This window comes from Carassius auratus, chromosome 13 (assembly GCF_003368295.1).
Source record: "Carassius auratus strain Wakin chromosome 13, ASM336829v1, whole genome shotgun sequence".
NCBI lineage: Eukaryota > Metazoa > Chordata > Actinopteri > Cypriniformes > Cyprinidae > Carassius > Carassius auratus.
The window spans coordinates 16,484,321-16,769,914 of NC_039255.1; the positions used below are offsets into that span (position 1 = coordinate 16,484,321).

At 36.7% G+C, this 285,594-nt stretch overlaps 10 protein-coding genes, 3 long non-coding RNA genes and 3 pseudogenes across 13 annotated transcripts; 8 read left to right on the forward strand and 8 right to left on the reverse strand.

Moving 5' to 3' along the window:
- Window positions 1-6,995: 6,995 nt before the first annotated feature.
- LOC113112876 (uncharacterized) lies at window positions 6,996-8,792 on the reverse strand. Its single transcript, XR_003293501.1, has 3 exons — window positions 8,725-8,792; window positions 7,972-8,090; window positions 6,996-7,681 (listed from the first exon to the last, which is right to left on the reverse strand). It is a non-coding gene; the product is annotated as an uncharacterized LOC113112876 (long non-coding RNA).
- Window positions 8,793-11,355: 2,563 nt separating this feature from the next.
- Window positions 11,356-12,543, reverse strand: LOC113112874 (uncharacterized). The gene is made up of 3 exons (XR_003293499.1): window positions 12,470-12,543; window positions 12,248-12,360; window positions 11,356-12,077 (listed from the first exon to the last, which is right to left on the reverse strand). It is a non-coding gene; the product is annotated as an uncharacterized LOC113112874 (long non-coding RNA).
- Window positions 12,544-15,371: 2,828 nt separating this feature from the next.
- LOC113113266 (uncharacterized) lies at window positions 15,372-16,899 on the reverse strand. The gene is made up of 3 exons (XM_026279409.1): window positions 16,868-16,899; window positions 16,653-16,777; window positions 15,372-15,987 (listed from the first exon to the last, which is right to left on the reverse strand). Exons 2-3 carry the CDS (start codon window positions 16,766-16,768, stop codon window positions 15,372-15,374), a joined length of 732 nt encoding a protein of 243 aa, XP_026135194.1. The 5' UTR covers window positions 16,769-16,777; window positions 16,868-16,899.
- A 2,422-nt stretch (window positions 16,900-19,321) lies between these two features.
- Window positions 19,322-36,836, reverse strand: LOC113112860 (paired box protein Pax-3-B-like). Its single transcript, XM_026278776.1, has 9 exons — window positions 36,651-36,836; window positions 35,672-35,907; window positions 35,350-35,476; window positions 34,896-35,045; window positions 26,916-27,115; window positions 26,666-26,831; window positions 26,427-26,584; window positions 20,601-20,841; window positions 19,322-19,356 (listed from the first exon to the last, which is right to left on the reverse strand). The coding sequence occupies exons 1-9, from the start codon at window positions 36,733-36,735 to the stop codon at window positions 19,322-19,324; spliced, it is 1,398 nt and encodes a 465-aa protein (XP_026134561.1). The 5' UTR covers window positions 36,736-36,836.
- A 7,235-nt stretch (window positions 36,837-44,071) lies between these two features.
- On the reverse strand, window positions 44,072-45,368 carry LOC113112867 (E3 ubiquitin-protein ligase RNF182-like). The gene has a single exon (XM_026278785.1). The coding sequence runs from the start codon at window positions 44,889-44,891 to the stop codon at window positions 44,118-44,120; it is 774 nt and encodes a 257-aa protein (XP_026134570.1). The 5' UTR covers window positions 44,892-45,368; the 3' UTR covers window positions 44,072-44,117.
- A 902-nt stretch (window positions 45,369-46,270) lies between these two features.
- On the forward strand, window positions 46,271-51,153 carry LOC113112861 (sphingosine-1-phosphate phosphatase 2-like; annotated as a pseudogene).
- Window positions 51,154-53,086: 1,933 nt separating this feature from the next.
- LOC113112855 (phenylalanine--tRNA ligase beta subunit-like) lies at window positions 53,087-61,148 on the reverse strand. The gene is made up of 17 exons (XM_026278771.1): window positions 61,069-61,148; window positions 60,398-60,453; window positions 59,893-60,047; window positions 59,738-59,813; window positions 59,454-59,569; window positions 57,532-57,682; window positions 57,300-57,408; window positions 57,083-57,153; window positions 56,410-56,471; window positions 56,282-56,333; window positions 56,013-56,074; window positions 55,709-55,916; window positions 55,533-55,613; window positions 54,561-54,653; window positions 54,329-54,446; window positions 54,108-54,260; window positions 53,087-53,359 (listed from the first exon to the last, which is right to left on the reverse strand). Exons 1-17 carry the CDS (start codon window positions 61,124-61,126, stop codon window positions 53,208-53,210), a joined length of 1,773 nt encoding a protein of 590 aa, XP_026134556.1. The 5' UTR covers window positions 61,127-61,148; the 3' UTR covers window positions 53,087-53,207.
- A 1,121-nt stretch (window positions 61,149-62,269) lies between these two features.
- On the forward strand, window positions 62,270-80,662 carry LOC113113267 (splicing factor, arginine/serine-rich 15-like). The gene is made up of 19 exons (XM_026279410.1): window positions 62,270-62,394; window positions 63,332-63,415; window positions 64,201-64,245; window positions 64,340-64,501; window positions 64,592-64,721; window positions 65,244-65,332; window positions 65,907-65,996; window positions 66,426-66,511; window positions 66,609-66,672; window positions 66,760-66,873; window positions 67,587-67,657; window positions 67,728-67,942; window positions 68,110-68,210; window positions 69,099-69,212; window positions 69,775-69,931; window positions 70,035-70,129; window positions 79,359-79,503; window positions 79,665-79,712; window positions 80,109-80,662. The coding sequence occupies exons 1-19, from the start codon at window positions 62,359-62,361 to the stop codon at window positions 80,579-80,581; spliced, it is 2,319 nt and encodes a 772-aa protein (XP_026135195.1). The 5' UTR covers window positions 62,270-62,358; the 3' UTR covers window positions 80,582-80,662.
- Window positions 80,663-98,402: 17,740 nt separating this feature from the next.
- Window positions 98,403-152,755, forward strand: LOC113112851 (T-lymphoma invasion and metastasis-inducing protein 1-like). Its single transcript, XM_026278768.1, has 28 exons — window positions 98,403-98,613; window positions 112,943-113,009; window positions 113,810-114,677; window positions 117,327-117,536; window positions 117,713-117,986; window positions 118,626-118,798; window positions 119,631-119,855; window positions 121,591-121,776; window positions 125,161-125,307; window positions 125,600-125,674; window positions 126,899-127,069; window positions 127,435-127,539; window positions 127,962-128,043; window positions 129,455-129,541; window positions 130,910-131,122; window positions 131,403-131,503; window positions 142,348-142,542; window positions 144,266-144,334; window positions 147,071-147,196; window positions 147,457-147,565; window positions 147,879-148,058; window positions 149,086-149,204; window positions 149,874-149,982; window positions 150,081-150,139; window positions 150,254-150,359; window positions 150,468-150,555; window positions 151,900-152,072; window positions 152,145-152,755. Exons 3-28 carry the CDS (start codon window positions 113,820-113,822, stop codon window positions 152,627-152,629), a joined length of 4,725 nt encoding a protein of 1,574 aa, XP_026134553.1. The 5' UTR covers window positions 98,403-98,613; window positions 112,943-113,009; window positions 113,810-113,819; the 3' UTR covers window positions 152,630-152,755.
- Window positions 152,756-157,319: 4,564 nt separating this feature from the next.
- Window positions 157,320-158,312, forward strand: LOC113112869 (claudin-8-like). Its single transcript, XM_026278786.1, has one exon. It carries the CDS (start codon window positions 157,437-157,439, stop codon window positions 158,118-158,120), a length of 684 nt encoding a protein of 227 aa, XP_026134571.1. The 5' UTR covers window positions 157,320-157,436; the 3' UTR covers window positions 158,121-158,312.
- Window positions 158,313-160,835: 2,523 nt separating this feature from the next.
- On the forward strand, window positions 160,836-177,542 carry LOC113112864 (claudin-8-like; annotated as a pseudogene).
- Window positions 167,200-169,121, forward strand: LOC113112882 (uncharacterized). Its single transcript, XR_003293506.1, has 3 exons — window positions 167,200-167,848; window positions 168,622-168,732; window positions 168,806-169,121. It is a non-coding gene; the product is annotated as an uncharacterized LOC113112882 (long non-coding RNA).
- A 2,358-nt stretch (window positions 177,543-179,900) lies between the features above and the next one.
- Window positions 179,901-180,739, forward strand: LOC113112866 (claudin-4-like). Its single transcript, XM_026278784.1, has one exon. It carries the CDS (start codon window positions 179,930-179,932, stop codon window positions 180,737-180,739), a length of 810 nt encoding a protein of 269 aa, XP_026134569.1. The 5' UTR covers window positions 179,901-179,929.
- Window positions 180,740-190,878: 10,139 nt separating this feature from the next.
- On the forward strand, window positions 190,879-212,624 carry LOC113112854 (glutamate receptor ionotropic, kainate 1-like; annotated as a pseudogene).
- Window positions 212,625-219,480: 6,856 nt separating this feature from the next.
- LOC113113268 (ribonuclease inhibitor-like) lies at window positions 219,481-242,036 on the reverse strand. Its single transcript, XM_026279411.1, has 6 exons — window positions 241,834-242,036; window positions 238,373-238,543; window positions 225,848-226,018; window positions 220,318-220,491; window positions 220,003-220,181; window positions 219,481-219,673 (listed from the first exon to the last, which is right to left on the reverse strand). Coding segments are annotated over exons 1-6 (900 nt in total). The 3' UTR covers window positions 219,481-219,671.
- Window positions 242,037-243,947: 1,911 nt separating this feature from the next.
- LOC113113269 (NLR family CARD domain-containing protein 3-like) lies at window positions 243,948-245,981 on the reverse strand. Its single transcript, XM_026279412.1, has 2 exons — window positions 245,917-245,981; window positions 243,948-245,753 (listed from the first exon to the last, which is right to left on the reverse strand). Exons 1-2 carry the CDS (start codon window positions 245,979-245,981, stop codon window positions 243,974-243,976), a joined length of 1,845 nt encoding a protein of 614 aa, XP_026135197.1. The 3' UTR covers window positions 243,948-243,973.
- Window positions 245,982-285,594: the final 39,613 nt, after the last annotated feature.

Genomic DNA, 285,594 nt, shown 5'->3' on the forward strand with positions numbered 1-285,594 from the left:
CCATTTTATTTATGTAGCACCCGTACAACCACTCTGTGAGTTACTTACGTGAGAATGGGGGTGCTTGGGTTCGGTGTAGTTCAGGTGGATACCACGAAGGTGCACCAAATAAGTGTCTAATGAGGTTTAAAACCTTTTGACAATAAAATACAAAAATTAATGAGACCCAGAGATGGTTTTTAGTTTATCAAAAAATGGGTAACGCCTTTGTTTAATTAAATAAAATAATTTGGCAAACAGAATATAAAAGCTTTCCCCAAAATTCAATATTAATGAATATACAAAAATAAATAACCAAAATATTCCCCAAACACTTAAATATTTACTCCTTTAAAATTTAGCTTAAACCCCAGTAGTTTCAATCACACTTGTTACAACTGAATAAGTGGTTCAAAAGTCCCCTCCCCTTAACTCTTTCCTAACAATCTGAAATACACATAGGACTTTACAATAAAAAAAAACACGCCAAGTGTCCTGAAACAAGTCTTAGCAAATGCAGTGGTGGGCCCACTCACACACACATTCAAACATGTTCCAGTTTACTCACGGTATCATTTTGAACGAAGAAAGAAAAAACGTTGCAGGCCTGTTTTGGTCTTGCAAAACATTGAGTGCGCTGAACGGACACTTGCAAAAAATTGAGAGCGTTGAAAGACGTTGGTCCGGATGATCAGGTGCGGTGCGATTAAACGACAGTTCCGCCCAGCATACGCCCACCGTGGCTAACTATCTCGGCTATCTGCGTTCACGGCTTCCACTTCTTCTCTCCCGCTCCGTCAGACGGGTCTCCGGCTTTGTTTCTCACTCAGTCTCGCGGCTCACAAACATCCCGAGTCCGCGGTCCTCTTCTGTGCGCCTCCCGCTCAGATTAATCAACTTTACTCGCACTTTCTAGCGTTCTTTTTCTTCTCAACGTGCCCGCGTCCCGCGCTCCACACGAGTACGGGGAAAAACCGGAAAAAAACTTCCAGCACTCTCTCACGTGTCTCTCACCAGGTCACGTGTAAATACGTTTTTTTTTTTACTTTTTACATACCTGCAGCCAAACACCATTGACTATACAGCGTGAATACCCAAATGACCAATAAAAATAGTCACATAAAAACAGTAAAAATAAAATAATAAAAGGCTAACTGCATAAAACCTTTGGAAATATTATTCAGCTAAATAATATAAACTTTAAACTTCAGTTTTAATTACTGTCATGAAATAAAATTACCAAATATTTATTTCCTTTTAATTATGTAAAATGAACTGATATTTCCTTATTTAGAAATCAGATGTCCCCTATTATTTATTTAAAGTAAATAAACGTTTACTTTTTTAATAGTCATGTGACTCGTTTTTGAGAGTAAGAGAGATTAATCATAACCCTCCCTGTCCCCGTTACACTATATGCCCAAATTTACCACTGGGCTACACTAGTACTGCATATGTTGAAATGCAATCCCTTCACCTATTTAACCAAAGTCCTTGACAGATCTATATAATGACTGGATCGCTCATTGTGTTCTAAACTGCCAATCACTACCATTTTCCAATTAGACACGGGGCATATATACGTACTACTGCTCTGTAAGTATGCTCAAATGGCATGATTATATTACCGTGCACCTTCTGGTTGTTGTCTCTTTGTTTCAGATCACTAAGGCTTTCAAGTCCCGGTTGGCATGGACCTCACTGCTGAGAGACACTCATCCTCATAAGGATAGACGTCCCACTGCCAAATCTACACGATTACCACTGTTTGCTTTTAAAGACATTATTAAGTGTCAATTATTCCAAGCTGATGGTTCCGTGGTGTTAATGTTTAAGCTCTTGTGTGTTCAATTAATTTGCCAAAGTGCTCCTGACTGAACTGTATTTACAAACAGATGCATTAAATACACCCTCTTGGAACCATTTACCGGTATGATCTGTTTGGCCTTGTTTGGCCAATTGTGATTAATAATGCAATGTGTTGCCACACCCTGTGGTCTGTTTGACATCAAGCTTTGTGCATGTGAATCACCTTGTGTGAGGTTTGACTGACAATCTCTCTAGAAACCACAGGTTGTTTTGGAGAAATCCAAAGAAAATACTCTAGCAAATAGGTCTTCAACCCGGCTCCTGGGGACCCAACTGTCCTGCAAAATTTATCTTCAACCTGATTCAGCACACCTGGCCTGTGACTTTACAAGTGAATCTTGATTATCTGGTTCAGGTGCGCTAATCATTTGAGTCACTTCGGGAGTTCGTGGCGGGTTAGCGAATCATTTGAGTCAGTTCGGGAGTTAGTAGCGGGATCGCGAATCATTTCAGTCATCTGACTCCAGTTTGGGAGTTGGAGCGGGATCGCGAATCATTTGAGTCAGTTCGGAGCTTGTAGCGGGATCGCGAATCATTTGAGTCAGTTTGGGGATCGCGAATCATTTGAATCAGTTCGGGAGTTCGTAGCTTGTTCGCGAATCATTTGAGTCAGTTCGGGAGTTCAAAGCGGAATCGCGAATCATTTGAGTCAATTTGGGGATCGCGAATCAATTGAATCAGTTCGGGAGTTCGTAGCGGGTTCGCGAATCATTTGAGTCAGTTCGGGAGTTCAAAGCGGGTTCGCGAATCATTTGAGTCAGTTCGGGAGTTCAAGGCGGGTTCGCGAATCATTTGAGTCAGTTCGGGAGTTCAAAGCGGGTTCTCGAATCATTTGAGTCAGTTTGGGGTTCGCAAATCATAGCTGTATATGGATAGGCATTTTTAACTAATTTAGATTAGATTTAGATTTAGACTAGTTCTAATTACGTTTTCCACACTTGTTTAGGTGTGGAATGTGAACTTGTATTTTTTGTTTTTATGATGTTAACAGTATCATCAAGTATATTAAAAAACTAAACAAATCGTGCCTAAAAAGTGCATGCATATAAGCTAATGTAAAGTTACATGATGAAGTCATACTAGTGCGCGTGTGCATTTTGAGTAAGTTCTTTCATTGCATTATTCGGTGTATTCAAATGCATTTATGAATGCATGTGAATGATCACAAAATTCAAGATATGAACCCTTTGTGCCAAAAGGGTTCTTTTTTGTCATTATAGAACCTTTTTAGCATAAAAGGTTCTTTGGAGTTGAGTAAAGAACCCTATGGTTCTATATAGAACCCCAATGATCCCTTTCTTCTAAGAGTTTGATGTCATATATATATATATATATATATATATTAACCATGCAGGAAAACATTTTTAAATATTTTGATAATTTACCTATAATAAATAAATGACTTTTTAAACCGTTTAAATGATTATTAATCGGTCAAAATCAGCTGATCTGAGTTTGCTGCACTCAGAAAGCGGTGAATGTGAACGAATCAGCAGAGCTTGTATGAGCTTTTGTCATCGTTAAATCTTAAATAGTAAATGTAAGGAACAAACATGGAACTAGAACATAGAACATACAAATACAGTAAAAAAAAGTAAGAAATGTAAATAAAAAAATATACCCATTAGGCCATAGTATAGCCTAATGAATTATATAATTATTAGAAACCTGGATTCTTTCATGTTCAAAGGAAAATTAGCCTAGCTACTGCTTAAGGATGCCTTCTTTTCCTCAAACATTAAACAAACAAAAAGAATCATTTTTCCTCAATAACAAAATAGACAAATTTTAAATATTTAGCAAAATAAATGAATACATAAAAATTGGAACAAAAAAAAAACGGAATAAAAAAAAAATTGTAGACTACGACAACTAATGTAGTCCGTGCAGGAATAGCATGTCGTTCATTGATGAGGGGCTTCAGATTAATCCGTCTCTGCGCACTTATGCGACCACAATTACTGAAAGCCCTCTCCAATGGTGTGCTGGGAGCTGGAATGCAAAGTAGCCTACATGGCGTGTTACTTTGCTTAATCTCGGAAACTCTTGACATCGCCTTTTCCACCAATGGATCATCAAATGGTTTCATCAGCATCCTCCCATTCCGCAAAGTCTATTTTATTTTATTTTAGTCTATTATAAATAAAAAGTTTATCTGTTTTTAGTAATTTTATTTTGCTAGATATTTCAACTTTGCGGGAGTCCCGCAAATAACTTTATTTTCCCGAAACCAGCGCACAATAATATCTTGCCGCCAGCGTCCGCATTCACCAATCAAATATTGTCCCGGGACGCACTCGGTTGCGCTGGGTCCCGCGGGAATGCAGGCCTGTATTGAGTGTCGAATGCACATGCACCAACGCCTAGAAAAAATAGGCCCTTTTTGCACTGCGTCATTATTCCCAATTTGGTCTTAATCCGGCCCTGAAGGTGGTGCATTGCCAGCCGTGTTTCCACTATCGAGCTAGGACCGGGCGTGCTAGTGCGTGCCAGGGCCAGTCGCGTTTCCACTGTCACTTCCGGGGCTTGATCGTGCCTCGCTGGGGCTTCCTCGGGGCCAACGGCCAGGTTTTTTCGGCCCGACGAAATCCTTGGGCCAAAGCGGGCCAGCTGGGGCTAGAGGAGGGGTTATGAACAAAGGCGGAGTTTCTCCGTGTCTAGAGAGCGTCAGCGCGGATCATTTCAGAAAGATAACAGCTTTAACACGGGTATTAAAGACTTTTAAAAATCAGTTGAGCTCAAAACTCACTCTTAGTCAGCAGCAAGTGTTTGAAATAACTTGATCCAATGTGGATTATTATCACTAAACAAGGCAGAAATATTTATAAGCGATGTAAAAGACTATGCACGCTAAACATTAAAATTACCATGGTAAATGCAACCACTTGGAGAATTCAGACATCAGCTTCTTATTCTCTTTAACAACTGTGTATTTAAGTAAGTTAACATTTTATCTGTCGTCTGGTTTCAAGAGTTTAGCTCCACGTTGCGTATCATCAAAATACAATAATGATTTTTGTTCGTGAGCTTTTATAAAAATAGAGAGTCTGCGCTGTGGATAATAACAGAAAGATAACAGCTAACACCAGCATTAAACACTTTTTTTTTAAAATAAGTCGAGCTCAAAACTCACTTTCAGTCAGCATCGAGTGTTTGAAATAACTTGATCCAATGTGGATTATAATCACCATATAAGGCAAAAATATTTATAAGCGATGAAAAAGACTATGCACGCTGGGCATTAACATTAAACATGGTAAATATAACTGCTTGAAGAAATCAGACGTCAGCTTCTTATTCTCTATCACAATCGTGTAATTATTTAGTAGGCTAACTTATATTATCTGTCACAAGCCTCGTCTCGAGAGTTTAGCTCCACGTAGCCTATCAAAAATTATAATAATGTTTTTGTTCGGGAGCCTTTATAAAAAAAACAAAGATATTATCATTCATTCTTATAATGTGACGTATAGGCTACTGTGACTACAAATAAACAGAAACAGACTCGACTGAATAAGCAGGCTATTTTCATAAGCGTTAAAAATAAATAAATAAAATAGAAAGTGTATTTATGTGTGATTAATTTTGAGTCTTGATAAATTAAATCAATATGATCAATGTATCATGTATTCTATAGTTAAAACATTGATGCTTTTGAATTTGAATATATAACAAGCATGCAAACAAACGGCCGCTTTTATCATGTTGGTTTTGTGATCGCGCATGTTCCAGAGACTTATTTCTTAGTTTTCTGATAACTTCTCTTTGATGGTGAAATAATGAGGTTGCATGACGTTGTTCTGAGAGGCATGTAAAGGGCGTGTTTTAGTGACGTGCAGCGGTGCTCCAAGCTCGACTGTGGAAATCCTCCGCTACTCTGGCCTCGGTGCTACTGGCCCGAGTCTATTAGCCCGGCCCGCTTTAAGCCCTGGCTCGCACTGGCCCGACAGTGGAAATGCGGCTATTGAGACTTGACTGAGTTCACAGCTGAGCGGACATTTCACTCGCACTCACATTTGCATATGCTGTACTGCTGGAATTCGTGATTGGTTGACAGCAAATTTCAAATATTAAATGGAATGATAAAATAAATTTCAAATTTTCAATTCTGTTTGGAACTAAAAAATTCATTTCGTTTCTGTTTCTGGATCTGTTCCTGTCAAAATATCGTTAGTTTCCGGTTTTCGTTTTTCGTTCCTTGAACCTGTTCAGAGCCCTGGTATTAATATTGTTGTTGTTTTTGGACAGTTCCACCAATATATTTTATTCTACAAAGCATGTATATAATAAACCTGCTGCTAGTTGTATTATAATTATTAAAACATGATTTCTAAATTTCCTGTGTATCTTCTGCAAACAGGGTTTTGTGAAAAAATCTCTTGTTTGGCAGTTTTTATCAGTTCTAATATTTTTATGAGGTGACACTGAACTTCCAGTCCCGTATGTGTCATCTAAATTTGTTCTAAATACTATATGTAACATTTCATATTCATGCCATGCTTTTAAATTATAATATCATGGAAGGGTATAATAGTTAAAATAGATATGGCCTCTCCGTATGACTGTTCATCAGTGTGTTTGAATGAGATAATACTTGGATCACAAATTATGCTTAATAAAATGCATTTTTATTTGTTCCAGCACTGAGCAGACATCCTATCTGTAATGTGGGCTACTTCAGAGGATTTAGTGAGAGATCCAGATGCAGCAAAAATGTATTCAAACAAGCCTAATAAATGTTAATCCAGGATAGATGAATCTAGACACAGGCAAGGAAAACAGATCCGACAACAAGCACTTGATACATCACTGAAGGACACAAGACAAAGAACAGAGGGATACACACATTAATCAAGGGATAACAAGGAACAGGTGAAGGTGATTACCGTAGTTGTCAAGGGTAGCTATGGTAACAAACAAGGGGAACTATGGTAAACAGGAACTGAATAAAAAAAGTGATTCTTTATTTATTCCTTCTCTTTCTAGCTTGTACTTATTAATTTTTTTTTCTAAAACTTGGTATTAAAAGCACTTCCTGTGTCTGTTTGCCTCTTGAAGGAAAATCACTTTATTTATATCTCATGTGAGTTGCTTTGGATAAATTAGTCTGCAAAATGACTAAATGTAAATGTAAGTGAACACAGAAACCAGGTGCAAGAACATTTATTCCTTGAACACAAAACAGGAACTGTAACAGAGCTGGTGACTACTCAAGCACACAAGATCACAATTTATGAATTTCACAGATTACAGATTTTATTTGCCAATCGTAATGTTTACTGCAATTAAAACAGAACCAAAACCCTCAGCTATGTGTGTGAAGAAAGCAACTGTTCAGCATAAGCATCGCTCTACTCAGAGGCGATCACATTCAGCTTTGTTTTGCTTACAATGATAATATGGCAAAGAAGGAGAAATTTCCTTAAGTGTCCTTGTAACATTCACAATTTCATCACGTATCCAAAATAATTTGAATGCAAAGGCTTTAATTCCTTCATATTTTTCTAAATTTTTCAGATTACCTCTAATGTTGTATTGCCAGGTTTCTGATATGCATTTATCCAAACAGGGTGAATTTACAGTGAAATAAACCACACATTGATTTCTTACATTCAAGATATTTTTCAGATAATTCCTCAGGCGAAACTCTGAATGATCTTGTCTATTTATTTCAGCCCTTGCAGCGATAAGGTCGCCACGCAAATAAACCTGATTTTGACCAAGTGTTTTTCTCACTTGTCTAGTTATTAATTCCTGACCGTTATAGTTGGAATTTTGACATTTGCTCCTCTCAACTCTGAATGCGACAGCATATTGGCCCATGCCAGACAACCTGGAAAGCAATGAGAATTTATTATTTAAAAAAATATTATATATAATTAAAATAGTTTAATGTTAAAATTATTGCATAATGATTTAATTATAAAGGGAAAATAATTTTGATTTGGAACAATCTCTGTTATATTATTCGTTTTCCTTAGTAATAATAATAATAATAATATATGTTATTATATATAATATATATGTTATTTTTAACATTTTGATTGCGTTTTTATTGTGTGTGATTGTTTTTATCATTTGTACTTGTAAATTCTGTTTTCATGTTCAATCAAAGCAACATACTTTTTCTCAAAATTCTTTACAATATTCATGAGAGTTGTTGGGTTCACATCCTGACCGACTGCACAAGTGCAAAACTGCAGCAGACAGATCAGGAGGATCCTCTGAGGTACAGAGAAAACCTGAAACAATCACACACAAATATAAACTTTCATATACAAAGTATGTTCACAAAGAGCACACAATCATACTTTAAGCTAGAAAATTAATATTCTTTGAAGGCGTATTGTATGTACACTTTTAACTTTTTTATGACAAGACCGGTTTTCCAAGCAACGTAAGCAATATTTGAATGTTGGACTTCCTGGAACTTTCGATAAGAAAAAGAACCCAATTACTGCGAGAACTCAAAAAGGCTCTAATGGGTTCGTCTAGAACCTCAACATATGAAGATAAATTATTTTAAGGTCTTTGATACTGACAAATACACAGCAATCACATTTATTTATGCAACATGTTATAGTAGTCTTAAGACCATAAAAAATACACATAAAAGGAAGGAGGGTATTGCTTTCCCAACATTTGCTTTATTTGTTATGAATATGAATTTATTTTATTTTGGTTGTGAATGATCTCACAGTTGTTTGATTGCATGTGTGTGTCAGTCATTGCATTTTATCATATTCTCCACTTATTCACACTACCATTTACAAAACAGAGCAAAATGTCCCTAAGCATTCAACCCCAATCCTGATGAAGACATAAACATTCATTTTTTGATTGAGTAAAAGATTACTCAAGGTTACTCAAACTTACCATTGCGACTGCTTGAATTATGAGGAAGAAGACACTTGTTTTCAGAGCTGAAGTATTCTTGTTTCTCTTCTGATGGTTGAGAGGAAATGAGGCATATATAAAGACCTGACCGGTTTATAATTGACAAACAGAGTGGGTGGGATTTGTGTGTGTGCTTCTCACTTTTGTTTAAGATAACTGATAACCAGGTCCAGATACAATCTGTCAACATTCTTATCTTCTATATCAGGAAATCCAGCAGAATTCTGTGGAATAAATGTAAACATGGAAAAATGTGGTAAACAGAACAAACATTAATGTACATAACCATAACTATTTATCAAATTATTGAATGGTGCTATTAAACAAGACCTAAACAGTAAAACAATGATGACACAAAAAATAATATAAAAAAAAGCAAAACATGCATGGATATAATCTACTGGAAAATCTATAAAACATGGGAGAAACTCACCAGTTAATGGGTGAATTCATTAATTTAATCATGCACACCATCATGGAATTTTGGATTTGTTAAAAGGCAAAAGAAAAACATTTGTTTATATTCAAGTAACATTCGAACTAGCAGACTAGCAGTAGTCTATGTAACCGGCCACTGACTGTGACTTTGAGAATAAGCAGAAAGATTAATGTTTTCCTTATAGTTGTTCATTTACCTTTAGTTTCACTGAAGAGCACAGTTCACTGAAGCTGTTTTTTAACCTTTGATTGATAGAAGCAGCATCAAGGTTAGATCAGAATTATACAGTACATATACAAATGGACATAAATTAGTGTGTGCATATTTTAAAATATTATTTGCAAATACATTATATGTAAATATATACTATAGTCCTTCATAAATGTAAATATATAATATCAATAAATATATAATAAATAAATATACTGTATATAGTCCTTCACAAAACAAGTTTTATTTAGGGGAAACACATACACCGATGTGAAAATCATTCGTTACCATACAACAACAGCATGATTATTGACATAAAATGCTTTTTCAGCAATCACAGTTTGGATGCAACTTCTCAATGCCTGGATTTCTGCCCTTATAATGTTGCATTTGATTATTATGCTTTACACATCCAATGAGAGACACTAGATTATTTATCTTTACCATCTGATTTTACCATTTCTGTGATGAAGCAGTCAAGTCATCACTCCAGATCTCATGGAAAACAGAATCTTTAATGTGTGTTTAACCAGTTTGAAAGGCCATATGTCATACCGTCACCTCTTTATCATCAATGCATTTTGTTATGCAGGGGACATGCATTTGACCATGCTTGCATCATGATGAATGTAAGAGAAGGGAGACACTTCTGAGCTCTTCAGAGATGATATGTTGGGTCTGATCGATCAGACTAAGACAATATTTATCCTGGCATCAGCCATAAGCAAATAAACTACTTGTAATCTTTAACAAGGAAGACTGTATTAATGTTCGATAAACTCTTGGACATTTGCATATTATTTAGTTCATATCAGTTTATCAAATTACACTGATAAACTACAATGGTATAACTTAAATATCATAACAATAATATCTACTCTTGCATGACAATCTAACAGGCTTTCAGCTTGCGCTCTCTACATCACATTTTGTTGTCTCTTCTGAAATAGAGCTTTTAGAAACAAGAGTTTGGGAAAGAATAGAAATAATCCTCCCTAAAAAAAATTTTGTGTATCAAGAAACAAAACCACATGCAACAGATTTCACTTCAAGTTTTTAATTCTGAGAATTTGACCGTATTTCTCTGAAACTTGATTTTTATGACCAAACTGCTACCTCTTTAATATTTTGCTATAGAAGATACAGAAAGGAATCACGCTAGAATCACATAAAATGACATAATGACTGCAACAACTGGCTGTGTCACCTGTTATGAAACTGAAATATATGACATTATTCACTGTAAACTTCTAGAGATAACCCATGTGAGTTCATACTCTATAACTACATTTCAAATTCAGTTCTTAAAAGAACCAATATTCTTCTCTTAATGAAAAGAACATTTTAATAAACTTAAGTTTAAACTTTCTCTTGCTTGAAAGACTCTTTTATGGAATAGAAAGATTAAATGCTTCTATAAAGAACCATCAATGCCAATAAATAATCGTTATGATTAAAAAAAAAACATATCTAAAGACACTGATCAGACACTGACTGAAAGTGTGTAATGATTACATGAATGCGAGACACTATTTAATCTATATTTTGCCTACTGTACAAAATATAGGCATTTACATTACATTTATCAGACGCTTTTATCAAAAGTGACTTACAGTGCATTCAGACTATCAATTTTTACCTATCATGTGTTCCTGAGGAATCAAACTCCCAACATTGCGCTTGATAGTGCAGTGCTCTACCAACTGAGCTACAGGAACACTGCTTTAGGCTTTGCTCAAACAACTTTTACTGGAGATTAAAATGATTGTTTTAAGGAATAACACAGTAAAATGATCAGAAACAATTATTTTGTTAAGAATTAGAAGCACTAGATAAAAAGTCAACTAGATATCCATGAGCAGAATATGTCTGCACACAAATTTGTAATACATATTATGGCATTCGACAAAGGACACATGTAAAATTATTATTATTATTTTTTATTTTTATTTTTACTTTTTACAGAACAGGTGCAAGAATGATATGTGTGTTTGGTTAATATAATTTAGATTTGGTAGTCTAACTTGGCCAAAAAGAGTTTTATGAAAGAAACAATTCGATCATTGACAAAAGCATTTCTTGGAAATACAAAAGTATAGATTTATTATCAGGCAGACAAAAAACATTCGCAGTGTTTCCATTCACACAATTCTGACATTCCACTACATTTGTACTCTTACACCTATAAAGAGGCACAAGCTTATTAATCATTAGGAAATCATTGGAAATTTCCTTCTTGGCATCCTTCCAGAGCTTTTCAAATACAAAAACATTCATTCCCCCTTTTCGAACATCGTTCCAGTTTTTAAGGCCCGGAAAAATATTATCAGTACTCTTAATGCACTTTTTCACACAAGGTGAGTTGTAAGAATAGAAAACTACACAGTTGTTTTGATCTGTATTCTTCAGAAGTGTGTCCAAGGGAGAATTACCTGGAGGAAAGAGCAGAATATGCTCAGAATGTTCATCTGTGACTACGTTTGGCCTTGTAGCAATGACATTTTGTGATGCTGAGCAGCGAACACATATCTCTCCTTCAGTGATAAAATTTTTTACATGTTGTGCCTCTTCCCTGCTGAACACATTCTCAATATGAGATTGATCGTTTGTACACAGATCCCGTGGAACACTGATTGCTATTGCATACTGAGCGTTAGTTTCTTTTTTTGTCTTTGGCTGGACACTGGAAGACATAAAATAGTACAATGATAAAACAGTTCTCAAGAAACATTGTATTTAACTTTTTTCTTGTGCATTTTTACATTCAAACTGCATGTACATTTACATGCATTTTACCAATTTAAAGTTGAATTATTGATTCATTTGTCTAAAAACTGTACAAAGCGTACTTACTAGTCATCAAAATATTGTATCATATTAGCAAGCGCAGCAGGGTTCACCTGTCCCTCAATGTTTCGAATACACAGATGAAGCATGCAGAGGACGATGAGACACTTCAGTGAAGCCTGAAGTGAAAACATCATTCATTTCAGCACAAAACTTGAGTTAAATTCATAATATGAGGGACAAGAGAGCTTAAAAACAGAACAGAAAAGAACATTTACTCAAACTTACCATTGTGACTGCTTGAATTATGAGGAAGAAGATTCTTATATTTTTAGAGCTGAAGTACTCTTGTTTCTCTTCTGATATGCTGATGGTTGAGAGGGAATGAGGCATATATAAAGACCTGACTGGTTTATAATTGACAAACTTGAGTGGGTGGGATTTTTGTGTGTTTAACTGATAACTGATAACCAGGTCCAGATAGAATCTGTCAACATTCTTATCTTCTATATCGGGAAATCCAGCAGAATTCTGTAGAATAAGACCTAAACAGTAAAACAATTATGACACACACACACAAAAAAAAAAAACAGATATGATGCAAAAATATCATAGTTTTGTCTGCTAAATAAATAATGACTAAATTATTAATAAAATAAAATTGTGGCCTTTTTGCGTGGATATAATCTATTGGAAAATTAATGAAACATGAAAGTGCCATTTAATTGGTAAATTAATTCAATCATTAATTTAAACCAGGCAAAATAAAAACAACCGTTTATTTGCAATCAACATTATAAACACTTTGATTCATTTTGGAGCTGGATATTAAGTGAATGCATATTTTCACACTAGTCCAGTGTGTCACAGTTGTGTTCTGTTAAACCCATTTTCATGGACTTTTAGTTTGTTTATTTTCAGTAACATGTTTGCTTTGTTCTGGTTTCCCGCCAATCATCTTTTACCACGGACACTAACTCAGTCTTCACAGTATCTCATCATTTACCATGCATCTCAGTGTGCCTACATATACTACCCCTTAAAGTGTGTACTCTTTTGGTGAAGAAACTCTTTTGTGTAGAAGGCAAGCTTTGGGACATACTATCACGTCACACAAATGTGTCTTTAAGGATTGTTTTGTCGCACCTTTTCCACGCACCCTGTCACTGTAAACTGGCCAGTCAATCTTCCCATCACCGTTAACATCCTCCACATTTCATTTAATTTCACTTCCTACATACCGGAGAGAAAAGAAGTAGCTCATTGATCTGCCGATCACGGGTCTTTCATGCTGAGAACTCGGCTCATATTTTCTGCATAATGATGCATTTGAAAGTATGTTTCACCAGGTTAAATGTTATTAGTAACTCAAACCCTCTCTACCGAAATGTTGATCGCACATCCGCCATGATTTTAGTTTTTCTAACAATCATTTATTCATGTTTGCAGTTCTGGACCGAATTCTTCCCCAAAACGCAATGGATTGTAGGTGATTTTAGCCATTAGTGTGTGCATGGATCCACACTTCAGAAATCGTCCTGAAATAGTAGACCATCAGGACTTTTGGCGTACTGTTTGGGACACACTTATTCTAATCTTACATACTATTTAGGATGGATAGTATGAACATTGAGCATTTAAGTTCCACCTTATGCACTCTTCAGTTTGCTTGCCTGCTTGTAGGATCATTGCATTTTTAGATGAGGATTTTTGAACATGATCTTCATCTTTCTGTACTTCTTTCAACCTAAACGTGACACACTGGGGCCAGCTGCATGAACATAGACACTAAGTTAAGACAGATTCAGATTAGACCAGTCTGACTTTAAAAGTTATATCCAGCCTTGAAAAACATGACTTTTAAGCAGTGGTTTATGTAACCGGCCACTGAATGTGACTGAGAATAAGCACAAAGATTAATGTTTCCCTATAGCTCTTTATTTACCTTGAGTTTCACTGAAGAGCACACATTTGACTGAAGCTGTTTTTTAACCTTTGGTTGATAGCAGCTGTGGTGTATTCCAGAAAGCAACGTTAACTTACCGTCACATACACCCTGAACTCTCGGTTGATTAACCCTAACCTTTCTTACAGAGATATGCTGGTTCCAAAAATGAGAGTTTGTTTACGGTAAACACACAACACATTCTCAACAGAGCGACGAATCGACAAGTCATTATGGAAATGAAAAAAAAATGTGTCATAGTGCTTTTTTTTCTTCTTTCAGAGGTCATTTACATACCTACTGCATAGCTACCTAATTGGTGGTTGTACATTAATTTTTCAAACTTATATAATAATTATATTGTAATAATTTTTAGATAGACAATTAACTAATTTAGTGTGATCACTCTTGATTTAATTCTTGGCTCAATGTGTAGTTAATACCAAGGGCAATGAATATCTATAAAATTATTAATGTTCTGGTTTTAATTTATCATATAACTTATGAGACTTGTATATACAATAATAAATACAGTTACATTTACAGCCATATCAAATTATTGCATTTAACATTTTAATGTGACTTTGCAGAGCTTTTGTTTTGCTGTGTTGTCATTCTGTGTACAAATGTACTTCAATACTTCATATGAGAAAAAGTTAGCAATCTAGAAACAGAACAGAAATGAAATAAGCTTAAAATGATCTAAACATAGACTCGGTTAAGTTAGCGCATAATGCATTTACCCGCTTCAAGGTTTTTGTGTTTGCATTTGTCCACAAATTATTCTCAAATTATTTTGAAATCACATGACACAGGACTGTTTATGAAATACAATAACGGTCTTTCAATCTTAATAATCAGCAGTATTTCCAGGGCCTGGCTGCAACAATACCCTTAAGTTAAGAAAAGCCTTAATTTTTAAAGCATTTGATGCAGCTGTCTGCAGACCTGATGCCGTTCAGTAAGAGTGTAGCATGATCTTCATCTTACATCGCATGCTTTCCTCCTCTTTGATGTGGAATTATTATTATTATTTATTTTTTGTGAGAACAGTATGTGTGTTGATGTGCATTACTGCAGCCCATAGCCTACTCTATAATAAAAAGCGCCTAGATAAATTAATAAATGGAAATTGAAAACAAGTGTTTACCAAGCAAACTATTTTATTTGTTCTAGCAAATTCTAGCAATTTTCAAAATCAATAGCACAAAAGACATCAGATCTTAATACAGACTCACAGAACTGTTACAGTTCATCTCTGATCTTTTTTGGAGGCAGACAGTGTGCGTCTATGGGGGTGTTTCCTTCACCTTTACAAGAAAAACACTGATTCTCACTCACACAGCGGTAGAGAGGAACATGAGCAACGATCTGCTTAAATATAGTCGAAAGATTTTTTTCAAGGTCACGCTTCCAGATATTCTTGAAAACAAAAGCTTTAATTCCTCTGTGTTTTTTCCAGTTCTCCAGGCCCTTTAAAATGTTGTGGTCCCTTGACGCATTCAGACACGAGTCAACACAGGGAGATTCAAATGTGTAGAAAACAGAGCAGCCGTCTTTTCTTTTATTTAATAGTTTGATCATGGCTGAGTTGTCAGCAGGATTCAGCAGAAGAGACTCTGAATGAATGTTGTAATTCTTCTTTTTAATCACAACCTTTTTGGTTCCTGCAGCGATGAGTTCTGCACCTTGGTAAAGTGCCTTTGTTTCATCATTAAGAGCATTTCTCACGTTCACCGCATCCTCTTGAGTCAGGAAGTTGTTCTGTGAAGGAATGAAGTTCTGCTGACACTGATGCTTTGGCACGTTGATAGCTGTAGCATACTGACGAGGATGTTGATCTCCATCGACTCTCTTATAGCTGGGAAAACAGTCAACAGGATCAGAATATGACACACTCCCATGTTTTAAATTCATGACCGTTTGACAAACGGTTTCTCTCAGTTTCCTGTTACAACTTCCTCTTTGCTAACTTTTGATTTTAAGCTGCAGTCGGTAACTTCTGACGATCTAGCGGTTAATAAACAGAACTGCTTGCGTGTTGCGGAAGGACATTGTAGCCGGAGCTACTTCTCTCTGTTTATGTCTATGAAGAATCACAAAGGTACTGGGTTACTCCGCCGCGGTACCACTGAAGCTCCCGGTAAGAAACAACCAATCAGAGCTGCGGTCCGTAACTTATTTGTGTGTTCAAAGTATACAAAATGTATATAATAAGCGAATACACCATGAATCCATTTTCCAACCGTGTTTTTAGCCTGTCCTGAATCACTAGGGTGCACCTATAATAAGTATTTATATTCGGACTATTTTAGATTGCTTCAGGGGTACCGCGGCGGAGTAACCCAGTACCTTTGTGATTCTTCATAGACATAAACAGAGAGAAGTAGTTCCGGCTACAATGTCCTTCCGCAACACGCAAGCAGTTCTGTTTATTAACCGCTAGAGCGTCAAAAGTTACCGACTGCAGCTTTAAGCATTAAATTGAGATGTTAATTGTTTAATAGAAAATAGAGACAGACTCACTTTTGCTCGAAGAAATCAATAATACGGGCTAGAGTAGTGATGTCCACAGTCTCAACACCAGCACTTTCTGTCCAATCAGGAAGCAGAAAGAGCAGCAGGAGTCCACTCAGATACATACTGAACTTCTAAAATCATAGCACATATACACAAACACACACAGAAAAAAAATAAATGAATCTATAAATCCAATGTGCATCAGAAAAACTCCTACAAACCCAAAGTGAAACAAACCTACTCCCAAAATTAGTATGTATGATATGAATCTCGTATGTGACTGACCAATGCTGTTTCTTGTTTCAGGTAAACAATGAATGAAGTGAAAGAGAAAGTAGCTTTATTCTGCACCAGCCCTCTTCTTTAAAAGACTGTAGAATCACTGACTCCCCAAATAATGACATTGTGTTTGTATGGCTCTTTAAAATAAGTTATTACATGATATGATATATTTCAAAATGTTAATGGACTTTATGTACATGTGCAACTGGAAAAACGAAAATGTGAAGTATTGTTATTGTAGGACTGATTAAGTCTTTGTAAATGATGTTTTGATGGTGGAGTTGCAGGTGAAATTATACACCAGTAGAGGGAATCATTGCGATGGAAATACATCAGCGGATATCCAAAACTGTTCAGCAGATCTGTGCATGAATAGAAAAGAGATCATGAGAGGGGAAAACTAGAAATTTAGATTAGTGTGTATGTAGTTTAAATGAGTCTTAAACTGTACTAAATATTGCAGAGCCAATGGAGATTTTACTTGAATTTATTTTTCTGTTTTCTGATAGAGTTTTCTAGAGGTTTGTCCATATCAATGTGTCATATCATTTTGAAAATGTTACGCAGTGAGCTGATGCACAAACTTGTGTTTCTCTGTTTTGTGAGCGTAATCGAGTCAAGACACATGTTTGAGGATCAGATGAAAAACAGATCAGACTGTGGTTTTATTTTCATCTGTCTGTCTGTGTGATCAACATGTGTTGGACCTGTGAACTCTGCACTTTGACCCCTCAGATGATGGAGTAGGGTGAAGGAGAGGACGCTGTTTGAAGGTTGGCACGAACAGGGCAGAGGCTCAAAAGAAGCTTCTGAGAGAGAGACAGAGAGAGAGAGAGAGAGAGAGATAAAATAGCATCTGTCTCCCTGTGTTTGAGGAGGTTTTCAGTGTTGGCTAGGGCACAGGTGAAGCGTTTGATCAGCGGAGGACGAACAGAGACGTGAATCATCCTGGAAAGAGTGAAGCGTTAGCTGTGACTGTAGATAGATGTGTGAGAGATCACACCCGTGTGCTAAATTCTGATGTTTTTATGTCAAATTAATTATAATGACCACAGTAATAGTGACATACAGTTATATTTTTTATTAATATTTTATTGCATGTTTTTATTTTTATTTTTTGTTTTCCTTTAAAAAAAATGTGTTTTGTTTTTGTCATTTGTATTATTTTTCAAAGATATATCTAATTTTTATTCAGTTATTTAAGCACCATTTTAGTATTAAGTTAAACTAAATTAAAACGACAAATGGCAACCCGCTGAAATAAAATAAGTTTAGGAATATTATTAATCATTATTAAAATGATATTTTATTTTATTATTATAATTGTTCTATTTAAATTTACATTTTGTGCATTTTTATTGTGTTTTATTTCATTATTTTAACTTTGTTTTTTATATATAGTTTTAGTAAACTATAACAACTAATTCAAAACCTAAAATTCATGCTAACCCTAAAAACATTGTAACTTTTTTTTTTTTAAAGCCATAAATAAATTTAGCAATTGCCAATATCTGCAAAAGCGTTGAAATGAAGGCTTTGTTCCCAAATGCATATAGCTCAGTGCATAAACACACAAACAAGGTTTATTATCATACAATGAATGATTTAATTACGCAACATATCTGGAGGATACAGATATACATTCACACACACATACAAAATAAATTAATACAAAACATCCAGAGTTGTCATGGCTGTATCATCAGGATATTTGAGCACTTTTAGTGTTTTACCATCTCTTGACGAGAAGGAAAAACATTAAGAAGTGTTATTGGGGACGACCAAATTTATATTGCAGTCTTAAACATATCAAATGCTAAAAAATAAGTCATTTTCACAGTGCACCTTTTAGCACCGCTATAGGAATTATTTCTGAGTTGTATAATCAAACAAGTATGATTTTGAACTCCCAAGTTCCCAAATACTGTATAATTTTCCATTCGTCCCTCATTTAAAAAACAAAACAAAAATATCATTCAAGGAATGCATGAGAAAAGTTCATTGTCAGCTACAAAACATTTGTCTTTTAATCACAACACATATCTAGCTCAGCGCTGTCGTCTGGCCTCATAAGTGGCTGTCAATGTCCCGTATGTTTTTATATTGCACTTCAACATGTTTCTCAGTGAAAAACATCTCTTTCTGTTTCGATTCATCTTGTCTTGTTGTGTTTTCTGCCGATTGTGCATAATTCTGCTGGAAGGGCTTTTGAAGATGAGTTCAAGGGAATGTTTGAGATCTTTTCATCTGCTGGCTGTGCCATCCAGTGGTAAAGAAGTTGTATTTTTATTGCCAAGAGTTTTGTATTTCTGTCTGCATTTCTCTTCTGTAGAAAACCTTCTTTCCAGGACTTTGGGACGTTATGTCAACACTCCTTTAGCTGCACGACTCGTTCAGGCGATTTCAGGCTTCAGATAATGAAAGGAATCTGGAAGAAATTCAGATGTAAAGAGCATAATTTATTAATAATGTGAAATGATTTCACATTTAATATGCATCTTAATAGTAATATATGTTCCGATAATGTTTGCATGACTTATTGCAAACGTTGAACTCCAAAAGAAAGCATGTGTCGTCCATTTGACACAGCAATCAATCTGAGCCTGCGCTTTAAGAAGAGCTGCTGTATTTGTGCAGCGTCCATTTGATCGGAGAGTAACTGTACGAGCTGTGGATAGTGAGTTAGACAAGCACAGCTGCTTCTCATCATGATCCTGCCACAGGAGATTAGGATCCAACCATGACATTCACACACACACACACACACACAATCAGACCTCTGCACATCACATACACTACAGCCAGCCTCTGATGTGTGTGTCAAGCCTTTTACCCTTTTATTATTTGTTCAGGTCATGAACGAACCGCATTCTGGAGTGGAATCACCTCAGTTTTGAAGTCATTCATAAAACTGTAATGATTAACTTAGTGATGAGTGTAGCAACATATTCACAGTTGTAAACACAGATACAAATACATACACAAAATATATAACTTGATGACAATTTTTCACTTATGCAATATTAGCGATCAGAGAGTAAACTGTTGTTGATTTTCCTGAAATGTTATTTTAATGTAAAATTATCATTATGCTACATTAAGAGACTTATTTTGAGATTGCTAATGTAAATTATTTGAATTTATTTAATTTCTTAACTGTTGCAATGAGTGATTATAATATATATATATATATGTGATATTACTTAATTGTAAAATATATTTTGTAGTGCTGTAGCGATTAATCGCATCTGGAATAAAATATTTGTTTACAAAATATATGTGTGTATACTGTGTATATTTATGATACATACATACATACAAACACACATACATACACACATACATACACACATACACACATACATATATACATACACACACATACATACACACACACATATATACATACACACATACATACACACACACACACATTTTACGATGTTTATTGAGAAAAAAGGGTAAAGAGTTAACAGAAAATGATGCACAGAAGACAGGTACAGTGTGCTATCAGCAAATGATGCAACCCTTAATTAAATACACGAGTCCAGACATAAGTGCACATCATTAACTAAGACTCGCTAGCTCACTCACTCATTTGCTAAGACACAAACAAGTAGCCCATAAGTTAAATAAAAGGATGAAGTGGTCTGGCAATAATAATGACCTTACTTTGTCCGTACTGGCTATACTGGTGGGGGGCGCTGTGCTCCATGCTGTAGAAGGAGGCCTGGATGTAGGTCTGTGAGTTGGGCAGGTTAGAGAGGGCAGGTAGACTGGACAGTGGCTCCATGCGCTGAGAACAGCTGCTGCTGACCGATCCACACGAATCCAGAGCACCGCTGAGAGACGACAGACAAAACTCAGCCTGAGTCTGAGGAGAAACTCCAGCTGGGCTTATGAGTCCCATAACCTACAGAGAAACAGATCAGATATATCAGACTCACTCAAACTAATTCACATACTCTTTATTATATTAGTGTGTGAGATTGGGATTAGTGCGTCCAAAATCACAGAGAATGCACTGAACATGAGCATGCTACAATCAGGACTTTTACTGCTCATATGATCCTAATACTGATCAAAAGGTCAAAATGCATTACATTTAAGATACTAAATACAACAAATAGATATAATTAACCAGTGACAGTTTTGTGTATTTGATTTAATATCTATCAAATTATAAATAATTTAAAATATGAAATATTTGAATCGTAATTGAACTCTAAATGAAAATATAAATGTATGATATAGTCAGAAGCAAAAAATATTTTCCTCCAAACTGAAATGTAAAATGTAATAAACATAAACATTAACTCATTTTAATGCTTTATTTAATATACCGGGGTGGCATAGGGTGGCAAATGCCACCCTAAAAGAAAGCCTTGCCACCCCTGCTGCCACCCCAGTTGGCAGCAACGATTTAAAGGTAATGGCCAATTTGAAAATTTACGAGCGCGAATCTTTTGTGATTCGTGAACTCGCTCCGAACTCCCGAAATGATTCAAATGATTTGCGATCCCCAAACTGACTCAAATGATTCGCGAACCCGCTCCGAACTCTCGAATTGATTCAAATGATCCGCGAAGCCGCTCCGAACTGACTCAAATGATTCGCGAACCCGCTCCGAACTCCCAAACTGACTCAAATGATTCGCGATCTCGCTCCGATCTCCCAAACTGACTCAAATGATTCGCGATCCCCATAACTTAATCAAATGATTCGCGATCCCGCTACGAACTCCCGAACTGATTCAAATGATTCGCGATCGAAACCGACTCAAATAATTCGCGAACCCGCTTTGAACTCCCGAACTGACTCAAATGATTCGAACCCGCTCCGAACTCCCGAACTGACTCAAATGATTCGCGATCCCGCTCCGAACTCCCAAACTGACTCAAATGATTTGCCATCCCCAAACTGACTCAAATGATTCGCGAACCCGCTTTGAACTCCCGAACTGACTCAAATGATTCGCGAACCCGCTCCGAAATCCCGAACTGACTCATATGATTCGCGATCCCGCTATGAACTCCCGAACTTATTCAAATGATTCGCAATCCCCAAACTGACTCAAATGATTCGCGAATCCGCTTTGAACTCCCGAACTGACTCAAATGATTCGCGAAACCGCTCTGAACTCCCGAACTGATTCAAATGATTTGCGATCCCCAAACTCTAATAATTTACAAAGTATTAATATACTGTAATATTTTTGTTGTTGTTGTTGCTATAAAAACAGACTTAAGCCATCAATAGCCTTTAAAATGGCTTAAAATGCATTATATAAAAAAATAATGAGTCAATAATTATTGGTTAATAATAAGACTGTTAAAATACATAATGTAGGCAAATACAAAATAAACAATTTATGTACATGTTATTACAAATGCCATGTGATTGCTGCTGTTACATGTACAGGACAATCAAATCCTTTTTTAGGATACTGACCAAACATTTCATTCAAATATTCACTTAATCTTTCATTTTTGGCCACCTTTTTGCTATAGATGACACAGGCTTTATAATTTCTTCAAAAAAAAAAAGTGAATATCACAACCCTTACAAAAATAAACCATGGTTTTATCATAGTAAAACTGCTTAGTTTCCTTTTGCATGATTTCTGAATGTTTGAGACTATAAAATAAATTAGGGTCATAATAAAGTTATAGCCACAGGTAAATGTCGAGAGCTACAATTGTGATTTGTAAATAATACAATTTATTCATTAAGTTTTTTATTTGATTAAAGTTATTTTTTCACCCCTATAGTAGGTGTTTTTTTCCATCATCATATTTGAGGAAGGGGGGCACAACAATACAATCCTGCTTATGGGAACCCTTAAGGTGTTGTTATACACATCTCTGGGAATGTGTGCTCTACTACACACACACACACACATACACACACACACACTGAAGCATGCGTGGTGTTTTCAGCTCTTCACTATATTGACGCATGATGTATTCTACACATGTGCACGTCAGTGCGCTATGAGAGGATTTCACCATTTCATTTGATAAAACTACCGTCATTCGTATATACAGACTGACAGAAACAGCAATGTCTTTATAACAACCTGTCAAAGTGAAATTTCGGTATAACTTGAAGAAACTCAGTACTAATAAAATATAGTACTATATAGAAATATAGTAAAATATAGAAATTTTGTACTATTGCACAGTAGAGTATGCTATATATACTTCAAGAAGGCCTATTAGCTAATAATAATAGTTTATTTAAAAAAAACACAGAAACTCTGTCTACAACTCACCAAAATAAAAGTTTGGTCTAACTCAAAGAAATTATGTAAGAAATTGCACAGTAAAATATACTTAAAAATATATATATACTAAAACATTATTTTAAAGGAATATCACACAAGTTTTCATATATGTTTTAATTTAAGCTTGCCAAAACAATAACACCATATTTTTCAAAAACAATTTCTAAAAGTACATTTGTATTTGTGCCTATAATGTTTATTTATTTATTATTATTGTCAGCTAATAAAACCTACGCTTCAGGGACCATATTCATATAACATCTAAGGCTAAATGTAGCTCTTGACTGGTTGAGTTAGATGATGATTAACACTGAACATTAGAAAATCAGTTGAGTCTCCCCATCTGTAAATGTCATTGGCTATTAAAATCTTGTGTTTCTTATAATAAATTGACATATTGATAACACTGAACCTTTTATAATGCTCTTAATTACATGTCGATGCATAATATGCATTAGTGAGTGTGGGGGTGCTTATGGGGTATGGTCACTTTTCCTTATATGAACTGTGATTGCATGAGATTAAGTTTGTAAATGGCAGCCTGTGTCCTTTTGTAGTGTGCACATATATTTATCATCAAACTGTGATAACTGTGACTAAATTCAGTATATATACATCTGCCATATGTTGCCACCCCTCAAAAATTTCTGCCCCCTTCTCGCCTCCCCATCAATATTTTTCTAGATCCACCCCTGTATATATATATATATATATATATATATATATATATATATATATATATATATATATATATATATATATATATATATATATATATCTGCCTTTTTTACAAGCTAATTTTACCCACAATCCCCTGAGTTTCAAAAACAGAGTTTGTAGTAGTTTTCATTTAAGTTTTCATGAAAGCAACAAGAGACTTGAGATACGGTATGTTGGCCTTTAGCTGTGACTGTATTTTTTAAATAACACACACACACACACACACACACACACACATGCAGATGCATATCTCTAGACATCTGTGACCTGCAATTTATCGGGCAAAAAAAATAATTGAATTTGAGGATTGTTTAATCTGATTCTTGGACTAGAACAGAGCCAGAGGGCAGTGTCCTGTGTGTGTGTGTGTGTGTGTGTGTGTGTGTGTGTGCATGCGTGCGTGTGTGTGTGCATTAAGGTGTGTGTACTCATTACTGTTAACTCTTGAAAACACTGTGCTGCATTTGAGGAATGTTGCATGTGTGCTCTGGGGAGTAAAAGTTCCTGAAGCCTAATTGAATCTACCAGCAGAAAGATGGCCAAAATAAACACATACTCCAGTTGCTGCACCAAATAAGCACCTTCACATAGAAACAGATAGAGAAAAGCATGTCTCCCAGGCTACAGGATCCTATTACTTCACTGCATACAGTCAAAGCACTGCAGCACACACACACACACACACACACACACGGTCACGCACATGGTCTCGCTTAAACCATTTCCCACAGAGGAGCAGGGAGTGACGTGTGCCGAATCCATGATGGAATTCTGTTTCCGAAGCTCTGGAAGGTTTTCTCCATGAGTTTGGGAAAATTTAGCACTGACTGGAATCTAAAAAAATAACACCTACTTACATACATACTTTCTGGATATTATATAAAATAGATGTGTTGCTCAATGGCTCGAGTAGAGTTTGGCAGTGGGATGTTACACACAGAATTATTTATATTATAAATATTTTACTGTCACTTTTGATCAATTTAATGCATGCTTGCTGAATAAAAGTGTTTGTTTCTTTAAAAAAACATTAAAAATCTTGTTGACCCCAATATATATACTGTATATATGTTACAGTGTGAAGATTGAAACATCCATCTCAATACTGCACCAGGATGCTTTGAATCTTAACAGCATTTTTCATGTATTAGCACTGTGGACGATGACAGTGAGAATGTGAGACCGCTCCAGACTCACTCCACACTACATTCACACACGTCAGACCTGTAATTCATCACTGTCTTTCAGTGTTCTTGAGGCTTTGGTGCGCTCCTTTAACAAATGAGAAGCATGTGGAGGTCAGTCATCTATCTCTCACACAGAGCGGTGTCAGTGTTTCTGTGTGTTCTGTGCTGCGTTTGCACGGTCCAGTGGATAACCGAGTGAAAAATGGCTTGTGGAATTTATCTGCGTAATGCGTTGTCTTGAAGTGTGTAATAGTTTCTACAGAAGCCAGTTTCATCAAACTGACACTCACCTGTGGGTCAACAGCTGGGATCCACTGCACCGTCCACTGAGTCACTTTCAGCTGCATGCTTTTAACATTTAAGGGTTTAGCTGACTAACTAAATATCATTTATCACATTTTTTAATGCTGTTTTTAAAATCTCAAAAAATGTGCTAGGTTTAGGTTTGATAGTGCTGCCAAGAACCACAAATAATTCAGATAATTTATACTCATCCCTCAACTTGCAGCTCAAATTTTTGTGAATTTGTCACAATTTTGTTTTAAATTATATATATAAAAAATAAAGAAATTGAAAGAAATGAAATCAATTAATTTAAATAATTAAATTGTTAAATTAATAAAGTTTCATATAAATAAATAAATATTTCATTAAGAACATATTTTTTTTCTTTGGACTTTAATGTGTATGCATATAAGTAATTAAATGATGAAATAAATAAATACATTTAGAATTTTTCCACCAGAAAATGTTTAGATTTTAAACATTTTTATGAATATTAAATTAAATATTCTAAACATTTATAAATATTATTCATTAAATTGCATATATTATAATTACATGAATATTATAATATTATAAAATAACTTTACATTGTTAAATATAAAAAAAATATATACTGGAAGTAATGTATATAGATATGACATATCAGGTATAGATTTTCAGATTTTCAGATTTTCATTGCATGAAAGAAAAACTTTTAAGTGATTTTATCATACACAGATGCAATTTTTAAGCATCCTGGAAACACTTTTAAAACATGAAAATGATTTTATGTTAAATGTGCATTTGTGACGCTGAACACTTGTCTAGCCTTCCATGATAATTGTGTTCCTGTATGCAAAATGAGGGACAAGTTGACATTATTTTCTGTGGTAATCAGCATTAGGCCATTGAGGCTTTACTCCAATCCAGTTTATATTTCAGATTCATGTGACAAACAAAGCCTGACAACTCACTATCTAATAACTGAGCATTATTAGAAATTACATTCAGCCGTTTAAAACAACTGAAAGTCTTTATTACCTGAGAAGACAGTCCATTACTGTTATGAGGTCCAAATGTATCTGAATATCCTGCATAACCATGGCAACTGGAGAGACAAGCCCCGCCCTCTGGCCCCGCCCCTCCAGCGCTCTGATGGCCTGCAGGCAGCGGATGAGGTCTGTGTACAGGACTCGAATCTGAGAACACACACAGTTATTAATAGAATATATCCAGAAAGTTTTGATATGGCAAAGTGGATGTAAATCTGACATGTTTACCTTGGGAAAGGCCAGTGGGTGGGTACGTGCTCTCTGACAGCTGATACGGGGAGAGACTGGACATCGCCGCATGTGAAAAACCACCGGGGATCAGGTGATTGAACGGCATGAGCTGATTGGCTCCTGCTTGCTTCCTCCAGCGAGCTCGTCTGTTACTGAACCACACCTGAGAAAAGACTCATGTAGGAGTGTAATAAAACAGTTTGGATTCTGTCTGTTGTTTCGGCAGGTGTATGGGGTGTGTCTGTACCTGCACTCGTGCCTCTGTGAGTCTGGATCTCTGAGCGAGCTCTTCTCTGGTGTAGATATCAGGGTAATGTGTGCGTTCGAAAGCTCTCTCCAGCTCCTCCAGCTGTTCGGCTGTGAACGTCGTCCGACTGCGACGCTGTTTCCTTTTCAGCGGCAGATCGGGCTCCGATTCCACATCTGAACCTTCATCAGATGGACTCGCTGAAACACACACATGCAAAGAATGAAATTTGAATTTTTATACATTATATATATACATACATACATACATACATACACACACGGTATATATAATGAATAAATAAATATACATATATAGAAAGTAATAAATAAATATTTTACATGTTTACTTTTATGTTTATGTTTTTTTCTAGTATTTTGGAAACGGAAATATTGCTGAAACACAGATGCATTTTTTGTATAATGTAATTAAGATATAAAAATGTTATTTTTATGCGGTTTATTTAGAAAATGGGAATATGTAGATATTATTTTTATACATTATATAATTTTCTAAATATGTACTATAAATATAATTTAAGAAAATAAAATATCTGGAAAAGGTATATTTTAAGATTTTGAATATATTTTGAACTGTATTTTATTTTATTATATATATATATATATATATATATATATATATATATATGATGTAAGAAAATTTTTATATATTACATAATGTTTAGACGTGGTTATATCATTTTAATTTTATATAGATTAAAAATACAAGTGCTCTATCTCTTCAAAAGTATCCAAACTCTTCGGTCTCTTCAAATCCAATTTTTTTTAAATACATAAACATTATTGAAAAACATATGTGCGAATGTGTGTTTAATAATTTTTTATTGTTTATTTTTTAAATTGGATTAGGATTTGTCTAGTACAGAGGGAATATAAAATTCACAAGAGCAAATAGTAAAAAAAACGGGATGAAAGAGAAATACAGTGGATGAGAAAAGAAAGAGGCAATGTGCTGAATGCTTGTAAAATTAAATGGAAAAAAAGAAGAAAAGAAACACACAAATAATAAACTCAAATGACATATTTCCTCCTAAAAAAAGGTTTTGTTTTCCTTGTTTCAAACAGAATTGCACTTATAAGGATTTAGTGAGAACTTTGGGAAATTCCTACAATTTCACAGTGACTTGGATGAAGGAACACTGAAGCATGTGTTGTTGACAATGTTGTGACATTCCAGACAGAGAAGCTGGGAACTATTTATGCATGGTCCTGGAATTAAAGGAAAATCATATTTAGTGATTTTTTATTCTACAGACATTGAGCTATTTGTGCATCTCTCTCTCTCTCTCATTCTGTCTTCCCTTCAGTCTTTGTTGGATCGATTTGCACGCTCCATCTGTGGAGTCCTTGATGACGGCCGGGGCTCTCAGTGGAGGCCGTCACCTGCCCTGGAGGGGGTGTAAGGGGCAGAGAGAAGGCCAAAGGTGGGTGGGTGGCAGGGCAGAAAGGGAAAAGACCGGGGCGGGTAGTTCAAGTGCTCAATCTCTTCAAAATCCCTTTTAGAAATAGTGCAGAAGCACCTGAATCTTGGGATGTGGACAGTGCTCTGAATAATGATCCTCTGTGGGGTTCCTTTTGCTGTGCACTCACATAAACAACTTTCAAGGAACGGTTCAACCAAAGCTTTCTCATCAGATACTGTGAAACACAAAAGAAAGCATGCAAGATTCTGTTTATTTTAGGATGAAAGCGATAATCTGTGATTATTAAATTTAGGAGTTATTCATATGTAATATAACCCTTAAACCCTTAACCACTTAGGTTTTGTTGGTATAACCTAATGCATTTAGAGTGAATTTATAGTATATATTAAGTTTTTATATTATATTATAAAATTTTTTTTACATTTTAGGTTAAAACCATGCTCAACTAGGTGGCTGCGATCTTCTGGGCTGATTTTTAATTAATTTTTTATTATGCTAGTCTGTGTAAATATGCTCTAGACACGACTGATCCTAAACAGCTTTGGTTCTCACATCATTAACAGGGATTGCAATGTGGCAAGTTAAAAAATGCAATCTCAAATGAGATTTGACACCAGAATCAGTGAAAAACGATTATGAATTTGTGAATCTAAGAAAATATGAAATATAGTGCACATGGACTACTTTGTGTTTATGATGATGTCTGTCTATTTAGGTATCTTGACAGATGCAGGTTTTTGTCGCAGTATGGAATAGTGTTTTTAAAAGAAAAAAAAAAGGATCGGATCAACACAAGGATGAGTAAATACGGACAAAATGTTATTTTTTGTTGTAGTAGCCAATAATGTTAAATGTTTTTAGGATGGTTTGGTGAATATAAATACTATTCTATACTAAGTTAATTAAATATGTTTTTGACTTTTTACCACATTTTAGGTTCTTCTGTGCTGATTTGTTATTAAATTTTTTATACGTTAACATGCTCTAGAAATTATTGATAATCTGACTGCTTTGTTTCTCTTGTCACACCAAGTTTCAAAAATCGAGATTTGAGACCAGAATAGATTGAACAATGACATCAAGTTCTTCACAAAAAATCTTCAGGAGACTTGAAATGTAGTTGCATGAACTACTTTTGCTATTTTTATTATGCTTTTTGTCATTTTGGGAACTTGAAAATTGTAAGTAAATTGTGAGTAAATGGTGCCAGTGTTCATTTTTGACATCTGATGATGTTGTAGCAAATAAGCAAGCATTTCATTTTTATATTTTTGATGACTGAATGAGAATCAAGGCAAGTGAATAAACAGAACCAAAGAGCAATCAGTTTAATTCAGGCAGAAGAATACAGACCACAGGCTTCTAAACACACGCACAACCAAAACCCAAACGTCACGGAAATGATGGATCTAGAGATATTCTGCCTTCTGTAAATACACAGAGTGTGTATGTGTGTGCTTTCAGGTCTTTGGCATGTAAAGTTAGCGTGTAGTGTGCATGAGTATGTGTTTTAAGATATTTTAGCCCTCCGCTATGTAAACGGTGCGGTCACTAAAAGCATCTCCATCTGCCATTTCTCTTGAGCTCTGATCCCTCGTCACTTAAATTCAATATTCAGAGGCGAAATATCACCCTGAGCCCATTCACCTCATGCATTCAAGTACACAGAATCCACCTAAGGAGTTTCATTAATACTGCAGGACGGCGAGCGCATATCCGGCAGCATTTTGCACTTAGTTTTGGTGTGGGTCAGGATAAAACCATACGTGCATGTGTAGAGTTAGTCTGTGTGTGTTTTGTGTGTGTGAGAGAGAGCAATTCTCTTGGGGGCAGGTAATGAAGAGAGCTAATTGAGCCAATGACATGCCCCCTCGCCATCAAAAAACGGCCAAAAAAGAAAGACAAAGACATACACAAAAGAAAGCTTGGGAACTGATGCAGCGTCTCGGAGAGGGGAGAGCGAGGCGGGTCCTTTTCAGCGCCGAGGTTGGCTGAGTGACTGCCCGTCCACATTAAGCAGTGCATAGAGAACTAACAGATGCCGGAGACAGAAAGGATGAGTGACAGCTCGTGGGCCCATCTGCCCCCCAGCGTTTAGGAACAGAGAGAAACAGAGGGAGGACTTGACTTGCTAAAGAGCAACTGTGACCCTCGCAGCTGCCCTCAAACAACCACACGTTCCAGCTCTGAGCCAAATGTGCTCTTCATCTGTTTAGCTTCTTTTGCTTTGCTCTCGAGTCACTTTTGATACGTTTTTTGGTTGTGTGGCTTTTGTTAAAGAAGCTAGAGTGCGAAACAGCATGTGCAACTAAAAACATTTAATGGTGCATGATATGGCTTCATCACGCTTGGCTTCAAGTAATTTATTAGAGATGATTATTTTACATTTTTAATCCAAGTTTCTGCAAAATGTGTTATGGTATACTACCGTTCAAAAGTTAAATTAAATACGTTTATTCAGCCAAGGATGCATTAAATTGATCAAAGTACAGTAAAGACTTAAATTGCATATTATACACTTACTACAGAAAAAGCACTAGATTAATATGCTAGTATTTACATAGTGAGTAGTTGGTGCCTTTATGGTGAAGGGAATAGAGTTAAAACAGGAAGTTGTCACCTGTCACTCTAAACCAGTGTTTCTCAAACTTTTTCAGCACAAGGACCACTTTATCTTCCAATTTTTTTCTGAGGACCACCTAACAGAATCCCACTCTAACACGCCCCCAAAAACCACCAAAATAGGAAGGATAAGCTAAATTTAAGTTTAATATGCAACTGTTTCAAGTAAAAAACTAATTATTCAAACACAAATGCAATAATATGATCAGAAATTATTATGGTAACAATAAAATGCTGAAAAGAATGTTCCCCTTAATGTCCAATATCACTGAAATTACTGGGATTTTACACATGAAACAAAAACTAGTACATTACAAAACTAATAGATCTGTGGATTCTAGATTTTGAGATTTCCATCTAAAACTTAACGTGAATATTAATGAGACGGGTGGTGCTGCTTATCACACATCAATGTCTGGCTCCAAACACTTGCCTAGTTTAGGTCATCGTTTCGCGGACCACTAGGGGGCGATGGCGGACCACACTTTGAGAATTACTGCTCTAAACATACACTAGTGTGACCTTTGACCACTGAGATCAAACAAATGACAAATGAAAACACATATTCAGACAAATGTTTGTAAACAATACACCATATTTTTTTAAACAAGCTAAGCAAGAAACTGCACTTTATGACTGTGATTAGGTGAGTCGATTCATGTTTTCATTCTTAAGTCTTATAAGCTCACTTATCAACTATCCAATAAAAAGCAACCTCCCTGAACTCTCTCAGTGTTGTTTTCGTGCTGTCTGTGTCCTTACTGACATGCAGACTGTAGTTTTGCCTTCAGGCTTCACAGATTCCTAAGTCTGCTGTCCCTGACACTGTGCGCTGGACACAATGGAGACAGTTTTGTTTGGGGGTTTCCCATAATTGTCCGTCCAACTGTACTCCTCTCGTTATCTGTCACACTCTGTGTGGATGCAAAGTATGCTTTAATGTTTCAATTTCCAACAAAAATGCTCCTCTTTATCAATCATTTCACTCGTTTTTTATTCTTAACACGAGACCAGATTTGCACCTGGTACTCCTCCTACAGATTCGAAGGCCAGGCTTCATCTAGCCAAGTTTGCATTGACAAAGTTTCCTTTTGTGGAGTTGGATTTGGTGGTGCATTTGTGTTTTTGTGCTTGTGTTTGTTTGTTGAATTACGACGCGCTGACTGCACACTCCATGGTGCCACACAAACATCCCACACTGGGCCAGTTGGCACAGTTTATGTATGCATGTGTACGTGTGTGCATCCATGCGTGTGTTTGCATGTTTGTGCATATGCATATGTTTGGCGGCATGTGCATATATGCATATTATAGGAGTGTCAATCATTTTACACTTTTCTAAATATGTTTCTCAAAATGATTTTCTGTTTGAGCATACTAAATATATCTGTTCCACCAGGACACATTGCATGCCAGGAAGCGAACAGGGAACATTCTCAGAAATTTGTGCAATGTTCTGGCAAGGTCTCTAGAAGTTATGAACAAAAATTATTTCTGTAATGTTAACAGAACATTGGTCTTTATTAATATTCTCAGTCAAAAACATTATTTATGCATACGTTTTTTTTTTTATCTAGTTGCATGTTTGTTTAACATTTTTAAATGTTACTATTTAAATGTTAATACTTTCAGATGGATCACAGAACATTCAAAGGTTACCTTCCCATAATGTTTGCAGAATTATAAAGTGGAACATTCTCTTCATGTTTTTTCAGTTCACATAACCAACAAAAATGTTTAAGCAAAATTAAAAATGTATGTTTTAGAATAGAGAACGTTCAGAAATAACATTTTAATAGTTTAACGGGGAAAAAAAACATTCTTAGAACATGTTTTTATTAGCTTGGAAGTTTCTCTGAGAGTTATGAACAAACATCTGGGAACGTTAATAAAATCAAAGTTATCTGGCATGTTTTAGTATAACATTTAACATTTGTTGCACTTTTTTTTAAACGTCACTATTTATAGTTTCAGATGATTCAGAGAACATTCAGTTTTAACATTCCCATAATTTTTGTTAAATTATAAAATAGAACTTAATAGATTTTTTTTTAAATGAGAGAGAATTTAAAATTAGTGTTTTAATATTGGGAACATTAGAAAAATGTTTAAAAAACATATTTTTGTTCGCTGGGATAAGGGGAGGGACAGCAACAACGAGGTGTCATAAGACTCCCTGCACACACACCAACATCTTTGAGTCTTAAAGATGATATATGGAGACAGTTTGAAAGAAAGGGTTCAAAAGAAGGGTGTAAATACTGAACTCAACTTGCCTGTCTGTGTCTCCCAGAAAAAGAGGGGTGGTGGGAATAGAAGGGACTGACAACGGCCCACAGATATCAACCCAAAATGTGCCCCAGGCCAAGAGAGGTAGAAAAGGGCATGAGGAGGACAGAGGAGAAAAAGAGCAAGGCGTGTTGGACTCTTGGCCAGATGAAAGTGAAGTTCAAATAAAGAGCCTGATTTAAACGGCTCGGGGAACTCGTCATTCTTGGATCGTGAGACGGGAAAAGCGTGACGGACTGACTTTGTGGCAGCGCACATGACGAGAGGCTCGCCCCCATTGTGACCGCCGCTCAGGGCCATGAAGTAACAGCCGAGGAGAACACTGGTCCCTGTTGATGGAACAGCCTTTAATAAACTCCCATCACCATTAAGAGTGACACTGCATCCCGATCAGTATTATTTAGGGAGCTGAAGTGGTGTTAGCAGGGCATTAGAGGCAGTCAAATAACGTTCACCTTAATTAGTCACGCAGGGACAGACTGTTAGCTCATTAAATATCATTACAGAACAGCAAAACATCAGTCACTTCAGCTGTCGGCCAATAGACAGCAAGAGGGCAAAAATAGACTCTCTCCCAATGTTCTTCATCAACTTTTGTTCCTTTTGATTCCTCTGAGGCCTCTATGCACAGAAATGCTATGATATCCTTTCTTAATTCATTGTGTTGTCATATTTTAATATTTAGGATAATTTCTCCTTCAGAGAACAGAAAAGAAAGGTCATGTAGGTTTGCAATGACATGAAAGTGAGTTTTTTTTTTACCCTTTTTTATGGATTATCTACATAACTTAGGCTAAATTTTCTCTTTTTTACTATTTTAAGTTAAATGTAGAACTCCATTTAAGATCATCACTGAATCTACAGAATGAATCTATCATTGTGGCCACATTAAACAGATTTCCAACATGTTTGGTGGCTTTTTTCTCCCCCTTCCCTCATGCTTGTTGCATTATACTTATTAATATACTTAATATTTATTATTGGTTATTGATCATCAGTCAATCTATCTCATCATTAATGCAAATAAATTAGTTAATACATTAGAAATTTATGCACCACATTTTTGTTTATATTTCTGCTTTATAAACTACTAATCAAACGTTTGGGCTCCTCTTTGCATATAATGAATTCATAAAGTCATACAAATAACAAAGTCATCGAAACTATGAAATAGCACAAATTAAAAATGACAATTATGCACTGACCAAGAAACTTTAAACGAATGAAACCAGCCAACTTCATAAAGTGCATCCTGTGATACTTCTAGACACTTGTTGCCCTGCTGTCCTTCATTATCCAGTCTGTTCATTTAAAAAAAAAAGAAAGAAAGAATTTTGCTGAAAAATTCATACTTGGAAACAACTTATATTAATGCATAAAGCTTCAAGCTTTCAAGCACACCTTTCAAAAAATGCTTTTGTCTGGTAGTGTAGGCTAATTTTTTTATTTTGCTATGGCTAAAATTATAAGACTCTCTCATTAAAACACTCATTAAAAGTGTGCATCACCATTATAGGCCCCAAGGGTTTCAAGCCATATAAATATTCATAAAAAAAATCCAACAACTCCAAATCAGCTCACAGTTATTTCTACAACCTGTTAAAGAGTTTGTAGGATCCACTCACATCTGTCTGCGAGAATCCCCTCGATGCTGTGTCCGCTCCTGCGCGCGTGTTCTTCCTGCTCGCGCTTCTCCTCCTCCTCTTCATCCCCCTCCTCTTCCTCGTCACCTCCTGCCCCACATCTGCCTCTCATGATGCGGCTTATCGCACTCACTGGACAAGAGTTGATCCGAATGTATAAGTGCTCTTAATATGTTTTATAGTTTTTAATATAGAAATGTGCATTTCAATACTATACAGTTCATTTTCAAACGTTAGAGTCATCACAAAGGTTAGATGACAAGTGGTAAAAAAGCCAATAGAAACGCATTGTTTATTGCTGTATTTACTATAAATGTTATGATATCACAAAAAAAAAAAAAGTTGACTAATAACTGTGAATTCAAAAGTTTTTTTTTTTTTTTTTTTTTTTTTGAACACTGTAGTAATATATATTTTCTTCATGTTTGACGCATACCTGAGGGTACGTTGTTCCGTTCACAAATTCCCTCTTTGAGCAATTTATCCTGAATTTCCCAACTGAATATTCCAGGTTTTTCCCGTTTATATTCCTCAACGCGCTTCTCCACATCTGGAGATGTAGTCTGTTAAAAATAATAAGAATAAAATAAAAACAGTCAACAAGGTGCCTGATTCAATTCAAAGACTCTTATTTCAAATTCATGTTGATTATTGTTGTCGGTCAGTCATCGACCTGTTGCATTGATTTCCTTGGAAAAATATCGTCATGCCCAGCTGCTCAGATGGATCCGCACTTCCAGACCTCTCTAGGGCCTCACCTTGGATTTAGTCCCGCCGATGGCTCCAGGCCGGATGGATCCAGTCTCCTGGTATCTGCACAGGATTTTGGAGACGCAGCCGTGAGAGACCCTGAGCTGGCGGGATATGACGCAGGGCCGGATCCCGTGATGGGCCATCTCCACTATCTTATGTCGAATGTGGTTCGGGAGAGGCCGGCCGTTGATGAAAACTCCTCCGAGCTGGTTGACTCGACCCTGACCCATCGGAGTTGACACTGCTTCGAAGCCAACCCAAATTATGACAGTGGAGAGGTAACATAATTGCAGAAACATGACAGAAAGAAAAAAATAATAATGCTGCATAATAACTATTCCTAAATGACTTTAGCGTGCTTCTGGTGTAAGACCATTAAAGTTAAAATACCATGTGCCTTTAATTCGCTGACATATTCATGTATTTCTAAACACATAAAAACAACAACACAATAAACCGTCATATAGCCCAATTGCTGCTTTAAATTGTAAGTAAACTAAAATGTAAGATAAAGTTATTTGAAATTAATGACTGATTGAGAAACACTGAACTCATGCAATCGAGTAAAAACTAAAGGAATTTTTGCGGCAGAGGAAAATAAAATAATGAAGAACATGAATGATGCCGAACAACCTTTTTTACAGTAAAACTTTTTTAAAGAACTGTTTTTCATCTAAGAACCTGAAGCACAATATATCACTGAAGAACATTTATTTTTCAAGAATTCTAAGAAGTAATTAATACAATGTAGGCTAACAACAGTTAACAAATTTAAATACTGTAATAAAATATTTACATTTTAACAAAAATGTAGGCTACTTGCTAAATTACAAACAAAACTTTTTTGGGGGAGAAATAACATCACCGTTTTCAGTTGTTAATCAACTCGTGCAACCCAGATACCAAAAATAGTTCACACTTTGCCTCACATTTCCAATTTATAATTACATAATTTTATTGTGCATATTTAATGTAATATTTTACCCTCCATCGGGAAGCCACTGCGGGGGTAGTTTTGGGAGAGAGTTGGACGCATCATCCCGGGAACGGTCCCTGCCAAGCCGCTCATTGCTCCAGAGCAGTGGGGTCAATAAAAGTGCTCTTCTGCAGGCTCAAAAAATCATGTAAATATTCCACGATTAAAAACAAAAATTATAAACTCCGATTATCTTTTTGTAGCCCTCCAGGAAAAGTAGAACAATAAGTACTCAAGGATGAAAATAAATGTTATTAATCAAATTGCGTCTCTTCTCTTTTGTAGTCGTTGGTCATTGTTTTCATCATGTGAAGAGATTTATAATCGCAGCGTTATTGTTATTATCAGACGTTTAGGATGAGCGCGAGTTCTCGAACTACTAAGAGTTTGCAGAGTTCCTCTTGTATTACTCGAACATCGCGCTCTGATTGGCCCACAGGATCCCGTAACCGAGAGCTGATTGGTCAAAGAAGTACTTTGCTCTCAACGTTCCAAAGTGGATGTCGATTTCAGAGACTGATCTGAGATAGTGGCTTGCTGTTAATAGATGCATGATGATGTATAATCACATTATACTAATATGTACATATAAGACAGGCATGTAAACACTAGCCTATAAAATATAGAATTATAATATCGTTACAAGTTTTAATATAACTAATAATAATAATAATAACGGCAGTGCAAAATAATGTAATAATACAACAAATCAAAGACTGAAAAATAAAAAGACAGAATGAATCCATTTAAATGAACAAAAAAAGTTATTCACTAAAAATGATTGACTGTTATTTATTTAATACTCTCTCCGACTCATCCACACACACACACACACACACACACACACAGTGACTTCAATGACATGTGGCTCTTTTGGTGGACAAGAAACTTCAAATGTTTTCTTTCTGCCTGCACGCGGGTACAATGGGGCGCACGCGGGAGGGAAACACGGGGGGGAAACGGGGGTCCTTTCACGTGCAAAGCACTAGATTATTCTCTTTTACTTAAAAAGTAAAATCAACGCCAAAGATGACGGACCCTGGAGACACCGACCCGACTATTTAATGGTTAACATTGAATGTGCGTGTGTGTGTGTGTGTGTGTTTATTTATGAGATTCTATCCGATGCATTAATTGCACTATGCGAGTAAGATTAATATGGGCGACTTATATTGCATGTCTGTTTATATCTGCTGTACGTCATCTTTCTACTTTTAAACACAGAGGATGATTATTCACATATCAAGTTTCGTTCATTCTTAAAACAAAAATCACACATAATATAATTATTTTCTAAATTATATAATTATAATTATAATTATAATACATTTTCTTACTTTAAACTTTTGAAAAGTAGCCTATAATCTATTAATGTGATGTGACACATCTAGAGTAGCCTACATTTATTAAGAATAGGCTAAATAGTTTCTTTTTTTATAATGCATATTTTGTAGGATTTATTCAGCATTAAAATTCAAAAACAGAAAGTGATTGGTTAAAAAGGAGAACAGGCTGCGGAATGATGCATGTTCATTCTTCTGAAACACCGGATCCGCGTGTCGAATCCTTTTTCGGGGAACAGATCTCGAGCAGAGGTGCGCTCTGATGAGAGTTTAATCATTTTTATTATCAAAAGGGTCAAATATCAGTATTCTCTAACCAAATAGTGTCAAAATAATTTGAATCGGCTTTACAGTATGCATGCAAACGTTATAAAAAGTTTTAAATGTATGCATGAAATTTTTTTTGAATAGAGTTAACTGAGATCCCCTTATAGCATACATGTTGAGAATTTTGGTCAAATCTACCAGTAAATTTTTTTAGGTTTGCTAGTGTTGTCAGAGAAAGAAAAATGTTTAAACCTGTACAGGAATGTAGCTAGAATTCACCAACATAATTTGAATGAACTTCCTGAACAGCATATGTTGTTTGTGTCATTTGTCTTGTGGTCTGTCTTGTCCAGCCTGAGGAAGGTCACCACCCCTTTAACCTCAATTAGACAGGGTTCAGTCAGAGAAAACATAAATCCTCCCCAAAGACAACTTTAGAATAAAATCATCTGTCCTGCATTTACTGGCACAAGAATCATGAGCTCCAGAAGGACAACACCGTTGAGATACCCTGGCCTCCTGAAAACATGTATCATTCATTGTCATGCTGTGTAATAATCCAAATTTGAAGAAAGATCATTACAGGTCAACTTCATTGTAGACTATAGCTGAATAAAATTACAATCTCAAACCTGGCCCTCACGTTTAAACGATGGAAAGTTGTCAGAAAACATAAATTTGTGTGAGTATTCACATGTAAATGTTAGTGGAAAATATATTTAATTTTACCCACCTTATTTATAAGGTACAAGCGGGAGACAATAGTACTTCGCCTTTCAAAATAATTTGTATAGATGCACACACATACAGGCATTTCATAATGTTTATATGAATTAATGAAAACAGCAGTTTTCTTCATTTTTCTCATTTATTAGCCAACCGAGAGTGTGTTCTTGTATGTAAACAGAACAATTTCAATGTGCAAATACAATTCAAATAGGTTCCACGACAATTATTGAGACATGATAGTAAAAACACACATTAATATCCTAATTTCTAATAAACACATTACAGTATATAAGGGCTGTGTACAAAGCCTATGACCCTAGTGTTACTAAGAGGGCTGGAGTGCATTAAGGGAAGTATAGTCATCCCAGGCAGTAACACTGGGTTCAGGTAAGTGCCGTGCAGTCACTGGGCCAGTGTGTGCGGGAGACACAGAAATATAAACAGATGTGCGCACATCAGGCCTGATGGTCCAGACAGTCACAGTGAAAGCAGTACCATGAGAATGAGGAGAGATCACACTGAATGGTACAGAAATATCAGTTTCACTTGATGTCAACATTTTGATCGTCAGTTTCGTTCTTTACAGTTTAGTCCTTGATTTTGTGAGTCAGCAAGACTAAGTTCACAACAGACTGTTTCTGTTTCCTTTTCAGGCTCACATCTAGCCTATGAAACATCTGGACCAGGACAGAAGACGAGCATCTTATCTCTTCTACTTTTCCACATCCCTTTTGAAAAGACAGCATGTATTGAGCTTTGAATGCTGGTGTCCCTTCCATTTTCTTGGTCCACCAGCTTCACAAAAATGCTGCATTTTCCAGCAAGACTAACCAGCAGTTTACACTACTGTTCAAACTTTGGAGTTGGTAAGACTTTTCAAGGTTTTTGAAACAAGTCTCTAATGTTCACTGTTTATTTGATCAAATATGATGCATTTTAAAATTGATATTATTTAAATGCATTTAATGCATTTTAAAATGTAAAATGTTGAAATGTAATATAATATGCAGCTGAATTCTCAGCATCATTACTCCAGTCTTCAGTGTCACATGATCTTCAGAAATCATAATGTGCCGATTTGCTACTCGAGAAACATTTTTGTTTGTGATCAAATTTGTTGCTGCTTATTTTTGTGAAATCCATGATTTTTCAAGATTCTTTGATGAATAGAAACTTCGAAATCATTTACTTTATAACAGACATCTTTTGTGACATTGTGATTCCTGTAACTTTTGATTGATATAATGCGTTCTTTCTTTTAAAAACAAACAAAAATCTTACTGACCCCAAACCTTGTTGCTGGTCTTTTCAGCAGGGATCAAAAAGGCAGTAAACTGAGGTCACGTTATAAACTATTATGTCATATTTTCCTCAGCAGAATGGCAGGAGGAGCTGTGAAGCTGGTGACTAAAACACTATTGCAATGCACATTACACTACTTTCTTTACAAATGTTGCTTTGTACAGCATGATAGCCGCAGACAATGACTGTTTACATCCCTAACACTCATGAAAATAACCTTAGCGTGTATAAATCACTGCTGCAATAATTCAAATACCCCACATTCACTTTGTAAAACCTTCCTTACAAAAACCTAATCAAAACCATGACTACACACAACTGACTGCATCACTAGAAGTCCACCAGAAGAGGGCAGACCTGGATTGATCCATCACATCTGCCTACAACTTATCAAATAGTAAGCTTATATAAACTTCACTTGTTAATTCCTATTCAAAAATTCCATTCCTTTAATAAATAAACCAATAAATAAAAAGTAAAGGCACGTAAGAGCTCATTTAAAGAAGGAATGATTGAAAATAATTTAAACACCCTCATGTTTACTCTTGTCCTATTTAGAGCAGGAGGTTTTAATATTTCTCCTTTTGAGTTCCACAGATTAAACAAGAGGATTCAGGAATAACATGAGGGTGGTGAACTATCCCTTTAAGAGAATGATCAAGTATGTTTACCATTCTAAAGAAAATCACCTTTACCCTAGTGGAAGGAAATTTAGGCCATAAAGTTTCCTTTAATCATCGTCATCAAACCATTAACTCTAAACAAACAGCTAGACGTTATATTCACTATAATGCCAAAGCGGGTTAGTTAGAATGTGTTTTGCACTCAGGTTAACAAGCTATAGTTAGCTGGGTGAATATTTCAGTTTGTGACACCAAGACAAATGGCCTATAGGAGAGATGCAGAATATCATAAGTGGGTCAGTAAACACTCGAAAGCACGTCTTGGCGGCGGTCCCAGTGTGCGAGTCTTTATCATTGGTTTCTCTATGACTGCATCCTGTCACTGCAAGGACACAGTAAAACTCTAGCTGCTCCTCAGGTGTCAGATTCCTGCTTGCTTCACCTGCTATTCACACACATTAGTGAAATTTCACGGACAAAAATAGTCCATTCTCAGATTTATAAAGCACAGCTTGCACTAAAGTCACTTTTATAGCAAGCAGCGGCCAACTTTTCCTAATCCTATTTGAATGACTGGAATTCGCCCACAAAATTTTGTTGTGCAACAGTAAATATGAGCACGCCTTCAACATAGATCTGAATACGGTGTGTATAGATTTCCACCAACAATTTTTACATGAAACATCATCATATCAAATACCCTTAATAAATGACTGATTTGCTATTGCTTAATGCAGAAATCAGCAGTATTGATTCGATTAACAAGGAAGCGTTCGTCAAGCAGTGAAGGCTGACATTGGTTTTCAAGCACAGTTCAATATCTAGTGTTTGTTTAACATCATGCAGGGCATCAGGGACTGCTCATCACAGGTTTGCATGATACAAACATCTGATGAACGAGGTGGTAAAGTACAAAGGTCAATGCATTGTGATGCTATGCACATTAAAAGCACACACAGACGATAGCAAAAAGAGATTGTCAGTTAGTTGTCAAACGACACGGTTTTACCGTGATAGATGCATAGGTGAAGTGGAGAACAGAGGGGGTATCAAATGTGCAGTTTCCCTAATAAAGCTATTGATCCATGAGAACAAAGAGATCTTTTTTGAATATGATAAAGGAGAGGAAAACAACACCCAGCAGCAATTTGGAGAATATCATCTGATAAATTGTGTTTGCCTGGCTGATTCAAATAAGTGTTTTACCTAGCCACCAGACTTTATTAGTGAATATTAATTTGAAATGCCAAATAAGTGCACGTCTCATTTAAAACACGTATTTGAACAACTTTATTATGTTGGCCTATAGTGGGGTCCAAAAGTCTGAGAGCACATTTTATTATTTAAACCTGGATATAAACCGAATTATTTGGATAAAAAAAAAGAAGAAGAAGAAGGTCATGACTATCTAAAAATTATAAAAGAAGTACTAATTCTAAGACAGCATGCAAATTTGTGACACTGAGCAGTTTTTCAATTAAACTTTGCACATGCCAAAGTCATGGTTAGATTCCTAGTGAATGGAGGAATTAATAAAATGTATAGCTTAAATGTAATGTAAATTGTTTAGGAACAAAGTATCTGCCAAATGCATTAATTTAAAATGAATTGATAATAAAGAAGGATTAAATTATAAAACAATACAAAATATATGCATTTTCACTTGTGGTCTCATTGTTGGACTTTGGGACCCCACTATAGTGGCTCCACAACCAAAGACTGAATATCAATGCATTAGCAACTAAATATCAAACCTAGCAGCTGTGGGGATTTACCCAGAACGTTTTTGCAACTATATTTAAACAACTGATGTTTTGATGATTTTCAGTGGATGTATGAAGTCAGTTCTTCTCAAGCTCACGCAGGTGTCCTAGCAGAAAAACCTCAGGCGGCCGTGCACGAATATGAGACCCGTGAAGAGCAACACAAGACTGGACAGACAGGAGAAGATGGCGCACATGTATCCGGTTGCTGCGGATGCCGTAGGGCAGGTTCTGTATCCGGTAGTCTGGTACGTGAGGCATATGGGGATATCTGATGTGCCATGGCTTCTCCTTGGATAACTGCAACAAATGCAGACACTCCTTGCAGTTAGCACTCCATGATTTGGGGCTAAAATAATTGAAACAGTAGTCGATTTTGCACTCATACTCCTCATGGGGAAGTGCTGGCCCTTACCAATAAGTGATCTGTTAGTGACTCATTAGATAATAGTACTTCTTTAGTTATTGAAATTTGCTATTCAATGAGTTACTAGTATATTTTACAGTTTCCCTAGTACTAACTGAACAGACTAAGATTCCGGTTGTTAGAATAAGTTCAAATGAACTTACTGAAAATTACTTCTGAAGCATTTATTAAACTTAGTTAATGTCCATTTCAACATTTACAGATACAAAATTAAAATCAAATCTTGTTTCCAATGATATCCCCCGAATAGACCCCAAGCAGAACACAAAGAAAAGTTGTATTTTTGTTAAGGAGCTAACTTTAATAAATACTGTGCAGTGCAAATGTAGTGTTTGAATTGGAGGGTCAGGGTAGGGGTCAATTGCTGTAAAAAATTAGACCTGCTCTTGTTACATCAGATTTCTTTTTATGCGTTTTACAGCGTTGCGCATTATAGCTAATCACATATGATTCCGTTGAGTTTATGAATGCAGCGGCCAATCAGAAGCGTTCAGATGAGTCCTCGCTGTAATGGGTGCGGTGGACTCACTGAATGCATATCATTTCTCATCTCAACGATAAAAAAATAACAAATATAGCCTATTTATTTATATTTGAAGGAGGCTTTGACCCAATTCGAGCACTAGAACAAACGTAAACAAAACAGTTTATAATAATTACGCAAATATATGCAATTGTAACTTGTGAGATACATTTTTTACTATAAGACTTACGCTGTAAAAAATTGTTGCAAAAACATAATATAAGTTATTCTACGTTTTGCAAGAAAATACTTTCAAATTTCCACGTTTAATTCAGTGTTAGCCTACTTGACGTTCTCTATAATTGTTTGTGAACTTGTGAAATTTATTTTTTAATTAGCAACAAGCAAAAAAAATTCCAGTATACTGGGATTGATACTAGCTGGCACATCTAACTCTTTAAAAGATACTGATAGTACTAGTAACACGAAAAGAAACTAACCGGTAATAAGAAATAAATAGCCTACTGAAAGGGCTTGTCATACGCTTCTGATCTTCTGTCACGCGTTTCTCCGGCTCGCGCTAGTGGTGGCCGAGGAGCGGCCCGTCTCGTGCTCCGGTCGGTCTTTGAGCCAGTAGAGGAGCCACGTTACCATCGCAGACACCATGGCGAGGATGCTGGCTACTGACAGACAGAGGGGTCCCGCGGGCGAGGGCGGCCCGCCGTGGCTGTATACGAAAATGAGGCCCATGAAGAGCAGCACTAGCATAGACAGTAAAGAGAAGATGACGCACACGCATCCGGTGGTCAGCGCGAGACGGCTGCAGTTTTGGCAGCTCTCGTAACGCGAGACCGACTCCTGGGACAGCGTGGTCGCGGTGGACACCGTCGTAGTGGACGGCGTCGCGTGCCCAGCCATTGACGCCACGGACGCGTCCTCCTCGCGCCGGAGCGCCACGAGCGCCGGATGCAGCGGAGGCCGGTGGGGCGGAAGAGCATCCTGAGGCACGGGGTCCGAGTCGATGTACACGGGGAAGTCTTCCGTGACCTTGGTGTTGTTCGGCAGGTTCTGGATCCGGTAGTCCGGTACGGGCGTGCGGTGGCGGCACACGGGGCAGCTGATGCGCCACGGCCGCTCCTCGCACAGCTGCAGCGCGCGCAGACACTCCTCGCAAAACGTGTGCAGACACTCCAAGATCTTAGGCGCCCGACGGTCGAGGTCGAAAAAGTTGTAGCAGATTTTGCACTCGTATTCCTCGTAGGGAAACGCCTTGGGTACCGGGAGACCGGGCGGCTCCGGCCCGTTAGCTGCTGCTGCATCCGCCGCTGCCATGGCATCTCGCGCCGCTTCACATCCCCGACACAATGGGTGCCAGCCAGTCACGCCAGCCACCTTTTCTTCTCTTTATCCTGTCAGCGAAAGCCGTTAAAACCGGACATTTGTTGTGTCAGGCATTTTTAAAAGCGTGCACACTGAGTAAATAATTAACCGTATCGTTCCGGTCCGGGCGGGAGGTGATGTAATGCCGCCTGAAGGGCAACTTTAATCGCTGTCATCCAGAACCGATGGGCGGCTGCAAGCGCAGAAAGATGCGGGACGCGGGCATCACACCTCAATCAAAGCATCAGACACGCGCCCGGGTCAAACAGCGCGAGCCTTTCGCCTAAATGATGCTGTTTGCGTCAGTAGATTTAACTCCTTCTTTGCTGTTCAAACCTTTGCTGTTTTTTCTTTAATGCATCATTCCCGACTCCATTGAAATGAAAGCTGTGCGTTTATTCCCCATTGTGAGTCATCTACCTGTTTGACATTTCAGATAGCTCACGTTGTTGTCATGGACACTTATAATCCAGAATAAAAAAAAAGATAAGACTTGCCTATACTATTTCAGATTCATTAACAGACTTCTCAGACACCCTCCATTCAAATAAATAAGTATGCTTCCTTTTTGCGTTTTATATTGAAACAAAAAAAATGGAAATCACACACTTTTCTCCACTTCTGACATGAAAAAGTGCAGTTTATTAATGATTATTTTAAATGTCTCTTCATTTTGTATTGTAACTAATCAAAATAACCCTTAATATTAATTTCCTGTTAGTAATTTTAGTCTTTTGAACGTAAAATAGCAAAAAGCATTTGCCAAATGCCATCATCTTCCAAGGAAGTGCATTTTTGGTGGGAAAAACAACAAGCACAATACAAACACCAGGGCCCCAAAAGATTTAGGTTGGATTTCAGGAACAAAATAAAGCTTCAAATATATATTACATTACCTGTACCATGCAGTGCATATAAAATTGTAGAAGAAGAGTATTCTTTTAAGACATTTGTATAAACTAGAAACGAAGGGGGACGATCATTATGATCCAAATTACATTTTTAGAGCTTTAGCAAAGGATTTGGTAATTGCTGTGATGTTTTGTGATTTGGTTAATTTGTCTCACTCTTAAATTATACATCCCATTAGATAAAGTGGCATACAAAGTGTTATTATATCATATAAAATATGAAATCGAAATGAACACAAAGTTGACATCATTACAGTCAATCGCTAATTCTTTCTTTTTGTTAAATACTCAAATAAGATAGAAGCCTGGGCTTGAAAATAACTTTCATATATAGAAATATTCGTCATTAAATGACTTTAATAACCCTAGAATATTTTTAAAAGGCACAGAGAGTCAAAGGTTCTGCATGTATGCCGGGAATGACTCACCTGTGACAGGTACGATAAGCAGGTAATTTTCCGTGCGTAAACATGTCAGCCAATCAGGACAGCCATGCGTTTCTACGTCAGCACTCTTTCACGCGCTGTCACCTGAAGCTGTGAAACTCACCTGTGAGCGCGCACTGGGCTGGGCGCGGAAACTCAACATGTGGGGGTTCATCTCGTACCTGAACAGCCCCGAGCTGGTGGCCGGCTTCCAGCGGAGCTGCGGTCTGGTTCCGAAAGACACGTGCTCGTATGTTAGTCAAAACGGACTCGTACACTCGAATGGATCCGGTAAGGACGGTCCGGTCACGATCCACCGGCGCAAAGCGGAGCAGGTGGCGAACGGGACGTCACGCGCACACGACAGTAACTCTAACTATAAATCCGACAGTTCACAGTATGAAACCAAAGGCGAAGTAAGTAAACCAGATTTAATTGAAACTCTTCATTCAGGTGAATTTAAGTCGAGAGGCTCCCGAATGCAAAGGCTGTGTTAAAAAAAAAAAAAAAAAAAACGAAATATCAAACTACATTTTCCTGTTTTTCTGGTTGGTTTAGACTGTCAGAAGTTTATAAAGCAATTTTTGATGTCTCATCTAGATACATTAAAACTGTTTTCTAAATGAACGTATGTTGTTAATATATACAATGTGCTTTAAACTGAAAGGCATGTCACTAACCTAATTACATACTTTAATAATAATATTTGTTTTAAATATCAGTTTTTAGTGTGGATTCAGTTGGTTGCGAATGTCATCAAACTTTAATATATTTTCATAATCGGGGTGAAATATGTAATATATATGATGCACAGATAAAAAACACTGTAAAGCGTATGCCTGTATATATCCATTATAGTGAAAAACTAAGTGTGATTTGTGGTTTGATGTGATGAAGCAATTTCTCTGTGTTCAGGAACATCACAGGCCTCATTATGAGGTGAGGAACTGGCTCTTCTACTTCCTGTTTGTGACATCGGCCACTCTGGGGCATGAGGTCTTTTACATCACCTTCCTGCCCTGCATCCACTGGAACCTCGACCCGTTTCTGTGCAGGCGGCTTGTCAATGTGTGGGCTGTGAGTGGCTGATAAAACACACACACACACACACACACACCCTGTAATTAAGTCATCATATATGGTCTTTGTTTATATGCAACGAGAATAAATCCATTAGAATAGACAGAAACAAAACCAAATTTAATTTGGACAGCTGTTTTCCTCATTTTCCTCAGTGTTTCTATTTTAGATCTTTCTTCACTTTGTGCTGTTTACATTTAGTTTCCACAGCAATTTTTGTTACTTGAAATAAAATAAACTAACTAAAAAAAAAAGAAAACTCAAACAATTGAAAATATAATTAAACCAAACTATTATATAATAATATATTAATGATACTAAAATAACCCTGAACTAAATGGTGCATATTATTACCTTTGAAAGGTTATCACTACAGTAACAGCTATTGTAACTTTTTTTCTGAGAGTGTATTATCAGCAACTTATTTAGTATTTCCCCTTTGCCTCATTTACATCTCCTTTTTCTGCCTCTCTATCTCTCTGCAGGTGGTGATGTATATTGGGCAGGTGATGAAGGATATTTTAAAGCTGCCGCGTCCTCCATCTCCCCCCGTGGTCAAACTGGAGACGCGTGTGGACGCGGAGTACGGGATGCCATCCACGCACGCCATGGCAGCGACAGCCATCTCATTTACACTGCTTCTCAGCGCTCAGGAGAGAGTGAAGGTCAGACACACATACTAGATTGAGAATGTTTTGAATGTGGCTTGTTTTTGCACAGTTCACTGAAGGGGCGGAGCCATCTGTCACCATCGGTCAGCCCAAGTCCCGCCCACAAATCTGCTGTGTGCCATTATAATGAACTCCCAGTTAATGACTGTCAATCAGTGTCGGTTATAGATGGAGCCATGAGTCAGCTTTCAACCCTTTGACTCTAGAGTCACACAGTAGCACACATATAAGCATTATAAAACTTTATTAGTGGACTGTAAAGTTGCATTCCTTTTTAAAGTGCTGTTTTTGTTTGTAGGCTTATTTTTTATTTGTTTATACGGGCTGCAGTTTTTAAATGTTATTATATTTTAGTTAATTTTATTTATATGATAAAGTATCTGTGAAGTTTCATATTTAATATATTAAGTTAAATGTACAAAATAAGATGTATAATGATGAAATATTTTGCAGTCAGAGAAATATTTACACTGTCATAAAATATTTGGGGACTGTAAGAATTTTTTACAAATTTAATACTTTCAGTCAGCAAATATGCATTAAATTGAAGAAAAGTGACAGTAAATACATTTGTTATAACATTTCTTTCTTAAATATATGCTGTTCTTTTGAACTTTTTATTCATCAAAGAATCCTGAAAAATAAAATGCATCACAGTTTCCACAAAAATATGAAGCAGCACAACTGTTTTCATCATTGATAATAATCAGAAATGTTTCTTGAGCAGCAAATCAGAATATTAGAATGATTTCTGAAGACTGGAGGAATGATGCTGTAAATACAGCTTTGCATCACAAGAATAAAGTACAGTTTAAAATATCTTCAAACAGAAAACAGTTTATTTTAAATTGTAATAATATTTACAATATTACAGTTTTTACTGTGTTCTGGATTAAAAAAACCCCAGCCTTGGTGAGCATTAGAAAAGAAGGAGTTTGTTACTAGTCCAGATATTCAGTTTTGAAAATGTCGCCCTACTTAAAACCAGTTCAATTACTAGATTAAAAGGAACTCTGAAAAATGTGAAAAATTATTCTTTGTACGCAAAGGAACCCAGAAAGCTCTAGGTGTATGATTTACGATTAAAAAATCCATTCCAGTCAATTATACATGAGCTCTACTGTCGCACATTCCTTCGTGCCCATTCAGGAGACGTTCTTCATTAACTTCCTGTAAAAGACCCCCAGCTGACAGATGAAGAAAGAAAGGGAGGAGAGGAAAGGAAATGAGCAAGGGACTGATGGAGAGAGACAGAACAGAGGGGGTGGGGCAACTTCAAGAATATGTAAACACTTCCAGTGTTGTCAGTGATCTGAATTTTCATCTGGAAAGACGGATTGAGAGGAAAAAACAAGTGGCATTCAACGTAGTTCATATGACTTATGCACTATATTCCAAATCTTATGCTAAAAGATAGCTTTTTATGAATAATGGATCAGATTTAGCACATTTTTAATCGAACATCTTCCCCTCTGCTATAGCTTTCAAATCAAATTTGTATTTGTTTACATTCAAACTTGTCCACTTTTGATAAAAAATGACATCAAATTGACTGTGAATGATGCTAAATTGCTAATTTTTGATTGAACTGTTGATTTCTGTCTTTGTGCGTGTTAGTTCCCGTTTGAACTGGACTGATTGTGGCCGTGGTTCTGTCTGTGCTGGTGGGTCTGAGCCGTCTTTATACCGGCATGCACTCTGCTCTGGTAAGACTGGAGGAGAGACTTTTGCATTTTATATGAAACATTTATACTCTTGTATAATTCATATATTCTGGCTGGTCTCTATAGATTTGAACTCTAGTTACTTTAATACAGCACAGCTGTAGTGCTGCATCATGCTGAGGCAAACATCTGGCCTATTGGACATGCTTGGAGATATTAATATAATAAAATGTTAATGAAAATAATATTAATATAAATATTTATTTTTATATATTAAAAGATTTGTATCAGCAAACATTTTATGTGTAATATTATACAAAAACCTATTAGTTTAGGTTTTCTAAACAGCTAATAACCTGTTGTTTTAAATGGAGCTTTATATGTCACATTGTAAGTAAACTGCCCATTTAGAAAAAATAATTTAGAACACCCTGCAAACAGCTAAAAACAACCCTAGCAACTACATAGCAATGCAATAATGCATGCATGAAGCTGAGCTGCATGAAGCTAGAATCACAGAGTCTGACAGTAATGACTGAAATCTTTCTCCTTCCTCTCAGGATGTGATCTGTGGTGTTTTAATTTCCGCTGTCATCATGGCTGTGTCGTACCCGTACTGGGGAACCATTGACTACCTGCAGCTGCACAATCCTCTCTCCCCCGTGGTGGGGTTGGTTCTGCCCCTCTTCTTGGCCTATAAGTACCCCGAGCTGGACCATTACAGCACCACACGGGGGGACACCACCATTATTTTAGCGTGCTTTTCTGGAAGTTCAGTCGGATACTGGGTGAATGAGCGATTGGGCTTGACCTTTGACCTAGTCGGGCCTTTTCCAGTGACCCTACCACCGCTGACCCTCGTGGCCTTGGGTCTCGGTGTTGCACGGTTCCTGGTCGGGGTGGGGATGCTGGTCCTGACCCGGCAGACGATGCGCTGGGCGAGTCTGCGGGTGCTCTGTCGAATTAACGGAGCGTCTGTGAGTGACGTTGATGCACGCAGGAGGAAAGAGATCGAGGTGCCGTATAAGTTCAGCACGTATGTTACCATCGGACTGGTCAACAGTATCTTAGTGAACAGAGTCTATGTCATGATGGGACTCTGGGATTTGGGAAATTCGGTGTAAATACACAGTGTTTACAGGCAAGTTTGAACATAATCTCACCCCGTAATTCATTCTGAGGGAGAAATCCTCTTGTAGTCTTTATTCAGGATTGGTTGGCACATATAAATTATCACATTGAACGGTAGTCTGTTAAACCTACTAGCTGTATTTGAAAACCAAATTACATTTTGTGGCTTGATTTTGAAGGGGGAATATTCTTGGTGAAATACAAGCTAAAGGTGAACAGTGTAATTTCTGTGTCACCAACTGAAATCAGAAACGCTTACAAATCATTTGAAAAATGACTAATGCAAATTTCCTTTAAGAGTTAACATTTTTGTTTGTGAAAAAATAGTGTATTTTTACGCCTTTTTTTTTTTTTTTTTTACTCTTCCAGTTGCACCCTCCCAAAGTCAATGTTTTTTTGTGAACAGGATTTTTGATTTAGAGCTTTTACTTGAAAAAGATGGTTGCTTGCTACAAAGGTATTGTGGGACACTAGACGTCATCCCACCAAACAGATAACCTCATCTACTCCCTAGTTCATTCACAGCCTCAATATGATTAGAATCACACTCTTGCAAACGATTCTAACTCAAACGAATCAACTAAGGATTGAAACGCCACTGGTCAAGTCTGTGCTGACATTGATCATTAAATAGTCATGTTTCGATCATACTTTTTCTGTGGGATAATTCAATGTATGCCTGGAATATTATATTGTATTATATAATATTATATTATATATTTTAACATGACACATTTCACCTCTATAGGAAACTGTTGATTTCTACTTTCACCCATAACTTAAGTCAGTGGTGCAAAGTTATGACTGTTGCCCAGTAGTCTTCCAATGTAAAAGCATTTTTTATCAGGTAAAACTGTTAGACAAATTGATATTATTTTCTGAGGTAATAAGAGTAAATGGATATAACATGGATTTTTTTTTTTAAGCGTTGCATGAAAATTTAGATTTTGCATTGAAACCCACAGAGTAAATATACAATCACTTTTACCATTGTTGAGGGATTTCAGTGGCCCTAAAAATATTGCTCAAATCTTGCGGATGTGGTCGCATTGCGGTCCTTGAAGAAAAAGGTTCAGTTTTGTGACATCACAATGACAATGCAAAAAGATAGATGAGGATGTTAGTATAATCACAGATGATGTTTAATAATTACCATTTTTACAAACATGGTGATTTTGACTGCCTCAAATCTGTTTTTTGTTTTGTTTTGTTATGCGTTTGGTATTTATTACAAAATACTGAAGAACATATTTTGTAATTTGAGTTGCCAGGTATGATAATCAGGATGTGTGTTTATGAGCTTTTACAGATGTGGTAAAAGAAATGAATAAACACAGTAAAAATTGTGTCTTTTCTCTCCTGTCACTGTTTTTAACTCGGTTGATGTGCTGAGGAATGTCTGCTGAAGAGGGTTTAACAGTTCTTTATTACAGAAACCACAAACACGCCTCTCATGTAGCCACAAACCCTCACAGATGCAGTGTACACACACACACACAAATGAAAGATAATAGCCTCTAATCACTCACCCTCTTAAATGTGTAGTTCAGACACTAAAGACACACCTACTCCACCTCTAACACTCAGAATAAAATTAAATGCATTTAACAGCTAGTATGAAACTAACAAGTATGGGAAGCTATTGAGCTCGTTTTAAGCATATGAGCGGAAGCATGCATGTAAACAAGTCTGGTTTCTGCTGGAGCCCAACTCTCTCGCCCTGACCTGTCGGATAACCTGTTAAACCAGACACTTCCTTGGTATCAACTCAAACCAAACACACAGATTTGGTCTAGTTAATCAGTGGGCAGGAGTCCTGCTTAATGACTTACCGCTGAAATATCCTCGAATACACAAGCCACTTCAAATATACCTGTGATTACTCTTATAAAGCACACACATACATAGACATACACACTTGGTTTCCTAACGTCAGTGCAGCTAAATTTGTTTAACAAACCTCTGACCACTTCAGTGCAACATACTGACATACAGGTAAACATCGAACATCGACTTGATTTAAAAATAAATGCACAGATAGAATATTCAGTTCACTTTAGATAAAGTACAGTATGCCACATTAGATTAAATTGCTTGAAAAACCAACAAATCTAGACATGTTTGTTGCATTTATCCATGTTTATTTGTTTCTGTGATGTAAAATGTGCTGGATACAAACAGACAGTCATGATGTTTAATATATTGAATAACATACTAGCAGTGGACAAGTTGAGTTTTATTAAAACATTGATTTTTACCCTGAAGATACAGTAACACATGCTGATGGGGCTATTACTCATTTTCCAAAAGATAGACGTGACTGTAATGTATGGCAGGGAGGAGCCTAAAGCAGAGGGGTGTGGCTAATGTTATTTGCATTATGACATCACAGGAAGGGTTCGATGTCGATATCGATGGCTGAGCAGGGCATGGTCAGCTCAAAGCGACTGATGACATCAGGGTGAAGGACCCCGAGGTGTCCGATGCTTTTGCCACATGAAAAGATCTCAGCACAGCGGCCGGGAAAGAAGGTGGAGTCTGTAAGAAATATAATAAACATAACATTGATTAAATATGTAATTCTTTATAACAACATGCACAGTATAATTTAAGCGTTTATTATATACTATTATAGTATTTTTTTAAATTCTGAATTACTTTAATATTTTAATATTATTTTAATATTTTAATGTTAATGTTTTATTATTTAGTTTTGTGCTTGTCTTTTATATGTTAGTTTGTTTTATTTTAATATTTAGCTCTCATTTATTTTTGAGTAAATTTTAGTACCTCAAATTATTTTACGTTTTGTTTATTTTATTCGTTTAATATTATTTTTACTATATAATATACATATAACTTAGTTTATGATACATTTTATTTTTTTTATTATTTTATTTCAGTTGACCTTTTTTTCGAAATTAATAAAAATAATTTAATCGTTTAAGATTTAGTTAATAATAATAACACTTAAAATGCACTGAATAATAATTCACAATAAGACCAGGAACATGAATAAAATAATTAAATATAGAAATATCAGATGTTAATTAGCTTCTTTCCTCCATCCAGAGAAAATAAAAGTAACCAAATCCAGTAACAAAAAAAAAAGTCCCTCCAAAATAATTATATAACACCTTCTATTTTGATTTTGCTGACCTACTTCACACACATAAATGCTATTAAATATTAACCACTTTGAATATGACTCGGAGAGCTCATAAAACAGGTGTAGGAAGCGATCGCAGGAAGGACACCATGTTGACTTTTAACATTCATGACTCACCCTCGGCCGCCTGGATGTGGTATCCTTGATTACGGCCCGGTTTGACGTCCAGCAGCTGCATGACCCGGTCCAGAAGTCCATGGATGACTTCAAATCCCGGGCTCTTGTTGTAGTAAACGGCACACAGACGTCTGTTGTTACGGGCTCCTACGTCTGCCAGACAGATGAAGTTCAGTGACTGCAGAATTATTAGCATATTAGCACGAGGACATCGAACACACCTTTTGTTTCATCCTTCAGGACGACGTCTGAAATCTCGAACAGTTTGAGAGGAAGGGGCATCTTCCTGTTGGCAGCGATCGTCTTCAGGAGTCCCGGGAGAAGAGAGGTGCGCGCCACCTACAGGAAAGTACGGGCTAGTTAGTATAACCTCACTACTAACTGATTTAAACCTGTGAAAGCACCGACTACTGGACAGATGTGAGAGATCCCAAACGGATCTTCTGTAGGTACCTGAAACTCGGCGGTCTTTGGGTTTGAGATGTGGACTGCTCTGGTTTCTGCGATGTTTTTCCTGAGTTTATCTGCGATATCCTCTTCGGAGCACTGCAGAGAGAGGAAAAGACCATTTTAAAGCAGTCACGACATGGAAAATATGATAATAATATGAAAATAATGCAAAGGAAAAAAAATAGACAACACGTTTTTTTACATCGTTCTTGTGGCTGTTTACAAAAACAAATATACAGAGCAACCAATGTTGTCATTTAATCAGACGATTATAAGGGGATCTTAAATTTGTTATCTATTTTCTAAGTGCATGTTACTGATCTTTTTTGAATGATTCATGCATGCATTTTTTTTTTACCAGGTAACAGTAAATCAAAATGCAATAACCAGTAATAATCATCATCATTCAATATTCCATTAGATATAAGTCACAACACAGAATTAAACATCTGCTGCTACTTCAATTTAATCACTATTGAAATTAATCACTCAAAATGACTCACAAACTCAAGATTTGTTTATAATTACTCATTTTAAAAGGTGATTTGTTGAATCTGTCAGCTTGCTATGACAATGTGCAGTTATAAATACACAGTCACACAAAAATAATGTTATAAATGCTATAAAAAAAAAAAAACATTACAATATGTTGTTTAATATACAGTTAAGACCAAATGCATATTAATGAGGGGGCTGGCCAATCATAGCAAACCGGACTGGGTTTACAATATCAATAATCTTTGTTTCCATGATATGGGTATATAAATATGTAATACATTATATTACATATTTTGTTTGTCTACCCAGCCCTAATAACAGAGATTATTTACATGCACAAATCTTGCAAACATGACCTTTTCCATTTGAACAGTCAGAGAGAGGGAGAAAATGGCAATGAAAACTAAATAACAAATGCTTTCAGTGCTTTCAGAAAAAAAACCATGCAGAATATAAGAGAAAGAAGTGATTTCTAACCAAAGCGAATGTCAGCGCTTCAGTAAACCCAGCGGCCGCGAGGTCTTGCCTCAGTAACTCTGTCAGCTTATTTAGAGGGAGCTGCAAATATAAAAACACATGTACATGTAAGAGCCATAAAGTCACTTTGATGTGATCTCAAGTTGAACTGGTCAGAATCAATGCTGTTCTCAAACCTGATTGGCTATGGTGTATGTGCGTGGCGTGCTCCTGACGATGTTGTTGAAGCCGTACGCTATGGCGGCGTCCTCCATGATGTCACAGGCGTGGATGACATCAGAGCGCGTGGGCGGGATCTCAACCTGGATCAGACCGCCCTCGCCGCTGACCTCTGACCTCAAACACATCCGGGTCAGCAGCTGAGCGATGCTTTCTGCCGATTCACTGAGAGACAACACAGAGAGCGTGATGATCAGGGTTCAATCTACTGACCGAAGCTGAGGAAAGGTTCAAATGAAATATTGATTATAATGTGCTCACCTTATCCCTACTCTTTTGTTGATGAAGTCCCCAGACAGCGTCTCCGTCCTGTACGCCAGCTCCTGTCAGCAAACGATATTTAATATTAAGTCCTGTATACAAGTTAATCTCTGTATCTGTAGCACAAAAATATATTTGTGTGGGTAAAAAAAAAACCCTTAGAGTAAGCAAACAATGAGAGAATTTTCATCCCTTTCACTTCAATGCAGCTGTGTGATCAGTTCAGAGAATGAGTGTGATTACAAACGAGTTTTAAACTCAATACATACGGGATACACACACAATCTGCCATCAGGATAGACAACCTCTGCCTCCTCAACCCTGAACAGAGAGACAATAAACATCTCAGTCCTGAACAACATGAAAACTGGAGATGCTATGAAACAAGGACACTCACGTGAACGGTTCCTCACAGTACTCACTAAACATGGTCACTACCATGTCCAGCGTGGTCTTCGCCTGCAAACACACACATGTTTAAAAGCATGCTGCAGTTCTTTGTTTGATTGTTTTGATAAATTGAAGGTTCAAAACAACAGCATTCGTTTGGAACATTATAAATGACTTCACTGTCACTTATGCTTTAATGCATCATTTCTGAAAAAGTATTCATTTCTTAAAAAAAAAAAAAAAAAATCTTACAGACTCCAAACATTTGAACTGTAGTGTGTATATTGTATTATTACTAGTGCTGGTGAATGATTAATCGCATCCAGAATAAACTTTTTTGTTTATATAATATGTATGTGCATATTATGTATATTTATTATGTTATATATATATATATAAAAAATACAGCACATTTCTTTTAAATATTTACATGTTTTATATGTATATCTATATTTATATTAATATCAATTATATCATATATAAATATTTATAATATAAACTACATTTTTCTAAAATACATTCATGCATGTGTATTTATACATTATAAATATACACAGCGCACACATATACACACAAACATATTATATAAACAAAAATCGCATTCAAAATAAAAGTTAATTGAGATTAATCATTTGACAGCACTAGTTATTTCAAAACAGTATAAAGGTAAAGCGGTTCACCTTTGTGAGGTCTGTGGCCGTGCACTCGATGAAAATGTTCTTTGTGTTTAATGAGATTTTGCTGTGGTCCCCTGAGAGAGAGAAAAACTAAACTTTAGACTAACAGTGTTTCCATAAACAGATCCAGAAAACTGATCAACAAAATCACAAGGCCTAAAGATGAACAGAATGAAATGATCTATCCGTGTGTCTGTGAATGCATGTGTGTTTAACTCACCGTTGATGATCGGAGGCATAGACAGGACGACTCCATTACTGTCGTATATGACGGGGTAGAGAGGTTCATTCTCGATGATGTGGAGGTAGTGTCTCAGATGACTGTCAGTCTACAAGACATTAAATATTCATAAAACAACTTATGAACATTAAGATTTATTGTGTTCATTTTTTTATATCTTTAGTTAACAATAATGAACCTATTCTGGCCAGAACAGCCAATCAAATGTCACCTTATAGAGACTCATGAGCTCAGCGGCGGTGTACTCTTTGCTCTGATTGAGCGGTTTGAAGCGGATCTCGCCGGGAGGTTTGGCTGTGTATGTGAATGGACCGGAGATGGTGTCCAAATCATGAGTTCCTATCGCAACCAGGGTCCTTTTCCTGATGGGAGAAGAACAGAGTGATAAAACATCAGAGTTCACCTTCTCCAGGGTATATGCAGGAAGTTAATTTTAATACCTTTTCAAGACTTTTTCCAAGACCTTCTCAATATTTTTTAATACCTCACCGCCACTTCAAGCTGTAATTATTTACATCAGTGATACTTTTAACTTAACAGTTTTAGTTTGTGATAAAGACTATAGACCACTCTGATACAAAAAAAAATCAAATAGGCTGGGATAGTGAATCAAAGCAAAGTTTATATATATATATAAAAAAAAAAAACCTTTGCTCCACTCTCAACAACAATCATGCTGACATGTGCCGCAGTTCTTCTGATTTTGTTCCCAGCAGCTCGGTGCGTTGTAATACGCACTGGGAACGCCAGAGCTTACTTTGTGGTTTTGAACTTCCGCCCGCCTGCCTGCTCTGGTGATCTCAGAGGCAATTTACGAACACACCCACAATAGCCTAGTTTATGTACTTGTTAGGGCTGGGATAAACCATTATTTTTTAAACTATTAATCTAGTGATTACTTTTTCGATGCATCGATTAATCTAACGATTCATTTCTTCACACCAATTCGATTTTGATTATCTCCCCATTAATTGACTACTAACAATTTATACATGTTGATTTACATATCTGAATGAAAAAACATGAATTCCTTAACATTGCAATATATGTTTATTGCTCTTAAAATTACAAAATAAAAGACTGACTAAGAATGCATTACTTTGCACTTGTATAGAGATAGCATTCAATAAAACCTTGAAGCCTTGAAAACACATAGCTTACTGAAACAAGCTTACTGGACACATAGGGCCTAGTTTACTGAAAAAAAGTTCTTCTTTCAGATGAAAATAACAACTTGATGTCTAGCATTCAATAAAAAAGGTCACCCAAAATACTTGTTTAGAGCAATTTAAAGAATACAGTAACCAATGTAAACTTGAGGGCTTTAAGCTAATACAGAGAGTGCATTTCCAAAAAAAAAAAATTAACAGTGGGAGCCAGCAGCCTGTCATGGAGAAAAAAATCTCCGAATGCTCCAAGTGAAACTTTGGCGTTCCGCCCTTTTTCTATCGTGTCTAATGATTTTGGAGGGAGAGAGAGAGAGAGAGAGAGTGAGCAAGGCAACGCTCGTGTAGTTTGAAGACTGTGAGTGCGCGAGCGCGCGTGAAACTTTGGTGTTTCGCCCTTTTTCTATCGTGTTTAATGATTTTGATTAATATGCACAAGGGAGAGAGAGAGCAAGAAGCGCTCGTGTTGTTTGAAGACTGTGAGTGCGCGCACACAGCCGGGGCTCTCTCTCGTACGCGCCCTGTCAGGCGCAAATAAGGCTTTGACAGCCGCACTAAAAAAGATCAATGCAGAAAACCCCCTGGATTGGTTATATAACGTTGGACAGAATGTTGATCCGGCCATCGCGGACATGGAGAAATAAAAACAGGTCGACGAATCATGCGCATATTTTGCGTCGGCGTCATCGATGACCTCGACGCGTTGTACGAGCCCTAGTACCTGTTCGTTTTTTTTATAAAAATTACTAAATTCACACACTTTTACGATGTTTTTGGGACTCAAATTTTGAAAGTATTTTTTCTGAATTAGCGGTCCAACAGTTTAAGACTTTATAAAGCCGTGATAAGACTTTTTAATACTTTTTAAGGGTCTTAACTTTCCCAAAATTGATTTATCCCCTTTTAATACTTTTCAAGACCCCGCGGATACCCTGTTCTCATAATAAACCACTGAGTGCTGACTCACCTGCAGATGTTCTGGTGCAGCTTCTCCTGCAGCTCTATGAAGCTCTCGTATCGTTCCTGAGTGAAGCTGATGTTGCGCAGTACAGCTGCTACAGCGTGCGGCCGCACAGACGCCGTCTAGATAAACACGGAATACTATCTAATATCAGCACCACTGCCATTACATTAATTTAAATTATCTCCCTCTCTATTCTTAACAATAGCTGATGGTTTCTCATTGTACTTGAGCTTTTAGGAAATCAATATAATTAAACCTCTAAGCTGAAATACGACTCTGATATGAACCTCGTCTGTTATGAGCAGTCGCTGAGGCTCTCCTCCGTCCGCCGGACTCACACGCCTGTACCTGGGAGCTTCCAACCTAAAAGTACAACAAAACCAAGCCATTTAAAGACCATAACACCGAATCTGACAGCAGAAATCCAAACACTGAGTCTCACTTCTCCTTGAAGACCTGCAGACCCCTGACGAGACCCTCCAGACACAGGAGATCATAGCGATTCGCTGGCACATCGATCTTATACAGCACGACATCCGACGCTCCTTCTGCCTTCTCATCTCCCTGCTCACGGCTCAAGATCTCCTTCTCTGATGTCTACACATGAGACACAGACGCAATATATATATTTAATTACATAACTCTTATATATACACACAAAAAATGTCTATATTATAGAAATTATAGATGCATATTTATATCACTTAATTACTATAAATACATTTGTAAACTATATAAAAAATCTTAAAAATGCTATAGTTTTAAACGTTAAATGTATATATTTTTAACATTTCATTATTACTATATATTATACATTTCTTATCATATGCATACAAAATTATGTTGTGTGCATATATATATATAAAATATAATTACATGGAATGTAAAACTACAATAACTTGTTAATAAAAAACTAATAAAAAAAAATACATTTTCATATAACTTACGATTTCGTCCAGCTCGAGGCCAAACTCGAAACATAGTTCATCAAATTCTTCATCAGCTAAAATGTGGATAGAAAAATAAATAGAGATTATTTATTCAATTCCATCAAATAAACGCACAATGCAAACAGGGAAACGTTGCACATTTCAAAGCATGCAAATCAGCAACAACTAATGGATAGACAGATAGACACAGCATGAAATTTTGAGACGCATTATGATTGCGTCATCAACGGGCGTCGAATTTGACATATCAGCTTTTCAAATGAATGAATGAAGAATAAAAACTAACGCTAGATTAAAAGACATAAAGCACTACAGTAGCCAAGCAGCACCAGATTAAAAAATGCATACATTAAATATAAGACAAAATAATTACTGAATTCAGTCAAATTTCGGAATAATCTGAATCTGATGCAATCGCTGCGACACACCGGAGAAATGTCATTTAAATTCGTTTTGAGTCTCGAAATGAATTCGTTCAGTGATGATGAGATGGACCAGTAGGATATGTGATCTATAACATGTAATTTGTTTTATTAAGACATTCCTGCGTGATCTCAACAGATGCAGACACAATCACTCAATCACGCACAAACTGAGCACATTTCCCCTCTAAAAACACACTCGTGAACGGGCTCACCCTTTAAACCACATACATGTGAAACACTTACTATATTTCTGTCCCAGGGCTTCAAAGAGCAGATCTCTCTTCACGCTGACTGTCGGCATGATCGCAGCTGGTCACCGGAACACTACACACTTCAAAATAAAAGTTCACATTTGATGAGAACAACATGGAAACGGCCTACATTTAAAAATAAAAGTCCCAACTGGAAACTTGAATATTCTTGTTGACATAGTTCACTTATACTATTTTCTATGAAGGACATTTTTTTATATATTTATTTATATGTTTGTTTGTTGGAAAAATATTTTAAATTAATATTTCTGAGTTTAAATAAATAAATACATAAATAAATAAATACATACATGCACACATTTTGGGATCAGTAAGATTTTAACATGTTTTAAAGAAGTCATTCTGTTCATAATTTGACCACAAAAATACAGTAATACTGTAAAATATTATTACCATATAAAATAACGGTTTTCTATTGTAATATAATGTCAAATATAATTTATTCCTGTGATGCAAAGCAGATTTTTATTATTATTTTCAGTTTTATCACCATTACTCCAATCAGTATCACGTGATCCTTCAGAAATCGTTCTAATATGCTGATTTATTATCAATGTTGGAAACAGTTTTGCTGCTATATATATATATATATATATATATATATATATATATATATATATATATATATATATATATATATATGTATGTATGTATGTATGTATGTATATATATATATATATATATAGATAGATAGATAGATAGATAGATAGATAGATAGATAGATAGACAGATAGATAGATAGATAGATAGATATAGATATATATAGATAGTCTCTTTTGATTAATAAAGTTAAATAGAACAGCATTTATTTGATATATATATGTATATATATAGTCTTAATTATCACTTTGCTGTCCCAAGAAATGCTTTTAATACTTTAACAGTTTCAACATGCTGAACAAAAGCATTTCTTTAAAATAAATAAATAAATTAATTAATTATTGACCCCAAACGTACATAAACAGTAGTTTATATTGTTACAAAATATTTCTATTTTAAATAAATGCAGTTCTTTTTAACTTTATATATAATAAAATAAATGCTGCCACGACTGCTTTAAAACACATGAGCAGTGATCGCAGCTGTCCTCCGGTCCGCCACGCGGCGCTGTCTCCCCGCGCGCTCATCGCTCCTCAATGCTCGCGGACGGAAGATTGTGTTAGCGTCAATCTCATGTGGCCTAGTCGCGAAAATCCACTTTACAAATGTTTATTCGAGTCCAGGAGAGTATATCTAATATATATTTGAGTTATTAACGCTCATGGACATGGAAGCGGTGAACGCTTTTAACGGCGAGGTGAGAATTTGCGTTTTATTTGCCTTTTTCCGCTTATCGTTAAGTTACTCCAAAACAATCCGTGTTTTATGTGTGTTTACTGTTCTCTGATGGATCAGTGTCATACATTTATGCAGTTTAATGTTCTAAACTCAAATATAACCTGAAATATAGTTCAACAGATGTGATATGAGTATACATTAAGTTTATTTAGTGATCTTCCACCTCTTCGTGCTACGCCTAATTAAATTAACAGCACCTTTATGGTTTATTAAGAGATACACAATATTTTAAGAGATTTAACAAGTTAACTGCCACCGGTCCCGTCGGTGGACCTTCTACGTTTACTTCACTATATTACAATTAAATCCTAATCTAATCATGACCAACTACATATCTTTGGAAAGGTCTAAGACTCCTAAAATTGCTAAGAATTATGTAGGAAAAGTTATCGATTAATTTATGGCAAGAGTGCACCCCAAAAACCTACATCATAACAGAATTTCTTACCTTTGTCAAAAAAAAAAAAAAACTCTTCTTTGTTGCCTTTTTTTCCTCTATCACACTTTAGAAATCATCAGAAAATATATATCACTTGAAAACATACAATCTCAAAATTCATCCTTTGAAACCCATTTTAAAATCAAACATTGCATTGCCATGAAAATGGTACATCAAAATCATGTTACAAAATGTTTTCAGTCATGAATTATACACATTTTTATGTTTGGATCATGCTCTTTCAAGTCTATGTTAAAAAATGTGAGTGATAGTTAACAGGTTAATCTAGTTTTAACCTGTTTGTTGTAATATAATTGAATATAGAGTTGTTTCACTCTTGATGAGTGGTATAAAGGCATCCCTTATCTCTAAACAGAGATCTGTCATTTGTTATGAGGTTAAATGTATGTTTTATTAATTTTGACATGATCTATATTATCCTGTTTCTTCCCTGTAGATGTTGTCCATGATGGACATGACTCCCCCAATCTCTCGAGCCAAAATGATGTCTGTAACCAAAGCAGGAATCAAAGCTATCAAGGTAAGTCAGGACAGAAATAAGAAAAGGATTTTGATCAATTATGAAAAATGATTTAATTTGTGTTCCAATTATTTTGAGTTTGCAGTTTGAAATGTGTTTTGCATGCACAGTCGTATACTGATAATGCTTAATATCCGAAAATGAATATTTGCTGAAAAGTAGTTCAGCCTCATTGATCCTTTCCAGTGAATGGGTGCCATCAGAATGAGAGTCCAAATAGCTGATAAAAATAATTCACACATCTTCAGTCCATCAGTTAATGTCTTGTGAAACCAAAAGCTGCATGTTTGTAAGAAACAAATCCATCATGTCATCAACTTAAAATCATTGTCTTCTGAGTAAAAAATAAGATTTCTATCAATAATATAGCTTTCTCTAGTGGCAAACTCATCTTATCTGAATCAGCAGAGAAATCTGCACAGATCAAGCATTGTTTACAAGTGAAAACATGGACTTTTGGACTTATTATGGTCTTGCATTTCGGCCAAAATTGACGGTTAAAAGCCTTTATGATGGATTGGTTTCTTACAAACACGCAGCTTTTCACTTCACTAAATGTTAACTGATGGACTGGAGTCGTGTGGATTATTGTGATGTTTTTATCAGCTGACTGACTTTCATTCTGACGGCACTCATTCATTTTACATGGTAGAAGAGAAATGAATAAAAATTCTTATTTGAACCCAGTTTTCGCGTGTTATTTGTTTATTGATTTTGATAGTTGATGCTGACAGTTGTTTATTTATTGAGTTAACAGACTGAATTTTTATGATCTGCTTTGTTAGCGTTACAAGCACGTTGTTCAAATCGTGGAGAAGTTCATCAAGAGGGTATGTAATAAACAATATACTGATGTTCTTGTACTGATGATCGCTGTTATGAGTAGGTAAAGATTGATTGACGATGATTTCTTTTTTCCATCAGTGTAAACCTGATCTAAAGGTTGCTGGTCTGTATGTGGTCGACTCAATTATCCGACAGTCCAGGAATCAGTTCGGCACAGACAAGGATGTGTTCGCTCCGAGGTTTTTGAAAAACTTCACACTTACCTTTCAGAACCTTTTCCAGTGCCCAGCTGACGATACGGTACTGAATCACAGAATTTAGAGTGAAGTTACACTGAAATGTTTCTGTGCAGGTGGATTTTATTGGTGGATTTTGTGTGTTGAAATGTAGGGGAAGATAATGCGTGTGTTGAATCTGTGGCAGAAGAATGACGTGTTTAGCATGGACATCATTCAGCCGCTGTTAGACATGGCCACCGCTCCTGTACTACCTCTTGTGGAGAATGCAATCCCAGCTGCTGGTAAATAAAGACAATAATCACATTGTCATTATGCATTATTACTCCAGGTTTTGTACCAGGCCTTTAAATTTACACTAGCGTTCAACAGTTTGGGGTTGGTAAGATTTCTCTCCAAGGCTGCATTTATCTGATCAAAAAAACACAGTAAAAATAATATACATTTTTTATAGCTCAAAATAACTGTTTTGTGTTGTGATATATTTTAAAATGTAATTTATTCCCGTGCTGAAATGTGAAATATTCAGCATTATTACTCCAGTCTTCAGTGTCACATGTCTTTGAATAGAAAGTTCAAAAGAACAGCATGTATTTAAAATGTACATTTTGTATCATTATAAATGTCTAATTTGATTAATAATATAATGCATTTTTTAGCTGAATTTCATTGCATTTTTTCCAACAACGACAACAAAAAAAATCTTACTGAGCCTAAACTTGTGAATAATGCATAAACTTAACTGTAACCCGTATCCTATTCAAACTAACAGCCTGTTAAAGCGCCGTTTTCATCTCTTTTTGTAGCGCTTCCAGCCGTGCCGATGCCAGTGGCAGTGCCAGAGCCAGCCCTCGCTGCAGTCGCCCAGCTCCTCCAGGGCACAGGCGGCATCGAGGTGAAACAACACTCACTGGACTCAAATACAGCTCTCTTTATGAAAATGTCTGCGCTGAAGTAGACTTGATTCATTCTGTTACAGATTATTGAGCATAAGAGTGCAATGGAGCAATAAAACAATATTACTTTTTAGAAATTGTAAAGGAAACAAAGATTAGTATGTTGTAGAAAATACTATTTCAGTCTTTCTACTTAAATGTCTTTTTTGTTGTTGTTTCTTTGTAATTATTTGTGTTTTAATTTACTAGCAGTTTCTGGGTAAAAATGGTTTCAGAATACATCCTATAGAGTGCACATTTAAAAAATGTTCTCGTGTAGCTGTTAAGAGATGCTTGACTTTCTTCATAGTGTTGGTCAAATTTATTTGAGTTGAAGTATTAACGTTTTTAGAACTAAAACCGAAACAAAAATAAATGAAAGCTATATCGAAATATGCAATTTTTTTAAAAATAAAAACAAGTTTCAATTAAAATATATAATCTAAATAATACTGAAATAACACTGCTTATGCGGCCATTGAAATATTTATGTTTTGATATTTAATCTGCTATGTTTGTGTGTTTCATTTACAGCAGCTGCTCCAAACTCTCCAGCAGGTCGGAGGGGCGGGGCTTCCTCAGTCCACTGCCCCGCCCCCTGAGCAGAAATCATCTTTAGCTAAGGTAAGCAGTCAGTCAATTCGATGCTTACAACCATTCTGACATTACTCATATATATACTCATATATCCTGAAGTGTGGCTAAAAGTACGGAGATGTAAAAAATCTGACAATATCAGTTTCAGCAATATCAGCATTTCACCGGCTTCTTAAACAGCTCTGATTGGCCATTGTGTTCACGCTCTCAACAGTTATGTCTGTGATTGGCTACAATGATCATCGCTTCCACAGATACACACGGGATCCTTATTAAATCTTATAGACTGATCCGCTGATATCATCACATTATTTAAAATTCCATACCGACGTCGGTTCTATTGAAAACACTAATGTCTGGTTCGGGAATGAATAGAGTAGAATCTGGGAGATAGCAGCAGTATAGAAAGCACAGAGTGAATTGATTCTGTAAAGCTCTGTTTGTGGTTTGACTCAGTCTCTGCTGGATCGTTTTGATTATGATGATGACCCCGAGGCTGTGGAGGAAAAGACTGAACCAGCTCCTGCTGCTCCCATCTCCATGTAGGACGACATAAACTCATTTCTTTCAGTTCACATATGGTGAAATATTATTTAGTTTTTTTTGCAGGTATTGATTTAATATTGTCATTCTTTATAGAAACCTCCCCCCAGATTTACAGCGAGCCCTGCAAGCTCATCTTCTGAGTCAGATGGTTAGCCAGGTATTTACTCTGACCTGCTGAGCTTTAAAAAATGAGGGAATGACAAAATAATGTATGCAATGTATCAGATGGTTTCTTCCTGTCCAGACGCAGATGCAGGGTCAGGTGGCACCACATGAGTTCCCAGTGATCGTTCAGACTCCGATAGCAGATAACACTCCTCAAGTCTTTAATGAGAGTATAACCCAGCAGCTACAGCAGGTATGGAGCATCTTCAGCAGATATTAACATACCTCACAGGTCAAAATGTAGAGCTCTTACTGAAGCTTAAATGAAATTATTATTATTATTATTTTTTTGGATTCTGTTTAATGGTTTCATTGTATTTATCAAAAATCACATCTATTTAAACTCATGAAACTTTTACAGTTTAGAATCAATTTCTAAAAAATGTAACACATTTATGAGTTTTTGTTTTTATATCAGGATTCCGCTTTAATGGTTTAATAATCAATTGATCAGACATGCTTATTGAATTCATGAAACTTTAGCAATTTGATAATTTATCAGTATTTTTACTATTTGTACTATTTATTTCCAGAAATTCTATGTTGTCTGTTTCAATGTTTCTGTATTTATGATTTAATACAAATGTATTATCAAAACTGGTGGTAATCAAATGAAGCCATAAAACATGAACTATTTAGTTAATCTTTAAATATATAGTTATTGCTCTTTGATTAGGTGTACAGTTGTACTTTATTCATTAAACATTTTCCAGATTCTGTGACATTCCATGTTATACATTAAATTCCATTTTTATGACTGTATTCTGTTATTGTCTGTGTTTTCCGCATTGTGGAAATCATAAATCCATATGTAAATGCTAAAATGACTCGCTCTGAACTTTGACATAGGACCGCACACATCAGCTCAGTCAAAATCACATACAGTTTGTGTTTGATTCATTTCAGGCTTCAGCTGAGACCGAATGCTCGGTGCATGATGGAAGAGATGGAAGAGCCAGCAGACGGACGAGATCAAGGTGTGTTTCACGAATGTTCTTGAACTTAAAGTCTCTTAAAATGATTTCTGAATGTTGCGTCTTCTCCCAGGTCTCCACGAGGACGTTTGTCATCACGCTCACGAAGATCGCGATCCGGCTCACATTCCCGCCGAGAGCGGTCGAGGCTTCACCGCACACGCTCCAGATCCAGCGAGCGCCGAGGCCGTTCCCCACGGACGAGATCTGAGGAGAGGAGAGACCGAGAGAAAGAGCGAGAGCGGCGTCAGAAAGGACTTCCGCCTGTCCAGAAGGAAACTCTCAGTGGTGAGAGCATACCACCTTATCTTAAAATTGTGTTTTACTACTGTGAAGCCTTACCACAGTTTTGGTAAACATGAGATATAATGTGTAGGGGTATTTTTTTGTAACTAATAAATGTCAGATGTGATCTTATTGTGCTGTTCAGGAGTGTTTTCGTCTGTTGGTTTTAGTGTGCAGTACTACACTATGGATGGGACAGCTGGACAAAAAGACTCATCAGCAGGACATCATGAGTCTGATGGAGGAGTTTGGACAGATCGAGTCCATCAATGTGTGTATAGATCAATCATATCAATGCACGTCACTGTGCAGAAGTTTGGGGTCTTTTTTTATTATTTTAATTATTCTGAAAGGATGCTTTAAATTGATAAAGTTACAGGGAAGTCATTTATATTGTTACAAAAGTGAATAAATGTCTATTATGAATTTTCTATTCATCAAAGATTCCTGAAAGAGAGCGTATCACAGTTTCTTAAAAAAAAAAAAAAAAAAAAAAATGTATATATATATATATATTTTTTTTTTAGAAACTGGGATTCACTCTCTTTGAAAGCAGCACAACTGTTATAAAACATTAATAATGATAAATGTTTCTTTAGCAGCAAATCAGCATATTTTCATAAAGAATGATTTCTAAAGGAAGAAAGGTTGAAGTCTTTTTTAATTTTTAATCATATTTTACAATATTAATGTTTTTACGGTGTATATATCGAATAAATGCGGTTTGATATATATAAAAAAAAATCTTACTGACCCCAAACTTTTGAATGGTTGTTCATAAAGCATTATAGGCATCACATGTAGAGATGGAAGTCCCAAAATGCATTGCATTTCTATGTGCGTTTCAGTATGGTTTTGTTCACTTATCCACATATTATTTTTAAATGTTGTAAATGAGGCACAGATAAGTCTCCTACATGATGCTGCTGCCTATGTAGACAACAAGGCTGCTCACTAGATATTGGACAGAGCCTGCTGGTATAATTTGCATGCTTCTGCAATGGAAATTTGGCTCACGGGATTTAGTCAAATGTGAAACCACTATGAATATTTACATGAATTTCCTTGCATTGATGGCTTTTTTTTACTTTTCTTTTGAAAGCATGTATTTACACTTTAACTGAAGTTAAAGCAGTTTTTATTACATATGTTTCTGTAGATGATTCCTCCCAGAGGTTGTGCCTACATCGTCATGGTGCACAGACAAGATGCCAACACGGCCCTGAACAAACTCAGCAGAGGGGTTGTTAAAGTCAACCAGAAAAATATTAAGGTGCCCTAACCAACCTTTTCCTCCTGTCTGCAATGTTTTGGGTTAAGATTCTTGGTCTAGAGTTCTTATTGCTTATTATACGACTCTCCTGAATACATTTACCATATGCTTTATTCACACCAAGAACATAAACGGTTTGTTAAAGAACCAACAATATTGAAAGTCTACAGTACCAGGTTTATTAGAAAGCTAGATTAGGAGACAGTGCTTAATGAATGGTCAGTCATAGCATTCTGTGGATGAGTACATTTGTATAACTAACTGTTGCCTTCGAAATCAGTTTACTGCATAGATTTACTAGTTTGTCTCTTCTCATAACTTTTCTCACCTAATTAATTTAATGGGTAAGTAAGAAGTTAATTTTGACAATCATTGTCTTTATTATTTTATTTTTGTGAATAAACATCCAGATGGTTTTCTAGTTAGACACAAATGCTTTAAACAGTCATCATGTGTTGTGTTTGCTGTTGGATTCATTGCATTACTTTACTGATCTTCCCAGATCTCATGTTTGCATGTGTAGTAGCTTGTTTTCAATCTGTGACTTGTTGTCCTTGATCAGATCGCATGGGCGTTGAATAAGGGCATAAAGTCAGACTTGAAGAAGTTTTGGGATGTGGAGCAGGGAGTCACGTATATCCCATGGGATAAAGTGAAACCCAATGATATTCAAAGTCTTCAGGATGGAGGCATGCTTGATGCCGAAACACTCAAACAAGGTAAACACCCACATGTGACCTTTCTTTAGCTTCTAGTTTATTCTTCAATCATGGTTTTCCGAATGACTTGTGTGACATTTTTTTATTTGATCTTTAATTTTAGAGTGGAAAAGTGTTGTGGCCAATCTGGCTGTGCCAGTAACAGAAGGACCTGAAGGAAAACAGAAAGACGGAGCTGCAGCACCAGCAGTATCACAGGTAAAATACGAGGGGTTTCCTACAGAACTCCTCAAGGGCATTCAGTGTCTCAGCCTATTTTTCTACTCTTGTTTTGTCACGTCTACGACTCATGGGAGGCAAACAATGTTTCTGTGTTCTTTGCTTTGCACTGACGATTTACTGGTGCATGGTTGCCATCATTTCTTGCAAGTGAAGAGCCATAGAGCACAAAATAAAAAGGTTAGTGTCATGACTGTCTAGTTTTCTTTCCGTGTTTCATTGACATCGCTTTCAATGACGTTTCTTTGTCATAACACGGTCACTGCTGTCTGTATTGAAAGAAACTAAGAAACTTTTAGTACATCGTTGTTTAATATGACTTCCAAATGATTTGTTACTTAGCTGCTTAAATGAATAGTTAACCCAAAAATAGTAATTTGATGAAACTTTATTCACCTTCACACAATCCAAGATGTAGATATCTTGTACTTATTTTGAGAAATATAGCATCACATCACTTGCTCACCAATTGATGCTCTGCAGTGAATGGGTGCCGTCAGAATGAGAGTCAATCAGCTGATTAAAAACATCACAATAATCCACACCTCTCCAGTCCATCAGTTAACATCTTGCTGTTTGGACTCGCATTCTGACGGCACCCATTCACTGCAGAGCATCCATAGGTGAGCAAGTGATGTGATGCTACGTTTCACTAAATCTGTTTCCATGAAAAGAAAAACTCCTCGACATTTCAGATGGCCTAAGAGTGAGGACATTTTCAGCAAATTTAAGTTTTTGGGTGAACTATTCCTTTAAATTGAACCGATGCAAATGATTATACTTTATCTAAAACTAAATGCTTAGCAAATGTAGTTGACCAACTTTTTACGCAGATTTTACCCAAATTTGACTATTTGTGAGACAAGAACGGCGTCCGCGAGCAGTACAGTACCACAAGCTCTAAACGGAAATAACATACTGAAGCCCAAAGAGACCGTACAATATTAATTGTCTAGTTTTCTCGAAGACAATTTATGTTTCTTATGATCTTGACATCAGACAAGTGTTCTTGATTAAAAAAAAATAAAAAAGTATTGAAAATAACAGCAATGAACTGCCTTCAGATAACTTACCAACATTAAAACGGCTGCCATTCTCGTACAATTGGCCATAAATAGTATGATTCCCATTGTTTATCTACTGTATAAAATGGAACACACACAAAGAGAGTGCCTTATAAATAAATAAAACTTTATCAGGGGGATTTAATTTTGAATCTATTTCAAAGAGAGTATGTTCTGGTACATGGGGTGTTTCTCTTCAGACCAGCAGAAACGGCTCTATGCTGGATCTAAACGAGGTTTACTGGCACCTCACATGCATGCACTCCCTAACACACTGAAGCTCATAGAGGTGGCTAGGAACCACAGGTTTAGCAGCCACTTTTACGAAAACCACAGCTTTGGTGCATCACTGGCTGATTTAGGCACAAGGCGGAAGAACATTTGCTGGGAAAACGCAGAAGAGGACAACAGGTGGGTTCAGGAAATGCAAGGAGAATCAGCCATAGACGGTTTAATATTGGTTTATTTGAGTTTTATCTATTGTAAAAGAAATAAAACAGCTTATGTCAGATTAAGACTTTTGCGTGTATCTTAAAATGTTTGCAGCTGGTGAATTAGTAGTTGTAAATAAAGGTGGCAACTTACTCAAATGCATTTATTATAATTATTATTTTAGATAAATTTATCGAGCTTCACTACAAGCTGCATGAAAACATGTTACTAAACTAAAGCTGCTTCATACTTGTTTTTTTAGTAATGTGAAATATATAAAGCTGTAATTTGTGTTAACAAGTGTGTTAGGAAACAGAAAAAGAAAGGTACATCTTAAAATTTGTGTGTGAGTCTTGAGTAAATTAAGATGTCAAGATGGAACATGTATAAATGTTAAAAACACCCGAAAAGGGTCAGACTTTCAAACCGCGATCAGTAGCGAATAACATTATGAGTGCATTGAACCTAATGAAGACCGGCATTACTGGCAAATGTTGGAATGCATTTATACGATTGGATTCAGATGTAGTTATATTTGCGAATCATCCAGCGCTGTTTTTGATCTCTGTGATCTTAAGTATCTTATCTTTTCATTGTTAACTCCTGAAGCACTCTGACTGATTCAGTGAATCACAAACGCACTTATACTGATTTGACATTGTACAGACATACAAGAATTATTTGTTCACATATAATTTGCTAGTCAACTTCTTAAGGCAAGACACTACAGGTGAATATGGTTGAAATCTAAAACATGTTGTCTAAAGTCAGGCGAATTATATATGAACAATCCTCTCTGTAAAAACCTTAATAATATATATTACAAATAAAGCTGTTTGGTGTATGGAAGTGCTACTGAGGTGGAGATTTCTGGCTCAGTACATGAGAATCTCACTTTGAGGAAACTGCATGCGTTTTAAAAGAAACCTGCAGACTCAAGTGGATGACGTGTAATAAACAGTTTGTAGTTTTTTAGATGTTCTGCATGTTTCTGCCTTTCACGACTACTACTGCCAAATGTAGTTCAAATAATAGCAGTGCTTGCTCCCAACAGGGGTAAAGTTCCCTAATGGTTTTTAACTGGTAATCTTCAGTTTGGTGTGTGGTTTAAAAAAGTTAATGTGGTGTAAATGATTTTCTACAGACACTATGCTTTTGTTTGTGAGCAAAAATAAACCTTTGTTCAAGCCGAACTCTCAAAGATTGTTCTTTGTCAACTCTGGTTCCTTGAAGAACCTTTAACATCTTTCCATTGGGCGAAAGGTTCAAAGCGCTTTGTTCAAGCTAATGAAGCAGCATTTGAAATGACATGTCATATTTGTAATTTGAGAGCTCCTCTGTGCTTTTGCTCTTCTTGATTGGAGTGAAATCACCAGTTTTTTTCCAGTGGACTCACAAAAGTGGTGCTGGATTTTGGATGTCCGTCTGCTTTTCGGTTCTATGGAAAACTCCAGTGCTGGGAAGGTAAACGATCAATCAATGTTAGCTGAGCTTCACTCAGCCACGAACACATGGAAATGTAATGGCTTAATGCCAGGATGAATGGAGTTTCACATTTGCTCTAATCTAGTTTAGTGAAATGTTTGGATTTTTCCACTTTTGAAAATGGCAAAGCAATGCATGCATTGCAGAACTTTTAAATGACATTTTTGTCGTTCAGCCAGTTGGATTCAAATCTGAGAAAGAAATGCATACACCTCATTATCGGAACAGCACCAATGCATAGATTGGAGAGTGATCAAATCCACAGAGATGGTCTTATATACCTGTGGATTGAGTCTTTCATGATACAGCATCACCAAATGGTGATTGTTTGGAAATGGCTGGAATCATTTCGGTCGGGCAACCAGGATGTCTGATATTCTGGAGTGTCTGCTCTCTCTCCTCGAAGGAACCAGAGATTTGGTAAGGTGAAATTCTCTTTTACTTGACTTTGGTCCAACCATGCTTTTAGGCCATGTGTTAACGGTGTTTTTCTTACTCTCTACACTAAATATTTGAAATAGCAGAAAACATATTTTGTGCTGATCTATTCAAAGAGTCTAGTCTTAACTGATTGACAAAGTCAGAGTCTTTTCTGCTGAGGAGCTAGTGTTGACATCTAGTCTAGACTGCAGTTTAAAATAGCAACAGTGGTTCCATTAAAAACCTTTCCATTGCACAAAAGGTTCTATAGAACCTTAAGGTTCTTAAGATTCTTAAAACATCCTTCACACTGAGAAAAAAATGGTTCTATTAAGAACTGTTCTTTGGGGAACCATAAATGGTTCTTCTATGCCATCTCTGCGAAAAGAATCGTATTCTATCAGAACTGTATAATGCACACTGTCATTTAAACTGCATACTGTTATATTTTGTAGTATGTAAAACAATCAAATTCGTATTCAAGAAAAAGATCACTGTTGACTACGCATTCAACACTGTGTGCATCCTGCCAATATATAGCCACAGTTAAATAACCTGGCTACAGTCATGAGACGTTTCGATATGAGATTCTTACCATGGGTAAGGCATGCAAAAGTGTTTTTATAAAATGCATCAAATTACATGTTTAATACTAAATATTTAGTGACCTTAACACAATATAATTTGACAGCAGATTCATTATGTTCTATGTGATTTATTTGTTCTGTCATATCCTATGGCCCCAAAAAGACACTTATTGAATTTTATTGCATTAGATGTAAAATATCAAACCTAATTCATCTGTATACAAATTGTACTGGAGCTTTTCTTACCTATCTGAGCCACTTCAGTTAATTCAGTCTTTTTGTTGTTGATCTGTGAAGCTGGTTCCCTGTGTTTACCCGGGTGTCCATGCTGAATAACCACTGTGCAAGACTTTTTGCCTTTTTTGAACATAATTTGTCTTGCTTCATACACAGAGAAAAAAAATTGAGGTAGCATTTACCTCGAAACAATTTTCACTCAAAACAGATTTTTATTAATTTATTTTTTTGAACTCCCTGTATAACAGACAGGCTTAAGCTTAGTCCCTGACCAAAATGCATGTCTGTGAAACCAGGCCTTGATATTTTGATGGAAGTACAATTGTGCTTTTTATGGCCACTTTATCTCCCACGACTGAAATGTTGTTTTTCACAGAAATGGTGATATGGTGAAAAACGGGAGGACTTGATGCATCTTTGTGATTATGACTAATAATGATTATACTATTTTAATTGATTGCCAGGCTTGTAAAATGTTTATAAAGGGCAACAACAGAAGAACCCAAATAATGAATAGTTAATGTAAATAAAGTTCCTTAGTTCTTTAGTCTAATTGTTTATGATTGCATAGCAACATAACTTTATTATAAATGTATAAGTATTGAATATAAATCTTGGCTTTATTATTATTATTGTATGGGTATGTCACAGCAGCATCAAACATCATTTAGTATTATAATCTGGATGGGTTATCTATGGCATCTCTTTTGTATGAAGTGCACGTTTCTCTTAAGTCCACTGTTAAATATTCAATGTCTCCTCATGTGAAGGGTGACGTTACTGTCACGGAGATCCGTCTCCATGTTTAGGAGCTCAGGGTCAGCATACAGACCCGTAATGATATGGTTGCTTTGCCCAGGACCACTACTGATATTAAAATAGTCTGGAAGACATATGGCCAAAAACATGGCTCATAAGAATCCTATGTAGAGATATCTATCTATCTATAGCGGTTTAGTCAAACAAAATCTATATTTATATATTTTTTGTACCTTACCTTACTTTTGTAAAAAAATTACATTTTTGCAACAAATTAATATCATGCCCAGCTCCGTGCTGAATCCAGTGTTTATGAGTCTAAAGCAGGGGTCTTTGTATCTTGATTTATACATCTTGAGATGATTTGACAGATGACAGATCTTGTAATCATGATTCCTGATCTCTGGATAATTTGGTGAACATTAATGGCAAACTAAATTATTTCCTCCTTTTTATCAAGACAATTCAGTGCTTGTTCTCCAGTGAGAACATTACTTTTTACTGCTTTACGAGATTCTTAAAAATGCATACATTCAATCGCACACACACACACACACACACACACACACACATATATATATATATATATATATATATATATATATATATATATATATATATATATGTCGTATTCAGAGCTGGACAACTGCTAATGCTTATGAAATGATATTAAAGATGATATATTTAAATAGTTTTTTGCTCTACTGTACAATCTCACCTGTGGACATAAACAAAGTTCCTGAGCGCTTCTGTGAGAGCTGAGGATGTAATGATTCCCTGAGAAACACTCCTGAGTGAAGTACTATCAGTCGAAAACGGTGCAGTACCTTTTCTTTAGTAGTGTGGGTAAAGCTTTGTCCTCTTTGATAAGTGAGAGGGAACATATGGATGCCAAATGTGAAAAGGTGTTATTTAGTTATTCCATCCTTGATTAAATGTTCTCCCTGAGTATTTGGACACTTAACCGACACAAATGTGGGAACATCAGTGCTAAGGCAGGGATATGAACAGATTTTAAAACACTAGGCGTCATACACTTGCAGAGGAGTAACTTGAGCGATGATCTGATGATCTGCCACTTTCACAACAGCCTCGTGGCTTGCTGCAAAAAGATGCATTAAAAATGAAAACAATGTTTTAAAATTAGCTTAACATATCAAATATTTGTCCATCGATGACTGAATGGAATCAGAGCCTGTGCCCATCATACACTACATCATTTTCTTTGATATCGGTCAATTCTGTCTTCTCAACATCAACGACTTTCAGCGAATAATAGAATCTCATCCAGACTTAATCAGGGCAGAAATCTATAAAGATAACAAAATATCTTAATTTTATTTTTTTAAGAATACTAGCACAAAAATTATTTAATGAGTTTTAAATTCTAAAGCAAATACTTGTAAGAAAAAATTGCTTGCTTGGAATTTTGATACCTAATACAATGACATTTAGAGAATTTAGTTGTGAAACAGCGGTTCTGCGGTTTTGTTTTAAAGCGATAATCCCCAAGAAGCCGTGGTTTACAGTGATTACAGAGCAAATAAAATGTAATAATATTAGTTAAAAAAAAATAAGTCAAATAATGTCGTTCTTCAGAAACGGTTGTGGTTGCAACAAAGTGGTTGACAAGCAACACACAGACATAAACAAAAAGTGTTTGTAGTAATTCACAACAGCTTCAACCAATCAGAATCAAGGAGCGTTTTATAATCTAAATTTGGTGTCTGAAGTTACTCAGAAACTTATTGTTTAGCCTATTTTACATTTGCTATCATGCAGATATTGTGAAAAACGACTCTATACAAACTATTTTATTTTTGATGACATTTCTGCCCCACTCTCTGCGATGGGAGTGAGACAGATCGCATCTTCTGTAAAGAAATGGTGTGAACACATGAGAAAGTATCATTATCTTCATCAGTGTGCTGAGCTAAATGATTAATGGAGCTGTTAAAAGTACCCATGTGATCTCAAATGAATTGGTGCAGATGCAATTCAATACGTTTGTCCTTGTTTTGTGTGAATTAATCATAACTAGCAGTTTATGCTGTTTGATTATGGTCTTGAAGGTCGCGGTTGGAAGCTGTTAGCCCCGGCTGTCCTGTTTAGCCCTTGTGTGTGCAGTGGAAATCATTTCTGACTGGCATATAACTGAACAAATCAAACAAACATAAACAGGTAAATGCAGGGCCCAATGGTAAGTTCAGCCATGGATACAGTCCATTCTCTGAAACAATATAAAATTATAAAAAATAGTTGCTTAAAAGTGAATTTATGTAAGTATTATTGAAGCAAAATTTTAAAAAGTTCTGTCTCAAAATTCTCTCCGTGGCAATCTTAGCCTTAGCCTCTTTTTTATAATATGATGTTCTTAATTTAATAATATATTATTATATTATATTCTGTATATTATCTACATTTACGTTTATTCATTTAGCAGACGCTTTTATCCAAAGTGACTCACAAATGAGGACAGTGGAAGCAATCAAAAGCAACAAAAGAGCAATGATATACAAGTGCTATAACAAGTCTCATTAGCTTAAACACAGAACACGTAGCAAGGGCTTTTAGATAATATAATAAATAAAAAGAAAACAGAATAGAAAAAGAATAGAGCAAGCCAGTGTTATAGGTCTTTTTTTTTTGCTTTTGTTAATTGTATAATAAATGAAAAGAAAACATTGAATATAAAAAGATTTGAAAGCTACAGTAGTTAGATTTTTTTATATTATATGATTATATTATTATGTGACATTATGAGTTATATATGCATATTATCTGAGTTAGTCTGTGAAGTGACGGTGTTTATAACTCTGAACGGACAGAAATTATTAAATTAATGCACACATTAAACAATTATTACATTAATGCTCACTGCTTTTTTTCTATTACTGTGGTAAGATTTGAGATAACACCTAGACCAAAAAAAAAAAAAAAAAACCTCTGCACGTAAACGATAAACTGGCCAGGTGCCTTGAATACGGCACAGACCAACCTTTCACTGTTCAGAGGCTGGAATACACTACACAGATTTGACGACACTATGCATCACATATCCGAGTCTGTGTTCATTATATACTGATTTCCAGTTAATGAGTCTTCTCAAATCTGCAGACTGGCTTGGACTTTCAACTTTGTTGTCAATTAGTCCAGACACTAAATCGGGGCAAAATTTGCGTAAAGTATTCAGTGGGTAGCCTAGGAAAATTAGCAAACTGGCTGCTAGTCAAAGACTGGCCATGTGAAACTGAGTTTATGCTAATGTTTTACGTTAAAAGAATAGTTCAAGTACCATCCAAGATGTAGATGAGTTTGTTTCTTCATCAGATTTGGAGAAATGTAGCATCACATCACTTGCTCACCAATGGATCCTCTAGAGTGAATGGGTGCCGTCAGAATGAGAGTCCAAACAGCTGATAAAAACATCACAATAATCCACAGTCCATCAGTTAACATCTAGTGAAGTGGAAAACTGCATCATTATTTCAACTTCAAACATCCCTTCTGGCCAAAATACGAGTCCATAATCCATAATAATCCTTCCTCCAGTGAAAAATCATCCACCCACACAATTGTTTAAAGCTGTTTTGGACTGTTTTCAATAGTAAACAGTGCTTGATCCGTGCAGATTTCTCTCCTGATTCAGAAAAGACAACTTTTTCATTGGAGAAAACGAGATCTTCTCAGCATGAGGATGTTCTCCACAGAATTTTATACCAGCTTCCAAAGTTTTTATAAGATGGTGCTTACATTTCAGAGCGCATATTAAATGCAAGCTTCAGGCAATGGATTTTGCTTCATCATACAATACTGAACGGTGTTTAATTTTTATTCACACTGGCTATAAAAGAAACATCTTCAGTGTTTTGAGGTCTGTTAAACAGTACCTGTGCATGTAAGACCTTTAGTTTTGAATGTATAGCTTCAGATGGCAGCAAATCAATTTTATATGCGTTTTTCCAATGAAAAATCTAAATAGTGTTACCTGTCACATGTGACATTATTCTTTACAACTTCTTCCAGGACTGATCTTCAAAACTTTGAGATGTAGTTTAAAAGGTTTTGTCTAATTTGTGTTTTGTGTGCGATAAAGAAAACAGCAGAACACTCTTTGCCTCCTCATGTCCTAGAAAACATATATCTTTGATTTCTCAAGGCTCATTGCTGTTAGAAATGTCCTTTCACACAGCTGTTCCTCATCTTTTCTTCTGGATATTATAGAGCCCTTCAGTTCAACCTGTTGGCACACTGACTGTCGTCCCAGGACCCCCTCCTAACATGAGTTTAGCACCTCCACCCTCGATCACAGGAGCCTCCCCTCCGTCGTTCCCTCCTCCTGGATTCAACCCCTCACAGATGCCTGCAGGTACTGAAGTTAATTCTTCTGGATAAAGAATTGATCACGGTTTCCACAAAAGTATGAAGCCGCACAGAAACTGTTTTCCACATTGATGTTTATGAATGAATAGACCAGAATGAAATAACAGCACAAAGTCACTTTAACATGAATAATTGTCTTGTTTAAAGCAGGATTCCCTTCTCTGAACCCTGCAGGTCCTCCTCCATCCGTCACAGGTATCTCTCAGCTGTAACTCAATATAAGATTAAATTCAACATGAAACAAGATTGGCCAAAAAACTTGATACATGTTCCCAGTCCTATTTTTAAGCGATTCATGATTCTTGTAAATGATTTTTCAGTGCACTCGACTTCAAAGAAACCATAATAGTTTGTAAAATCTTTCAAAATGTGCTCAATACATCTCTAAATTATTTAGCTTTAAGTCACTTTCTGCCATCAAGTCAGTTCCAGATGCATGAAATCAAGTGATGGTGATGGATATCCTGATAAACTTGGAAACTTGACTTGGTTTATGTATCTGCGAATGATGTTGGAGAAATCAAAGGCTGTCTGTTTGTAGCTAAACTTGTTTACTAAAGCTAGTGATGTTTTTGTCTTTTGTAATAACAGAAACCCCAAATGAAGAACCTTCAAATGAATCCTTCGAGGCCTTCGAGAGTCACACAAGTGCTCAAGCGCTCAGTCCGCCTCCTTTCAGGGGGATTCGGGGGCCCAGACCGGGACCCCTACCGCCACACCCCCCTGTGGGGCTCCGCCCACCCTTCATGCCCCCTTTCGCTAATAACGGGCCCCGTCCCATCCTGCCCCCTCCAAATATGGCCCCTCAAATGATGCCCCCTAGGGGCCCCAACCCCATGCTCGGAGAACCCCCTGCAGGGCGATTCCGGATGCGCATGATGGGTCCTCCAGGACACGATTTCCCCCGTCACAAGCTCCCGATGGGTCCTAGAGGAGAGGAACCGCATTGGCAGGCTCAAGGACCCGAAAGGGCACCAGACAGATTTGGAAATGAGCCACCTTTTCATCGGGGTGGATGGGGAAGGGGTGGCCCTCGTGGACGTGGAGTCTTTTTTAGGGACTAGACTGTGGAAAACAGGCCTCTACATCCATGTACAATGGGAATATGGAAAACATATCCATGTATTATATATAGTCCACATGAAACCAACAGACACTGTTTCTAAAGTTCACATCTCCAGGTGATAGTCCTCATGTTGTCATGTTCGTTTAAATAGGAGAGACAGCACCAGGGATCATATATTAGAGAATTCCTGTCTCACTCCATGCAAAATCTACAAAATCTGTGAAATTACACTCATTGCCATAGACTAATATTAGAGGTCTCGTGTAACTTGTTAAATGTAAATAGTACAGTACAGTTTGCACATTTCTCAATTGTTCAGTGAAGAACCATCTGTGGAAAATGTTCAGTCCGTCTTCCGTTGTGTATATTTGGAGGTAGTATTTTCTTTAAAACTTCCATAGGCTTTCAGTGAGGGAGCGAAACTCTAGCCAGCAGTGGAGGATCATCTTTGGCCGGTTAATTTTACAAAGCTATTTTTTACCAAACAATCTTTTCTTTTTCTGTCTTAATTGGTTTGTATTAACATGCTAAAACGAACACGATTAAATATTGTGGCTACTTAAACTAACTTGTTAGTTTTCTTTTGCAAAGACTTGAATTGTAGAAAATGCAGTTTTGCAGTTGTCTCAGTAGAGGGCGCCATTTGTCAAGACTCAAACCTGTCAGTCTCGTAAAATGTGGAAAACATTTATGTCTTAAGGTTATAATTGGTAACTAAAAATAAATAAATAAAAATAAATCGTTACTTGAAATTAAATTAAATGTCAACTAAAAGAAAATATTTTCTAATCATTTTTTTAATTATCCTTTTTTATTTAATCTAGTTAAAAACGTCAAAAATACTGAAACCTGAACTTTATTAAAATTACACTTATTATAATTATGCTAAAACAACCCTGTTCTCAACACACGTGTCAATTAAGATTAAATATGAACTATATTTCAGTTGTTAATTAATTTGCATGTTAATTCATATGAAAGACAGGTTATTACAAAAATATATAAAAAAGTTGAATCATTCTGGAAGTGTCCAGCTCAATCCATGAGTAAACAATCCGTGGCATATATTTAATATTCATCAGTTCAGTAGATGTGTGTGTTATGAATAGATATTTTGCTGTAGTTCTATTTATGCTTTTAAAGACAGGATATTTAGCTTTAAACAAAGAAACAAGGATAATTTGAAGATTATATGTAATAATAATATAATATTACTAATGTATTACTATTACTATTAACATATTACTATAAATAGTGTTTTGTGTGTGTGTGTGTGTGTGTATGTATATATATATATATATATATATATATATATATATATATATATATATATATATATATATATATAATTTATTATTAATTACAGTTTTATTACTATTTCATTATTTTGTGATGATTATTTGTATCTAGTGTAATAAAAAACAATATTTAAATAAAAATAGATATTATTCTAGAAATAATTGAAAAAATAATAATGTAATTCTAGTGATAATTTAAAATAAAAGTAATAGTATAATATTTATAATGTCTTGTATTTAATATAATAATCTATTATTGACTAATTACTAAATAATCATTTTTCTCGATGGGCCAGCATAGTTCCAACAAGTGCGTGCGCGCGTCCGGTAAGAGTGTTCCACGGGTACAGCGCGCGCTCTCCTCACTGAAAGCACGTGTGCGCGCGCGGAGCGCCGCGTCTGACCGGAGAGACGCGCTGGACGCTATGATGTCTCTCAGTCACCTCACACGCAGGACACCGTTCGGAATTATGACTGGTATGTACATACAATAATACACATTTACAAATGAATGGCATTATTTTTTCGCGGAATTGCGATGAGGCGACACAAATCCTGAGGCACGTGACTGCGGCATCACTAGAGACCGCGCGTGCTGGGCGCGAAATGTTAATTGACTCGCAGTAATTGTGTTTGTTTATCTAGGTTGCGTTTAGGCTAGTGATTCTCAGCTAACCGTTTTTGGTTCCCGCCCTGAACAGAAATTTCTAACGGAAATTCTGTCAGAATTAGAAAGCAATCCTAAAGGATCCTATAATGAGAATTTACAACATACTACGTTACAAAAAATATGTTTTTAGGTCATAGTTTTCCAGATGCCCGTGTGAAACATAACAAATTAAGCATCTGAAAACTTTTAAGTTAATCCAGTAGCGTCTTATTTGATTATTTTTTGGATTCATATTTTGATTCATACAGTTGTTCCATATTATGATACAAATTGTAATACTGTAACGTTTTTTACTATGGCAGTATGGTTGTAAATCAAATAAACCTTAATGTAAGCTTTACTAAACGCTCTGTGTAAGTTCTTAGGTTGTCAAACAAAAACCTTCCTTAACATTCAGACAACATTAGTTTGTGGTTCTGAAAATAACCTTTAAAGGACCTGTTTCTTCTTATAGGGTGATTAAACAAAAACCTTATATTAATGTTCCGGGAACGGTAGTTTTTGGTTATTAAAAACATAAAAGATTGTTTCTAGAATGTTAGGAGTTGGTTCCCAAAAATAATGCAAACCGTGTGGTAACATTTAAAGGATTAGTTCTCTTTCAGAATAAAAAAATCCTGGTAATTTACTCACCCCCATGTCATCCAATATGTTCATGTCTTTCTGTCTTCAGTTGCAAAGAAATGAAGGTTTGTGAGAAAAACGTTCCAGGATTTTTCTCCATATAATGGAGTTCAATGGCGGCCAACGAGCTGAAGGTCCAAATTGCATCTTCAAAGTTGTCTACATGATCCCAGCCGAGGAATTAAGGTGTTAATCTAGCGAAACAATTTGTCAAAAAAAAAAAAATATATATATATATACCTTGTATATAGCTCTTAATATACTTTTCAACAACAAATGCTCTTCTTGCAATGTGAAAACCTTTCAACACGAAGATGTCCAAATTTTCCTTATTTGTTGAAATATATATTTTTTCCATTTAGTTCTGCCATTCGTAAGCAACAGAAGATACTTGTTTGTTTCCCTGAACACAAATTAAGTACAATTTACCTTGATCTTCAAATTCCAAAAATTTCTTAATGCATCTTTTTTTCCTCACTAGAGCATCAGTGAATGTTTGAACCTTTTTTAATAGTTGTGTTTGAGTGCCTCAATTGTGCCTCAAAACAAAAATGGATCTCAAAATCATAAAGTCACTGCTGGAAAGGGTTCAAATATGCAACGATGCTGGAAAACTGAAGAATCTGCAGGACCTTAAAGATTTTTCTGAAGACCAGTTCTCAGTTTAACTGTTCAGAACAAACAAGGGACTCATGCACCACCATCACAAAACAGAAAGACAGTCGAGGATCATCCAGGTAACCACACACAGTATTAAAAGAACCAAGGGTTCCCAAACTTTTGAATGGGGTTATTTTTATAATTTCAGCAATTTTTCATCCTGTCAGTCCCCATTGAAGTCCATTATATGGAAAAAAAAACAATGAAATGTTTTCCTCAAATACCTTAATTTCTTTGCGACTGAAGAAAGAATGAAAGAAGTTCTTTCATACTGTTAATCTACTGTAAATCAACAGATGTGTTCGAGATGCATCAGATGTTTAAGCGCATCTATACGTGTGTTATGAATTCATCTGCAGGATGCTCAGTCAATGCCAAGGGCACAATCTCTCCGGTGACCCTGTCCTTACAGCTCAGAGCGCACTGTACTGCTGATTTTAAAACAAGGACGTGACAATCCCTCACTGCTCGTGTCACTGGAGGTTTTCCTCTAGAATAAATGTGGAGAGATTGGCTTCTCTTGATGTGTTCTCATCTGGTGCATTGATGCTCAGAATATGTGCCACATGGTGACATGCATATCGTTCCTGTGGATGTTTGGGTGCATTTCCATTAATTGATTAAATGGATAAAAATGCATAACATTATATTAGTGATACCATTTGTAATGACATTTCAGGCTTCAAAAGCATGCTGCTGTGGTTTTGTGGGTGACTCGTTGCATTGCTATTTGATTGCTAAGATGTTATTTATAATATTCAGATATGACTCAAATCCCTCATATATTGGTGCATACCATGCAAGCTCCATTCACTGCGAATCTGATTGGTGAGATTTTCTGTATAGCATCGTATAGCCTTCCGCCAGACATTCCTTAAAAAAGTAGTTGAAATAAAGTGAACGGATGGCTTCAACAAAAGCATACCATCTTTTAACAACCTTGAAACTCACAGTATGTCTGTATTTAAGCTTTATAAGTTATCACTGAAAATCAATTACCTATGGAGAAAATGAATGGAATTTTTATTTTTCGGAACCCCACTTTGCACTTTGTGTCCATTCCAAAATCAAAATGACCAATATGTTCACCAGGCATTTCCCCAAAGCTTTGTAAGCTTAGATTATTGAGATCATTTCTATGATCTACAAAGCTAGTACAATGCTCCATTAAAATGGATACAAGTCCCAAGCAGGACAAGGAAACCCCAGAGCATTTGAGTGGTATATGAGGTCGGTGGAAAGCAGAGAGTGTTTAGTTAAAGATCTTTCAGTTGTAGCTTGATGTGTCTCCAGGGCAGAGAGAGAAAACTCTCTCTCTCAGGTTCAATTCTCAGTTAAACAAGCTTTATCAGAGAGCAGATGTGATCTCTGATGCGCTGCGAAGATTGGAAATGAGAGATGAGAAGCGTTGGAATGCATTGATATGCACCAATCAACCATATGCTAAAATAATCAGCTGTATAATCGGTGCTCAATAAGGACTCATGCATATTTTATTTTAAATGCAAAATTTAAATGTTTGACCTGTTTCAGTCTTTTCTTTTTTTTAATTATGCCCGTCTTCCTTGTTATTCCAGCTGTCGTGGATCTTCTTTATCATAATGTTTGTGTGGGCCTGTTGTGGGATTTGTGTATTAATAACAGGGAGGGTTTGTACAGATCTTGACATTTTTTTTTGTGCTGTGATGAAACATGCCATGTGGAAGGACTCCAAATATGCATATTTGAAATCTTCCTGATGTGATGTTCATATCATACACATGTCCACAGAATTGTTCATTCACTCCAGAATAAATTGAGAATGAACACTTGTTTTTGCTGAGACAGAAGGGTTTGTGTTCGTTTATAATAAGGACAGCAGGATTCACCGACCACAAACATTCTTCAATGACAAAATTAAAAACTGTTCTTTTGTCTTTGACCTATTTAAATGCTGAATTGAGAGTATTATTGATTCTTTTTAGATGTTTTGGTTATGAAATAAATACAATTTAGTCTTGAATTCGTAATCTGTATATGGGTACTAAGTTGACCATTACCATTACCATATGTTGCATTGTCCGTTACTTTTTTAAAAATTAATTAATTTTGACTGAAGTGGAGTTTTGGAGTTCGGAGCTGGTTCACGAATCATTTGAGTCAGTTTGTGGATCGCGAATCAGTCAGTTCGGGAGTTGGAAGCGTGAATCAGTTCGGAGCGGGTTCGCGAATCATTTGAGTCAGTTTGGGAGTTCGGAGCGGGATCGCGAATCATTTGAATCCGTTCGAGAGTTCGTAGCGGGTTCGCGAATCATTTGAGTCAGTTCGGGGATCGCAAATCATTTGAGTCAGTTTGGGAGTTCGGAGCGGGATCGCGAATCATTTGAATCCGTTCGAAAGTTCGTAGCGGGTTCGCGAATCATTTGAGTCAGTTTGGGGATCGCGAATCATTTGAGACAGTTTGGGAGTTCGGAGCGGGATCGCGAATTATTTCAATCCGTTCGAGAGTTCGTAGCGGGTCCGCGGATCATTTGAGTCAGTTCGGGTGTTCGTAGCGGGTTCGCGAATCATTTGAGTCAGTTTGGGAGTTCGGCGTGGGATCGTGAATCATTTGAGTCAGTTCGGGAGTTCGGAGCGGGATCGCGAATCATTGGAATCCGTTCGAGAGTTCGTAGCGGGTTCGCGAATCATTTGAGTCAGTTCGGGAGTTCGGAGCGGGATCGCGAATCATTTGAATCAGTTTGGGGTTCGCGAATCATAGCTGTATATGGATAGGCATTTTTAACTAATTTAGTAGCTAGTTCTAATTATGTTTCCACGCGTGTTTAGGTGTTATATGTGAACCTCGTATTTTTAGTTTTAATGATGTGCCTTTTAACAGTATGAAGTATATTCAAAAACCTAAAAAAAAAAAACCTTTCACTGCACTATTCGGTGTATTCAAATGCATTTATGAATGCATGTGAATGATCACAAAATTCAAGATATGGGGGTTAGAAAATGTTTATATTTATATAATTGTATGTAGTTAATCAATATCACACGAAGAGTGCCATTTCAGTTTTTCTCCAAAAATCAGCATGATTAAAATGTGATATTAAGTTACTACAAACAATAATTTAATTACAAATACAAAATGTTGCAGAATAATGTATATATGAATGAATAATAGCCTAAAGAACATCTGTGCCAAAAGGGTTCTTTCTTGTCACTATAGAACCTTTTTAGCATTAAAGGTTCTTTGGAGTTGAGTAAAGAACCCTATTATTAGTAACGCGATTACCTTTGACAGTAACTAATACTGTAACGCATTACTTTTAAAATAAATTAACTGCGTTGTCTTAGATTGTGATTGTTGCTAAGATTGAAATGATTTATATCAAAGTTATTGTTTGGTTTGCTGTTAGCTAAATGACTTGCAGATTTTTAAAAATATGGATCATTCATTCCTAATATAATTTTTTAAAGTGAAAAAGTTGTCTTATTATGGATTATGGTCTTGCATGTTGGCCTGAAGCATCAGTTTAAAGATAAAATGCCTTGATGGATTAGTTTCTTACAAACATGCAGTTTTTTCACTTCACAAGCGGTGAGTAATTGTTGGACTGGAGTGGTGTTGATTGTTGCCATGTTATTATCAGCTGTTTGGACACTCATTCTGGCGGCACCCATTCACTGCAGAGGATCACAGCCACAGACAAACACCACTTACATGTGCTTGAGAAATTGTGAAAAATCCAGTTTTGATTTAACTTTATCTTCATCAGCCATTGTTACCAGTGACTCATTTGTGCGGTAGTGCCGTTGTGTTTGCTCATGAAATGAAGCGATAATTTCTGAGGTTAAATGCTGGCTTGAGTACAGGCTTAATTTATTTTGATATACTTGCAGCTTTGCTTGGATGGAGTCTTGAAAACATTTAAGTAAGATAAACAAACTGCTTAAGATTGTTTCTTGTTGATTTAAATGGCCCTCTTTGTCCATAACTCATCTCCATTGCCTTAATCACGAGATTATGGCCAGAGTTGTCTTGTGAGTGAGTCCTGTGGAGTACAACGGATTACTTATTTCTTTCTTATATAATATGAATATCTGTGCTTTGCAGCAACTGGTATTGCAAGATTCCCATGATTTGTGAAAAGAAAGATCAGTGCTAGGCCTGTTACTAAGACCTGTCACAAAACTCAACCCTGAAAGACTGTTGATTAATTATCTCAAGGCTTTGTGTCCAAACACTTATTTACAGTCGGTGTGTCCTTGTGTTGTGTTGCAGCAAAACCCTATAAACAAGTGCAGAAGTGTCTCATAAAATATTGTTGACCACTCAAGATCAGTGCTCAATAAGAGTTTGTATCAGTAACTGATATTTAGGAGTAAATTTGATGTGATTATGAACATTTTGTAAATTAAAACTAATTAAAAATTCTGTTTGAACGTTATTTTATGTCTCTGTATTTTATTTTATTTCTATTTGGCCTTTCAGAAGTTAATTTATTTACTAAATTTATTTATTTTTCTGTCTTATATATTTTGTCCATAATATTAAAATCTTAAAATAATGTGATTATATATTTTATTACTTTGATACTGTATATAGTATTATAAAAAAATGTTTCTTAAAATAATGTAATGCTATCTATCTATCTATCTATCTATCTATGGTATGTAATATATTTAAAGTATTTATATTGTATTGAATGTATGTATTTATTATAGATATAATTAAATATTAATATATTAGTCTAAATATTTTAGATCTATTAAATATATTAATATTGTTATTGTTTCTTTTAAATTGTAATATTTTTGCAAATATATGTGTGTTAATAAATATTTACTGGAAATTATGCTGTTCTGTTAATCTGCTGATGCTATAATCACAAAATGGCCAATTATTGGCTCATATGTTGGACAGTCTCTACTTAAGTCTTCTACTTAGTTGTCAAGAACCATATTTAAATTAAATTAAATTAATGCATTTAGCAGACACTTTTATCCAAAGTGACTTACAGTGCATTCAGGCTATCCATTTTTACATATCATGTGTAGGTCTGTTTTTCTCATTTGTGAGCTGTTATTCTGGTCATTGTGAACCGTGTGGAGTTGGACTTTTACCAGTCCTCGTGGCTCATTGGCTTGTCCCAGATACTTGGGGCTTCAGATGACCCACTTAGGTGCTTTTACTCACTGTGTTTCTGACTGTGCAGCAACACAACACTTGAAATATGTATTACAATACACCTGTGCTCATATTTCACTGTGCAGGCTCTAAACTAAAGTGAATGTAGAACTCCGGCTGGTTCTCTGTACAAGCACGTCTGATTGGTTCTGATCTGCTTTAAGTCTGTATCTGGTTTGATTTATGTTTTAAAACATCAATCTTGTATCACTGTAGTCTAGGAGAGGAAAGATGTGAAGTTGGCTTTGCATAATTGACCATGCATCTTTATTTTGCAAGTAATGGATGCTGGGAAGGAGACATGCACGCCTGCACATGCAGAGTCTCAGATTCACATGCATGATCTCTAATCCTGATAAATATGTAGGATGAATTGTCCCTAATCCTGATAAATTGTCTCCAGCTCATGGCTCTGACTTGGGGAGTGACTCAGCACCCATTATAACACCACTAGGGCTAATGAACCTGCAGAGGATTGTGGGGAAACTGAAAGTGGGTCTGTTAGCCCAGAAGATCAGAGTAAACTTATAAAACCGGACCATCCATCAATGCTGTTAATTATGCAGGAGATAAATGATCCTCGTAACTTTAGCATGACAGAGGACCGATGCTGAAGAGAAATGTCATGTGTAGCGGTTTCGTACTTAGCATTTCCAGTCTTATCTGAGATCTGATACACGAGTAAATATGCCAGCACGTTATTGTCAGCCTGATGTGATTGTGTTTCAGAGCAGGCAGATGCTCTCATTGAAACGAAACTCGTATTTCATTGTTGTTGATGTGCATTGGCTGGAGCCAGAATATTAAATAGCTGGAACCTGCAGGAGTCTGTTTAAGACTAATTTAGTTTTTCCGAAGGAAAAGTGCCAGGATGTTGTACTGCTGAGCCTTCAGGAAATAATTTTCCCACTTTAGACCCATGGGTAACAGGAGGATTTTCCACCGCAAACATATTTCAGACCTGTGGGAAACAAAAGTTTTCTGATTTCACTCACTTAAATATGTTGACACACTTCATCCTTTCAGTGTTTTTATTGCTTAAGTGCATAACCCATTTTAGACTTCACAGACAGTGAAAAACACAAATCAATAGAACATTAATAAGATTCACATTTTTAATGTAAAGTAATTTTGCTTTACAAAATAAACAGTTAAATCTCTTACATGATGTCTAATATTAGTATACCGTCATGAATTATATAAGAAGTCACAAGGGACACAAAAGGCAGTTTCCTAAAATTGACCCACATTTGGTTTTCTGGATGGTCTGAACGGAAGTACATTGACTATCCCTTAAGGCTGGTTCACACGGGACGATTTTAAAATTGTCGGCCGATTTTCCAAACCTGAGAGACCCCACACACGGCGATAAAAAATCACGGGTCTACAGTTTTGGTCGTTCAGTGTGTGGTGTGCAGCCACACGGCAATATCAACACATCACACACGAACCGATTTGACTCCCGAGCATTCCCAGGTCAGACGGGAAATCTCGCAAAATCCCTCGAGATCAAACGTGACTTCAGAGTAAACAATCATGGCGGACGAAGAGGATGCAGTGGCCATATAGTTTGTGCTTTGTTTTTAACGGAAATAAAACATAAGAAAAACAAGAAAAGGCGATGGTCAAAGAGGTGGAGACAACGCGAGCATGGACTATACTTGCTACATCATGATATGGAGTTAGTTGTTGTTTTATCTCATATAAATGTTAATACGTACTACACAGATTAATATCCGTTGAAAAACGTTCATATATTCGTTTCCATGTACTCTGGTGGACTGCAGTTGTGGATGTAGTTATGCCCATCGACTTTATTTGTATTTATTATATTATATACGCCGGCTGTTTTGATTTTGTTTCCCGGTACACTTCCTCACCGCCTCGTCACCTCGCTTTCTGATTGGCTACACGCCACAGTCCACAGGCTGCGTGATTGTTTGTCCTCGGGGGACACCACACACGAGAAGAAATCTGGCCAAATAAATCCAACATGTTGGATATCCCCGATTTGAGATCGGAGCGGTCCCGACGTTCTTCCGAGCAGAGGAGGGCGGTCTTAACACACCACACACGGCAGGAATATTTGATCAGATTATTTTACGATAATCGGAGCATCTTAAGATTGTCGGAAGGGGTGAATCGGGGCTAAAATCGGCCTGATTATCCTGCCGTGTGAACCAGCCTTAAGTTCAACTCTGGCTATGTTCTCAATTTATTTTTATTAATGAGGCAGATTGTCAGTGTGTTTGTGATGGCACAAATATAGAAATGCATCATTACTTTTGCCCTGTATTTGCAAAACAAAGACACTTGTATATTTTATGACATTATGATGAAAGAAAAAATCAACCAAAAATTTAAATTCTGTCATTTTTTTTCTTACCCTCATTTTGTTCAAAACTGTTTGCCGTTAACTTTCCATGCAACACAAAATGCCTTCAGCAGCTCTTCATAAGATGTTAACTGAGTGCTGTGGATTATTGTGGATGTTTAATCAGCTGTTTGGACTCTCATTCTGACGGCACCCATTCACTGCAGAGCATCCATTGGTCAGCAAGTGATGTAATGCTATATTTCTACAATTTTGTTCCAGTGAAGAAACAAAACTAATCTTAGTTTTTAGCAAATTTTGAGCACATTTTAGGTGAAATGTTTCTTTAAGACACAAAAATATCTGACTTCAGAACCACTCACCTTTGTCCCTCCACACTGTGCAGTAATCAGCATGCAGTCATGCTGCCCAAAGTCACGTGACCCTGCAGGAACGCCCTTTTCTCCTGGTGATGTGTGTGCAGATAATCAAATGTATACAATCATGCTTGTGCAGGAAGATCAGCCCACCTCATGCCAACGTATCATCGGTTGTCTGAGAGTTTGCATGACATGTTCTGGCTGGTTTGCATTCATAGCGACAGACTGCTTTGATGTACATTGGAGAGAAGGAGAAGGAGATGAGATGAGATGAGATGGAGTCTGCTGGGGATCTTCACTAATGATCTCCAGTATGCTCCAGCCAATCCCTTTCATCTGGTCCCTAATACTGAGTCTGTGTCTTTGTTGTTTGAGATCAAGCCTAGCAGGACTGTAATAAATATTTCTTTTTCTTCTCAAGCCCTAAGTAAAGTGAGGTATGGCCGGTAAGCGTCCTCTACTCCATGCTCATGCTGTGTGTTGCTTCTACACGAGAAGGAATGAGTGAAGATCAGATCATAAGTCAACACGCCTGGGATTTATTAGGGATTTGGACCAGAATCTCAAATATTGAAGGATCCTGAACATATTTAGCAGCTGTTGCTTCCTAACAGGGATCTTACAGGTTCAATCCAGGGTTTCTGGAACATCTGAGTCTTTTTCTCAAGCCTTTCAGACTCTTAAGAATATAAACAACTGTATAATGATAACAAACATTATTAATTTAAACGGGAGCGTTCAAGTATTATATTTAAGTAATTGTATATACATTACTGTTTTTGGTGATTTTTTGCATTGCTCTTCTGGTCACCGAGGCTGCGTTTATTTGATCAAAACATACAAGGAAAAATATAATAAATTAATATTTTTAATTTTAACTTTAAAATTGTTTAATGTTTTAAACATATATATCTGTACGGTCACTTTTGATCGATTTGCTGAATAAAAACTATTCATTTTAAACTGACCACAAACTTTTGAATGATCCATTATATATTAAGCTATTAAAAATAATATCCACATTTAGATCAAAAATATAATAATAGAGCCCACAGATATTCTGCAGTTCCTATGGACTCCTCTGTATTATGGTTGGCTATTGATTACATGTACTTTTAATGTTTACTTTTTCATCTTTTACAACTTTTTAATTGATCGATTCGATATAGTACAGAACATTTTTGGGAAAATCTCAAGCTGGATTTAACTGCTTTACCACTAAAAACGGACCATTATCTCTTACTGTTGTTGTTATTCACACTTAGGGTTAAGCTAAGTATTGCATTTTGTCTCTCTCTGCACCGTTTATGCAACAGACTTTAATGATAGCAGCAAATCAAGCTGTTTTTAAGCAGTTCATCTGCTGCTTGATAGAAGGTTTCTTCACAGAACGGCACGGTAAAATTATTACAGGACTATCTTGATAAGACAAAACGTAAAGATAATGACAAGCAAACAAACGCTTGCGGTCACATGAGATGTGCAGTGTTTCTCGTCTCTGTCATGTTTTACAATCGGACAAGAATGTGATTCCCAAGTCACGTCATGTTTCTGTGCATGTTTTTGCTAAGCCAGGGCATTGTTTCCAGTGTTATGAATATGTATTGTCTTTGAACGTGATTCCAAATAGCTGTGAGCAAATTTGCAGTGCATTTCTGTGCAGCTGGCGCGTCGATGACTTTAAACGCAAATCCCAGTTAGGCTGCTAGCTTTAGCGTTTGGTGTAAACCTCTCTCCTGGGTCAATGAAATATTGTGGATTCAGGAACAGTAGATGCTTCTCTGTGGGAACACTGATGTTTTTTGTCTCAGTCGGGGATGCTTAATTGAATTCCTCAGTGAATGTCATCAGAAAGACTAATGCAAACACGGCAGACGGTGAAGGTAAAGTCCCTGACCGTTACTGAAAGTGACTCGTGTCGCCTCAGTTTGAAGAAGATGTCACGTTTGCTTGTCCTTTACTTTCATCGTTTGCTGTTCTCATTCTGTGCATTATCCGATCGAGGAATCTGGTTTTAGGGCCGTTTTGTTTGCTTTAAGGCATAATGAAGTTAAGCTCAATTTCAGACACAATATTATTATGCATTTTTCAGTGCGATTTTTTCACAAATGCATTTTTACATTTACATATTTTTATATTGAATTTGAACACAATCAAGCAATAAATCTACTGTTTTACAAACAATGAACAGATATTTGTTCTGCTCATGTTTAATGCATGAGGCCTTGGGGTGATTCTCTTAAACCAGGTGTGTAATTGCTATACTTTCTCTCCACCAGTTATAGCTATAGCATCCTTAGCAGCGTTATTGCATAATGAATAGCAAGAACATTTCACTTTTTTTGTAGTGAAATAAAAATTGAGTTAAATGAATAAGGAATAATCTACAGTTAGTGAATCGTTATCACAAATAAACCCGAATATTAGGAGAAATTTAGGAACACTTAATTCAGCCTCCTCTTTGATGGGAGTTAGTTTTTGAGCCTTTATTTTGTGATAATGATCATCTGACTGCACATTATCCCACTTATTAAGCAGCTTCTTATCCAAGAAATTAATATATGAACATAAAATGTTTAATTACTTTATTAGTTGACTTGTAAGGAGTGTGCAGGGGTAAGGGGTTTTTAATGCTTACCAGGGCTGCATGTATTTATTTATTTTTATTTATTATCATTACTGCAGTCTTCAGTGTCACATGATCCTTAAGAAATCATTCTAATATACTGATTTGCTGCTCAATAAACATTTCAGATTATTATTAATGTTGAAAACCCTTGTGCACAAAAAGCAAACATTTATGTATTTATTATGTAATATATACGTATACGTATATGTAGTAATATATACATCTTTACTATTATTTTTGATCAATTTAATGCATATTGCTGAATAAAAGTATTAATTACTTTTCTTTAAACAAACAAACAAACATTCCTGACCCCAAATGCTAGTGTAGCTCTGTATGAAATATTAGTTTGAGAAATAAGCAGTTCATTTTAAAGTGTTGTCATGGATTGATGCCATTAATATCAGAAATATTTTAATGCTGAATGGCACGATTGACTAAGCAGAAGTGGTATTCCTGGGAGCTGTTGTTTATCACTGTGTGTATGAGTTATGTAAAGTGTCAAATATCGTTTTATTATTTATGTCTCTGGCTTTTCTAATCACTTTAATTTTGGTGTGACTGAATCGTTGAGAAGAATGTCTCCTTCAGGACTTTCTGTCTGGAATTGAGGTCACAGAGGTCATTTCCAATTCTGATACGAAAAAATTATTTCACATACATTACCATATTAAAATGTCCTGAGGATCTGAAGCGTCATGAATACTAAACTGGTTTATAATGAGCTCATACCCTAATGAATCATTTGATACAGATATATGAGAGGTTTCCACGATGGTTCTGATAGTTTATCGTGCGGACTCGGAGCAGACGTGGATCTTTTTCTCCTGAGAGACTGTCATGTCACGTCTGTCTCTCCTCACAGAAACAACACCGGCTCGTCTTGTTAAAGCTGATGTGTGTCATTTCTGCACACATCATCATTAACTTTTACAATACGTCAAATGAAGCTGAATAATTGGAAACAACGTCGTGCAGGACTTCTTTTATCCATCAAGAAAAGTGTGCTATGAATATTATGGGTCCTTTTTTACATATGGTCTAATTTGCAAATAGTTTGAAAGCTACAAGTTGGGTGAAAGAAAGTTAGTTAATTATTATGAAATTACAATTTTAAATGTATTTTTTTAATTATTCATATATTAATTATGCAATTTTTAAGATAAAAAAAATCTTTATTAATATTATTGAATCATTACGGTGTTTACATTTTATTTAATTTATAGCATTTTTTAAATAATTATTTTTATTTAGGGAATTGTTCATATTCAAATAAAAATCTTATTGAGTATAAATTATTAGAAAATACAATATGACTTCATATTGATTTTAAATTACAGTAAGGGTTCATAAAACAGCATTTTTCTTTCTTCCTCCTGTTTCTCTTTCTTTTTCATTTAAGAGTTTTTATTTTAATATTAATTGTGGTGTTACTAAAAAATATTTTATTTCTTCTTATTATGGGATTATTAAGATTTGTATTATTTATTTTTATTTGTTTATATTATTATTAATTATGGGATTGTTGTGATTTTTGTTTGTTTGTTGTTGTTGTGTTCTTTAGCAATTTTATGGAATTATTTTGGGATTATTGGGATAATTATTATGGGATTATCAGTATGTATTCTTATTTTTATTTAATATTAAATATTTAGTCAATCAAATATGATTTTATAGGTGACCTTAGGTCTTAAATGTACATTTTTTGAAACTGAGATTTATACACCATCTGAAAGCTGGATAAATAATATTTTCTGGAAATCTGGAATCTGAGGGTGCAAAAAAATCTAAATATTGATAAAATCACCTTTAAAGTTGTCCAAATGAATTCTTAGCAATTCATATTACTAATGAAAAATTAAATTTTGATATATTTACAGTAGGAAATGTACAAAATATCTTCATGGAACATGTTCTTTACTTAACCTGTTAACTGTCACTCACGTTTTTGAAGATAGAGATGAATGTGCATGATACAAACATAATTTTTTATAATTCATGACTGAAAACATTTTGTAACATGATTTTGATGTGCCATTTACATGGTAATGCAATGTCTGATTTTAAAATGGGTTTTGAAGGATGAATTTTGAGATTTTGTGTTTTCAAGTGATATATAACTTCTGATGATTTCTAAAATGTGATAGAGAAAAAGGCAACGAGGAAGTGTTTTTTTTAAACAAAGGTCGAAGCTCCTTTTGTAATGTAGATTTCTGAGGGTGCACTCTTGTCATAAATTCATCTATTACTTTTCCTACATAATTTTTTACAAAAAATATATATTTGGGAGTCTTAGACCTTTCCAACGATATATAGTTTGTCAAGATTAGATTAGATTTGATTGTAATATAGTATAGTCAACGTAGGTGTCCCGTATACGGGACAGGGTGACATTTAACAGGTTAATAAGATTTTTGGCATAAAAAAATGATTTTTACCCATGCGTTGTATTTTTGGCTATTGCAAGGAATATGCCCCAATGACTTAATGCTGGTTTTGTGCTCCAGCGTCACATATATGTTACATTATTAACATACAGCGTCATATAATTACATTACAGTAGGGATACACAAGACATTTCTTTCTCTCGTCCCTCTGTCTCACTCTCTGTTTCTCTGGCTCTGTGTTGTGTTTGGGAGAAAGTATCCAGCTGTGGAGTTTGTACAGATTGGGGGTCATAACCTTGGCTGGCAAAGTTAGTCACTTTTATACAGCATCAGACTAACCACAGTGCAGAGGTTCCTATTTTAGACAGTTTAATCACAATCGTCTAGACGGGAGGTTGTGCTTCTGAGCTGCGTACAGTCCAGTTCCGTCTCTGGGTTATATCAGACAGCCAACACCGCTCTCAATCTGGCCCCGGGCGTCTGTGCTGCTGTATGCAAAGCAGCTCGCAGATCACATGATCAGAGTGATGGAACAGCTTCCTGCTCCTAAACACTGTGGCCACTGCCTGGCGTCCCAGAATACCTACACAAGGTGTGTGTGTGTGTGTGTGCTGAAAATGAATTCAGCTCGGGTCGTCATCATTGACGTCTGTGTCTCTCTCCTCCTACAGCTCTGGTGCTATGACAACAACGCTGCTGCCTTCCCACCAATCACACCTCTATCTCCTCAGACACATATGCATGCTGTTCTGTCCAAGTATTTAAGGTTTAACCTCTTCTAGATGGTATTATGGCGTATGATAGATGTATTTGTAGACGTCATGTAATGGGAGGTTGTGATGGGTGAATATTGAAAAACCCTTTTAGAACATGCCTGGGTCATATTTTTACTTCAAAATCAAAAGAAATAATGCAAAATTATATTTTGCATAATGAAATGGAACCTATTTATAGCTTTACTGCATTGTGACGTTATTTTGATGACAATGTCATATATTCCCCTAAAATTGAAAGAAAAAAATCAGGATTATATTTTGCATGATGAAATGTATTGCATTATGACATTATTTTAATGACAGTAAAGCACAGACTTTCCTTCATATTCTCATTACCATAATGCAATAAAAAAGTCATTTTCATTACTTTTATATGAAAGCAAAAAAAAAAAAATCTAATTATTTCTGTATCATGGTAGATTTTTTTTTGCTGTATTTATTTAACCTTTAAATTACATTGATTCAAATAGTAATAATAAAAATGTATTTTGGTAATACACAAATCTATTGAGAATAATGGGGGAAAAATCTCCAGACACATGATGATAATAAGAACAGGAAGGAGACTTGTTTAATTTTCATAAAAATAATATTCCAATTGGAAAAAAAGCACCATTCATACAATAAGCTTATAAAAATATAATTAATAGTTTTCTTTTGATTTGGTGATTAAATTTGCCTTAGACATGTTTTCTTTCTGAGTTGCGCTCTTTATTTTGCATACTTTATCTCAGTGGGAGAATTTGCCCTGAGGTGGGCGGAGCTCTGTGGGAAAGGTGTGATAAGTGGGCGGAGTCTGCATTTGTGAGAGGCGGGTTTGAATTCTTGTGTAAACGTGGTGCTCTCCACAGGGTCATACCAGAGCCGTTCAGACGGACCAAAAGGAGCAGAACCACACGCATTCCTGCTCCCAATCTCAGTCATTCCAAGACTGAAGGAAAGGGGGAAGGGGAAGAGTGGGGTGGGGGGGGGGTCGCTGAAGAGACACAGCCCCCATCCCAAGCTGTTTCAGTTCCCGTCCAGTTCACGTGGGAGTCAGAATGAGTTGGAGACAGAATGTGGACAGCGATACAGGAAACATGAGATTTTAGAAAGGACGCGTGTCATTGGGTCACAGGATCGCCCCCTGGGAAGGTAAGACGTTTGTGCGGTTGTTGAGGTGTGGCGGCAGGCTTTGGGTTTACGTTGATGCTTTTCAGGAGAAGAGACGCTGCAGTTTCACGGCTTTAAAGACTCTGGATATCTTTCGAGAGGCAGAGAAAGCAGATTAAAAGGATTCCCCACATCTGAACAGCGCAGTCCTGTACGTGTCTTCGTCTGTCTCTCTCTGACTGGCTCTACTTGAACACTCAAAGAAGCTTATTGACAGGTACACAAGGGTTTTTGTATCTGCAAATCATTAATAACCATTCCATATTTACATGTTTACTGTTGGGTATTTTACACTGGTCTTACAGACTTTTTGTGGAGGTGAAAAGTACGTTGATCACTATCTAGTGTTTGTATCTCAGTGTTTTCATAAGTTTAGACTTCCCTGCTTTAGAATTGTTCTTATTAAGATTTCACATGACTGATATATCTTTAGTCAAGATATTCCTGTTGGAATTTCATTCATTATTTGCGATCAATCTTAAGAAATCTTAATCGTAAGAATTGCATAAGATTCTTTTAGATAAAGCGAAAATTATTTCCTTTGATTTTATTTATTAACAATTATTTATTTATTTTATTTCCACAACGTGTAAATATCAGAGACGTTTTTTATGTACAAGTATATACATATATAAAAAATATATTTTTAATTTTAAGTTATTATTGGATAGAAATTATCCTCTTTAAATGCAAAACATCTTTTTTAAATTCCTTGTCCAGTAATTTGGTATAACTGGAAAAGCCTCTGTTGAGCCCTGTTGAGGTCTTTTGGATTTTAAGTAGTCCTTACAGGAACTTTTCCTGTTTTTTGTTGGAATAATGTTTTAACTAGAGTTTAAAGAAAGCTACAGGAGTTTTAAAAACCCTGAAAGATTTGCTTGCAATGTTCTACATGGATATTTGATCCCACTGGGAACCAAAAAGTCCTATTGTGAACTATCTGTTCTTAAGATCTACTTGTTGTTTGCTGGAATTGTGTGTTGGAATTCCCATTAGGATTCAGTTGAAGGACAAAATTCCTATAGGATTTGTTTGGCTGGGGATATGACTTTGCATGTGTGACATTTGGACTGTGGTTTGCAAAATGTGTGTCTTAATATAGCTGCTTTTCCAATTGCCTGTTGCATATCAAAAAGATACATCCTGAAAGAGCAAAGCTCATTTAAAGCATTGTTATTGTCTTCCAACCGTGGTCTTGTAAATGCTAATTGAACTGGTGGTTAATGACAGAACATCATCACGCAAACACAGGATTTCTGCGTGTGTCAGACGCTGTAAACAGTCCATGCGTGTGTCCTTACAATGACAAAGCTCGTGTGCTGCTGTTATTGTGTAGCCGTGTGAGGAAGATGATGAATTGCAAATGTGTGAGTTGGTCAGGGTCAAGGAGAATCCCCTTCTGAGCATGTCCTGGTGGGAAGGACTTCAGATGAGCTGAATTAATTCGCTCTGAATGGCCTGAGAAAAGGAAAGACAGAAGGAATCTCTCATCTGCTGGTGTACAGATGGAAATGAATCAGCCATCTGCAGTCAGGCAGGACAGGAGATCAGCGCTGGAGGACGCAGATGTGAAGTGCATTGCATCATATTAGAGCTGATCTGAAACACAGGTCATATGTGGGCCAAAAGTTACCAAAATATGGTGGCAAAAAGGTCCCTTTAGCAAATTCTTGCTGGGGTTAGTTGTCACACTTTTTCCCTAGTTTCTGGTTCATTTTATCAGACACTGAGAAATTTAGTTTAGATCCACACTTCACTGAAAACACACTCATCCTTTGTGACAACATGCCCCAATCACAGAAAGGTCCTTTAAGCTAGTTATTCTTGTCTAACCTTTCATACAGATAATTTCACAGGAGATCAGGCCTAGTTACACTTTTTTACTTAGTTTCTCCACTTATTTTTAAAAAATCATATAGATCAGGAGTTTAAATTCACAGTTTATTAAAAACACATTGACCCTTTGTGACAACATGCCCCAATAGAATCACAACAGAATCTCTATGGCCAATTCTTGTTGTTTAACATTTTAAGATAACCTTGGCTAGTCACACTTTTTTTAAAAACTAGTTTATAGGCTTTATTACCAAAATTATATTTCTGAGAGTCAGTTTTACTGCTGATGATCAGAAGTTTAGATTCACAGTCACTGAAAACACAATAAATGTTTGTGACAATATGCCCAATGGTTTCGCAATGGGAATCTCTCATGAAGTGTTGTATGTAATGCTATAAGCTACTTTTCATGTTGATTTGATTGTATATTTGTGTCCCTGGACCACAAAACCTTAAGTGTCTTAAGTGTACATTTTTCTAAAATGAGATGTTAACATCATCTGAAAGCTGAATAAATAAATAAGCTTTCCATTGTTGTATGGTTTATAAGGATCTGACAGTATTTGGCAGAAATGACCTTTAAAGTTGTCCAAATGAATTCTTAGCAATGCATATTACTAATAAAAAATTAAGTTTTGATATATTTACGGTAGGAAACTGACAAAATATCTTAATGTAACATGATCTTTACTTAATATTCTAATGATTTTTTTTTTTTTTTTTACCCATACAAAGTTTTTTTGGCTATTGCTAAAAATATAGCCAAGAGACTTAAGACTGGTTTTGTGCTCCAGGGTCACATTTAAGCCATAAGTGTCCAAATTCAAGAGTCCTGTCAGTTAATTGATTCAGTCGAAGTAAAATAATTAGTGTGCTGTTATTCAGTAAGCACTTCTGAAGGTAAATATGGCCCTAAATACCAATTCCAGGGGCAAATACTTGCCCTTAATGGACTAATTTCTAAATAAATAAATAGAAACAATATCAGTTTTAAGGAAGTAATATTTTGTTTTGACCGTAGTGCAGTTCAGTCTTTATAATCTTCATACAGGAACCAGCATTAAAGCCAAGAAAGGTGCACGAGTGTAGAACTAAACAGGTTTAATACAGACCCAAGCTTTTTCTTCCTTTATAAAATAATTGATTGAAATAGTTTCCTTCTTTACTCGGGGGACACGCTGACTTTGATAATAAAAAATGAGGCTAGAACGTGGTTTTCATAGATACAGATCACTTTCATTGTGCTTTGATGTGGTCATTGCCGCTGGGTTGCGTTTCCTGTTCTCAGCGTTGTTAATGAACTCTCCTGGATTGGTTTTGGGGGGTTAGAGGGATTCAGACCCATCGTAAGCATGAGATAGTATCATGTTATGCACTTATGCATTGTTTTCCAAACAGATCCTTCAGAGTTTTATGACTTACAGGGCATACCTGGAATAGTTCCCTGTCAACAGGATCGAGTGATGTGTTCATACTAGCAGCTGAGTGATAGTAGTGTTTAAACACGGGAATCCCTTTTATCTGTTCGCCTCTCAGCTTTCCCGTCAAGATGCTCTGGGCTTGCTCTGTTTCTTTACCCAGATAGCTGCTTTATGGTCTACACAGGCAGCATCTTAATGTAAATGAAACCTCATACCGTAAGAGACTGATTTCCAAAGCCTGTTGCACAAATAGACACTTGACTACGTTTAGTTCTAGTTTTACACAGTTTTCTATAAATGTATTATTTTAATATAAATAGAAATATAAAAGGTATATATTACAGTTTATTCCAATATATTACTTATTTAATATTTTAATATTTTTGAAAATGTATTATTATAAAGAGCAATTTGAAATTAATTTATTATTATTTATTTAATAATTGTATGTATTTATATAAATGTATGGTTTTTACTATAAATAGAAATATAAAATTTAATTATTAGTCACTGTATTGTTTATCTACACACTAGAGACTTGACTACAATTTATTCCAGTAGATGTTTTAAAATTGTAATACTTATAATTTTTTTGTTGTAATATTTTTATGTATTTATTTATAAATGTATTGTTTTTATTATAATAAAAAAATGAAATATCTTATTAGTTATCAACACTAGAGACTTGACTAAAAATAATTCCAAGAGTTTATCATTTATATTTTTATTTAATACATTTATTAATTGTTATTTTAATAAAGAAATATGAAATAAAATTATTATTGAGCTTTTATATCAATACTCTGCACGACTGAATAAAATATGTATATTTATAAACATTTCTCTTACTCCTATATTATTTTGGATGTTTTTGTTTTCCCTGTGCACTGCATTATGGGCTTTCCTTTTCCACAAAGCATGCATATGATGATCTGGTTATATCTTTTTATGTTGATGCATACTTACTTAAAATGCCTTAGAAATGCTGTCTAGGTAAGTTTTTTGTCTCACTCATGTGGCCTTTAATTCCCTTTACCCAGAGTGCATCAAAAACACCATTCATACCTGTTCATACCCTGCGTTTTGATGAGTGATTTAATTGATGGGTTATTATCTCTAGGGTTGAAGGCAGCTGTTTTAAAGTGGTTGTCTATGATGTCAAACCCTAGACAGGTGGTTTAGGTCGACAGACTTGTGCACACGCTTAGTTTGTTCTTCATCTTCCAGCTCCATCGTGGCACGGAGAGGGAAACAGAGGCGTTATTGTACTGGAGCCGGATGGAAATTAAAGGCCTGTGATCGGAGCTCGGAGCAAATAAACTCATTTCAACGCAGCTTTGTGTAGTCATGTGTGTCTGAATCCCGTCTCGTTACGCTCGGCTGCACGGCGCGGGGACGAGGGGTGGGAGGAGAGACCCCAGGGTTCGGCAGAGACTTCCACAGGGGGAAAACTCAGATAATGGTTTTCTGGAAACTGGATTTGGTTAATCTGTTCTCGGTGTATCACACGGGGCTCAGGTAATCAGAGGAACACATGCCATCGCTTGTCCTTCAGAAAATACTCCTCTGAGCTCCAAAAGTTTCTTGGTCTGACCTGCGATGTGTGTTTGAGAAAGTGCTGATTATCATTTGTTGGTTTGGATTTAGTGTGTTTGCTTTCTATATGTGCAATTTTTTTGTATTATTACAATTATTTTTTTGTATGAGATGAAAGAAAATTTAAAGAATTAAAATGCAAAAACTAGGACTGTCGAGGGATTATAATGTATTAATCTAATCAATTACATGATGTGCTGATGAATTTTTTTAATTAAATGGCATGTCATGTAATTAATTAGATAAAAAAAATTAAGTCACACATTAATCTGGGATGAGAAATTACCCTCAAAACATATTTTATAGTCATGATTGTGTTAAATGAGAAAAGCATCGAATAGAAGTGACAAAATAGTAGCTTTAGAGAGAATTATTTGGATTCAACCTTTAATGTGGCTATTTTATTGTTTTTAGAAGCAGAGTATGAAGTGGCATGTATGTTTGCACAGGTGGCATTGCATTCACAGTGCAATTAGAATTGCATAAATATTGCTATGACAGAAATGGGCTTTAAATTGACATTAATGAATTAAAAAAAAAATTATATATAAAAAAAAAAAAATGAAATGATACTCAAAATATGAAAGTATAACCGCCAGTAGGTGGCAGCAAGTCACTGTTGATGACTCATTCAACAGCTGATTGGTTCAGAAATAAAGCAAGTGTCTTTATGAACGGGTAACTGAATCATTGGCTCACTCGAGTCATGGATTCATTCAGTAACGAAAAACCCGTGCCTTTGGAATAGGGCTGTGCGATATGGTGAAAATATCTAATTGCGATTTTTTTGACAGATATTGCGATTGCGATTTGATTTGCGGTTTTGAATTTGCAAAGTCAAGCTTCAGCTCAATATTGTCAATAATGTGCAGCACAGTATCATTACCCTGCTGAAAAAAAAAGAATTCTTACAGTTTCCATTAAACCATTACAAAATTCATTAGGGAGACATGGCCTAATGGTTAGAGAGCGAACTCGCAATTGAAGGGTTGTGCGTTCGAGTCTCGGGCCTGCAGGATTTGTAGGTGGGGGGAGTGCATGTACAGTGCTCTCTCCACCCTCAATACCACGACTGAGGTGCCCTTAAACAAGGCACCGAACCCCCAACTGCTCCCTGGGCGCCGCAGCATAAATGGCTGCTCACAGTGTGTGTGTGTTCACTGCTGTGTGTGTGCACACTTTGGATGGGTTAAAAGCAGAGCACGAATTCTGAGTATGGGATATATAATTTTATTATGATTATTTTTTTCAGCAGACAAGATTATAATGGTATAACTACTTTTACAGAATTAATTTAATTACTGAATTTCACTGGAAAGATTTGTTTATTTTTGTAAATAAAGAACTGTATTTTTTTAGTCAATTATTAAAGTATTACATATGTTACACTGTATTTGGAATTTTAAGAACAAGTCTAAAATGTGCTGAATGTTTCATTTCATCCAAGTGAAATTAGCAAGCAGTTAGACTGAATTTACAATCGTTTTAAACGCGGAGCCAGGCGCAAGCTGACAAAGGTTGCACGTGTGCGTCGAGCCTCATCCACACTGCCAGATGTGCTGACAGTCAAGCACTGGAACAGCTTAATATCGCGATTTCGATTCGATTTCGATGAATCGCACAGCCCTACCATGGAACAATTTTCGTTAGCGAAGCAGAGACAATAATGTGACCACAACATGCATTAAATGCGTTAATCATTTTAATGTGCTATTTTTTCCACGATAATGACAGCAAATAAACATGTTAAATCAACAGCCATTATAAACACTGTAGTGAACTCGCAGAAACTTCAACACAATCCGTTATGTTTTTAATAAAAAAAAAAAAATGCCCTGCAGATTGTTAAGATTGTTTCCTGAAGCAAGCGTGAACACTTTGAACCATTGTACCAAATCGAGCCATTGTAAAGCCTTGTTTATGCTTGACATGTTCAGTCTGGCGTGAACCGCTGCAGACGTGCTCATCTCGCAGCTCTCCAGAGGTGTATTTATGCTTCACACGCTCTCCAGAAACAAGAAAACATCTGAACCGACACAAACTGCAGAGAAGTTTGCATTTGTAAATGACGTCACTTTTGCCAAACACATGATAGTAGGTTTACCCAGTTGCTTATAGGTAAATTTACTTTACTACTTATTGAAACTTTGTCAAAACTCAAAAACATATTTGTTGTTGGTGTTTAGTTTCACCACTATATTTGTAAATAATGATTTAGTAACAAAATGTAATACTGAAAATATTAAAGTATCATGGTGATGCCATCCCATTAGGCAAGTAGCTTCTCCTCCCCTTTTGGCTTTAGTCTCTGCCGAGTTAAAATCATCACGCAGTATCCCATTTCATGTGTAAACATGTAGCACAGAGCCGTTTAGTCTTTACAATAATTATTGCTAATCCTAATAGACAGTGGTGTTTTCACATGCAGATTGTCTTAAAGGTCAGTCATGTGACCTCACTCTTCCCCTGGGCTTGAGAACTTTATTTTCTTTTGTTTGCTTCTTAAAGGCACAAGTAAACAGCGCAGACTTGTTGAATTAACCTCCAAGTAGATCAGATTAGTATATTTTCATTATTCTTTTAAATTGTATGGTTTTTTTTTCAGAAATTCTTTTTAGTTTTAATTTATTCTTATTTTGTTTTAGTTTAAGTCTTTCATCTAATATTTGTATTTAATTTCAGATTTCAGTAATTTTAAATGACTACAAATTATTTTTCAGTATTCTTCGGATTTGCTTTAGTTAAAGTAAAGTCAAAGTAAACTACATTTTTATTATCAGTTTTCATTGTAAGTTATTTTATTATGTGCTATGGTATGTTTATATTGAGCTTTAATCAAGATGCATAACAGGTTAAGTAAAAGTAGATAAATATATAATATCGTACAAATATTTATAAACATGCTATAAACAGCCTGTGAATAAGACTGCAGTTTCACATTTTGTGCTTGCATAACAAAGTCAATTATTTTTGACATGCAATGATGCAAAATATAACCAAAAATTAAACTTTTTTTTACGTTTAAATAGCTTAAATACCATATGTTCCGGACTATAATTCACACGTTTTATCATAGTTTGGCTGGTCCTGCGACTTATAGTCAGCTGCGACTTATTTATCAAAATTAATTTGACATGAACCAAGAGAAATGAACCAAGAGAAAACATTACCGTCTCCAGCCGCGAGAGGGCACTACCACTGAAGACATAGAGCGCCCTCTCGCGGCTGGAGACGGTAATGTTTTCTCTTGGTTCTTGGTTCTAAATAAATGCGACTTATAGTCCAGTGCGACTTATATATGTTTTTTTTCCTTATCATGACGTATTTTTGGACTGATGCGACTTACTCAGGTGCGACTTATAGTGCGGAAAATACGGTAACTTATATAAGGGTTAACGGCAAACTCGCATTTCTTCAAAGCTGTCCTAAATGATCATGAACACATTTGAGTGAAGGTGCATGGTTACATGCACTGACTTGAAAAAAAAAATTGTTTGGCCATTGCCTTCTAATTAAAAGCAGTGTTGCTGTATTGTGTTTTGACTTTTATTTTACTGGTTACCTCACACAAGCCGGTCAAGGATAGCCATGCATTGTGTTGGTAACTTTAACATGAGCAAACAGCACTACAGTTTCATTAAATATAAACCTTTTGAACTGGCCTCAGGCTCATTACTGGTCTTCTCATTTATATGCCACCAAACAAGGTTAAAGAGAGCAGCAAACTCAAACCAAAGCACACTTAATTAAATTCAAAGCGTGTTTGTTTGATCAGTTTCTATGTGTTATTGAGATGAACGTCGGTGAGAATATCCTATCAGTGAATAAAGGCCTGCTTTAGCTGATATGATCCCTGGCAGTGACAGAGTTGTTTATCAAATCCAGCGGTGACGTCAGGAAAATAACCGACAGCCGTAAACATCCTGTCATCCCAAATCCCCATTCATGGAGGTGTGCAAACAAACACACCCAGGGGCTCCATCACGCGATCCCCCATCCAGAAACCCGCTTCACAGCTCTGTGTGTTTACCTGAAAATCTCCCCAAAAATGTGAAAGGTGCATTTTGCAGTCCTTTGTTATTAAGAGTCCCCTGAACGCACATACCATGACCTGTCGAGACATGAGAAGAGCGGTCTGAGAGCTGCCCACCACAGGCTAAAAAAGTCAAGACGATCAGCTTCAGGGATGTGAAGGAGTTAAACAGCACTTTTTGCCCCAAAGCTCAACCTGACGTGCGTTTCTCAGCGTGGGAGCTTGGGAACGATCAGAAGCTGCTGGAAACAAAACCCAAAATTCATCAGCAGCTGCAGGGTGGAAAAGAAGGAACATTTCCTGACAAGAAAACCAGCGAGGGCCCATTTGTGATGTTTATGCTTGGTAATTAATTCACAGCACTTTATCAATGTACTACGATGACTAGCATTTTGTATTATACAAGATAGCAACTACATTTAAAATGGATTAACAGCAAGAAATTAAACTAAATGGATCACCTCCTGAGATGATCTTGCATGTCTGACTATTCTGGTGAACCTAGTTAAAAGGATAATCTACCTATATATATATATACATATATATATTGAAGAATGTTGGTAACCAAATATTTCCATTTCCATAATATAGAATGGCTTTACGGTATTTAGTCTATAAACGTCCTTAGCTCTGTTCCATTTTGGTGCGTTCAGGAATTCTTGTGCACTATAGAAAATGTTGGCGCATACGAGTTATCAAATTTTGGTTACTCATGTTTTACCGCTACATCTGGCCTAAAATCTAGCGCTGTCACCTTGTGTTGACATTGTGAAACTGCATTTGTAAATTATTCTTGGTGGGCCACATATATTTTAATAGTGCTGTGGTCCTTTTGATATACAACCACAGAACATATTTGGACTTTGGACACCCCTTATACAACTGAAGTCAAAGGAAACCCAAATTTTCATACTTCTGTGGAGCATAAGAGAAGACATTTTGACGAATGTTAGTAACCAAATACTTTTGGTTCCCAATGACTTCTGTTGAATTTTTGTCCATACAATGGAAGTTAATTGGAGCCCAAACTGTTTGGTTGCCAACATTCTTCAAAACATTCCACAGAAGAAAGTTAGGTTTCCCAGTGACTTCCATTACATAGAGAGAAATAAAATGGATGCGCTAAAGCTGACCTCCATAGGTCATCTGCCCAGAACTGCTTTCGTGTACAACAGTGATTATGTTTTGAATATGTATATTTTTCTTACAAAAACGCATCGATTCGCTATAGAAGGCCTTTGTTCACCCCCTGGAGCTGTGTGAGACACTTTGTTTTTATATATGGGCGCTTTTTATTTAACTTCTTTTGGACTGATGCATGCAACACCCCTTTGAGTGGCATTAAATATAACTCTGACTGTATTCGTTCGAAAGAAGAAAGGAATACACACCTGGGATGACTTGAGGTTGAGTAATTTATGGTTTAATTTTTTTATTTTTGGGTGAACTAACCCTTTAAGTACCAAGAAAGGCATGATGTATTTGTGACATGCTCCAAGGGTGATCGACCGTGTGATATTGGAGATGGTAATACCCACAATGCATCTGGAAAACAGAAAGAGCAATAGAGTGTACATTCAAATGGACATTCACAGTTTCAGCTCTGCCAATTATATTTCTATTACACTGGGCAAGCAAGTTTCTCTGTCATCAGCTTCTGAAGTTATTTCCAAATCTCCCATGACTATTTTGAATCACAATCAAAAAACTAAACATCTTTGGGAATTTCAATAATTTTCTATCGTTCTTAATTAGGATTACCCATCATGTTTCCATTGCAGTGCTGTTTTGGTGTCTGTTTTCCTCATTTAGAAACTGTAGAAACATGTAATTGAGAAACGCTGTGAGGGGCATTCAGCACTAATGAAAACAGCACAAATTTACCATCTGTCTGAAAGAGACACCCAACGCAACATAAAACACATAGCTAGTGTTATGAGGTTCAGAAATATTAGATCTTATGATTTTAAAGTATGTGCCTATGGCAGAACTGTGCAGGGAGGTCACTGTGGTGTGATGAATGATTGACAGGTCTTTCAGTGGATACGCTCGAGTGACAGATCGACTCAAAATCTCAACACAGAAAACCTGAGAGACAACCAAATCAGCTCTATCTATTCTTGCAATTATTGCTGCATTTTTGCTCAGAACGAAGAAAAAATATAGAAAGGATTTAACGAACTGCAATGATTTTTTTTTTAAATAGTTAAAATATTAATAAATGCTTTAATCAGGGCTCGACATAACCGTTTCAAAAAGCATAAACTAACATATATATATATATATATATATAATTTTATTTTATTTTATTAAATTGGAAATCTCTTGACTGGCTGCTTCTCTTCCACGTTAAAGGGATATTTATGTTATTATTTATTTTTATTTATACTAATTATAATTTTGTGCAAATATTTGCCTGTCAGTTGAGTTTGTGTTAAAACCTTTTGCAGTGTTTACATGTTGTTTATACCTGCATAAAGTTTATTAAAATATATGTTTAATTTCATGAAGTACGATTTGATTTCAAAATGCGCCTTAATTTTTTTGCATTTTTGTGTTTTTCAGTTGAATAAAAGACCAATTTTCGCTATATATTTCATCATTGAGGATTTCTTAAAAAGTCGTTTCTTCTTGTGGGATAAGTGTCTCGTCACACCCCTAGTGCAGGCATGTCCCAACACCTCCTCAGGGACATCTGCTTATGATCCCTTGCCCCGGGCTTGAAAAGGTGGAAGGTCTGAATGGAAGGAGGACAGCAGGTGGGGAGACCCCACCCGAGCCTGAAAGAAAGAATTCAGAAGCACAAAACTTCTCTTTGCTCACATGCAAACACGTTTTTTCTTGAGGAAATGCTAATCTAGTTCACTTTAACTTTCAGTAATTGACACAAAGCTAAAATTAAATTTATATTTATATATATATATATATATATATATATATATATATATATATATATTAAACGCAAAATGTAAACTTAAAAAACCTAAGAAAAAAAATGCTGCTTTGGCAAATAATTATAATAAAAACTAAAATAAAGAAATGAATTAACCCCTTAGCATTCCCGTAAAATGTACCTAAAACGGCTAAAAAAGTCATCCCCAAAGTAAATTGCAGGCTGTTCTTGAGCCATTTGGAGCATATGCATGTTTTTGGACTCTTTTGAAAGGTGACACTTCCTAAACAGAACAAACCTCAGAATCACTGTAAGTCTTACTGGTGTTGAGTAATAGAAAAAAAACATCCGCCTACATTTGTTTTGAAAACTATAGCTGGAGTTATATAGCTGGAAAACTATTGTTCTATCTAGTCTTATTGTAGTATTTCTTATGCATGAGTCTTATGAGTCTATCTTTTTTAACATCAAGCCAAGTAGATTCAGGATGGTGGAAGATCGTTTTGTAACCTTTTCACATTTGGTTATAAATACATGGGTCAGATGATGTGTGTCTGCTCTTTAAAACACAATCTGAAGCCTGTGAACACATCGAGCTGATGTTCTGAACTCACATGTTTTTTTTTTACCCATGAGCACTTGCTCTTAGCTGCTGTAGTGTGAGAACTTTGATCGAGCACTTGGGGCTGTTGCTGGCCCTGTGCTGGAGTGCTTTCTATTTTGGTGTTATCCTGATGGTTTACGCTAGTGTGTGTAGACCCCGCTCCGTCAGTGAAGAGCTGGCCTGGTTTCCACAGAGACAGGAGAATTTCTGTGTGTTTGCGTTTCCTGAAGTTATGCGCCATTGTGCAGCGGGATGGAATTATTCAGAAACGTTTAATGTCTCGCCACACAAAAGGTCAGTGTGCAAACAAGACACAGGGACTGTGAGAATGGTAAATAGGTGTCTAATTTTATGGATCCATTGATATTATTACTGGAAAACATTATGAAACTTCCTGTTTGCAGTGTTCAGTTATTTCATATAGGCTGGCTAGGAGTGAGAGAAATGAGAAACATGAGACACACATGCAAATCAAATACTTGTTATCCTGTTTTGTTTCTGCTTTGCTCAGACGTCTCCTGTCAGCTTCTCTCCCCTTCATGTGCTCTGTATCCCGGTCCTGATGATTCGCTGCTGTTTGCGGTTGAGTTAGCAGCTCCGCTACACACCGACCCCAGATCTGCTCCAGTGCATTAGTCAAGACAGACAGAGAGAATGAAGACAGGATAGGAGAGAATCTAACACAGCTCCAGGCTGATCCCGAAGCACACCCTCATGTTGATCCAATTCTGAATGACTTGCTTTCTTCTATGCATTACAGAATAAGATGTTTTGAATAAACCAAAAACTTCCTAACCCTCAGATCATCCAAGCAGGGTTTCTTTCTTCTTCAGAACAGATTTGGAGAAATGTAGCATTTCATCACTTGCTCACCAGTGGATCCTCTGCAGTGAATGGGTGCCGTCAGATTGAGAGTCCAAACAGCTGTTAAAAACATCACAATAATCCACACCACTCCAGTCCATCAATTAATGTCTTGAGAAACAAAATGCTGTGTGTTTGTAAGAAACAAATCCATCAAGACGTTTTAAGTTTAACCTGTTATTTCTGAAACTTTGAACTTCCAAAAGTTTATAATCCATAATATAACTCTTTTTTTAATTGAAAGAGTCCCGTTAGCCGCTTTACAATTTGCTAAAAATTGGACTGTTTTCACTTGTAAACAGTGTTTGATCTGTGCAGATTTCTCTCCTGATTCAGATGAGACCTCTTTTTCACTAGAGAAGGCAATATTATGGATAGAGGACTGGCTATTTTAACCAAATGCAATGATTTAAAGTTATAAATGCCTTAAAAATGGATTTGCTTTGTACAAACACAGCTCTTCACTTGTCCAGACGTGAACTGATGGACTGGAGAAGTCTGGATTACCTATGGATTATTGTGATGTTTTTATCAGCTGTTTGCACTCTCATTCTGACGGCACCCATTCACTGCAGAGAACCACTGGTGATGGACCACTGGTGTTTGTTTTGGGTCATTTAATCATTTTGCTAGTGCGTATGCTATTCATTAGTAAACTCTACAGTGTGTGCTAACCGACCTCTCTCTCATACCGTATGAAAAACGGCTCTTTTGGATTTCATTGTGTATATATTTCCATTCATGCAAGCGTTTATTGGAAGCAGCAGTAACCGCGGGTTGATATATCTGCGACCACACATGCACAGCTTCTCATGTGGCGCTTCTGAGTGAAGTCCGTCTTCTCGCGTTTGTTGAAGCTGTCCAGAGCGCTAGAACATGTGTGGTCTCCAACCACGGCAGCAAATCTCTTCGATCCCTCTTTCAGTTCTAATTCTGTCGTGTTTCACCGTGGTTAGTCTAATTTTATTCTGCAACAGCTCGTCCGCTCGTACTGCCTCTAAAATTGCTGTGTGTGGATTCTTTTGAATAGTAATTTATAACTCTCTTGGCTTCTCTTTCTTCAGGTTTTGGAAGCTGATCTGTATGCAGAGGGAAATCGACCATGACTGTGATGTCATTGACACACCGCAGGTAATTTGCTGTACCTGTCAGACTCGAATCTTGGTGTTATACCAATGCATGTGTGAAAAAAGAATGAATACAAAATTATATAAAATTTTATTTTATTTTTTAAATGTGTAAACTGAGGCTTGCTTACTGGAGTTGACTTAAATACTACTAGAGTTCACTTAAATAAATATTTATATAAAGTAAATATTTTGCATAAATGATTTTAAAAATTATTGTTATTTTAAATATATAAATATTTGTAATAGATTTTTTATTAATATATATATATATATATATATATATATATATGGGGTCAGTTATATATTAAATCATATAATAATTAATATATTTAAACAGTTAGTTTATGCATACATGCTTTTTTATATTGACTTTTCAGCAGCATAAATGCAGTCAACAACTGACATTAATAATAGATTTAATAATAACATATTTAAGTTTTAATTATTTAATTCAAATGCTCATTTATTCATGAGCACTGTTTTATAAAATAATACTTACAAACCTTATAATATTTATTTTTAACTTACACCTACACGAAATGCACTAAAATGAATCAGCGAGTATGTAAGGGCCATTCGTTCTTTAATCAAACTACTGTACAATATATATTTAACTGTCCTAAAGTGTTTTAGAATTTTGATTTTTAATTATTCTTTTTGTTAACTGTATGACTTAAGTGCTAGTGACATGGTGTTAAAAAAGAATAAATTAATATGTAAATGATAAGGCAGTGGAAAACACTTTATGGGGCCAGTTATATTAAGTTGCATGACCTCAGTGTGTGTATCTGTCTTCAGTAGATTCTGAACCATGGGTAACACAGAAAGTCATAGCGGCAGCCATGGTTATTATGGAGATGGCCAGCGACATATCTCCCGTAAGCACATGTCCCGCTCGCTCCGCCTGTCCAGCAAGCAGACGTACTGTTCCCGCCGAACGCCGTCTGGAAAACCAGAGCATCGCAACTCTGAGACCAGCACGCGCTCCAGCAGCACTCCCAGCATCCCTCAGTCACTGGCCGACCACGGCCTGGAGCCCTTCAACGACTCGGATGTGCTCCCCGACTTCAGCAGCCCCATATGGGTGGACCGTGTGGCCATGAACCTCAGACCCATGTCCTTTCACAACCATCCGGCCCATTCGCCTACCTCCACCGCCAAACAAGCCACGCAGGACGAGACCGAGCCACTGGAGGACACAACACTCGTCCAGTGCACTCGGGACTCCCAAGAGGCGTCCAGCTTTAAAAAGAAGCGCTCTAAGTCTGCGGACATGTGTAGGGAGGACTCACTGGAGGTGTCCTTATCTGACCTGAGCCAGGAGCACCTGACCAGCACGGAGGAGATCGGAGACACGCCGGACGACTGCGAAACCAGTTTACAGTCGTCCGCTCAGGAGCTGCTGGACTCAAACCGTGCCAGTTCTTTAGACGAGCTCTACGGACCGAAGAGCCCCGCCTGCAGGCCCACGCACGGACGCTTTGCCAAATGGCACAAGGGCGGCGCCACAAGCAGAGAAGGTGACGAGGATAAGATGATCTCGCCCTGTGAGGACGACGGAGCCGCATACGGCGCGTATACTCTGCCCTGCCGCCGGTCTCACTGTCTGTCAGAGGGACCGACCAATCAGCAAGGAGCTATGCAAGGGAGGCGGGCACAAACCATACAGGTGAGTTTTGATTGGGTAGCCCCGCCCACAGTGAAATCTTACTGGTCACTACTCCAGTATTAAAAGCCAAATAAATGCTGATTATATTTTGCAACATTTATAAATAGCATTATATATATATATATTTTTTTTTATGTATATTTAATCTAAAAAGTATTAAATAGAAATGCTATTATATTTTTTATAACTAGTTTTTATATTTACTTTATAAAATATAAATATCATATTTTTTATATATATAAATATGATCATATTTGCCCAAGAGTGCTAAATGTAATCATTCTGTCAATGTTCAAGAGACCCGTGTTGTTTCAGATCAGCTTCTCATTGAAAGTGAGTGGCTTTGTCTGAATGATTGGAGTCACTGAGTGGCAGTGTGGAGGTGTGCAGTAATAATCTGAGTGTAATGTTGTGTTAGTGTAGGTTTACACCGAGGAATTTAAGTCTTGCAGTGAATGTTGACTGCGGTTAATCCCCCAGAATCCTCTCAATCTCCTCATGTAGAGAGACTGTACATATGAATGACTCATTTGTGTGCGTGTTCACACAGACTCCACTGTTGTTCCCATTGGACAGCATTATAACTTCACTAGAAGCTCAACTGTTGGTGTAAACTAACAAAAATATAATGTTTATTATAATTTATATTTTTATAGGTAAAATATAAAAATGCCAACACTTAAACACTTAAAAATAATAGTATTTATATTTACTATTTTTTATAGATTAAATACAAAATATCAAATATTTATAAAAATATAATATATATATATATATATATATATATATATATATAAATGTGTGTGTGTGTGTGTATGTGGTATTTATTAATTCAGATTTTAGAGATACAATTATAAAAGTAGTAAATATTTTGCCAAAACTTTATGAATAATATAACATCATTTATATTAAAAAATTTATACAATATAAAAACGTATTATAAAAATGTATTATAAAAATGTAAAATAATTATATTATAAATTATAAAAATATAAGACATTTATATATTCTTGTATATTCTTATATATTATTGTATTTATATTGTTATTTATATGCATTTATATTATATATTTTTATAGATATAATAAAAATATATATATTAAAGAAACTATAAATGTAACTGTATTTATACGTTTTTTAATCGTTTTTTTTTATACCATTATGCTACCATGGAAAGTTGAACATGCACCAAGGTAGTATATTTATGGACACTTTTAAGTACTTTGTTAAAATCATGATATATTGAAGTACATAGCATTGACATCACTATACCACAGGACCACCACAGTGATTCTCTGTGATAGTGCATTGTGATGCATTGTGGGCCTGTCACGCTGTCCATATGTTGGTGGCTGTTCTTTCTCAGAGTCAGACTTCTGTGAGAACAGCTCGCTTCTTTTGTCATGCTAATGAGTTGTAACTGACAGGAATGCGATTGAGAGAGAGTGAACGAGGAGCAAAAATAGAGCGAGTTGAGCTCTAGATATTTTTTTTACTATATTTCTGTCTTAAATATGTGTGTGCAAGAGAGTGTTTTGAGTTGTATGTAGGTATTTGCTCCAGCTAGAAAGAAAAAGAGATTCACTGTGTGACACTGCCGTCGGTGAAGATGAATGGCATGCCGGGCCGCACAGTCCAGTCATGTGACTCTCAGAAGATGGTGGGTTTGGTGGGTTATATCCCATCATTCCCCAGCAGCAGTACAGAGTGGTATTGTACAGTCAGGTTTACTGTGTGCGCTATAACTCGACACAGAGTTCAGACAGCGCTGTGCTCTCTCAGGCAGACCTGTGTCATCAACATCGGTCAAATGTTCACTTCACAAGCGCTCGTCATCCGCTTCTGAAGACATGATGCGCTCCGGCCAACAGGTAGGAGGAGTGAAGATGTGTTTGAGAAGAGCCGCGTTTATAAGGGTTTATCTTTTGAGTCTGTCACGTTTAGTTACTGAGAAAAAACATCCAGGAACTAGGATTATTTGTGTTGCTTAGTAAGCCATGTTAAAACCAAACCAAGGCAAAAAATGTTTGGAGTAAATTTAGTTACATGTCATGTCTTTTCATACAATCTGGTTTTCACAGAAGTCATTACAGGTTCATTTTCATTTCTTTCTTTTTTTTCACTGATTTTACTCCAGAATTACTACACATATTCCATTATAGAGAGAGAGAGAGAGAGAGAGAGAGAAGAGAGAGAGAGAGTGTGTTTCCACGGCCCTGAAAAAGGAAGTTAAGGAAATTTAAAAAGTGGGATTACCAGGCCTGAAAAAGAATTTATTTAATTTTTTTTAAATATATATATATAAATAATAATAATAATAATAATAATATATATATATATATATATATATATATATTTTTTTTTTAAGTATAAAATTACTTTTTCATTCATTCATTTATATATATATATATATATACAAATAACATATACAAAAAAAAAATATATTTAACATAAAAAATATCTTTTAAAAGTTTCTTTTGGCTAGAAAGAACTCTAATTTACTCTTAATTTATACCTATAAGATTGTGTAAATTAAAGCATTATCCCATCCATTGATCATATATAAACCAGTGATCCCATCATCTCAAATAAGCATAGTAAATTAATCAATATAAATATCATTTTTGAATGTATTTGTTTTGTATTAAGGATGTCACGGCGGGAGACGGCAGTGATTATGAGGACAGCGGTATCGATGGGCTGACGGGGGACAGTGAGGCGTCTCAGCACCACGCTCGACGCTATAAGACCATGTCTGCATCTTTCTCCACTTACTCCACGTCAGCAGGGGGCGCCTTCGCCGGGAGCGACAGTGGGAGCAGCAGCGGGGCCGGAGCGGGACCCTCAGATGGCACACAGGTGGGCAGTGGGATTTATTTATTACTGCTGGTTCCTGTTTCATAATATGTTTCAGTAGAAACACGTTAACAACAGAGAGATGCAACATCAGTGCATGAATGCGACAACATTACTGGGTAAACGTTCCATCAAATGAGTAATGTAAACATATCCTGGACCTGTGTGTGTCCGAGCAGGGCGTCTATGAGAACTTCCGTCAGGAGCTGGAGCAGAGCGTGAGTCCACTGGAGGTCCCCGAGGAGAGAAGCTCAGCGTTCAGCGACGAACAGAGCAGCGTGACCCTGAGCTCGGCTTATCACACCGACCCTCTGCTGAACGTGACCGCTGTGCAGGGAACCGTGCGCAAAGCCGGACGCCTCGCCGTCAAAAACTTCCTGGTGCATAAAAAGAACAAGAAGGTGGAGCTCGCCCCTCGCCGCAAGTGGAAGAGCTACTGGGTGTCCCTCAAAGGTGTGTGTGAGCGGTTACCTGCCACCATAAACAGGTTTTACAACATCCTCTGAAAAGGTTTGTAAGAGAAGAGGAGGATTGTGTTTGTTGTGTGCGGTTATATGGCTATAATATCAACGCCCATCATTCACCATATTACCTCTTGACACACTTGTTTGTTATATGTCCCGGCAAATTTGATGTTTTCAGCTTCTAAGTGACTAAACACATCTCCCTTATTTATTTTACCTTACCCATTTCTCAACAAAAAAATGATTTACTGACAATTTTATATGTTTTTGCTGAATAAAATGTATTTCTTTCACAAATAATCTTACTTGCCCTAAACCATAGTGTATATACTATATATAAGTTCCTCATAATTGGATACAGACATTGTAAGACATGTTAGAAAGCTCTGTATCGAAAAGCTGCCAAAACAATCCATTGTGTGTCTGCACTATATTGGATTCTGTTTAAGAAAGCAGCGCTGCATTTCTTTCTTTGGCCACTGGAGAGCAGAGTTCAATCAATAAAGCCGTATAACTCCAATCTATTGGATATCCTGCTCCTGTTTCCCTGAAAACACGATCTCTGTGTTACTTGAACTCACGTGATTAACTTTGAATTTCTGAGTCTTGTCCTAATTTGTCCTCCCAGGGTGCACTCTGTTTTTCTATGAGACGGATGGCCGGTCAGGCATCGATCACAACAGCGTCCCTAAACATGCCGTGTGGGCCGAGAACAGCATCGTGCAGGCCGTCCCAGAACACCCCAAAAAAGATTTTGTCTTCTGCCTGAGTAACTCGCTCGGAGACTCTTTTCTTTTTCAGGTACAGTAACTGAACATCCAGTGCAAAACCTTCTTCATAATGTAACAGACTGGGTTTCATACAGTATATAAAGGCTGACTTACTGATATGTTCACAGTAGTAGCACACTTAGTGCACACTGCACCATGTAAAGTGTTTATTGCATACTATGTTTTCCTAGTCTAGTTGTCTAATAAACCTGGCATTGTATATTATGATTATTGGTGGATTTTTGACAAATTGCTTTTGTTTTTGTTTTGCTTCTAAAAAAAAAAAGCGACTGCTGAATGCATAAATGTAATGCATTTTTTACAGTTTGCATTATGTGCTACTTCATTGGCATTTATTTATTAACAATAAATATGTTTAATTTATTTGCATTTTAATCCAAATTTGCTAACTTTAAGCAGAACTGATCAAAACTCACAGCTATAGTAGATAACTGTCACTGTTTGGGATTTACAAGTTGCCTCAAATGTCTGTGTTTTGGCTTTTTGTTGTTGATGTGCTCTCTACAGTCCTCATGCATTACATGTACGTGCATTTGCATTGCTTTGAACGATCTCTGTAGATCCCGTCTTCTCACACGCCATGATTGGTCAGTTATGTACAATGCCTGCACGCTATTGGTCAAGCTAGTTTTCAGTCATCACCATCAGCAAGCATAAAAAAAATGCAAATTGAGTGCATTGCATTGTGGGATGCCATAGTATACCAACTGAAATACCACATATTTCATGCATATAGGGAATTTTCTCACCATGCAAAATATACATACTACATACTGCCTGAAAAAAGTAGAGTAGTGTATTATTATGCTGTTTAACCTTTGACCCTTGACCACTTTCTGTAGACGTGCAGCCAGACTGAGCTTGAGAACTGGATCACGGCCATCCACTCGGCCTGCGCCGCGGCCGTCGCTCGTCAACACCACCGTGAAGACACGGTGCGTCTGCTGCGGGCCGAGATCCGAAAGCTGGAGCAGAAGATCGACATGGATGAGAAGATGAAGAAGATGGGAGACATGCAGCTCTCCGCTGTCACCGACGCCAAGAAGAGGAAGACCATTCTGGAGCAGGCTAGTGATTGGTTATTTACCATGTCTGGGTCTGAGTTACCCACAATCCTACATGTTTAGGGTGAGATCATCTAAAAACTGAAGCCAGTCAGAACATATTTGATGTTGAGGTGTGCTTTTTTCCTCAATAAAAAAAGTTATAAAATAATGCTAAAATGATCAAATAAAATATAAACATGTAGTATAAAACATTTAAAAGTATTTTTTAAAATCTGTTTAAAATTGCAATTAAACAAAATTGTCAACAAAAATCATAGTTGACTGTAAATAGAGCTTTAGTACCTGAAAATGTTTGCAATGTACTCTTCCATTAAAATAATCAGGGTCAGTAAGATTTTTAAATTTTTTGAAGAAATTCTCTTCTGCTCACCAAGGCTTCATTTATTATAAGACATTTTGTTTTTATAAAAAAAAATGCAGTAAAAACAGTAATGCTGTGAAATATAATTAAGATTTAAAATAGGGGTTTTCTATTTAAATATATTTTAAAATATAATTTATTCCTGTGATTCAAAATGCAGCCATTATTACAGGCTTCAGCTTTATTATCATTCTTTAACATTTCTCATCATGTTGTGCTGCTTCATATTTTTTCGTGGAAACATTCTTTATTTTATTTTTTTATGAATAGAAATGACATTTATTTGAAATAGACATTTGAAAAGTAAATCTTTGAAATATATTTTGTTTATTCTGTATATCTCAATTAATAAACAATAATATGGAATGGGTTTTGGACCAATGAGATTTGTGGGCGGGACTAACTATCACAACATGTTAAGAACAGAAACTAGTGACAGAAGAAATGTTTTAAAGGGATAGTTCACCCCAAAATGTTGGTAACCCATCAGTTGGTGGTAGCCCTTGACCTCCACAGTATGAAAAAAATACTATGGAAGTCAATGGGTACCGGAAACTATTTGGTTACAAACATTCTTTAAAATATCTTATTATGTCTTAAACAGAAGAAAGAAACTCATAGAGGTTTGGAACAACTTGAGGGATGAGTAAATGATAACAGAAGTTAAATATTTGGATGAATTGTCCCTTTAATGTTCAAAATTATTGTTGCTTGCCTCTGGTTTGGACAAAAAGAGTCTGTCAGTGATGTTTTGTTTCCCATAATTATTATATCAATATCATAAAGCATTACATTTCTATCTTCCTCTGTATCCGCCGTATCACTGCAGATTTTCATCACTGTAATTCTGATGCTGTCACAATGTTGACAGAACATAGATTCACTCCACACACTCGTTCCACTCAATGGATGTTTACGTAAGACACAGAGCTCAGAATGAGGAGGGTAAGCGGGTGGGTGCCTGTGTGTTTGTGTGGGTAGTTATTTTGGCAGCGTCGGGTTACACATTGTGGCCTGGTGAATGGAAGCAGGGTTGAGTTCCTCTGGAGTCCCAGACCTCGCTGCCAGTGGAATGTGTGGCGCCGTTGTTTGCTACTTTGTGTGTTGTCTGGACCACTGCCCCCTCCTCCACGACATCCAAAAAAAAAGTGTCTGGGAGGAGACGCCGTGGTGTATAAACGCACTCCACTGCCCTCCAAACACCATTTTATTTGCTCAAACCAGACTAAACAAGGCAGGGAAGCTTCTAGAGATGGTCCTTTAATTCTAAATATAATGTAATGACCTTGTTTTTCGAAAGATTGATATTTTTGACAAATATTAAATGCTGCTGGCCTGTTATCTAACCGATAACTTTCTCTCTTTTCCTCACAGATTTTCCTGTGGGAGCAGAATTTAGAGCAGTTCCACATGGATCTCTTCCGTTTCCGCTGTTACCTGTCCAGCCTGCAGGGGGGCGAGCTTCCCAACCCCAAACGCCTGCTGGCCTTCGCCTCCCGTCCCACCAAACTGGCCATGGGCCGACTGGGCATTTTTTCAGTCTCTTCCTTCCATGCACTGGTAATTATCCCTCAGTTTTCCATCATTTATTCAGTCAGTTTACTCCTATATATAGATATTTCTATGTGGATAAATAGGTAGATATCATTAAAGATTTTTCTAAATATACAAAATTATTTTATATATATATTATGTTATTATGCACTAAGATGTATTTTGCATTTTATATATATATATATATATATATATATATATATATATATATATATATATATATATATATATATATATATATATATAAAAATGCAAAATATATCTTAGTGCATATATTTATTTATTTATTTATTTACTTATTTATATATATACAGTACAGAACAAAAGTTTGGAATTTTTAATGTTTTTGAAAGAAGTTTCTTCTGTGCATCAAGCCTGCATTTATTTGATCAAAAATACAGAAAAAAAAAACAGTAATATTGTGAAATATTATTACAACTTAAAATAATAGTTTTCTATTTGAATATACTTAAAAAAAAAAAATGATTCCTGTGATGCAAAGCTGAATTTTCAGCATCATTCCTCCAGCCTTCAGTGTCACATGTAACATCAGTCGATCACATGATCATTTAGAAATCATTCTAATATTCTGATTTATTATGAGTGTTGGAAACAGTTCTGCTGTCTAATATATTTGATGAAGAAAAGGTTAAAAAGAACTGGATTTATTAAAAATAAAAATAAAAATTATAATAATATATATTCTAATAATATATTTTCTTTACTATCACTTTTTATCAATTTAAAACATCCTTGCTGAATAAAAGTATTGATTTTATTTTTTTTTAAAAAGAAAAAAAAATTACTGACCCCAAATTACTGACCAGTAGTGTATATTGTTATTACAAAATTTTAAAAACATAGCTTCTTCTTTTTTTTCAATTCATCAAAGTATCCTAAAAAACTATCACATGTTCTGAAAAAATATTAAGCCGCAGAACTGTTTCCAGCTTTGATAATGAATCATCATATTAGAATGATTTCTAAAGGATCATGTGATAATGATCCTAAAAATTCAGCTTTGCATCACAGAAATAAATGATCATTTAAAGTATAATAAATTTAAAAACAATTATTTTAAATTGTAATAATATATCACAATATTTTCTGTATTTTTGATCAAATAAATGCAGGCTTGATGAGCAGAAGAAACTTCTTTCAAAAACATTAGTAATGTTTCTAAACTTTTGGTCTGTACTGTATATTAGGTAAAATCGCTTTGGATAAAAGCGTCTGCTAAATGCATACATTTTATTATATATATATGTGTGTGTGTGTATGTACATATATATACACATACACATAGTATATATAAAATATACTTTTTAAATACAGAGGAAAATAAAAATCTAACTTTTGTTTAATTTGAGGAAATAATTTTTTTGTGTGAAATATAATATTGACAGACAGTTTTAGAGATTTCGGTCTTTCTCCTTTCAAGCAGACAGAACAATGCCCTGGTGTCATTAAGGGAACTTACTTCGCTATCTAACATATTTAAAACAGCATTGCTTAGAAACCTACAGCAAGAGCATCACTATCACTCTATTTTTACCCAGAATGCATGTATTTACCTGCTTCCTTCCTCCCGTCAGTGTTGTTGTATACAGGTAATGGATTTTGGCATAAAGGGAAACAGTAGTTTAAGGGTCTCTCGTTGTATTTTCTCTTGGATGTGGGCCATGGCTCTGGCTGATCAATACCTCCATCATCAGATTCGCCTCCAGCTCTGGCGTTCTGTGTAGGAGCTAGAGGACACTGGGATACAGGGAGATTTTATTTTTGTCTATGCAGCTTGGATGAATGTTTGTTGTGTGGAGGGGTTGGGGATGTTCTTCAGTATTCACATTCTGAGAGGATGGAGAGAGAGGATGAGTGTTGGGTCCAAATGAAGTGCTGTTCTTCACAAATAATGGCTCGGTTCAGAGAAGTGGAGAGGGTTTTTGATGCAGCCCGAGTGCTTTTCTCCATCAGGAGACCCAGAAATGCCACAGCGCGCTCAACACAACGAGCGTGAATAATTTTTGAATGACACTGAAAAGAACTCACCAAACACTTCACTAACCTTTAAAATTCATCCGGACCCGAGTGACCACAGGAAGCAAGCTAGTTTTGTGTGTTGGCTGCTCATTTATGAATGATTAAGTGTTATTTGATATTAGTAGGGAAAGTCACATCTACCGACTGTTTTAGCTGAAAAAAGGAATAAAAGAGCAGTGATGGATGAAATCCGTCCTCTGACATTTCTTTTGAGAAAGTAAGAGCAAGAACAATTGTGACAGACTGAATGCAGTTTATTGAGAAACTGTATCCTGAAAATTATGCAATGGGTATTTGCCTTTTCAGGGTTGTTTGTATTCAGCAAATGTGCATGCTTATTATGCATTCCTATTTTATAAGCGATTTAAATGCAGGAGAACTCAAGAACACTCCTTAAATACACAGTCACCATTAATAATCAGTATTTGTGAGCTTTGTGTCTACTGAGGGGAAAAATCTCAAGCAGATCTGATCAGGACATTGACTTTTCAACTGAAAATCATGAAAAGCAGCTGGTTTCTCGCTGATCATTAGCTGGTGCAAGCTTGCAAAAACCAACAACAAACCAACTACCAGTTTAGACCAATTTGTGACCAGTTTATCCCAGCTAATGACCAGTTTAGACTAGCTTTCAACTAGTTTACACTGCTGATGAACAGTTTAGACTAGCGAAAAGATGCATTTAGGCCAGCTAACAAGCAGTTTAGACCATCCCATGACAAGTTTAGACAAGCTAATGACCAATTTAGAGCACCTCATGACATATACAGACTAACTAATTACCTGTTTAGAATACCTAATGACCCATTTTGACCAGCTAACAGTTTAGACTAGCTCATGATGCATTTAGGACCATTTCAGATCGCCCCATGACCAGTTTAGTTTAGTAAATTACTCATTTAGAGAAGCTAACAACCAGTTTAAACCAGATAATGGCCAGTGTAGACCAGCTATACACCATTTAGATCGGCTAATGACAAGTTTAGACCAGCTCCTGCTCTCTTTAGACCACAATACCACCAGTTTAGACAACCTAATGACCCATTTAGACCAGCTACTGACAAGTTTTAGAAAATCTTATTACCTATTTAGACTAGTTAATAAGCAGTTTGCACCAATAATAGCCCATTTAGACCTACTAATGGCCAATTTATACCCAGATACTTGAACACCTTTGCTTATGAAGCTCACGGCTGAACATCAGTGTGACTGAATCGATGAGAACCGGTTTTACCGAGCAGCTGTGTTCATATCTCAGACTCCTGCTAGGAGCAGTCTAGTCAGTTTGATCGCCGGGGCACACAGTCTGAATGTTTCCCCATACCTCATGTGGCTGTTTTGTGTCTGTAGGTGGCGGCTCGCACTGAGAGTGGCGTGAGGCGTAGGACACAGGCGATTTCGCGCTCCACTAGCAAACGCAAGAGTCGCTTCTCCTCACTGTGGGGTCTGGACACCCACTCCAAGAGAAAGAGTAAAGGGCATCCCAGCATCAGCCAGGTAAACTACACACACACTTCATTCACACTTGATGTTTTCTTCCAGTAGTCATAAACATGCATATTATGCACAGATCATAAAAAATAAAAAATAAATGCACATTCATTTGCATGCTGCTCTGACATGCCACATGCTGGTGGTTCTGGTTGACCAGCAAATTTAGCAAATCTCAAGCAAAGGACAAAAGACAATATGAGCAGATGAAATGAGTGCTATAGAAAACACATACAGTTGGCTTTCATGTTTTGGTTTGGTGGGTGACTGATGAATTATTGATGATCTTTTGAAACAGGTTTTTGCGGAAGGAGATGATCAAGTTCAAATTCCTCTTGAAGGCACGTTTGAGGGTTCCTCCTGTGAGACGACGGTAAGAAACATGCATCTCTCAATACAACACTACATCTGTAAAAGTGAAAAGTGGCAAAAACGTTCAAAATACTATGTGATTGCCCTGTTCAGAGAGATGCGCTCTGGGCCAGATCTCTGGAGAGGTTTGGCAGAGATGTGGGTGTATATTCATCACTGGCGTTGACGGATGTGTAGGCGTTTGTGGTGTAGCAACAGTAGAGCTGGTGGTGCTATAATCCACTGACCTGGGGTGCAGATAAAAGTGTTGATGTTCTGATTCACTCACTCCATCATAAGCAGAGAAGGAAAGATGGTGGAGTGGGAGATTACAGTGCATTTTTATCCATGTTTAATAGCTGAAAAATTTTGGGTCAGTAAGATGAAGTCTCTTCTTCTCACCATATAATTTATTGCAGTGATCAAAGCTGTCATTACTCCAGCCTTCAGTGTCACATGATCTTCAGAAATCATGAAAATATGCTGATTTGCTGCTCAAGAAACATCTCTGATTATTATCAATGTTGAAAACAGTTGTGCTGCTTCATATTTTTGTGGAAAGCATGATGCATTTTTGATGCAAGTTAGGGTTCAAAAGATCAGAATTTATTGTAAAATTTTTATAACATCATAAATATCTTTACTTCCACTTTTGATCAATTGAATGCATACTTGATTAATAAAAAATAAAAAATGGTAGCGTAATGTATACTGCATACTTAAAAAAATTGTATGCAATGATAGTATGCTATATTATTGTCACGGTGTATAAAAACACTGAAATAAAAACACATAAATGTAATCCAATTTTGTGTGAAAGTGTAACTTTTAGAAGTCCATTCAAATGTTTAAAAATCATTTTTGATACTTCTTCCAGTTCTTGATCACAATGGAATTTGAATATCAAGTTAAGAGCATTGCATCATGGGAAACGGTACACAGAAAAGTATGCTCTAGTTGTCTACGGTACATTTTGTGACATGTATGTAAATGTATTTTATGCATACAGAAAATGTGCATACTTTGCACAAAATAAATACTTCAGAAATAATGTAGCATGCTGTTATGGTTTTCCAATCATGTCTTTTTTTATGCTAGACATAAGAATACAGTGCACCGCAAGATAGTCGATGAGTGCTTAGATTAGATGAGAGGAGGATGATCATCATTTCACATGTTTAATAGCATCTCTAAATGCCTCGTTCACAGCTGCGGCTTCACTCTGCTTTGTTTTATCACACTACAGAAACACACCAAGACCCCAGTGAAAGGTCTGCCAAGACCCAACACAGATCACGACATCTGGTCCAGAGACCACCTCACTCCATCATGGGTGCTGCTGCCAAACGACCGGCCTGTGTTAGCCATCATCCAACCCGGAGAGTCGCCCCTCGACATGCTGGAATCCATCTGCAAGGTAACGCCAGGAAACGCAAGGTCTTTGGTGCAAGAAACATTCGGAGTTCTCTTCAGATGACAGGTTTTATCAGAGGAATTGAATGTCAGTGTGAAGGTCACTGGTGTAGTAAACTCAGATGCAGTGTCCCTCAGAGAGTTTTTAAAGTCTTAAGCTTGTGTCCACCCTTGTATAAAGCAATTTATTCGCATGCATGCCGATAGCAAATGTGCTGCATCCTCTGTGATATAAGCGTTTGGGCCTTTAAGCGTGTGATTCCTGTCCATCTGGCTCACTGAGAAGAAGACTCAGCCCAGTAACATCTTGGCATCGCTCTTCATCCACTAAACGTGTGTCTGCTTTCATCTCTCCTGGTCTCTCTCCAGGCTCACCAACTGGACCCCACTAAACACTACGTGCGGCTCAAGTTCCTCATTGAGAACCAAGTGCAGTTTTATATCCCCAAACCGGAGGAGGATATTTATGATCTGGTAGGTTTGGAGTTAAACTCGCTCTCCCACCCGCTGCTTTGATGCTGTCTCATTACTTTCATCCTGCTGGGACATCACACTTCATCCAAACACCTTTTCTCTTCCTCTCTCCTTCACGCTTTAATAACAAAATCCTCATTTATTCTGTGGATCACAAAAGGAGATGTTTTGCCAGTCCTTTTTCATTTTGACCTACAAATTAGCATTTTTAGCAATGGAATTGCTTCATTCTTTCATCATCCTTTAACATCTGTTCAGCGTCTTCATTATGTTTTGGGTGTGCAGGTCAGACATAATCTATCAAACAGCCTTGACCTTTCATGCCGCCCCATGTGTGTGTTGTTTATGCTCTTTGAATGTGGAATATTAGAGTCGTGTTCAGTGGGATATTAACGAATAATCTCCTGTGCTCTTCTTCTCAGCTGTATAAGGAAATCGAGCTGTACTGTAAGATCAGGAAGCTCATCCAGTTTGATCGGGACGAGTCCTGCATGATCGGCTACGGTGAGAGCCAGAATCAAATCATGTCTGTTTTACACTCACCTGTTTATACTGGAAATTTTACAATGATGCCTGGAAAAGTCCGGGAAATGACAAGTGTTCCCAGTAGTTTTCAGATGATAGTTTCAATCAAAAGTTTACATATATTTGAGTACGTCCACTCACAGTAGTAACTTAACAAATGCTATTTTATTTGATCTTATATGGTCATTTTATGCTGGACGACAAAATGAGATCACATGACCAGCTGAATCAGTCTTATCGCATGTTTTTGGAGACTTTGGTTGCTTTTCGGTGATCTTACATCCACATCACAAAATGTCAATATAAGTTGTAGCCATGTTATTTTGGTATTATTCATATACTATTATGGTATTTATTAATTATTTGAATTAGATTTTTTTTTTTAATTTTATGTTCTTTTGTCATTTTTATATTTTAGTTTTCTCTTTATTTATTACTGTATACATTTATTTTATTTAGTGATTTAAGTACTTCAACTCCCATATTTCAGTTGGTTGTTATAAATACATTTTATTTACATTTTACATTTAATATTGATTTTTTTTTATTCAGTTTTAATTCAATTACCGAAAACAAATTTTAATACTTTTAGTTTATAATAGCAACACAGTCATAGAAGGTTATATTTATGTTTTTATTTAATTTTTGCATTTATATTTATTTATTTTTTTGCAATTTTGCATTTGTAATTCTTTTTATTACTACATGTGGGAAATCCTGAAAAGAATATGCTAATTTATACATCTTTTATGTGTCTATATAATGGTGGTGGTAGTTAAAGGGACAGTGCTGTGAAAAATGAATCATTCTACAATTTATCTTATGCTCCATGGAAGAATAAAAAAATTCAGATGGGTTTAAAAAGACATGATGGAGAATTAATGATGACAGAATTGATATTTTTGGGTAAACTATCCCTTTAATAATCTGAGGTCTGCTTCATGATTATACTGTCACGATCGGTGATACAGGAGACACGGAGAGAGAACCAAATGCAGGTATGAGATTTTATTAAAGGGTAATCCAAACGGGTAAACAGTCCAGGCAGGGTCAAAACCAGAATATCCAAACAACATAAACAAGACACGAACACAGGGCAAGGCAAGAACTGACGGACATGAATTAACATTCAACAAGGACTCCGTAACACAGACTCAGACAGACCGGGTATAAATACACAGAAGGATAATGAGGGAACAGGAGACAGGTGGGGAACAATCAATTAACTCAAACAAGGAGGAAGGTGACCAAATAAGGGAACAGGAAGTGATATGGTGACAGACACCGTGGGAAAGGAGGACACCTAGTGGAAACCCAGGGAACACAACCCAGACACTGTGACATATACTTGATTAGGATGTCTATCACTTCATGTCTCTGTCTCTCACAGGTTTCTCTATCTCTGTGGTGGAAGAGGACAGCGTTCAGCAGCTCTATATCACTGACGTGAGAGCTGGAGGACTAGCGTTCGCTAAAGGTTCATTAGCATGTTTAACCCCCTAATAACATTCTCTTTCTCTTCTCACCCCTGTCTCTTGGTTTGTCCTTTTTTCTTTCTCTCTCTCTCTGTCTGTTCAGCATCTGTAAAGTAATTGCTGTGATATCAGCGCTGTGCTCCTGGTGTTATGAAACATGTTGTCAGCTCAATGGGGTTTCTGAGAGCCAGAGATTGCAGATTTAGTCTCAACCCTTCTAAACTCTGAATAATGACAAACGATAGAAAGAATCAGAGAGACGATTAAAGTAGGACGTATCATGCCAAACAGGATTTTCCTTGCTCATATTCAAGATTTTGTAGAGCATTTACAGGCATTTTGCATACAGAAACCTTAAAGGTACAGTAGCAGAATTGGCACATTTAATCTGACATTGGAGGATCTAAATAAACAACAACACTTTGAACTGAACTGTTTTTCAGTTTCTAATGCATTTTAAGTACATTTATATTCAACATTTCTCTTATTCTTTTACACTAGGCAAAATATAAAATATGGCCCCTTTAAATGACCATCAAAACAAGCGTATCTTGACATCCAGACACTGTCAACATGCCGAATAAGACTCTCGTCTGTCTGAGTGATGTCTGCGTGATCAGTGTGGCGGGATCAGGTCCGACTGGCTTATTGCTGACATTTCACATCGCCCAGAGAACTGGGTCAGAATCGAAAAGCTAGAGACATTCTCTTTTTTTATTGCATCTATTTATTTTGCTGCTAGCCTTCACATCAGTGAAGAAAGGGCATTGTATTACTTATATGACATATTTCAAATTGAAATAGAATATTGTAGTAAAATAAAAAGTAGGGCAGGACTTAATTTTATATGTTGCAGTCTCACTGGATTGTAAAAAGCAGGGTTTTCATATCAAAATACAGTTTTAGTAAATCAGCTTATTCTATCTTATTTTATTTCAGTTGATTTCCAATGCAACATTTCTAAGTTTGGTGTTAGCATGCATTAAAATTCAAGTTTTTAATCGAATATTTATTTTATTTATATTAGCTTTTATTTTATTTCAGCAGTTTTATTTTTGTATTTATTATTATTTTTACAGTTTTTGATTTTAACTGTATTCATTATGGATCAAGGAGGAGAAACAAACTGTATTTATTTTTTCACATTTATTTTTGCATTAATGCATCACGCCAAAATCATGATCTTCACTGTTTTTATATCCTTTGTTAAACTTCAGAAATTCTCCCTTTGCTTTTTGTTTTTATTAATTGCATGGAACCTCTATATATTTTCACAATTTCATCCACTTTGCATGTCTCAAGAAGTCTATGAATGCAATATTTCACTACTTAATTATTCATGAAATATTTCCATATTTAAACGATTGCAGGTCTGAACGCAGGAGATGAGATTCTGCAGCTGAACGGGAAGGACGCACACACTCTGACCTTCGCTGACATGAAGGTGGCGTTCGCTCAGGTCTCTCTCTCTCTCACCGTCAACACGCTGCCCCCTGTTGACCGCCGACAGCTCTGCTTCCTGCCACCGAGACGCTCGGACGCTGTGGACAACATCTACACAGACATCTTCTCTCAGAGTCAGGGTGAGGGAGCCCAGAGATCTGCCGACCCGTTTATTTGACTGAGGATGCTATAATGCTTCAAAATAACCGCTAACTAGTGCATGTTAAAATGCAGCACTTTTATAAAATATAATCAAGGGGTTCATGCTCTTGTCTTTCTAATTGATAGCTGAATGCATTATTATAACCAAAATATTAAAAGAAATGCTCAGATAATCTCTAGAACGCTTTAATATAACATCCAGAACCATTGCACGGTTTAATGCAGCTTTCTATAATAAATGTAATTGTGTTTCCACAGAGGAGATTCTTGACGATGGAGTGGGTCTGATCGTGGAGACTTCAGGAGACGGTTTAGACGACGACTTGGAGCTCTTCGCTGAGTTTGACGACTATGGGAAGGTAAATAGCTCTGCTCTCATCTCATGGATTTAGTTTCAAGATATTGTGTGGCTCCTCCCGTAACGATGGCACACTTTTCCTGTCTGTGCGTGGGTTTCGTTCACGCTCACCAAATCTCGAACTGGAGAGACCTATCGAAACTCTGAACTCTGAGCGAGAAGAATCACACTGCAGAAGCGCTTCACCATCTGTCATCCGGAGGGGCTCGTACAGTTCAGATTCTGTCATTTGTCGTGTCACATTAATAAATTTGACCCAGTCTGTCTGTCTGTCTTCATGCCTGTCTGTAATAATGAACTGGATCTTGTGCAAATAGTGTTTGAGTGTTTGGATATAATTAGTTTGCGTTAAGACGGGTGACAGTAAAACAGAGGCCCTTTGATTTTCTTTTGCATCCTAATTGCTTTATTATGAGGCACAATTAGCCAAATCATGGAGGCGATGATGAAGGTGGTCTCTCTCTGAAAAGTGTCAGACAGACATCACTTTTAGATGTCGTGAGAGTGTGTGTAGTTATTTTCCCACATCTCCAAGCTGCTGGATGCAGTCACAGTTGTTTCATTGGATGGACGTGTTGATATGAAGGAACCAATCAGATTCTGCACAACCCTTCCATATTTACATATTTTTAGAAACCTGTTCCCAGAATTCCCTGTTCATCTTATGTCACTTGAGCACTGATGAGTTGAGACCTTACATGGTTTGTTCCTAGTTCGGCTGATAATGTACTACAGGGATACTCTTAATTAACGAGGGGTCCACTTTTAGAAAATGAGGTTAAATTGGACTTGATTTTAATTGGTTTCCAAATATGTGGCTATTGTTTTTTTTTTTTTTAGAACATTTTCCAGAACATTGTAGTCAATCCAGTATGTTGATTCTCAACCACTACACATGCAAACTTCTTATCTACTTATTATTCATGTGTAAAGTCAATTAACAGTTTTTAATTGGATGCACCAGTTTAGAAATCAGTCCATTTGGTCTGTTTTCACTGTCAAGATTTCCACATTTTGCCGTTGTTAGCACATTTTTGATGCTAACTACAATTCACACAGTTTGAATATGCTCCGAGCTGTTGCACCAATCAGTGATGACAGTATTTGCATTTCCTGATGTTTGGCGTTTCGAATATTCATGCAGAAATACAACTTGCTAATTATTTGTGGAATTAATCTGCTTGCTCCACCAATTAAATGCAAGTTTTACACCCCGTCTGATCTGCAAGCAAGTCCCACAGCATGATAAAACTAGATCTCTCACATTATAAGCCCGGTCTTTGAGCATCTCTGATGTGCAGAATGAGTTAGTTCTGCATCTGAAGGCTGTGTTGCTGTGGGTTTGCTGTCAGGCCCAGACAGAGAGATGCACTTTGGGTAAACAGAGAGACAGCAGGACTCTGTGTCTCGCTGGGAGCTTGGAGAAGATTGCTTTTGGCATGCATAGACATGTGTCTTTCTCTTTGCATAGCACTATCTCTCTGGCCTTTATTAAAAAGGAGAGAGAAGCGTTTAGGGCAGACAGGGAATGCAAAGGAATCTATAATCAGCTTTAGTGCACGCTCATATATACACATACACACACACACACACACACATGCACATAGTTGAATGTAATGCAGGATAACTTTAATGAACATAATTCAGGTTTAGTCTGAGTATGCTCTGAAAATATAAATACTTTTGAGCTGTGAGACACAACTAATTATGATTTCTCTCAGCAATTTGGTTTTGTTTATCTTCTCTGCCATTATAATATATTGTGTCCCCCAAAAAGTATTTGGACACTTAAGTCAAACTTATTGTGAATGTCAATGCATTAGGAACAAAATATCAAAGAAGCTGGATTTATACACACACACACACACACATAAATATATATATAGTTGTGTATTGCAGTTTTATTTACTAGTTATTTATGACTAATATTCATCAAAACGATTCAACACTATATGTCCCCAAAAAGGGACACTTAAGTAACATTAAATATAAATGTCAGTGCAGCAAAATATTAAAGATGTTGCTTTTATTTGCATTTATTTCTTAAAAAGCATGGCAAAAGCTCACTTTTTAAGCAAATCATTTCAGAAAAACTAATTAGTGGCTAAAAAGTCATTGCAAAAATGACTCAGAAAAGGTTTGTGATGAGGGTAAATCTTTACTTTTAAATGCCACTTTGTTTGCTAATGTGTCATGCGGTGTCATTCATGTATTTTTACGCAAGTGTCAAAAAGCTTGTCAAAGCTCTGACTTCATTGTTATTTATTGTTTCCCTCCTACAGTATTCAGTTTTAATTGTGGGAACTTGTTGTAACGTATCCATTTTTAAAGCAGCTGTCAACACGTTGACTTCATGAGCTCAGGTGTGAATAACGGTACATTAGCAGTGCTTGGCTGTCTGATGGGATATTATTCTGTAGGTGGAATAGAGAGGGATTTGGACTCGCCGATCATTTGAAACATTTTTCTGTGTGATTTGTGCTGATCTCCACTTTAACAGGCGGTTGGGCTTGCGGTGTGTGTGATTAGTTATATCAGGAGACGTCTTTGATGCTAAAAGTGTTCAGTAGAGGATTTGGCAAGTCGAGTCTTCAGAGCTGGTCGTCTTCTGTTAGCATTTCTCTTTCTCTTTCAAGTAGCTGATAGTTTTTGCTGTAACAGACAGTTTTCGTTTTTGGTACTTTTCTGTTTGAAAGACCAGGGTTGGTTTCTTCATGTTTTTGAAAGAAGTTGCTTCTGCTCACCAATGCTGCATTTATTTAATCAAAAATACTGTAAAATTTAAAAGACCTTCTTAGTGTTGTAATATTCTAAAATTTATTTTTTTTCCCATGATGCATGTCTTCAGTGTCACATGATCCTTCAGAAATCATTCTCATATGATGATTTGCTGCTCAAGAAACATTTCTGATTATTATCAATGTTGAGGGTTGTGCTGCTTCATATTTTGTGGTAACCATGATTCATTTTTTCAAAATTCTTTGATTAATTGAAAGTCTAAAATAAATGGTGTTATTATGTTTTCACTGTCTCTTTAGATCAATTTAATGTATCCTTACTGAATAAAAATATTAATTTATTTTAGATTGTCCTGTCAAATCAGTCAATCGTGCATATTGTGTGTGTGTGTATATTTATATGAATAAACACACACAAATACATGTATATATTTAAGAAGTATAATATATATATATATATATATATATATATATATATATATATATATATATGTCTTAAATACATATATGTGTGTGTGTATTTACATATACATATAAATATACACAATACACACAGACAAATATTATGTAAACAAAATTTTTATTTTGTATGCAATTAATCGCGATTAATCGATTTGACAGCCCTACTTTCAAAGATAATTTCTTACTGACCTCTAAACTTCATTCAAAATTAAATGGAAATTAATGGAAATAGTCCATTTAAGTTTCTTACACATTGAAGAAAGGACGTTCTCTAGGGATGGTGCAACAAAAATAAATGAGATCTTTCTGACGTAGGGCAGCATGTGTTTGCATAGCTGAAGTGATTCTGTCGTATCATTGTTCTGCGGTGCATCTCGTCAGCTGCTGCGCTTCACCATCGCAGCATGTGTTCACGAACCGAAATGAAGCCTGAATCACAGGATCTGAAGGCACATTTCTCTCCGTGCTCTTTTAAGTCCTAGTGCATTCATTCTGTTTATTTTCCCCCGCTGACTGTCTCTCTCTCTCCACATGGCAGTTCAGATGATCAGTCTTTATGAAACAGACACTTGCTCCAGTCCTATATAATAAATCATGAGGCATGCTGACAGCTGTTAGACAGTATACACAGTAAAACCCTTCATCACCTTTTAAGCGCCACTGCTACAGACATACATATGCAGATGGACATTTTTGGCCTTTGCGTCACGACTCACAGACCTCTACAATAAGAATTGCATTTAAAGATGACATGTCGAGTTGTTAAAAATACCTTTGAACCAGAACACATTAGAAATGCATCTATTAATGGCCTGGTGAAACCGAAACCAGCCTAATTTGGATCATAATTACAAACCCGATTCCTAAAAAGTTGGGACACTGTACAAATTGTGAATAAAAACAGAATGAAATGATGTGAAAGTTTCAAATTTCAATATTTTATACAGAATACAACATAGATGACATACAAATGTTTAAACTGAGAAAATGTACCATTTTAAGGGAAGAATACGTTGATTTTAAATTTCATGGCATCAACACATCTCAAAAAAAGTTGGGACAGGGTCATGTTTACCGCTGTGTGGCATCCCCTCTTCTTTTTATAACAGTCTGCAAACGTTTGGGGACAAGTTAGTCAAGTTTAGGTATATAAATGTGGCCCATTCTTGTCTAATACAGGCTTCTAGTTGCTTATCTCTTAGGTCTTAAGTCTTCTTTGTCTTCTTTCTGATATTGCTCCACTATTTTTCGCCGCAGCATTGGGTGAATTGGTGATCCTCTGCCCATCTTGACTTCTGAGAGACACTACCACTCTCAGAGGCTCTTTTTATACCCAATCGTGTTGCCAATTGACCTAATAAGTTGTAAATTGGTCCTCCAGCTGTTCCTTTTATCTACATTTAACTTTTCCAGCCTCTTATTGCCACCTGTCCCAACTTTTTTGGAATGTGAATGTGAAATCCAAAATGAGCCAATATTTGGCATGACATTTCAAAATGACTCACTTTCAACATTTGATATGTTATCTATATTCTATTGTGAATAAAATATAAGTTTATGAGATTTATGATTATTATTAAATTCCCTTTTTACTCACAATTTGAACAGTGTCCCATTTTTTTGCAATCGGCTTTTTTGTATTATGTATTGTTGCATGCTGGATATAGAGGTTAATCCAGCCTAAAGTGTTTTCAAATGCTTTTTTATGATTTTGAACAGCTAAAAACTATTTTTATTTTCCAGAGGGACCACCACTTGTCTGTCAAGACCATTGAACTAACTTAGGCTGATTTAAGTTGTTATTTTAAGCAGGGAATGGAAGGAAATTCATTCTAAATGTGGATTTCCCTTCCTTTGTGTTGGTTTGATTGTTCCTTCACACCGTGGAGCCTTTTATACTCATAACAAGATCAATAAAAAGATCCGTAATTCCACTGGAACACTAAGTTAGTTTCAAGCTTCATACTTCAAAGATTTAGCACTTCAATTGCGGTCACATTTACTGTTGTTTGGCTAATTTCCTTAGCCAAAAACTCCATAGGAATTGGGAATTTTACATGATGGTAAAAGATTTCCCCACACAGATTTGAAAACGGATTCAATATGATTGTGTGAATTGACCGCATCGACTAGTATGCATCTGATAATGATCTAGTATTTCTGTTTTATTGTGTGCAATTCATCACTGCTTGTTTTTTTTTCGGAAGAAATCCTTATAATCCGGTACTTCACTCATCCTCTTTAGACTTCTACTGGAAAGTGTATCCATTAGTTATCCATTAGACAGCCAGTGAACGTCATAAAGCAATCAGAGGTGATCTCTCATTAAAAACAGTAGGTTGTTGCATTAAATATTATCAATAATAGTGAAATCGCCAAAGAAAATGCAACCACCAGCGATCCGATTTGGCTTCTCAAAGGTTTAGATTTTTATTTGTTTGTTTAAAGTGGTAAGAAAAAGAGGAATTCTTAAAACAATATTCAAGAGTTTATTTACTCTGATTTGATGATGCATCTTGGTAAAAATGTGTAATATTTCCTAATTTGATGATATTACTTAAACTTATTTAATATTACTAATTTTGCCTAAATATCATTCAGTATTTTGATCAATTTTTGCAAAACAAAAGCAGTCAAATTTCAAAAGTTTCAAAGTCTGCAAAGAATTAGAAAAGTGCAAATTAGGATTACTCATAAAATAATGAGTTGAGTTTTTATAAGAGATGATACAAGGCTTCCATGAAATGCATATTTTGTGGAAAGCAAAACACCGTAAATTAGTATGGATGAAACAAGAATGGATTTAATTTGGCATATATGAAGCAGCGTGGTGTAATCAACTAGTCTTTCAGGCAGACAACTAGATCATAGTATTTTATTAGTTTTGCTTATCCGTTAAATACATGTCTGTCTCAGTTTCACAGCATTGATATTCTTGAGCGGCTGAACTCACACATCCCATCACAAACAATCAGAACAACCTTGTAAAGGAGATTCCTTCAACTTCCTCTTCCTCTTCCTCTTTCCATTCACATGTGTCTTGAGTATCTTAACTTATGTGGCTCAGTGTTTGCTCAGCGTGGCAGGAAGAGAGAGAGGAGATAAATGAGGTGGTGTTGCATCAGAACGGGCGGGTGAATACAGATTTGGACGAGCTGAGAGAAGGTGGGCGACGAGTCTCTCTCTCTCTCTCTCTCTCTCTACTTTGTTATTTGTTCTGTTTGTCGTGAGCGGAGGGATGTTGTCGGGTGCTGCAGCAGTGGATCTGTGATTTCTGAGGCGTTTCCTGAAACTGATCCAGCGTCAGTGACGGTGGGCCGGCTTGTTTCTCTCCGAGGCTGTTTCTGCTGATCCTGAGTCAGTCATGTCTGTGCTCAAACGCAACAGACACAGCAAACGCTCGTCGGACTCCATCTATGACCTGCTGCACCTGGTGAGAAGCGTTTTATGACTGCCGTTTATCTCAAATCGCTGTCTTTTATTGATCAGGACAGGGCTTTGGGTTTCTGCGCTGGTTTTTGTTGGTGTTTTGTGGATTGTTGCTTGGGTTTTCTAGTAAAAAGTGACAATTATTATTATATTGTTCATGCACATTTCACTATGAGAATACCATGTTGTTGTTGTTTTGTGTGATGATGATTTTAAATATGCATATTGTCATAGCTCAAAGTACTATCATGTTAACATCTAATATTATGATTTTAGGTTTGTACTATTTTACAGACCAATCGGATTATAATTATGAGCAATTTTGCTGGAAAAACTTTAAACCAGCCTACAGTGGTCTTGGCATGATCCCAGGTCTCCAGATAGATTTTTGTTGGTTTTAGGGGGATTTTAGACACTTTTGAACAGTTACAAACCAGTTTATCCATGCTCAGACACCAGTTTAGGCTGGTTTAAGTTGTTATTTTAAGCAGGGTGTGGCGATCTTGCTGGGATTCATAGAGGACAGTTGATTGGAAGTGTGGATTTCCCTTTGTGTAACACGTGTTTGTTTCTTCAGAGCATGCAACCTTTTATACTCATATTAAGATTAATAAAAAGATCCCAAATTCCACTGTAACACTAAGTTTATATAAAGTCAGGAATGTGTTTGGAAAACATTTCCTAATGTTGGAATATAAATCAAACATCTGTGAAGTCACACTGCAAGATTTCATATTTATCTTTATTCATTGCAAATTTTCTTAAAAATCCATGCAATTGGGAATTTGCATGAGGGCGGAAGATTTACCGTGCACATTTAGCAATTGTTTCACGTTGGTCATGTAAATTGGTAATGTTGACTGACAGAAATAATGCCTGGTTTGAAAGTGTCTCTTTTTGAGAACACTGACAATAGACAATGTACTTTTTTGCCTGCAAAATGTCACTAATGTGATGCATCTTTAGGGTTAGGGTTTGTTTAAACAGGAGGTTGTGAGCTCTACACCTTAGCAAACACCACTAACAAGCGTGTTTTACATTGGCATTTTCCCAGCAGTTAATGTGTTTTCTAGTGTTGTGCACTGGACGTGGAGGGTGGCGTATTTTCTCTCCACTGTTATGCTGTTTTGAGACTCAAGGACGCTGGGAGAAACACTGTAATTCATCCGTTGTTTGTCCTTGCGTGGGCATTCGAGGACCTTTAAGACTCCGCTAATGAGTAAGGAAAGCAGCTTTCACACGTTTAAAAAAAAAAAAAAAACTGTGTCAGCCAAAATAAGCATCTGTAGTCTGCCAAATAAATAAAAGTAGTTTAAAGTCAATGTTATCGCTTTCTCTTTGCAAAATGCAAATCACAAGGTTTGTTTTGATGAGTAGCTGGGTACATATTTTGATGAACCTGACAGTTTTGCTTATCCTGAGCTGGGCCTTATTGATGCTTTGGGTTTCTGTACTGGTTTTTGTTGGTGCTTTGTAAACTGTAGCTCTCTGAACGTCAGATGTTTGGATTTTCTTGGTAAAAGTGCTATTTTTACATAGTGGTAGTATGATAATACTATGTTTTTTGCATTATAGTACCATGAAAAACCTTAGAGTAGCCTTTAAATATAATGCATATCACCATATAGCAAATTACCATTGTGTTATCATCTATTAATATGATATTACCGCCACAATACTTTTTTGTATGGTTTTACTTGCTAGTCTTTGATTGCTTTTAAAGACTAATCGGATTGTGATTATTCTGTGCTTTTGCATGCTCTTGTAGTTATTATTATAGTTAACTATGTATAACTTGTAAGAAATACTAAAACTAAAAATGTTACTTGAAAAAAAATATATATTTTATTTCAGCTAAATGTCTAGGCAATGCTTTTATTTTTATTTATTTATTTTATTAGCAACGTAATGTATTAAAATAACTACAACTAAAACAAAAATGATTGAAAACTATTTTGACATTAAAAAAAAAAAATAATAAAAACTAAAAAAATCTATTTTTTTATGAAAATATGAAAAATAACTCATTCAAAATACTAACAAAGACTACAACATTATCTCAATGAAATGTAATGAACACTGTTACATAGAGGCATAAAATAAAGCTTATTTACTTTTAAGAGTGCATTCTGGGAAACCCGCCGGTGTCGTCATGCTTTGCTTCTTCAGCGCGACTGTTTATGTCTCTCCACAGAAAAAAAACAAGTTTAAGTAGCTGACCTTTGGACTCTGTTTATATCACGGGGTTTTGTACGAGGTTTTCTGTGTGCAGTAGCCTTGATCTTCCTCTTCAAATAATCTCTTATGTCTCTTTTCAAAAGCCTCCGATGTGTCTGCGTTGGTGGATGTGTGGCGTACGAAAGGGCCACTTCTTCTCTCCTAATGTACTTGTCTCAAGACTGTGCCGTTTCAGAGAATGATGGAGAAATTCAGTGGAAAGCTGACAGCTGCTGTATCTGAAAGCGTGTGAACGTGTCTCTGTGATAACGGGATCACTAACATCTTGACAGTTCTCTCGCTGCTTGTACGCCGCAGTCGTGGCAGCTGATGATGTTTTAGCTAATGACTAAAGTGACAGGTGAAGCCCGACGCCCCTCGGAGATGATATTCTGCATCTCTGATTTAGGACCTGATTTATTTGTTTACACACAGACAGACACAATGTGACGCTCCTAAGGAATTTTTTTTTTTAATAACACATAATGTTCCTGCTAACTTACTGAAATTGTAACCCTGAGAAATCACACCTGATGTAGTCTTTGAAGAGCATAAACAGCCCTTGTGCTTTATTTACATGCATTTAAGTTTGCTGAGATCCGGTTACCTGTAAAAAAATCACATGCTTAGAATAATGCATTGAAATCACTACCAGCATCTTTAAAGCAATAAAGTGGGCTTTTCTCTACTATCTGCATTCCCATTGGCTCTCGGTGCATTGCATTACTTTTTTTACTTATTTGTATATAGTTGAACTCTATATAGTTGAGAGAATTAAAGATGATTTTAAATAATTAAATAATGATTAATTAATTGTAATTGGTTCAATATTTGTATTTTTTATTAATTGGTATTAATTTTATTATTTATTTTGTGTTAATAAATTAATTAATGCATTTATTTATATTTAGTCCAATATTTTCATTTATTTTCTTAATTTATTATTATGAAATAATTTTAATTAGGTAATCTTTATTTATTTATAATGCTTTGGCAACATTGTGCTACTCTACACAGTCAAGCCAGTAAAGTTCATCTGAATTAGTTTCAATTAATTAATTTATTTATTTTCTGGAAATTGTAAAAATATAATGGTTTATACATTGCTTAATCATGCAGTAATGTCTATTGTTAAATAGTGCAGTGTATGAAATACTTTACATTTTCTTTTCATTCTTCGTGTAATTGGATCATTTTCTCTTTTTATTTGAAACTTCTAGGAAACAAACCAAAAGATCAGATCAGATTATTCATAACAAATGAGTCTGGCATCAGTGTGAAACAGCTTCACGTCGCAGAGCACTTGAGTTAAAAACAAAAGACTCAAAACCGTAAACACTAGTACTGTAAAATGACTCATTTGCACTGCAGAAGAGGTAGATATATTTCATGTATGAGTCAAAAACGTCATTAACAACTCAAGCTGTGATCTTTTAACATGCTCTTCATCATCTTGACTTGTCTGGGACACATTCGTATCCTCAGTTTAACGTTTCTCATGTGTAAATAACATACAGCTGTCGTGCCTCTGGCCATCCCTTCATACTGATCTACCATACTATAGCAAAAGATCTACCAGTTGACACCCATCCCAAGCAGAAAGATAGATAGATAGATAGATAGATGGACGGATGGATGGTACTTTCTCTCAGTCCGTCAGTGTGACTGTGAGAATAACGGTCCATGTGCCATCACAGCCGTTCCCATAGCAACCGCATCCATGGACAGGTGCTTATGTTTTGGTTGGTGTTCAGAAGAAATGAAGACATTTCAGAAGAGCAGAGAGAGAGAGAGAGAGAAAGGAGAGAAGAGGCAGAAAAAAGAGCAAATGAGTGCTAATGATTTTTTTTATAGCGTTCTTCATCTGAGTGGCTGGATCCAGCTGCAGGTGCTGCAAGTGTGTGTGTGTGTGTGTGTGTGTGTGTGTGTGTGTGTGATAATAACAACACAGGACTGTCAGATGTCTCAATCATCACGACTGTCGTTTCTCTCTCTGTAGAGTACGGAGCAGGTCGCAGCTTTCTGCCGCAGTCTGCACGAGATGAATCCCTCGTCTGAGGTCGTCTCTTCCTCATCCGGACCGGAGTCTTCCTCACTTCCTCCGAGCAACGCCACTCCACGCCAGCTCTCCGATGCCGACAAACTCCGCAAAGTCATCTGTGAACTGGTGGAGACGGAGCGCACCTATGTCAAAGTCAGTACCTGTGTGTGTGTGTGTGATTAATCAGACATATTCACCTGTGTGTTTGACTTACATAAGTTTGTCCCCTTCATCGAGTCGAGGCCTGAAGGGAAAGAAATTGTGCCCTTGGCTTGCCTCTTTCTGCACCCTCTCACTCTCTGTCTTCGTTTGAAATGGAATACTAGCATAGAGCATACTGCCTTAAAAATAGCATTTGAAACCGAATGCAATGATTTAAAACAGCAGTTTGTCACATGACCTCACAGTATTCTATGCAGCGTGTGTTATTGTACACTTAAAGGGATAGTACACCCAAAAAAAGACAGTTCTGTCATTGCATTTGTTTTCTTCTTCTTTGAAACACAAAAAAAGATATTAGCCCGTGGCATGCACACAGTTCAGTAATTTACGCGAGTGACAACTATACACGAGTGTGTGATGAGGCTGAGCAATACAGCTGGAGAAATTGTTTTTGGAGTTTTTGTATATATTTATGTATGTATGACTCTTAATGGGGATCTTTTGACCCATAATGTTGACCAAACAGTTACTATCTACCAAGTGCATTTTAAATATGTACTGCATGTAAATACAGTAAAAAAAAAAATCAAAATAATTTCAGTTTTAACAATGATGCCTTCTATTTAATGCTAATGATCAGTGCAACAACGCATCTCCTAAACATCTTCTTGTGCTACATGTATTTTTGACTAAAACACTAAAAAAGATACTTCAGGATGTCCGTGAACACTTTTGAGTGTTCAACTTAAAAAATTATTCACTCAATCAGTATTGTGAACCAGTCAGGTTTATAATCGTTAACTAAAACTAAAACCATAAAAATGTTTTTACTTAAAATGAAAACACTTTATATTTATATGAAAATAAACTTGCAAATTAATATAAAAAACTATATAGACACACACAACAAAATTACCAAAACTTTCAAATTGAAATTATGAAAATAAACTAGTTCAAATTATTAATAAAAATTATAACAGGATCTCTGATGTTAAAATAATCAGCAATTTAGTATTTTAAGGGATTTTCATTTCAGTTATTTTTTCTAAGCAATACCTGGCACTTGTTAACCGATTATTAACCGTTAACCGACATGATTATTTTAAATAAGAAAGGATGAGTGTCTGTGATCCATTAAAAATACTAACATTGTTTCCCGGGGATTCATTTTACATGGACAAAAAATAGGGGAATTTTTTTTTATTAATTCTTTTTGACTTGCAATTTTTTTTATCTTGTTCTTTTATAAATAAGCTACTGTTAATTGAAAGGATTTGTTGTGGAGTGAGGGGAACTAAAATAACATCGCTATGTTTACAGTGTTTATTATAATGTTTATAAACTTTTCGCATCAGCATTAGAACTATTTCTGAATGAAGTTATAAAATGCGACTTATTAATAGGCTATGCAATGTATATAATTTTTCTCTAAAAATCAATTGTTTATACGTTTAGTGTAGCCTATTTTAACAATGCATCAAAGCTTTTTAAATATTTAGTTAAATTACTGAAAATTTATAATTTAAACCATTTAACTGATTGTATTAATCATTCCAAATTCTTAACGGTCGGTTAAAATGACCATCCCTTATTCTTTTAAACACTAAGGTTAATAAATAGCCACAAAATTGGTCAAATATACAGTCACATATATTGTTCATATTGTAAATGTTGCTGTTCTTTAATATTATTGTGTGTTCTCTCTCTCTTTCAGGATCTGAACTGTTTGATCGGGCGATATTTAACCCCGCTGCAGAAGGAGTCTTTCCTCACTCAGGATGAGGTGAGTTGAAGCGCTGCTGATGGTTTCATGTTATTATCAGCTGGCGAGCTCAAACACACCTACAGAACACAGAATGATATTTCATAATCTTCCTGATGGAGAGCAGCGTGTAGGAGGACACTGAGACAGAGACACACACACACACAAAGAAAAGAGAGGTAGAGAGTGGGAGGAAAGAAAACTTATATCAGACAGAAGAGAGGAAGTTCTCAATCTACCGTCTGCGTCTCTGCTCCTTTAATGCCCTACATATGAGAGCTGAGCAGACACTGAAGAGATGTACTTCCAGCAGTATGGAGTCTCTTAAAGGTTCAGACAGATATCTAGAGAGCAGTATATGTATTTTTAAAAATATGTATTTTATGTATTATTATGTACTGTTTTAGGTACATGTTAAAGTGAATATCTACAGTTTTTACTTATATTTGTTATTGAAGTAATATTAAATACATATATATATATGTTAGTTATATCTATTAGAGGTTGACCGATATATCGCTCGGCCGATATATCGGGCCGATATTTGTAATTTTTTTATATATCGGCATCGGCCGATATCCGTGTTTTGTAGCGCCGATTTAAAGTCAGGCACATCAATGAGCAGCCCCGTGTTAATGGTGCGGTGGAAAGTGCTGCTGCTGCCACTGCATGTGAAGCACCCAAAGACAAAACTTTTGGAAGATTCAACAACTGCCCTGGGAGATAAAGGTAGTCTGAGAATTTCACTCTGTAAATGGAGTGGAGAAGTTGGCAGCTCTCACAAACACTGCAGTGTGATTGAGGGCTCCGTTACTCCCCCCCGCTCACAGACAGCACCGAGCTCGGAGAGACGGCTGTCCTGGAGCTGCCCAGAACGGTGAATAACATTTGTTCGGAAGCATGGTTTGATGCAGACAATAACAATTTTTCCATCCAACTCATTTGTATTTAGAGATGTCAATATTCGATAATTTCCATGATCGATCGTCGTTTAAATTAAAATTGGTCTGCTTAAACTGACCAGTGTAACCTTTTATATGTTTGGTTGACTATACTTTATTTTAATAATGAACAGACTACGATGTAATTTTGAAATTAGAATGAACTTTATATGTTCTGTGTCATTTATACCAAACACAAATGTTGCTGGTTGCTAGTGTGTTTGCAGCACTACTATTATTTATTTTTTATATATTTATTTTTTATATTTTTCAGTTTAATTGATTTTTATTTCTAAAATTTTATTTATTTAAATGTATATTTGTGTTTACATTTATGTTCCAACAAACTTGAAAAATTCTACTTGATAAATGATCTAAAACCTTTATGTAAATGATTGACATATATATAATTTAATACTTGGTCAGTTTATTAATTTGTTTGGTTAACTTTGGATAATTTTTTTATTTTAATACCGTGCAGTGCACAAAATTAAGATTCGAGAGATGGTTCAAGTCAGTGCTCAATAAATGATGATAAGTTTAGAAATGTTGTGCATCGACTTATTATTAGTGCGACATTTTAGCATGCAAATGAAGGGGAAAACTTCAAGATATCGGCCCTAAAAATCGGCAGCACATATCGGCCATCGGCTGACCCTGACCTCTAAACATCAGCATCGGCTATAGAAAAACCCATATCGGTCGATCTCTAATATCTATCATTACTCTGTATATATGGAGATTTTTTGATATTTTGAATATATTTTATATTTGTGTGTGATATGGAAGCTTGTTTCTACCACTGAATAAAAAATATAAATAAAAAAGGTAATTGTGACTTACCTTGCGACTTCGAGTTCATATAAAATTGAAATTGTAAGAACATATCAATCTTCCCCCCTAAAAAATTGGACTTTATAACTTGCAATTGTATAGTTTATTTCCCACAATTCTGAGAAAAAAGTAATAACTGCGAGTTATTGTGTTTAAATCTCAAAATTGTGATTTTTCTTTCTCTCAGAATTGCGAGTTTAAATCTTGAAATAGATTTTTCCTCAGAATTGTGAGTTTAAATCTAAAAAAAAAAAATTCTCAGAATTGATTATTTTTTCAGATTTTTTTGCAATTCTCAGAATTGCAAGTTTAAATTTTGAAATTGTGATTTTTTTCTCAGAATTATTTAGTTTATCAAAATTGTGATTTTGTTTTCTCAGAATTGCGAGTTTAAATCTCAAATTTTTTTTTCAGAATTGCGAGTTTAAATCTTGAAATTGATTTTTTTTCTCAGAATTGTGAGTTTAAATTTTACAATTGTGATATTTTTTTCTGAATTTTTTAGTTTAAATATTAAAATTGTGATTTTTTTCTCCGATTTTTTTAGTTGAAATATTAAAATTTTGATTTTTTTTTCTCTGAATTTTTTAGTTTATTAAAATTGTGATTTTTTTTCTCCGATTTTTTTAGTTGAAATATTAAAATTGTGATTTTTTTTTCTCTGATTTTTTTAGTTGAAATATTAAAATTGTGATTTTTTTTTTCTCAGAATTGCAAGTTTAAATCTCAAAATTGTCACTTTATAACTCGAAACTGCATGTTTACATCTCACTTTTCTGAGAAAAAGTCAGAAAAGCAAGATAAAGTCTCAATTAACTTTTTTTTTTTATTTAATGATAAAAACGGGCTTCCATACTATAAGCTTTTTTCCGTAGCACATACATTTAAAATTTGAATTGTACTATGTTTATATATAACATAATAATTGGTTTAAATGATTACATTTGAGCACATTCATTTTTCCTGCATGTGTATCTAATAGCTGGACGTGCTGTTCGGAAACCTCCTGGAGATGCTGGAGTTTCAGGTGGAGTTTCTGAAGACTCTGGAAGACGGAACCCGGCTGGTGCCAGACCTGGAGAAACTGGAGCGAGTGGAAGAGTTCAAGGTCTGCCCCTCTGATCTCATTTACATCACATTGAACATCGTATCTAAGTGTCATAGTATAGTAAGTGTCTGGTCTGCTCATTTAAATAACAAATCTTATTATGCTACCAAGTTTTGGGGGCATTACCATGTGTATTGTTTTTTTAACGTTTAACATGTTTTTGGACACTACAGTTGTGGTGCATCACTCAGAGGCAAGATTTATCCAACACAAACCATAATACCAGATGTATTTCTCTCAAAATCCCTCTCGTCTTACAGAAAATCCTCTTTTCTCTGGGCGGCTCGTTCCTGTATTACGCCGACCGCTTCAAGATCTACAGCGCTTTCTGTGCCAGCCACACCAAAGTGCCCAAAGTGCTTGTCAAAGGTGCGTAAATCTCTGTTCAAAGGCGACCTTGCTCCCTGTGAATTGAGTCCTGCACCATGGTGGTCTGTAAATCTGATGTGAGCGGCTCTCCGGTGTGTAATACAATCCTGCCGCTGCGTGTGGGCTATTTTTATTATTTAATGTCGATTCTGCAGATTTGTTACACGATAGGTTACCTAACAGTGTTTTCCAGTAAGTCGAAGAACCTAATGTACTTGGAAACATTTTGCGCCACCCATCTTCAAATCTTTCCATCACTATCAGTCCTGTCTGACAGTGTTATCACATCTTCCTGTGTTTGTGTCCTCTCCAGCAAAAACAGACGTGGCCTTCAAGGCGTTTCTGGACGAGCGTAACCCTAAACAGCAGCATTCGTCCACGCTGGAGTCGTATCTGATCAAACCCATCCAGAGAGTGCTGAAGTATCCTCTTCTCCTGAGAGAGCTGCACTCGCTCACAGACCCTGACAGCGAGGAGCACTACCATCTCAACGGTGAGAGACTGGTGCATATGAACATGCAGCTTTTTAAAAAGAAGTCTCTTCTGTTATCCAAGGCTGCATTTAATAGATTTTAAATGCAAAAAAAACTGAAATATTATTACGGTTTAATATGACTGTTTTCTGTTTTAATATATTTAAAAAAGGTATTTATTGTTGTGATGCAAAGGTGAATTTTTACATGATCCTACAGAAATCATTCTAATATGCTGATCAGGTGCTCGAGAAACATTTCTGATTATTATCAATGTTAAAAACAGTTGTGCTGCTTCTCTTTTTTTGTGCAAACCATGGTTTTTTATGCAGGATTCGTTGAGGAGTATAAATGTCAAAAGAACAGAATTGATTTAAAATAGAAACTTTTGTAATATTATAAATGTCTTTACTGTCAACGGTTTAATGCGTCTTTGCTGAATGTATTAATTTGAAGTGTTCATTTATTTTTAAAAAGTGTAGTTTATTGTCCAAGAAAGATGTTATAACTGAAAATCTGTTTTAAAGCCATCAATCTGAACGATTATGTTTCAGCCAACTTTCTGAATTCACTGCTATATAATTGACACACATATGTGACCCTGGAACACAAAACCTGTCTTAAATGAGAGTTATACATCACCTGAAGACTGAATAAATAAGATTTCCATTGATGTATGGTTTATTAGGATCGGACAATATTTGTCCGAGATACAACTCTCTGAAAACCTGGAATCTGAAGGTGCAAAAAAATCAAAATACTGAGAAAATCGTCTTTAAAGTTGTGCACATGAATTCTTTGCAATGCATTTTACTAATCCAAAATTTAGTTTTGATATATTTACAGTAGGAAATTTACTAAATATTTTCATGGAACATGATCTTTACTTGATATCCTAATGATTTTTGACATAAAAGAAAAATCTATCATTTTGACCCATACAGTGTTTTTGCTAAAAATACACCCCAGAGACTTAAGACCGGTTTTGTGCTCCAGGGTCACATATATATAACTGATATATCATTTATTTTCTCTACTGTTTTGCAGTTGCAATGAAAGCCATGAACACAGTGGCCAGTCACATCAACGAGATGCAGAAGATCCACGAGGAGTTTGGAGCCGTCTTTGACCTCCTCATCTCTGAACAGACCGGAGACAAGAAAGAGGTTTGTGAACTTTACATCAGCTCCTTCCAGTCAACTAATTTCACTCGACAAGCAATGCTTTACTGTTTGCATCCACCCTAATTTAGTATTTAATTAACCAATATTTTGTTTTATATATTAGTTGCATAGTTATCGTTCTCACGTTGTCTCAGTTCACTCTTTCTTTGTGGTTGCATGTGAGTGCAGCTTGGGATAATACAGAAATTTTCAACCACATTTCATGCTCTGTAGCTGATAAAAACTTAAAACTGTCCGATCAGGTTTCCTTCTTTATTCCAGTATTTACTGTCATCTGCATGCATATTTAAATCTTATTAGCTTATTATGTGAAAACAGTGAAACTTTGTTGCATAATGTGGCTGTAGCTCTCAATGATGCAGTCTGACAGATGAGATCCCTTCTGGATTGCAGATTGCGAGGTGTGTGTGTGTGTGTGCGCGTGTGTGCGTGCATGTGTGTGTGCGTGCATGTGTGTGTGCGTGTGTGTGTGTGTGCGTGTGTGTGCGCATGCGTGTGTGTGCGCGCGCGTGCATGTGTGTGTGCGTGCATGCGTGTGTGTGTGTGTGTGTGCGTGTGTGTGTGTGCGCGTGTGTGTGTGTGTGTGCGTGTGTGTGTGTGTGCGTGCGTGTGTTGTGCGAGCTCTAACAGCGGCGTCTGCTATGATTACAGGTTGCAGACTTGTCTATGGGAGATTTACTCCTCCACACCAGCGTGACTTGGATCAACCCGTCCTCCTCACTGGGAAAGTGCAAGAAAGAGCCACAGCTGGCCACATTCGGTGCGTTCTGTTCCCATACAACCTCAATTCATAGATAGATCGATCGCTGATAGATTTGAAGTCGTTTTATGAAGTGTAATGTTATGTTTCTCCTCCAGTGTTCAAAACCGCTGTAGTGTTCATCTGTAAGGATTACTCCAAGCAGAAGAAGAAAATGGTGAGGGTGTTGTTTTCATGCTCTTGTTTGGTGCAGGACGGTGTTCACACCCTGATTCACATCAGAATGATGAATGCGTGACATTATTCACACACATCTGTCTGTGTTTCTCAGAGTGGTTCTCACAGAGCATCTGTCTCAGGTGAAGAGAAAGATCCCTTTCGTTTCCGCCACATGATCCCCACTGATGCACTTCAGGTGCGCACACTGTCCAGTACAGGTAAGCTCACCTGTGACCCCGCCAAACACACACAAAACAAACCAGTGCATGATGAAGTCAGACCCTATAGAGGTAAACAGAGAGCTGATCATCGTGTGTGTGTTTCAGATGGAGAGAGCGCAGCAGTGTGTGAGATCGTCCATGTGAAGTCTGAATCAGAGGGAAGACCAGAGAGAGTGTTTCAGCTCTGCTGCAGGTCAGTGTCTCCTGCACTACAACAATCTGCAGAAATACACACACACAATACAATACAGTTTGGAAACATTACTATTCTTAATGTTTTTGAAAGAAGTTTCTTCTGCTCCTCAAGCCTGCATTTATTTGATCAAAAATACGTAAAAACAGTAATATTGTGAAATATTATTACAACTTAAAATAATAGTTTTCTATTTGAATATACTTAAAAAAAAAATTTATTCCTGCGATGCAAAGCTGAATTTTCAGCATCATTACTCCAGGCTTCAGTGTCACATGTAACATCAGTCGATCACATGATCATTTAGAAATCATTCTAATATTCTGATTTATTATGAGTGTTGGAGACAGTTCTGCTGTCTAATATATTTGATGAATAAAAGGTTCAAAAGAACTGCATTTATTAAAAAAAATAATAATAATATATTTTCTTTACTATCACTTTTTATCAATTTAACACATCCTTGCTGAATAAAAGTATTGATTTTATTTTTTTAAAAAAGGAAAAAAAAAATACTGACCCCAAATTACTGACCACTAGTGTATATTCTTATCACAAAATATTTATATTTTAAAACATAGCTTCTTTTTTTTTTTTTTTTTTACTTTTTATTCATCAAAGTATCCTAAAAAAGTATCACATGTTCTGAAAAAATATTAAGCAGCAGAACTGTTTCCAGCTTTGATAATGAATCATCATATTAGAATGATTTCTAAAGGATCATGTGATAATGATCCTAAAAATTCAGCTTTGCATCACTGAAACAAATGATCATTTAAAGTATAATAAATTTAAAAACAATTATTTTATATCACAATATTAAATTTTTTTCAGTATTTTTGATCAAATAAATGCAGGCTTGATGGGCAGAAGAAACTTCTTTCAAAAACATTAAAAATAGTAATGTTTCCAAACTTTTGGTCTGTACTATATATATATATATATATATGTGTGTGTGTGTGTGTGTGTGTGTGTGTGTGTATATCATGCATTTTAAAACAAATGTGTATGTATATATATATATATATAATAAAATGAAAAAATATGACAAATAATTTGTAAGTATATAAAAAATTATAGAAACAATATATATTAACATTTATTTCAAAAATATACATATTTAGCATATATTTTAAATATTTCATATATAAATATATTTTATAAACTAGATATAAAGTCAACTGTCACCATCTGGTGGAGAAACCTTGTACTGCCTTTCTGTACATTTGTGTCAAAACTGTTATTGTGCACTGCTGCATTTGTTGTTGCATTGTTACTGTTATGTGAACTACAAAGTCAGCATGATTATTAAACTGATACCACTGTGCAAAAATGTGTCTGCAGCTCTCCAGAGAGTAAGAAAGACTTCTTGAAGACGGTTCACTCCATCTTGAGAGATAAACAGCGGCGTCAGCTGTTGAAGACGGAGAGTCTTCCTCTCAGTCAGCAGTACGTTCCCTTCGGAGGAAAACGCCTGTGTGCCCTGAAAGGAGCCCGACCGGCCATGAACAGAGCAGGTACACACACAAAGAAAGGATGCATTAAATTGATCAAAAGTGAGAGTTAAGACATTTATTGTGTCTTCTCAGTGTCTGCCCCGACTCGTACTCTGGGCCGGAGGAAACTTGTGCGCAACCGCTTCACCATCGACACAGACATTGTTTTCGACACCGAGCCCGACAGCGACTCGCCAGACTCCCAGCATGCTCAGCAGCAGGGCGTCGTTCCAGCGGGCGACACCGACCGCTGGGTGGAGGAACAGTTCGACCTTCAGCGCTACGAGGAGCAGGACGTGAAGGAAACGGACATCCTGAGCGACGACGATGAGTTCTGCCAGTCCGCTCTGAGCCCGTCCACCGAGCCGGACCTGGAGGGAGCGCTCTCCGCCCTCTCGCTGGAGGAGGAAGAGAAGAGCAAGAAGGACTACAAATCCCAGCATGCCAAGCTGTCTCATTTAGGGAAGCAGTGTGCTATGTCATTCGCCAGTGTGGATGAGCAGGTGCCCGATGAGGACATCTGGGTGCGACGGGACGGCAGCACGGAGAACCAGACACAGGACGAAACCCACAGCTGAAACACATCAGGAGACGACCTCAATTAAAGGAATAGTTCACCCAAAAATGAAAATTTGCTGAAAGTTTACTCATCCTCAGGCCATCCGAGATGTAGATGAGTTTGTTTCTGCATCAGATTTGGAGAAATGTAGCATTGCATCAGCGTCTCATCAATGGATGCTCTGCAGTGAATGGGTGCCGTCAGAATGAGAGTCCAAACAGCTGATAAAAACATCACAATAATCCACAGCACTCCAGTCCATCAGTTAACATCTGAAGAAGATAATATAATATATAATGTTTTTTCTCCAGTCATCTGGTCTGACCCAGGAGAGAAATCTGCACGGATCAAACACAGATTACAAGCCAAAAACAGTCCAATACAAATATGTTTGGTGTGAGAAACAACAGATTTTTTCACTGGAGGAAGTGTTATTATGGATTGTAGACTCATATTTTATCTTAAACTAAAACGCTTAAAATTATAGATTTGTTTCTTGCAAACATGCAGCTTTTTGCTTCATGAGATGTTAACTGATTAACTGGAGTACTGTTTGTTATTATCAGCTGTTAGGACTCTGACGGCACCCATTCACTGCAGAGGATCTACTGGTGAGCAAGTGATGCAATGCTACATTTCTTCAAATCTGATGAAGAAACAAACTCAACTCATCTGCATCTTGGATGACCTGACAATGAGTAAATGTTCAGCCAATTTTCATATTTAGGGGACTGTTCCTTTAAAGCTTTTCAGCCGTTGCATGACGACAGTTTCTCCACACTAATATTCCCGAATGTTAGACATTCCTTTCCAAGTAGCTGTAAGATATGACGCTTTAAACACTTTAGATGAGCTCTACATGTGCGCTGTGGCCAATCAGAAACCGCAGGAAACGTTGTGTTACAATCAAATAGAATTAGAATTGCACATTCGCCGTTGGACCGCCAACGTCTGCCAAACATTTCTGTTTCCTTCTTAACATATATAGATATATATGTATGTATGTATATATAATATGATATATACATATTATTTCCAAAATAAGGGCTGTGATTTATTTATTATGTCCTTCAGATGTAAGAAGAACGTCAGCCTGATTAAATATCTCACTTTTTAATTTGTTCGGCATTGTCGCATATTTGTACAGAGAAGCTGTAATCGCCGTTTTTCCTTTGGGTTGTAAATATTTGTTTATTTCTTTGTGATTTATCTGAAATGTACATACTGCGCACTATTCTGACCTGAAATCTACATGTAATTTGAAATATGCATCCAGTAATTGTGTGGAATATTGATTTAGATGTGCACATCTCAGGTCAAAATAATGCGGAATTCATTTTTGTGATTCCTTTCAGAGCGGAGGATTTTTTTATTTTTATTTTTTACAGCTCATTCTAGGTCAATTTGTCCTGTTTTACTTGAATTTTGTTGATAAATGCAATATGATTTTTAGCGGCTGGACTGTTCTGTTCTTGTTTAAATGGCTTGTTGTGGTTCAGCTCTACATTAAGGACACATAACAACCCTCGTTTTGATGCTCACACTCACGATTCACACTCGACGATCCAAACCTTCATGCAGACTAAATGCATACAGTGTAAGGTTTTTTTATTTTACAGTTAAATTTGAGTTCATGATTTAAAATTCCCAAATTTGCTGAATGCAATCAAGAGAAGCCACTGGAAAATATTTTAGATGATGCTGAATTCTAATTGAAAACGTTCCCATTGAGCTATAGAGACTGCATTTTTATTTTGTATATAGAGCTGTGGATTGATATTATATCAAATAAACTGGTTTCGTACGTATCAAGCGCCTGTGATTCGTGGATGCTTCTGCATTTCCAGTATGTCTTTACACATGTACAGCCGTGTTAATAAGAAGCCCTTCGTGTGTTGAAGTCACTGACAGATGGAGGTGCCAGGATGGCTTCGGGCTGAATGTTCGAGAGGAAACTCTGGAGTCAAGAGTGAAACACAAGACGAGGGAAGCGATCAATCTCTGAGCGCTCAGATGTTTCTGAGATATAAGAGCTGATAGAGCTCCTGTCTTCAGGCCAGACTGATATCATCACACCACACACACACACACACCAGCGAGATCATTTACAGAAATTAATTCATGAATCTTTTAAGCTATTGATTTTAAATTGAGGGAGAAAAAGTGTTTTTCTTCTTGAGGCATTCAGAACAGAGTCAACTATATAATAAAGGCAGATTTAAACCTTTACAACAGTGATTTTTATATCATATCAAAGCAAGCTCGGTCACCGTTTGCTCTTGTGCATGTTTGATAATCTTAATATTAACGTTTATGCATGCTACTTTTATATTTTTTTGGTTTTCATGAATTGTTTTCATAATTGTTATACAGTTGAAAGTGTATTTATTATATTACGTTATATATTTATAAATGTAGAATTATAACATTTATATATTTTGTATTTTTGAACAGTGAAATAGATCGATCTGCCTCCCAGTGGACGAAGTTGGTACCATATTTTTGTGCAAAATATTTTTTGCAGGCCTAATGTTCTTCGTGCATGCATTAAATATGCGAAAACATCATAATGAGGGAAAACTTTGATATTGTAAAAAAAAAAAAAAATGTATATGCGTATTTTTATTCTCACAGCAGAATATGTAGAAAATCGACTCAAGAAGAAGCTTTATTTCCGTGAGTTCATTAATTGTGTTCCTTATCTTTCAGTGTTAAAATTAAGTTCTTTTTGTCTTTGTTTGCAATTTTGACAGATGCTGAGAAGCTATTAATGACTCGAGGACTTCTGATGAGGGAAAAAAGGCAAGTTTATCAAGTTATGGTAGGTTTGAACTAAATCAACATTAAGGCTAAATATTAACCAAAATTACAGTTTCTAAAAAGATACTGTAGCGCTATCATATAACGGAAATGTAGTGAATTATATTAATTTACCATGCATTATGTAAAAAGCGTGCTTATTAACGTCTAACGTTTTTCGTCGTAAATGTTTAATAAATAAATACCATTAATTAATTTATGAGCGTTTTGCATTGTGTAGTTTTGATGTTAAAGGTGCAGTTTTACACAGATGCACTAGATGGCGCACAAACATTTCGTGTAAATATGCAAATCTGTGAGTGTCGTCATCTACTGAAAATGTAAACAATTATAATTTTTCTACAAAAGTCTACTTAAATGTTGTATATATGTATTTTTCCGGTCATGTATTGAGGCAAGAAGTGAAACATTTGTACTGTCACGTTAAAGGAAAGTAAAAGGTGAAGTAAAGTGCTGTCTTGTAGGAAAAGTCTAATATTTATGCACAGAATTCATTGATATAAATATATAAAAAAGTTGTTAAATGTCACTCCTGTTCTCTGAGGCTGGACGTGAGTTGATATGAAACTCGGTCTCTGTGGTCCGACCTGTCAGACAGGTTCGAATGTTTCTGTTGACTTTTCAATAACCCTCAAACTGCTTCATAGCTCACTGTGTTTTACATGAACATTAGTGACATATTAGCTCAGGCGAGACAGAAATGTGCTCTCTGTGAGAACATACTCCATCTAATACATCTTCATCTCAATCCTCCAGGCCAAGGAGTCAAAATGAAACATAATCAAAATTCAATACATTCGAAAATAAAATACCAGATCATAGTTATAAAAAACAATTCTATTCTTTAGTAGCTGTTGTTTGTAAATCTCACATATGTCATTGTCCCTCTTTAACACGCTTATATATATATAGTTTTGTTTGTGAAATGGGATTATGCAGTACATGCACAACAATGGCACAGCCTCAGCTGTCAGTGAAACAGCATCTGTCACAAAAACATTCTGTTCCTCATATTTTCACTTTTATGGCTTAATGCATGGCTAATTTGACGTGTTGAAACGGTTTCGAGGCAAATAACCTCTAGTCATCCTATATAAAGTTCTGATTAGTACAAATATTTTTACTTACAAATTTCTATCTGATCAAATATTTTAGATCTTGGCATAACTAGAAAAATATATTTAGGAAACACTTAAATATTTTCATCAGGTGAAAATGTAAAACCTTCAGGTATAATGCATTATAAAGGTATTCATAATATACATCATAATGCATTATATCTTTTCATAACCAATGTTTAAATGCATTATAGTATTTGCCTTGTTCCATCTAAAGTCAGTTGTTTGTTAGGTGTTTTAATGAAATATACACTTTCTAAAGTTGTATAAGTGGATAGATAAATACTATTATAAATGTGTATTATAAATGTGGTGCATTATACAGTGCATTATACGGCATAATTAATGCATTAAAGTTGGTTTTGTCAAGTGAAGTGTTACCGGTGATTTTTATAAATTCTCCAGGTCTAGAAATCACACTTTTAAAATTCCCTCATACAATCATCCAAATTTTAAAAGAAACCCTTAAAATCGAACCACTTCCAAATTTAAAATTTTGAAAATATTGATCTTGTTTTATTTTATTTTAAATAATAATTTTAAATTATTTAAAATGATTTTAGTTTTTTTAATCATTTAAAATAATGCAAATAATTTTATTTTATGTTTAAAATAATTGTATTTTTTATTTTGAATTATTTTATTTTGAATTATTTAATAGTCACATTGCTGCCACTGCTTTAGCTCAAGTTGAGTGTCACTGGCTTGGAGCCGGTTGTGTTTTTAACCAGCGAGAGCAGTCTTGGCCCTGCTTTAAACACAAAACTGTGAGAAACCAGTGTTACCACATAGCACTGATGGACTAAACCCCTCCTGTCTCATTCCTGTCTGATAACCCGTGCACATTTACACTGTTTCACACCACTTCTGCTCTCGGCGGCTGCCGTCATGAGGGCTAAGCTGGAGATCCTGGCTCTGGTTCTGGGCACCATCGGTCTGGTGGGGACCATCGCGGTGACAGCCATGCCCATGTGGAAGGTGACGGCGTACATCGGGCCTAACATCATTGTGATGGAGACGCTGTGGGAGGGGTTATGGATGGCCTGTATACGCCAGGCGGACATCAGCATGCAATGCAAAGTCTACGACTCTCTGCTCATCCTGCCGGCGGACATCCAGGCGGCCCGCGGGCTCATGTGTGCCTCCATCACTCTCGCCGTCCTGGCCGTCCTGGTGTCCGTCTGCGGGATGAGGGGCACAAACTGCTGCCATGATGACTCCAGGGGCAAGAACGTGGTCCTGCTGGTGGGCGGGTGTCTGTTCGTGGTCTCCAGCCTCACCACTCTTCTTCCCGTCAGCTGGTCGACTCACTCCATCGTCCGAGACTTTTACAACCCCTTGGTGTTGGAGTCGCTCAAGCGGGAGATCGGACAGGCGCTGTATGTGGGCTTCGCCACGTTCCTGTTCCTCCTGGTGGCAGGGGTGATACTGATGTGCCGCTTCAGCAACCGTCAGAGGAAGGACGAGCAGGAGGACGAGCCATACATCCTGGTGGAGAGGGACAAGGCGGGAGTGAGCATGTTGAAACGGACGCCCTCTTCTGACTCGTACAGGACGAGTCAATACGTCTGACTCACTCTAACTGCTTCTCTTTAGTTTTATTTGATGCCAAAAGAATCCGTGTGTTGAATCCTAGTTATTTCGATTAAATGTTCCTCTCTAACTAACTCAACACATTTAGTCTATTTAAAGAGTCTGATGATATGATTGTATATTATTTTTTCAAACATTCTGGGTGACAGTTTTGTTCTTGTAAGAGGAAACTGAAATGTACTTGTGCATCCACAAATATATATAGCTATATACTGTACATTTTCAATTTTAAATGTTATATTCAAGATTAGTAAATTATGAATTAGATTAAACAAGCTGTTATTGTAATCTTTCAAATATATTAAAAAGTTAATTACATTTGTAATTTTTTATTCAAATATTGTATTTATTTACTTATAATTAAATGCATTAGTATTTAATATAATATTAACTGATTTATTGTAGTTCTGTCCTTGTACGGAAAACTTATGAATACCTGGATTATTAAATTATGTATTCAACTAAACATACTGTCATGTTAATTTTTAAAAAGGCATTTTTTTACTATGATAAAATGTGTTATTACTTATATTTATAAATAAATATTGTACAATTAAATATTATAGTAACTGATTTATTTTAGTTCTTTGTAGGAAAATTACAACATTAACTTGTGCATCTGGAAACATATGATTTAACTTTTTACTTTTTTGCTGTTTATGATAAAATATATTATGTACTGTATGTGGTAATACATTTTGCACTTTTAAAATGTATAGTAATTGTAATATTGCAATTGTAATATTCAATATTACAGTTGACATTAAGTATAAAAAGATAATAAAAAAATAATGTTAATGCTTAAGTTAAGTAAAGAAAACCGGTTTATACTTCCTAGAGGTTTGAAGCATAACTCTTTAAATTCAGCATTCTACAGCTTTTATTTTTAAAACAGCTGGACGAGAAAACATGCCTAAAAATTGTGACATGCTGCCTGCATTTGCTGATTTTTATCTGTCATACAAGCCAGACATTTTACTAACACCCACATACATTCATTTACTGTAAGTGAAACTAAATGTAAACCTCATTCTACAGATGGAGAGAGAGAGTGTGTGTGTGTGTGTGTGTGTGTGTGCGTGTGTGTGCGTGTGTGAGTGTGTGCATGTGTGTGTGTTTGTGTGTGTGTCCGTATGTGTGTGTGTGTGTATGTCTCTGTGTGTGTGTGTGTCAGTGTGTTTGCGTGTGTGAGTGTGTCTGTGAGTGTGTGCGAGTGTGCGTGTGTGTGTGTGTGTGTGAGTGTGTCTGTGTGTGTGTGTGTGCGCGCGCGTGTGTGTGTGCGTGTGCGTGTGTGCGTGCGTGTGTTTGCGTGCGTGCGTGCGTGCGCGTGTGTGTGCTGTGATACCTGTAACACACCTGACCTCTCACTGATATACAGCAGCTGAAGGAAACAGCAGTAGATCAGGGACTTCATGGGGAATTCAAGTTTCCTCAAGGAACGTCTTGAGACAAAAAAAAACGAGTTTGATTCCACAGTAACAATAGAAAAGGAAAATCTGAAATATGGTCTAAATTTTACATCTTGATTGTTTCTACTAGACAAGTGAAGTCCAATAGAAAGCAAATAGACTCTTGCTTTTGTTTTCTGCTCTTCCGATTTGATCTCTCAGAGTTATCCAAATAAGAATATCCAAACAACATCTCAAACTGTGCCTGGATTTGCCAAGATATGTGATAATGTGAGATCTCAATATGAACTCAAACATTTATCACAAATTTCTTCCAAAAGATGAAGCATTAAATTATCTGAGCTGCTATTCACATTTCATTTTATATGTGACGTATTGTTTAATTTGAATATAATGTTTAATTTTAAGGAATTTTAAGAAAAACGTGACACAAAGCTAAACTTATATGAAATATTATTCAGATATCATTTATTAATGAGCAGTAACATTGAATGAAATTTGGCACTTTCTATATATTCTATACACACATACACCGTGCTGGACACCTTTTTAGTTTTATCGGGTTGGGTATGTCAATTTATTTAATTTATATTTAAATGTGTGTGTAGTTAATAAAGGCAACAACAAAAAAAATAATAATAATATTTGATATGATTATTTTATATTAAATATTAGCAATGTAGTGTATTTTTATAACTTTAGCAATAAAAATGTGTACTTCAAAACTATTATATATTTTAACTAACTTTAATTTTTTTTTTTTTGTCTTTTGCAGTGTCCAGTGCTTTTTTTAGTTTGATTAGGTAAGTTGGCAAATATTTTATTTTTTTATCATTTAATTTTGTATATTTATAATTATTATTCGAGCAATACATTTGTACAGAAGCATGTTGTGAAATTTCACAAAGTCGTATTTGTGACTAACTTTTTAGTTTGATTAAGTATAAATTTTTATTTATGTTTATATCTTATAACTTTTATATTATTATTGTTGTTGTATTTTGGTCTTGACCTTGAAAAGGTCTACTTCATGCTTCCATTCTGTTCTGAAGAAGAATATATTTATATTTATAAGCCATCTAATGGTAGAGTTGGATAATGGCAGCCGTTTGTTTTAACATTTCAAGCATCTCCATTTTCCTTTGCGCTGTTTATCAGATTCTCCAGGAGCAGGTGAACCAGTCTGTTCACATAACATCATTAACATTTTTCTTGTCTGTAAATACTTGTCATCTGGATCTTCCGGTCTCATTTGAGAAACACCAGAGTGAAGGAGAGCAGCGTTACATCTGTGTCTGATCCTTCGTTGTTTTGTCCTGGCACTCAACCATCATGTCTTACGCAGGGTCTTACACGGCCAAACCCTACGCGGATAAGTCCTACGTGGACAAATCCTACGTGGGCAGCGTGTACACGGGATATCCAGATGAGAAATCTGTGAAAGACATGTACGAGGAGCAGCTGAAGCACGAGAAGAGAAAGAGACGGGAATCTATGTGCTGCGAGGTGGTTGCTCTGGTCATCGGCTTCGTCGGGTTGATCGGGGTCGCGGCCGTCACAGGCCTCCCGATGTGGAAGGTCACGGCCTTCATCCAGGAGAACATCATCGTGATGGAGACGCGCTGGGAGGGACTGTGGATGAACTGCTTCCGGCAAGCCAACATCAGAATGCAATGCAAAGTCTACGATTCTCTGCTGTACCTCCCGGCCGACCTCCAGGCTGCCAGGGGTCTCATGTGCGCCTCGGTCGCTTTGAGTGCCTTCGCTTGCATCGTGTCGTCCGTAGGCATGCGCTGCACCCGTCTGGTAGACTCCCGTCCCAGAACCAAGCACATTGTTTTGGTGAGTGGAGGGTGTTTGTTTTTGGCTGGCTGCTTGACCACCATCATTCCCGTGTCGTGGACGGCTCACATGATCATCCGGGACTTCTACAACCCGTTGTTAATCGACGCCCCAACGGAGAGAGCTCGGGGAGGCCTTGTACATCGGATGGGTCACTTCGGCTTTGCTCTTTACCGCTGGGGTGATCCTGCTTTGTCGACATGCACCACGCACCCAGGACAAAGAAGACTTGGCTCAGGTTCTGTATCGGGCCGGATCGGCTCCGTATAACTACTCCTACAGACCTGGATATGGATCCCAGCCTGCGTACGGATACCAGCCTGCCAATAACTATCAGCCAAACTATTCTTCTGTCCCGTCCGTTTATAACCCTCCCAGATACTGAGACACACTGTGAGTGCTGTGCTTTTCCACTTCTATAGAGACTCAAATAAAAAAAATGAGTTGGGAGCGATCAGCATCAAGATTCAGAGGAAAGCAGGACTGACGGATCCTCAGTTGATTATGTGACTGTAAATGTGAATATTAGTTTTCACATGCTTGATTTGAATGTGTTTCCTCCTCGTATATATTATAAAACACTGTTTGTAATTTGCAGAGATATAATATGCAATATACTGTAATTTAAAAACAGCAACACATTAAAACACAGCATTTAACTGTGGATCCGTGACTTAATGTTGACTCTGTGATATGATTGTGTTTGTTTTTCACATTTTTCCATTTTCAAAGCACTGTTTTGTATTAAATAAATGTGTAAAAAGAACTGTGGATGTACGAGTTCCTGGTCTGTAGTCTTAAGATAGTCCCTTCCTGGAATCTACAATCATATTTAGTTGTTTTTTGGTCCAGTGATTGCGACACCGGTCGAACCAGTTGAGTGGTGTTCCAGTGTGTGTTAAAACCTCACACCCCTCATGCAAATTTACCAGCAGACGTGAGCAACACTGACTGTGTGTTTGAGACCAAAAGAGACGTGTATATGTGATCTAAGATCATGATGTAATAAAATAAAAAACAATATGATCCAAATTCTAATTTCATCATTAAAACTAACTATATACTAGAAGTTTATGTTCACAGTTACTATCAGCCATCTTATAGAGAACAGACAACTGATTTTTACACTGTCTGAGCAGTGCTTAATAGTAAAAAGTTGCTAGGGTGTTGCTATTTAATTTCTAAGATGTTCTGAGTGGTTTTTATGATGTTGCTATGTGCTCACTAGGATGTTCTGCATAGGAACTTAAGAGCAAGATGCTAAATACTCAACATTCTAAAATCCTATCAGAACCCTAGCAACCACATAGTAACATTCTAAAAAAAAAAAAAAGTTAGAATTTCTTATCAGCTGCATAGCAACCATAGAACTGACTGCTATTCAGCTGAAAACTGAACAAGCGGCTGTAAACGTTTAACTGCAAACTCTCAGACAGACTAAGGTGTGAGACTTTTACTGGGATCTATGTTATAATCTTTTTGGTTTTGTTTTTGTCCGAAATATGACATACTGAATGTATAAAAATATTAGTAGAATAAAATATAATAGAAGACCGGGGATAAAAACAATAAAAATAATAATGTTTAAATAAATGTTTTTCTTACACAGCATTGGTAAACTTTGCTGTGAAGAATTTTAAGGAATCATAATCAAATGTTTTTTAGTATTGTTTGTTGTATTGCTTTTGTTATTTTTTTTTTAATTCTATTTAGCTTACATTTATTTTTATATCAGCTTTAATGTTAGTACTTCAGCTTAAACTCATATTATTTCAGTACAGTTCAGTTATTTCGAATAACTTCGTTATTAGTTTTACATTTTATTTCAATTAACAAAAAAATATTTGTAATGGTTTTAGTTAATATTAACAATGTTGTCACAGGCTTAAATGTAAACTTAATGTAGGCAGCAAGTTGTCTGATGAGATTTTTTTGGTGTCATCGTTCATGAAGAATGCAATCCCAGAATGCATTGTGCACATTGAAGAAAAATAATAAATGCATTTGCATTTGTTTTAATACAAAACAATATTGATAAAACATAGTTGAGTAATTAAAAATGTCATTTTTTAAGCAAATCAGAGTATATGCATGCTGTTTTTCTTAATGATTATTAGGGTCTTTATTAGGTGCTGAGTGTTCTGAATCACTCACTTATGTGGTTCAATTTAATTGAGGATGCTTCTTTTTATAAGTTAGCTATCTGAGTTGATAGTAAACAAGACAGCTCACCAGGGTTTAGAACAGAGGTGACAGGGGCGGATCCACCCCAGTTGGCAGCAACGAATTAAAGGTTATGGCCAATTTGAAAATTTACAAGCGCGAATCTTTCGTGATTCGTGATCCCGCTCCGAACTCCCGAACTGATTCAAATGATTTGCGATCCCCAAACTGACTCAAATGATTCGCGAACCCGCTACGAACTCCCGAACTGGTTCAAATGATTCGCGATCCCGCTCCGAACTCCCGAACTGACTCAAATGATTCGCGATCCCGCTCCGAACTCCCAAACTGACTCAAATGATTCGCGATCCCCATAACTGACTCAAATGATTCGCGATCCCGCTACGAACTCCCGAACTGATTCAAATGATTCGCGATCCCCAAACTGACTCAAATAATTCGGGAACCCGCTTTGAACTCCCAAACTGACTCAAATGATTCGCGATCCCCATAACTGACTCAAATGATTCGCGATCCCGCTACGAACTCCCAAACTGACTCAAATGATTCGCGAACCCGCTTTGAACTCTATGGAATAAAATCACTTTCAAAAATAATCGTACGTAATTCAAAACATTTATGTGTAATTTTAATATACTCGTGCGTAATTTAAAACTATTGTACGTAATTCAGTTTTTTGTCAAAGTTGGATTCCAAAATCTACGGCCACGACAGTTTACAGATACGCGATTTTGTGTGTTTTTTAGAGTACAACTCTAAAATGTACGACTGTGACAGTTTACAGACGGCGCTTGTTTTCACAATAGCTCTGTTACACACACGACATGCGATATTACGACCACGAAATGCGGTGTGCGAAACGGCTGTCAAAAATACGTCATCAAGGTCACAGGCATTACTATCCGAGGGAAGATGAATCGATTCAACGAAGTGCGCATGCGCCCCACCAAAGTTTTAGTGGTGGAAATTATGATTCTTTCTAGAGATTCGTTCATTTTCAGTTCGTTCACCAAAATGATTCGTTCAGAATCGTTCACTGATTCGTTCAGTGACCATTTCTTCGTATTACACAAAATAAGCCAGCAGGTGGCAAAATAGAGTGTATTATGTGTTATGTCTTAAGTCAACGAACGTATTCACTTGTTACAAAAACTGATCTGGCTTTATTAAAATGTGTGTATAATCGTATTCAATATATAAAGTCTAATTAAGTTGTTCAGATGAACAAAGCACAAGGTTTTCTTGCCTAATTAGCATTTTAATTGTTTGGTCAGACAGTTTGTATATTATATATTTACATTAATAAATCGGGGATTAAACGTGTAGTTGCTAAATATCAAAACAAGCGTATGTGCACAAGTACAGCTTTGCATTTTGCGAGATTGACATGCTAAAGGCAGATTAACCCGGTTTACTCTCATTCATTTCGTTCACGAACGAGATGTGTGTATCAGTTCAGTCATTTCATTCACGAACGAGATGTGTGTATCAGTTCAGTCATTTCATTCACGAACGAGATGTATCAGCACATTCAACTCATTCACGAACGACATGGGTACCAGTTCAGTCATTTCGTTCACGAACGATCTCTAGATCTAGTTCAGACTCATATGAAACTCGTTCATTGAAGGGCGTATTCGTTCACTACATTCAACAAATCACATACTCTGTCACATCTCATACTCGAAGGCTATTGGCTCGAAGTTGAGCAATTCTTTGACAGGATGAAATACCAGGTTCACTGAGCTGCGCATGCGCTGCTTATAGCGCCGCGCTGCTGTGGAGGGAGGAACTTCACTGAACGAGAAATATGAGTCAGTGGATAGCGTGAACGAGAACGATTCGTTCACCTAAAAGATTCGTTCAAAAAGAACGATTCGTTCACGAACGACACATCACTACAAAGTTTAAAACCACTGGCGCCGAAATGGCGGATCAGCAGCCAAGCGCTCACACCTCTTCTCAGGTAAGTTAATTATTATTATTATTTTTTAATCTGACATGTTTAAGCAGTGGTCATCAAACTTGTTCCTGGAGGTCATGAGGTCGGAGCTAAACTCTGAAGGACACGGGCCCTCCAGGACCGAACTTGACGACCCCGTGTTTAAGGGTTAACGTTAGTTATAACTAATAACCGAGAGTAGCAAAATATCAGAGATAGTTTAGTAAGTAAGATAAGCTCTCAGAGTACATGTAATGTTAGGTGCTTAAAGAAGACAGTTGTTTAGGAGGTCATCACTGCAGCCTGTAGCGCGATGAGATAGGGTTACATAAAAGAATGAGCAATTTTAAGTGTTGACTTCCTAACAGCCGTGTTACGTGCACTGTACGTTAATACACAGGTCATGTTATATAAGTGTTCACTGTTTAAGTATTGAAGTCATATTTCATTTATCACTAATAGTCTAGTCAATTTAGGAAAAAAGGTTGAACAAATTGCAACAGAAGCAAACTGATTTTGTATCAATATGTCCTGAGTAAGGAAAAACTCAATTAAAAAGAAGTTCTTTGGTTCCTACTTAGGCTGGTTCCTTTATAAATTTTTAAGAGATTATATTTGGGGCTGTTTCTGGGGGATGAGTCTGAGGCAAGAACATGAGACAATAGTAAGGAGAATGCAGAAGACAAAAGGTATGCAAAATAAAAAGTAAATCCCCAGAAACAGTCCCACGGATCCAACCCCAAACCCCATCTCTGCATTAGTAATTAATAAAGGCTGGTCTCTAAAGTACTTCTTCCTGCCTCTCTGTATTAATGCTCATGTGTAGCCTAAATGGGTTCCACTCAGATCTTAATATTAAGTATTTTACTGTTATCAACAAGATTGAACAAGACATTTTCACCTGGCTATACCCAATGTTTAGATCTGTTGTGGTATTTATGCAAATTAGCACATACGTAATTAGATTATGCACCATTTGTCCATGTTAACAAACAATAAAAAAAACTTGTAATACATTTTTTGTTTGTCTTGATGTAAGTAATCAAGTCATTTTCATGGTGATATCTAAAGGTTAAAAATGTTACCCTATTCACATGAGAAAAGAATGAATAGGCTATATTTGGGTCTTTTTTCGAAACTTTCCCCTAATGGGATTCTTCTGGGCTTTTTTTCCTTACTCAGGACATATTGATACAAAATCAGTTTGCTTCTGTTGCAATTTGTTCAAGGTTGACCCCCATTTTGGCTTAAAATGACTGGACTATAATAAAAAATAGAATTTTGTCTGAAGTAATATTAATGTCAGAGTAATTTGAATTACATGGACCGCTGCTGACGCACCTACTAGAACGCCTCAGGTCACGAATAAGTGCATTTTTAGATGGACATCAGCTGGACTTGGACTATTTTCAGTATGTTATCAATCAAGAGGTGTTTATTTTGTCATCAGCCTCCACTATCTTTGATGTGCCAAATGATATTTTGGAGACCCTCATGGATTTACAACAAAAAATTCAAGCAGCTCTTTCCCAAGAGGTGGCCCCAGTTCTTACGAGGGAATGTGGTGGTGGACGAGGTCGACCTAAGTTTATTGTTTCCGAGGAAATGCTGTCCCGTCTCATAGAGATGTCTTTACCAGTTTCTTGTATTGCGAACATTTTAGGAGTAAGCCAGTCAACTGCGTGACTTGGGTTTGTCTGTAAAAACTACGTATAGCACCATGTCTGACAATGAATTGGATAATGCCATTTTGGCCATCAAAAGAAGACTACCAAATGCTGGATATAGGATGATAAAAGGCTGCCTGCAAGCAGACGGACAAAGAGTGCAATGGAACCGCATAAAAGAATCCATGCACAGAGTGGATGCCCCTGGAATATTGGAAAGGATGACACAGCTGGGGTGTATTGTCAGGAGGTCATATTTTGTTCAAAGTCCACTGTCCTTAGTCCATATTGACACGAATCACAAGCTCATAAGGTATGTTCTTATATTTTACCTACGAAACTGTAATGTTATGCAATATTACGTTTAACATGGTTTTACTTTGAAGGTACAACATCATCATATTTGGTGGGATAGACGGGTTCTCACGAAAGGTAAACACATTTATTTACAACCCAGTGGAATCTATCTATCAATCGATACTATTACTTATCTATCTATAATCTGACTATCTATCTGTGTTTGAATGTATTGAATGCTTTAATGTATTGCATTCATTCTTTTTTGGTATAGATCATGTACCTGGAGCCAGCAACAAACAACCGTTCAAGCACTGCCTTATCATTCTTTCTCCAGTCTGTGCAAAAACATGGCTGGCCTTCAAGGTAGGATAATTTTTTTTTCTGCTCACTTCCTTGCATTTAGTTAAACCCTCATCTGTCCCTCAGGTCATTTTGAACCAAAACTGATTTTCCAAAAAATTATAAAAATTGTGTGTTGATCGTACCGGTCCAAGATTTCTTTGCTTTTGTCATACTTGCACCAGGAATACACACACAGACAAAAACTGAGTGGATTTGAGGAGTTTAAATGGGTGCAATAAAAAAAAGTAACAAAAGTGTCCCTAATGGGTCATTTTGACCCACAAAGGAATGAATGGAATTTAGGAGAAAACAGCATTTTTTTATTTAAAAATGTATACCCAAATGAAGGGCTGAGAGTACAGAATATCCCCAATGCAGAAAATGCACACACGATACACACTCTCCAATAGAACATATTATAATGTTTCTGCTGGGATATGAATGTCATTTTTCCTTTTTTTTTGGACTTACATTTGAGAGTTTATATCATAGCTAATTTTTTATAGATTTTTTTTTTTTTGCAAAATACATATTTTTTTAATGTAAAAATTTTTCTTTAAAAAATATCCAGAATAAAAGGTAAATATAATAAAAATCACCCAAAAATAATAGAAAAACAATTATTTAGAAATAAATTATAAAAATAGAATCTAAGATTTCTGGCCCTCGGGTCATTTTGACCAAGGAAGGACACTTCTGTTATAGGTTCGGATGAGTAAACATGTTTATTTGTATTTTCTTAACATTATGGCAGTCAAGCAGATTTAACCTCTTCTTTCACCCCTCTATTTCAGGGTCCGGGGTGATGAAGGTGTGGAAAATGTGGCAGTTGCAGAAACCATGTTTCGTGTGAAAGGGACTGGAAGAGGAAGCTTCATTGCTGGGAAAAGCGTACATAATCAGAGGTAATAAACAAGTAAGGATGTCACACTATCGTGTAATTTATAATTGTTAATTGATACATTTTGTATTCTCTAGAATTGAACGCCTCTGGTGAGACGTCTGGGTCAGCGTAACACAGCTGTATTACGAAATACTTCACAGCCTTGAGGAAGATGGCTTGTTGGACTTGTCAGATTCCCTTCATGTGTTTTGTGCACATTATGTCTTCCTCCCACGTCTGAAGCGTGACCTCCAGTTTTTCTGAAGGCTGGGACAATCATCCATTACGGTCTGAAAATGGGCTTACCCCTAACCAGATGTGGATAATGGGACACATGCACACCTCATCTGGAGACAATGAAGAGAGTTTTCAGGTTTGTTTTTTTAATTGATTTTCTATGCCTTCAAGTTATACAGGGCGTGCATAATTATTAGGCACGTTGATTTTCTGATATTTTATTCCCAGGCACATTTTGTCAATTCCAAACCATATTAATCTTAACTACTATTTATTTTGTATTTAATCATTTATAACTGATATATAATTGCTCACGAAGGCTGAAAATGAAAAATTCATTTAATTCAGGTGCGCAGAATTATTAGGCACAATTTATTTTAGATAAAACAAGCCAAAAAAGAGATTTAACTCAGACTGAAAAGTCAAAAATTATTAAATCCCCATGAGAATGCAATAATAATGCATTTTTCATTTCCAGCCGTCGTGAACAATTATATATCAGTTATAAGTGATTAAATACAAAATTAATAGTAGTTAATATTAATATGGTTTGGAATTGACAAAATGTGCCTGGGAATAAAATATGATCAGAAAATCAACGTGCCTAATAATTATGCACGCCCTGTACTGTCAAATTTGGAACTGTTTGGAACAGACTGGGAGACGTTTGATAGTGTGACAGAAGATGATGTTGGAGTTCATGTTCCAGAAATTGAGTGCCCACTCACTCCTGCTCTGATGGAAACCGTAAAATCCATCTTTAATCCTCTTGCAACATCTGACTGTTATGGCAGAGATATTTATACATCTTTGGTTCAATATTTTGAAAGTCTTTGAAATACACAAACAACTGTGTGAGACCATTTTAAACATTTATTTTGCAAATTGTGTATAAATTTTGAAAACTGTAACAAAGCAGCACAATGAATGAATTATGAAAACTAATTTGTAAATAAATTCAGAACTGTTAATGATTTTGAGTTGTTGTTGTTTTTTTTAAGAAATTATTTCAACAAATAGTCAAAGGATCAGTTTTACTTATGCCACTAAACAGTGATTCAAAGAGAGTTGAGTAGTTTCTTTAACATGAAAATTATTTCAACAAATATTGGTCAAAGGATCAGTTTTACTCAGTGATTCAAAAAGAAGCTTAAAGTTGCTATTTCAACATGCTTTCACCACCAAATACATTTAAACATTGTCAAATGACTCCCCATATTTCATAGCTATTTCCATTATGTTTTTAAATTCATCCAGTGTTTTCAGGTGAGCTGTAGGAAACGTAATCGTGCGAGTACATGCGCTTACAGTTGGAAAACACACACTGTGTTTTGTGTCACAGTCGTGATTGAACTTCACAGTGATGTTGAAATCCTTCTGGTCACTGGGGAGAATAGGCTTATGTCTTTGGCCTGTCATCCACTGCATAACTTTACCTGCAGTCATTTGTTCAGCTTCACCGTCTTAAAAACAGGTAAGGAGGGAGGCTTAAAGTTCTGATAATCTTGTTTTCATTCCACTAAGTATGTTGTGTTATTATGATAATACATACCACGACCTGCAAAAAGTTCATTACATTTACTTCTTTGGTGTATTTCACAGAACCTTTGTCACTAAAGACAGGGTGGCAATTCTCCAGAATGAAGCCTGCATCCACCTTAAATAAAAGAGATGGTGTTAGCATTTCTATAGCATTTAAAGGGATAGTTCACTTTGAAATTAAATGTTGGTATGTTTTAACTCACCTCAAGGGCATCCAAGATGTAGGTGTATTTGTTTTTCCGCAGTAGTTTAAATTTTGATATTTTTAGGTCAAACCGTTCTTGTCTGTCAGTCGTATAATGCAGGTCTATGGTCACAATCTCAAAGAGCATGCACAGAGGAGTCCAAATTAAACAATTCCCCATCGTAAGGACACATTAATGGCCTAAGACACGAAACAAGCGGTTTGTGTGAGAAAACGAACAGTATTTATATCGTTTACCTCTTGTACACAACCACATCCAAGTGATCTGAGGGCGCTCGCACTTCCTGGTGTGTGATGTGCGTGCGTTCTGGCTTAGTCTGTGCAAGCGCTGGTTGTGTATAAGAGGTAAATTATATAAATACCGTTTGTTTTCTCACACAAATCACTCGTTTCGTGTCTTAGGCCATCAATGTGTCCTTACGATGGGGAATTGTTTAATTTGGACTTCACTGTGCATGCTCTTTGAGATTGTGACCATAGACCTGCATTATACGACTGACAGACAAGAACGGTTTGACCTAAAAAAATATCAAAATTTAAACTACTGCGGAAAAACAAATACACCTACATCTTGGATGCCCTTGAGGTAAACTAAAGCATACCAAAATTTAATTTCAATGTGAACTATCCCTTAAACATGTCCTCATTATGAAAACACCATAAGAACCACAATGGTAAACAATGGTAGACATAAGTCTGGATGCATTTCCATGACTTTCTGGAGATCGTAGAGCTTCAGGCCTTTTCTCAGCTGATCAAGCATTGGAACAACTCTCATAGTGGAGTGTAAAACAATGGCTCTAGAGGCAAATGTAATTTTTCATAAAATGTTTAAAACACTAAACAATATTAAAAATATATGTACAGTAACTCAATTTTGATGTACTATATGATAAATGTGATGCTTTTTGTTATTTACTATACATTTCATAAGATTACAAATGCAGGTAAAATAAAACTTTTTGTACTCCGAGGAGAATAAAAAGTATAGTTAACCTGATTATGTTGCTTTTCATGTCAGCAGACACTTGACCAGTGTATCCACAGCTTAAAATCTCATCTGTAAGCTCACTCATGTCATCTGTTGTGTTAACCTAAATACAGAGAAATAGAATACTTATTTACTTTTACAGAGTTTAAACATTACTATATTTTACTTACATTTCAGGTTACTATTTTACCTTCTCAATGAGCAGGGAGAATTCTAAATCTGTGACATCACTGGTAGTCACCTGTATACGGTCATAATCTCCAGTGCAAAGATATTGGAAACACCACGTGCGCAAAAAAAAAACCGGCGGTGGTCCTCCTTGTGATAGACTGACAGCCATAATTTCTCCTGCACTTCTAATACCATACCACAGTGGATAAAACAAAACCTTGAATCAACCAAAAAGGTTTATTGAAACGTGTTTAACATTTTTAAAGGGATACTCCACTGTTTTTTCATATTAAACGATGTTATTCCCTTAACCAAGATAAGTTGATGCATACCTCTCTCATTTAATCGCTCTGGCGATTAAAAGATAACTATAATGTATGGTGTAATAGCACTTTTGGGAGTACTTCAACTGGCGCTGTAAAAAGTCACGCCTTCTGTATAGTGGGACGAGGATCAGGCATGACTTTTCACTGCGCCAGTCGAAGTACTCCCAAAAGTGCTATTACACCATACATTATAGTTATCTTTTTTAACCCACTTAGAAAAGCGCCACGTTTTATTTTGTGTCACCATACTTGGTCGTATAACTACTTGTGTAAATGTTTTTAAATAGGAAAAACGTTGATGTGTTTGGTCACTTCTAAATTCATTGCTGCTAGATACCATTGAATATACTGGGCTAAACTAAGTGCTTTCAAAGTCACCGAGCGCTAGAGCGATTAAGTGCACGCACTGAGATGAAAGAGGTATGTATCAACTCATCTTAGATAAGGGAATAACATGGTAGAGAATATGGTCATATAATCAATCAAATATTGCATACCTGAAGTAGTTACGATCCAAGCTGTTCAGACAATAGACTGGATTTTTCCCTTTTTTATCTACACCAGCGATAAAAAGTCTTGTTTCAATCTCTGCAATCATTTCTAGACAACAAATACAACCGGTTTAAAATCTGATCTGACAAAATGTCTGCTTTAAAATATAAAACATTCATTTTATAATAAACTAAATTATTTATACCTGTTAAGAACTCCTTGCTAAGAGGACCAGAGTCAACCCCAGCTTCTCCAAAAAAGGTAACCTTTAGTCTGTCTTTTGGTGTCGATTTCTTTAAAATACTGAGTTAAATTACACATAAACAATCTTTTAGGAACCATGCATAAACCATAACCTGAAAATGCATATATTTTTTTAACACATAAATAAATATCCTTTTCACCTTCTCTGTCCAAACTTCATTTATATTTGAATCACAGTTTACAATATCTGGTGACTTTTCCAATTCCTGAAAACGTAAAAATCACATAAAAATGGTGTTTTCAGAGGTTATGAAATATTAACAAAAGATCAGTATAATTATTTGTTTTTTTTTTTTAAACACGCCTCTTTCCAGGTGTCAACAGAAGTTGAAATAGCTTCTTGTGGGTAGTCTGGGGACTCTTCCATCGACTGGAAATAAAACAGAAAGTCAAGCAACCTTGTTTTTAGAGCTCACTGCTGACTAAAATAAACATCTTAGACTTACATCATCACTTGAGATACACAAATCCACATGTTCCACCTTACAGTGTTTTATGTGTACTGGAAGGCACTGAAGGGGAACCATTTTGCTGCAAAGTGCACACTGGGCTTTGGGCATTTTTTCGAATTCCCTTGCATCAGGTGGTAATGGAGTTATGTCAATTTGCTCTTGCAGAGGAACTACATACATTGTGCTCTTTCCATTGCTGCTCACGGTTTTTAATTGCTGTCCATTATACCCATCAGGGTCAGGAGGGATGACAGTCAATTTCCGTTGACCACCTTCACCTATGATTCAAAGTATTTAACAGAATATAGAAAGACAATACACCAAAAATATTTAACAGATAGAATCCATCTGATATCTATAAACGCGTATGATTTCAATCCACATAAGTTTTTTCAAAACGATCCTTCATACCTGAGCACGTGTGAAGCAACCATCCTCCGCAGACTTTTGCCAGTTTTGGATATGCATTAACAAGCACCTCTGATAGCTTAATTATCAAAGGCAGAGTAAAACAAGAGTAAGGAAATTCACTCAACACAAAAAAACAAGAAAAAATACATTATTGATCTTACCTCTGAATGAGTCATGTTTTCGGTTATAGTTAATGATCTTCTCCCAAGTCCTGCAAGTGTAAGTTGTAATTCTGTCTCTCCTTTGGGCGTTTTCTCATATTGTTGGTCAAGGAGAAAAAAAAACATCAAAAAGGTTTTCTGTGGCCGTTTATATGGTCCAAAACGTTTTTTTACCCCTCACTTCCTTTCTGAAGAATCCAGGAAATGACCTAAAAAGGACTTCATTTTTATTTTGAGCCAGTTTAGAACATTGAGAACACTCACATGCACACTAATATATGTGATGTAATGTTAATGTGTGATGAAACATATATACAGTATGTAATAAAAAAATATATATACACTGTACAAACTGTATATTCCACCAGTACAGACACACACATTTTTTTTAATCTCACACCTAGCCATTTCCTGCTGAACTGACTGCACATTTGACTTGGACCTTCTTTCTTCTGCTGACTGTACACTGATATTGGACTGGTTCCCCACTTTCGGTTGTCCAACACTTAAAGGGTGAGTTCGCCCAAAAATGATAAATATGTCATTAATAACTCACCCTTATGCTGTTCCAAACATGTAAGGCCTCCTTTTATCTTCGGAACACAGTTTAAGATATTTTAGATTTAGTCTGAGAGCTCTCAGTCCCTCCATTGAAGCTGTGTGTACGGTATACTGTCCATGTCCAGAAAGGTAAGAAAAACATCATCAAAGTAGTCCATGTGACATCAGAGGGTCCGTTGGAATTTTTCGAAGCATCGAAAATACATTTTGGTCCAAAAATAGCAAAACCAACGACTTTATTCAGCATTGTCTTCTCTTCCGTGTCTGTGTGAGAGAGAGTTCAAATCAAAGCAGTCTGCATATCCGGTTCGCGAACGAATCATTCAGTTCACCAAATCGAACTGAATCGTTTTAAACGGTTCACATCTCTAATACGCATTAATCCACAAATGACTTAAGATGTTAACTTTTTTAATGTGGCTGACACTCCCTCTGAGTTCAAACAAACCAATATCCCGGAGTAATTCATGTACTCAAACAGTACATTGACTGAACTGCTGTGATGAAAACCGAGCCGAGCCAGATAACGAACAAAACATTGACTCGTTCACGAGTCTTAGAACCGTTTCTGTCAGACGCGTCCGATTCGTGAACCGAGGAGCTGATGATACTGTGCATGTGTGATTCAGCGTGAAGCAGACCTACACACAGAGCGTCTGAACTGAACTGATTCTTTTGGTGATTGATTCTGAACTGATTCTGTGCTAGTGTTATGAGCGCGGGTAAACCGAAGGCTTGAATCAAGGGCAATCATCGCCAATGACGCCATTACGTCGAGCGCAAAAGAACTGGTGAACCGTTTTCTTCAACCGGTTTATTGAATCGAACTGTCCAAAAGAACTACTGGTGATCCGAACACCGAAGCAACCGGTTCTTCACTCGTGAACGAGTCAGTCTATTGTTCGTTATCTGGCTCGGCTCGGTGTTCATCACAGCAGTTCAGTCAGTGTACTGTTTGAGTGCATGGATTACTCTGGGATATTGGTTTGTTTGAACTCAGAGGGAGTGTCAGCCACATTAAAAAAGTTAACAGCTTCCTTAAGTCATTTGTGGATTAATGCGTATTAGAGATGCGAACCGTTTAAAACGATTCAGTTCGATTTGGTGAACTGAATTATTCGTTCGCGAACCGGAAATCCAGCTGCTTTGATTTGAACTCTCTCTCACACAGACACGGAAGAGAAGACAATGCTGAATAAAGTAGTCGTTTTTGCTATTTTTGGACCAAAATGTATTTTCGATGCTTCAAAAAATTCCAACGTACCCTCTGATGTCACATGGACTACTTTGATGATGTTTTTCTTACCTTTCTGGACATGGACAGTATACCGTACACACAGCTTCAATGGAGGGACTGAAAGCTCTCTGACTAAATCTAAAATATCTTAAACTGTGTTCCGAAGATAAAAGGAGGTCTTACATGTTTGGAACAGCATAAGGGTGAGTTATTAATGACATAATTTTCATTTTTGGGCGAACTAACACTTTAAGGTGTTGCTCAACATTGACACCAGATTCTGGGCTGTATGCAAGATGTCACCTAATGGAACCTGATGAACAATGAAATATGACTTCAATACTTAAACAGTGAACACTTATATAACATGACCTGTGTATTAACGTACAGTGCACGTAACACGGCTGTTAGGAAGTCAACACTTAAAATTGCTCATTCTTTTATGTAACCCTATCTCATCGCGCTACAGGCTGCAGTGATGACCTCCTAAACAACTGTCTTCTTTAAGCACCTAACGTTACATGTACTCTGAGAGCTTATCTTACCTACTAAACTATCTCTGATATTTTGCTACTCTCTGTTATTAGTTATAACTAACGTTAACCCTTAAACACGGGGTCGTCAAGTTCGGTCCTTGAGGGCCCGTGTCCTTCAGAGTTTAGCTCCGACCTCATGACCTCCAGGAACAAGTTTGATGACCACTGCTTAAACATGTCAGATTAAAAAATAATAATAATAATTAACTTACCTGATAAGAGGTGTGAGCGCTTGGCTGCTGGATCCGCCATTTCGGCGCCAGTGGTTTAAACTTTGGTGGGGCGCATGCGCACTTCGTTGAATCGATTCATCTTCCCTCGGATAGTAATGCCTGTGACCTTGATGACGTATTTTTGACAGCCGTTTCGCACACCGCATTTCGTGGTCGTGATTTCGCATGTCGTGTGTGTAACAGAGCTATTGTGAAAACAAGACATGTACGAGGAGCAGCTGAAGCACGAGAAGAGAAAGAGACGGGAATCTATGTGCTGCGAGGTGGTTGCTCTGGTCATCGGCTTCGTCGGGTTGATCGGGGTCGCGTCCGTCACAGGCCTCCCGATGTGGAAGGTCACGCCCTTCATCCAGGAGAACATCATCGTGATAGAGACGCGCTGGGAGGGACTGTGGATGAACTGCTACCGGCAAGCCAACATCAGAATGCAATGCAAAGTCTACGATTCTCTGCTGTACCTCCCGGCTGACTTCCAGGCTGCCAGGGGTCTCATGTGCGCCTCGGTCGCTTTGAGTGCCTTCGCTTGCATCGTGTCGTCCGTAGGCATGCGCTGCACCCGTCTGGTAGACTCCCGTCCCAGAACCAAGCACATTGTTTTGGTGAGCGGAGGGTGTTTGTTTTTGGCTGGCTGCTTGACCACCATCATTCCCGTGTCGTGGACGGCTCACGTGATCATCCGGGACTTCTACAACCCGTTGTTAATCGACGCCCAACGGAGAGAGCTCGGGGGGGCCTTGTACATCGGATGGGTCACTTCGGCTTTGCTCTTTACCGCTGGGGTGATCCTGCTTTGTCGACATGCACCACGCACCCAGGACAAAGAAGACTTGGCTCAGGTTCTGTATCGGGCCGGATCGGCTCCGTTATAACTACTCCTACAGACCTGGATATGGATCCCAGCCTGCCAATAACTATCAGCCAAACTATTCTTCTGTCCCGTCGGTTTATAACCCTCCCAGATACTGAGACACACTGTGAGTGCTGTGCTTTTCCACTTCCAGTGTTGCCAACTTCTTTAATGGAAAGTAGCTAAACCCTGCCTGAAAAGTCGCTAAATGTCGCTAGATGACGTCATATGCTAATTAGCATATTCATGACGTAAGTGCGTCATATTATCTTGCCCTTTCTGCGCTCATGTACTGCATTTTAAGGCAGTCAAAAATCTCAATAAAAGTTTTTTATTATTATATTTGAATGTTTCTGTTGTCCGACAACGGAATTAATATTATAATGACTGAAACGCGTCTATTAAGACTACATAACCAGCTCTCAAAGATGTTAATCTCTGCACTAAAATCCTATTCACGACATTGTCTAATGAAATCACATACACATAAGATTAAGATAATGATTGTACTGTGATTTCGGCTATACTTGTATGTAAAATAGAGTCGGAAGCAACAGAATATATTTTTTTAACTGAAAGTGCTGCTCCTCTCTGCTTGTTGAACATAGCAGATGCAGAGAGAGAGAGAGGCGTGTGCGCGCGCTGGGAGAGAGAGAGAGAGAGAGAGAGAGAGAGAAAGCGAGAAAGCGAGAAAGCTCGTGCTGCAGTACCGAAGAGTCTCAGAGACTAAATAAGGTCTGTCAAACAAAGTCGCTAGATTTGTCGCTAGTCGCTTTTTTGGAAAAAAGTCGCTAAATCTAGCGACAAAGTCGCTAAGTTGGCAAAACTGTCCACTTCTATAGAGACTCAAATAAAAATAAAAAATGAGTTGGGAGCGATCAGCATCAAGATTCAGAGGAAAGCAGGACTGACGGATCCTCAGTTGATTATGTGACTGTAAATGTGAATATTAGTTTTTACATGCTTGATTTGAATGTGTTTCCTCCTCGTATATATTATAAAACACTTTGTAATTTGCAGAGATATAATATGCAATATACTGAAATTTAAAAACAGCAACACATTAAAACACAGCATTTAACTGTGGATCCGTTTCTTAATGTTGACTCTGTGATATGATTGTGTTTGTTTTTCACATTTTTCCATTTTCAAAGCACTGTTTTGTATTAAATAAATGTGTAAAAAGAACTGTGGATGTACTAGTTCCTGGTCTGTAGTCTTAAGATAGTCCCTTCCTGGAATCTACAATCATATTTAGTTGTTTTTTGGTCCAGTGATTGCGACACCGGTCAAACCAGTTGAGTGGTGTTCCAGTGTGTGTTAAAACCTCACACCCCTCATGCAAATTTACCAGCAGACGTGAGCAACACTGACTGTGTGTTTGAGACCAAAAGAGACGTGTACATGTCATCTAAGATCATGATGTAATAAAATAAAAAACAATTTGATCCAAATTCTAATTTCATCATGAAAATGAACTATATACTAGAAGTTTATGTTCACAGTTACTATCAGCCATCTTATAGAGAACAGACAACTGATTTTTACACTGTCTGAGCAGTGCTTAATAGTAAAAAGTTGCTAGGGTGTTGCTATTTAATTTCTAAGATGTTCTGAGTGGTTTTTATGATGTTGCTATGTGCTCACTAGGATGTTCTGCATAGGAACTTAAGAGCAAGATGCTAAATACTCAACATTCTAAAATCTTATCAAAACCCTAGCAACCACATAGTAACATTCTAAAAAAAAAAAAAAGTTAGAATTTCTTATCAGCTGCATAGCAACCATACAGCAACATTCTACAAACCACTCACAACCCCTTAGCAACCATACAGCAACATGCTAAAAATCCCTCAGCATTAAATGGAACTACAAAAATGCTTTACTGTGCAAAGGTGCTATGCATCTGATAAGGGCTTCTAAATGTTTTTTTTTCCTTTTTTTTAAGAAGTTATTGTGCAGTTGCTTATGTTCTGAGTGGTACTGTTGCTAACTTGCTACAGTATGTGGTTGTGTTCTGGTATTCCCATAGAAAACCACATAGCTACAGTACTTGCAAACAACCACTCAAATGGAACTGTAAAAATAACAAAATCTCCAGCGGTGCAGAAATGACACGCTTTACCTTTAACTAAACCTAAACATCAATGTTAAGCCATCAGCTGACTTTACAGGAGTTCTTCTGAACATATCAGACAGCAGTTTAATGAGCCACAACCCCAGTGGAGTTAAACATTGACAGCAGTCCCGAGCTGTTGTGTGTCTGAGTGTATCAGTAACCCCTTCAGCTGTGTTTCCTCACTTAACAGGATCCCTGACAGAAATCCAAGCCTGCTTAGCAAACATCAACACAGCTACGAGCTCCTCCTCCTCCTCTAGTGACACAAAACCAGACACAAAGCCTCGCCGGGGGGTTTGATTTCATAGCAACCAGCCCTGGTGTTCCCTCCCTCTCCTGAGCGAGAGGGCGGAGCCTGGGAACAGGTGAACACCTATCAGCTCCCATTCCAGCGGGATGCAAAACCAGTCCTCACTCTTCAGGCTCCTGGAATCATGGCGAACGGCGCGCTGGAGATCGTGGGAATGTGTGTGAGCCTGATCGGCTTCGTCGGGGTGGCGGCCAGCACTGGGATGCCGATGTGGCGTGTGACGGCATTTATCGGGGAGAACATCATCGTGATGGAGACTCGGTACGAGGGCTTGTGGATGAACTGCTACCGGCAGGCAAGCATTCGGATGCAGTGTAAGGTGTACGACTCCTTGCTGGCACTGTCCCCTGACCTCCAGGCTGCTCGGGGGCTCATGTGCTGCTCCGTGGCATTGACTGGGCTGGGTTTACTAATTGCCATCGCTGGGATGCAGTGCACGGCATGCATCCAAGGAAACGACCGTGCCAAGCGGATGGTTCTGATCATCTCTGGATGCATGATCCTAGCGGGCTGCTTCTGCTGCCTCATCCCTGTCTCCTGGACCGGACATGTCATCATCCAGGACTTCTACAACCCCTTGCTCATCGATGCCCAGCGTAGAGAACTCGGGGAAGCGTTGTACATCGGTTGGGTGTCTTCAGCTTTCTTATTCGCTGGCGGGTGCATATTCACCTGCTGTAGTGGCTCCCTGGACGAGGGCCCGGATCCCAGGTACAAGTACACCAGGAACGCACCCATGGCTTATCAGCCACAGCCCGTGACCTTTCACCCCCAACCGCACTTGGTGTACAGCCACCCGTCCGGGCCACCGTCATTCATAGAGCAGTCATACCAGCCATCCAGACAGCAGTCATTCATTCATCCTTCCAGACAGCAGTCATTCGTGCAGCCGTCCCGATATCCATCCGCCCGCAGCGCCGTCGATTATATCTAAAATCCAGCTGGATGATTCACTGGCCTGTGTATTTGTGTTTGTGTGTTAGAGAGAGATGGAAAGAACGGACTTCTAACCAAAAGGTTTAAAATATATATATTAGAAAAAATTTAAATGTAAATTAGACCTAAAAAAGTAGTAATTTTTATTTTTAAATATCTAAATAGGAGAAGATAACAGATGGTAAAGAACTGACTTTTAATCAAAGCTTTAAAAAAATAAAAATAAAAAACAAGGGGAAAAGACTATTTAAACATATCCTCTTTTTATCACTGTTTCATTCTTGGGAATGTTTTTAATAGAATTTTTATACCATTTGCACTTTAGCTTTTTAAATGTCTAAGTAAGAGCAGATGAGAAATAGTAAGGACAGACTTCTAACCAGAGGTTTGACTAAAAGAAAAAAAGTTTTTTTTTTAATTAAACAGAACACTTTTAATGTAATTATTGTTACTACTTTGTTTTATTATTTTGTATTATTTAAGTAGGAGTATTTGTAGTATTAAGCAGGTATATATATACCTATATATAACGTTTTAAATTGCTACATTTGAACAGTTTTAAACATAGCAGCTAGTTATGCATTTCATTTTTTTTCTTCCCCAGTTCATTCTTTGAAGTGTTTTTGACAACATTAAAATGTTGTTTCTACTTTGGCTTTATAAATATCTAAGTAGGAGCAGATATGAGATGGAAAGGACAGACTTCTAACCAAAGAAAAAACAACACTGAAAAAAACTGTAACATTTAAACAGTTTTAATGCAAGTCGTACATTTCATTTTTCCCCATTACATTTTTTTAGTTTTTTTTATATATATACACATTTAAATGCCGTTTCTACTTTATTTATTAATTTTTTTTAAATATGTAATTAAGAGAACAAATTTTTGCTGTTTTATATGATTCATTTGTAAAAACAGTTCATACTTCAGAACGTTATAAAGGATGCTACTGTACTTTACTAGTATTTTGTATTACTTGGAAGCTGTCTAAAATAGAAACTTGGTAAAAGTTATAATATTCAGATATAATGTTTTTATTTAAATATCAATGATTTGAAATCAATAAACAAGATAAATATCCTTAATGATAAGATATTTACTATTCCTTTTCATATCTTTCTGCATTTACAGCTAGTTTTAAAGGATTGTGTTCTGATTTCTGCTGTCTGTTTGCAAAGTAATAGTTCTCAGAAGAAATCTGTTCATCTAAATGCTTCAGAGAATGTGTTTTCTCAAAAAGTCAGGAGGTCTGAGTTCCAGGCAGGTGCTGAATTTGGTGGTTTAATGCATTCGAGATCTCTATGCCCTGTGGCTTCAGACAAACAGAAAGCCGCAGTGAAACGTAAGACACCTATTGTCTCGACACACCCAGAGAATGAGTCACACGGGACCTGCATGTCAGTATAATAGTGCTCCAACAGCACCAGGAAACTGATCAGAACTGACTGCTACAGTATTCAGCTGAAAACTGAACAAGCGGCTGTAAACTTTTAACTGCGTACTCTCAGACAGACTGAGGTGTGAGACTTTTACTGGGATCTATGTTATAATCTTTTTGGTTTTGTTTTTGTCCGAAATATGACATACTGAATGTATAAAAATATTAGTAGAATAAAATATAATAGAAGACCGGGGATAAAAACAATAAAAATAATAATGTTTAAATAAATGTTTTTCTTACACAGCATTGGTAAACTTTGCTGTGAAGAATTTTAAGGAATCATAATCAAATGTTTTTTAGTATTGTTTATTGTATTGCTTTTGTTATTTTTTTTTAATTCTATTTAGCTTACATTTATTTTTATATCAGCTTTAACGTTAGTACTTCAGCTTAAACTCATATTATTTCAGTACAGTTCAGTTATTTCGAATAACTTCGTTATTAGTTTTACATTTTATTTCAATTAACAAAAAAATATTTGTAATGGTTTTAGTTAATATTAACAATGTTGTCACAGGCTTAAATGTAAACTTAATGTAGGCAGCAAGTTGTCTGATGAGATTTTTTTGGTGTCATCCTTCATAAAGAATGCAATCCCAGAATGCATTGTGCACATTGAAGAAAAATAATAAATGCATTTGCATTTGTTTTAATACAAAACAATATTGATAAAACATAGTTGAGTAATTAAAAATGTCATTTTTTAAGCAAATCAGAGTATATGCATGCTGTTTTTCTTAATGATTATTAGGGTCTTTATTAGGTGCTGAGTGTTCTGAATCACTCACTTATGTGGTTCAATTTAATTGAGGATGCTTCTTTTTATAAGTTAGCTATCTGAGTTGATAGTAAACAAGACAGCTCACCAGGGTTTAGAACAGAGGTGACAGGGGCGGATCCACCCCAGTTGGCAGCAACGAATTAAAGGTTATGGCCAATTTGAAAATTTACAAGCGTGAATCTTTCGTGGTCCTGCTCCGAACTCCCGAACTGATTCAAATGATTTGCGATCCCCAAACTGACTCAAACGATTCGCGAACCCGCTTTGAACTCCCGAACTGACTCAAATGATTCGCGAACCCGCTACGAACTCCCGAACTGGTTCAAATGATTCGCGAACCCGCTACGAACTCCCGAACTGGTTCAAATGATTCTCGATCCCGCTCCGAACTCCCGAACTGACTCAAATGATTCGCGAACCCGCTCTGAACTCTCGCATTGATTGAAATGATTTGCGATCCCCAAACTGACTCAAATGATTCACGATCCCGCTCCGAACTCCCAAACTGACTCAAATGATTCGCGATCCCCATAACTGACTCAAATGATTCGCGATCCCGCTACGAACTCCCGAACTGATTCAAATGATTCGCCATAACCAAACTGACTCAAATGATTCACGATCCCGCTCCGAACTCCCAAACTGACTCAAATGATTCGCGATCCCCATAACTGACTCAAATGATTCGCGATCCCGCTACGAACTCCCGAACTGATTCAAATGATTCGCCATAACCAAACTGACTCAAATGATTCGCGAACCCGCTTTGAACTCCCGAACTGACTCAAATGATTCGCGATCCCGCTCCGAACTCCCAAACTGACTCAAATGATTCGCGATCCCCATAACTGACTCAAATGATTCGCGATCCCGCTCCGAACTCCCAAACTGACTCAAATGATTCGCGATCCCCATAACTGACTCAAATGATTCGCGATCCCGCTACGAACTCCCGAACTGATTCAAATGATTCGCCATAACCAAACTGACTCAAATGATTCGCGAACCCGCTTTGAACTCCCGAACTGACTCAAATGATTTGCGATCCCGCTCCGAACTCCCAAACTGACTCAAATGATTCGCGATCCCCATAACTGACTCAAATGATTCGCGATCCCGCTACGAACTCCCGAACTGATTCAAATGATTCGCCATCCCCAAACTGACTCAAATGATTCGTGAACCCGCTCCGAACTCCCGAACTGACTCAAATGATTCGCGATCCCGCTCCGAACTCCCAAACTGACTCAAATGTTTCGTGATCCCCATAACTGACTCAAATGATTCGCGATCACGCTACGAACTCCCGAACTGATTCAAATGATTCGCCATCCCCAAACTGACTCAAATGATTCGCGAACCCGCTTTGAACTCCCGAACTGACTCAAATGATTCGCGATCCCGCTCCGAACTCCCAAACTGACTCAATCTGCCTAGGGCACCAACTCCCAGAGGGGGCACCATCCCAGTTGCTCCAAAAAAAAAAAAAACTTCCTCCATTCTCCCATCCGCGCTCGCGACCGCTCCCACCTCATGTTTGCAGCTGAATGTTCATAATTGATGGATGAATCCAATCCAGCAAAGAGAAAAGAAAACTAAAAGTAAAAAAAAAAAAAAAACCCAACATAAAGTTGGCTTGACGTTGGACGTTGGACGAGTCTCAAATTTAGGGACCGTCTCTAAAGTTACATGCGATATTGGTATCCACTTTTCTAACGTCAGTAGCATTTGAGGAGAATGACTTATAGTCATTAAAACAACTGTAATTGTTCATGTAGGTGTCAGCTATAATGCACAATTGAATTGAATGTTTGATATTTATTAAAATAATCTAAAAATCATATGTAAATTATGCTACTCTTTCACATGGGCTCAAACGCAAATTTGAAGCCCAATAGCATTTGAGGAGAAAGATTTGCAGTCTTAAAACAATTGTAATGTTTTAATTTAGGTGTCAGCTACATTGCACACCTTATAAATTTGTAATATATATTAAAATAAAGTATAAATCATTTAGGTAAAATTGAGGACCGTTTATCACTTTCAGGCACATTCCTGTGAAAGTTTTTTTTTTTCAGGTTCCCTTACGAAAATTACCCATGGTTTTAACAAGAACACCACAAATCATTGTTCTTGTAGCCATGGTAACTGCAAATTAACCATGGTTTTGTTACTTCAAATAATAATTTACAAAGTATTAATATACTGTAATATTTTTTTGTTGTTGTTGTTGCTATAAAAACAGACCTAAGCCATCAATAGCCTTTAAAATGTCTTAAAATGCATTATATACAAAAATGAAGCAATAATGATTGGTTAATAATAACACTGTTAAAATACATAATGTAGCCAAATACAAAATAAAAAATTTATGTACATGTTATTACAAATGCCATGTGATTGCTGCTGTTACACTTACAGGACAATCAAATCCTTGTTTAGGCTACTGACCAAACATTTAATTCAAATATTCACTAAATCTTTCACTTTTGGACACCTTTTTGCTATAGATGACACAGCCTTTATAATTTCTTCAACAAAAAATGTGCATATCACAACCCTTACAAAAATAAACCATGGTTTTATCATAGTAAAACTGCTTAGTTTCCTTTTGCATGATTTCTGAATGCTTGAGACTATAAAATAAATTAGAGTCATAATAAAGTTATAGCCACAGGTAAATGTCGAGAGCTACAATTGTGATTTGTAAATAATACAATTTATTCATTTAGTTTTTTATTTGATTAAAGTTCTTTTTTCACCCCTATAGTAGTTTTTTTTTCCATCATCATATTTGAGGAAGGGGGGCACAACAATACAATCCTGCTTAGGGCACCCATTTGGCCAGCAGCGGCCCAGAAGGTGTTGTTATACACATCTCTGGGAATGTGTGCTCTACTACACACACACACACACACACACACACTGAAGCAAGCGTGGTGTTTTCAGCTCTTCACTATATTGAAGCATGATGTATTCTACACATGTGCATGTCAGTGCGCTATGAGAGGATTTCACCATTTCATTTAATAAAACTATCGTCATTCATTCGTATCGTATACACAGACAGAAACGGCAATGTCTTTATGACAACCTGTCAAAATAAAATTTCTGTATAGCTTTGAAGAAATTCAAAAATAAATATAGTACTATTGCACAGTAGAGTATGCTATACGTCAAGTAGGCCTATTAGCTAATAATAATAGTTTATTAATAAAACACAGAAACTATGGTTACAACTCACCAAAATAAAAGTTTGGTCTAACTCAAAGAAATTATGTAAAAAATTGCTTAATAAAATATACTTAAAAAAAGATCTACTAAAACGTTATTTTAAAGGAATATCACACAAGTTTTCATAGAAGTTTTAATTTAAGCTTGCCAAAACAATAACACCATATTTTTCAAAAAATAAAATTTTAAATTTCTAAAAGTACATTTGTATTTGTGCCTATAACGTTTATTTATTTATTATTATTGTCAGCTAATAAAACCTACGCTTCAGGGACCATATTCATATAACATCTAAGGTTAAATGTAGCTCTTGACTGGTTGAGTTAGATGATGATTAACACTGAACATTAGAAAATCAGTTGAGTCTCCCCATCTGTAAATGTCATTGGCTATTAAAATCTTGTGTTTCTTATAATAAATTGACATATTGATAACACTGAACCTTTTATAATGCTCTTAATTACATGTTGATGCATACTGTATGCATTAGTGAGTGTGGGGGTGCTTATGGGGTACGGTCACTTATTCCTTATATGAACTGTTTCAAATGCAAGACATTGATTGCATGAGATTAAGTTTGTAAATGGCAGCCTGTGTCCTTTTGTAGTGTGCACATATACTATTTATCATCAAACTGTGATAACGGTGACTAAATTCAGTATATATACGTCTAACATATGTTGCCACCCCTCAAAAATTCCTACCCCTTCTCGCCACGCCATCAATATTTTTCTAGATCCGCCTCTGAGAAGTGCCATGCACAGTGGTGGCCTCTGTTCAAGTTGCCAATGCAAAGTACAATCTATGGTCATCACCAGGCAGACTATACATCTGAAGTCATTGGTACAGCTTTTGTGTTTTGGATAAAATGTACAGTGTGCATGATAAATGACAATAATGACAGTAAAAACAGAAAAGCTTATAGCAGCAACCAAATATAGTTAAAGCTGCAGTCGGTAACTTTTGACGCTCTAGCGGTTAATAAACAGAACTGGTTGTGTCTTGCGGAAGAACATCGTAGCCGGAACTACTTCTCTCTGTTTATGTCTATGAAGAATCACAAAGGTACTGGGTTACTCCGCCGCGGTACCCCCGAAGCAATCTAAAATAGTCCGAATATAAACACTTATTATAGGTGCACCCTAGTGATTCAGGACAAGCTAAAAACACGGTTTGGAAAATGGATTCATGGTGTACTCGCTTATTATATACATTTTTCTACATTTTGAACACAAACAAAGTTACGGACCGCAGCTCTGATTGGTTGTTTCTTAACGGGAGTGATGTATTTCTGCAAATGGCAATAGGAGCACTGGGAGGAGCCAGAGGAGCTTGATTTTTTTCACAGATTATCTGTCTCATATTCTACTGTCAGGACATAATGACAGGTTTAACAAATATGTAAAAAATATATATTTACAAAAGTTACCTACTGCAGCTTTAACAAAACTGTAGATTGCTGCCTAGTCATTGACTATCCACTCTATTTTTAACCCTGTCGAAAAAACAGCATATGCTGGTTAGGTGTGTTTTAAAGCTGGGATGCTGGTTTGAGCTGGTTTAAGATGGTCCTTTGCTGGTTAATACTGGTCCTTAGCTGGTCATGTGCTGGTCTTAAGCTTGTCGGACCAGTTTTGGACCAGCTTAAACCAGAAAAGGTGCCTCATCATCCTCAACCAATCAGAAGACAGCCATGTGACTTTCCCATAACAAAGACATTAAGTTTGTCATTATTTTTAAGTTGTATAATCACATAAATCACACTCTCTCTACACTGGTGTGTGAACTGCCCTATTTAATCTGGGAACTACATTAACTCACCTGTGTTTTGCTAACAGTCTCTGGATTTGGACATTAAATTGCTGTCTAACAGGATTATCTGTGTTCAGAGTGGAGTCATTCATGTGTTGAGGATAGTTTGCTGTCATCTGAGGAGATGTTCATCCAGGACAGGACAAGAGCTGAGCATTTACATAATTTAATGTACCGGTAAATGAAAGAGTGCCTGTTAAAGGAATGCCAGCGGCACTAAGTGCAAATAGCAATTAGATACTATTTACATAAAGTAAAAATGGCATATTTTCTTAGGGATGGATGATATTTACACTAAGTGATAATACCAATAGAGGCTATTTACACTAAATGTAGAGAGCAATAGATTATATTTACACTATGTTAAAATTGCAGGATTTTCAGCTATTTACACTACTTATTGCAAATAAGGGCAATTATCTGCACCTCAGTATTATAAAACATAGTACATTATAAAACGGTATGCAGTAATAATGTATTGAGTGTAAATTATAATTTTAATTCAAATTATTAAATGAATGCCACCTTGACTGAGACAATAAAGCCCTCCCTACACCTACCCTAACCTTACCCTGAGACTGTATTTTCATCTTTTGTGATTATTGCCTTAATTTATATTGAAAATAAATGCCTTTATATATATATATATATATATATATATATATATATATATATATATAATTAAATCCCAGTACTTTTCAAGATTTAGAAATCACATTTTTAATATGTTCCCTCATATCCAGGTTTTCCAGAATTTTTTTTTCATATGACTGTGAGGACCCTGGTTCTTAAACAAAAATGGCAGGTTAAAAAGAAAGTCGACTCTTTTTTTTTAAGCTGTTGTAGTTAGTTTTTAGACAATTCTGTCTTATTTTAAGCTATCTTGTGCGCCGCTTGGAAGTCCTTGCCCCTTGGATGAGAACCACAGCTTTAAGAGCCATTAAGTGTACTTTTGTAGTGAATATTACACAAAATTATTTTAAAAGAGAGACTACGAGCAGGAATGCATATACAGTATTCAATGCATGCAACATATTAATCACAAGTAGAAACTTTGCTTTTCATAGGGCTTATAAAAGTGTGAAATGGATTTATATGTTTGCTTGTCTGCTGTTTTCATCGTCACATATGATAACAGGAGCTATCGAAGGATTTGTAACTATCATGGCGTCATTCTCCTGCAGCTCCAGACTCTCCAGTGTTTGTCCCATGAGCTGGAAAGCTGGAATATCCTGCACCTGTGGAGCAGCTGACCTTGAATATGAATGTTAATAGATAGAGACCTCCAGGTATAATTGTTAACGGATGCAGAGATGAAAATGTGAACTCAGTGCTGCAGATGTTTGCTATGCCAACTGCATTCAGCCCCCATAAACAACCTTTGTTTCACATTGGGGCATGTGGACAGCAAACACTGCATCAGCATACGGCACATCAGACTGGTTTTAGCCCTGTGGGAGGATATTTGCTGGCAGTTAAGAAGCAGTGTGTTATTCTCTTAATAAACAGCTGTGAGTTTGTCCTGGAGCTGAGAACATGACAATATTTGAAGAGATGTCACGTGAATCTCCCATCAGCAAACACAGGACTAAATTATACTGCATCTTTATAAAGAAAAAATGCATGGCCCTTACAAATGTGTAAATGATTAAATGCACTGTTTTCCAAGTGCTGTTCTATCAAATGTGGCTTTGAGAGAGAAAATGAATTAAATAGGCCTAGAGAAGACCGGGGTTAGTTGTCACAATGGATATTTCAGGTTTCACTCCAAAGTTCAATGGTTAGACTGATTTTTTGTGTGTGATTGGTTGTTGTTTCATTATTCTTGCAAGCCATTTTCTTTTAAAAAATACTGTGACAACTTGCCCCGGCCTCCCTCTAGTCATCATGATGATTAACCAGTAGATGGCCTTACAAGTGTAGAATATGGGGATTTCAATTATTATAAATGTTTTTGACATTTTATAAATTGTAAGATGCATTGCAAATATTTTTAAACTCACAACGACAACAAACATTTATTACAATTCATAGTAAAGTATGTTAGACACCATAGTGTAAAACAAGTTGTCAAATTCAGTTCCTGGAGGTCCGTAGCCCTGCAGAGTTTAGATTCAACATGAATTTAACTCTAATCAAGTCCTTAGGCTTATATGAAAACTACATGTGTGTTGGAGCAGGGTTGAAACAAAACTCTGGGCTCAGGTCCTCCAGGAATTGAGTTGACACCCCTGGTGTAGGGTCACATGATCTGGCTTTGATGGGGCTGAACTCTTCTCTCTCTCTGAATGATCTGTGATTCAGATCCTGTCTCTGTAATCCCTCTAATGCCATATAAACCCATTGTCACAATGACCTAAAGGATCATGGGTAATAATCTCCTCCTGAAGCAGATCCAGAGTTTTGAAAGCTCTCATGGACAGTTAAAACAGGACACTTTTGATTTGAGTAAAAGTAGGCTATTGATCTTCTCGAAGTAGAAGTACTGACACGTACAGTTGAGTTAAGACTGATTTTACGAATGATTTAGATTAAAAGTAGGTCAAACAAGCTGCTGTTTGAATAAGGTTTCTTCTCATTTGGTGAAATCACAGAGAGCGAGTGAGAGATAAACGGGTGTTTAATCCGCTGGCAGATGTGCGTTTCCATCAGAGCTCCGGCGCAAGATTTAATCATTTCCTCGCTGTACCAATGAGCAAAGACGTCGCCGAGGTCGACTGCTGCCAGATTTGAAGTTAATCTTTACAACGGATCCATGTTCGCGGATCAGAGAGTTGCCGGTGCCCTCAATTGAGCCCGTGCGCACGGACAGAGAGTCGTTCTCCGCGCGCGCGCTCGGTCCCTGATCCGCGCCGGTGTGTCCTGAACGCGCCTCGGGAGGGATGCTCATTCACGGTGACTTATTCTGGAAAGTGATGCCCAGTTAGTACCTACGGATGTGAGGATGGGTGACTCCCACCAGCACGAGTGAGTGGAAAAGATGCTGCTCGGATGGAAATTATCCCTGTGTGGATACAAGCAGAAGCAGGAGATGGATGTTGAATGTTCCTCCTGCAGGTGCAGCATGCTGAAGGGGACAGGTGTGAGCTTCATCCTGCTGTGTCTGATGGCAGAGGTCAGTCTCAGCGCGCAGCAGGTCTTGAGGATCGGTGAGTAGGAATAATGAGGCTATCAAAACCTAAAACTGCATTATTTTGCCTTACTCAGTGACTCCAAAACGTATTTGGACCCTTAAAAACTTCTCAATGTCATTGCATTAGATAACAAACAAATGCAGTTTGTTAAATCTCTAATCTATGTTTGTGTTAATCTGAAATACTCACTTCTATGCAATAAATGTGTTATTGTGATCTTTTTTATCTGTGTATAAATGTATTTTGACACTTTAGTCACTTAAATCAGTGTCTGAATGTCATTCTTGTTTGATTAAAACATTAAACAAAGTGGGGTTTATTTTAATGAAATAGCACAAACTGAATATTTTACAAAAAGAAGTGCACTGTAAAATGATTTTTCATTGTTGTAAATAAAACAAAGATTACTGGAGTATGTTTTGCAGGAAAATACTAATTCAGTCTTTCTGCTTAAACGTTTCCATTAATTTCACATTGAATGCAATGTGTTGTTGTTTCTTGTAATTATTTGTGCAATTTACTAGCAGTTTATGAGAAAAAAATTTAACATTTAGATGTTTTTCAATTAAAATAATGGATTTAATGACTCCTTTGAATTTTGAGGAGAACTGTCTTGATACAGTACATCCACTAACAATCATCAAAACAGAAGCTGGTTTAAAATAACTGAGCAACACTGATGAAGATTTTGGTTAATTTTTAGCAATTTGATATTTTCATGCAATTTGATATTTTCTTATCAAATGCAATGACATTCAGATATTTGGAACTTTTGAAGTTTGTTTTTATTGACAAAACTTCAAAGCCTGAAGCTAAAAGCCTTTGGTGCCTTTTTTTTTTAATTGCATATGTTTTTATTTCTAGAACATGATTTTAACAATCTTTTATGCCAAGTTGCATGTGATTGTCACTGGTGAGTGGTGAACTCTTGTTGGAGAGTAAACTATTTACATGGAATTGAATGCAACATAATTAAATTACTTGGTCCACAATTTGAACTTGGCCACCAATCCATAACAGAATATCATTCATAAATTCTCAAACTGAGTCATTAGTTTGTGTTTGTATGTCTTTGAAAATGGTTTTGCGTGAGGTGACACTGATGTCCATTCCATCTAATCCTTATTTTTCAATCCTGATGTCTTTTGTGAGAGAAAGAGAGTGAAAGGATGGACAGTTATGCTGAAATGCAGAGATTATTTGTTGCTTGTGTTTATTGACTAGTGATCAAGTGGTTTCTGATTTAATGTAGTCCTGTTGTGAGTTTGGTGATGCATAACAGTTGTAAAGATTGTGCGAGATTGTTCACAGTGTATTTTGGTTCGTTAATAGTGAAGTCATGTTATTTAACCTGGTAAATATCTATTGAGATTTATGCAGTGATTAGTGCAGAGAGGGTTAATAATTTTCTTTGGGGTCCTTTCATAATGTTCTTTATGTGTTAAATCCGCCTGTATAATTTCTCCTGGTTCGAGGTCGAATCTAATCTTTGTTTCTCTGCAAACTTTAATCTGCTCCATATGGCTGGTGTTTCTATAGTCCTCTCTTCTTTTGCTGGGTGATCCTGGAACATCGTCCCTGTTAAGCATGTTAAACGAGCTGGGGCTAATCTGCTTTCTGCTCAGAGACCCTCAGAGTGAGGACTGACACCCGCCTCCAGAAAAACCCTTCACAACACTGTGAGGATGCATGAGGCTTAGTTTGATTGAGTCATATTGACAGTCTGATTATGATGCTGTCTATGTTTTACAGTGGATTTTATGACTCAAAATGTTTTCATTTAAACAGACTAGTTTTAGAAACTAGAAAATAATCTCCTAAAATACATCATACACTCAAAATCAAATTCTCATTATTTTCAATAATAATAATCATTAGAATCTCTTTTTGTAATGCAGTTATTGCTGTTAAACAGCATTCTTTTTGTATTGTAAATAATTATTAATTTTGTTAATGATTTAAAATAGTTTTATATAATATTTATATACATATATTTAATTTTCCAATTGTTGAATAATAATAAATATTATATCCATTTATATATGCACATATTATATATAAATAATATTTTGTACATTCATAAAAATAAAATATATTTGTGTATATAGTTGATATTATTATATATAAATTATTTGCATTATTTTAATAACTATTTGGGGGATCAAACTGGTTTATATACAACTGTTATATATATATATATATATATATATATATATATATATATATATATATATATATATATATATATATATATATGCTTAAATTGCTTTATGCAAATTTAATTACATATTCACTTCACAAAATATTTTGTGAGATTAACCTATAAAGTACTTTATTTAAAGCGTCACTGTGATGTTCATGTTGAACCAGATGCTGTTATTTCATTCAAAACAATAACTTAACCGCATGAGACTCTTAATATCTCTGTTTACTGTGTATTTTTAATAAGAAGAAGAGTATAAGAGTAAAAACAAAGCATTTTATTGGCCAGTTAAGAGTGATTAGGTACCCAGAACAGAGACAGAGGCATCTCAGTCTCACACAGATCAAACACACACACACACACACACACACACACACGCTGGCGGGGATCCAGTGATGTGGGATAGTGGGATGTTGAATGAATGGAGGACACAACTGCATCTTTGTCCTCGGATCCTTTAGCTCCATCTCTCCGACACAACACTGACATCCACAACTCTCACAGCAACAGCTCTCCATCACTTTCACTTGATAATCAAATACAGTAAACAGGACCTTGGTGAACAGAAGAGAGTTTCAAAAACATGAAAAATTTGAATTATTCCAAACTTTTGACTGGTATACGTGAGATTCTGAACTGTAGGTGGTGCTAATGGGTTTGGAGGACTGATATACATTTGACTTATTTTTATACAAAATTTCTTATTTGTAAAACGGAGCTTTTAGTAGAATATTGTTTATTTTTTGTTTGTTTTAATAGAGTTGCCGTCAGTCAGTGAAATACAGCTTCGAGTCTCAAAGACAAACCAAGGTCTTCCGTGTGACACGCAAACATTACAAACCCAGAGCCTGAAATCAATTCATTCTGATTTTTACGCTTCACGATGAATTGTGCAGTTTGTCAAAGTATCGCTTTTGATTGATGCCTTCATTTGATTAGCATCTCATTACCCAAAATATATATGGAGACACGTCTGCCGATGAGCTGCAGATGGGTTGTGAACTTCATGCATGCATCAAGAGTTTCTTTCTCTGAAACTGAGCCCAGTTTGTTCTTAAATTCTAATTTGAAATATTCCCACGGGTCAGAGCGGTTTCCGGGTGTAACTGTAATTAACCCTGGAGTTTATTGGGCTGGATTTAAGTGCGTGCAGTGTCCACACAAGTGTGAGCGTAAAAGGTGCTTCAAAGGTCATTCACCATCAGAGCTCAGAGGGGAAGCCCTGTCCTCTCTTACAATCAGTCACAATCTCTCCAAAAAAATCCAGCTGAAAATGTTTATTCCAGGTGCTTGCATGCAGCCAATCTCTGATTTTTCCATTTATAAAACAGGCGACAAAAAGTGGCACAAGTAAAAATGCACAAAGTTTCCTGTGAGGGTTAGGGTTAGGTGTAGGGTTGGTATAGGGCGATAGAATATACAGTTTGTACAGTATAAAAACCATTACACCTATGGGATGAACCCACTTTTCACAAAAACAAACGTGTGTGTTTGTGTGTAATTGTGTATGTGTCTGTGTGTGTCTGTGTGTGCGTGTGTGTGTGTGATATAAGCACATTTATTGTCTGTGTCTTTGTTACCAGGTAATCTCAGTATATGTAATGTGAGCAGATGTACTTTATATTTGTTTGGTGTTCGTAAGATCGAGGACTGTCATTATAAGGCCTTTAATTAGTATTTCTCAGTTTGAGGAATGGCAGTGTTAAGCAGTGTTTGTTTTCTTATGAGCTCAGAGTGAAAAATGATGATCAGTTTGCTTTTATATCAGTGTAAATGTCGTATGATAAATGATTAATGTCTTTATCAGCATGCAATCAACAGTGCTTGTATGTTTTGCATTTGTCATCCCACTAAATGTGTTTTCTTCACATTTTGACCAACGGTAATTTGAATGTCTTGTGTTCATGTCAGATATGCATGTCTGCTCTGCACTAAAGCAGATTTTGTATTATTTATTTGTTTGGTCATATTTTGGCTGTAGTTGTTGTGGATTAAAGGTCATTTAAGGCTTAGAGATGTTACGACTGAAATCCATGAACTGTTTTGTGCTGCCGCAGCTTGAGTAGACAACAGTAACATTCACTCAATATGACTTGTGTCTTAGGCTAATAGTTGATGAAATTGCAACATGTTAACCTTCATCTTACATATAAGGGTCAGACATGTTAATAGAGGTTTTTATCTTTTTTTGCATTTTCTTTTTTGCTTCTATTGTAACTTCAAAGCACATTTAGGAGAAACATCTTTTCTTTGATGAAGCATAACTGAAAATTCAGAGAAAGTCTCTTGAGCTATAGTTCACATACATTGAAAGTATAGAGCTATTTGAGACATTGTTGAGATCCCCAAAGTCTTTTTTTTTTCAGTGAAAAGGGCTTACTAAAAAGTGCAGACTCGCAATACTGATTTATCTTTTAATTCAGATTTTTTTCCTCAGAATGCTGAATTTACATCTTGCAATTAATGATTTGCAATTGTGAGACATAAATGTTTTTTTTTTTTTTTTGTGAGCAAAAAAGTCTGAATTAAAAGTTTGTAAATCAGTATTGATATTAACTCATTTGTGAGTTTATATCTCGCAATTCTGATTTTTTTCACACAATTCTGAGTTTAGATTTTCCGATTAATAACTTACAAGAGATGAGCTTGCAATCCTGGGAGCTTGCAATCACAGATTTTGTGAGTATATAACTGAAGATTAAGATTTATAATTGCAAGATTACATTTGTGAGAAAAAACAATTTTTGTATTTGTATTCTGTGGTGATGGAAAGCTTCTGTAGTAAACAAATCCTGCTCTCTGTGAGCAGCTCAGTCAGCTCCAGACTCTTGGGACTAACTGTTTGACCAGATTACCTTTGTGGATTTGTTTTTAACTTTCTTTTTCTGTCTGTGCAGGTGGGATTTTCGAGACACTTGAGAATGAACCGATTCGCGTGGAGGAACTTGCCTTCAAATTTGCTGTAACTAACATTAACAGAAACAGGACTTTAATGCCCAACACCACCCTCACCTACGACATCCAGAGAATCAACCTGTTCGACAGCTTCGAGGCTTCCAGACGAGGTTTGATTCTTATATTTACTCATTTGACAGACACTTCTATCCACTGTATGCACAGGTCAGTTCATGCATTCCCTCCGTATTGAACCCAGGACTTTGGCACCATGCTTAATATATAAGTGGCAGTTGTTTTTATTTTATTTTAAAACCATGGAATAAAAATGTAAACTTTTTAAACTCACAATTTTTGAGTTTTTTTTTTTTTTTGAATTCTAAATGTACAGCTCACATTTTTGTTATTTTGTTTAAGCCACTGAATAATAAAGAAAAAAGTCATTATGACTCTTTATCTGAAAATTATGACTTTTTCTTACATTTGTGAATTTATATCTCACAATTCAGATTTTTCTCACAGTTCAGGCTTTTTCCTTTCAGGTTTTTATTTTGCAATTCTTAGTTTATATCTCACAGTTGTGACTTTTTTTCCCCACAGAATTGCAGAATTGCGAGAAAAAAGTCTGAATTTTGATCTTAAAACTTGCAATTACAAAGATGATGATTAATACATCATGGCAACATATGGCGATCTCAATTTAATTTTTTAAGTTTTAAAGACTAAACTAGGCAAGATTTAAAAAAAAAAAAAGAAAAAAAGACTTGTACAGCCAGTTTGATTATACTTAAAATTTGAAGGCTGCAAGGCTGAACTGCTGGCTCCGCCTGCTACAGCAGCCACGCCCTAAGCTCTTGCTATTGGTTGAGCTGGAGTGATTGACAGACCTGAGCAGACCTTTGTAAATCTTTTGATGGTGCACTAGAGGCTCAGCATTTTAACTTTTTGGAGAGATAAACCCATGAATTGCATATTTATAGTAGTCAATGAACAATAAATGAAGTTAAGAGAATGTATTATAACATTTAAAACAAATCTTGAGATGTTCTTTTCTCAATGGCAGCTTGTGATCAGCTGGCTCTCGGTGTCGCCGCCGTGTTCGGGCCGTCCCACAGTTCTTCAGTGAGTGCGGTCCAGTCCATCTGTAATGCTTTGGAGGTCCCTCACATCCAGACCCGCTGGAAACACCCGTCTGTGGACAACAAGGACAGTTTCTACATCAACCTGTACCCAGACTACGCCTCCATCAGCCGCGCCGTACTCGACATCGTGCAGTTCTACAAGTGGAAAGCAGTGACGGTGGTGTACGAGGACGCAACAGGTGGGACAGCTTCTCTTTTATGGCTAGATCTATCAGCTATCAACTTTGACTCGTATGCTTCTCCTAAAAAAATATTTGATATAAAACAGACACAAATGAGACTATTATTAGCATAAGTGAATCAGATTAATGTGGATGGCAGCCTAGATAGAAAACACACACATATATAATGGCCTCATACAGCATTGATATAATTAATATGGACTCATTTAATTAAGAAGAATGCATGAAGTATGCATGAATTAGATGCATTTATCATCCTCATCATATTAGTGTGTATATGCCATATTAATCAACCAGCCCGTGAGTGTCTGATGGTTGTTAGGATCTTGATGCTTTATTAAAAAAATGTCCATAATTTCTGCTCTGAATATGACATTTTTGTGGAAACTGGTGCGGGTAATATTGACTTTGTGATCATATCTGGGATAATTTGTTTGCTGATGTGACATTTCTACATTATTAAAAAGATTAGGAGACAATTAACTGTGTGCAATTTGTCAGGGCTGAAAAATATTGAAAATAAAAAAAGAAGACTTTTCCTGTTTAATTTCAGATGATGAAAAAAAATGAATTAAAGCTGAATATCATCTTAAAACGTTATTTGATAAATATGAGTCAAAGCAGAACTTGATTAACTCATTTAACACACCACCTTGCCATAATATTTTGAAATGAATTTTCTTCTGCTCACCAAGGCTGCATTTATTTGTTCAAAAGTGCGGCAAAAACAGTAAAATTCTGAAATATTATTACAATTTAACATTAGTGTTTTCTATGTGAATATATTGTAAAATATAATTTATTTCTGTGATGCGCCGCTGTATTTTCAGCATCATTCCTCCAGTCTTCAGGGTCACATGATCTTCAGAAATCATTCTAATATGCTGTGTATTTTTCTAATCTATTCTGATTTTGTCTATGTAATATTTTCAGGGCTAATTCGTCTTCAGGAGTTGATCAAGGCTCCGTCTCGCTACAGCATCAAGATCAAAATCCGACAGTTACCGACGGGAAGTAAAGACGCTCGGCCGCTTCTCAAAGAGATGAAGAAGGGGAAAGAGTTTTGTGTCATCTTTGACTGCTCGTTCCAGACAGCAGCAGACGTCCTCAAACAGGTAACACACCAGAATTAAGATCGCCTTTTAAACTCCAAATCAGTTTTTAAATTCATGTTGAGGTACCAAATAGGATGCAGATATGCAATTTGAAATTTGAATATGAATGTAATTGTTCACGGAAAACATGTTCTCTCTCTGTCTTTCTGTTGTAGCTGTTGTCTATGGGCATGATGACTGAATACTACCATTTCTTCTTTACCACGCTGGTGAGTTTTTTGTGTGGTTTTTCTTTGGTTCTGTCATTGGTTGTGATTGGACATTTCAACAAGGTTTGTTCTGCTGATTTGCATTTTGTTTTTAGTCGATAAAGTGCTGCAAGTGTTGCAGGGACTCATTTTTTTTATAGGCCAATCTTGATATTCACATCTCTCTGGTTCCCTCAACAAAAACACAATAGGATTTTTCCATTGCCTTTTGGATGATTGCAGAAAATAAGCTCTGGGGCCAACAAAAGTTTATGATTCTTATGTGTTTTGTCCATCATGATAATCTACACAGCTGTTATGAAATTTGAAGCATAATTGCAATAGCCAGAAGTAAACAGCTAAACATTGGCTCTAATCAAACTTCACCACGATCACACCAACAATCAACCTTCAACAGCTCTATCAGTCTTTATTGAAGAGGGTTTTTGCTAATGTATTTTATGTCATAGAATAAAACAAAAAAATATTTTGAGCTTGTGTTAACCACAGAATTTATTTCAGGCATTTAGCTAAAAACCCATGTTGTAACTGTGCTAAAAAACTTGTTTTTATAAAAATAGCTCATGCCTTACAATGCTCTATAGCTAGAAACCAAGCAGCATTTTTAGAAAAGGAATCTATTGTTAAACTCCACATAGTGATGTAACTTTGACACACTTCAGGATCTGTTTGCGCTGGACCTGGAGCCGTACCGATACAGTGGCGTGAACATGACGGGATTCCGTCTGCTCAACATCGACAACCCTCATGTGGCGTCAGTGGTGGAGAAATGGTCCATGGAGCGACTGCAGGCTCCACCCAAACCTGAGACCGGCCTGCTGGACGGAATGATGACAGTCTGTGCATCCTCTTTTCCTTTATTTATACACTCTTACAAATAGTTTGCAACAGAGGGGTTTAGAAGAACCTTTTAGTGAACAGTTCTTAAAAGAACCATTTTCCAAAAGTTCCAAAAGAACTTCTTTCCACTATAAAGAACCTTGGAAAGGTTCCATGGATTTTACAGGTTCTTCTTTACGCCATCAAATGCCAATAAAGAACCTTTATTTTTAATACTGATATGAAAATAAAGGTTCTTTTCTTTCTATGAATAGTATGGTTTTACCACAATACATGTTCAAAAACAACAACAACATGATATTTCCACAGTAAAACACCTCCACAGAATAGTTTTACAATAGTAACATTTGATCAAAAGAAAAATCTGATTTTAGTATATCTGTTGTTTTACTGTGCATTGATTAAGCTAAGTCACATTTATTTCTATAGTGTGTTAAACAAAAGTAGCTTCACAGTTATAAAGATGAAAATAACAGTATTAATGCTGCAAAATTCATGAATTATGATACAATTTCAATTTCCGCTGTGAAGCAGCTCTACAGAAGACAATAGTGTCATTATTCAGTTCAATGTTAATTTCAAGATATAAAATCAGTTATTAAATGACCTCAGTTCAACTATAAGCATTTCTAGTTTAATGTTGATTTAATTCAGTTCAATAAGTGCCAATATTGTAAAGTTCAAATGTGAAACGAGTTCAGTTGAGCTATTAGGTAGCTCTACATTAGACATCAGTTTCATTATTCACCTCAAGTCACTTCAGTGTTGATTCAGTTCAGTTCAATAACTGTGAAACATGTTTGATTCAGATATACTGTTATGAAGACAACGGCATCATTATCAGGTTTTGTTCTCAAACCAAAGCAACATTACTGAATACTTTAACCCCATAATTCGATTCAGAATCAAGTGAATCATTTCATTATGTGAACAGATTCATCTAGATGTGTGATGGCTCATCTCTATGTCTGTGCCCCAGACTGAAGCAGCTCTGATGTATGACGCCGTGTATTTGGTCGCTGCCCGCGTCCCAGCGAGCGTCTCAGATCACCGTCAGCTCACTGCAGTGTCACCGACACAAACCCTGGCGCTTCGGCTCACGATTCATCAGCATGTTCAAAGAGGTAAATGCACCAGTTCGTACACTCGAGCAAACCAAAAGAACAGTTCACCCACAAATCATCATTTACACATAGGTTTGAAATGAGTAAATGATGAACGAATCATCGTTTGTGACATTTTCACTGTGTCAGATGCTCCTGAACGCTGATAGAGTTTAGTCTATTGAGTCCAAATGCATCATTATTCACTTTTCTGGAAAGTGTTTCGAGGCTCTTCTAAACAGCTGCAGATGATTTATGAACAGACAATCTCTCTCTCTCTCTCAGTGACTTCCTCCAAGTGTTCTTGTCAGAGCTTCCTGTTTCAGAAGAGGTATTGTTGAGTCAGCGTGTTGGCATTGCAGTCTGAGGATGAATGTGTGTTGGACGAGAGTGTGATGGCTCTGGCTGAATTAATGATGCAGTGCGGCTGAACTCATTACAGTGGACATGTCTTCATTTAAAGGCAAAGCATGTCATTTCTGCTCTACTACTATAGAGGGTTTTTACTTTATTAAACACAATGTAAAATAGAGAGAAATGCAAAGATGCAAAAAAATATATATATATAAAAAAATAAAAACAACCTCAACCTCAACTTTAATTATTGTTATTTGTTATAATTTCTAAATAAAATATTTTGGCGCCATAATATATATATATATATATTATATATATATATTAGTTTGTATTTTTATTTTAGAAAACAAAAATGACTAAATATTGATTCTAGTGCACTACAGATTTGTCAAAAGGAATGTTTTCTGACACTTTCACTGAACACATCTCTGAAGTTGACTCTAGTTGATGATGAGGTCAAATTCTTGAACTTGTGAGCATTGTTGGGATGTTAATACAGACTATATGAAGCACTACTGAGTCTGGTGTGTTTAATCTCGCATGCTTTTGGTAATCGGAGCTCACTGTACAAGTGATCAGGAAGTGAGAGAAAGGAAGGATCGAGTGAGATTTATACCAGAGAATAATTACTAAGAGAATAAGAACAAATCTGGACAAAGGTCATGTGACGAGTGTATGAAGCGAGTCTGAGCTCCACTACTGTATGAGAAGATTATGAATGCTATCCACCCTGTTTTAATTCTTAAAGAACAGCAAATTAAAGAAATAATCCACTGGATTTGCACACGAGGCTTTAGAGAATGTCTGTTCACTATATGAGTGCTGCATCCTCATAAATTCACATGTTCTGTATGAAAGATCCACTGAATCATGTGCTGGACAGAGACCATTTAGACTGATCTCACATACTCAATCCTGATTATAGAGTCCATTTACTAACAACTCCTTCAGAGCCTGGGTGATCTATTGCTCTGGGCACTTCTGTTGATCAAATTACTATTTATTTATTAATTAATTAATTAATTTATTTATTTCTCCTAGCTATGTGTCACTGGGTGAATGGGGCTGTGTAATAATATGTTATATTAAACCCCTTTATATTTAATTAATTTGTTGCGGGTGTTTTTATTATTATGCAAATATACAGTGTGCATTTATTCTCAACTTAAAAGCTATAATAATTTAGTACAGAGAGAAACAGTCTTTATGTTTGTACAGACAAACTAATTGCAACATGTGCCAGATTTATGAATATATTTGTAAATGTTTGGGTTAATAGGGTATGTAGCAATGCCTTTGGGAAAGGAAGCTTTGCTCAAAATCCTTAAATTAAAAAGCATTTGTAAGAAAAAAAAAATGCATTTTATTATTATTATTATTATTATTATTATTATTATTATTATTAAATTAATAATAATCATATTTAATAAATGTATTTATTTATTTATTAAATATAAATAAAATGTGCTTGATATAAAATATTTGAAAGTTTTTTCCTATAGTAAATTAATAAATAAATAAAACTTATAAAATGCATTAATCTTATTCTTAATTCATTAATGTTTTTCATTTATTTATTAGTAAATAATTTAATAAAAATAGAATAATAACAGAATTGAAAAAAATTTTTTTTTTAAATATTATTAAAGCATAGATCTTTTTTTTATAAATATAATATAACATAATATAATGACTTATTTTTATCTATTAACTTAATACTGTGGGTATGTAAGTGTTGTTGCTTCATGGGCTCCCAGGTTTGATCTGGGTTATGTCACATATCTCATCCCCTCTCTCTCACATTTACTTTGCTGTCTGCACTTTATGATACTATTAAAACAAAGGCAGAAAGCATCCCAAAACACATAACAACGTGTGTAAGCTAATACATCAAAGAAAAGAACATGAGCCAAAAACACATTCTGAGCTAATGATGATGATAATGCTGCATCTGGCCTCTAAAGCAAATGAGCAATCAGAGTTTTATCATCTCTGTCTTCATTACGGCACCCTCATGTTTAATCTAGACGCCTGTTCTGGAATAAAAACAGATCTCTTCTCTTCTTTTAGGCTCAGTGGAACGGACTGACCGGACAGATCATCATCAACAAGACGGATGGCCTGAGGAAAGACTTCGATCTCGACATCATCAGTCTGAAAGAGGACGGGATGGAAAAGGTAAAGCTAGAAAATGATCCCGTTTGCACGATCTGCTTCTGTCTAAACCAATATCTGTCACACATGTCAAATCTGGGTTTTTCTTTTCTTTTCTTTTCTCAAGCCGTTTATGCAAAGTGGTCGCTTTAACAAAGTATGGAAGAAGGTTTGTATTGAATGTCAGAAATGTGACGTTTAAGTCCCTTTACCCTTGCAAAACAAACCATGGTATTGAATGATATGTTAAAAACATAATAATACCATGGTACTTTTTCCATCTGTGACCCTCAACCTGCTGACACCTCTTGTGCTGGTTTTTCTAGATACTATTGATGTCTTATATCCTCATGTTGGCATATTCATGGCTTAGTTATGCATTATACTTAGTTTTACCACTTATTTATAATTGCATTAAATAAACCTAATTTATTTCCTTCTTTAATGCTGTCAAACTCTCAGCGGGTGGCTCCAAACCAAATGCATAATAAAGCAGCTAAGAGCTCTGCATCCATTTATGAAATATCACATCACTCATAGAAACAACAATGCAGAGAGCTCATTTTATAAAACATCTGTTTATGATCACTAATCGCACGCCAAGTGCTCAATTTGAGGACTCTCTCCTAATGCATATTTTACAGCGCTCTCCGTGACAGCAGCTATCAGACAGAGGTGACGTAGCGTAGAAATAATGCACAGAAACCCAAAGAGAGGCAGCTTGTGATGGCTTTCAGTGGCTTTCGATTCATTGGTCATGTAAAAGAAGGCACTGATAGAGCACTTGCCTTTGCACATTAATATAAAATACAGTCAGTCACTATACAGTCAGTTCTCAACACTGTTTGAAAGTTAGATGCATTTTCTCTTCAGTAAAGCACTATTCCTTTGCTCCACTAGTAATACAGTGTATGATTTACTCCTGTTTCCCTTTTATCCTTTTGTGTTTTTTGTTTGCCCTATTAGACCTAGATCCATCTATCTATCTATCTATCTATCCATCTATCCATCTATCCATCTATCTATCTATCCATCTATCGTTCTATCTATCCGTCTATCCATCTATCCATCTATCCGTCTATCTGTCTATCCATCTATCTATCTATCTATCGTTCTATCTATCTATCTATCTATCTATCTATCTATCTATCTATCTATCTATCTATCTATCTATCTATCGTTCTATCGTTCTATCGTTCTATCTATCTATCTATCTATCTATCTATCTATCTATCTATCTATCTATCTATCGTTCTATCGTTCTATCTATCTATCGTTCTATCGTTCTATCTATCTATCTATCTATCTATCTATCTATCTATCTATCGTTCTATCTATCTATCGTTCTATCGTTCTATTGTTCTATCGTTCTAGCTATCATTCTATAAACTATCGTTCTATCTTTCATAACTAATTATATTATTAACAAATCATTTTTCATTTATAATTTAAATTAACATGACAGAGATTATGCACTTAAGCATTAAATTCATTTTAAACCAGTGTTATTTAAGCATAATTAATATACTATTATCGTATTTATTAATATTTTTATTTAGTTTTTCTTTTACTATTTTTCATTTTCATTTAATGTTTTATTTACTTTGTGTTTTTTTTTTGTTCAGTTTATTTAATTTGTAACTTTTTTTTGTAACAATAATATATTTGAAACCACAAACTTATGAATATATTTCTCTCTGGTAAATAAATAGAGTGTCATCTTTTCCTCATGCTCGTGTCACCTGCTTGACTCACGATGACATCAGGATGAGTAAATGACAGATATTTGATTGTGGGGTGTATTATTCTCTTAATCTGTCCTCTAGAAATGATTCAGTTGTTTGTTCATGTGGTTCTGCATCTGTTTAGATCGGTGTGTGGAACTCAAACACCGGACTCAACCTGACAGACAGCAACAAAGACAAAAACACCAATGTGATGGACTCCATGGCCAACCGCACGCTCATTGTCACCACAATCCTGGTAGGAACCAACCAATGCAGAACATCAACAAGACCCTCCACCTGCAGCTAATCGTACTCTTACCCCTGCAGGAAAACCCCTATGTGATGTACAAGAAGTCCGATAAGCCTCTGTATGGGAACGACCGGTTTGAAGGCTACTGTTTGGATCTCCTGAAGGAGCTGTCCAACATCCTGGGCTTCTCCTATGAAGTCAAACTGGTGTCCGATGGGAAATACGGAGCTCAGAATGACAAAGGAGAGTGGAACGGCATGGTGCGAGAGCTGATCGATCATGTAAGTCCAACTTTATAGGTTTAATTATAAGTTTTCTGGCTGATCTTAAATGCTAGTTTTTTAAAGAGTCAAGCGAGTTCCCGTGTAGCTATAAATTCTCACTGGCTTCATTACAGGTGGCAGATTTGGCCGTGGCACCACTCACAATTACTTACGTGCGAGAGAAAGTCATCGATTTTTCCAAGCCCTTCATGACTCTGGGAATCTCGATCCTCTACCACAAACCCAATGGCACCAATCCAGGCGTCTTCTCCTTCCTGAACCCGCTCTCTCCAGACATCTGGATGTACGTGCTGCTGGCCTGCCTCGGGGTCAGCTGTGTGCTGTTCGTCATTGCCAGGTACAATCCATATCAACACATTTTAACCTTTAGATTGGATTCAGTTCTTCCAGTTGGATCTGTTTCATGCTTTTATTATGTCATGTTGGATTGCTGTTAATTAGCTCTTGTTTTACTGCCCTGCAGTAAAAGCTCAAAACACAGTCTTGGCCAGCTCATTTGAATAAAAATGCAAATGTGTTTAACTCGTACCTCTCTACTACATTTGCAGTTAAAATAGCACTTTTAGTGAAGTTTTGGCTGACACGCAAAAAAAAAAAAAAAAAAAAACTTTTTATGTTGACAACCTCTAATGAAATCATGTTCAGCAAATAAATTACATTGAGTTAGAGGAACTTTGATAACTGTTCCAACTCATTTCAACATAAATAGCTATATAAATAGTTATTTCTAGCAGATTTGCATAAATGAATGTGTTTAGGTTGATTAAGTGATGTTAAGTAATGCTTTTGACTGAATGAAAGTCGTTAAGTTAAATGTTAACATTTTAGGATACCATTCTTTTGGTGTAACACTTAATTTGTACATCTGTTCTCCTTATGCAGTCTTATGCAAAGCATGCTGGGAACCAGAAAACAACTGCCCAATTTTCAAGTTATCAAGACAATTTTATTCAATTATTAAAATAAAAAAATCAATAAAGTTTAAATTACGCACAATGTTAACTAAAGTTGATGTAATATTCAACATGATGTCAGTTAGAACTCATCGAATAATACTTGCAATTTAAAAGGTTTAATTAAATCAATAAGAATTTTAGAATTTGAATCTTAGAATTTAGAATTTTAAACTTGCAAACATGTATCAATTTAGATTGTGGGAACAATGCATTGAATTGACTTTATCAGCCACAGAATGTTTCCAGTTACTCTGTTTGTGTGTATTTACAGTGAGTGTATGCTGTTGTGTTTGTGTGTATTTACAGTGAGTGTATGCTGTTGTGTTTGTGTGTATTTACAGTGAGTGTATGCTGTTGTGTTTGTGTGTATTTACAGTGAGTGTATGCTGTTGTGTTTGTGTGTATTTACAGTGTGTGTATGCTGTTGTGTTTGTGTGTATTTACAGTGAGTTTATGCTGTTGTGTTTGTGTGTATTTACAGTGAGTGTATGCTGTTGTGTTTGTGTGTATTTACAGTGAGTTTATGCTGTTGTGTTTGTGTGTATTTACAGTGTGTGTATGCTGTTGTGTTTGTGTGTATTTACAGTGAGTTTATGCTGTTGTGTTTGTGTGTATTTACAGTGAGTTTATGCTGTTGTGTTTGTGTGTATTTACAGTGAGTGTATGCTGTTGTGTTTGTGTGTATTTACAGTGAGTGTATGCTGTTGTGTTTGTGTGTATTTACAGTGAGTGTATGATGATGTGTTTGTGTGTATTTACAGTGAGTGTATGCGGTTGTGTTTGTGTGTATTTACAGTGAGTGTATGCTGTTGTGTTTGTGTGTATTTACAGTGAGTGTATGCTGTTGTGTTTGTGTGTATTTACAGTGAGTGTATGATGATGTGTTTGTGTGTATTTACAGTGAGTGTATGCTGTTGTGTTTGTGTGTATTTACAGTGAGTGTATGCTGTTGTGTTTGTGTGTATTTACAGCGAGTGTATGGTGTTGTGTTTGTGTGTATTTACAGTGAGTGTATGCTGTTGTGTTTGTGTGTATTTACAGTGAGTGTATGCTGTTGTGTTTGTGTGTATTTACAGTGTGTGTATGCTGTTGTGTTTGTGTGTATTTACAGTGTGTGTATGCTGTTGTGTTTGTGTGTATTTACAGTGAGTGTATGCGGTTGTGTTTGTGTGTATTTACAGTGAGTGTATGCTGTTGTGTTTGTGTGTATTTACAGTGAGTGTATGCTGTTGTGTTTGTGTGTATTTACAGTGAGTGTATGCTGTTGTGTTTGTGTCGCTCTGCAGGTTCACCCCGTATGAATGGTACAACCCTCATCCCTGCAATCCTGATTCAGATGTGGTTGAGAACAACTTCACATTAATCAACAGTGTTTGGTTTGGTGTTGGAGCGCTTATGCAGCAAGGTATGAGATTTAACTCACATGGTTTCTGACATTAGAGTAAGGTCAAAATGTGTTGAAATCGACAAAAATGTCTCAGTTAAACTCTGAAAATAGTGTCAGTATGTGTTTTCACTTTCATTATATTCGCTTGATGAGTAAACTTGGTAAAAGACACATGCAGTTGACCTTGTGCTACAAAAGATCTTTCCAGATTATTGTGCAAATCATTCATTCGTGTCAGGATTATTAGAAGTGGAAGAGACAGAAGGAAAAAAGTCTGCAGTAGACATTATATATTTTATAAAGAGAGTAATATAAACCAATTGCATCTTCTGGTTTTGTTTGTTTACTTTTTTTTTTTTTAGAAGACCATGTTTATTCTCTTCATACATTTTATTTTTTATTTTATTTTAATATTGTTATATTATATTATTTTTAATCAACATTTTCATTTTTTTTTTACTTTATTTTGAAGCAACATATTATCTTCAAGCTGTTTTTAATATTATATTATATTATTTATTTTGAATAATGTTTTTATTTTATTAATTATTTTATTGTTGACTTTTTTCTGCATTTTACTTTTATCTTTATTTTATTTATTTGCACTTTGCATGTTATTTATTTTTTAAACTTGTTTATTTAATTTACTATTTGGATTTGTGATTACATAAGTAAAAATACAATAATTGTAAAATTAGAAAAAGAAAACAATTGAAAAAAATATCCTGGATTTTTCAGCATTTTTAACCATTTTTAACCATTCGTTTGTTAACTGGTTGAACATTTCTTGTGGTCAGGATCGGAGCTGATGCCCAAGGCTTTGTCCACCAGGATTGTTGGAGGTATCTGGTGGTTCTTCACCCTCATCATCATCTCGTCCTACACGGCTAACCTGGCCGCCTTCCTCACTGTGGAGCGAATGGATTCACCCATAGACTCGGCCGATGATCTGGCCAAACAGACCAAGATTGAGTACGGTGCTGTGAGGGACGGCTCCACTATGACTTTCTTTAAGGTTTGGAATCTCACTTTGATATTGCATTATTATTTGTCTCTACAAGCAAAAACTTCAGTCCGTTTAACATTTCATGCAACAAGTCTGTGTTTTGTGATATGTTCATTTGGCGTTGAATTTAGACAGGTGGTTTGAGGTTTGACAGGAGAACAGCAGTTACTCCCTCAGACATGAGACCTGTGATTTTACAAGCACAGAATGACAGGACACGGACCTCAGCCAGCGGGAAATACATGCACAGAGCGAATTAAAGCAGCTTATAGAGAAAGAGAGTGTTATGAGGACATCTGTCACAGCACTGATCTAAACCCGCAAAGCAAAGGAGGATTTCATGGCAGAAATAAGACATAAGCACAGGAAATCCTGCACAAAGATTGGCAAACTGCACATTTATTCATAGCTATAACAGAAAAACCCCTTGAAATTTGCACTATTGCTGTAAATAATTTCATATGTTTTTTGGAAGTAAAGATTATTAACATTCTCCTATAGAAAGCAATAGTTTTGGCTCTTTGTTCTGATTATGAAATGAATAATTCTAGGATGCTGATTGGTGTATATCAACTATATCAGAAACAGCTTAGTTTATATGTCATCAGTAGATCTGTCTATGAATCTTTAAGTATCTGATTAATAAAATAACATTTTAAAAATACTTAAATATAAAAATCAGCCTCTCCTGTCTTATTTCTTAATTAGATGATCAACATTCAAAACTGTAAAAGTCATGTCAAATCAAGCCTTTATTTATACAACGCTTTATGCAATGCAGATTGTGTGATGATAAAGGAAAACAGTCAGTTTATCAGTTCTCCTTAAAAGCATCTGTGCTATCAATTCAAACAATGTTGCCTGAAATTATTGATATAGTCATAAAAACAAAGAAGGCTTTAAACAAAGAAAGATTTCTAATGATTAATACTTCTCATCTTTTATCAAGTGTGTTACTGAAATTTTATAAAAGCAAAAAACCACTTAATTAATTGCATTCTTTTATTTTAATTTTATAATTTTATTTACATTTTATAATTAATAATTAAAAAAAAATTGTTTTATTTTTTCATTTAGCATTTTATTTAATTTTACTTTGTAATGTTATTATTTTATAATATTTTTTATATATGTATTTATTTTAACTTATTTACTTCAGTAAATTCTGTCACACACCTTTCAGTGGCTTATATAAAGATTTTCATTTATGCGTTTTACTTATGCTGCCAAAGCAACATTTTATTCAAGGTATATATTTATTGAAAATCCATCCCATGAGCTCTACATTAATACAATCATACATCTTTCACAGAAATCAAAGATCAGCACCTATGAGAAGATGTGGGCGTTTATGAGCAGCCGGAAGAACACGGCGCTGGTGAAGAATAACAGAGAGGGAATCCAGCGCGTGATGACCACAGATTACGCTCTTCTGATGGAGTCCACCAGCATCGAGTACATCAGCCAGAGAAACTGCAACCTCACGCAGATCGGAGGACTCATCGACTCCAAGGGCTACGGAGTCGGCACTCCTATTGGTACACTTACAGTAAACATGCAATCAACAAAACTATTAAATGCTTTAGAAGCATTTGACATCGTTAGCTCATGCTAATGTAGTTAAAGTGAAAAGGATTTGTGTTGCCAAGAAGTTTTAACATTTATATATATTTTTTCTTTCAGTTAGAGGAACCATAATTTGGACAAGTGATATTTTATCATATGTGTCTTTGGAGCACAAATCCAGTCTTAAGTCGATGGGGTATATTTGTAGCAATAGAAAAAAAAAAAAAAAAAAAAAAAAACATAGTATGAGTCAAAATTATCATTTTTTCTTTAATGCCAAAAATCATTAGGACATTAAGTAAAGATCATGTTCCATGAAGATATTTTTACTTCCTAAATAATAATAAAATATTTTATTTCCTACCATAAATATATAAAAACTTAATGTTTGATGAGTAATATGCATGGCTAAGAATTAATTTGGACAACTTTGAAGGTGATTTTCTCAGTATTTGATTTTAATAAACCATATATATCAATGGAAAGCTGATTTATTCAGCTTTCAGATGATGTATAAATCTCAATTAAAAAAAAATTGACACTTAAGGCTGGTTTGTTCTCTGGGGTCACAAATATATTGATATGTGCACATATAACATAATATGATGCTGATTGCAGAAAGATTAAATACTTCACCTTTTGTCTTTTTTCATAAACTTGTAAAATACAATTACTGTTATTTAGAAAATATTTAGTAAATAATCAAGATATATTTAGTTAAAATATGAAATGTTGTAACTAGCTAAAATTATAAACACACATATTTAAGTATACTGTATATTGTTTTATTTTAATGTTTGTTACTTTTTTATGGTTTTAGTTTCAGTTTAATTGAACTAGAATACCCCTGAGTTAAACTGAAATGAAAAATGAAACACCTGGCAACCTTGCTGAAATTAAATAAGTTATTTAATATTATTTCAGTTAATGCATTTTATTTCAAGTTACAACATTTTTTTAAGTTTAAGGTTTTTACGGTTTCAGTTCTACACTCTTAAAAATAAAGGTGCTTTAAACGGTTCTTCACAGCGATGCCATAGAAGAACCATTTTTGGTTCCACAGGGAACCATTCAGTCAAAGGTTCTTTAAAGAACCATCTCTTTCTTACCTTTTTAGAATCTTAAGAACATTATTTCACCACAAAGAACCTTTCTTCAGATGTTAAAGGTTGTCTTTAGACAAAAAGGTTCTTCTATGGCATCGTGAAGTACCTTTTTTTTTTTTAGTGTAGAGTGTATTTAATGATGGTAACTCTGGGTTTCTCTCAGGTTCCCCGTATCGTGACAAGGTGACCATCGCCATCCTGCAGTTACAGGAGGAGGGGAAGCTGCACATGATGAAGGAGAAGTGGTGGCGAGGAAACGGCTGTCCCGAGGAGGACAGTAAAGAGGCCAGCGCTCTGGGAGTGGAGAACATCGGAGGAATCTTCATCGTGCTGGCGGCCGGACTCGTCCTGTCTGTGTTCGTGGCCATCGGAGAGTTTATCTATAGGTCCAGGAAGAACCTGGACATCGAGGAGGTGAGCGTGGGACAGTGTGAATGGCACAATAAATACTGATGGACACAGGACTTCAGAGGACGTCAGTTTTATTATGTACGTTTGCTCCTCGACTTTATTAAATCCAAACACACGCTGATGAAACATTACTTGTATGATGTCAGCTGTGTGAGAACTGACGGCGACTTTGGATAATGAGACACATTTTTTTTTACATTTTTCATTTCCAGATGGACAAACAATAAGGCATCTGTCAGTGAGTTATGAATTAAGACAGGAGTGTAAGTTTGCCGTTTAACTATTACGCCGGTTACTGTATTGTTGAGTAGTTCACTTCCACGTAGTTTGTTTAGATTTAAAAGACCTGAACGTTTTATTCTTTACAGACGTATTCCTTCTTAATCTAATTTATGATAAGGCATGTCTGTGAGTTTTATTATAGGGGATGTGTGTCATTTTTTCGTGTTAAAATGCGTCAATTATACACGATTCATGGGTTGAGAGCGCAAACGACATTATTCTGTTTTATTTTTTTTCTTCTTCTTCTTTTACACATTTTTGTTTGAAATTAATTACACATTAAAATTTATTACAATAATGAGGAAGTCAAGTGTGGTTAAAAAAAGGATGCATTTATTTGGAAAATTTCTAAATGGGATAGAATTATGTATTTTTCAGTAAAACAATTTTTTTTACAGTAAAATCTTAACGTATAACATAAAAAAATTAATTTGTAATTTTTAAGGAACATTACTGTTTTAACATGCATGAAATATCAAATAGTTAGTTGGGAAACCTGTTTGGAAACCATTTGTTCATTTCCATTTGAAGGAGAAATTACATACAGGCTCAATTTGACTGTCTTAGCCTTTCTTTTATGACATGATTTATTTTATTTAATGACTGTTGGTAAATTTTGTCTGAAAGCCGTGTGTAATATACAAACCCTTTTTTATGTCTATAATGCTGGCTTAACATGCAGGACCAGCATTACATGAGTCCTAACCAATCGTGAGGTGTTAAGTCAGTTTTATGTTCTCATTAAAATTTAAAATGCAGTGACAAAGTCATAGCTGAAGAGAGTAAATGTGGTTTAAGATGCAATATGGAGGATACTGGGAATGTGCAAAACATAACTAAATGTCACGGCTCTTAAAGGACAAAACCTCAGAGTAACAGACTTGTTGTCTACAGGTGCAAGACTTTGTCTTCATGTTTTCATCATTTCTGCTTTTGTATTGTATGACAATTATGAAAATGCATATAAATATTTTATCACTTTGAAATTATTTCTTTATGAGCAAAATATGTGTTTTCCTTTGTTTCTTGATTTAGTTCCTCTTTATTATTTGCCTCTTGTAGTTTGATAAGGGCTTTACTGATTTTTGGCATGCAAAGTTTTTTTCAGGGATGGACGTCCAGTCTTCTGCATCTGAAAATACCATGAGCTGTGACTCAATTTGAGTATTTTATTATTGAACCTTTAGTGATTGGCTTCTGTGGAGAGAAACCGGCATTGTGATGTCTTTTCCTCAATTTTTTAAAGGTTTGTTTTAAAGTTTTGTTTGAGGAACAAACTTAAATTTAAGTTGCTTCTGTCCCAAATCCTTCAGCACTCATCTGTGAACCATTACTGTTTGGTGAGTGAAAAAAGTGAAACCTTTCACTTTTGGGTGAACTTTTGCTTTCTTGTAAACCTTTTCAAGTTTTTCTGAATAATTGAAAAACAGGTGATCATATGGAGGTACTCTGGAGCTTCTTTGAGGGCTTGACATCTCTTCACAGGTTTGGTAAAGTCCTTCTTGAAACCTCTAATAGAGAATATACTGTACTCCGTAGTGAATGTGCTAATCTTTGTCAGTTTTTGACTTCTCATGTTTCACAATTTCCATATCATTATGAGCGCTGGCTTCAGGGCTCGACCCATCAAAAGAATAATCTCTGAATTCATAAGAAACTTGATTGAAATGATTTCATGCAAATGAAGATCAGATCAGATGTCTTGTGTGTGTGTGTGTGTGTGTTAGAGAGATTTCTGCCTCCCTCCAAAGGCACTGTGGGTTTTATGTGAAAGAAACCCTTTTTTAGACCTTTTGAATTTGTCCTTGGGAAAAACCTGAAGGCAAATCAAACACATCCACCTCCTCAAAACTGGGTACAAATTTACACACCTGTTTTCTCTCTGCTTTTGACTATTATTTATTCTGTCAGGGACTAAAATAAAAAATGTATTAAAAGAAATCAAGGACACATTGAGTGCAGACACAGACACATGATATAATGCAAACACGTTTAACCATCTTTCTTTGCTATAAGAAACCTTTTGGGGTTAAAAAACACTTTTTTCATAACTTGTCACCTATGAAAGGAAATAGGCTCATTTTTCATACTTTTTTGGTCTAGTTAATGAACAAGGGAATGGTATGGAAGATCATTTCCATCACAGAAAAAAAAATATTAGGCTTTGGTAAATTATAGTTAAGAGTTAAAAAGTCAAAATGACAAAAATAATAATCATTAAACACCAAGTCATAATTATGAGATAAAGTAAGTGACGTAAAAAGTCAATTGTTATGACATTGAGATTAAATGACTAAATTATGACATAAAAATTCCTAATTATATAAAAAAATCCAAATTATGAGATTAAAATTCTAAAGTATGATATTCATGATTATGACAAACTATGTCATTATTATGAAATAATAATGTGAAATTATGAGAAAGTCAAAAGTGACTGAATTGTAATTGACCTGACAAAAAAATAATGACTTTTTCTCACATAATTCTGATTCACCACAGCTTGTTTTTTTCGTATGTGGCAGAAACGGCTTCAACAGAAGAGTATAGTTGTAGTGTGTTATGCTTTTTTCTCAGAGCATCTCTTCTGCTGTATGAGTTTGAGCTGCACAGAAGCTTGAAAGAAGCTTTTGCATTAATCTGCGGTCGAGATGACAGTCTGAGGTTTGTGTTTTTGATGAACTCTGGGATTGAGTGTAGAACTGCTTTCATTTTTGTGCGCTGGACCGTAATCCTCTAACCCTGCTTTCTTAATCAAAACGGAGAGTTTTTAATCTAGCGTGGCACAGCGCAGGATTATGGATCTATGACCTTGTGCTTCTGCACAGCTGTTTCCTCCTCAGAGCAGATCTCAGTATAGTCGAGCTTGTAACATCTGGAATAATCAGACTCCTTGTATCTTTCTCTGTATGTGTGATTAACCTCTGTTATTAGTGTCTGCCCATCTCCTTTCTGCATGTTTAACAGCTTTAAATGGTTCTCTGTGATAGGGAACAATAAGGCTCCTTGAATGTAGTCTTTTCCTTAAAATACTATGACAACAAAACCCACCATACTTACAATATTATACATAAATAAATGTTTTGCCTAAGTGAGAAGGAATGTAATTATTGTGACAGGTTCTTATTAACTGGTGAGTCACGATGGAGATTAATTTGTGAAATATTCACCTGTTTAGAAGCACATTAACTAGTATCATAGGTCATTAAGTATATACATATATTATAAAATGCTAAATGTCAATTAAATTGACACGGAAAAGAGATCAAACTAGCATTTCTATTAATGTAAATGTTCAATAATAGTAAATGTTAATAACTTTGCTAATTCTTTAAATGGATACACTGTAATTGGAAATCATAAAAGTTTTGTGTGTGTGAGTGTGTGTGTTTTTATCATCACACATCGATTGACAATGTACTAGAAAAAAATGCAAAAATAATTTGCATTTCTCCTGCCCTCTGCTGGTAAGGAAGAAGAAAAGCAATTCCTCCCCTCAGTAACTCAGAATTTAAAATGCTTTTACCTTTACCTCAAATGCAGAGAGAATGTTTTCAAATATTACAGTCTTATTTTAGCAAAAGTGTAAGATCATTATAAAAGCTATTTTATAATAATTACAAAATATCTGCAAAAAGAGAAAAATTTAATTATCAATGGACATTCAAGGAGTATTGAGATGATTTGTGCTGAGATTTAGTGTTTACTGAAAATGTATTTTCCAAGCTGATTTTAGAATTTACATTAAAAGATTTCCTGAGGACAAAAATGTGTGTGATTTATCAGAGAGATGATTTTATCAGTTTCTCTAGTTTACAGTGAAAATCCAGTACAGAGAAGTCTCATAGATGTATACCACTGCTCACAGCTGATTGGTTCAGTTTGAGATCTGTAACCTAGAATAAAACCTGCTCAAGGCTGCCTCCGCTATATAATGTCATAGAATGTTATTGCCATGTCAATCAAGGGGTTAAGGACCATTTTAACTCCTTAAAACAAAATAATGATGACAAAATAATATAAATATAGATACATTTCATAAGAAACCAGATAAAATGAGGGCAAATACACTGAAAGAGAATTACCAAATATGACTCGAATATCCAGGCAGACCAGTGTTCGAATTGTGTCAAAGCCCCCCCCACCCCACAAAAAATAAAATAAAAACTCTTAATATATATTTGTATTTATTTATTTCATATAATTATAGAATTTTATTTACTTTACTTGTGAATTTCATTTTCTTTGTGTGTTTCAGAACATGTTTTTGCAGCTGAGCATTTACTATATGTAAAATTAAAGGGGGGGTGAAATGCTATTTCATGCATACTGAGTTTTTTACACTGTTAAAGAGTTGGATTCCCATGCTAAACATGGACAAAGTTTCCAAAATTAAGTTGTACATTTGAAGGAGTATTTTTGTTCCCAAAATACTCCTTCCGGTTTGTCACAAGTTTCGGAAAGTTTTTTTCGAGTATGGCTCTGTGTGACGTTAGATGGAGCGGAATTTCCTTATATGGGTCCTGACGCACTTCTGCCGGAAGAGCGCGCACTCCCATATAGCGAGGCTGAGCACAGACATTTCACTGATCAGAGCGATTCACTGATCAGAGCGAGAGCCTCGCGAAAAGTCACAGAAGAAGTGTGTTTTTGGTTGCCAGGGCAAGACAACCCTGCAAAGATTACCAAAAAAAAAAAAAAACAGCATTAAGGGACCAGTGGATGGAGTTTATTTTTACAGAGCATCAACGGAGTTGTGCAAGTGTTTTTGTTTGTTCCCTGCATTTCGAAGATGCTTGTTCACAAGGCCCAGTTTGACGACGGATTTGCGTATCGTTTATTTCTTAAGGATGATGCAATCCCAAGGAAAAAGGGTCACGATCGTGTGTTGGAACCGCAGGCGGTGAGTAAAACTGCTTAAAATATCTCTGCCTCCTTGTTAGTGCGTCCCCTCCTATGCCGAGACCCGGGTTCGAGCCCCGCTCGGAGCGAGTCGTTGCTGCTGCTGCTTTCGTTCAGTTTCAGCCTCTAGATCTGATTCTGGATCATAAATAAACGGCTGAATCTGACTGTAAGCCATAGTGTGTTTTGGATGATGGTTTTTCCCTCACGATAATGTCACAGCTTCCACATGCTCTCAACTCAAAAGCCTATTCGCGCTCGTGATTCTTTAGCTCCGCCCACAAGTCACGCCTCCAGTCGGTCGTGTTTTTCCGGCAAAAATCGGTACAGACTATCTTACTCTTATGAATATAATAAAACTAAAGACTTTTTGGATTTATGAAGGATGCAGTACTACTCTATATGTACTCAAGATTAACAGGATATTGAGTGAAAACGAGCATTTCACCCCCCTTTAAATAAAAATCGATATACTTTGAACAGTGCACATGTATGCATTTTATTTCATAAAAAAATGAATTTATCTTGAATGTAGTTACATAACCCTTTCATATTTTCTAGTGGAAGTTGTCATAGTTGGGTAAACTTCTATAGTGGTGAATGAGAGACTACATTAAATATGTTTTGTCACAATAGTGTTTCTACAAGAGGGAAAAAATAGAAAGAATTTTATATGATTACGATGCTAATGAGCATTAATCAATTTCGATCTCTTGATTCACTATCAGGTCACATGAATAGGCCTACTGTACTTACTTTTCTTGGGTTAAATTCAGTATTTTCTTGCATTAATTAATATTCACTTGTGTGTGCTTATACGAGTATCTTTTTAAAATGTATCATTTGAAAATCTAGTGTTGGAAAAAAGCAAAACTTAAGCAAAACTTCAAAAATAAATAAGCAGTTATGACCTGGAATACTCTTTTGAGCAACTAGACTAGATACATGTATATTTATTTGGGTGGGTAAATAATGGCATTGCAAATGGAAATTATTATTTTTCTGGCCACAAAATGACTTTAATTTGCCTCTTTGCATTGAATTTAAAACCCTTTTCTCTATTTAATCTGAAATACTACACTAATTGTATTGGCTATACGTAATAACGTAAAATAGGATACAATTCATAACAAAAACGGTTGATCTGCATGTTTGTCCGGCGTAATAATCAATGCATGTGTGTCTCACGCACAATTTGTGAGAGTTAAAAACCCTGCTTTTTCATCGTTGACACAAAAAAAGCCTTCACCTGATGAACATTTTCATCAGTAATAATCTCCTTAATTAAATTAACACAGTTTTTGTCCACCAAAGCGTTTTTAGGCTGCTGAAAACGCCCACATGTGAGCACTGGAGAGCACTTTTTGTGAGCTGCGATGCCCCCCCCCCCACCTCAAATCGAACACAAAGGCAGACACGCAATCAAGAAATGAACTGATATCCTTGAATAAACACGTGCACCTTTTCAATGTCAACAGTCAGATTAAGCCCATTTAAACTCAAAAAGTGCCCAATATACAATAAGTGATCAGAATAAGCAAAGTAAATAGCAGGTATTTCACACTCCTTCATGCACACACCTAGTCAAAATAAACAATAACACACTTTAACTTCAGACAGAAGTAGAGATAGTCTTTCAGGAAGCAGAACAGAATTTAGCACTGTGCCATATTCAGTTTGGATTTTGATTAAATTATTCAACTGTGCTCTAGTTTCAGAATTACAATGATATTAGAGCCTTCATATCATCGCCCTCCACAGGTGTACTTCACATTTTGAGAGTGGAGTCACTCTTTAGTGTAACTTGTATTCAGGCCTCTCTGGCATTGTGAGCACTTGAATACACAATGCAATCAAAATCTGATCCCTTATCACGCTAAAAACCCATCAATCATGTATCATCACATTTGACTGCTGACTGGCTAAAAGTGAAGCAGGCAACACCAGAATCAGCATCAGCATCAGCCGAAATATTTCCTGTGTTTCAAATATGATAAGAGTCCCATCTACATCAACAAGTATATACTTGATGCAGTTATAGTAAAAGCTTATAAGTAAAAGTTATTTCTTCATGAAATGAGTAAAGGATAAAATACTTGAGTTATTTTTTAAATATTCTCAAGTCCAAGAAAATTTGTTAAAAAGTGTACAGTGTACACTTGTAGTGTATTTAGTGTTACAGCTACATTGTAATTAATATATAGTGAATCTTAAACAATTCCAACTCGCTGATGGTGCTTTCATGGGCCCTTGTTTATAAAATTGAGTTTTAAATGATAAAGTGATTTCAGGTCCTCTAAAAAATCATTGTGGAAATCTGTAATTTAAAAGAACAGACCAGCATAAAGCAAAATCTGTCTTGAGTCTCTATTGATTGTGTGATTGTGCTTCTGTATTGGCTCTTTATTCACCATCAGCTGATCCTGGGGAAACTGGACTGACGTCTAAAGTCCTGCAGTAAAACACATGAGTATGAGACATTACTGCTGTCATATCACATCAGCAAAAACAGCCAAAGATATTAGCATATTCATATTACAGATATGAATGAAAAACTGCTTATAGATGAATTACATGATCAACAACTTACAAACGGAGTGATTGTAAGAGATCTATATTCATACATCAGTCAGTAAATTAAACTCTCATTAAACAGTTTAAAGTACAGAGACTAAAGTGGAGCTGAATTATCTTATTTTCAGCTTTTTCCAATTACACACATATAAGGCCTGTTACTAAACTTAGGCCAAATTAAAAAGTAAAAAAAATATATATACTCACAGATTTGCACGTGGTGTAGTATGTAATGTGGATCATCCCTCATATCAGTAAACAACTTCCTTACTGATTGTCCTATATTATTATTATGCAGAATCAGTTGTCTCAGGTGTCCAGGGTTTGATTTCAGAGCAGAAGCCAGAGCAGCACAACCTTCATCTGTGATCCCAAAACCCCTCAACCTGAAGAGAACAATGAAACACTCCTCACTTTCTGTTCAGATCAGATTTAGAAGATAATCCATTATAAAAAATAAAAACACTAATCAATGTGCTGTGTTTTTGAAGTTACTTTAAAAGAGTCTGAATATGATCTTACCACAAACTCTCCAGTTTACAGCGAGGATTCTCCAGTACAGCAGAGAGCTGATTTACTGCAGAATCACCTACATTATTGTCAGACAGATCCATTGCTCTCAGGTGTGAGGGGTTTGATTTCAGAGCTGAAGCCAGAGCAGCACAGCCTTCAACTGTGAGACTACATAAATACAACCTGTAGAGAACAATGACACACTCTTCACTCTCTCAGATCAGATCGGATGTCTTTTCATTTTCCTGTCATCTGGTAAGCACATTCATATGCACATCCTGATGGCTAAAACTTTGACTTAGGAGGAGTTTCTTCCCACAGACCATCAGGCTCCTAAACTCAAACTCAGTCTCTTAGCTTCTACATGACTTCACTTAATTATCAGTAAGATACTAAATATACTGACATTGACACTAGCACACAGAATTTTCTATTTTTTTTTTATTTACTTTTTTTTTACTACCTCTATTGCTGCTATGTAAATACAAACTTTTGCACATTCTTCTCTTGTACATTCCTGCTAATAATATTTATAAGTCTAAAGTATACTGTCCTGCAAATTTTTTTTATCTTACTTTTTCCATACCACATTTATATATAATTTTCTTGTGTTTGTATTCTTTAATAATTGCACTGTCCATAGAGCGGACCTGATTTACATTTCACTGCTGGTCATATGCTCTCCATATAACCATGTATGTTGACAAATAAAAATCTTAAATCTGGTCATGGACAACTACTGATGTATAATGCCATATAGTACAATAAATGATAAGACACTTGTTCTTTGCTTTGTTTTATTTTATATAAGAAAGTATAACATTAAAATATATTATATAATATATTAAGTGCACATAAGCACACACAAAACTTACGGAGGGAGGGATTCTAGCAGACCAATAACAGCGATTGCGGTGCACGTAGAATTGACGTGTTAGATTTTTGGAGAGGTGCACGTCAGGCTTTGGTGTAAGGGAGTGCGTCTATGTGTAGGTCCGATGCAAAAATATAAATCAGCCTTTGGGCATATTAGTATTTTCACCCCAAGAATGCTGTTTGCCCAGTTATTTTTATCTTTTGCTGTTTTGCGTCAGTAGAAAATATCAGTTCACATTTCCAAACATTAATTTTGCCATTATTTTTTTAAATAATAATCTAGTGAGATTTTTGAATGCACAAGCATTCTGACAACAGCCGATGCTCCACATGGAAATCTGATCGCATCATCATCGAATCTGTCTCTAATTACATGAAGAAACAGATGAAACTGTGACAAATTAAATTCAAAACAACTGTGGTCAACTTCAAAAAACTTCAAGATGCTTGAAGAAAACTTTCTGCAAAGCTACCTGAAAAACAATGTGCAAGTGATCCTGGACAAAAGCTGTTTTAAATGCAAAGGTTGGTCACACCAAATATTGATTTCATTTTGTTAATAGAAGTCAATTGATAGATAAAATCCATTTATGACATTATTTTTTAAAGCATAATTACATTATATTTACATAACTGCCTAAAACTTCTCACAGTACTGTAGCTTTGGAGGCCCGTTTCTTAAAATGTCTTGAAGACATTGCTAGTTATTCTGGATTTATGTAGTTTTTGTCTACTGAAAGTTGTTTGGAAAGGTGTTTTGTCAGCCGAACCATTGTACAAACCACTGATCCATATACTGCCTTGTTTTAATTTGTGTCAAAAAATAAATATGTTATAGTATTTTTTATGTATTTTTGGTTATTGTTTGCAGTTTATTGCATGGATCTATGTTAATTTTTTTCCAAAGTGTAGACATGGACATAGTTCTCAGCTCAATACTAAGTGCAATTATTTCCAGCTCAAATCAGCTGAAGTCGCAACAGCAGAAAGAGACTGAACACTTCATTTCATTAATTCCATTCAAAAAATGAAACTTGTATGATGTACATTATATATTCATTCCACACAGACTGATATATTTCAAGTGTTTATTTCTTTTAATTTTGATGATTATAACTGAAAGGTCATTGCTAAAGAGGCTGGCTGTTCATAGAGCACTGTGTCCAAGCACATTATAGAGGGCACAGGGAAGGAAAAGATGTGGTAGAAAAAAAGTGTACAAGCAATAGTGGATAACCGCAACCTAGAGAGGATTGTATGGTGCCCGAGAGAGCTCAAGGCGCTGCAATTTAAGAAAACACATGCAAATTGAAAAAACACCAGCAAATAAAAAAAACCATCTTTATCAGTTTGACAACACAAGTGTTGCAAATCCTCAAAACACATGCAAATAACGAAATGCACTGCAAATCCTCACAAAACATGCAATTTAACAAACGTGCTGGGATTTGCTTAATCTGTAGTGGCTACTGGTCAGTGGAGTTGCTGGTGAACTGAAAGGTGAGGTTTTTTATTTCATTAAATTTTTTTAAACACCCTGATTGCATGATTCATTTATCTTTTGGATATGATTAGCCTAAATAAGCTGAATAATTACATGTTTAACAGTAAAACTTTACTTAAAGGCCATGTTGCAGGTTAACCACCACTTTCGATTAATGGGTACATAAATAACTCAAGATATGTATATCATTTTTTAAATGTCTCAAAAATGGGCTTAAAGACCTATTTTTTAAGTTTTTGGTATAAACGTTTTTTTTTTTTACGCAACTCGGTGATGACGTCATGTTGGGGAGAGGTCGAGGAAAGGTAGTAGCCTCAGTCTAGTATGATGCCGCGTTCGAGGCAACCCGTATCCCGTGTTTTTCCAACCTTAAACCCGTGAAAGTGCCCTGGAACGGCAGTCAAACCCGTGACTTTCCACCCGTGAACTCGTGTCTCATACTAGATCGATGTACTCCGATTTCCTAGGTCACACAGCACGCAAAACAACGATGACAGCCCCTACGAATAATACTGCCTACGGATGCAGTGTTTATGCAAGTGGTACACGTTGAAAAAAACGATTTTAGGTCAATGCAACGTTGCAATAAAATAAATAATCTAGTTACAATTCCTTGCGCTCAGAAAGTTTGGCGTAACTTTCCTGGAACGGTACAAAGTCGTTAGTAGTGAAATGAAATAGTGATTCCGAGCTCAAAAACCTGCAGCATCAGAACTATAGCGACTGACTGGAATGAGGAAGAGGTGTCAAGAGCCAACATGTATGATGGCCCGCAGCCGTGTAATTTCAATCGAGGCAGCCGGGAGAGGGCAAATGAGGAATTGCCAAGAACTGATGTCCGTCAAAGCCTGTAATGCATGGTCCGAGGAGAATGAGTGGAGTTGGTGAAGTGTCCTGGTGAGTTGCTATCATTTAGAATCGCAGCTGCTCGTAAACTAGCTCCAGTGCACAATAACGACACACACACACACACACACAAACATACATACATATATATATATATATATATATATATATATATATATATATATATTTTTTTTTTTTTTTTTTACTGTCATTGAGTAGCACCGAGTAAAAAAATCATTGTTTTCTTTATATCTAGTGGCAGTGATCATGACGTTAGTTCAGATAAGTATCGGTAACCTTTGTCATAGTGTCGTAGTACTCGTAAACTTTGTCTTTGTCATCTAGAAATAGAAGGCATCATGCTAGCTATATGGACGTTTCTAAGCGTTTATCTCTTCCTCCGGTGAAAATGTTGTTCCAAATGTAGCCGTGTGTCTGTCCCTGTGTTTGACAGGAGCTTGTGTGGGTGCTGTCCCATGGAAACTGCGCTGAAAAGCTTATGCTGTAGGGAAGCGAGTGCGTTTCGGTCGCTGTTGGTCGATATCTCTCTATCTATCTATCTATCTATCTATCTATCTATCTATCCATCCATCCATCCATCCATCCATATATATGTAGTCTATCTATCTATATATATATATCTATGTATTTATCTATTTATCTATAATCTGCGCTATCTGAATACTCTCGTCTACTACTCGTCTCTCTCTAGTCACTCTCAATGCTCTCAAGGCGGGCTTTGGTAAATTCTCTCCCCAACGTGATGTGATGCAATGCATTGTGGGGGAAAGGAGAACGCTGTAAGATAGTACCTACTTTTTCGTATTATATTCCGTTTTGTGATACCCAACAACATAAAATACAATGGATAACAGTTTAAATTTATATTACCAACAAGCAAATTGCACAAATTCGTTAAAAAATTAACCTTGCAACACGGCCTTTAAAATGGCTAACTTTAATATCCTCAGCTAAATATAATTTCAAGGTTTATGAAAATAAATTTGCAACGCTCCATTAATTGTTTCTTAATTTGCATGTGTTGTGAGGATTTGCAGTGTGTTTCATTATATGCATGTGTTGTGAGGATTTGCAACACTTGTGTTGTCAAACTGATGAAGAGGTTTTCTTCATTTGCTGGTGTTTTTTCAATATGCATGTGTTTTCTTAAGTTGCAGCGTATTGAGCTCTCTCGGCCACCATAGGATTGTGAAACAAAACCCATTCAAAAATGTGGGGGAGATTCAAAAAGAGTGGACTGCAGCTGGAGTCAGTGCTTCAAGAACCACTTCGCACAGACATATGCAAGACATGGGTTTCAGCTGTCGCATTCCTTGTGTCAAGCCACTCTTGAACAACAGACAGTGTCAGAAGCATCTAAAGACAAAAAATACTGGACTGCTGCTGAGTGGTCCAAAGTTATGTTCTCTGATGATGTAAATTTTTCCTTCAAAGCATTTCCTTTGGAAATCAAGGTCCCAGACTCTGGAGGAAGAGAGGAGAGGCACACAATCCATGTTGCTTGAGGTCCAGTGTAAAGCTTCCACAGTCAGTGATGGTTTGGGGTGCCAGGTCATCTGCTGGTGTTGGTTCACTGTGTTTTCTGAGGTCCAAGGTCAACACAGCCGTATACCAGGAAGTTTTAGAGCACTTCATGCTTCCTGCTGCTGACCAACTTTATGGAGATGCAGATTTCATTTTCTAATGCAGATCAGGATGCAGATTTCATCACACAGTGCCAAAACTACCAGTACCTGGTTTAAGGACCATGGTATCCCTGTTCTTAACTGGCCAGCAAACTTGCCTGACCTTAACCCCATAGAAAATCTATGGTGTATTCTGAAGAGGAAGATGCGATATGCCAGACCCAAGAATACAGAAAAGCTGAAGGCCACTATCAGAGCAACCTGGGCTCTCATAACACCTGAGCAGTGCCAGAGACTGATCGACTCCATGCCACGCCGCATTGCTGCAGTAATTCAGGCAAAAGGAGCCCCGACTAAGTATTGAGTGCTATACATGCTCATACTTTTCAGATTTCTAAAAATCCTTTCTTTGTATTGGTCTTAAGTAATATTTCAAATTTTCTGACATACTGAATTTGGGGTTTTCATTAGTTGTCAGTTATAATCATCAAAATTAAAAGAAATACATTTTTAAATATATCAGTCTGTGTGTAATGAATGAATATAATATACAAGTTTCACTTTTTGAATGGAATTTCTCACATAAATCAACTTTTTGATGATATTCTAATTATATGACCAGCACCTGTACTTTACATTGTGTTTTATGTGTGAGAATATATCTTACTGCAGGCTCTCCAGTTTACAGCGAGGATCCTGTATTACTTCTGACAGCAGAGTCAATGAATGTCCTACTCTATTATTAGACAGATCCAGCCCTCTCAGGTGTTCAATGATTGATTTCAGAGCTGAAGCCAAAGCAGTAGCACCTTCCTCTGTGTAACGACAACCCCACAACCTGTAGAGAACAATGACACACTCTTCATTCTCAAAGGTCAAAAATTTCACAGAGCAAAAAAACATAATCAAAAACTTCTAAAGTCTCATTCAAGCAGGATAAATGGTACTTTATAATGGCATAATTTTCATTATTATACTGTCTGTAATTTATTTAAGAAAAAGTAATTTTTTATGTCACTACAAAGCTGAATTTTATAATGTTATTTATTTATCTGTACTAAGGTGTGTGTACATGTGTGTGTATGGGCTTGACCTACATTACACAGCAAGTAAATTCAGAGTGCAGTATGTATTATGTTTAAGATCTTTACCCCTACATTTTGAGGGCATCACAGCTGTCCCTAATCCAATAATCCAGATGCCTAAATGTAAACTTACAGTACCACAGTATCCACACTAAAAGAGAGTGGCGCGATGTGACAAAAGAAAACCCATTACAATCAGTGATTTTGTTTTCACTAGATTCAGAGCAATGTAATGCAAAAAAAAATATATTAATAATACTTGACTGTAAACTGATGCCCTGTTCTATTTATGACATACTTCGAGCACCACACTAATTTTGATACAAAAGGACAAATGCATTTTTAATGGTTGCTTTGTCGTGTTTGGCATAGAAAGCTGTTGTGGAGCAGTGTCACAAGTGTACAATATAGACACTAGGGTTGGAAATCGTTAGAAATTTTCTGATTCCGGTTCCATTAAAATCCTTAAATCAACAAATAAAAAAAATAGTGGTAAGGAAAAATGCACAATACTCAAATACTTAATGTTCAATACTGTTTATTACTTACTGTCAACTTAATTTAAAGGTTGGCAATGTCAAAATTCAACATATATTTATATAATTTTCCGGAACTGATTCTGGTTCCATTTAAATTATCTATTTTGTTTTTTTACTATTTAACCTTCATTGATTGTTGTCAGACACAGACGAGGACACAGAGGATTCAGTGATAAGGTAGTTTAATGTGAATCAGAGGTTTCAGACACAGGTGAATCTTGACACGTGGATAGAACGGTGACAACACAACTCCCCTTATGGTGAACGGTGATCCAGATGGTGCTCAGATGAAGACGATGGGGACAGGAAGACTGACGAGGATGAAGAGGGTTCAAGAGTTCAGGTAGGTTTAATAATGGCGTTCAGGCAAGTGAGGAGATCGGTGCAAGACCAGACGATGAGTGATGGTGACTGATGGCTTTATATGTGGTTCTGGTGATGATGCACAGGAGTTCAGAATTCGGGTGATTGGGGACGAGTGGGTGTGGCGTAAGTGTACGATTCCGGGAGTGTAGAAGGTGTGGCTGTGACAGTACCCCCTCCTCCACGGGCGGCTCCTGACGGCTGGGATCTTGTGCGACGACGGGGTCTACCTCGGCCACGGGGAGCGGGGCGGTCTGGATGGTCTTGATGAATGTCAGTGAGAAGGCTGGGGTCCAGGATGTCGTTACGATTAACCCAGCAACGCTCCTCCGGGCCGTAGTTTTCCCAGTCCACAAGGTACTCCAGTTGAGGACCCCGTCGTCGAGAGTCGAGGATAGCTCTCACCCGGAAGATGTCGTTGTCGTCTTCGATGGCCGGAGGAAGAGGTACGGCATCATCACCAGGTTCTGTGGATGGAGGAGACAAAGGTTCAGTGAAGGGTTTGAGGAGTGAGACATGGAATGAAGGTGAGATACGGTACTGTGCAGGGAGTTGGAGTCTATAGGTCACTTCGTTCAGTTGCTGTTCAATAGTGAATGGTCCGATGTATCGGAGGCGGATGTCCCTCGTCGAGAGCCAGACTTGTTGTCCAGGTTGGTATTGCGGCGTGGGTCCTCAACGAGCGTCCGCTTGCTCCTTATGCCTCCGCACTGCCCGCTGGAGATGCACATGAGCCGAGTCCCAGACCCTCTCGCTCTGTCGGAACCAGTGATCTACCGCTGGGACCTGCGAGGGCTCACCTGACCATGGGAAGAGCGGAGGTTGGTATCCAAGGACACATTGGAAGGGGGTGAGCCCGGTGGTAGATTGCTGGAGGGAGTTCTGAGCGTATTCGGCCCAGGGTAGGTACTGGCTCCAACAGTCCTGGTTACGGTGGCAGTAAATCCTCAGGAACCTCCCCAGCTCCTGAATCTTACGCTCCGTCTGGCCGTTGGTCTGAGGATGGTATCCCGAGGAGAGACTGACGGACACCCCTAGAAGACGGAAGAAAGCTGACCAGACTCTAGAGATGAATTGGGGGCCTCTGTCGGAGACGATATCTTCTGGGATGCCAAAGTGACGGAAGACGTTGTGGAATAGTGCCTCTGCCGCTTCGAACGCAGTGGGGAGTCCTTTGAGAGGGATGAGTTTACATGATTTTGAAAACCTGTCGACCACTACCAGTACACAGGTGTAGCCTTGAGAGAGAGGGAGGTCAGTCATGAAATCAATGCCGATATGGGTCCATGGACGTTCAGGAATGGGCAGAGGCACCAGTTTACCTTCCGGGAGTCTTCTAGGGGTGTCTGCTATGGCGCAGACGGAGCATCCTTTGAGGTAGCGGACCGTATCCAGAGCCATCGATGGCCACCAGTAACGCTGTTGTAGGAGCGAGAGGGTCCGCCTCCTGCCTGGGTGTCCAGAGCCCGGAGAGGTGTGAGCTAAGTCCAGGAGGGTAATCCGATGTTGAGGGGGGACGAAGAGTTTCCCTTCTGGACCTCCCGGCGGAGCAGGGTGTTGAAGGTTTTCCTGTGCAATCAGATGATCAATACTCCACTGGATAGGACCAGAGATGTATAGTAACGAAGTAGAACTACTTCACTACTGTACTTAAGTACTAAAAGGCGGTATCTGTACTTTACTAGAGTATTATTTTTTTCTCCTACTTCAACTTTTACTTCGGTACATATTTTCGCTGAGTTTAATACTTTTACTCCGATATTTTTTTAATGTGCTGCATCGTTACTCGTTACAATTATAATAATGTTACGAATCATTCCATTACAAACCACTGCCAGAACTGTAGATGACAGGTTTGATGAAGCTGGCACATCATTGAGCGAATCAAGCGAGACTGCGCGTGCTGACTGAACTGCTGTGAAGAGAGAGATGAACACCGAGCCGAGCCAGATAATGACTCGTTCACGAGTCAAGAACCGATTGCATCGGTTTTCGGATGACCAGTAACGTTAGTTCTTTCTGACAGTTCGATTCAATAAACCAGTTGAAGAAAACAGTTCACCGATTCTTTTGCGCTCGATGCAATGGCGTCATTGGCGTTGACTGCACATGGGCTCTTAACATTAACACAGAATCAGTTCAGAATCAATCACCAAAATAATCAGTTCGGTTCCAGACGCTCTGTGTGTCGGTTTGCTTCACGCTAAATCACACATGCGCAGTATCATCAGCTCCTCGGTTCATGAATCGGACGCGTCTGACAGAAACGGTTCTTGACTCGTGAACGAGTCATTATCTGGCTCGGCTCGGTGTTCATCTTCAGTTCTCTCTTCACATCAGTTCAGTCAGTGTACTGTTTGAGTCAATGAATTACTCCGGGATATTGGTTTGTTTTAACTCAGAGGGAGTGTCAGACACATTAAACAAGTTAACAGCTTAATTCATCTGTGGATTAATGCGTATTGGAGACGCGAACTGTTTAAAACGATTCAGTTCGATTTGGTGGACTGTTTCAAAAAGATCCGGTTACATCGAATGATTCGTTCGCGAACCAGATATCACAAACTGCTTTGTTTTTAACTGTCTTACAACAGACACGGAAGAGAAGACAATGCTGAATAAAGTCGTAGTTTTTGCTATTTTTGGACCAAAATGTATTTTCGATGCTTCAAAAAATTCTAAATGACCCTCTGATGTCTTAAGGGTTTGAAACAACATGAGGGTAAGTTATTAATGACATCATTTTGCAAATTGGGCTAACTAACCCTAGTAACCCTTTTTTGTTTACAAGAAGTTACAGTCAAAGGAATTGTGATTGTCCTTTAGGTTAATCATTTGAAATAGTAAAAACAATATGTTCAAACTTTTGACTACTTTCTTTAATAGCTACATAACACAATACTTCTACTTTTACTTTCAGTACTTGAGTAGTAAATTTTAAAATAGACTACTTGCAATACTTAAGTACAAAAAATGTTGAATACTTTAGTACTTCTACTTAAGTGTGGTGCTTAAAGAGCACTTCTACTTCTACTCAAGTCACTTTTTTGATAGAGCACTTGTACTTTTACTCAAGTATGGTTCTCTAGTACTTTATACATCTCTGGATAGGACTAACTATCATGGCTGGAGGGAGGATTGGTTCTGGAGATTCGGGTTCGGGATCTGCTTGATGAAGACGGGAGAGGGCGTCGGCTCTATTGTTCTGGGAGCCAGGGCGATAGGTGACCTTGAAGTTGAATCTCGTGAAGAACAAGGCCCATCTAGCTTGGCGATGATTCAGTCTTTTGGCTTCACGGAGGTATTCCAGGTTCCGGTGGTCGGTTACCACCTCGAAAGGGAACTGGGCTCCCTCCAGCCAGTGACGCCATTCTTCCAGAGCCAGCTTAATGGCCAGTAGTTCACGGTTACCGATGTCATAATTCTGCTCCGCCGGGGATAGCTTCTTCGAGAAGAAGGCACATGGATGCAGTCGTGGTGGATTCCCCTGCCGCTGGGAGAGGACTGCTCCGACCCCGGTGAATGAGGCGTCCACTTCCACGATGAACTGGTGGCTGGGATCAGGGTGGATGAGGATTGGAGCGGTCTTGAAGGCTTGTTTGAGCAGGTGGAAAGCTTCAGTGGCCTCGGGGTTCCAGGACAGAGACTTGGGCCGGTTCCGGAGGAGAGAAGTTAGAGGGGAGCTGAGTAAACTGTAGTCCTTGATGAATCTTCGATAAAAGTTGGCAAAGCCCAGGAAGCGTTGAAGTTCTTTTATGGAGCCGGGTTGAGGCCAGTGTGTGATGGCGTCCACCTTCCCCTGGTCCATCTTCACGCCACATGGGTCGATGATGTAACCCAGGAACTGGACTGAGGGCGTATGGAATTCACATTTTTCGGATTTGAGGTAAAGGTGGTGTTCCCGGAGTTTTCGGAGTACGAGGATGACATGATGGATATGTTCTTGCTTGGATGTGGAGTAGATGAGGATGTCGTCGATGTAGACAATTACGAACTTGTTAAGGTAATCTCTGAAGACTTCATTCATGTAGTTTTGGAAGACGGATGGACTGTTGGATAACCCATACGGCATGACCCGGTATTCATAGTGCCCGGAAGGAGTGATGAAAGCGGTCTTCCATTCGTCCCCCTTCCGGATGCGGATTAGGTTGTAGGCGCTCCTCAAGTCCAGTTTCGTGAAGATCCTGGCTCCGCGTAGTTGTTCCAACGCCGCTGGGACCAGGGGAAGAGGATAACTGAATTTGACGGTTTGTGAATTGAGGTGGCGATAATCGATGCACGGCCTCAAGCCTCCGTCCTTCTTGGCCACGAAGAAGAAGCTGGAAGCGGCAGGGGAAGTAGATGGTCGGATGAACTCCTGAGCGAGGGCTTCCTGTATATACTCCTCCATGGCCTTCTGCTCCGGGATGGACAGGGGATAGATTCGTCCTTTAGGAAGGGTTGCTCCAGGCAGGAGGTCAATGGCGCAGTCCCATGGCCTATGAGGTGGTAGCTTCGTTGCCAACCGCTTACTGAACACATCCTGGAACGCCCGATATTCAGGAGGGATGATATGATCCATCTTCGTGTCGGGGCTCTCCACTGATGTGGACTGGACCGGTAGGGAAGACTTCCTTAAGGGAGGACTGACCTTGGGGACTTTAGCTGGAGGAGTGATGCAGGTCTGATGGCAGGACATTCCCCATTTCAGGATCTCGCCAGTGGGCCAATGGATGTGAGGTTGGTGGAGGTTAAGCCAGGGGCGTCCCAGGATGATGTCTGCGGTGGATTCCTCCAGCACCATGAACGTGATGTCTTCGTGCAGGAGTCCCACGCGGAGGATGATTGTGGGGGAGAAATAGTGGACACGACCCTTGCCCAGCGGCTTTCCCTGTATGGTGGTTACTTTGAGTTCGACAGGGCTTCGGTGATGTTTTGGCGTTGAGACGAGTTAAGGTTTGCCGGTTGATGAAGTTCCCCGCCGAACCGGAGTCGATGAGGGCTTGTACTGAAACAGAAGAGCAACGGTGTCTTAGAGTAACCCAGGTCTTAGTTAGATGAGCAGTTTGAGGAGGTATATGGATGGTACTCACCGCTGGGCGTGGAGGTCGAACTGGACAGGATGGTAAGAGGTGTCCATCTCCCCCACAATAGAGACATAGCCCGGCGTTGATCCTCCGCTGACGTTCCGATGCGGACAGATGGTGAGAGTCCACTTGCATGGGTTCAGGTGCTGGAGGAGCGACAGATGGTATAGCGGGCGGAGGAAGTACAGCGGGAGTGAGCGGATGACAGGCAGTGAGTCTCTGGGCAACTCGAATGGATTTCTGAATGAGATTCTCTAGTCCTAGTGAGTCTTCGTACACAACTATCAAACTTTGTATCTTGTCATTCAATCCGTGGCGATATGCTGTAATTAAGGCAGTTTCATTCCAGCCGCTTATGTAAGCGAGAGTACGGAAGCGTATGGCATAATCACTCACAGATTCATCTCTCTGTTGGTGAATGGTAAATAATTGGTCATGGACAGACAATGCAGAAGTTTGATGGCCAAAGACGGATTTTAACTGGGAACAGAAGTTAGTGACGGATCCAAGGGCAGGTGAGTTCGAGTCCCAGAGAGATTCAGCCCATTGGAGGGCCTTACCTGAGAGTAGGTTGATGATGAAGGCCTCTCGACTGCGTTCGGAGGTGAATAAATGAGAGGTGGATTCCATATAGAGGAAACACTGTAGCAGGAACCCGCTGCAATCCTCCGCCGTGCCGCTGTATGTCGCTGGTTTGGCCATGGGACTCGCAGGGGCAACTGAAGAAGTGACCTGAGTTGTAGCGGTGTTTGAGTTGTTGACAGCCGGTGAAGAAGGGGGAGTTTGTTGCATCAGTGAGGACCGTACAGCGTGAACCAGTTGCGTGAAGGGATCCGCGGTGCGGTCCTCGCCCGTGTCCGAAGAGCTCTGCATGCGGTCTGGTCTTCTGTCAGACACAGACGAGGACACAGAGGATTCAGTGATAAGGTAGTTTAATGTGAATCAGAGGTTTCAGACACAGGTGAATCTTGACACGTGGAGAGAACGGTGACAACACAACTTCCCTTATGGTGAACGGTGATCCAGATGGTGCTCAGATGAAGACGATGGGGACAGGAAGACTGACGAGGATGAAGAGGGTTCAAGAGTTCAGGTAGGTTTAATAATGGCGTTCAGGCAAGTGAGGAGATCGGTGCAAGACCAGACGATGAGTGATGGTGACTGATGGCTTTATATGTGGTTCTGGTGATGATGCACAGGAGTTCAGAATTCGGGTGATTGGGGACGAGTGGGTGTGGCGTAAGTGTCCGATTCCGGGAGTGTAGAAGGTGTGGCTGTGACAATTGTAGTGTTGCTGGAAGGAAGTAAGTAATGTTTAAGTTCAAAGTTGATGTTTTTACAAAGCTTTTTCAAGCAGGAATAAGCTGCTTGGCCAAATAGTCCCTTGAGGACTAAGACACTTGTTAATTTCCCTAAATTAATTAAATATAAACTGTTATGCTTATAACCATGTAGGCACACTCTCCATAAAGCCCCTATTTTACAAATAATAATGCAGTCAGGAGATGCAATGTGTAATTCGGTAATTATTTTATTTTATTTGTTTGATGTAATGACACATGCCACTAAAACAGTGTGTTTTTGTGAAAACATTTATTTGCCTCATTAGGCTATAGGCTATAGTGTGTTATTTGCGTATTTATGAATGCATATGAGAGAATCAAATGCGATTAACTATTATTATTCTTTATGACATTAATGTGCAAGTTCAATGTGCAGAGTAAAACAGTGTTTACTGAAATCAGGGAGTGAACTAAAAAGAAATGACAACCGAAAATACAATCTGGATCTTTATGCAGTAAGATAGTCAATGCAATTTGAATTAAACAGCTTTGTTTTGAAAACTGGCAGCTTTGCTTATTACTTTAATTGTCAACAATGCTTCCAATTAGGCTATTTGGTGCTTGCCGAGTGGAACATTGAAAAATATTCAATAATAAATGAAAAGCTGGACTAAATGCATTTAAAGTCACTGCGCTGCGTATTAACCCTTGTGCATTGTTCAAATTCACTACCCTTTCGCTGTGTTCAGGATGAAAACATCCACTCAATTAAACTGCTGTAAAAAAATATATATATATTCATTTTGCATAAATCTGTTAATCAACTTCAGTCCTGATCAAAACTACCAAATGTTATAAAAAACTCCAAGATTTTAACTCTTTAATTGCCAAGTTCATAAACGATCTCACTGATTTGGGGGAAAAACACACAAAATGAATTATTTTCAATATAAAAGTAATTGTGGCTGGATTTTTTTTTACTTTTTATAACAGTCTTGGGCATGTCAAAGATTAGTAGCAACATTGGCTTTGATGCATTTTTAGTTTTTGTGCAGCATTAGATTTTAATTTTTTCTCCCTCATTTACTGTTCGTGGCTGTTTTTGCCCCATTGGCTTCCATTATAACGACATTTTTTGATTGCAAAGCCATGACAATATATAATCATGCATTCTTGATTGTTTGTGGTTTTCCCTTTTGGGAAGAGGTAAAATTTGTTATTTTTACAGTTGATCACTAGGTGGGACCATTAACCCTTTAGATAGGCCTGTGCAAAAAAGTTTCTGGCTTGTACAGTCACCAGCGGCGCCAGGGGGGATCTTGGGCCTGCCAAAAGACCCTGCCAAAAGACCCTGCCAAAAAACGCTGGGACCCCCCCCATTTGACCCCCCACCCTCTTCCTGATTAAAAAATATATATCCGGGGTAAAGATTAAAAAATGTTTCTCTTCAAACTACACAGAACAATAATAAATACCGGTAATAATTATTTCGACATTTATTCTTACAATGAACCGAGAACCGTTTCTGTCGAACGCGTCCGATTCGAGAACCAAGGAGCTGATGTTACTGCACATGCGTGATTCAGCATGAAGCAGACCGAGACAGAGGCTAGTGAGAAAGAGGAAAATGTAGAGTAACGAACATTTTCTATAGTTTTTACTATAACCGCTGTTCTAAATTATTCTGTAGAACAGAGGGGAAAAAAGCCATCAGGTCGGCACAATTTAAGACATTTCAGTTTCTAATCCCAGAGCTATATTATTATTTTAAACTTAAAATTGTCTTCTCTATTGTTTCTTTTTCAAAACTGCATCAAAGCATTTGCTGCTGTATCAATACATAATCGTCCATATCTATACGCGAATCAGCAAGGAATGCATCACAATATATTGCTGTATTGATATTTTGAACACCGCCATTTAAAGCCTTGTTCCATGTGCCTCTTTTATACTTTGAGCACCTGCCACCGCAAAGGTCTCTGCACAGCCCTGTTCAGAGGGAGTGTCAGCCATGTTAAAAAAGTTAACCGCTTAAGTAATTTGTGGATTAATGCTTATTGGAGACGCAAACTGTTTCAAACGATTCAGTTTGATTTGGTGAACTGGTTCAAGAAGATCCGGTTAAATCGAATGATTCGTTAGCGAACCGGATATCACTAAACTGCAGTGCTGTGAACACAAAACAGTAACGGAAGAGAAGATAATGCTGAATAAAGTCGTAGTTTTTGCTATTTTTGGACCAAAATGTATTTTTGATGCTTCAAAAAATTCTAACTGACCCTCTGATGTCACATGGATTACTCTGGTGATGTTTTTCTTACCTTTCTGGACAGTATACATTAATGACATAATTAAAATTTTTGGGTGAACCAACCCTTTAAAGTTTGAGCATTGTTTGCAAACTGCAATTGATTGATTAATTAAAAACAAAAGTAGTTGATATGCTGTTGTTTTTGATGTTTAGTAGCAGTAATATGCAGTTATTAGCCGTGTCCACTGTATTTTTTGTTGGTTTTAATGAGACTTGAAATGACCAGGAATTTTTTTAAACTAATCAATTATCTTTCCGGCTCGGACTGCAGTGGTAGCGTATGGGGCTGTCACGTGATTAAGAAATGACTTGAACCCAAAGACCACTGTTGCCAAGTCCACTTATTATATGCCACTTTGGGCTTGTTTTTCTGTAAAATCGCTTACAAATATTGGTAGTCGCGGGTCGCAGTTTTTTTAGCTTGTTTCTAAAGGGTAGTTGGTTATTTGGGCTTGTTCCCAGCTCCATAATAAGTTATCAAGCAGATATTTTCCCTATGTTATGTAAACGTAGGAGTTCTAGCCTGTTCTCTCTGTCCCTCCCTTTTCCCCATACACACAGGAGACAGCAGAGTTTTTTCCCACCCACATCCTGTTTCTAATTGGCTCTGACCCAGATGGCAACAAGTACTAGCCAATCAGAAGCAGAGCAGGGCAAGTCAGTGAGTGATGCAAACTTTAAATAAATGCGTGTTTTTATTATGCAACAATAAATAAAGAATTTGTGAATTCAGGATGATATTTATTTGTGTGTGCAAATTTTAATTATCAGATGTTTACTGTTGTAATAATACAAATCTCCATATTCATCGGGAAGAAGGAGGCGGGAACCGGCGCACAATCAAAACATAATTTTAATATTCAAAAATAAACACAAAACAGCGCGTCAGCCCCTCATGGCGACTGACGCGCACAAATAAAAACAAACACATAAAATAACGTCCCAGGCCTGGTCCTCTCTCGTCCTTCACTATAGTCGATCCAGTTTTATATCCTTCCATCTCCTACGTGGGACTCGATACTGGCGGTGGGGCGCAGGTGTAGCTCATCTCCAATCACTACACCTGGCCTCACTCCTCGTTCCCACGCCTCTCGGCCCCGCCCCACTCGCCACAACTGTATTTATTTATTTATTTTTCTCTTCCCAGAACCTAGGGGGTTCCGTAGAAAAAAGTAACTTGTTTTGGGCTTGTTGTCAGGCCTGGTTGCTTATTTGTCTCGCGAGATCTGGCAACACTGCCGAAGACTTATCAGACAAGAGGTGAGCTAATCACAGACTGAAGACCCAAGTAAAAAAATGAATGAATCTTTTCTGTATCTTATAGCATTTTAGTTTTGTATTGTTCGAAGTGTAATCAACGTTTGCATAAGTACTAGATGTGCTGGGGAAGTAACACGTAACATTTTAATTACATTTTGCTAAAATGAACGAAATGACTCGAAAAAAGATTCGTTCATTTTGCTGAACGAGACTCAAACGTCCGAGTCGGTGAAATGATCCAAACTTCCCATCACTATCAGACTGAAGTTCTGGAATTCATAGCAGCTTTCATTAGCCAAGGCCTGCCCGACTGACATGTGAAAAAACCAACCACAGTTCGTTTTGTTCATCGTCATGTTTTGAGGTGTGGAAATGCCGCCACAATAACAGACCGGTGTGTAAAAGATTCTATGCTGCGAACTTAAAATATTTCACATACTTTTGAAAATTGTCACAGATCTAAACAGGATGGCGTTCTTGTTTCATGAGGGGGTTTTTGGCGCCATGGTATCTAGGCGAAACGTTAAAGAACACGACACACCTCTCGCAGAAATCCTGTAGAATTCAACCAATCTGACAAGAGGGCCTGGTATCGGATCGGTATCCAGATGCCAGAATTTGTTGTGGTATCGGTGATATTTCCGATACTAGTATTGGAATCGGAACAACTCTAATTTATAGTATAGTAATAATAGCAGTGTAGCTCTTATTTGCATTTGAAGCGGTATTACAAATCCTGTAAACATATAGAAGGTAAAATTTGGATTTCTCTGGTTTCTGCACTGGTGTTTAGCACAAACTGAAGTATCTATGCACACACTCGCAATGGAAATCCAAGATTTTTGTGTCCCATATGCATCAGGCGTTTAGCCAACGGTCCGAAAGCGTGACGTCTGAGGCTGAGAATAGGCCCTGTCCCAAATTGAACACTTTATGTGCACGCTCGTCTGTAGAGTGAGCGTCATTGGAAACAATATACTCAGTAATTAAAGAGGCAGGGCGGCATTTCTGTAATTTGGTTTGTGACATCCTTTATAGGAAACGCCGGAGCAAGGCTGCTCAAAGTGCTTGGTCACATGTCGGAACAATCGTTTTTTTCGGAACCGAAACGTAGAATTTGCTCATGGCTCCGGTTCTTTAACAAAAAAACAGAACCGATTCTGAATAAGAACCGTTTTTCGGTTTCCAACCCTAATAGACAGTGTAAGAACGAATTCAGCATGTTCTTCATTTCTCAGTTCTGACTGTGTTAAAGTGAAGTCTGTTTATAGTCAATAAATCCTACCACAGTATCTCAAGGGAGTGAAGACTCTTCAGACCATCAGAGAGCAACTTCACACCAGTGTCTTTTAGGCTGTTATCAGACAGGTCCAGATGTCTCAGGTGTGAGGGGTTTGATCTCAGAGCCGAAGCCAGATCAGCACAACAATCTTCTGTGATGCCACATTCACACAAGCTGTAGAGAACAATGACATATTCTTCACTCTCAGTTCGATCTAGTTTAGCAGTATTGGTTTAGCAGTAAATCCGTAAAACAAATTTAAAACACAAATCAATATGCTTGATGGATCATTAGGCTGATGTCTGAAATGTAACAGCACAAAAAAAAACAAAAAAAAAAAACATACAAAGTCTCATTCATTCAATTTTTTTTTGTCTGTATTTTTACATAAAATGTATGTCTTGCAAAATGCAATTGTTTTAACTAGTGACAATATTCAGTGCATAGTTGAGTTTTTTTTTTAGATCTGTACAAACACATATGGAGGTGTAAAAAACCCTGATCCTGATCCACTATAAAATCCAAAAATGGCTGAATTACTAGAAGAAGAAAGTCAAGAGTTAAGTTCTTTCTACACTATTTGGGGTGGTCAAATCCTGAGCAAATGTTCATGAAGTTAATGAATGGAATGGAATCAATGCTGAACTGACCTCAACTGAACAATAACTATTGTTTTTTTCTGCTTTACAGCAAAGTAGATCTCTGTTGCATCATGGAATCATTATTTTCTTCTGTAAAATTTGATCTTTATTGTATAAAATGCTATATAATTAAATATGACTTGACTTGATCGATTGTAGAATGGGAACAGTTGTGGGAAAGTGAAAGCCATTAAACCAACTTCTTTTACATTAGGGTGGTAAATTGTAATGATAAAAACAATGAGTTTTGTTTTTTCAGGGTTCATTACAAATTAGATGAACCCAAGGTGCTACATGTATTTTGCCACTGCTACTCTACAGTAAACATCCTCATTAAGATCTACAAATCCTCATAATTTTTAACAAAAAAACATTTTAAAAACAGTCACAACCCTTACGAAAAAGAAGTTTATTCAAGTGTGCTATTAGTATACTTCTTTAAAACTAAAAATAGGAAAGTATGCTTTTAGTTTTTATGTACTTCTTAGAAATATACTAATAATACAAAAAAACTTTTATTTACAAAAAGTCTAACTATATTTGAACTATACTTGCGCTCCCAGAATATGTGTTTTTGCTGTTTTATGGTAGAGGGCGCTAGTACACATCTTCTGTACAGAATTTCCAAAAAAAAAAAAACAAGTGAAGAAGAAAAAGAAACAACAGATACTAACACATGTAGTCTAACATGATCATCTGACATAAAACAGCATCAAAACTGTAACGTTATGGAATAAAATGCAGACCGCTGAAAAGGTTATAATTACAGTCAAGCTTTGAGGTGTTGGTCGACTCCATCTACGTTTTGATTATCATTCAGAATCCAATTCATAGTCTTTTTTCAGCTTTTTGTTCAGATTGTTATTTCTTTATTTTTTATGAAAAAGAATCCATTAAGCTATAATAAAATATTTTTGTTTACAAGCAGATACTCTCTTCTTTCATTTGATGTTTTGTATGTTCAGATATCCATATAACAAAATATATACAAATTAAAACCTAAATCCGGACATAGTAGTATACTTAAAGAGCCAGTAAGATGAAAATTCTAAGCTTCCCATCACTGTTTATAAGTCCTGTACATTAGGTTTAAATCCATCCAAGGTTAAAAAACATTGTCATTTTGTCAAAATATCCTTTTAAAATTACCTAAATTCTCAGAGATCCCCAAACGGTTCACGCGAAGCTGTTCAAAAGATTCAGTTTCCTTAAACCCCACCTTTCGGTAGCATACTGTGTTCTGATTGGTCAACTAACATAAGCAGTTTGGATTGGTTGTTCCGTACACACCTCCACGGTAAACTATGCGTTAGCATCTGTTTGGGGTGAATTATGTCTTATTCCTCTCACCGCGAAGCAAACAGTAAAATAAAAAACTTGAACAGTCTCGCTGCTTTTTCTTCTGTGTGGGTGTATTCAAGCCGCGCGCTTCAGTTTGAATCTGAATACCGCGTTCAGCGCAGGGGCGTGGTCACATTAGATATAATGAAGGGAGACGTGAAAAATAGACATCACGTTGTTATCATATGCATTACTTTATCACAGAATATCTGTTTTCGGCAGCACTTGTTAAGTTTTAAAGTAGATATGTCAGGCTTTCTATAGATATCTCTCTCATGTCTCTTCGTTGAGTATTCAAGGAGTTACACTTCATTTTAATGACGTGTTTGTAAATGAAGATCAGCGCAGACATGCTGCAGACAGCACACATACTGACACATAACTTCATAATCATACTTCGCGTTGTGATTCGGAGATGCTCGTTGATCTAAATAAAGTTGGTAATGAACCCTCTTTTATGGCCAAACGCTTTGAAAATCCCGCCGTGTACTCACCGAGATTAGAAGAGCAGTCATCAGTGAAATGTTGTGAACACAACAAAAGGGATTTGTTGTACTGCTCTGATATTGTGGTAAAAATGAATTTTAGCCATTGGTTCTTCTGATCTTCATTCTTTGGCAGTGAAAATAAAACAAAATTGCCTTCACAATTAAAAACACACCTGTTTCCTCGACATGATGCTCTCACACCAACCATAGCGTCTGTGTGGGGGGGTGGGGGCAGGTCAGAGTTCGTTTCTCCCAACACGGTAGAAACTTATTATGCAAAGTGTTCTAGTGACGTACATAGAGATGGGCAAAAGATTTGAAATCTATAACGACTCGTTTCAGCGATTCAGAGTCGACTCCTTACTTTAGAAGCCAATAACTTTACAAATCGTGTACTTTTTGGTTTAATTACTTTGCACATTATTTACACTGATGGACAGCTACAGCATACACTGTAATACAGGTAATTTTTATTTCCCATCTGTGTGGCTCTTTAAAGTATGATGTAAAGTTCACTTACTTGAAGTATAAAACTACTAAACTAGTAATTTACTGAGACTGTACTTAAAAGTATACAAAGTATTTAATTAGTAAAATATCAGTGTACCTATAAGTTCAATTTAAATATAATTGCAGTACAAACTACAAACATAGAGGTATTTGTGTACTCAAAGTTTGTGACTGTTATACTAAACGTATACTTAAAAGTATACTTTTATATACTAGAAAGTGGGCTAATTTAGTCCCAACGAGTATTGAAACAGTACAGTTAGGCTACAAGTACTTCATATTATAAACTGCATGGTAGTGTCAAGTCTGTGTAAAGTCAGTGTGACCCTCATTCCTGCAGTATCATGTTACTGAGGAGCAGCTTATGTGTTCAATCATTTCCAGCTCAATCAGCTGAACTCACAGCAGCAGAAAGTGACTGTACACTTCAGATATAGAGTACTTTACATTGTGTTTCATGTGTCAGAGTCAGCCATGGTCTTACCTCAGTTTCTCCAGTTTGCACTGAGGATCCCTGAGTACAGTAGAGAGAGAAATTACTCCATTACTTCCTAGACTTCTATTTTTAGTCAGAGCCAGTTCTCTCAGGTTTGAAGGGTTCAATCTCAGAGCTGAAGCCAAAGCAGCACAAGCTTCATTTGTGAAACCACAATTATTCAACCTGTAGAGAACAATGACACTCCTCATTATCTGAGATCAGTTTAGCAGTAAATCCATTATTGAAGAGAAAAATACAAACACAAGCCCAAATCAACTTTTTATGGATCATCGGACTGAGATCTAAAATGCCACATATCAGTGGTTAAATTTCTTTTTTAAAGGGGTCATATGACATTGCTAAAAACATTATTTTGTGTATTTGGTGTAATGCAATGTGTTTATGCGGTTTAAGTTTAAAAAACACATTATTTTCCACACATAGATTTTTACAATTATTTAAATATAAAAAACATATTTACAGGCATGGCCGTAGCCAGGCTTTGAAAATTAGTGAGGTCCCGGGGGTTTCTATAATAACCCCCTTATTATAGAATTGTGCTTGAAAAGAGACAGAAATGTAGATGTTTTTGGAGGGATGCTCATTTTTAAATCATACCCTATTTATTGCATCAAAGTTTGATGATACTATATTTATGAGGTGGATAATTATATCGGTTGTTAAAACTTCCTATGGTCCAGACGAATTAAGTAAATAAGCAAAAGGTTAAGGGTAGGTGTCGGGAAGGCTTTATTGTCCCAAAAAGGTGGCATCCATTAAATTAGACTCAATAAGTTATTATTGCATACTGTTTTATAATGTATTACAGTACTGAGATGCAGATAATTGCCACTATTTGCAGTAAGTACTATATATAGCAGAAAATCCTGCTATTATAAATAGTATAAATAGAATCTATAGATATTTGCACTTAGTGTAAATAGCCTCTGCCTTTTTTGATAACTGCCAAAGTAATGCAGGCGATGCAATGTTGCCAGATGTTGCTATTAAAATGAACAAAAACCTATAAATAAATAAAATAAACTGAGATTATTCCAAATATTTTGGAAATTAGATAAAGTTATCGTTGACCCTAATCCGCAACTTCCTCCTTTATTAACTTTCTAAAGTGTTAAATTTAGAGGAAAAACAAGTCAAAATATGCTTATAATAGGCTACGTCTCACGCTCTCGCTCTGAAGACTCGTTCACTTCGGCAGCGTCTTGCAGTGATTATTTTCATACCACGGAAGCTAAACATTCTGAATTATACATGCAGACATTCATATGAGTAGTCTAGCAGCAAATTAGTCAATCAGAGAACAAATTTTATTTTCGAACGTGAAAACTTTACCGAGGTCCGGACGTCTGTGACCTCATAACTGGCTACGGCCATCCTTACAGGCTGTGAGTCAGAAGCACCAGACTATCCTTGCAAAGTTGGAACTGCCCCACTTTATAGAAGCAGCCGTTGTGCCACAGACACATTGTAGACTACTGGTAGAGGAAACAGTCCTCATCCTCCATAAAATACACTGCACACATCCGAATATTTGGGTTGAACTGTTCTGGAACATTATTGTAAATACAACTTAACCACTGATATCTAGTTTTGTGCTCTTCTAAAAAGACAAGGTAGTTTTTGCTTTCACAACAAAACACAGCGTCTCCACGACATGGGGGCAGCGGCAACAAAGATAAATAAAAATTATTCCTTCTTTCTTTGAGTGAACATTTGGTGGTGATATGCAAATCTTCCCACAAAGTGATGTAAATGTGGGGGCGTGTTAGAACGAGGTGTTTTAGGGGGGGTGTGGTTGACTCTTAACTTCTATAAAGAATATCTCTTTGGATTTGAGACTTTAGTCTTTGCAACCTTACAGATCTTCTTTATGCACCAAGAGCTTGTAACACTCCAAAGAGAAAGGAAAAATTGAAATTGCATCATATGACCCCTTTAATAACTGATAAATCTGATTTATTCATATGCAACTGCTCTGAATTTGAAATATTGTAGTGTTAATGATTAGAAAACACATCAAATACTGACTAGTAGGCTAAACTCTGGACAATATATGCAGCACTGAGGCTATATGAGCTTTTATTTTCTTTATGTTTTAACAGTGAAGTGATTGTTCTCATGATACTTACTGAACTGATCTGTATTTGTTAATCGCAGGCAGCAGCTTCTGAAAAACTTCAATTTTTTTGGTTTCTCTGTTTTCTCCAACAAAATTATTAATGTCAAATACATCCAGCTCATTCTCTGATGTAAATAACACAAAAGCTACAGCTGACCACTGAGATGAAGAGAGTTTGGCTTCATGTATTTTTCCAGATTTCAGATACTGTTGTATTTCCTCCACTAGTGAATGATCACCCAGTTCATTCAGACAGTGGAACAGATTGATGGATTTCCCTGGAGAGTCAATGGTTCTGATCTTCATCTTGATGTACTCAATTGTTTCCTCATTGCTGTCAGAGCTGCTTCTTGTCTGTTTCATTAATTCCTGTAAAAGAACCTGATGAGACTCCACTGACAGACCCAGAAGAAACCGCAGGAAAAGGTCCAGATGTCCATTTTTACTCTTTAGAGCCTCATTCACAGCTCTCTGATGTATGTCTGATAAAGTATACTTAAATAACATAGAGAGGTCAGAGGTCAAACTAGGGAACATTTGTGAGCAGTTCTTTATAAAAAAGAGGTGCACATATAGAGCTGCTAGATGTTCCTGAATGCTCAGATGAACAAAGCTGAAGACTTTCCCCTGATACCAGCCAAACTCCTCTCTGAAGATCTGAGAGCACAATCCTGAGTACACTGATGCTTCTGTCACATCAATGCCACACTCTCTCAGGTCTTCCTCATAGAAGATCAGATTGCCTTTCACAAGCTGCTGAAAAGCCAGTTTCCCCAGTTTGAGGATCATGTCTTCATCTGTCATCTTCTTCTCATAGTCCTTCTCATGTTTGATGTTGGTCTGAAGGAGCAGGAAGTGTGTGTACATCTGAGTGAGAGTCTTGGGAATCTCTCCACTCTCTGCTCGACTCAACATCTTCTCCAGAACAGCGGCTGAGATCCAGCAGAACACTGGGATGTGGCACATGATGAAGAGGCTCCTTGATGACTTCAGGTGTGAGATGATCCTCTCGGCCAGACTCTGATCACTGACTCTCTTTCTGAAGTATTCCTCCTTCTGTGGGTCATTGAAGCCTCGTACCTCTGTCACTCGATGGACACACTCAGAGGGGACGAGATCAGCTGCTGCTGGTCTGGAGGTGATCCAGATGAGAGCAGAGGGAAGCAGATTCCCCACAATGAGGTTCTTAAGCAGCACATCCACTGATGCTGATTCACTTACATCACACAACCTTACATCACTCTGAAAATCTAGAGACATACGACACTCGTCCAGACCATCAAAGATGAACAACACTTTATATTCATCACTGGATATTTCCATTTCTTTTGTTTCAGGGAAAAAGACCTGAAGGAGACCTGAAAGACTGAGTGTTTTGTCCTTCATCAGATTGATCTCTCTGAAAGGAAGAGGAAATATGAGCTGGACGTCCTGATTCTCTTTCCCTTCAGCCCAGTCCATGATGAACTTCTGCACAGAGACTGTTTTTCCAATGCCAGCGACTCCCTTTGTCAGCACAGTTCTGATGGGTTTGTCTTGTCCAGGTAAAGCTCTAAAGATGTCACTACATTTGATCGGTGTGTCCTCTGTTGCTTCTCTCCTGGATTGAGTCTCAATCTGTCTCACCTCGTGTTCATTACTGATCTCTCCACTCTCACTCTCTGTGATGTAGAGCTCTGTGTAGATCTCATTCAGGAGTTTTGGGTTTCCCTGCGTCGCTGTTCCCTCATACAGATACTCAAACTTCTTCTTCAGATTTGATCTAAATGTGCTGAGGACACCATGGCTGTAAAATTAAAATACCACATTATAATGTGACTCAAAGAGTTACAGTACATGTATTAAAAAAGAGCAGACTACTAATGAAGGGAAACCTTTCAATTATTGATCATGTCACTGATAATAAACAATACAATGAATGTTTGCATCATGAAATCCTTCTTTTTTACCTGATGCCATGACAAAAGCTTTCATCAAAGTCCTGTGGTTGATTCACAGACTCATCATGTTTCATTTTCTTACAGAATAGTTCATTTAGGAATTGAGTGAGATGTATTCCTCATTAAGTAAGGAAATGTCTGATTAAATTAACATTGATTAAAAGCAGTAAATCTATTGGTTGTGAACCCGCCGTATAACCTGGAGGAATTCCGGAAGCTGATTGGCCATCAAAACTTCACATGTTAAATAGAACCAGGTGTGCTTTGGTGATTAGTAGTGAGCAGAGGGATCTCTGTTGGCAAGGTGAATGTGCTTCTCCTACCCAAGTTGGTGGTGCTACTGATACTGGAGAAAGATTGCTAAAGCATGTATGGATGTAACCATTGAGTTTGGAGTAAACCAAATGCTGAGACGGCAGTGAAAAGCCACAATGTGTTCATCAACTTTATAGAAGCTACTGGTAGGGTAAAGACTCTTTTATTGAACATGGACTGTTTAAAAGACCAATTGTGAATGTCTTGCAAGTTGTTCACTAATGCTAGCCGGTTTAGCATTTAACATGCTATCTGGTCATGTGCAGTAAATGCATTTGATTTAGTGTTAAACTGGTTTGTACTGTACTTCTGATTTGTGGGTATTCTAGTAACATTGGTTGTAATTTAAACAAGTTAAAACCTCTTTAAATTGCTGTGTGTAGTGACTCATATATATATAGGTTATTAAGCTAAGCATCTGAGTGAAGCATCTGAATTGAACTCTGAAAATAAGCAGAGGAAGACCAAGTTGTTGTTGAAAGATTTTAATAAATTGCTTCGATGATGAAGAATCAGATGTTTTGAGTTATTCCATGCATCCTATAAAGTTGACTGGAGCTTTGTTTAAGTTTGGGCAGACATTGAGGCTGAGAATCTCTAGATAACTTGACACTTAATAACCAAGCTTGTGGATAAGAAGATTAACGGCTTCTGGTGGTCCAGAGAAAGGAGCTGGTGCAAAGAACAAGAATCAACATTGTTAATATAAGTTTAAGACAACATATCATTTGACTTAAAATGGCAGAAGAAGCCTTGGGGAAAACGGTGGATCGACTTAAGAGAGAGAGAACCACTACAAAGATGTGTTTTACCAAGCAAGTAAACCTTCTCACTCGAGAGTCAAGTCAAATGATTGAATCTGAACTCGGGAAGGAATTCCAGACACTATCTTCTACTGCAAGAGCACTTTTTGATGCAAATGATGATTATAAGATGGGATTGGTTGCAGAGCTGGAGGCTAGTGCAAAGAGTGATGAGAAAGTAGAGCTTGAAATTTAGCAGGTAGCAGATATTGAGAAGGCCGTGAGCAACTGTGAGACAAAGCTTGAAGAGGTGAGAAAAATTGTTCAAATTACCTTATGGCAGAGATATGGCCAAGAGGAATTAACAGCTGCAGTCCAAGAAGCTGAGAAGGCTTATGACCATTATGCTTCAATACCCGTTGCTGGTGTCAATTGTGAAGGATATGAAGTTCAACTAACAGAGCAGAGCAGTCAAAACTCTATCCAGCTGAGAGCGATGGATTCCTACAACAGAGAAGAAGGACTTTGAGAGCAGAGTGAGGCAGGTAAAAGTCCAAAATAGTGGACTCATTTTGAGAAACGGTGAGTTTATTACTGCACGTAATACTGAAAGAAGTTCTCAGTTTGTAAGTCCCACAGACCCAAACACGGCTCTCCAAACTATGCCGATTACACCAGTTGTGAGGATAAAACCAGCTAGTTTGCCTAAATTTAGTGGTATGAATAGAGATTTCTTCCGTTGGAAGAAGGATTGGGTCAGTTTGCAGAAACAAGGAGAACAGAATGACAGAATTGGATGACAGGATTGTTAAGGATCTGAGGCTGTCAAGTTATAGCACTGCTGAGGATGTGTTTAGAGTGTTGGAGAATCGATATGGCAACAAGGTAGCAATTGCCATGGAAATTATTGAAGAACTGGAAAGAGTTCCTGCTGTAAAGGGTTATCAACTCAGAAAATTTATCGACTTGATCCAGACTGTTGAAAAAGCTCTATCTGACCTGACAGATCTAGGGAACATCGGCGCAATAAAGAACCCTCTCGTAACTAAATCTATTGAGAGTAAATTGCCTGAATTTGTAAAAAGGGATTGGCTTGTCTTTTATGATTGATCCTGATTTTGGTGTAACTCCAGAGAATCACTTTGATGTCCTGCTGAAGTTTTTAAAGAAACAGGAAGATGTTCTTGAGAAACTCTAACAACTCAGAATCACTGACAAAGTAGAAAGGTTTGATAAATCAGAAAGAAGATTTGAGAAGAAATATGCATCTACAAAAACTACAAAGAAGTTTTCTGATATTGGATGTGTTGTTTGTGGAGCTGTAGCCCATAAAGACAATATTTTCTTTTGTAAGAAGTTTAAGGACCTAAATTTGGCTGAAAATAAATCTGCTGTGAGGAAGATTGGAGCATGCAAGAAGTGTCTTGGATGTCATGAGGTTGATGCTGATTGCAAAGATGCATTCTTGTGCAAAAACCGAGACTGCAGGAAGGAAAATGGATCTGATCATCATTATTTCCTCTGTCCAAGAAGAGAATTCCTGAGTGGTGGTGAGAAAAGGTCTCTAAAGGAGTACAGGAAGGTAAATGTGCTAACAGGAGAGCAAGAGGATTTTTTAGCTGAACTGTCTCCAGAGCTGGCTGAGCGACGTAGAAATGCTTTCACCAACAAAGCAGCAACAGTAACCTGCACTGGAAAGCCTCAAGTTGGACTTCTAAAGAAAAGTAGAGTAAAGAAACTACCTGTTATTATGATGCTCTTGGAAGTTACAGCCAACGCTGGGCAGAAGATTGGAACTCTGGTTGATCTTGCATCAGACACGAACTATATAACCCATAAGGCTGCAGCAAGACTGCGGTTACGATCTGAAGTTGTCACTTTAGTTGTGCATGGAGTTGCTGGAATGACCATAAAAGCGAGAACCAAACGATATCTTCTCAGGGTCAGAGTCCGAACTGAGGAATGTAAAGAAAGAGCACATGAGCTCCTTTGTTATGGCTTGGATGAAATTGCTAAAGTGCATAAAGTCATCAGACCTAAGCAACTGCAGAGGTTTTTCCCAGAAGTCAAACCTGAGGAGCTGGTAAGACCAAAAGAGATTGAAATACTTGAAATAGCCACCGAGAAGGAAGACTAGCCCCGCAAAGAGTGAAGGTTGTAGGGGATCTTGTCTTATGGGACAGTCCTTTGGGAAAGACAGTGAGTGCCCACTGTCTTTCCCAAAGGACTGTCCCATAAGACAAGATCCCCTACAACCTTCACTCTTTGCGGTGAAGGTTATTTGACCTATTTGAATAAATAGTATTTGACTGTATTACTGTATTACTGTGTGTAGTGACTCATATTTATATATACTCTGTATAGGTTATTAAGCTAAGCATCTGAGTGAAGCATCTGAATTGAACTCTGAAAATAAGCAGAGGAAGACCAAGTTGCTGTTGAAAGATCTTAATAAATTGCTTCGATGAAGAATCAGATGTTTTGAGTTATTCCATGCATCCTATGAAGTTGACTGGAGCCTTGTTAGAGTTTGGGCAGACATTGAGGCTGAGAATCTCTAGATAACTTGATACTCCTTATCAAACATCGTATAGATTTAAAAATCTTGCTTATTACTTATAAAGATCAAGAGTGGTATTCTACAAGATGTCTCAACATAAATGCAATACTTTTCTTGTGTTTTCCTGTTTTCATCGGGTCATCTTGCAAGTCTTTGGCTGTAAATTGCAGATTTTTCTCAGTTGCTCTGATTAAACATTTTATGATATTGTGCTTTTTCTTCCACAACCTCAAAGATTTTCACACTTCAAGCTAAGGAATAGGACTGAGAACTGTGTCTCTAGGAACTTTCAATGTCTTGGAAATCTTCATATAGCCTTAGCCTTTCTAAAGTACTACGATATTTATTCTCTTTAGCTTTTGTGAGATCTCTGTTGACATTTTTGCTACTCAACTTCAACACATGCATAGGCTAACTGTATGTGTAACGGCTCAAGCTAATTCTGTTTTTAATAGAGTTTCTAAAAGCTTAATTTTTTTTTTTTTTTTTTATGACTGTTTTATTCCCCACCATGCAAATAAGTGATTTAAAAACAATGTTGAATTGGGGTTGAATAGTTATGACACAGCAGTATTATTAAAAAATCTCATAACTCAAAAGTATTACATTTATATATTGACTATCACTTTTAATATGCCAGTGAGCTGTTATAGATACAATTTTTATTTTATCATGGATCTTCAGAAAAGTTTGTATTTGTAAAGTACAGCAGTCTCTAGGGGATTGAGTAATTTTGATTGCAACTGTATACTATCAAAAATGGTGGTAATGAAAATGCATACAAATTTAACAATTTAATTGTTTTAAAACCTTTTATTCTTTTATGTTTTCGCAAAGGGCTGCACAACAGAGATTTACTAAATTTAAAATGAGGGACAAATTGTATTTTCTAATGTTTATGTAAAAAATTATTACTTTAGAAGTGGGCTACATTTATAGTACAATCGTAATTTCTTTGACTTAAAAAGCAGACTTTTTTTTTGGACTGGATGTATTGAAGAGCTTTGAGTCTCAATGTATTTGTTTTTGACAGTGGTTTTCTCAAATAAAATTATGAAATGATTATTAATTGTTCTCTCAGTGAGACTCTCAGTGTTTGTGTTCAAGTCCTCAGATAGGGAGACAGCAGGTAATGTTAAACCTGCCACTTTAAGCCACGCTGGTGGATACTTGTATATGTAGTACATGACAACACTGCTCATTCAGACATGCAAAACAAACAGATTAGCCTATATATTTATATAGCAGTGCCTTTGTTATTATTTTACAGCTTTGTTTTTGATTTTATTCATCAATCCATCAAATCGCATATTTTGTGACATCTGCAGAGTAGCTAGCTAACGTTACTGTAAATTCATTGTCATGACTGGATTCTGTACTTCACTCCGCATCACATAAATTATAATGCATTAACCTTAAATTATAAATGGGACATAGCTGTATCTGCACGGGATGATGATGTTCTGAATAGGTAAACATGTTCGATGCGTTTCCTCATTTTGCAGCCACTTTTCGACCACAGTTTTTGCAAACTGTGTCTACCTTCAAGGACAAATAAGCATTCGTCTTTTCTATATAAAAAGTATTCCCATACTAGTGGCAATTTTAACTCTCTTATTTTATGTGGGATAGAGATTAGAGATAATGGCCTCTGTCTCTGATGTTGTTTCCGCTGTACGTGTGGGTGGAGAAAGAGAAAAGTTAGGGGTCGTTCACATATCGTGTCTTTTGCGTGCTCAAGTTCGTTATTTCAAATGAAGGTGCGCTGTATGTGCGCTCATAATGGAAGCGACGCATATACAGAGCGACACGCTCACTTTTTCCAGGTGTGTCCACACCGCATTGAGTTAAAAACATCTCAACTTTTCAGAATGCAGCAAGCACACCGCAGGTCATGTAGTTTTCCTCACTTTTTCCGTAGCAACGTTGAAAGCTCAGCCAAGATGAAGGAACAGCGGATCATAGCTGTATATTGATTGCCATTTTTTAATTAATTTAGTTTCAGAGCTACTGCAAGCAATTTTTAGAGCTGCAAATCCATTTATCCATTCCTGAAATTTCCGCGTCTTCATGGAGAGAGCAGGTCATGGTTGCTTAGCAACGGCAGGCACCTCAGGAGCACAAGTGCCTGAAGGCTTTTGGAAAAAAATCAGAAAGCGGTGTTTTCGATTAGTCGACTACTCTAACGATTATTTTTATTACAATAAATAATTACTCTAATGTTCTTTTTTTGATTAGCTAATGAATCCTTTGGATAACTTTACAAAAAAATATAAGTACAACTTCTAATATAATATTTCAACCTTTATTGATTTTCAACCAATGTGGTTTAAGTTTTAACAGTATACAAAATAAAGAGGCAAAGAAAATTATTTTACCATGGTAAATTTGAGTTTACGATAGCGCTTATAATTAAACCACAGTAGCCACAAGTTTACAGTTGTCTGAGACTCCATGTAATGTTCTTTAGCATCACAAACCATAAAATGTAGTCAGGGTTCTGCTATGGTTTAGCATGGTTTCCAAAGATCTGGAGCTGATTCTGGGTAGCTCGGTGGTCTGTGACTGTTGTCTCACGGTGCGCTGTCTTTTAAGGGGCCGTTCACATATCACGTCTTTTGCACACTCAAGTTCGTTATTTCCAATGTAGGCGTGCGTTATGAGCACTCATAATGGAAGCGTTGCGGTCGCGACACGCATGCGAAAACCAGCGCGTCCGCACCGCATCGAGTGAAAAACATCTCAACTTTTCAGAATGCCGCAAGCGCACCGCGGGTCATGTGACAAGAACTAGCTAATCAGTTTCATCCTTTCCCGTAACAACGTTGAAAGCTCAGCTAAGATGAAGGAACTGCTGATCATAGCTGTATATGGATTTCCATTTTGAAATAAATTTAGTAGCAGAACTACTGCAAGTGATTTTTAGTGCTGCAAATACATTTATCCTTTGCTGAAAATTCCGCATCTTCATGGAGAGAGTGTGTCATGGTTGCTTAGCAACGGCAGACATCCCAGGGGCGCAACTGCACGAGCGCTTTGGAAAGGAGAAAGCGGCACAACTAGCATTTTCCACGCGTTTTTAGGCGCGATATGTGAACGGCCCCTAATGCGTGTTCGAAACCCGCGCCAACACAGACTTACTTTATTTTTTATTTTATCCTTACTTCAGCCGCTACGGGTGATCATACCAGTAACTTGTAATCTTTACAAGTATATCAAAATCATGCAATGAGCAAGTCTGCGTTTATTAGACACTTAATAATATCACATCAGTTTGTACTTTTAGAATCGCCGAATCTGCTGCGGTCGTTCCATCACATCTGCAGCAGAGAACTGAACCAGGAAGTTGGTCACCAGATCACACGGTAACCAGTTAAACCGTAACACCGGAGAGTGCCAGGATGTTTTACTCTGAGGTGCTCGTGCATCGCAGTTGTGCTGTCGCGGTACACCATATCAGTTTTTCAAAAGGAACAAATGGCCATTTTATTTGGCCTCTGTTTGAAGTATTTCCATATTTTTGATAACAGTGGTCTCTGTTTTTGTGATAGAATGCAACTTTCTCCATTCCCAGTATGCCATTACGCGAGATGTAAACAGTGTGATGCGTTGCAACACTAGCCTAGTGTTTTCCATGTGTTTTTTGGCGCGAAATGTGAACGGCCCCTTAGGTGGAAAGTTGATGCCTAGGCGCAGGTGAGATTTTGTGTCTGTTATTTTCTCTTAATACCGTAGATAAGCAAATGTACACAGTATGATAATTGTACAGGTTTATTTCACGGTATACAGCAATTTTAACCTTTGTCCCCCCTCATGCAAATTGAGCATCTGTCCCACTTTTTCATTCGACCCTGCCTAATAAATATACGGATACGTCCATAGGCGTACTGTTAACTTATGTCCAATAGTTCAGATGAGAGCAATAAAAGCGTTAGTCAATAGGCTGAATCGTACGTCAATCAAACTGTTTACTGGAGCAGGAACGCCTCCTCAACATTTGTCAACAATCTCAAATTGGAGAGCACGCTGTTGAGTCAGGTTAAGCAGCCGTGGCCATGAAAAAGAGAAGATGCACTTTTAATAGTGAATGGACCACAACATACTCTTGGTTAAGACCTGTAGATGGCAAAGCAGAGAGAGCTTTTTGCATTTTATGCAAAAGCAGTTTTTCTGTGGGACATGGAGGAGAATAGACGTGAAGCGACATGGTGCATGTGAGTACCACAGAAAAAAAAAGAACATCACCAAGAACCATGCAAATCTGTGCAATTGTTTTTCAATAAACCAAATGACCCACAGGCTGACAAAGTTTCGGCAGCAGAAGTGATAAGCATTTATCATGCCGTACATCACACACATATCAGAATCAGAATCAGAAATAGGTTCGCTCTACAGACTGCAGTAACAAGTTAGCCCCAGTAATTTTTCCAGATTCTGAAATAGCTAAGAAAAAAGCTGTAGAAACTTTCAGTGATATTTTGTGTCAGGTAGTGTCTCAATCTTTTAGTCTGTGGGTTTAAAAATAAATATAGGCAATATATTACAGAAAGAACCTTTTAAACGAAAATATTCAAAACAAAATAGGCTACTCTCTGATTATGTAATCCATATGAAATGTGCATTTCTCTCTGGTGTTCACGGCGAGTCCTCATGGTCAACTTCATCTTAACAATGACACAAAAAAGACCAGTTTATTACTAAACAATTAAATGTCTCCTTGCCAATTTAGACACATTCATAGTCATTACTTCAACCGGTGGCAAACTTTGTGTGCGATCATAACGATTATTATCCTGTAGGCTAAAGCCTATTTAAGTAATTAAATTAATATAAAGGGGTGACGCATTTACTACTTTTAAAAAAACGCGGGTTAGGAAGCAGGTCCAGTAAAATATTTTATATTTCTTTCTCTTTCTATGCTAATATTAGTCTGTTTCTCTCTTATTCCGAGGTCACTGTAGCCACCAAATCCATTCTGTATCCAGCCCAGATGGTGGCAAACTTCAACTAGAAAAAGATGCTGATCTCGCTTGTGTTTTACTCGACAGGTGAGTTGTTTTCATTGTATCTTTACAGAAAACATATGCTATTATAACGATCAACAAGATTAGTATTATGGGGCATACACGGCAAACGCGGGGCATCGCATCTCCAGATTTGCGCGAGGACGCGTCTGATCCATAGTCTGATCGTGTCTTTGCATTGACTTTGTATGTAATCTACTCGCACAAATCATTGAACTCGCGTTTGCTATGTATGCCCAATTATTGTGTTTGAATAGCCATCAAAGGTTGGGTATAAGACAACAAATCCCATCATTCCACGCTCCTTCTTAGCGTCATCAAACCACGCGATTGTTATTGTTTTGGTAGTGCGTCCTCTAGTGGCAGGTCCTACAACCTGTACCTTAAAACAACATGAAGTAAATAAATAATCAAATACTCTGACATTAAATTCTGATTTTAAAACTAAATAATTCTGTAATTCTGTTGTGATTATGATAGAAAAATATAAAAGTGATAGTTTTGAGTGTTGAGAAAATGCTGATAAACACACACACACATACTTTGCAGCCTTTAAAAGGAATAACACAAATAATTGGTGCAGCAAAAAACCCAACTACACTTTTCACCTGATATTTTTATGCATAACTTCTAGAAACATATATACAGTAGTAGATTGTGGAAAATTGCATGTCATTATTTTCAGAAAATTCTCCAAAATAAAAAAAACCCACATAACAATTTGTTCATTAGAGCTAAAGATATTCCTTATGTTGTTATAACACACATAAAACCGCTAAAAAAACTGTTCATAACTTCATTAAACATATATAGATTGTGAAAATTATTTGGATTAAAAAGAGCCAAAATTCACAATAAAAAAAAAAGCATAATTGTTTGGGGCTTTGACTAAAATTGAGCAATGAATTACTTCCGTTTCAAAACTGTCAAATTAAATCACTCACCTTATTTCATTCCTGAGATATAGAATGTCAAATAATACATAAATAATTTCCCTTGAGCAAACACAGATTTTTTTTCTTACACTTTTATCAGCTATTTCTCAGCAGGAGAATGTCCAAATGTAAAATATTTTTGTCCCTAAAATAGAGAAAGTTTTCTATCAAATGATACCTACCTTTCGACAGTATTGGAGTTCTGAGTCATTATTTTTGAGTATGTCACTCAGAGAAAAACAACACCTTTAGGGAAGCAAAAAAAGCCTTCAGGGCTTAACGTGTTTAATGTTTTTTTTTTTATTTATTTTTTACACTAATTACTACCAATTACTAATTACTATTATAAATAACTGAAAAACATTTATTGAATAATGGTTTGAGGGGTTATATTACTGGTGCTGCTATTTTATGAAACCATTAAGAGAGCACGAGAGGTCATAGTAATACCATAAACAGTATTGTACCTGTTACTCTGGCCTTTGTCTCCACCCTTCATTTCTGGTAGATGAGCCATAGAGCGGTCACTCTTCATGGACACACAGCTGGGCTCTGCTGAATCTGATCTGTCCTGCTGGGTTGAACTGTAACAGAACAGAGATTACATATTAATCTTTGAATAGTCATCCTTTAATGAGCAGGCCCACATGGAATCTGCATCTGTAAAGCTCAGCACAACTGGACATTACTATAAGTTTTACATATTACCCACCCAGTGTTCGCTTATTAATTATTTTGGCTAATTTGGTCATACTTTCAGTTACTAATTAGAGTGCAATACTCTCTGTAGTGCTTTAACTATTTATTGAATGTTGTTGGGGGGTTATTTTTTGCTATCATTTTAAGAGACCATCAGAGATAAAGGACTAGTTCACCCCCAGAATAAAACCCCCATGTCATCCAGGATGTTGATGTTTTTCTTTCTTCAGATGCATAGAAATTGTGTTTTTTGAAGAAAAAAAATCAGGATTTTTCTCCATATAATGGACTTCAATGGAGGCCATCGGGCTGAAGGTCCAAATTGCAGTTTCAATGCAGGTTTAAAGGGCTCTACACGATCCCAGTTGAAGCATGAGGGTGTTGTCTAGCCAAACGGTAGGGTAGTGTCACAATATTTAGCTGGTGTACCCTAGATGGTGTACCCTTTTGTGTTTTTGTTGGGGCCATGTGCTCTCCTGTCTATTGTCTGACTCCACTCATCTTGTTACATTATTGTTTCAGTTGCTCCACCTGTGTTTCCATCATTTCCCTCCTCGTTTGTCTCCCCATTTATTGTCCTTGTGTCTGCAGTCATGGGCTGGTTTGTTGTTAGATTTCACTGTTTTATGTGTCGTATTTACTTGTGTGCTTTCTGTTTGGTACTGCCTTGTATTCCTGGGCTGCCGGTGTTTATTAATAAAGCCTCACTTCTTCCTGCACATTGAATCCCCATACATCCGAACCATGACGGGTAGGTACAAAAACCACTGGTGTAGAGCCCTTTGAAGCTGCATTGAAACTGCAGTTTGGACCTTCAGCCCATTGGCCCCCACTGAAGTCCATTATATGGAGAATAATCCTGGAAAGTTTTTCCTCCAAAACCTTAATTTATTTTTGAAGGAAGACAGACACAAACATCTTGGATGACATGGGGGTGAGTAAATTTATCAGGAACTTTTTATTTTGGAAGTGAACTAATCCTTTAGCAGTAATACCAACGCAAATGTGTACCTGTTACTTTGCCTTGTGTCTCCACCCTTCATTTCTGGTGGAGGATCCATAGAGCAGTCACTCTTCATGGACACACAGCTGGGTTCTGGTGAATCTGAGCTCTTTTTCTGGACTGAACTGTAATACAGCAAATGAGGGCTTGGTGACGACTGAAAAAATTTAAGTTGTTTCAGAGGAAAGGCAAAATTTTATATTTTGAGGTCCACAGTAGTCTTTCACAAAAGAAGCAGAAAAATGTATTAACAATGTAAAAGTGGTCAGTTTTTATTTCATGTTGTCTTTAATGAGATTACCTGAATCCTGGAGAAAAATCTCCATCTTTGGTTTTTGGAGCTTGACTCATTCTGTCCTCACAGAGCTGTACTGGTGCGTCTGATTATCTCCTCTACTGACTGACTGGAAATAACAGAAACCCTGATTTACACACATTAAACTAGAAATCTTAATTCAATAAATTATTATGAACCCATTTAAAATGTTGCCTGAGGGTAAAGTGAATTTAGTCAGAACATATTTCATAACAGTGAGGGTTTTTGGTGAAGGCCTGGGGAAAAGCAACACTCTTAAAAATAAAAATACTTCACTATGCCACAGAAGAACCTTTTTTTTTTAAAATGGTTCAATAAAGAACCTTTAACATCTGAAGAACCTTTCTGATTCCCAAAAGGTTATCTGTGGTGAAAGAAGGTTCAGTTTCTAAAAAGGTAAGAAAGAGATTCTTTGACTGAATGGTTCTTTGTGGAACCAAAAATGGTACTTCTATGGCATCACTGTGAAGAACCTTTTAAAGCACCTTTATTTTTATGAGTGTAATGAAGTAAAAATATGTTAACCAATTAGTCAAGTATATTTCACTTAAGACTCTAATTGGACCGAGCAAAGATGCTGAAGAGTACGTAAAGCGCTACAGTCTAATTATTTTAGTAAATCCTCCTTCGGTTGTCATATTTATTCATATTCATAAGAATGATGGAATTCTAAATAAGTGCATATGTTATCATTCAATCTGTACCTGCTATTGTATGGTGTATCCTGCATTTGTGGAGAGAATCTAAATTATTATTAAAAAATATATTAAAAAGGATAAAACCAAACTGCCATGTCATTGTTTCATTCTTTAATAATTGCATGCCAAAATCAGAAAAAAAAAAAAAAAAAAAAAATCCCCAAATCGTGAAGAATGTAATCTTTTTCACTATAGTCACATTTGAAAATTCATATAAAATTAAAATCAAATTGTTTTCTGCAAACTCCATCAGATTCTTGTTCCACATGTGCCCATGCACCGTGGTGATTGTCATATCATTTTACTGTATCATTCTTTAATAATTGCATGCCAAATCTGGAAAAATGCTATCTTTTTCACTATACAATCAGATTTGAAAATTCATCTAAAATTAAAATCAAATTGTTTTCTGCAAACTCCACCAGACTCTATATTCTACATGTCCCCACGTACCACTGTGGTGAATTTCATATCATTTTACTGTATTATTCTTAAATAATTGCATGTCAAAATCTGGAAAAATGCTATCTTTCTCACTAAACAGATTTGAAAATTCTTAAAAAATTAAAATCAAAATGTTCTCTACAATCTCCACCAGCCTCATGATCTACATGTACCCACTTACCACTGTGGTGATTTTCATATCATTTTACTGTATACATTTTTAATAATTGCATGCCAAATCATGAAAAATGCTGTCTTTTTCACTGTACATTCAGATTTGAAAATGTATAAAAAAATTTGAATCAAAAATTTTTCTGCAAACTCCACCAGACTCGTTCTCATGTCCCCACGTACCACTGTGGTGATTTTCATATAATTTTACTGTGTCATTTAATAATTGCACGCCAAAATCATGAAAAATGCTGGGGGTTTTTTCACTATAAAGTCATATTTGAATATTCATAAAACAATTAAATCAAATTGTTTTCTGCTATCTCCACCAGACTCTTATTGTAAATGTGCCAATGTACCACTGTGGTGATTGTCATATAATAATGTATCATTCTTTAATAATTGCATGACAAATTCATGAAAAATGCTATCTTTCTCACTATAAAGTCAGATTTGAAAATTAATAAAAAATTGAATCAAATAGTTTTCTCAAAACTCCACCATACTCTTGTTCTACATGAACCCATGTACCACTGTGGGGATTTTCATAAAATTTTACTGTATCATTCTTTAATAATTGCATGCCAAAATCATGGAAAATGCTATCTTTCTCACTATTCGAATAATCTATCTCTTAAATTGTGACTGCAGTTTTATCTGATCAAATGTGCATTCTTATTCTTCAGCTTGGGTTAAACTAATTAATTTTACTTTGTTGGATCAGCAGCTATGCTAATGATGTCTCTATTTGTTTCTATGTTTTGCCACGGGATTTACATCCTGTGGTAACTAGGATATACACAAGCTCCAGTCTGGATCCAGAACACCTGAGAAGAGCTGATGCTGATCCTCAGAGGACCCCAGATGATGCTTGTGATGAGTGGGGCGGGGCCAAGAGCCGTGGGAACGGGATGAGGCCGGTGAAGTGATTGGAGGTGAGCGACACCTGCTCAACCCACCGGTCTCGAGTCTCACGCAGGACATGGAAGGATATAAAACAGGAGCGACGACAGTGATGGACGAGAGAGGACCAGGTCTGGATTTTAGTTTGTGTTTTGATTTTGTTTGTGCACTGCAGTCGGCCGTGAGGGGCTGCCGTGCTGTTTTGTTTATTTTGATAATTAAAGCTTGATTTAATTGTCCGCCCGTTATGTGGAGGGGCGGCTGCCATCCGTGAGGGAATCCGGAGGAGCAGGGAACGGGGGACTCCTGCCGACTGCCCAAAATAGGAGGAGCCGTCGCCATCCACCGGGTCGCGTAGGAGAGTCGTGCCATCCACCGAGGGCCGTCCAGTTCAACTGCCAGGCACCGCGGAGGAGATCACCCAGCTGGTGGAGGGCCGAGAAGCAGCGTGTCTGGGAACCAGAATTTATTTTTTTTTTTTTGCTCCCCTCTCTCGTCTCTGTCGCTCCTCATCCTTCCATCTCCTTTTCTCTCACCTCGTCTGTCCTACCCCTAGGTTCCCGCAGGTCACCGTAAGCGGTCCCCCCCGGAGGGGGGTGGGGTGGGGGGGTTGGGGGGGGTTGGGTTAGTAGAGCGCAGTCGCAGGAGTACCCCCCGGCCTGCGAGGGGTGATGGGGGTATGTCATGATTGGGGCGGGGCCGAGAGACGTGGGAACAGGGCGAGGCCGGTGGAGTGACCCACCAGTCTCGAGTCCCACGGAGGAGAGGGTAGGATATAAAAGAGGAGCGACAACAATGACGGATGAGAGAGGACCAGGCCTGGATTTTAGTTTGTGTTTTGATTTTGTTTGTGCGCAGCAGTCGGCCGTGAGGGGCTGCCGTGCTGTTTTGTGTTTATTTTGATTATTAAAGTTTGATTTGATTGTCCGCCGGTTCCCGCCTCCTTCTTCCTGATGATTATGAAGTTTAAATGCGTTACAATGCTAACCCTGAATCAACAACAGAACTAACAAATATTGCTACAAGTGTGACTGCATCATATAATAATTGCTGTTAATTGTGTTCATCGTCTGGCTGACTATGTCTTGTATTAATTTTTTCTGAAAAATCCTGTCATACATGCACAAACTGACAGTCACCACTTATAAGCTACTACTAAATATTGTAGAAACGTAATTTTATGTAAAGTTGCTTTGTAATGATCTGTATTGTAAAAAGCGCTATACAAATAAACTTGAATTGAAAATTGAATTGAATTGAACTATACATGTCATAGACAGGCCAGGCTCCAACACCACCCAATCACAGCACACGCTATCACCTGAATACTAATCACACTCACCTGCTACTCATCCACCTGCAATCTCCCCAGCACTCAAAAGTCACACACACATTCATTGTCCTGTCTCGTTCGCAACTAGGTCAATACCTACCTGCTAACTCTAAAAGGACTAACCATACTGTATACCTGACTTACTTCTCTCCAGCGATCTCCAGCGTCCTGCTGTTCCCATCGTGTGTGTGTCATCGGCCTCCATCATATTTACTTTTGGCGGGCTTTGGGATGACCATGAGGTTTGGATATTGATTGTGTATTTTACATTATGTTTGGCTTAAAGGGTTAGTTTGAAACTTAAATTATGTCATTAATAACTTACTCTCATGTTGTTCCAAACCCGTAAGACCTCTGTTGATCTTCGGAACACAGTTTAAGATATTTTAGACTTAGTCCGAGAGCTCTCAGTCCCTCCATTGAAGCTGTGTGTACAGTATACTGTCCATGTCCAGAAAGGTAAGAAAAACATCATCAAAGTAGTGTGACATCAGAGGGTCAGTTAGAATTTTTTGAAGCATCGAAAATACATTTTGGTCCAAAAATAGCAAAAACTACCACTTTATTCAGAATTGTCTTCTCTGTGTCTGTTGTAAGACGGTTCAAAACAAAGCAGTTGGTCATTTCCGGTTTGCGAACGAATCATTCGATGTAACCAGATCTTTTCGAACCAGTTCACCAAATCGAACTGAATCAAACTGTTCGCGTCTCCAATACACATTAATCCACAAATGACTTAAGATGTTAACTTTTTTAATGTGGCTGACACTTCCTCTGAGTACAAACAAACCAATATCCCGGAGTAATTCATTTACTCAAACAGTACACTGACTGAACTGCTGTGAAGAGAGAACTGAAGATGAACACCGAGCCGAGCCAGATAATGACTCGTTCACGAGTCAAGAACCGTTTCTGTCAGACGCGTCCGATTCATGAACCGAGGAGCTGATGATACTGTGCATGTGTGATTCAGCGTGAAGCAGACTGACACACAAAGTGTCTGAATCGAACTGATTCTTGTGGTGATTGATTCTGAACTGATTCTGTGCTAGTGTTATGAGCGCGGGTAAACCGAAGGCTTGCAATCATCGCCAATGACGCCATTACGTCGAGCCCAAAAGAACCGGTGAACCGTTTTCTTCAACCGGTTTATTGAATCGAACTGTCAGAAAGAACTACTGGTGATCCGAAAACTGATGCAACCGGTTCTTGACTCGTGAACGAGTCAATATCTGGCTCGGCTCAGTGTTCATCTCTTTCTTCACAGCAGTTCAGTCAGTGTACTGTTTGAGTACATGAATTACTCCGGGATATTGGTTTGTTTTAAATCAGAGAAAGTGTCAGCCACATTAAACAAGTTAAAAGCTTAAGTCATTTGTGGAATGCATATTGGAGAAGCAAACAGTTTAAAACGATTCAGTTTGATTTGGTGAACTGGTTCAAAAAGATCTGGTTACATCGAGTGATTCGTTCGCGAACCGGATATGACAAACTGATTTGTTTTGAACTGTCTTACAACAGACACGGAAGAGAAGACAATGCTGAATAAAGTTGTAGTTTTTGCTATTTTTGGACCAAAATGTATTTTTGATGCTTCAAAAAATTCTAACTGACCCTCTGATGTCACATGGACTACTTTGATGATGTTTTTCTTACCTTTCTGGACATGGACAGTATACCGTACACACAGCTTCAATGGAGGGACTGAGAGCTCTCGGACTAAATCTAAAATATCTTAAACTGTATTCCGAAGATAAATGGAGGTCTTACTGGTTTGGAAAGACATGAGGGTGAGTTATTAATGACATAATTTTCATTTTTTGGGTGAACTATCCCTTTAATGAAGGTTTTGGTAATTCTCATCCTGACTTGTGTGTGCGGTTTCCCTGTCTTCACCCACAACATGAACGTCATAATTTACAGGTGAATATTTACAAATATTTATATGTTAATTTGAATAAACATTGACGTAGCTTATTCCAGTTTAATATTTTATCTTGTCTTACAGATACAAATTTCAGTGTTGTGATGTACTATAAAATGTCCCCATAACTGCATTTTTCCATTATAACTAATCTTATGCTATTGTCACTATCCAGCCAGATCATCACGGTCACAAAGGTATTACTGTTAGTATAGTGGTTGTAGTAATAATTTGTATATTGTGGCACATATCTTCATTTTATAAGCCAATCTAGTATTCCATCCAAAATAATCTATGGCATCATCCTCATTTCAGAAGGATTTTCTTTATATTTTTCAGTGCAAATTTATTGAATATTAACTCATCATGACATCTTTTAAAAGTAATGAAAATGTATTGTACAAAGTTATTTTAAGTATTATTTTAAGTTTTAAAACATGAACTTGGAATTTAACATGGCAGGACTATTGAGACGCACAAGCGAGGCTTCTCGCAACTCGTTATTGGACAAAAAATTCAAGTGGAAATATACACAACAGCATATTGAATTACCAGCAGTACTATATATATATATATATATATATATATATATATACACACACACACACACACACACACACACACACACACACACACACACACACACACACATATATATATATATATATATATATATATATATATATATATATATATATATATATATATATATATATATATATATATATATATATATATATATATATATATATATATTAGGGCTGTCAAATGATTAAAATTTTTAATCAAATTAATCAGAATTTTCAGTGCATTAATCATGATTAATCACTATTTGCAATTACACCTGAATCCTAACCATTTTTTTTTTCTGAAATGCATTCCAAAAGATAAATAACAGGACACATATACATAATTTTCATGTATTGATTCATCAATATGTGGTTCTTTTTTTCTGAATTTCAAAAGTTTAACATTTACTTAGATCAAATTTACCTGAGCACTATATCAAACCATGCCATTTTACTACAGATAGTGTAAGAGTTTTAGGTGAACCAGTGGTTAAATATAGCCACATATCTATGAAATTATGCATAGAGAAACTCGAAAGAATGAACTCAGAAACACAAACTTGCGCCCTCTGCACTCTGGGCACTCTTGTTTTTGGGAGGTGTTCATTTGCTCTGCCACAATACTTTAGGATCGATATTTTCACGTTCTGAAGGCTTCAAGTGCCAGTAAAACCAAGTAAAAATGCATATGCTTTCCCAAACAGCTGTAATTTTCGCTGCATTGCATGTAGGCGTTCTGCGCATGCGCAGTGTGAAACACAGGACGCTATAACAGGAAGTTCCAGCGTACCAAAGTCGTCTCTGTTTATCGAGCTTGGCATGAATGTATTTGAGAATAAATGGGGTAAAACCTTAAGCTTCTTCTGTGTTTTCGTCGCGGTGCTCGCCGCTGTTTTTTTACTATCTTGAGAATTCAGAGATCGACGAGACTTTCCCGACCTGAATAATTTGTCACACTGCGCATGCGTGAAATGCGTTAAAATTTTTTTTATATATATATATATATATATATATATATATATACACACAGGTGCTGGTCATATAATTAGAATATCATCAAAAAATTTATTTATTTCATTAATTCCATTCAAAAAGTGAAACTTGTATATTATATTAATTCATTAAACACAGACTGATATATTTCACGTTTACTTATTTTAATTTTGATGATTATAACTGACAATTAAGGAAAATTCCAAACTCAGTATCTCAGAAAATTTGAATATTGTAAAAAAAGGTTCAATATTAAAAACACCTGGTGCCACACTCTAATCCGCTAAAAACACCTGCAAAGGCAATGTTCTCTCAGTTCTGTAAACTACACAATCATGGGGAAGACAGTTGTCAAAAAGACAACCACTGAGACTTTGCACAAAGAGGTCAAGACAAAAAAGGTCATTGCAAAAGAGGCTGGCTGTTCTGTGTCCAAGCACATTAATAGAGAGGCGAAGGGAAGAAAAGATGTGATAGAAAAAAGTGTACAAGCAATAGGGATAACTGCACCCTAGAGAGGAATATGAAACAAAACCCATTCAAAAATTTGGGGGAGATTCACAAAGAGTGGACTGCAGCTGGAGTCAGTGCTTCAAGAACCACTATGCACAGACAAATGTAAGACATGGGTTTCAGCTGTCGTCCTTGTGTCAAGCCACTGTTGAACAACAGACAGCGTAAGAAGCATCTCACTTCAAAAAGGACTGGACTGCTGCTGAGTGGTCCAAAGTTATGTTCTCTGATGAAAGTAAATATTGCATTTCCTTTTGAGGAAATTCTCCAAGAGAGGAGAGGCACACAATTCATGTTGCTTGAGGTCCAGTGTAAAGTTTCCACAGTCAGTGATGGTTTGGAGTGCCATGTCATCTGCTGGTGTTGGTCCACTGTGTTTTCTGAGGTCAAAGGTCAACGCAGCCGTATACCAGGAAGTTTTAGAGCACTTTATGCTTCCTGCTGCTGACCAACTTCATGGAGATGCAGATTTCATTTTCTAACAGGACTTGGCACCTGCACACAGTGCCAAAGCTACCAGTACCTGGTTTAAGTACCTGAAGGCCACTATCAGAGCAACCTGGGCTCTCATAACACCTGAGCAGTGCCACAGACTGATCGACTCCATGCCACTCCGCATTGCTGCAGTAATTCAGGCAAAAGGAGCCCCAACTAAGTATTGAGTGCTGTACATGCTCATACTTTTCAGTTGGCCAAGATTTCTAAAAATCCTTTCTTTGTATTGGTCTAAATTTATATTCAAATTTTCTGAGATTTAGGATTCCTGAATTTAGGATTTTCCTTGTCAGTTATAATCATCAAAATTAAAAGAAATAAACATTTGAAATATATCAGTCTGTATGTAATGAATGAATATAAATATACCAGTTTCACTTTTTGAATGGAATTAATTAAATAAAGTAACTTTTTGTTGATATTCTAATTATATGACCAGCACCTGTGTATATATATATATATATATATATATATATATTAGGGGTGTAACGGTTCACAAAATTCACGGTTCGGTTCGATACAATACATTGATGTCACGGTTCGGTACGTTTTAGATACAGCAAAATGTAAAAACATCTAAACTTTTCAGAATGCCGCAAGCGCACCGCGGGTCATGTGACAAGAACTAACCAATCAGCTTCTTCCTTTCCCGTAACAATGTTGAAAGCTTAGCCAAGATGAAGGAGCAGCTGATCATAGTTGTATATGGATTGCAATTTTAGTAGCAGAGCTACTGCAAGCGATTTTTAGAGCTGCAAATCCATTTATCCTTTGCTGAAATTTCTGCGTCTCATGGAAAGAGCACGTCATTGTTGCTTAGCAAAGACAGACGCCTCATGCTTCTGCCCGAGCGCTTTGGAAAGGAGGAGAAAGACGCGCCTAGCGTTTTCCACGCGTTTTTAGGCGCGATATGTGAACGGCCCCTAAGGCGCTCTCTCACTCAGTATGCGATGAAGGCTCGTTGCAAAATGTCTAATGCATTTAACAGACCAGAAATAGAAGATCCTCCAACAACCAACAGGTCTGGTATTTGAGTGCACTTTGGATTCCCTGTAAGCAAGGTCTCATATCCGTGGCTATAACGTAAATGAAGCCTACCGATCACCGCAGTGATGTCTTTTGCCCTGTTTGAATCAGTTGTAAATATCGGTCTAAATGCTGCGGGGATAGTTTGTTGCGTGTATGTTCCTCCTTTTTTTCGTCTTTTCCCAGATACTGACACACTAAGGTGATGTCGGCATAAATGAGTTGACATGTTTCAAGTATCCCGCTTGTGTTTTTTTTTGTTTTTTTTGTATTCCCGCTGGTGTACCCTATTGTCATGTTGCAGATGCGACATACCGTTGTTTTTTTATCCACCACTCTCTTGCCATCACCATTATAGCTTACAGGGAATCCAAAGTGCACCCAAACACCAGACCTGTTGGTTATTGGAGGATCTTCTATTTCTGGTCTGTTAAACGCATTGGCCATTTTGCAACGAGCCTTCAGCGCGTACTGAGCGAGTGAGCGCCTGACTGAGTAGCCTAACATAAACATATAAGTTGGTGTTTTTTTCTTCTTTGGGGTTGTCAGGGGCGTTGCCTGTTACGTCGTTTGGGTTATTGGGCTACCTTGTTGAACGCATATCATTATATTTCTCTTTTTTTTTTTTTTTTTTTTATATAATTAATTAGTCCAACAAACCGTTCGGTATACATAATGCGTACCGCATACCGAACGGTTCAATACGAATACGCGTATCGTTACACCCCTAATAAATATATATATATATATATATATATATATATATATAGCGCTATTTTTTTACAGCATTTTACACAAGTGCCTAAAACGGTTAATAGTACTGTAGATTTGCAGGTGGGTTTCTTGAAGCATCTTGGAGACATTGGAGACCATTCAACATAATGAAGATATGTGCCACAATATACAAATTAGTACTACAACTACACTATATTAACAGTAATACCTTTGTGACCATGATAATCTTGCTGGATAGTGACAATAGCATAAGATTAGTGATAATGGAAAAGTACACTTATATGGACATTTTATAGTATGACTATAGAGTTGAAAATATCCTATTTTTTAAAGATTTTGGCATGCAATTATTATAGAATGATACAGTAAAATGATATGAAAATCACCATAGTGGTACATGGGTACATGTAGAACAAGAGTCTGGTGGAGTCTGCAGAAAATAATTTGATTTTAATTTTATATGAATTTTCAAATCTGACTGTATAGTGAAAAAGAAAGCATTCTTGATGATTTTGGCGTGCAATTATTAAAGAATGATACAGTAAAATGGTATGAAAATCACCAAAGTGGTACATGGGTACATGTAGAACAAGAGTCTGGTGGAGATTGTAGAAAACATTTTGATTTAAATTTTTTATGAATTTTCAAATCTGACTGTATAGTGAGAAAGATAGCATTTTTCCAGATTTGACATGCAATTAATAAAGAATGATACAGTAAAATTATATGAAAATCACCATAGTGGTATGTGGAGACATGTACAATAAGAGTCTGGTGGAATTTGCATTAAAACTATTTGATTCTAATTTTTTATGAATTTTCAAATCTGACTGTATAGTGAAAAAGAAAGCATTCTTGATTTTGGCATGCAATTATTAAAGAATGATACAGTAAAATGACATAAAAATCACCACAGTGATACATGGGTACATGTAGAACAAGAGTCTGGTGAAGTTTGCAGAAAAAAAATTATTTGAATTTAATATGAATTTTCAAATCTGACTGTAAAGTGAAAAATATAGCATTTTTTTTTAGATTTTGACATGCAATTACTACGGAATGATACAGTAAAATGATATGAAAGTCACCACAGTGATACATGGTCACATGCAGAACAAGAATCTGGTGGAGTTTGTAGAAAACAATTAGTTTTTAATTTTATATTAATTTTCAACTCTGACTGTATAGTGAAAAAGAAAGCATTCTTGATGATTTTGGCGTGCTATTATTAAAGAATGGTACAGTAAAATTTTATGAAAATCCCCACAGTGGTAAGTGCGTACATGTAAAACAGGAGTCTGGTGGAGATTGTACAAAACATTTTGATTCAAATTTTTTATGAATTTTCAAATCTGACTGTATAGTGAAAAAGATAGCATTTTTCAGGATTTCGGCGTGCAATTTATAAAGAATGATATAGTGAATGATATGAAAATCACCACTGTGGTACATGGGGACATGTAGAACAAGAGCTTTGCAGAAAATTATTTGATTTGAATTTTATATTAATTTTCAAATCTGACTGTATAGTGAAAAAGATAGCATTCTTAATTTTGGCGTGCAATTATTGAAGAATGATACAGTAAAAAATGGTTTGAAAATCACCACAGTGGTAAGTGGGTACATGTAGAACAAGAGTCTGGTGGAGATTGTAGAAAAAAAATTTGATTTACATTTAGTTATGAATTTTCAAATCTGACTGTATAATGAAAAAGATAGCATTCTTGATTTTGGGGTATAATTATTAAAGAATGATACAGTACAATTATATGAAAATCACCACAGTGGTAAGTGGGTACATGTAGAACAAGAGTCTGGAGGAGATTGTAGAAAACATTTTGATTTTAATTTTGTATGATTTTTCAAATCTGTTTAGTGAGAAAGATAACATTTTTTCCAGATTTGACATGCAATTATTAAAGAACGATACAATAAAATGAAACGAAAATCACCAAAGTGGTATGTGGGGACATGTACAACAAGATTCTGGTGGAGTTTGTAGAAAACAATTAGATTTTAATTTTATATTAATTTTCAACTCTGACTGTATAGTGAAAAAGAAAGCATTCTTGATGATTTTGACATGCAATTACTAAGGAATGATACAGTAAAATTATATGAAAGTCACCACAGTGATAAATGGGCACATGTAGAACAAGAATCTGGTGGAGTTTGTAGAAAACAATTTGATTCTAATTTCTTATGAATTTTCAAATCTGACTATAGTGAAAAAGATAGCATTTTCAGGATTTGGTGTGCGATTTTTAAAGAATGATACAATAAAATGATATAAAAATCACCACAGTGATACATGGTCACATGTAGAACAAGAATCTGGTGGAGTTTGTAGAAAACAATTAGATTTTAATTTTATATTAATTTTCAACTCTGACTGTATAGTGAAAAAGAAAGCATTCTTGATGATTTTGGCGTGCTATTATTAAAGAATGGTACAGTAAAATGTTATGAAAATCACCACATTGGTAAGTGCGTACATGTAAAACAGGAGTCTGGTGGAGATTGTACAAAACATTTTGATTCTAATTTTTTATGAATTTTCAAATCTGACTGTATAGTGAAAAAGATAGCATTTTTCAGGATTTCGGCGTTCAATTTATAAAGAATGATATAGTGAATGATATGAAAATCACCACTGTGGTACATGGGGACATGTAGAACAAGAGCTTTGCAGAAAATTATTTGATTTGAATTTTATATTAATTTTCAAATCTGACTGTATAGTGAAAAAGATAGCATTCTTAATTTTGGCGTGCAATTATTGAAGAATGATACAGTAAAATGATATAAAATTCACCACAATGATACATGGGTATGTAACCCACTCATAATTGAGTTGATTGATGAATATTTGTCAATATTTCTGATAATTTATTGTTTTATGTATGTATTTTTATTTTTCTTGTTTAATGCATAACATGTTCAGGCATGTAAAGTATAATTATTTTTTTTATATTTGTATTTAATTTTGTTGCAAAACAGAATTAACTAGAATTAAAAGTTAGTGAACTAACTTTGATGTTGGCTTGGCCATCTTGGCCATGGAGCAAAAGAGCCAAAGTACTTGTGTGCCCAACATTGAGTTGCCCCGCTGCAAAATTAATACACATAATAATTCCATAAAAAAATACACCTGCAACAGTCTTTTTCCATGCTCCCTTGCTGTTTTCTTTTTTTAATAAAAAGCCTGGGCTATGATAACAGCTATGACAGGGTTGTCTAGCTGGATGTGAAATAAGTCATGCCTATTTTTCTCATGTATGTATTTCACAGTCCTGCCACCGTCGCATTGTGGGCAACGACACACAAGATAACTGAAACAATGCATTTTAAATCAAGGAGATCATAAGGGGTCCAAGCACAATGGTTTGTATAGATGATGCAGTTACACACTGTTTAAAATTGTTTAATTTGTACTGTATGTTCATTCTATTTATTTATTTGTGCTATTTACATAATGTTTACTTTTTTTAAGTTTGTTTTTGTTAATGTAAAATAGCACTGCATAGTCTTCACTGTAAGATAAAATACACAATCAAACCAAAATGTATTCAGACACCTTCAACATTTCTCACATTATCACAGTTTATTTGCTGTAGTTTAGAAAGTGGTAATAATATATGACAATAACTCAGAACAAATTCATCTTGATAATTTCGGGTAACTTTGATAAAAAGATATGTAATGGAATCAACCAAAACTTCAGACTGTCAGTATGACAATATTTACACAACTATCAATACTTTGTTGAACAGTTACCAAGCAAGAAATGCTTAATTTGGTTCAGTCTGTGGTGTGAAAAGGTTGCATTAACAATTAAAGAAAGAAACACTTAAGCAAAACATGGGCAGGTCCTTAATTATTATTTTTTTAAAATCAATTTCACTGGTAGCCTACAGTATGAAGAATTAGTGGGTATAATATTTCACAGATCACTATTTTGCCATACTCACTTACATAAATGAACTAGTGGCCTGCACCCACTAGTAAAACAATTCTATCTGATTTTTGGATTGACTTTGGATAAATTATTGTACTACAAGGTAATTCAGTCAAGAGCAGTGAGTGATTTACTTTCATTTTCATACATTAAAGACTCTGACAGCAGAGCTAGTAAATTAGGCGCGGTCCCTTTAAGAGACAAACGCATCCATTATGATGATACACATCCGATTTTTTTTTTGCAAATCTTTACTTTCACTTAAGACATAACCACATACTTATTCGAACACACTTTCCAACACGGGTATTTCGACATATTTTGTATGTATTTGTTGTCGGTACAAAAGCAAGAAGACTTTGAGACGCGTCTCTGCTTGCTCCCTGAACACCAGAACACCGCGCTGCTGAATTGAGCTCTTTTGCTTTTCGCTCTTTTTTCTGTTTATTTAAACTGCGATTTGAATTTGTTCGTTCAGGAGGAAGTGAACGTCCTGAACGACAGCTCTGTTCAGTGTTGCTGTCCCTGTCCGCGATACGCGCGGCTCTCTCTCGTGCACACGCGCCATCAGCTGCTCTGCTCAGTTCAGTTTCCCGCAGCGCGGGGCTGAAGCGCGAGCTCACTGTGACGTTCCGCCTGATGATTCAGTTAGAAACCAGCTAAGACCAGCGTGACAGTGGCCAAAACTACTTTAAAACCATTTAATATATTATTCAAATTGTTTTGTGCCGTTTCGCTGCAGTGTTTTAATGTGAAAGGCTGTAAATGTGTACTTCAAGTGTTCAGAGAAATACATCGCCAGCTCGCTGTGATGTTCAGCCTGATGATTCAGTTAGAAACCAGCTAAGACCAGCGTGACAGTGGCCAAAACTACTTTAAAACCATTTAATATATTATTCTAATTGTTTTGTGCCGTTTCGCTGCAGTGTTTTAATGTGAAAGGCTGTAAATTCTCTGTGGACTTCAAGTGTTCAGAGAAATACATTGCCAGCTCGCGAGCAGTTGGCTGCCGCGAATATATAATGTTATTACTTTAAACAGTTCAGAAACATCTGAATTTAGCTCTTGGTGTGTTCTAAGGTGTGGATTGCGTGCAATCGCGTTTTTAAAAGGTCATAAATAAGAATGAATTCGCTCGTTGTGAGCTCCTTACGCGCGGCTCTCTCTCGTGCACACGCGCCATCAGCTGCTCTGCTCAGTTCAGTTTCCCGCAGCGCGGGGCTGAAGCGCGAGCTCACTGTGACGTTCCGCCTGATGATTCAGTTAGAAACCAGCTAAGACCAGCGTGACAGTGGCCAAAACTACTTTAAAACCATTTAATATATTATTCAAATTGTTTTGTGCCGTTTCGCTGCAGTGTTTTAATGTGAAAGGCTGTAAATGTGTACTTCAAGTGTTCAGAGAAATACATCGCCAGCTCGCTGTGATGTTCAGCCTGATGATTCAGTTAGAAACCAGCTAAGACCAGCGTGACAGTGGCCAAAACTACTTTAAAACCATTTAATATATATTATTCTAATTGTTTTGTGCCGTTTCGCTGCAGTGTTTTAATGTGAAAGGCTGTAAATTCTCTGTGGACTTCAAGTGTTCAGAGAAATACATTGCCAGCTCGCGAGCAGTTGGCTGCCGCGAATATATAATGTTATTACTTTAAACAGTTCAGAAACATCTGAATTTAGCTCTTGGTGTGTTCTAAGGTGTGGATTGCGTGCAATAGCGTTTTTAAAATGTCTTAAATAGGAATGAATTCGCTTGTTGTCGGCTCCGTGTAGACAGCCTGAGCTGAGCAGCAGCGATTCTTCTCTCGTCTGACTGCTCCCCTCCCCTAAATCTCATTGCAACTGTAGGGGCGCAATTTTTCTCAGACAATTTTTACATTTAAAAATTAATAAAAAAAAAACTTTAAGTCTGATCACTCTGAAAAGATATAGCACACACCACCCCTCTATCCCGCAGGTGTCTGCCGAGTTTGGGGCTTGTGGCTTTAAAGCCCTAGGAGGAGTAGCGTTCAGAATTTTTTTTTCTCAGAAGAATAATAATAAAAATAAAAATAAGTTTAAATAGCATAACAGTATGTTGGCTTGTTGCCAAGCCAACATAATTATTTAACATAATGTGTCGATGTTGGCTGACGTCACTTGCGTGCCAGCTCGTGGTGAGAGATGCGAGCTGCATTTCGGCTCAGGCTGTTGCTTAATCTTTTACATCCTCGCCATTTCTTCTTTAAATGAATGCCTGAACTGTTTTGTTGCATTAGGTAAGTCATAATCTTTCTTATTTTCCGCATATGTACATAACAAATTAGTTTGTTAATGTAAGATGATGTGGATGATTAATTCTGTTCTTGAAGCGAACAAAATGCACAAAAAGGACAAATGTAAATGTTTTTGTTATATTATTAGAAGTGTTAAACATGTTTATACAATCGTTTATGGGGAAACAATGTTGTAAGTGTAAGTTATAAATGTTATTTGAAGTTAATTAAGTTTTGGCTGACGTCACTTGCGTGCCAACTCGTGGTGAGAGATGCGAGCCGCATTTCGGCTGTTGCTTAATCTTTTACATCCTCGCCATTTCTTCTTTAAATGAATGCCTGAACTGTTTTGTTGCATTAGACTGATTCATCGCGTCGTGGTCGTTTCGGATTCGCGCCAGAAGGGGAGAAACGAGTTGGAGGATTTCACTACGGATGGATTGTGCAATCAGAGGATTCGTTCGAAAAGGGAGGAAAAGTTTTCTTCATCGTTCATTCCGGCAAGGATTCTGTAGGCACTCATGCACACACATTGACTGAACTCCGCTAAAACATTTCCTACTTCATTCAGGACTTCGATATTCATCTACATTTTTTTTTCATAGTATTATTATTATTATCTGTATTTTTTTTTTTCTTCAACATATCTGTTGACTGACAGCTTTACTGTTCAGTGACTGAATTGTGATCAACTAAAGATTTTGTTTTATTTGTTTTAGAAAAGGTTTTCAAGCATACTGCAGTGCAGTATAATAAGGAAAAGATAAAGTTTTTGAATACAAGAAAGAGTGCAAACTGACTTCTGTGTATGTGCGTTATTCAAGCAGTTAGTGACTAAATTGAGATCTGAATTGAATGCAAGTGCAGACACATTTTATAAACACATTTCTTTTTATTCTGTGTTAATTGTGAGATCCAGAACCCGAGACTCCAAATTACTGTAGTATAAATTTATACATATTTGGTGAGCTCAGACCCAGTAGATATTTTTCCTCCTTTTCATTGATATAAATCTGACGTGCGGGGCACAGGTACATGTAGAACAAGAGTCTGGTGGAGTTTGTAGAAAACAATTTGATTTGAATTTTTTATTAATTTTTAAATCTGACTGTATAGTGAAAAAGATAGCATTCTTCATGATTAGGGGATTTTTTTTAAATTAATTTTGTTTCTGATTTTGGCATGCAATTATTAAAGAATGAAACAATCACATGGCAGTTTGGCTTTATCCTTTTTAATATATATATATATATATATATATATATATATATATATATATTAATAATCATTTAGATTCTCTCCACATAAGCAGGATACACCATCCAACAGCAGGTACAAATTGAATGATAAAATATGCACTTATAACACTTAAAACGTGAATGAATTCCATCATTATGAATATGAATAAATATGACAACCGAAGGAGGATTTACTAAAAGAAGACTGTAGCGCTCACACGTTAATGTTCCACGCACCGCCGAGTAGACGCGCAATGAACTTGAAGCGCGTGACTGCGCTACTCTGAAACGCAGATGGCGTAACTGCAGTGCTGAACTGTGGCCCCACTCCGGCCCTGGCAAAGGGGTTAGTAGCCCCACCACGATTACTTCTGTATGATCCATTTAGTTTAAGCTTTACCAGCTGTAGTTTGAGAAACAGTCACACCCTCATTTACAAAACAGTAAGACTACAAAAGAAGGCCAACTTGTTATTAAAACAGAATTAACAATTATGTCGACGGCTTCCCAAATATGACAAGCATATATAATTATTTGCGCAGTTACAACTGATCTATAATGGAAGGTTTATTTTCTATTATATAGTTCACTGAGTGTTACACACAGCGGGTTTATTGTTTCAGTAATAATAGTACAAACAATGCAGTACAACAATAAGAAAAAAAACGTAACGTTCTACTTGAGAGAAAATCTCGCTATCATCCATCCTCGTGCTGTCTCTACCAGCTGTTTTCGAGATTGATTTAATTCGACACATGGCTTAAGGTTACAACATTTTACAATTAGTGCTCATCTACTAAATATAAACATCAGACGAGCTTCTATGTATTAAAAAAAATATTTTCATACTTACTTTTATCCTACGACAACGTGACGCAGTTTGAAATGAAATGGCTCTTTCCTTTCACATTCTAACGACAAAATGGAATAAACCAAAGTAGAGAGAACGGGCGGTTCTCGGTCAACGATAAAGCTGAATCTGAATAAACGCCTCGCATTAATACACATCGCTGAGATATAGGACAGTTTCTGTAGGATATTAGAACAAGTCTCATTAAGGACATTGTTTGGTAAACTCTGGAGAACAGTCTCCGCAGTCGTTTCAGCAGTACGTTACCTATTTTGCATGAAAGTTTAGTGCCCCATGGTTAAACTTTAAATTATTAAATACTATAGACCCCTCATTGTGACGTCACCGCTCTAGCTGGAGGCAAAACATAAGGCAGAACTCATAGCAGGTGCGCTAAAAGTTTGATGTTTTGACTTTAAAATGTTTTCTTGTTGTGTTTTTGGCTGTCAGAATAGAAGGAACAGCACTTTTGTTTCAAAACTAAAGTTTTACCGAATCCCAGCAGCAGACATTCCTTCACAGAAATCTAGCCTTTCGACGGCCCCTCTCCCCGAAACGGCCATCGTCCAATCACAAATCATAGCAACCGTTACTATGTGAGCAGCTCTGACAAACAGATTGACTCCAAGCAAGATGGTGGTGCGCCCACGGCGTTTATAAATCGGACACTAGATACCCCGAGAGATTGTCTGGTGGAGTTGTGTTCTTTCCATTCCCAAAGCCGAAAACACAACGCAATAAAATAAAATGGATATCTGAATGCCTTATATTTTATTTTATGTATTTCATTTTATTATTTTATCTGTTATGCACCTTTTAAGCCATAGCAATTTTCTATTTGTGAATTCTGTTCATCAACAATCAAAACAACAGAGAAATGTTAGTTAGCTTTGAATGGCTTTGACACACATGTAGGTTTAGCTAGCTAACATACCATTGTATTTGAACAAAATCGCTACTCGCAATAGACAATAATAGACCATAACATATGAAAGAGAACTTTCCCGGCAGTGCAAGAGCATGACTGGTCCACAAGGCGGTGCTGGTTGCATTTGAGGTACAGGTCATGGGGTTTCTCAGATTTCGCTTGAGACCGGTAAGCATTAGCCTCGATAGTAGTCATGTCTCCTTCATTGCGTATTTTTATATTTTGAATGTATCCCTCCACTGCATACTGTAACCCCTTTCGCCTCGATCTGGAGGATATCGCGGAGGTATTGCTCCAAAAAAGGTCACGGAGGTAGCAACAGTAACTAAGGGGGGCGGGGCTCGGCGAAAAGCTAATTGTTGTTGAATGCACTACGGCGTACAGACGGAGATGAGCATAAATAATGCTCGTGTTTGCAGTGCACATTTCATATCATGTAAAATAATCTATGCATATGAACCGCTGTGTTGGTTTTATCTAGTAAATCAGCAAGTTCCTGTTTTATAGGTAAAAAGTCGCCAACCTTCAGCGCACTAGCTAGTTTAAATGTTAAACATACAGCGATAGATGTGTGTGCCATCCTTTGAATGGTCTCTTAACATAATAAACATTGCTAATCATAGTTAGCCCAGAGATAGGTTAAATTAGAAAATAAGCCTTGACAAAATTCCCCAAACCACATTATTCACACTTTAATGTGATCAGTTTATGGTGAATGTGCAGAAGATATTTTCTATATTTATAAGCTGATCTTTATTTCTGTTGCAAGATTATGTTCATACATGCAAGAATAAAACAGATCTTTTGTAATACTAATGCCAAATCAGATGAGATGACACAAAAATATGCTTTTTTTAGATAACTGGGGAAATAAAATGATGCTGCCTTGTTGTACGATGTAATGAATTTATGCTAAACATAATTTGATTGGTATTTCTTTCACAGCATCTCTGAAAGGACAGCTTCCTTCACAATTACTGCAACATTAAGTTCTCATCTCTAGAGTTCCATTAGCATCACATTAATACTAGCAGTGACATCAGTTTTTAAAAGTTGTTGGAGTAAAGAGGCAGCACTCTTGTAGGTTAAGTCAAGTCACTTTTATTTATAATAATAAAAATAATAATGTTTTATTTATAAAGAGCCTCTCATAGAGCGCTTTACAAAAAGTTGACAGATAACATCACAAATACAAATATACAGTTCAATCAGAACAAACTGAAAACTGGTTAAAAAACTGAGGTATGTATCGAACCGTGGGCTCACTGTATACTTGCATCCCTAGTGAACACACATCTTACAGAGCAATTGCATGTTTGTCAGCTATTTTAAACACAAGCTCTTTCTGAATCAATAGCCCTATTAGTTGGGATTTTCTGTGGTCAAATCATGGTGCATTTTCTACTGAAGTCTTCGCATCAGTTACATTAAAATTAAACCATCTACAGTGTAGAGACTACACTGAAGATGAATTAAACTCTTATGTTACAGTGTTACAGTTCTTTTTACTTATCATTACTTACAGCAGTGACTCTAGTTTATAAAGTGAAGACTTCAATAGAACAGTAAGCAGTTCACGTCCTGATTTTCGCAGTTTTTTCACATTCAGATTCAGTTCTCTCAGGTGTGAGGGGTTCGATCTCAGAGCTGTAGCCAGAGCAGCACAACCTTTTGTTGAGATACCACAATGTCTTAACCTGTAGAAAACAATGACACACTGTTTTTAGGAATAGAGATGAGCAGTACTGCTGCTTCTAGTTAGCTTTGGAAAAAACAGTCAGCTAGTCAGTTAATATTGAATCCAGTTAAATGTTTTAATAACTAAACTAATTAAGCTATATAGTTACTTTATATGGAAAGTAGAATGTTAGTTACTGAAGCATTAAAATGTGCCGTTCTCTTACAGTCTTGTCTGTAAGTGTACCTTTTCTCTCTTTTTCACACACACGTTTGTTTTTGTGTAAAGTGTGTTCATCCCATAGGCGTAATAGTTTTTATTCTGTACAAACTGTATATTCTATGGCCCTTCACCAACCCTACACCTAACCCTAACCCTCACAGGAAACTTTGTGCATTTTTACTTTCTCAAAAAAACTCATTCTGTATGATTTATAAGCATTTTGAAAAATGGGGACATGGGTTATGTCCTCATAAGTCACCCTCTCCTTGTAATACCTGTATCATACCCATGACATTATACAGAGTTGTGTCCTGATATGACACAAAAACAAGAACACACACACACATACACACACACGTACAGAGCACCAGACCTGACATACATGAAAAAAATATCCGTATCATGGCCATAAATTAACAATTCGTTCCAACAATTTACTGTACTAATTCTTACCCTAATTTAAAGTCAATTGTGAGCACATTTTACTAATTTGTTGCCTCATTTGAGTGTAATCGTGGGTAGGTTTTACTTACTTCTGTCCACAATTTCACAAACATCATCCTTTTTTTGCAATGTGAAATGCGATATACAAATAAACTTGAGTCCCTTACCTTAATGAATACAAACTGTGATAAAATCGATTATGAGGACAGAAGAAGACTGAAAAACATGATATATTTCTGAAGCCTATGAACACACTGTGTGATCAAACTTCAATTATAAATGCTTTTATAGCTACACCATAAAACAGAAAGCTGACATATAGTTTAATTCATGGTTATGGGCTCATATATCCCTCATTCGGCAAGAATCCAACTATTTCCATGTTTGCAAAATAACTTTTTGACAGGAGACATTAATTACTTACACTAGTGTAGTTCAAAAGCTTTATGACATTTTCTGAATGCAAAAGGAGAATTTAGAAGATACACATTTCTGAGTTGTTTTTTATTTTATTTATTTTGCTTTTTGGCTTTGAATCCAAACTTCTTTGTTTATACAGCTATTTTGTTAGTCAGCTACATTACTTTAATCTTAAATCTTAAAAAAGAGAATTTGAGTACAAGAGCATATGTGATTCTCACCCGAGTCCATTGAGTCCAGAAGAGAGAAGCACCACACCAGAATCTTCTAGATTATTGTCAGACAGATTCAGTTCTCTCAGGTGTGAGGGGTTTTGATCTCAGAACTGAAGTCAGAGCAGCACAACCTTCATCTGTGATTCCACAATTATTCAACCTGTTAGACTTTAAAGGCACTTAAAATAGTGGTAATATATATACATGACATCCAGTGTTTGCATTTTTAGGTGTACTTTTTTTTTAACCTTTGTACCAATCTGTTAATGGCCAATGATGCGCTCGATGGAATCATCAAAAAAAGATCAAAGATCAAACTACTCTATGCAAATGAGCAAAGCTTATCTTCACATGTAAAACATCTTCTGACAAGCTCAAGCACCACTGGTTTGTGCAGCTACACACACATTAACAAATCAGGCTTCAGTAACAGAGTAGACAGGGCTTTCTTCATTAGCAGCAAGCAAGTTCCTGTTCAATAGGGAACTCGTGTGTATCAGTATATTATATCTGTGCATTTGGTTTTAAAGGGACAGCAGGCTAATAAACCTGGTGCAGGCAATGTCAATAATGTTAATCAAACAATAGAGAAAATCTGTTGCTGCTATTGACTGAGTCACTTTTGTAATATTAATAGGAATAAATCTATATTAACACAGTGAAGACAGCAGTGTTTTTGTACATAACATACAGTTTAAGTAGTGCTTGAAGTTTTTCATGTAGGTCCATTTCCTTTGTGTCTTTGTTCTATTGCTAGTAATTAATTTCTTTGTTAGCAGTTTTGTCACTTACTGTTTAACTGTTTTAGTAAATTTGAGAGATTATCCAGTAGATTTTTATTCTTTTTTTTTTTTCATATAAAAATGTATAAAAATTATGAAATTTCAATGTCATCAAAACTTTTGATGTCATGAAAAACTTTACTTAAAGCAATGTTAGCGTGAAATAAAATGACTCATATAATTATTTAAGTATTAGTAGTATCGACCACCCCTCATTGACATGCGTGAAAGTACACGTTACCCAATTTGATCAGCTTACGCTGTATGCAATGTCGAGAGACCATCTCGAAAGGGAACGCTCACACAGAGACCTTAGCGCGTATCCAGGCAGCTCCGGGTGCTTTCTGATCCCAACTCCCCTCTCTCATCTATGCTGCTTTCTAAACCTGTTAACCTGCACCTGGGGTTAACCAGCACACTGAACCCTCTTTGTTTGCACGTGTTTAATGCTTAAAAATAGATTAAATGAAAAAGGACATAATTCATCTTGACAAACTGTATATCATTCTAAAAATCTTAGCCTCAAGAATCGACGATAGATCATGCTTTTCATTGAAAAGCTTATAAAGAATGCACTTGCTAAATTTGTGTAAGCAGCACACATCAAAACATGCATTATCAAAATACAGTTTGTACCAGATTCATCTTAATAATGAATCATAAACGGATCCACAGCTGTAAATCCCAATTTAGTTTCTAAGGTAAGGGTCCACTGAACGACATCCCAAAGATTGTCATATTGTTCATATCACCGCAGGTTAACAGGTTAAATCAGAAAAAAGAGAGAATTTGTCTGATGAGTGACTCTCACCGAAGCATCTCCAATTTACAGTCAGGGTTCAAGAGTCCAGAAGAGAGTATCCCCACGCCAGAATCTTCTAGATCATTCTCAGACAGATGCAGTTCTCTCAGGTGTGAGGTGTTTGATTTCAGAGCTGAAGCCAGAGCAGTACAATCTTCATCTGTGATGCCACAGTAATACAACTTGTAGAGAACAATGACACACTCTTTTAAAACCCATTATTACAGTGATTATTTGAGTATACCTGTTCAGTAGTAGTTATTTCATAGTTATTTTTCTTAAACCTTAACTAATAGATAATTAATAGTAGTTCTTCAGGAGGTATGACAGAATACATTAGTTACTTATTAGCTAACTGTTACTTAACACAATCATAAAATTATATTACATACTGATTAGTTAACACATCTTTCTTAGTAGTTAACAGTAGTGAGTTAAGTGTTAATGAATAATCACCTGTTAGTTCTTCAATAATTCCTTATTAGTTATGTAGTAAGTAAGATACCGTATTCTAAAGTGTTACCAATATGTTTAGTGATTATAGGTAATACAGGCAGACTATACGCCCTATTTTAACGATCTAAACGCAATGTGTAAAGCGCATGGCACAGGAACACTCAGGGCATGTCCAAATCCACTTTTGCCATTTTAATGAGACTTGGGTCTCTGCAGAGCAAAAGTGGTGTTTTATCACCATGTTGGTGTTTTCAAACTGCTGGGTGTTTCTAAATCATGCAATCAAAATCCCCCTTACCCATCCCCACCCCTAAACCTAACATCACTATGACATCAGCCAATCAGGTATCATGGTGTAAAAACACCCTGATCTGGTAACTCCCATTACTTTCCTGCAGAGACCTATACTTGATTTTAAAAACGGAAAAATGGTCCGTGTGCCGGGTGTATTTTTTTGGATTGGGTTGTCCATATTCTCTTAATAAGTAATGGGCGTAACATTCAATAAACCAACCAGAGTGTCATCTCCCATTCCCTTTAAGAGCGAGATGCGTTGGCGCCATGGCGGATTCTGTTCGCGGAAAAGCTGAACGCTTCTCAAGCAAAGAAACTGATCTGCTCGTGCGCAAATAGGTAGCCTAATTCTAATACATGCAATGACTATCCATCATTACATTTTTATATTTATGCAGCCTACACAATAATATTTTTTTACATTGTAATCTTTTTGTTTATTTGGCATGTTTGTGTGATTCGCATCCCTGTGCAAAGTCAACGCACACTGTGGACCCACCCAGAAGCGTATTTTCTACCAACGCACTCTTTAAATAACAAAAGAAATATTAAACCCCTGACTTTAGACTTTAGACCAGGTTTGAGTTGGTCTATGGCCTATTTTTACCTCCTTAAAATAGCAGTGCGCCAACAATGCGCCTGAACACACCTCTTTTTTAGACCAGCACGCCCATGGGTGCACAAATGGGCGCAAATGCATTTGCCAATTAAACGACATGGCGCTGAGCGGGGGAAAATGTGAATGCCTCCGGTTTGAAACTAGCAAACACACTTGCACTCAATGCGCTGCGCCTTGCATCACATTGCGCCGGGTGTATTATAAGGCCCTATAAGATAAACCTTGAATTTTAGTAACTTGTATTCTAATGTAACAGTAAAACATCCAACAAACATTTTTTGTTTCTGCTTGTAGGACTCGTGACCAATTTGTGCCATCCCTCCCCATACAAATATTTTAGTTAATGGATAATTCTTGTTTTTATGATAAGTTTGATCAATAATGTTCTCTATTGAAGAGGACAAAAAAAACCGTTTCACATACTTTGTGTCCAGTCACTGGTCGCTCAGCGCCTTCAGTATTTAAAAAGTACAACTGTTTGTGTGTTATTAGTTCAGTCAGATTGTGTTTGTCTGAGTGTGACTTAGAAAAACAATTATATGTCGATTCATTTTCAGCTTGTAAGATCTATAATGTGAATTAGATTTTTTTTTTTTTTCGACTATTAAAATAAGGCAGTTTTTAAATACATAATGTAAAATAAAAAAAATATTTTAGTTCTAAAAGTGACATCTTGGCCAGTTTTTAACAAGCTGTTATAAGTAATAAGGAGACAGCACTGTTGTTTGTCAAGTCATATTTATTTAAATTGTGTTTTATATAGTACAGATCTCTTCAAAGCAGCTCCAAAGTAATGGCAGTTCATATTATGCTGTAAAGTAGCTCTAAAACAAAAATTGTGTTTTGTGTGTGTGCGTGTGTGTGAGAGAGAGAGAGAGAGAGAGAGAGAGAGAGAGAATGAGAGACATTTCAAACAGTGTGATCAGAATTATATATATATATATATATATATATATATATATATATATATATATGTGTATATATATATATATATATATATATATATATATATATATATATATAATTTAATACATCTATACAAGTTAACAGAGTTACTAATATTTCCATACTGTGTAGTCAGATAGAGTCATTAACATTTATGAAATGCTGTTCTAAAGAGCCATAAATATTAATCTAGTATTCAGAATATATAACTAGACACATACAGTAAAAACAAACAATTTGCTCACTGTCAAGTGAGAGGGTGCAAGGGAGCAATTATCAGGGAAGTTTCAATTGCTCTCAAAGGTTGATTATGTATCAATTTTGATATTTGATTATTCCAGACTATACTTTCAATTATCTGTTCACTGGAAACCTAATGTCTCTTTTAAGTCTCACGCTAGCTTCATGTGGATCTTACGATATCCTAATTTAAGACACATGACCTAAAATGTATAGCAAAGCACTCAGGTTTTTTAGAGAATAAACGTAACTAGCCAATGTGCACAGGTAGTAACACAAACAACTATACAGTGTGCTCTATAGACACAATGTGTTCAACACAATTAAATAATTAAATAATAATATACCTGACTTCAGAAAGATATATGGAGCATATGAGATGCACTCCACACTACAGGCTGATCTCAGGGGCGGACTGGGACCTAAAAGTGGCCCTGGACTTTCTGGACCACAGCAGCGCACCACATCACCACAATGACGCATTGGCTTATTAATGTGCAGAATAATTTTTAACACCACTTATAGCATAAAAATATGTTTTACAGAGAATTTGGCTGCATTAAAATGCAAGAAAGGGCAAGATAATATGCGTATGATGTCATCTAGCGACATTTAGTGACTTTTCAGGCGGGATTTAGGGGGGCCAAGATGGCGGCGTGACAGGTGGACGCGTTTCGGAGGTGTCATGAAATTTGAAATAGGACGATTATATAACCATGATAATCGGGCTTGTTTTTTGTGGATAAATGTGTAAGTGATTTTCTACTCACATTACTCACCTTGCGCTGATTTATCTATGGGCAGAATGAAAATTAGACAGATTTCCAAAGAGACAACACGAGCATCAACTATGGAACCTGTTAAAAGTGCTGATGTGAATGTTAGTGTCATCTCCTCTGTGGATTTATGAGTTAATCAGGAAACGCTGAGGATCTTTAGAAACCCGTTTGACTCACACCCACATATGAATAATCTCCTTGCGATCCCCTACCTGAAACTCTCTTAAAACCTGCACCAAAGAAAATGAAAAGAGATCCTCGGGATAGTAGCGACACCTCAGTGGAAATTCTGGCTGCTATTCATGAGCTCTCTGGAAAGTACGATCAAATGTTCCAGAAAATTTAAGCAATTAAATTAACAACTGGGTCAACAGCTAAGCAGATTGAAACTCTGTCCTCTACTGTTACTCAGTTTGTTACTGAGATAGCAATGCATAAGGAGTCTCTGAAAGTTGTGGCTATGGAGATTCAGGAGCTCCAAAATGCAAATAAAACCATGAAGGCCAAAATTGGAGAAAGCAAGCGCTATAGCTGGAAATGGACATTAAAATTACACGGCGTGAAAGAGAGAGATGGAGAGGATGCTTGGAAAGTTATTGATGTCCTTAGAAACGTAGTGCCTGGCATCAGCGATGATCTTGAGGGTGCAATTGACATTGCATATCGTATTGGCCTGAAGAGAGGGGATGGTTCCCACAGATCCATCATCATTTTGTTTGCTCTACGTCATTTTCGCGACACCGTTTGGCAAGCTGCCAGAGGCTGTAAATTCCTTTTCGACAACAAGTTGCGACTCACTGAAGCCCTTTCACCAGAAGATAGGATCGCCAGAGAGAAACTTTGGCCTCGTTACAAAAGCCAGAGATGAGGGTAAAAAAGCCTCCTTTCGTGGCTCCTTCGCATTAATCGATGGAATTCAATTAAAGATTAAATTACGTTGATGTGAGATAGTCTTGTCTCATTGTTAATGTTAATGGTTCTTAACCACATTGTCTCTGTGGACCTATTCATCAAAATTTTGAAACTTGACTTAATGATTGACCTACTTTTGAGGGCGGTCTAATTGACTAAATATTGTTAATACCCTCAAATATTATGAATCGCTTTTGGTTCTTTCACACTTAAAAAGTTAAATGCTGGAGTGTTGTCTATTTATCTTTTGTT

Excerpts from the sequence above, each read along its gene's own strand:
- LOC113113266 (XM_026279409.1), bottom strand. The coding sequence starts at position 16,768 with ATGTATCTGAGTGGACTCCTGCTGCTCTTTCTGCTTCCTGATTGGACA. Across the intron at positions 15,988-16,652 it reads ATTGATTTCTTCGAGCAAAA|CTATAAGAGAGTCGATGGAG; the intron begins GTGAGTCTGTCT and ends CTGTTTTCCCAG.
- LOC113112860 (XM_026278776.1), bottom strand. The coding sequence starts at position 36,735 with ATGAGCGGCTTGGCAGGGACCGTTCCCGGGATGATGCGTCCAACTCTC. Across the intron at positions 26,585-26,665 it reads ACCCACTGGCCTTTCCCAAG|ATTCGAGTCCTGTACACAGA; the intron begins GTAAACATGTCA and ends GTGTGTTCTCAG. Across the intron at positions 19,357-20,600 it reads GTATAGCCAGTACGGACAAA|ATTCCTTTCATTATCTGAAG; the intron begins GTAAGGTCATTA and ends AATTTCTTCCAG.
- LOC113112867 (XM_026278785.1), bottom strand. The coding sequence starts at position 44,891 with ATGGCAGCGGCGGATGCAGCAGCAGCTAACGGGCCGGAGCCGCCCGGT.
- LOC113112855 (XM_026278771.1), bottom strand. The coding sequence starts at position 61,126 with ATGCCGACAGTCAGCGTGAAGAGAGATCTGCTCTTTGAAGCCCTGGGA. Across the intron at positions 55,917-56,012 it reads AACAAAAGAGTAGGGATAAG|TGAATCGGCAGAAAGCATCG; the intron begins GTGAGCACATTA and ends GTTGTCTCTCAG. Across the intron at positions 54,654-55,532 it reads AAGCGCTGACATTCGCTTTG|TGCTCCGAAGAGGATATCGC; the intron begins GTTAGAAATCAC and ends CTCTCTCTGCAG.
- LOC113113267 (XM_026279410.1), top strand. The coding sequence starts at position 62,359 with ATGGACATGGAAGCGGTGAACGCTTTTAACGGCGAG. Across the intron at positions 64,502-64,591 it reads AGTGCCCAGCTGACGATACG|GGGAAGATAATGCGTGTGTT; the intron begins GTACTGAATCAC and ends GTTGAAATGTAG. Across the intron at positions 65,333-65,906 it reads AGGGCACAGGCGGCATCGAG|CAGCTGCTCCAAACTCTCCA; the intron begins GTGAAACAACAC and ends TTTCATTTACAG.
- LOC113112851 (XM_026278768.1), top strand. The coding sequence starts at position 113,820 with ATGGGTAACACAGAAAGTCATAGCGGCAGCCATGGTTATTATGGAGAT. Across the intron at positions 117,537-117,712 it reads GACCCTCAGATGGCACACAG|GGCGTCTATGAGAACTTCCG; the intron begins GTGGGCAGTGGG and ends GTGTCCGAGCAG. Across the intron at positions 118,799-119,630 it reads GAGACTCTTTTCTTTTTCAG|ACGTGCAGCCAGACTGAGCT; the intron begins GTACAGTAACTG and ends CACTTTCTGTAG.
- LOC113112869 (XM_026278786.1), top strand. The coding sequence starts at position 157,437 with ATGAGGGCTAAGCTGGAGATCCTGGCTCTGGTTCTGGGCACCATCGGT.
- LOC113112866 (XM_026278784.1), top strand. The coding sequence starts at position 179,930 with ATGGCGAACGGCGCGCTGGAGATCGTGGGAATGTGTGTGAGCCTGATC.
- LOC113113268 (XM_026279411.1), bottom strand. The coding sequence starts at position 242,036 with ATGAGGAGTGTCATTGTTCTCTACAGGTTGAATAATTGTGGTTTCACA. Across the intron at positions 238,544-241,833 it reads TGCAAACTGGAGAAACTGAG|CTTGTGTGAATGTGGCATCA; the intron begins GTAAGACCATGG and ends TGTTCTCTACAG. Across the intron at positions 220,492-225,847 it reads TGTAAACTGGAGAGCCTGCA|GTTGTATTTATGTAGTCTCA; the intron begins GTAAGATATATT and ends TGTTCTCTACAG.
- LOC113113269 (XM_026279412.1), bottom strand. The coding sequence starts at position 245,981 with ATGAAACATGATGAGTCTGTGAATCAACCACAGGACTTTGATGAAAGC. Across the intron at positions 245,754-245,916 it reads AGCTTTTGTCATGGCATCAG|CCATGGTGTCCTCAGCACAT; the intron begins GTAAAAAAGAAG and ends TTAATTTTACAG.